The sequence below is a fragment of the Canis lupus genome, chromosome X (genome assembly GCF_011100685.1).
Source record: "Canis lupus familiaris isolate Mischka breed German Shepherd chromosome X, alternate assembly UU_Cfam_GSD_1.0, whole genome shotgun sequence".
NCBI lineage: Eukaryota > Metazoa > Chordata > Mammalia > Carnivora > Canidae > Canis > Canis lupus.
Genome location: NC_049260.1, coordinates 84,410,352 through 84,682,764, shown reverse-complemented (window position 1 = coordinate 84,682,764; position 272,413 = coordinate 84,410,352). Strand labels below are relative to the sequence as shown.

Below are 272,413 nucleotides of genomic sequence, written 5' to 3'. Positions count from 1 at the left end.
TTATATAGAGTTCTTCTTTGTCTCTTGTTACACTCTTTTTTTAAAAAAAAGATATTATTGATTTATTCATGAGACACAGAGAGAGAGAGAGAGAGAGAGAGAGAGAGAGGCAGAGACACAGGCAGAGGGAGAAGCAGGCTCCATGCAGGTAGCCTAATGTGGGACTCAATCCCGGGACCCCAGGATCACACCCTGGGCTGAAGGCAGGTGCTAAACCGCCGAGCCACTCAGGGATCACTCTTGTTACAATCTTTGTTTTAAAGTCCATTTTGTCTGATAAAAGTATTTCTACTCTGGTTTTCTTTTGACATCCATTTGCAAGATAGATATTTCTCCATCCTCTCATGTTAAATCTGCAGGCATCTTTAGGTCTAATATGAGTCTCCTGTAGGCAGTATATACAAGAGTTTTTTTTTTTTAATTCATTCTTTTATCCTACGTCTTCTTATTGGAGCATTTAGTCCATTTACATTCAAAGTAATTATTGATGGATATGTATTTATTGTCATTTTATTATTTGTTTTGTGGTTGTTTCTAAAGATTTTCTCTGATTCTTTCTTGTCTTTCATGGCTTGTTGGATTTCTTTAGTGACATATTTGGATTTATTTCTCTTTATTCTTTGCATGTTTATTAGTTGTTTTTGATTTATGGTTAACTTTAGCTTTGTACACAACTTATTCTGCATATGTCAGTCTATATTAAGTTCATAGTCATTTGGGTTTGAACCCATTCTTTTATTTTCAACTCCCTATTTTGGGTATATGTTTTCATACTTTACATCCTTTTATTTTGTGAGTTCTTTTACTGATTTTTTTAAATTTTTTTTAATTTTTAATTTTTTTTATGATAGTCACAGAGAGAGAGAGAGAGAGGCAGAGACACAGGCAGAGGGAGAAGCAGGCTCCATGCACCGGGAGCCCGATGTGGGATTTGATCCTGGGTCTCCAGGATCGCGCCCTGGGCCAAAGGCAGGCGCCAAACCGCTGCGCCATCCAGGGATCCCTCTTTTACTGATTTCTTTAGAGAGATATTAATTTTGCTTCTTTTGTGTTTCCTACTTTCATACTGTCATTTTTGGTCTCTCCATTCCACTCAGAGTCCACATTAATATTTCTTGCAGAGATGGCTTAGTGATCATGAACTCTTTTAGTTTTTGTTTGTCTGGAAAAGTCTTTATCTCTCCTTCTATTCTGAATGAGAGCCTTGCTAGATAGAGTATTCTTGGCTGCAGATTTTTCCCATTCATCATTTTGAATATATAACTCCATACCCTTCTGGCTTGAAAAGTTTCTGTTGAGAAATCTCCTGCTAGCCTTGTGGGGTTTCTCTTTGTAAGTTACTGTCTTCTTTTGTCTTGTTGCTAAAATGTTTTTCTTTATCACTATTATTTTGCCAATTTAATTACAATATGTGTTTTTGTGGATCTGCTTTTGTTGATTTTGATAGTTCTCTGTGCCTTCTGATCTGGATATCTGTTTCCTTCCCCAAATTAGGAAAGTTTCCAGCTATTATTTCTTCCAATAAATTTTCTGCTCCTTTTCCCTCTCTTCTTCTTCTGTGACTCTTATAACATGAATGTTATTATGTTTGATGGAGTCACTGAGTTCTCTAAGTCTATTCTTGTTTTGCATAATTCTTTTTTTCTTTTATTCAGCTTTATTACTTTCCATTACTGTCTTCTAGGTCACTAATTTCTTCATCTGCTTCTTAAATCCTGCTGCTCATTCCACCCAGTGCGTATGCCATTTTCTTTATTGAGCCCTTTATCTCTGCTATGTTATTCCTTATCTCTGTGATAAGGGTATTATTCATGTCTTACACTCCTTTTTCAAGTTCACTGAGTATCCTTATCATCATTACTTTAAATTCTTTATGAGGCATATTACTCAGTTTTGCTTAGTTCTCTGGCCATGGTCTTGTCCTGTTTTTTTCATTTGGGAGAAATATCTCTGTCTTCTCATTTTGTCTAAGACTCCGTGACTGTTTTTCTGTGTTAGAAAAGTCAGCTATGTCTCCCCTTCCTAAGGGTAATGGTCTTATAAAGAAGAGGTCCTGTAGTGCCCTGCTGTGTAGTATCCCCTGTTTCCCAGGGCCTGGTGCTTCAGGAAGCATCTCCAATGTGTGGTGCATGTGCTCTGCTGTTGTGTCCTGGCTGCTTTGTCGTTCAGGCCAGTTGTCTTCAGAGGTACTCTTTGCCTGTTGTGGGCCGTATTTTGTCCCTGACCTAAATGTAGCACATTTTAACTAGGTATGCTGTGATCTCCTTGTGAAATGAGATCTGTTGCCACAGCCACCTGAACCAAAGCCTCACAAAACTCCTGGGCCAGGAGATGTAAGGCAGAGCTTTGGGCCAGTCTTCTGGAGGAGGGTCCCTGCCATGCTGGGAATGAGGCAAGCAAGACTGGGAGGTGCGGTTCCACTGGATCCTTGTTGGGGGACAGGGCTTGGTTTAAGCAGGTTAGGTAGTGTGTGCCTGTGCTGTGCTGGTTGCTGTAGGTAGCCCTGTGCTTATGATGAGGGGCAGGGGAGGGAGATGGTACCTGCCAGTTACTTGTCCATAGGGGTCTCTCTGTGAATGCTGCCTCTCTAGGACATGCTCCAAGAGAACCAACTAACCTTACTGGGTGCCTAAGGTGCTCTTCAGATCACTGTTTCCATGTTGTATGTCTACAGATTGTTTGCTTGCCTTCTTTCCAAGAGCAGCCCCAATGCCTCTAGGAAGTCCCCAAGCCAAGCCCACTGACCTTTAGAACTCCAGGTTTTAAGTTTTGCTGGTTGCAAAAACTCATAAAATGTGGCCCCTCTCACTTTCCAAGCCAATTGCTATGGGGACTCATTTTCCCCATGTGCTCCTTTCTGTGCTAGTCTGTCTCTCACCCTTCTCTGAGACCATGGCTCCCTTCCCACTGCAGTGGCCATGATCTGTTTCTCTCCCAAACTGCATCTCCTCACTCCCTACCTTCTTCAGTGTGGCCTCTTCTCTACCTTTAGATATGGAGTTTGTTCTGCCAGTCTTCAGGTCATTTTCTGATGTATTTAGGATGATTTGACAGAGTTATCTAGTTGTATTCATGGGACAAGGTAAGCCTAGGGTCCTCCTACTCCATCTCCATCTTCCTGTCTCTTCCGAAACATGTATATACTCTGCATCTGTTAAGTTTTAGCATCATAATATGTTAATTTTGTCTAGAATGAAAGAGAGGGTACATTAAATAGTCTTATATACAAGTGAATTTTGATTCCTAAGTATTTAAAATAGCTTGCATAGAAGGTCCAATTCTAGGAAGGTCTCAGTGGACTGCTAAATGAAGACAATGTGCTCAAGTTGCTCAGCCTCTTGGGCATTCAGAGACTTTTACATGGTGGCATTTTGTTGCCCACCAGTAACTTTTCGCTGAGCCATAATACCTACTAAAAGAGTGAGCAAGAGATGGGTTACTATTAGCCTATGAGATTGGTTGGGCCTAATCCTTTACCATTCCTGCACCTTGCTTTGTTTTTGTTGAGTTGTGAGCAGTGGCACCTCCCTTCATGTCTGGGTAAATTTTTGAATGAAGACTTGATCCTGCTAATCACATAATCCAAGTCAATCTTGAGTTGCCATTAATATCCCTTTGCCATGGGAGCTGGTTTCTTATGAGACCTTACTATTGAATGCAGATAATTCTAATGGTAAAGAATGCTGTTATTCAAGTGCTGTATTACTTACTGCCTTTGCAATAGTACTCCAGCTGTACCAAGCCACTGCTACCAAAATTATGAAGGAAACTTTTTGTCCCCAAGGACTTGACATCCACTCGATCTCTCATTAGAAAGCCAGATTTGGATTCCTGCTTTGGAGGATGCTATTAAAAGCTCTCCATATTTGCATCTACCTGTCATCATCTGCAGATGCGTGGCCAGGTACATCCTTTACATGAGCTCTTGGAGTCATCCCTCTGTGCTACATCTCCTACACACAGCAAGTACATTTGTTTACCAACCTAGTGGGCATGAGATTCAGATAGAGAAAGCCACTGCACACCTTCCAGAGGCACATGCCTGTTTAGAGCAAGTAGTTTTCTCTATTTAGACTTCTGTAACTCCAATTGCTGGGCAGAACCTAAAGGATATACAGACCAACCAACAGAACTTCTAGACTCCCCTCTGGTGGGCCTATGATGAAAACAAGAGGGATATTGGCCAGTTTCTGAGTCCACAGGGAACTTTCCTATTGTCTGCGCCCTAAACTGAAGTATGGCTACCTGAAGCCCTTAAAAGAGGTGATCAGCTTAATAGCATTTCTACTCTGTCTGCTCCCTGCATATTTTACCATTCTCAATTTTTTCTGGGTCACTGCTCAACTGGCCCAATGACCCAAGGCAGCAAGAAGAATGTGTTGTCGAAAAGGTAATTGCCCACTCTGTTGCCATGGCCTTTAAAAGCTTCTTGCAAAAAAAAAAAAAAAAAAAAAAAAAAAAAAAAAAAAAAAAAAGCTTCTTGCATGCCCATACTGCTGCAGTTTCCTGTCTTAGGGCTTGGGAATAGGTCTAGGCTTTACTGCCAGCTCCTGGTCTCTCTTCTCCTTGGCTGTTTCCAGACTCCATTATTATTGAGTGGAGCCAGTTACTCTTGGATCTTGAGAGCTAAGACTGCATATATCTCTCCAATTCTGCATTTAGTGACGTAACATTGGTGCCTTTAAATTATCCATAACAGGAGTATTTTTACCATAAAAATTGACAAACACTACAAATCACAGCCCCACCTCCCCCAGCCAGCTACACATTGACCAGCAAACCACTGCTTGTACCTTACTTCTCCATCTTAGACAAATCTTATTGGGTCTTATGGCCTGGGAAAGATACTTCTCTTTTCTGAACCAACAATATTTGAGGTATTTTCTTCAAGGAACTTCTTTTTGATTTGAAATGATCATATCAAGGGACAAAAGGCATCCCATCTTTGACCTGTCTAGGTATAAGGAACATCCATCCCTCTGATCAGAACTACAATAATCCCTCTGGCTCAACTTGTTGGAAGCAGTGTATCAGACAAACCTTAGAGTCCATCAGGCTTCTTGGGGTTTCTACTTGCATTTGCCAGAGGAGGACTGTGGCAGTGGTGTTATATAGACACCCTGCCAAGTGACACCCAGCATCAGAACTATGGAGTTTCAGCATCCAATCCTGAGTCTTTGCTGCCAAAACTCCCACTCCTGTACAAAACTACTGGTGATTGCTAGTGGTAGTCCTGTGTTGCATGGAAGACATTCTGTTCTAGGTTTGCAGGGAATGTGGGACATATTACATAACTGGCCTCTTGACTAGCAGATAACAAAAATGATAACACATGCTCACATAGTACTTAATATGTACTAATCACTATTCTAAGTGTTTAACATACATTAACTAATTTAATTCTCACATCATCCCTAAAATGGGTACTACTATATCATCACTTTATAGATGAAGAAGACACTAAGACATACAAAGGTTAAATAATTTGCCTAAGGTCATATAGCCACCAATTAGTAGAATCAAGATGTAGGCCCGGACTGTCAATTTCTAGATCTTATGCTCTTAAGTACTACATTAAGCACTATGTAACAACTACATTGTTGCCTACTAACACAATAATGTTAGCAAGTCTCCTGCTATAGCACAACAGTTGACCCCTCAACAGAGCCAACATGTGCTTGGCTCCAATCAGGAGGATCTTTTCTGAGCAATGGTTTTGGTTCTGGTAGTGAATTTCAGTTCCTGGCTTGGGGTTGGAATGAAATGATTTTTCCTCACGAGCTTAGTTCTGAGATGATCTTAAGGTTACACATCTCAAGCCTCACCCCCTGAATTTCAAAGCTGGCATATCCAAGGATAGAACCCTTCAAGAGTTGACCTGCATTTTCCAATACAGCTGTCAACATTCCCCATCCAACACACACTGAAATCAGCTGCTCGCATATATCACTCATTGGCAACTGTGAAGAGTATGTGTCCAAGGGCTGGGAAAGCAGGTGTGCCTATTTTCCAGAGGGCCTGGTCCAGTCGTGTACTAGACCTGGCTTGTACTTGCTTATGCGAGCCACTGTTGGATTTTTAGGAATGTTGCAATTGTGAACATAGCATTACAAATTAAATCATACAAACTTTCAACTAAAATATATAAAAACAAAGGTAATAAGTACTCAAAACTTACCACTCCCTAATTATTTCATTACATTTTCACCATCTATGCTCCGAAGTTTATTATGGCTATTATATCCATACAGTGGAAATAGTATATAATACTGTGCTATAGCATACCTCTTCCCAACTCCACATGCAGTGATGTCATGTTGGTAGCTTGAAGCATGATGGCTCAAGATTGGCAATAGTGGGAATATTTATAAAAATCAACAAATACAATAAATTGGGGCTCTTCCTTATGGAGAGCTAGTAATTTTTTAAAAAATATTTTATTTATTTATTCATGAGAGACACACAGAGAGAGAAAGGCAGAGACATAGGCCAAGGGAGAAGCAGGCTCCCCACGAGGATGCTGATGTGTGATTCAATCCCAGGATACCAGGATCCCAGGATCATGACCTGAGCCTGAAGGCAGATGCTCACCCACTCAGCCACTCAGGCATCCCCTGGAGAGCTAATTATTAAATATTTACTAGGACACCACTAGTCCCTGTTTTCTGATCCGCAGTGGAATTGCCCCCTCCCACCAGAGACATGTTCACTTGAACAGTATAAAGCTTATAAGGCCCATGTGTTATGAAATATGAACTCAAAGTAACATGTGGGCTCAAACCTCCAGATCAAGACCTTGAGGCCCCAACCTCCCCAACACGAAGCTTCACTGATCTGAGATGACATCACAATGTCAGTTCACGAATATCTACCTGCTTTCTCCCATATGTCAGCCTCTGTTTTCAGGGCTAGTGATATAACTGAACAAAAAAGACTAAATTCTTCACCTTATTAGGGTTTCATTCTGGGCTGTGATGGAAAAAGATAGAAAATAAGCAAGTAAGAAAATAAATAAAATAATTTCATAGTCATGTGATGGACATAGGTTTGAAGGGTTGTGAGGCAGTTACTTTAGAGAGGGTGGTCAAGAAAGTCCTCTCTAAGGTAGTGACATTTAAGCTGAAATCTGAATGATAAGAAGGAGGCATCCATATAAAATTCCAGGGGAAAGTGTTTCAAGCAGAATAAACAGCAAGTGCAAAGGCCCTGAGACAGGAAAAAGCTATGTTTCCTTCCATCCTAGTGCTTAAGAGTACAAGTTCTGGACTCAGTCTGCTTGGGATTGTTACTGCCCCAGCCATCTGCTCTGTGACCCTTGGCAAATCATTTAATTTCTCTGTACTTAAGTTTTCTTATCTTTAAAATAGGTATAATAATAGAACAGGCATCATAAATAGCTGTGAGGCTTAAATGAAATACTGCATATAAACTGTTTAGTATACTCCCTGCCATATAGTAAGTAGTCAATAAATGCCACCTATGATTACTATTTTTTCAAACTTTTAATATTTATTAATAATTTGATTTTTTGAGCCACTCTATTGAGGTATGATCAACATAAAAAAGCAGTGCATATTAATGTATATAATTTGATGAGTTTGGAAATATGTATACTCTGTGAAACCATCATAACAAGGCCATAACCTTATTCATCACCTTCAAAAGTTTTCTTATGCCCTTTTTATTTTTTTATATATTTTAAAAATTGTTGGGGGCACTTGAGTGGCTCAATCTACTAAGCGACTGCCTTCAGCTCAGGTGATGATCTTGGGGTCCTGAGAATGAGCCCCACATCGGGCACTTTGTTCAGCAAGGAACCTGCTTCTCCCTCTCCCTCTGCTTGCCGTTCTGCCTGCTTGTGTTCTCTTTCTCTCCCTCTCTTTCTCTCTCTCTCTCTCTCATTCTCTGTCAAATAAATAAATAAAATCTTTTAAAAAATTAAATATTGTTTCTTTTGTGACAAGGGCACTTAACATATAACTTACACTCTCAGCAAATTTTTAAGTATACAATAGTGTTCTTAACTCTAGGTCTTATGGTATACAGTAGATCTCCAGAACTTATTCACCTTGCATTATTGAAACAGTGGACCTTTGACCTATACCTTTCCATTTCTCCTTCCCCCAGCCTCTGGTACAACTATTCTACTCTCTGGTTCTTTAAATTTCACTATATTAGATTCCTCATAAAAGTGGCATCATGCAGTATTTGTCTTTCTCTGTCTGATTTATTTAACTTCATTCACATCATGTCCTACAGGTCCATCCATGCTGTCACAAATGGCAGGATGTCCTTTTTCAAGTTAAATACTATTCCACTGTATGTATGTACTCCATTTTCTTTATCCATTCATTTGTTGACATTTAAGTTGTTTCCGTATCTTGGCTGTTGTGAATAATGCTACAATGAACACAGGAGTGTGGGTATCTCTTCAAGATCCTAACTTCAATTCCTTTGGATGTATATCCAAAAGTGGAATTGCTGGATCATATAGTTCTTCTATTTTTAATATTTTGATCAACTTCCATACTGTTTTTCATAGCAGCTGCACCAATTTACATTCCTACCTAATTACTCTTATCATTAACACTACTGGTGGGCACTGCCTGTGGTGGGGATCAATAACTCTGGAGACATTCCATGAAACAGTGAATGGGAGAAAGTTCCCAGAGTTTGGTGCAATCTATTACACAGTGTCCACCCTTCCCCTGGGCCCTCAGCTTTTATTGGCTACAAGTCCTCAAAGTACTATCTGCTTCAAAACTCAGGCTTTCCAATTTATAATGGAACGACACAGTTACCCAGTGCTTCATGTGTCCTTGCAACCCTGCACCACACAGAACACTGTCCACCCCTGGGGTTTCGGGGCAGCAGTTAGAGAAACTGCCTTCATACTAACTGTATAGGAACATGGCTGTTCCTTTCAGCCTGGACTTCAGGACTCAGGTTACTGCTCCGCTCATATATCTTGCCTTAGAGTCCAGGGATAAGACACCAACTTGCTGTAGGGATTCATTTGCTTCCCTTAACAAGACCCTATGTTTCTTTCTAATTTTGAAAAATGGAGAGTTCTACCCCTACTTGAATGGCAATGATTACCACATACACATGCTGACTTCCAGTCTCTGGGACCAGTTCTGTGAGGCATCACTATGAAATTGGGGGCCTGTAATTGTGTTCATTTCCTGGAAGGTGACAAGTAGAAGTTGCAACTCAGCCAAGACAAATTTATTGTAATATGATTTGGCCTAAGCAATGTCTTAAATATCTTTAGCACCTAGAATTATAGAAGAAAGCATAGCATTTGAAAGTGGTTTAACACAGATGCTCAGAGTGTGGGCTCTATGGTCAGGCTACCTTGATTCAAATTCCAGCTCTTCCAATTACTATATGACCTTTGGATAAGTTACCTAAGTTTTCTGTGTTTTAGTTTTATAATCTCTAAAATAAGGATAAGAACAGGACCAGGGACATAATAAGTGCTCAGTAAATGTTGGCCATTATTTTAATGATCAATGTCTTATATGACCTCTTACACAGTCTGTTCTCTATCTGGATGGCATTCTATTTTATTTTCTGATTGGCTTTCAAAAACAGAGCAAAACAAAACAAAGAGAAAACAGTCTGGCCAGTCCAGAACAGCAGTGGCATCACCCTTGAACCCGCACTGCAAAGTGCAGATTTCAAAGGCCAGAGGTGGAATTCTTTTCCCCCCAGCTTTTTAAGATATAATTCACAAATTAAAACTGCATATATTTAGGATGTACAATGTGATGGATATATATATATATATACACACATATATTATGAAATGATTACCATAACCAAGTAAAATTCACACATCCATTACCTCACGTAATTATCTTTTTATTTATTTTTTGGTGTAGTGAGAACACTTAAGATCTACTCTCTTAGTAAGTTTCAAGTGTGCAGTACAGAATTATTAACTATAGTCACCATGTAGTACATCACATTCCCAGAACTTATTCATCTTGTAATTGGAGGTTTGAATCCTTTGACTAACAACTCCTATTTTCCCCACCCCCAGCCCCCATTAACCACCATTCCATCCTCTGCTTCTATAAGTTCTACTTTTTTAAAACCCAGAGGTGAGGGGATCCCTGGGTGGCTCAGTGGTTTAGCGCCTGCCTTCGGCCCAGGACGCGATCATGGAGTCCCGGGATTGAGTCCCACATCGGGCTCCCTGCATGGAGCCTGCTTCTCCCTCTGCCTGTGTCTCTGCCTCTCTCTCTCTCTGTACTCTCATGAATAAATAAATAAAATCTTAAAAAAAACCCAGAGGTGAATTTCTTGAATAAGCCCCTGACTGGCCTAGATGCCAACCATCCAGGTATAACATCCCCTTAGGTCAGTCAAGGATGTTTATAAATGCCTGAAGTTTACCAGATTCTTCTGAGCATTTATGTACCATTTCTCCACCCTAACACCACAATTGTGGACCTTTATCAAGGGGAGTGAGTTCCTCTAATCTTCAATCATAGCCATAGCCATGAGCATGGTTCACCTCTGTTCAGGTTCTGGCCTATCCAACTAGACTATACCCTAGTGAAGCTGATTCCTCCAGTCCCAATAGGGGACCATTCTGTCACAGAAATATCCCAGTGCCAGTGCCCATTGTCCCTGTCTGATTCTCCAGGAAGCTCATTGTGGACATCATCAATGTCTTTGCAAAAGAAAGCTACTAACCATCAAAACTCTTTAAGAAGTATGTTGTCACTTCCTCAAGAGTCCCAATGTTTGGTGACAGAATTCTCAGACTGTGGAAGTCTAGAACAGCTTACACACAGTGGCTGCTTGCTGCTGGTTTACCCTCTGGACACATGAGGTATAATCTTAGGATACCAGCAAAGCAGAGGTTCCAATAAACTAAGGAATATATTTCAAAAATTTTTGATATTTTTTAAAAAAGCACCAAAATAACATCTGAAGAAAAATAGCTTTGCATTTCTCTAACGCCTATTTGCAGTTTAGTATTGTTTGTATTTTCAAGTATGGATGCAAAATATATACATTTCTGTGCTCAGGGCTTCTAAAAGTTTACAATCTAGCCGCCATGTGTCACATTACTCAAGTGGTTAGCACCTGGCATCTGCTATATCCTAAGCAGCCAGAATTTCTAAAGGGATCTTAGAATCTGGAGTATTATGAGATGGAAAAGCAATTTCACCCAAGGAAATTTAGGTAATAAGGAATTTTGTTGTTATCAAGATCTGGCCACAATGAGCAGAAGTGGTTCAGCACAGGTCACAAAATTTGACTATGTAGAGTGGTACCTCACTGAGTTTCAGGGTCACACATATTTGGTCTTTGGTGGTGCCCACTTCCTGACACTATTCCAGCTGTCCAGCTGTTTGTGGCTCAACTTAATCCTTACATATAGGGCTTATGGGAATCCTGGCAACTAATATGACCCTCTCCAGAACACTGTGAACTCTGACACCTGTATCCGGGTCAAAGATAAGTCCAGGCAACTTTTGGACCAGTTTCTTTCACTCCTGACACCAAAATGCTCCTGGGACACCATCACATTCAAATTCATTCCCATTCTGGTCCTTTCCCATAGCTACAAAGCCATCCTTGTGATGGCAGTGGGTGTCCTAACAAAAAATTTCATGTTTGTGTCCTGACTCCATCCATAGCATCCATTAATTTATTTGTTCAATAAATACCTATTAACTGCCTAGCATTCTGAGTATTGTGGAAACAGTACTGAAAAGGAGCAACAAGGTCCTTGACCACATAGATGTAATACTTTGGGAAAGAGGAGACAATAAACAAGTAAACAGATAGCTAAGTCAATCAATCCATTCTGCAGATGTTGATAAATTCTACCACGAAAATTTATGGAATAATGTGAAAAAAGTCATTGGTAATGTGAAAAAAGTCTAGATAGTCTTATCTAGAGTCAACTTTAGATAATGTGATTAGCAAAGGCTTCTTTGAGGAGGTAAAACTAACTGGAAGGACGAAAAGGATCAAGCCATTCAAGAAACATGAAGATAGAAGGAAGAGCAAATGCAAAGACCCAATGGTAAGAAAGGTCCTCAGTTTCAGGAACAGGAAGAAAAACCTGAAGCAATGGTGAGTTAGTGGGAGATTGGTTTGAAATGAAGATGTAGGCAGAGTCCACCACCACCTTATTTATCTTACAAGATCCCCTGCCTCTGTGGACTTCCCAACCATCTGGCCCAGCTTCATCCATCTGTGTACTATCCACCTACAGACTGAGTCAAAGAGTTTAATCAGTCCAATGCTAGAAGAAGTTCCCTGCTGCTATACCGCCTACCAGCCACATGACTGATCCACCTACTCCACCATAGCAGAAATTGCCTGCAACATCTCACTGTACTCTTGCTTTGCAAACACCTCCTTCCATAGCAACTGTAGTCTTTGCTTCACTATTTTTTTTCTCTTCTAGTATCAAGGACGTCCTTGTTGCCAGTTTGTACCCTGGGGGAGCTACAGGATGTCCAGAAAAACAGCCAGGGCACCTTTTGGTGAGCTGAAGTCTAATACAAAAGATAAACTCACTGGTACTGGGCACAGGGTGGAGGAAGATTAATGGGAAACTTGATATGAAAGACAATGTCTGGGTTGCTGCTCAGCACATATGCATCACAGAACTTCAGAGATCACTGCCTGGCAACTTTTAAGGTCTCTTCAACCCTGGAACTCTCTGACACCAGCATCTCTCTGACTCCATGCCCTTTGGTGAGCATCAACCCTCATGTCCGCTGCTACACCTGACCCACTAAGATCTCTTCTTCCATTCACCACTTCACTGGCCCTCTCAGATGACCTAGGCTGAAAAATAATATGTCATGGAAAAGGTATAAGGCTCATGTTGACAGTAAAGCTAGATCTATACCTGCCCTGATGGAAGGGTAACAGCCAAAGGACCGGTCTTGAGAATTTACCTTTCACCTTTGATCAGCAACAGGTCAGAATCCATAAGGCAAGTGTAGGAAAATCCCAGAATACACCACTTGTCACAAGGAGTTTGGAATAGAATAGTGTCTGCTCTGTTGTCATCTGTTTTAATGCTTCCAGAAGAACCATTACAGTGGTCATGGGACCTTAATCCATTAAAGTTACCTGCGTTCTGACACAGTCATTACTCCAGGCCTCTCCTTCCTCTCCACACACTACCCTCTCCCCTGAGCTGTACAACATCTCTTGATAATTTCCTTCCATTTCAAACTCCCTTAAATTCATACCTTGACTCCTTGGCTTGGTTTAGACCCATGTCAATTAGAAACTTGATTTTGGACTGTATTCATAGCTCTAACCTGGAATTTCCTTAGGACACTGTTTCAGGTAACTTCCCCTGTACTCCATTCAACGCAATAATCCCAATGGGGAAAAATAAAAGTTGAAGGAGAGGAAGAGCTAATATTTAATTGGGTTATTACTAAGTATCAGGCATTGTGCTAAACATATGTTCATTATCTCACTTAATGCTTGAAAAACTCTATGAAATACTATCATTATCCTCATTTTATAGACAAGTAATGTAAGGCTTGCTAAAGTTAAGTGTCTTGTCAATATCATACTGATGGAGACACACAGAGCTAGGATTCCAACCCAAATGCGTTTGACTCCAGAAGCCCTGCTCTTAGCTCTTCTGTCCCTGCCACATGCCAAGTGAGGTTTGCAGCAGAGGAGATGAGTCAGACATACCCAGCCACCCTTTATACTGCTTCTCCTCTAATTGTGGCCAGCATGATTATACCAAGGTCATAGGTGCTGCATATATGGCTGCTACTGAGTAAGTGAAAGAAAATTCTTCCAGGCTTGCCTTCTGAAAACTTATCTCTGCCCCTCTTCTGGCTACCTATGTGTCTTGGGTTCCAGTTTTCATCCAGACCAATTTCTGTTTAGTTACCTTGTAGCACTAGATATTACCACTTCCAGTTACTGGTTGTAGACCAAACCTCTTAAAAATAGGGGACAAGCATTATTGCCCCAGCATCTAGCCTAGGCATAGAAGATGACTCTCACCCACATGCTCAGGGGTACCATAATTTGCACTGCAAAATCCATTGGAACCAAGGAACTCATGTGCCTTCTGCCGACACTCACTGAGGCTGAGAGTCTGTGCTTGTGGTGCAGTTTGTTTGTCCATGTCTTCTGAATGTATCTAGAGCATGGCTGCTATTTCTACTATCTATAAATTAATGACCTATTCCTCCAGCTGCCTTATAAGGTAATAGCAGTGACAATTAATACCTGATGGCCATATCAAGACGAATCCAGAGGAGCACATCAAAAACATTTTTCATGTCTAATTTTTATCAAATATGGGTAAACTTTTGATGAAACATACACAAATTGGGAGAAACTGCCGGGGGGAGGAGCAAGATGGCGGAAGAGTAGGGTCCCCAAATCACCTGTCTCCACCAAATTACCTAGAAAACCTTCAAATTATCCTGAAAATCTATCAATTCGGCCTGAGATTTAAAGAGAGACCAGCTGGAATGCTACAGTGAGAAGAGTTCACGCATCTATCAAGGTAGGAAGATGGGGAAAAAGAAATAAAGAAACAAAGGCCTCCAAGGGGGAGGGGCCCCGCGAGGAGCCGGGCTGAGGCCGGGGCGAGTGTCCCCAGGACAGGAGAGCCCCGTCCCGGAGGAGCAGGAGCTGCACCGACCTTCCCGGGCGGAAAGGGGCTCGCAGGGAGTTGGAGCAGGACCCAGAAGGGCGAGGATGCCCTCGGGCTCCCCGGGACAGTAACAGACACCTGCGCCCCGGGAGAGTGCGCCGAGCTCCCTAAGGGCTGCAGCGAGCACGGCGGACCCGGAGCAGCTCAGAGGGGCTCGGGCGGCGGCTCCGCGGAGGGGGCTGCGGGGCGGGAGCAGCTCAGGGGGCTCGGGCAGAGGAAGAGACTCCGTGCAGAGGGGGCTGCGCGGTTCCAGGAGGAGCTCGGAGGGGCTCGGGCGGTGGCTCGGCGGAGGGGGCTGCGCGGCCCCGGGAGCAGCTCGGAGGGGCTCGGGCAGAGGAAGAGGCTCCGTGCGGAGGGGGCTGCGCGGTTCCAGGAGCAGCTCGGAGGGGCTCGGGCGGCAGCTCCGCGGAGGGGGCTGCGCGGCCCGGGAGCGCGAATCCACCAGCGCAGGCTCCGGAGCACAGGGCGCCGGGACACAGCCCTGGATCCGGCCTCCCCCGGGACAGGCAGAGGCCGGAGGGCCCAGGACAGCAACGACGCTCCTGCCCCGAGCTGAGCAGATCAGCGGCCCTGCCCCGGAGCCTCCAGGCCCTGCAGACGGAGTTCCTGCCGGAGCTGAATCCAGGTTTCCAGAGCTGGCCCCGTCACTGGGGCTGTTCCTCCTGCGGCCTCACTGGGTAAACAACCCCCACTGAGCCCTGCACCAGGCAGGGGCACAGCAGCTCCCCCAACTGCTAACACCTGAAAATCAGCACAACAGGCCCCTCCCCCAGAACACCAGCTAGACTGACAATCTCCAGGAGAAGCCAAGGGACTTAAAGTATACAGAATCAGAAGATACTCCCCCGTGGTTCTTTTTTTTTTTTTTTTTTTTTTTTTGCTTTGCTTTTTGATTTGTTTCTTCCCCCACCCCCTTTTCTCTCCTTTCTTTTTCTTTCTCTTTTTCTTTTTTTTTCTTTTTTTTCTTCCCTTTTTTTTCCCTTTCTCTTTTCTTTCCTTCTTTCTCTCCTCTCTTTTTCTCCTTTTCCCAATACAACTTGCTTTTGGCCACTCTGCACTGAGCAAAATGACTAGAAGGAAAACCTCACCTCAAAAGAAAGAATCAGAAACAGTCCTCTCTCCCACAGAGTTACAAAATCTGGATTAAAATTCAATGTCAGAAAGCCAATTCAGAAGCACTATTATACAGCTACTGGTGTCTCTAGAAAAAAGTATAAAGGACTCAAGAGACTTCATGACTGCAGAATTTAGAGCTAATCAGGCAGAAATTAAAAATCAATTGAATGAGATGCAATCCAAACTAGAAGTCCTAACGACGAGGGTTAACGAGGTGGAAGAACTAGTGAGTGACATAGAAGACAAGTTGATAGCAAAGAGGGAAACTGAGGAAAAAAGAGACAAACAATTAAAAGACCATGAAGATAGATTAAGGGAAATAAACGACAGCCTGAGAAAGAAAAACCTACGTTTAATTGGGGTTCCCGAGGGCGCCGAAAGGGCCAGAGGGCCAGAATATGTATTTGAACAAATTCTAGCTGAAAACTTTCCTAATCTGGGAAGGGAAACAGGCATTCAGATCCAGGAAATAGAGAGATCCCCCCCTAAAATCAATAAAAACCGTTCAACACCTCGAAATTTAATAGTGAAGCTTGCAAATTCCAAAGATAAAGAGAAGATCCTTAAAGCAGCAAGAGACAAGAAATCCCTGACTTTTATGGGGAGGAGTATTAGGGTAACAGCAGACCTCTCCACAGAGACCTGGCAGGCCAGAAAGGGCTGGCAGGATATATTCAGGGTCCTAAATGAGAAGAACATGCAACCAAGAATACTTTATCCAGCAAGGCTCTCATTCAAAATGGAAGGAGAGATAAAGAGCTTCCAAGACAGGCAGCAACTAAAAGAATATGTGACCTCCAAACCAGCTCTGCAAGAAATTTTAAGGGGGACTCTTAAAATTCCCCTTTAAGAAGAAGTTCAGTGGAACATTCCACAAAAACAAGGACTGAATAGGTATCATGATGACACTAAACTCATATCTCTCAATAGTAACTCTGAATGTGAACGGGCTTAATGACCCCATCAAAAGGCGCAGGGTTTCAGACTGGATAAAAAAGCAGGACCCATCTATTTGCTGTCTACAAGAGATTCATTTTAGACAGAAGGACACCTACAGCCTGAAAATAAAAGGTTGGAGAACCATTTACCATTCGAATGGTCCTCAAAAGAAAGCAGGGGTAGCCATCCTTATATCAGATAAACTAAAATTTACCCCAAAGACTGTAGTGAGAGATGAAGAGGGACACTATATCATACTTAAAGGATCTATCCAACAAGAGGACTTAACAATCCTCAATATATATGCCCCGAATGTGGGAGCTGCCAAATATATCAATCAATTATTAACCAAAGTGAAGAAATACTTAGATAATAATACACTTATACTTGGTGACTTCAATCTAGCTCTTTCTATACTCGATAGGTCTTCTAAGCACAACATCTCCAAAGAAACGAGAGCTTTAAATGATACACTGGACCAGATGGATTTCACAGATATCTACAGAACTTTACATCCAAACTCAACTGAATACACATTCTTCTCAAGCGCACATGGAACTTTCTCCAGAATAGACCACATATTGGGTCACAAATCGGGTCTGAACCGATACCAAAAGATTGGGATCGTCCCCTGCATATTCTCAGACCATAATGCCTTGAAATTAGAACTAAATCACAACAAGAAGTTTGGAAGGACCTCAAACACATGGAGGTTAAGGACCATCCTGCTAAAAGATAAAAGGGTCAACCAGGAAATTAAGGAAGAATTAAAAAGATTCATGGAAACTAATGAGAATAAAGATACAACCGTTCAAAATCTTTGGGATGCAGCAAAAGCAGTCCTAAGGGGGAAATACATCGCAATACAAGCATCCATTCAAAAACTGGAAAGAACTCAAATACAGAAGCTAACCTTACACATAAAGGAGCTAGAGAAAAAACAGCAAATAGATCCTACACCCAAGAGAAGAAAGGAGTTAATAAAGATTCGAGCAGAACTCAACGAAATCGAGACCAGAAGAACTGTGGAACGGATCAACAGAACCAGGAGTTGGTTCTTTGAAAGAATTAATGAGATAGATAAACCATTAGCCAGCCTTATAAAAAAAAGAGAAGGAAGACTCAAATTAATAAAATCATGAATGAGAAAGGAGAGATCACTACCAACACCAAGGAAATACAAACGATTTTAAAAACATATTATGAACAGCTGTACGCCAATAAATTAGGCAATCTAGAAGAAATGGACGCATTCCTAGAAAGCCACGAACTACCAAAACTGGAACAGGAAGAAATAGAAAACCTGAACAGGCCAATAACCAGGGAGGAAATTGAAGCAGTCATCAAAAACCTCCCAAGACACAAGAGTCCAGGGCCAGATGGCTTCCCAGGGGAATTTTATCAAACGTTTAAAGAAGAAACCATACCTATTCTCCTAAAGCTGTTTGGAAAGATAGAAAGAGATGGAGTACTTCCAAATTCGTTCTATGAGGCCAGCATCACCTTAATTCCAAAACCAGACAAAGACCCCACCAAAAAGGAGAATTACAGACCAATATCCCTGATGAACATGGATGCAAAAATTCTCAATAAGATACTGGCCAATAGGATCCAACAGTACATTAAGAAAATTATTCACCATGACCAAGTAGGATTTATCCCTGGGACACCAGGCTGGTTCAACACCCGTAAAACAATCAATGTGATTCATCATATCAGCAAGAGAAAAACCAAGAACCATATGATCCTCTCATTGGATGCAGAGAAAGCATTTGACAAAATACAGCATCCATTCCTGATCAAAACTCTTCAGAGTGTAGGGATAGAGGGAACATTCCTCGACATCTTAAAAGCCATCTATGAAAAGCCCACAGCAAATATCATTCTCAATGGGGAAGCACTGGGAGCCTTTCCCCTAAGATCAGGAACAAGACAGGGATGTCCACTCTCACCACTGCTGTTCAACATAGTACTGGAAGTCCTAGCCTCAGCAATCAGACAACAAAAAGACATTAAAGGCCTTCAAATTGGCAAAGAAGAAGTCAAACTCTCCCTCTTCGCTGATGACATGATACTCTACATAGAAAACCCAAAAGTCTCCACCCCAAGATTGCTAGAACTCATACAGCAATTCGGTAGCGTGGCAGGATACAAAATCAATGCCCAGAAGTCAGTGGCATTTCTATACACTAACAATGAGACTGAAGAAAGAGAAATTAAGGAGTCAATCCCATTTACAATTGCACCCAAAAGCATAAGATACCTAGGAATAAACCTAACCAAAGATGTAAAGGATCTATACCCTGAAAACTATAGAACACTTCTGAAAGAAATTGAGGAAGACACAAAGAGATGGAAAAATATTCCATGCTCATGGATTGGCAGAATTAATATTGTGAAAATGTCAATGTTACCCAGGGCAATATACACGTTTAATGCAATCCCTATCAAAATACCATGGACTTTCTTCAGAGAGTTAGAACACATTATTTTAAGATTTGTGTGGAATCAGAAAAGACCCCGAATAGCCAGGGGAATTTTAAAAAAGAAAACCATATCTGGGGGCATCACAATGCCAGTTTTCAGGTTGTACTACAAAGCTGTGGTCATCAAGACAGTGTGGTACTGGCACAAAAACAGACACATAGATCAGTGGAACAGAATAGAGAATCCAGAAGTGGACCCTGAACTTTATGGGCAACTAATATTCGATAAAGGAGGAAAGACTATCCATTGGAAGAAAGACAGTCTCTTCAATAAATGGTGCCGGGAAAATTGGACATCCACATGCAGAAGAATGAAACTAGACCACTCTCTTGCACCAGACACAAAGATAAACTCAAAATGGATGAAAGATCTAAATGTGAGACAAGATTCCATCAAAATCCTAGAGGAGAACACAGGCAACACCCTTTTTGAACTCGGCCACAGTAACTTCTTGCAAGATACATCCACGAAGGCAAAAGAAACAAAAGCAAAAATGAACTATTGGGACTTCATCAAGATAAGAAGCTTTTGCACAGCAAAGGATACAGTCAACAAAACTAAAAGACAGCCTACAGAATGGGAGAAGATATTTGCAAATGACATATCAGATAAAGGGCTAGTTTCCAAGATCTATAAAGAACTTATTAAACTCAACACCAAAGAAACAAACAATCCAATCATGAAATGGGCAAAAGACATGAACAGAAATCTCACGGAGGAAGACATAGACATGGCCAACATGCATATGAGAAAATGCTCTGCATCACTTGCCATCAGGGAAATACAAATCAAAACTACAATGAGATACCACCTCACACCGGTGAGAATGGGGCAAATTAACAAGGCAGGAAACAACAAATGTTGGAGAGGATGCGGAGAAAAGGGAACCCTCATACACTGTTGGTGGGAATGTGAACTGGTGCAGCCACTCTGGAAAACTGTGTGGAGGTTCCTCAAAGAGTTAAAAATATACCTGCCCTATGACCCAGCAATTGCACTGTTGGGGATTTACCCCAATGATACAAATGCAATGAAACGCCGGGACACCTGCACCCCGATGTTTATAGCAGCAATGGCCACGATAGCCCAACTGTGGAAGGAGCCTCGGTGTCCAACGAAAGATGAATGGATAAAGAAGATGTGGTTTATGTATACAATGGAATATTACTCAGCTATTAGAAATGACAAATACCCACCATTTGCTTCAACGTGGATGGAACTGGAGGGTATTATGCTGAGTGAAGTAAGTCAATCGGAGAAGGACAAACATTATATGTTCTCATTCATTTGGGGAATATAAATAATAGTGAAAGGGAATATAAGGGAAGGGAGAAGAAATGTGTGGGAAATATCAGAAAGGGAGACAGAACGTAAAGACTGCTAACTCTGGGAAACGAACTAGGGGTGGTAGAAGGGGAGGAGGGCGGGGGGTGGGAGTGAATGGGTGACGGGCACTGGGGGTTATTCTGTATGTTAGTAAATTGAACACCAATAAAAAATAAATTAAAAAAAAACATACACAAATTGGATTACCCACCACTCTACTTAAATCTTTTAGTAGTAGCTCACCCTTGCTTATGAAATGTGAAAATAAGTTAATACATCTTCCAAGGCCTTTGATGATAGTAACTTTCAAATGTTTTTCAGAATCAACAGTGAAAGCTATATTTTATCCAGTGTCTACTTTTCCCCTTGGTCCTTCAGGTTTTTAATGCTGGAAGCCTACAACTTTTAGCCACCTCATGGAAACATGTTCTTCACTTTATATTGTTTACCTTTCTCCTAGGCTCTATCCCATCTCTCTATCTAGGTGCAGAACCCAGGAAGCATTTTTACAAAGAAAGCTGACCTGTCTCTGGAGCCCAGGTGCATATCAAGTACCCACATCCCTCTCTAAGCCAAAGACCTAGGCCTTCTGCAAATATGTGGGCAGTGGGTACTATATAGCTTGATGGTTAAGCACAGAAGTTTGGAGGTCAATTAGACCAGAGTTTGAATCTTGACTCTGCTTCTCATTAGCTATATGACACAATCTGCCTCGATTTCCTTCTGTAAAATGGGGGTGATAATAATTAAGCATGCTCTCATAGTTTTGATACAAGAATTATATAAACTAATTCATATATATCACTCAGGGTCCTACCAGTCATTTGGCTTGATTCCCTGCTATTTATAAGTGAGAGTGAAGGCTCTGCAATCAGACAGAGCTGGATTCAGATTTGAAGTCTTCCACTTGTTACCTGTGCGAGTTTCTGCAAACTACTTAACCTCAGACCCCTTTTCTTTACCTGTGAAATGAATGTAGTAACAGAGTTGGCAGGAGGATTAAATCATTGGCAGGAAAGTGCTTAGCATAGTTTCTGGCACATAATAAACCCTCAATAAGCACTAGCTATTAGTCTAATAGCAACAAAAGCAGTATTATTACTACCATTATTATTGCTGTTGTTGGTAGTAGTATGGTGATGTACTGCGAGAGTCATAAAGTACTCTACCTCCACAAATGAGGGCTCAGTGCTCTCTCTTTTATATTTTTATTTTTATTATAGTAATATATGCATAAAACTTACCACACAGACTGTTTGAAAATGGTATTAAATATACTCATAATGTTGTGCAACTCTCATCACTACCTAATTTCAAAACATTTTCATCACTCCAAACAGAACCTCCATAACCATGAAGCAATTGCTTCCATTCCCTCATCCCTCAACTCCTAGCTAATACTAAAGCTGTTTTCTGTTTATATGAATTTCCCTATTCTACATATTTCATTGAAGTGGAATCACACAATATGTGGCCATTTGTAACTCACTTCTTTTACTTATAATGTTTTAAAAGTTCAGCATGTAGCATGGATCAGTACTTCATTCCTTTTTAAAGCTGAATAATATTGCATTGTGTGGAAATACCACAATTTGTTTGTCTATTCATGCGTTGATGGTCATTTGGGCTGTTTCCATCTTTTGCTCATTTTGAGTAGTATTGCTAGGACCATTTGTGGACAAGTATTTGTGGAGTACCTGTTTTTCTTTGGGAGTGGAATTACTGGGTTATATGATCATTTCACATTTAATTTATTGAGGAGCCATCCAACTGTTTCCCACGGCAGTTGCACCATTTACATTCCCACCAGCAATGAATGAGGGTTCCAATTTTTCAACATCCTCACCAATGCTTCTTGTTTTCTGTTCTTTTTTTTTTTTTAATTATAGCCACTTAGTGGGTGTGAAGTAGTATCTTATGGTTGTGATTTGTGTTTCTCTGATAACTAATGCTGTTGAATATCTTTTCATGTGTTTGTTGGCCATTTGCTTAGCATCTTTGGAGAAATGTCAATCCACATCCTTTGCCCATCTTCTATTTTATTTTGTTTTCTAGTTGTAAGAATTTCATTTTTTTAGATTAACATATAATGTGTTATTAGTTTCTGAGGTAGAATTTAGTGATTCATCAGTTGCATACAACACCCAGTGCTCATTCCTTCATGTGCCCTCCTTAATGCCCATCACTCAATTACCCCATCCCCCGGCCACCTCCCCTGCAACAACCTTCATTTTGTTCTCTATAGTTAAGAATCTCTTCATTTAAAAAAAAACTTTTAATTAAATTCCATTTGATTAACATACAGTGTAATATGAGTTTCAGGTGCACAAAAGAGTGATTCAATTTTTCCCTGCACCACCCGGTGCTCATCACGACAAGTGCATTTCTTAATCCCCTTCATCTGAATTGGAGGATCAGCTTTTCCATTTCTAAAAAACAAAAAAAGCTATTGGGATTTTGATAAGGATAGTGTTGAATCTGTATATAACTTTTGGAGAGTATCAACATCTTAACAATATTGTCTTATAATACATGAATACATAATATCTTTCCATTTATTTAGGTCTTCTTTCATTTCTTTCAGCAGTATCTTATATTTTTCAGTGTACAAGTTTTGTTCTTACTTGGTTAAAGTAATTTCTAAGTATTTTATCTTTTCTGATGCCATTGTAAATGTAATTATTTTCTTAATTTCCTTTTCAGATTGTCCATAGCTAGTGTATAGAAATTCAATGGTCTCTTGAAGAAAAAGAGAGAGGGAAACAAACTATAAGAGATTCATAATGATAAAGAACAAATTGAGGGTTGATGGAAGGGGAGGTGGGTGGGGGATGGTCTAAATAGTGATGGGTATAATGGAGGGCACTTGTTATGATAAACACTGGGTGTTATATGTAAGTGATGAATCACTGAATTCTACTTCAGAAACCAATATTGCATTGTATGTCAACTAATTAAATTTTAAGTAAAAATTTGAAAAAAAAATGAAGAAAAACACTTCAAAACTCTGCCTCTTCCAGAACTACCTTGATTCTAATATTGTTGCCTTTAATCTCATCTGTGTTAGGAGAGATGACAATGGAAGATAGCCTATAAAAAATCTCCAAACTTGTCTGAGCACACAATCATGCCTTTTGATCTTTGTAACACCCATTATCCATCAACAAATAACCAGTATTCTTCACCTCTACCTGAGCAGAATGATATTGTCTAGTTAAAATGACATTCTCAACTCTCCCTCCTTTTGGACAAATCATGACAGGATCTCTGAAGTCTAACTCCTTAGCCAAGATTTATTCAGCCACATTGTCAAGGGTAAAGTGATATGTGTCAGCCTGGCTGGACTTCCATTCACCTAAGACAATCCACTCTTCCCATGGGATTTTTTGGGTAGTAGCAAAGGTTCAATCCTTATTTGTTCATCATGGCTGCCTAGGTAACCAGACTCATCAAACAGCAGAGGAGTGTCTCTGTATCCTGACCTTTTGTATCTACCCCCATTTTCTTGTCCACTTTTGTTATCACCTGGCCCTAAACAGATAAAATCATTTCACATTGCAGTGAAAGCCATCCTGTTTCAAAAGGACTTAGTAACCTTTACCCCTACACTTACTTCTCCGGGAAGCTTCTTCTGGAGTCAAAGCTGTTTGACCAGCAAGGCCACCGGATGTTGGTGTGTTCTTAGACAACTGCATCCTGGAGCATAAGAGATGGAATCATAACAAGAAATATATTAGTTGGGGAGGATGTGGAGAAAAGGAAACCCTTGTGCACTGTTGGTGGGAATATAAATTGGTGCAGCCACTATGGAACTACCATATGATCAGAAATACTATATGGGGCAGCCCGGGTGGCTCAGTGGTTTAGCGCTGCCTTCAGCTCAGGGTGTGATCCTGGAGACCCAGGATCGAGTCCCATGTCAGGCTCCCTGCATGGAGCCTACTTCTCCCTCTGCCTGTGTCTCTGCCCCCCCACCCCGTCTCTGATGAATAAATAAATAAAATCTGTTTTTTAAAAAAGAACTACTAAAAAAATAAATAAAAAATAAAAAAGAACTACTATATGATCCAGCAATTCCATTTCTTGGTTTTTTATCTGAGGAAAATGAAACCACTAACGTAAAAAGATACATGCACTCCTATGTTCGTTTCAGCATTCTTTACAATAGGCAAGATATGGAAGCAACATACATGTCCAGCAATGGATGAATGAATAAGAAAGTTGTAGTATGTATGTAATGGAATATTATTCATCCATAAAAAAGAATGGAATCTTACTATTTATGACAACATGGATAGACTTTGAGAGCATTGTGCTCAATAAAATAAGTCAGACAAAGAAAAATATTACATGACCTCATATACATGTGGAGTCGTAAAAAAAAACAGCATATATATATATATATATATATATATATATATATAGAAAATAAATTGGTGGTTGCCAGAAGAAGGAGGGTGGGTGTGGGTGAAATGGGTGAAGAGAGTCAAAAGATACAAATTCCCAGTTATTAAATAAATCACGGAGATGCAATGTACAGCATGGTAATTATAGTTAATAATAGTGTATTGCATATTTGAAAGTTGCTAAGAGTAGGTCTTCAAAGTTCTCATCACAAGAAAAAAATTTCTGCAACCATGTATAGTAACGAGTGTTAACTAAACTTACTATGGTGATCATTTTGCAATATAGATAAATATTGAATCATTCGGCTGTATACCCAAAACTAATATAATGTTGTATGTCAATTACACCTCAATTTAAAAAAAGATTAAGAGATGGAGTCATAAAATATCATCCTTCTGGATTTTTGTAGCCCATTCATGTAATTACCAGCTGTACTTCTGGAGGTGGTCCTGATTTAGGGGAGGTTCTCCATTTTGATACATATGGCTTAATTCCAACAGATTGACATGTGGCATATCCATGAGATTTTAGAGTAGGATTTCCCAACTAAGATACTATTGTTATTGGGGCCAGAAAAATCTTTGTTGTGGAAGGTTGTCCTTTGCATTGCAGAATGTATCCCAACATCCTTAGCCTCTACCCCCTAGATGCCAGTAGCCTTCCCCCCCGTCCCCGCACCCAATTTATGACAACCAAAAATACCTGGAGACATCTCTAAATATACCCCAGGGGGCAAGATTACCCCTAGTCAAGAAACACTGTATTAGAAAGATAGTTCTTTTGCCATGTCTCCTACCAAAACATGACTTCCCTCAGCACAACAGAGATGCACTAAAATCACTGCAGTATATCTCTCAGAACACCCTTAGCAAGCAGTTTCCACTGCTACTATTCCATACTCACTATCTCATTTGGAGCCAGATAATCCTTGTAGGAACTAGGGGCTGCTCAAAAAAACTTCCCCCTTTGAAAACATTGGTAGAAGGAGAAGGCCAACTAGTACCAAACCACAAGGAATTACATGTGAATGAATCATACTATATGGCCCTCTTCCAACCACTACTCTCTACCTGTTTTATTCTAGAATCTGGAGGGTTACTATTCAGAACTGAGGTGACAGACTTGGTCAGTCCCAAGGTCTTCCGGCTCAAGCAGATGTCCTCTATGTACATGTAACTAGTCTTATCTTGTTGGCGTGAAGATGCTAATACCCCAAACACTGCACTTCTAACTCCTATCCATCTTTAATGACTCAGTTTAAAGATGACCTCCTCAGAGCCTATCCCTGACCCCTATACCTTTTCCTGTGGCACTTACATTCATTTAGGTTTGTTTATTTGTTTATTCTTTCTTTCGCTAGATTGAGCTCCATGAAGGAGGGGATGATTTTTGTTCAACATTGTATAGTATCCTCAGTACCTAGCACAGTGCCTGACACATGATATGCTCTCCAAAATGATTTTTCCAATAAATGAATGTGTATAATTTGAAGTGTCTTCCTTATGACACATAGATTAAATTAGCTTGAGCATTTAGTTTTGAAAAGATCAGCTGCCAATCTGTATTTAATTTGGTTCCAACACCTTTTTCTATGGCTAATTTGATCTAAGATGGTTAAACCTTTGATGAAACACAAATTGGATCATGTCATTATCTTGCTTAAAATCCTTCAGCAGCTTGCCATGGCCTATAGGAAAATGTCTAAACATGTTAGCAAGGTTGACAAGCTCCACTGTGACAGTGGTTTTCCAACACTATGACAGTGGTTTTCCAACATTTTTGACTGTGACCTACAGTACAGAATAGAACTTGCATTGCAATCCAGTACCCATCTGTAAAAATATGTATATAAATAACCTAAAAATTATTCACAAAAACCTATAATCTTTACTATGGGCAATGGATTATATTTTCTACTCTTTTATAGTCCATATAATTTAGTAAAATGTTGGTCATGACTCATCAAATTGATTTCACAACATGGTAATGTAAAGAAAGTGACAAGCTGTGCTTTAAAACACTGCTGTGTGATTTGACCTCCATTTCCAGCCTCTCATATCATGCTGAGCTCTTTACAGATCCTCTCATGTACCATACCATCATACCTTTTTTCATATTGCTCCCACCACCTACAGGGCACTTAGCTTTTTTTTTTTTCTTTTTTCAAAACTTGTTCAAGACTCAATGAAGCATCTGGATATCCCCAAAGAAAAGTGATATCCCCTTCCTCTGGGTCTGCCCCACCCCACTCTTTAGCACCCTGTATCAGCAGCCTTTATCAGAATCCTTATCAAAATATGGTATATGGGATGTCTGGGTGGCTCAGCGGTTGAGTGTTTGCCTCCGGCTCAGGGCATGATCCCGGGGTCTTGGGAGCGAGTCCCGCATTGGGCTCCGTGAGAAAAGCCTGCTTCTCCTTCTGCCTGCATCTCTGCTTCTCTCTCTCATGAATAAATAAATAAAATCTTTTTTTAAAATGTGCTATATGTTTCATTCTCTGGTTCCTTTTCAGCACCAGGTTGACAAGGGTGCAGGTATAAATACCTTGAGTAATGGAAGGTTCTTCATCCTTTCCTGTGTTGCAAAGATATTCAGTGATCCTTGAGAACCACTAGGTACCCTCATTCTGAATCCCATTTTTCATTCCTTACTACCTTGTTAACGAACCACTCATGAAAGGGACAGATTTTGTTTCGGTTCAAGTGGAGGGACCTATGGCATTCCCTAGCATTACTGGAATGGAAGGTGAGTTCCTTTACTTTTTCTTCTATATTATACATTTATCATTGAGTCTGCCATTCTTCCCCAGATGGTTAGGGGCTGGAGAAAAGATGGGACAGACCCAAATAGTGGTGTCCTCGGGGTTTGGGTTGGACATTATAGTTGGCTTAAGTTTGCTAGGTCAGTACCATTTTGACTTTGGACACTATTTCTTGGTTTTGCTTTTATTCTTACCCTTTGTGATTGAAGTCTACACATGGTTTTACCTTCTGTGTTCCATAGATTTTTATTCTCTGCTTTGGCCTTTTATGTTCCTGGCTGTCTTGGGGCGAGGGGGCCAGTGCCTTCTGCTCCTCATGACTCCCTGGCACTGGTTCACTTGGCTAACACTCCCTAGGCTGGGCTCACCCCAGCACCCTGAGAGTGGAAGCTCACCGATAGGAAAATGACTAAGACTCAGTTCCTGTCCTCAAGAAGCATATGGTTTAGAGAACATGTTGAGCATCTAGAACTATCCTTAACCCAACACTCTCCTTTTGCTAATTAGCTCTTCCTCACTGGAAGGCATTGTCACTAATGGATCCTAGGCTCCTGGACCTTCAGCTTTTTGCTGTGGACTGTGCACACAAGTCATCCATGATGGTCAGAATCTATCTAGCCAGGTAGAAATGCAGTTCCCCAGAGATCTCCTTGGAACAGCAGTGGTAAGTTCCCATAGCCCTTCCCTCTGTCTGGAGATAAGATATTAAACCCCTTTCTTTCTGAGGTAGTACAGCATCAAGGCAACCACAGACCTGTGGTTTTGGAATAATTGAAGTAAACCTATGAATGAGACTCTCTACTTCCCCTTCCCAAACCCTACTACTTTTTATGAGAAAGAAGAGAATAAAACTGAGATGTGCTTGAATGCCCCAAATATCAAAGTAGTGATAACAGAATCACAACTTTTTTTGCTCAGCCTCAGAGTTTTTTTTATCAACTTAGAAGGTTGTGTATTTATCATCCTGAACCTAGTGGGGAGCTCATGATCCCATCTAAATTAGGGAGAAAATGAATGAAAGGTAGACTTTTTGGACTTTCTTAGAAGTAATTAAATTATTTAATTATTTCTTTGAAATATGCAATGCCTTGATGACATATCCACACCTTATGGCCCAAAGTCTCATCTATGAGACTGTAACCCTTTGGTTTCTTCAAGAACATAATTGACATATTCCAAAGATTGGTCTCCCATGAGATACTGGTATAGGCAGTTCTGGGGTGACTACAGAAGGCCCCCAAATACATGGGAGACAAGATGACATCATTACACTCATACCTTTGATGAGATCATTCATTATAGTAGCTTCTTTTTTAAATTTAAATTAAGTTTGCCAACATATAGCACATCACTAGTTTCAGATGTATTTTTTAATAATTCAGGGCAGCCCAGGTGGCTCAGCGGTTTAGTGCCGCCTTCAGCCCGGGTTGTGATCCTGGAGGCCCGGGATCAAGTCCCACATCTGGCTCCCTGCATGGAGCCTGCTTCTCCCTCTGCCTGTGTCTCTGCCTTTCTCTCTCTCTCATGCTGTCTCTCTCATGAATAAATAAATTTTTTTAAAAAATAATTCATGATGGGATCCCTGGGTGGCACAGCGGTTTGGCGCCTGCCTTTGGCCCAGGGCGCGATCCTGGAGACCCGGGATCGAATCCCACGTCGGGCTTCCGGTGCATGGAGCCTGCTTCTCCCTCTGCCTGTGTCTCTGCCTCTCTCTCTCTCTGTGACTATCATAAATAAATAAAAATTTAAAAAAAATAATTCATGAGTTGTGTATAACACCCAGTGTTCATCACATGTCCTCCTTTATGTCCATCACCCAGTTACCCCATCCATTCACACACCTCCCCTTCAGCAACCCTGTTTGTTTCCCAGAGTTAAGAGTCTCTCATGGTTTGTCTTCCTCTCTGATTTTCCTCATTCAGCTTTCCCTCCTTTCCTTATGATCCCTTTGCACTACTTCTTATATTCCACACATGAGTGAAACCATATAATTGTCTTCCTCTGATTGACTTATTTCACTTAGCATTATAGTAGCTTCTAATTCTGTCTCTGTACTATTGATTCTCAAATTTGATTTGCAGCCTGGACCGCTCTTGTCAACACCAGACTTATATTTCCAACTGCCTCCTTGGCTATTTACTTGGATGTCAAAATAGCATCTCAAACTTAACATGTCCAAAATAGAACTCAATCTCTCTCCTCCAAAAAATGATTCCTCCCATAGACTTCCCAATACTGATTAATGATAACTTTCAAGATGCCCAAGCAAAAAACTCCAAGGCTCACCTTGCATTCCTCTTTTTTTAACCCCACATCCAGCATGTCAGCCAACCCTACCTACTTTGCCTTCAAATTATATCCACAGTGAAATTACTTCTCACCACCTCTACTATTTTCACCGTGGTCTGAACCTCCATTATCTTTTATTTTTAAAACAGCTTTATTGAGATACAATCCATAGACTATACAATTTAACCATTGAAAGTACACAGTTGAATGGTTTTTAATGTATCCAGTGTTTTGTTAACCATAACCAACATCAATTTTAGAACATTTTCATTAACCCCAAAAGAAATCCTATACCTTTGGCTATCACTCACCTATTTGCCTATCCCCTCACCTCCCATGGCCTTAAATAACCAATCATCTACTTTTTGTGTTTATGGTTTTGCCTCTTCTGAACTCTTCAATTAGAGTCATACACTATGTGAACTTTTAAGACTGGCTTCTCTTATTTAGCAAAATATTTTCAAGATTCATCCATATATAGCATGTAGTAGTACTTAAATTCTTTTCATGCCTGAGTAATATTCCACCATATTCTAGTATGGCAAGACCACATTTTGTTCATCCATTCAACAGTCAGGGGTGCCTGGGTGGCTGAGTTAGTCCAACTCTTGATTTTGGTTCAGGTCATAATCTCAGGGTCATGAGACCAAGCTCCACATCACGTTCTGTGCTGGGCATGGAGACTGCATAAGATTCTCTCTCTCTCTCACACCCTCTGCCCTTCTGTACCCCCCTTTCCCCTCATGTGTGTTCTCTCTCCCTTTCTCTCTTAAAAAAAAAAGTTGTATCTATTCAATGGGTGGTTGATGACATTGAGTTTGTCTCCACTTTTTGACTATTGTGAATAATGCCACTATAAACATTCAGGCACAAGGTTTTGCATGAACACATGCTTTCATTTCTCTTGGGTGTATACCTAGGAGTGGAATTCCTGGGTCTTGTGGTAACTCTGAGTTTAATCTTTTGAGTAAGTGCCAGACTGCTTTCCAATTCCATCTTCTTTTGCTTGAATTATTTCAATAGCTTCCTAATGGTCCTCTCTACTTCTGCCTATACTCCCCTTCATTTTATCATTGCACAGCAGCCAGAGCAATTCTACCATAATGACATTTAGATGGCACTTCTTAGTCTCATGTAGAGTAAGAGACAAAGTCCTAGAAGCTCTATATGGTCTGAGCTCTCAATTACCTCACCTGACTTCATTGGCCAGCACTCTTCATTGCATCACTTTGCAGGACATTGGCTACGTCCTTATTTCTCCAATATGCCATCTCTTCCCATACCTCAGCATTCTTGTGCTTGCTATCTGTCCTGCCTTAAATGCTCTTCTCCCAGATAACTCCCTGGCTGCTCTACCGCTTCCTTCTGGATGTTGTTTCAATGTCATTTTCTCAATGAGACCTTTCCTGGCCACCTCATTTTTACCTCCAAACACATCATATCACCGCTGTTCTGTTTATTTTCCTTTGGCACTTAGGATTATCTCACATACTATACACTTCTTTATCTAGCTCATTGTCTGTCTCCTGTATTAGAGTGAAAATTCAGTGACAGCAGGGATTTGTATCTGTTTTGATCGTGTTCACTTCTGCCTACCCAATAACCAGACCATGTCTGTACCATAGTATGAAGGGATACAACAAATATAGCAATCAATAAAGTAACAAACGATGGAGTGAATGAATGAATAGTTAAGACCATGAGCTTTGGAGTCAGACAAGCCTAGTTTTAAATCTCAGCACTGCCACTTGTTAGTAGTATAACCTTGGGCAAGTTTCCCTGAGTCTCAATTTCTTGTATGACTCATAGAGCTGATGTAAGAATTTTAATGAGATAATCTATGTAAAGCCCTCAGTGTAGTTCTTGGCATACAGAAAGTATAAGTGACATATAAAACTAATAATTATGAAATATCTTTTAAAGTGTGGTTTGAAAACAAAGAGGATGAATTCCTAAGCCATGTCTGCTTGAGGGTGGACATGGCATCCTCAGATATAAATCGTCAAGATTCCTGAACCAGGAAAGAGATAACACACTTTGGGGGGTTATAACGTATCACTGGGGATCCTGTCCATTTCCCAGCTTAAACACCCCTCTGAATGACCTCTATAAGAAGAGATGAGTAGAATGCTCAGTCAGTTATGCATTAGACTGTTGGTTTCAGCTCAGGTCATGATTTCAGGGTGGTGAGATCAAACCCCATGTTGGGCTCTGCAGTCAGCGCAGAGTCTGCTTGAGATTCTCTCTCTCCCTCTTCCTCTGCCCCTTTCTCTCTCTCTTAAAATAAATAAATCTTAAAACAAAAAGAAGAAATGAGGCTTCCTCTGACTCCAAGTATGTTTGAAGCCTGTCCCTTCCACACAATCCTTGCACACCCTGACTTAGCTCACCCATGATTCATTCACCATAGTGACCAGCCTGCCACAAGAGATTCCCAAGAAGGAGCAGCCCAGAAAATGCTGTAAGTCTAACTTTGCTGGAATCTCATCAGGAGGCAGCAGTAACTGACTTCTATGCCCAGCTGCAACCAGTGGGAGCTCAGAATCATTATGATGTGGCAGTGGAATGAGGGGGTGGTGACTGTCAAACTTGAGCCTGCATCAGAATGACATGGAGCACTAATGATCAAGCCTGGAAAAACACAAATGATTGAGTTCCACACCCAGAGTTTCTGATTCAGTGAGCTAGGGCCCAAGGTTGTACATTTCTGACAAGTTCCCAGATGATATAATGCTGTGGGGAACATGGGATGAAGACTTTGAGAATCACTGCTCCAGTCCGACCACATAATCATCCCTAAGCCTAAGAATCTGGGGCCCAGTTCTAGGAATCTTCATTTCAAGCAAGCCCTCTGGGTAATTCTGATGCAAGTGTTCTATGGACTGACCACACTTTATGATGCATGGTATGGGTGCCCAGACCCTATCCCTGAAGATACTGGTTGAGTAAGTTCTAGGGGGAGGCCAGAGAATCCATGAGCTGAGCAAGCCCTCAGATGGTTCCAATGCACATTACAGTTTAGAGGTCATTGATTTATCCAGTTGGATGGATTGATGAAACAGCTCTCATCTGTCCTTTGTAAGTCACATCCAGGAGATGGAAAGGATGTTTGAGAGAACTGCTTTTGAGAGGAAGAGCCATTGTGTAGGTCACAGTAGTGGGGAAGAGAAGGCAGTTAAGTAGCTGCAAACCTCAACCAAGGTTTCCAGGTGGGCCAACTTTTGGTCAATTGAGCAAGAACTTCTCTGATAGCAGTAGATGCGGGCAGAATCTTACTCACCCTTCAAGACCCTCTCTGGAGGAGCAAGATGGCGGAGGAGTAGGGTCTCCAAATCACCTGTCTCCACCAAATTACCTAGAAAACCTTCCAATCATCCTGAAAATCTATGAATTCGGCCTGAGAATTAAAGAGAGAACACCTGGAATGCAACAGTGAGAAGAGTTCGCGCTTCTATCAAGGTAGGAAGACGGGGAAAAAGAAGTAAAGAAACAAAGGCCTCCAAGGGGGAGGGGCCCCGCGAGGAGCCGGGCTGAGGCCGGGGCGAGTGTCCCCAGGACAGGAGAGCCCCGTCCCGGAGAAGCAGGAGCTGCACCAACCTTCCCGGGCGGAAAGGGGCTCGCGGGGAGTTGGAGCAGGACCCAGGAGGGCGGGGATGCCCTCGGGCTCCCCGGGACAGTAACAGAGCAACTGCGCGCCCAGGAGAGTGCGCCGAGCTCCCTAAGGGCTGCAGCGCGCCCGGCGGGACCCGGTGGGACCCGGAGCAGCTCGGAGGGGCTCGGGCCGCGGCTCCGCGGAGGGGGCTGCGCGGCCCGGGAGCGCGAATCCACCAGTGCAGGCTCCGGAGCACAGGGCGCCGGGACACAGCCCAGGATCCCGCCTCCCCCGGGACAGGCAGAGGCCGGGAGGGCCCAGGACAGCAAGGACGCTCCTGCCCCAAGCTGAGCAGAGCAGCGGCCCCGCCCCGGAGCCTCCAGGCCCTGCAGACGGAGTTCCTGCCAGAGCTGAATCCAGGTTTCCAGAGCTGCCCCGCCACTGGGGCTGTTCCTCCTGCGGCCTCACGGGGTAAACAACCCCCACTGAGCCCTGCACCAGGCAGGGGCACAGCAGCTCCCCCAACTGCTAACACCTGAAAATCAGCACAGCTGGCCCCTCCCCCAGAACACCAGCTAGACTGACTGACAACTTCCAGGAGAAGCCAAGGGACTTAAAGTACACAGAATCAGAAGATACTCCCCAGTGGTTCTTTTTTTTTGTTGTTGTTGTTGTTGTTTTGTTTTGTTTTGCTTTTTGATTTGTTTCCTTCCCCCACCCCCTTTTTTTCTCCTTTCTTTTTCTTTCTCTTTTTCTTCTTTTTTTTTTCTTTCCTTTTTTTTTCTTCCCCTTTCTTTTTCTCTTTTCTTTCCTTCTTTCTCTCCTCTCTTTTTCTCCTTTTCCCAATACAACTTGCTTTTGGCCACTCTGCACTGAGCAAAATGACTAGAAGGAAAACCTCACCTCAAAAGAAAGAATCAGAAACAGTCCTCTCTCCCACAGAGTTACAAAATCTGGATTACAATTCAATGTCAGAAAGCCAATTCAGAAGCACTATTATACAGCTACTGGTGGCTCTAGAAAAAAGTATAAAGGACTCAAGAGACTTCATGACTGCAGAATTTAGAGCTAATCAGGCAGAAATTAAAAATCAATTGAATGAGATGCAATCCAAACTAGAAGTCCTAACGACGAGGGTTAACGAGGTGGAAGAACGAGTGAGTGACCTAGAAGACAAGTTGATAGCAAAGAGGGAAACTGAGGAAAAAAGAGACAAACAATTAAAAGACCATGAAGATAGATTAAGGGAAATAAACGACAGCCTGAGAAAGAAAAACCTACGTTTAATTGGGGTTCCCGAGGGGGCCGAAAGGGCCAGAGGGCCAGAATATGTATTTGAACAAATTCTAGCTGAAAACATTCCTAATCTGGGAAGGGAAACAGGCATTCAGATCCAGGAAATAGAGAGATCCCCCCCTAAAATCAATAAAAACCGTTCAACACCTCGACATTTATTTTTTCTTTTTTTTTTTGGCTGTTATTTTATCGGATCTTTTTTATTTTTTATTTTTTATTTTTTATTTTTTTATTTTTTTTATATTTTATTGGTGTTCAATTTACTAACATACAGAATAACACCCAGTGCCCGTCACCCATTCACTCCCACCCCCCGCCCTCCTCCCCTTCTACCACCCCTAGTTCGTTTCCCAGAGTTAGCAGTCTTTACGTTCTGTCTCCCTTTCTGATATTTCCCACACATTTCTTCTCCCTTCCCTTATTTTCCCTTTCACTATTATTTATATTCCCCAAATGAATGAGAACATATAATGTTTGTCCTTCTCCGACTGACTTACTTCACTCAGCATAATACCCTCCAGTTCCATCCACGTTGAAGCAAATGGTGGGTATTTGTCATTTCTAATAGCTGAGTAATATTCCATTGTATACATAAACCACATCTTCTTTATCCATTCATCTTTCGTTGGACACCGAGGCTCCTTCCACAGTTTGGCTATCGTGGCCATTGCTGCTAGAAACATCGGGGTGCAGGTGTCCCGGCGTTTCATTGCATTTGTATCTTTGGGGTAAATCCCCAACAGTGCAATTGCTGGGTCGTAGGGCAGGTATATTTTTAACTGTTTGAGGAACCTCCACACAGTTTTCCAGAGTGGCTGCACCAGTTCACATTCCCACCAACAGTGTAAGAGGGTTCCCTTTTCTCCGCATCCTCTCCAACATTTGTGGTTTCCTGCCTTGTTAATTTTCCCCATTCTCACTGGTGTGAGGTGGTATCTCATTGTAGTTTTGATTTGTATTTCCCTGATGGCAAGTGATGCAGAGCATTTTCTCATATGCATGTTGGCCATGTCTATGTCTTCCTCTGTGAGATTTCTGTTCATGTCTTTTGCCCATTTCATGATTGGATTGTTTGTTTCTTTGGTGTTGAGTTTAATAAGTTCTTTATAGATCTTGGAAACTAGCCCTTTATCTGATATGTCATTTGCAAATATCTTCTCCCATTCTGTAGGTTGTCTTTGAGTTTTGTTGACTGTATCCTTTGCTGTGCAAAAGCTTCTTTTTTTTTTTTTAAATTTTTTTATTTATTTATGATAGTTACAGAGAGAGAGAGAGAGAGGCAGAGACACAGGCAGAGGGAGAAGCAGGCTCCATGCACCGGGAGCCTGACGTGGGACTCGATCCCGGGTCTCCAGGATCGCGCCCTGGGCCAAAGGCAGGCGCCAAACCGCTGCGCCACCCAGGGATCCCTGTGCAAAAGCTTCTTATCTTGATGAAGTCCCAATAGTTCATTAACACCTCGACATTTAATAGTGAAGCTTGCAAATTCCAAAGATAAAGAGAAGATCCTTAAAGCAGCAAGAGACAAGAAATCCCTGACTTTTATGGGGAGGAGTATTAGGGTAACAGCAGACCTCTCCACAGAGACCTGGCAGGCCAGAAAGGGCTGGCAGGATATATTCAGGGTCCTAAATGAGAAGAACATGCAACCAAGAATACTTTATCCAGCAAGGCTCTCATTCAAAATGGAAGGAGAGATAAAGAGCTTCCAAGACAGGCAGCAACTAAAAGAATATGTGACCTCCAAACCAGCTCTGCTAGAAATTTTAAGGGGGGCTCTTAAAATTCCCCTTTAAGAAGAAGTTCAGTGGAACAGTCCACAAAAACAAGGACTGAATAGATATCATGATGACACTAAACTCATATCTCTCAATAGTAACTCTGAATGTGAACGGGCTTAATGACCCCATCAAAAGGCGCAGGGTTTCAGACTGGATAAAAAAGCAGGACCCATCTATTTGCTGTCTACAAGAGACTCATTTTAGACAGAAGGACACCTACAGCCTGAAAATAAAAGGTTGGAGAACCATTTACCATTCAAATGGTCCTCAAAAGAAAGCAGGGGTAGCCATCCTTATATCAGATAAACTAAAATTTACCCCAAAGACTGTAGTGAGAGATGAAGAGGGACACTATATCATACTTAAAGGATCTATTCAACAAGAGGACTTAACAATCCTCAATATATATGCCCCGAATGTGGGAGCTGCCAAATATATCAATCAATTATTAACCAAAGTGAAGAAATACTTAGATAATAATACACTTATACTTGGTGACTTCAATCTAGCTCTTTCTATACTCGATAGGTCTTCTAAGCACAACATCTCCAAAGAAACGAGAGCTTTAAATGATACACTGGACCAGATGGATTTCACAGATATCTACAGAACTTTACATCCAAACTCAACTGAATACACATTCTTCTCAAGCGCACATGGAACTTTCTCCAGAATAGACCACATATTGGGTCACAAATCGGGTCTGAACCGATACCAAAAGATTGGGATTGTCCCCTGCATATTCTCAGACCATAATGCCTTGAAATTAGAACTAAATCACAACAAGAAGTTTGGAAGGACCTCAAACACGTGGAGGTTAAGGACCATCCTGCTGAAAGATAAAAAGGTCAACCAGGAAATTAAGGAAGAATTAAAAAGATTCATGGAAACTAATGAGAATGAAGATACAACCATTCAAAATCTTTGGGATGCTGCAAAAGCAGTCCTAAGGGGGAAATACATCGCAATACAAGCATCCATTCAAAAACTGGAAAGAGGGATCCCTGGGTGGCGCAGCGGTTTGGCGCCTGCCTTTGGCCCAGGGCGCGATCCTGGAGACCCGGGATCAAATCCCACATCGGGCTCCCGGTGCATGGAGCCTGCTTCTCCCTCTGCCTGTGTCTCTGCCTCTCTCTCTCTCTCTGTGACTATCATAAATAAATAAAAATTAAAAAAAAACTGGAAAGAACTCAAATACAGAAGTTAACCTTACACATAAAGGAGCTAGAGAAAAAACAGCAAATAGATCCTACACCCAAGAGAAGAAGGGAGTTAATAAAGATTCGAGCAGAACTCAACGAAATCGAGACCAGAAGAACTGTGGAACAGATCAACAAAACCAGGAGTTGGTTCTTTGAAAGAATTAATAAGATAGATAAACCATTAGCCAGCCTTATTAAAAAGAAGAGAGAGAAGACTCAAATTAATAAAATCATGAATGAGAAAGGAGAGATCACTACCAACACCAAGGAAATACAAACGATTTTAAAAACATATTATGAACAGCTATACGCCAATAAATTAGGCAATCTAGAAGAAATGGACGCATTCCTGGAAAGCCACAAACAACCAAAACTGGAACAGGAAGAAATAGAAAACCTGAACAGGCCAATAACCAGGGAGGAAATTGAAGCAGTCGTCAAAAACCTCCCAAGACACAAGAGTCCAGGGCCAGATGGCTTCCCAGGGGAATTTTATCAAACGTTTAAAGAAGAAACCATACCTATTCTCCTAAAGCTGTTTGGAAAGATAGAAAGAGATGGAGTACTTCCAAATTCGTTCTATGAGGCCAGCATCACCTTAATTCCAAAACCAGACAAAGACCCCACCAAAAAGGAGAATTACAGACCAATATCCCTGATGAACATGGATGCAAAAATTCTCAATAAGATACTGGCCAATAGGATCCAACAGTACATTAAGAAAATTATTCACCATGACCAAGTAGGATTTATCCCTGGGACACCAGGCTGGTTCAACACCCGTAAAACAATCAATGTGATTCATCATATCAGCAAGAGAAAAACCAAGAACCATATGATCCTCTCATTGGATGCAGAGAAAGCATTTGACAAAATACAGCATCCATTCCTGATCAAAACTCTTCAGAGTGTAGGGATAGAGGGAATATTCCTCGACATCTTAAAAGCCATCTATGAAAAGCCCACAGCAAATATCATTCTCAATGGGGAAGCACTGGGAGCCTTTCCCCTAAGATCAGGAACAAGACAGGCATGTCCACTCTCACCACTGCTGTTCAACATAGTACTGGAAGTCCTAGCCTCAGCAATCAGACAACAAAAAGACATTAAAGGCATTCAAATTGGCAAAGAAGAAGTCAAACTCTCCCTCTTCGCGGATGACATGATACTCTACATAGAAAACCCAAAAGTCTCCACCCCAAGATTGCTAGAACTCATACAGCAATTCGGTAGCGTGGCAGGATACAAAATCAATGCCCGGAAGTCAGTGGCATTTCTATACACTAACAGTGAGACTGAAGAAAGAGAAATTAAGGAGTCAATCCCATTTACAATTGCACCCAAAAGCATAAGATACCTAGGAATAAACCTAACCAAAGATGTAAAGGATCTATACCCTGAAAACTATAGAACACTTCTGAAAGAAATTGAGGAAGACACAAAGAGATGGAAAAATATTCCATGCTCATGGATTGGCAGAATTAATATTGTGAAAATGTCAATGTTACCCAGGGCAATATACACGTTTAATGCAATCCCTATCAAAATACCATGGACTTTCTTCAGAGAGTTAGAACAAATTATTTTAAGATTTGTGTGGAATCAGAAAAGACCCCGAATAGCCAGGGGAATTTTAAAAAAGAAAACCATATCTGGGGGCATCACAATGCCAGATTTCAGGTTGTACTACAAAGCTGTGGTCATCAAGACAGTGTGGTACTGGCACAAAAACAGACACACAGATCAGTGGAACAGAATGAGAATCCAGAAGTGGACCCTGAACTTTATGGGCAACTAATATTCGATAAAGGAGGAAAGACTATCCATTGGAAGAAAGACAGTCTCTTCAATAAATGGTGCCGGGAAAATTGGACATCCACATGCAGAAGAATGAAACTAGACCACTCTCTTGCACCAGACACAAAGATAAACTCAAAATGGATGAAAGATCTAAATGTGAGACAAGATTCCATCAAAATCCTAGAGAAGAACACAGGCAACACCCTTTTTGAACTCGGCCATAGTAACTTCTTGCAAGATACATCCACGAAGGCAAAAGAAACAAAAGCAAAAATGAACTATTGGGACTTCATCAAGATAAGAAGCTTTTGCACAGCAAAGGATACAGTCAACAAAACTCAAAGACAACCTACAGAATGGGAGAAGATATTTGCAAATGACATATCAGATAAAGGGCTAGTTTCCAAGATCTATAAAGAACTTCTCAAACTCAACACCAAAGAAACAAACAATCCAATCATGAAATGGGCAAAAGACATGAACAGAAATCTCACAGAAGAAGACATAGACATGGCCAACATGCACATGAGAAAATGCTCTGCATCACTTGCCATCAGGGAAATACAAATCAAAACCACAATGAGATACCACCTCACACCAGTGAGAATGGGGAAAATTAACAAGGCAGGAAACAACAAATGTTGGAGAGGATGTGGAGAAAAGGGAACCCTCATACACCGTTGGTGGGAATGTGAACTAGTGCAGCCACTCTGGAAAACTGTGTGGAGGTTCCTCAAACAGTTAAAAATATACCTGCCCTATGACCCAGCAATTGCACTGTTGGGGATTTACCCCAAAGATACAAATGCAATGAAACGCCGGGACACCTGCACCCCGATGTTTCTAGCAGCAATGGCCACGATAGCCAAACTGTGGAAGGAGCCTCGGTGTCCATCGAAAGATGAATGGATAAAGAAGATGTGGTTTATGTATACAATGGAATATTACTCAGCTATTAGAAATGACAAATACCCACCATTTGCTTCAACGTGGATGGAACTGGAGGGTATTATGCTGAGTGAAGTAAGTCAGTCGGAGAAGGACAAACATTATATGTTCTCATTCATTTGGGGAATATAAATATTAGTGAAAGGGAATATAAGGGAAGGGGGAAGAAATGTGTGGGAAATATCAGAAAGGGAGACAGAACGTAAAGACTGCTAACTCTGGGAAAAAAACTAGGGGTGGTGGAAGGGGAGGAGGGCGGGGGGTGGGAGTGAATAGGTGACGGGCACTGGGGGTTATTCTGTATGTTAGTAAATTGAACACCAATAAAAAATAAATTAAAAAAAAAAAAGGAAAACTCATGGAGAATTCTAAGATGGCAGGGTTGAGAGGAATCTCAGAGATCCTGCCCCTAACTTCCCTGTCGTTTCCTCAGACAGTGGCATTAGGGTGTGGAGACAGGCCCAGAGAGAGGAAAAGGGATCCTGCACAAAATCTAGTAACAATAGCTAGGAGCAGTGCTAGACATTTTATATACATTGTCTCCTGTGATAATCACAACAATCTCATTAACTGAGCACTCTTATTATTCCCCTTTATACTATCCCCTACGCCTTGAGACCTAGAGAAACTTCTGCCCCTGGGTGTATGTGTACACTAGAGTAGAGGTTGCTACAAGGGCATGAGGTGGAGAAAGCAATAGCCAAGTAAACATTACCATCTCCCTGGTGGCAAATTGCAACCACCTAGCAACCATGCTTGGGGAGGAGGATTGGCAGCTCTTTCATGACAGGGGCCTGGGGAGGAAAGGAGGCAAAGTGGCTGCCCACCTGAAAACTGCGCATGTGCAGTAAGCAGGAAGGAGGGGGCAGATTCACATGTGGAGATGGCCTTTCTTCTGCCCAGAGTTAGGGAAAAGGCAGCTATACAACTGAGCATGTGCAGTTGGGACAAGGTCATCAAAAGGGATCCTGGGACCCAAGCAGCGAGTTGACTGTAACATGTGTGAGGGGCAAGGGCTTCTACATGGCTAGGGAGTAGCTGGACTGAGAGTTGAGCTCAGGTCTGTCTGAAATAAAAGCTTCATTTTCATAACTTTTATGTCAGTGGATCTCACAGGTTAGTGTGCCTTGGTGAGATCTGCAGAGCTAATTACAAATACAGGTCCCTGGGCCAAACCCACAGATATTCCGATGCAGAAGATTCTGAGGGGTTCAACCAGGACCTCTAGGAGGTTTTGCTGCAGCTGATCCACAGCCCATAATTTGAGATTTACTACTTTGAACATTCTAATAGACCAACACCATTTCCCGGCCACAAAAACAGTGGTCATTGTCCACGCCCACACAAAGATGACCCACATCTTCCCTTGCACTCTGTGCCCAGATGTGTTCAGGCTTGGCCACTACCACACTGTTCATCAGAAGAGTGCTGCATCCCAATCTTCAGCACCAAATGTTCTGGCCAATGGTCCCAATTCATGGCCTCCCCACCCCACCCCGTCCCTTAATCCAAAATGTATAAAGTGACCACAGGTGGTCCCTAATTACTGACTACCCTTTAGTAGTTCTTGAATTTTGTAATTCACACGGGGTAAAACAAATACAAGAAGGTCAAGAAAGCACAAAATTCATTGTAGGGACTTCTTTCTCATCTGCCGTCCTTTATCCCTAGTCATTCCCTCTAAAGGAAACCACTATCAATAATATTTTGTGTTTTCTTCCCATTTTTTAAATCAAGTACTGACTTTGAGGGCCACTCTTCAAATCTACCTGTTTGCCATCCACAGGTCAATACTTAGAGTTAATGCTGAGCGAGTTTGTGCCAGTCACTTTGCACAGGGTAGCCTACATAATCCTCGCAATGATCCTGGGAGGTTAGGTAGTATTATTCCCATTTCACAGATAAAGAAACTGAGGCTCAGAGAGAACGAGTTGTTTTCCTAAAGTCACACAGAAAATGCATGGCAGAGCACTAGGACCTAACTTTCTCCAAGCCGACATGTCCAACAGGATATTAGAATAAAAGCTGATAAGTACTGGATTCATACTGTGTGCCAGGCACTGTTCTGAGCACATCACCTGCCCTGCCTAATTTCAACTTTCACAATAACCAAATGTGTTGGGTATAATTTTCATTCCATTTTATAGATAAGGCAGGAGAAGTGCAGAGAGGTTAAATAACTTACCCAAGACCACACAGCTGGTAACAAGCAGAGCTGGGATGCAAGCTGAGCAGTGTGGCTTCAGTGTCTGCCTGTTCATACTTGAAGCTCTGTCGTTTCCTCAGATAGACGGAGCACATATATGAGTCTAAAATCCTCAGATTTCAGGATGTCTTGGTGGCTCAGCAGTTGAGCGTCTGCCTTCGGCTCAGGGCTTGATCTCAGGGTCCTGGGCTCAAGTCCCGCATCAGGCACTCTGCTTAGCAGGAAATCTGCCTTTCTCTGTGTGTCTCTCATGAATAAATAAATAAAATTTTTAAAAAATAAAATAAAAGCCTCAGATTTCATACTGCTAAATTCATACACAATTACTCCTGGTGTCCCCAAGTCAGAACACCCCCTGTAGTGGCAACTTTGATGTCCCCTTCATGCTTTCCTGCACCCCCAGGCTCCCTCATGCTAAACCTCCAAAGCCAGCAGATGTGCCTGCTGGTCTGCAGTGGCATCACCCAGATGGCATCAGGATTACCCTGCAGACTGCTCTGCTTTAGTGCTGCCAGATTGTGGCCCTCTGGCTTCTCAGATCCCTTGGTTGGGTACTTTGGGCAATCCCTGGACCTTGAATGTGGGTTTGGGACTGAGTCTTTTTAGCATCCCCCCTTTATTTTTCTCTGATGGCACCTGCCTTGGATGGCACTCCAGATTTTGTGGCCTGGCTTATCTCAGCAGGAATGGCCGCTCTTGCTCTCATCCTGCAGGACCAAACCTCAACAGCAGCTGCTTTTTCCTCCTTCTGGCTGGGCCAGCCTCCGCCTCCAGACCCCCGCTGTTTGTGGGAAGTCAAACAGGTTGCCTCCAACTCAAGATTGCTCCGCAGAGCCGCCACCTGCCGTCTGGGGACAGGAAAAGGCTGATTGCTCTTGGCAGGTGCTCATTCTGGCAGCCAAGTTAGCCACAGATTGGCCAGAGCTGCTCCTCTGTGGGTGATGATGCCTCTGGGTACAGCCGCCACAAGATCTCCAGCCCTGCCTCTACGCCACCATCTGGAGAAAAGAGGAAGCGACCTCAGGAAAAAAAAAAAAAAAAACCCTAGGAACTACAGCAATATCTGCTCCCTTCCTACCCTTCCCTGCCCCAAATCTCTCTTCCTACAGGAGTCTGAACACAGGGGAGTGGGAAGCAGAGAGGGGGCGCTGCTCTAGCAGCCAATCAGCTCCCTCGCTGGGTCTTCTAGGGATTTCCTGACCACTGTCCTCTGGAACTTGTCTGAGAGGGGTGAGCCAAGGCTGCCATCTGCAGCCCCCTGGCCTGGAGATGCTCTAACGGCTCACCCACAGAGAGGATGTGGGAACTCAGATACCGAAAAACACATCCTTGTCTTAAGTTCTAACTTCAGTTTCCTTCAATTCAGCGTAGCATTTCCTTCAGTTAGAAGTATAAGCAACAGCCTGAAGTGGTCCTAACAGTACCTGTGACTTTGTCATCAAGTGGAAGTCACAGATGGTTGCATATCACATTGAAACAGCTGCACCCATCTCCAAGTAACGTTTCCGCTCATCGCTGCTTTGAAATGATGGCAGTAATGAGACTTGCCACTGGATCTTGTCATTTTATGTGTGATCAAGCAGCACATAAATTACACTATCACAAATTCACTTTTATTATTTTGAGAACCATGTTTCAGTATAATGCGTCCCCTTTTTTATTCCTACCAGCTTGTTTTATGCAGTTAAAAATGTGATTCTAAAAAGGGGGTGCTGTCTGTTTCAATGGCCTTCCAAAGGGCTCCATGCACCCCAAGGTCAAGCATCCTAGCTCCTAGGAATTCTGTCTAGCTCTGGCCCATAAAACTGGAGGGATTGGGTCTGCATTTTGAGCCACGCTGGGAAGTTTGGGTTTCTGGAAGGCTGAAACTGCAAGCAGAATACAACAGAAACTTAGGTAGAAGCTGTCATACCATGATGCCAGCCCTCACCTCTCACCTTTGCCCCAGGAGCCCACCCATCCCTCTCCCAGGCCAGAATAGCTCTGCTTCAGTAGAAAACACACACTGCAGGCATATACCACCAGATGGCACCATTGTATGAGCTGGTGGTCAGGAGGGGACTCTGAAAGGAGCCCAATCCTGTGACAGTCACTATTCTGAAGTTGGGGTGCCTGTCGGCAAGGCCAGGCTAGGACCCTCAGAGGCCTGAGAGCACCGAAAAGACTACAGTGTCCCCCTCATGGGAAACTAAAAATAAAAGCAAAACCGAAGTGCATATGATTTTGCTGAATTTCCAAGGATGTATTTCTAAATTTCCCAATTGCAAAATTCTGGATAAGGTCCTTTAAGTTGAATGTTTCCTGTGCCCCTGATGTGCATTTTGTCTGCCTATCCATCAGGAAGCCCAACACTGCCTGTTGGTGAAAGGGTAACCACATAAAATCCTGCTCTGGACCCTAACTGAGCCTTGATCTCCCCCACCCTGCCCCCAGTCAGTGTATTGGACCCTGACAAAAACCCAGGATGCCTGGTAACAACCTCAAGATTCTTGGTGGGCTAAGGGACTTTGGAGAACTCTGGGGACCCTGCCCCAGCCAATTCACATGGTTCAAGCCAGCCCCAACATGGGTGGGCCCCAAAACGTGATTTGGAAAATGAATAACCCCTAAGTACACATAAGAGTCCACCATGTGAATGTTCTGGCCAGATATAATGTCGCCTACAAATCTTACCTGTCAGTGTCACCCTGCCCTTTGCAACCTAGGCATCTCAGGATTTTGCTAGCAGTTGCTTCTACAATCACTCCTGCATGAAGTTCTACCAAGCCTCATCAAACAGGCTACCTGCCCTCCCTCCCCCATCCACCACCAAGGGACCCAGTACTCTGTAAAAAGCAAAATTGAGAACTTCAGGTATGGCAGGACTCTGCAGTGCATTTCTGTGACCATATGGAACCCTTCACAATTCCAGTAATTCCCAATCTCTTGGATGAACTCCTGGGGAACTCAGGCCAGTTCAAAGTTGGAATTCCAAATCATGTACATCCCCAATCAAATTCAGGAGCGTGACCAAAAACAACCCCACCATTTTACACCTGTTCCAGGTTCCTGCATTTGATGGTGGCCTGCAGCTTGCAAATAATCTCAGCTTTTCTAAACAGCGGCTGCACCAGATCCCACAGGACCCTCTGTCTCTGGACTTCATTGTGATCACGCCTGTACTCCCATTAAGTTCAGCCAGTCCCGAACCTGCTGTAGCGGTACTTATACCACTAAAATGAACATTTTAGAAGTGGAGGGGTCCTTGGCCTCTCTCTACCTGTCTGAGTCAGCTTCATGGAGTCAGGCAAGAAAGAAATCCACTGATCAGGAGAAGGATCCTTCTGGACCCTTTGGGATAAACAGCAATTCCTGCTTTCCCCTGGGCACTGTTTTAGTTTTCTGCACTTGCTGTCCTACTGCTGCTAAGTGCCAGAGAACAAACAATTGGGTAGAAATAAAGGTCCACTGCCGACGGTTGTAGCTTTATGTCACATAAACCTGAAAAAGGCTGCCCTTAGGAGGGCTGGGGCTGGTGGGGGTGGGGGGAATGGCAAGAGCGAGATCTAGCCCATTCCTGCCTGGTGCCTGCAAGCCAGCTGGCTGCTGCTGTTCCCTGTGGGCCACCGTCAACCATCAGAAAGGCCAGCCCAGGCCTACAAAGTGTTCATAGTTGAGTTCCATCTACCTCCTCACAGCTCTGAGCTTAACCCTGTCTGAAACTTTTCAAACTCCTTTAACAAATACATTTTACAATTGCTATGCACCAGGTACCATTCTAAACTATTTGCATGAAACAAATTATGTAATCTTTGCAACAACTCTCTAACATAGACACAATTTTTCTTTCCAGTTTAGAGATGAGGGAACCCAGGCACAGAGAGATAAAGTAACTTGCTCAAGGTCAAACAGCTGGCAAGCAGCAGTCAGAATTCAGACCTGAGAAGCCTGACCCCACAGTTTGTGGGCTTAATCCCTGTGCTTGAGTCCCTTATGCCATGTGATGCCTCTGACAACTCCCTTGGCTTCTCTTTTAAGTTGTAGTCTACAGTCTCTACTGTGTTTATTTTTTATTTTTATATTTTTACTTTATTTGAGAGAGAGAGAGAGAAAGCAAGTGGACGGAGGGTCACAGGAAGAGGGAGAGAATCCCAAGCAGACTCCACTCAGAGTGCAGAGCCTGATGCAGGGCTCAATCCCACAATGCCAAGTTCATGACCCCAGTGGAAACTGAGAGTCGGATGTGTAACTAATGGAGCCACCCAGGCACCCCTGTGCTGTGTTTCATTTGCTCCCCCCTATTCAGCATCAATGTCCTGCCTGTTGCCACCCATCCACCAAGACTTCACCCAAGCAGAATCCCAGGAGGATTAGTTATTCCCCCCCACCCCCTCATGGTGTAGTGAAACTCCTTGGGTGGGCTCCAAAAACAGATGGCAGTGGTGGGGGTGGTGGTGGTGGTGGTGGTGGTGGTGGCAGTAGTCAGGGGATGAACGGGAAAGCCTAGCAGTGAGGATGAAGGAGACGCCGCCAATGCCAAAGAAATTTTGAAGGCATAATCAGCGGGATTTCAATGCTTGAGAAAGAGGAGGTCGGAGCCCGTTTCCAGGCTTCTTCAATGATAATCATCTGGCTTGCGTGGCTGAGCAGGTGGATGACAATGCCACTCAGTGAGATATGGGCACAGAAGAAAAAGCAGGTTGGCAGGGAAGGTAGTAATAACAGCTGGCGTTTATGACACACACACACCACTCAAGTGAGAAAGCAGTTGCTGATCAGTATGCTCACTTTAGAGATGTGGGAATGTGAGCCTCTGAGAGTTGAAGGAATTATCTTCAAGTCACACAGTAAGTAGCAGAGCTGGGATTTGGACCCAGACCTGTCTGACTCCAAGTCTGCGCTTTTCATCAGCTGGACAGAAGACAATCTGCCTGTGTTCAGACCTTCCCTTGTTCTGCTTGTTATTTTAATCCTGGTTGTTGTCCCACCTTTGTGCTTCCTATTTTGCTGCTTTTCTAGAATCTTCATTTTGGCTTCATTCTGGGTGCCGACCTGGCAATGACTCCCAGACTTTCTACAGTCTTCAGTGTCTAAATAGATGCTCCCCCTTCACCAGTGCTGCTCCCCCCTCCAGCCCCCTCAAGCCCCACTGCTTCCTCTTCCAGGTTCATGACTACAAATCTGCAGGTTTTTAAAAATTTTTTTTAATTTTATTTATTTATGATAGGCACACAGTGAGAGAGAGAGGCAGAGACACAGGCAGAGGGAGAAGCAGGCTCCCTGCACCGGGAGCCTGACGTGGGACTCGATCCCAGGTCTCCAGGATCGCGCCCTGGGCCAAAGGCAGGCGCTAAACCGCTGCGCCACCCAGGGATCCCAAATCTGCAGGTTTTAAGCCCCTTCTCCATGTCCCACCCACAGCTGAGCTTCCATGCCTGCATTTCTCTTTTCCAGACTAACTCTGTGATGAATATCAGAGCTCTGACTCAGTGTCGCCCTTGAAACTATGTGTCTGCATCTGGGGGCTCTCCAAGCACGTGTGTTTTGGGTGCATGCCTGCGTGTATAAGGCAGGGATTGGTTCCACTTGAGGGCGCCCTACTGGTATTTATTGGGCAGAAGGCTAGACCTCACCCATACCCTGAACAGTCCCACACAGTGAAGAAAGCTCTAGATTCTGCCCAACTTTTGAATGCCCACCCTTCTCAGTTAGTCATGTAGGTAAAAAAAAATGTTTGTAATGATCTGTGCCTAGAACATCACTCTGCTTCACACATCGACACAAAGTGGGTTTATTTGCAGGGTTTTAGTATATGCTGAAATCTCTAGGAATATGACTACCGTCTAAACTGAAGGAAAACTGTACGTTGTTTTCCTCAGAACTCTCCCAAGAGTTGTTTCATATTTTTGAAGGCCACGTGGCAGACAGTAATCCTGCTTGTAGAAATTAAATCAATGCCCCGGGGTGGATGTGCATTTGTAGCATTTGCTTTCCCAGTGTTTCTACACATACTGGAAAATTCTGTCTGTTCCCTTAGATATTCTAGCGTGGTGTGGCCTGAACATCTGCAGATGGACTCATGATTAATCACAAATACTTTGATTTCTCCTTTGCATTACAGGTAGGTCTTTTTCTCTCTGTCTCCTACACACACACACACACACACACACACACACACACACACAGATGCATGAACTTACCTGTACAGTAGATACATTATATTGCCTAAAAGTTTCATTTTTCATTTCAGGATAGTAACGCTGTGGTAGTAAGTTATTCATCAAAAATGCAAGCAGTTGCGAACCATAAATCATGCAGTTTCGGGTTCACTATATGTATACATCATTTAATTCTCACAAAAACTGAATGAGCTATGGATCATTTTCACGTGTATCTTGCAGATGAAGAAACTGAGACACACAGAAGTTAAGTAATTTTCCCCAGGCCACACAGCTAGTAAGTCACTGAACAGCAATACCAAACTAAATCTGTTTGACCCCAAATGGAGGACATATTCAGCTGCTGGCATACGTGGTAGATCACCTATAATGTTTCTTACTGGTGTTAGAACAGGCTCAGGATGATTACAAGGGCCATATATTTTAAAAATGTTTGAGGGTTCATAGAAAAAGTCTACACAGCTCCAAGATGACTGCAAACTCTCGTGTACACATTTGGATATATATTTTTTAACATACATGACACCCATTCAAATGCCTTGAGTCAAATTTAATGGTATCTCATTCCTTAATTGCTTCTTGCAGCCAATCAGATTGTATAAGGCCTGAAAACAGCTCTTTGGCAATCATCCTTTCCATTTGAAAAAGTAAGGTACGTTATCTGACAGTGATTGTAGCAGTGAGACCTGAAGTTTCCATCTGGACTATCCCGGCAAACCCCTGCTTCATCAGCAACTGGCCACATTCATAGGACTTGGTGTGACTATCAAGCGAGATACTCAAATCTTTACTGTTCCCAATTAGTGAGATAGATCAGGTGAAAATGCATATCCCACACCTGCCTTTTTCCCAGAAGTTGTTCTTTTATCTTGTTTGGCTTAGCAGTGCCTCTGCTAAGAGACCACAGGTCTCTTTCTCTGAATTCCAATCACTAGGTGTCAGCCTTCTCAAGGTTTTGAGTAGCCCGAGAGGCTAGTTTGGTTTAATGCCGGTTTTTTTTCCCCGTTGTTCATGAATCATAGGTCAAGTTCACCATTGTTTCTACTGCCGGAAGAATGCCCAGATGTTTTCCACGCTGTAATTTCAGAAAAGGTAACTTGTCTTTGGCAACTTGTTGACATTTTAACAATGATCTTAAGCCTGCTCTGGTACAGCTGGATCTCCTCAGTCAGGTTCAAATACTCCTTGAGCCCCTTGTCCGTCACAAGCACTGTGCTAGATGCAGGGGAGGAGCGGTATAGCAATGAAGCCCAAAAGGCTTGGCTCTTAAGAAAGGGGAAGTCTAGTTCGGGAGACTGATGTCTAAACAAAGCAAAACAAAATCCTATATGACAATATCCTAAGCACTGTGATGGGGTGAGCACAGACTAGGACACCCACTTCAATCCAGCGTCTCAGAGGAGTCCTGGATCTGGTGACACCAAAAGCTGAATCTTGACAAATGGGCGGGTATCACCCAGGAAAGAATGGGGGAGAGGATTTCAAATAGAGGAAACTAAGCAGAAAGCTCACAACTATGTGGCATGGGCTGGGAAACCAGATGGGAGATGTTGGGCATGGTAAGAGAACAGCTGTATGAGGTGCACGGGGTAGGGAGAGGTCAAGTCAAGGGATGCAAGAATCATGTCACAACCAGAAACCACTATGTAAACCATCTATTCCTCTCAACTGCTTCCTGAGAGAAAAGCATCGTGATCTTCCCTGGAGAAGGAACCATCTTCTCTTTTTTCACAGTCCTGTGGTGGCAGGTGAAAATGACCTTTGCAAACCATTATGGAGCCTCTGCTAAGTACTGAGCACTGTGCCAAGGGCTTCTGCATGCAGCGCCTTCTCTTCTTCTGAACCACTGTATTTTACACGTGAAACTTATAGAACACTGTATATTAAGTATGCTGGAATTAAAATAGAAACTGAACCCAAAAAATATTACCTCACTTAATCCTCTTGACAGGGGACTGTTATTATCCCCATTTCACTGATGAGGACACTGAGGCACAGAGAAGCTAAACAGCTGGCCCAAGGTCACTTGGCCAATAAGTAACAGAGCTGGGATTTGAATCCAGGTAGTGTGGCTTGGCAGCCACGAGGGAATGAGCTGGGGAGCGGTGGGGGGGGGCAGGAAACAAGCAGGGACATCTCAGGCAGGGGACACAGCCACAGGAATGATGCAGCACGGAAGGCTGGGGGAGCCGCTGAGGGATTGTTGGACTGTAACGTGGGGGAGCTGAGAGGTCGGAACTCTAAGACTAGAGAGGCCTGCAGGGGCCCCTGGGTGTAAAAGGCCTCTGGTGCCCTGGAGGCAGCGGGCACATGGCAGGCAGACACTGCGAAGTTGCGAGCAGGGGGCAGATCTAATGCTAGTGGTACCACAATCGGCTCCCTTTTGAGATCTCCATCAGGTAACAAATTCCCCCTGCAACACAGGCATCACCCCCAAAGCTTGTACACTGCAGTTCCAGATGTGTTCGAAGCCAGAGTCTCACCATGAGGTTCCTGGTGGGCAGTAGCTACAGCACCTGGATGGCAAACTTGTTAGAAAGGCCTTTTCTCCAGCTCCATCCTGGACCCACTTGAACTGGAAATTCTAGAGGAAGGGCCTGGTGATCCGTGTTTTGACAAACGTCCAGGTGAATCTGAGGCCTGCTGATGCTTGAAAACCACTGTCTGAAGCTGTCGCTTCGATATTGTGTGTGTGTGTGTGTGTGTGTGTGTGTGTGTGTGTGTGTGATTTCTTTCTTTTCCTTGCTCCCTGAGGGCAAGAAGAAAACTTTCTCTTTCAGCACCGTGCCTGCCACCTCTCCCTCCTGCCCTTGGCACAGAGCACCATGCAGATCCCCGCTCTGGCACTGGATACCTGCGCAGAAGTCCATCATTCTTTCTAGGCCTCAGTTTGGTCATCTGTAAAATGGGAAGAATAGTAATAACACCTACTTCGTTCCTTATTGTACCAAGAATTAATACAAGGGGCACCTGGCTGGTGTTGTTGGCTAAGCAATGACTGGTGATTTTGGCTCAGGTTATGATCTGGGGGTGGTGACATTGAGCCCCAAGTCAGGCTCCAAGCTCAGTGTGGAGTCTGAGATTTTCTCCCTCTGCCCCTCTCTCCATTCATACTCTCTCTCTCTAAAATAAATAAATAAATAAATAAATAAATAAATAAATAAATAAATAAAATAGTTAATGCAAATTAAAACTATGAGCACAGCTGTTCTTTTTTCTTTTAGCACAGCTCTTCTTGAGGCATATTATTTCATATATTATTTCATGTATTTTTATATTATTTTATAAATTGTATAACATCTGATGCTCTACTTTTACATACATTATATTTTAAATGATTATATAATATATAATATACATATAATTGCATAATAGTTATACCAATATTATACAATAATTAAATAATAATCATATAATTACAGTGATCCTACAGGTCTGTCCTAGCACTCCAGGAGCCTGACTTTGCAGGGAGTCAGAGAGGAAGAAGGGGGAAAAGGATAAGAGGCAAAATAGGCCTGGTCTCATTATATGAATTGTCCAGAAGAGGCAAATCTATAGAAACAGAAAGTAGATTAGTGGTTACCAGGGGGTGAGGTGGGTGGGAATGGAATGCGGGTATGAGGATTTCTTTTGGGGGTGATGAAATTGTTCTGGAATTAAAGAAGGGTGATGGTTTCACAGCTCTGTGAATATACTTAAAACCACTGAAATGGGTACACTTTACAACATGTGAATTATATCTCAAATTTCCAAGGCTTAAAAAGAAAAACCCAACCTGAGTCAATCAGATTGGTCAATCTGAGAAAAGAAGTCGGGACCTTTGCCTTTTTTTCTCCCACTAAGCCTCAGGAAGCTAGGCACAGAGCAGGTGCAGGAAAAGAAAGTCTTTGGCTGGATTTTATTCTAATTTATTTGCTTACCACATAGGGGCACCTAACTCATTTCCTGTGTCATTATTTCAAAAGATATTTTTTAAAAGTCTGACGTTTTCATTAAGATCCACCTTATCAATGGCATAAAATTAAATTGCAAGAGACAGCACAACCCAGACTGGCACATAATGGGGTATCTTGCAAACATGTGTCATACGCATGAGTTCAACTTGGGTGAAAACAACAACCTTTTTTTTTTAATCTCTGAGGCCTCAGGCAACATAACCTATTCAAATAGTCCTGGAAGATCTAATTATATCCCCAAATGACCCAAACCACTTAATTTTCCCTTTCTGCTTTTAGAGTTTCCAAGAAAATTGTTCAATGATTATTTTACGGAGTGATAAAAGCAGCCTTGTACCTTTGTAATACAGAATGGATGAATCAGGGCTTGAGGAATTGTAGAGTTTAAGTAGACGCTCAACATTGTTAATTGTGGGGGGAGGCCACTTTATTTTATTAAAGATAGTCTAAACATGTCTGCCTTAGAGAGTCTCCCTGTAAGACTGCTTGCTTGCTGCCAAGAGAGTTCTACCAGGAAAAAAAATTTAAGACCAAAAAAAAAAAAAAAAAAAAAAACCCAGCTAAATATGCATGAAACAATGAATGCTGGCAAAAGTAATTGAAATTAAGGCAAAAGGGAGCGGGTACCACTATCTAGTGGTTAGAGGCAAGGATGCTACACGCCACAGACTTAACTTTATTAGGTCTCAAAGAATAAGCCAATCTAAAGAATGTGACTGTGTATAGTACAAGGGTTGAGCATGCAAGTTCTAGAATTAAGCTTCTTGGGTTCGAATTATTGACTCTGTTCTTGGTTGTCCCAGCTTCCCTAAGACATTATTCTATTTCTTTCCTTCATAGTACTTTTCACAATCTTTATTGTTATGCCCTGACTCCCACTAGATTATAAGTTTTATAAATAAGGCAAGGAGCCATATCTGGCTTGGCATACAGGAGGTTCTCAATAAATACTTGTAGAAATGACTAGAACCCTTAGCTTTGTGTTCTTGGGCAACTTGCCTCTCTAAGCCTCAGGCTTTTTTACCCCTTATTTGTTAATTGAGGATAGTTATAATATCCACTTAAAAGGGTTGTTGAGAGGAATCTACGTAAAAGTACAGTGCCTGGTACCTAGTAAAAGCTCAAAAAATAATACATATCATTATCCTCCTCCTCCTTTTTCTCCTCCCCCCTCCTCCATCTTCTTCTCCTTCTCCTCCCCCTCCTTCTCCTTCGGGAGAATTTCTGGATAAGCAGCATGCAGATACTGAAATCAGCAACTCAATAGATTCTCCTTTTTTAAAAGTGACATTTTGTTGGTTTAAAAAAATCATCTGAAATAAACCTAGCAAGAATATTAATGCATACATCTGATTCATGAATAATTGGGTGGTACTTTTTATTATTCCTAAATTTTTATATCTGTGACGGTTTTAAAATATGGCCCCACAATCTTTGATACTTTCCTATACATAGGTGGGTCTCTCCCCAGTTGTTGAATTTTCTGTTGTTGGTATTTGGTTTTCCCCCAGCTTCATTGAGGTATAATTGACTAGTAACATATACATTTCAAACAAAGTTGGTGATGATTTGATATATGTATACATGGTGACATGATGACCACAGTCAATCTAATTAATACATCCATTACCTCACATAGTTGCCATTTGTGTGTGTGTTGTGAGAACACTTAAGATCGACTCTCTCAACAAATCTATTTGTCTCTGTTTATTTTCCTTAGCATAATGTCCTCCAATTGCATCCATGTTATCATGGATGTCAGGATTTCCCTTTTTATGGTTAAATAATATTTCATTGAGAGAGAGAGAGAGATGTTTTCTTTATGCATTCATTTATCAACAGACACTTAGGCTGTTTCCATTCCTTGGCTATTGTGAATAACTCTGCAATAAACATGAGTGTACAGATACCTCTTTGAGAAACTGATTTTGCTTCCTGTGGATATAAACTCAGAAGTGAGACTGCTGTCTCACAGGTTAGGTCTATTTTTAAGTCTCTGAGGAAGCCCCGTACTGTTTTCTTTAGGAGCTGCACCAGTTGTTGTTCCCACCAACCGTGCATGAGGGTTCCCTTTTGTCCGCATTCTTACCAACTCTTCTTATTTCTTGTCTTTTTGCTGATAGCCATTCTGGCAGGTTTGAGATGATATCTCATTGTCATTTTGATTTGCATTTCCCTGATGAGTGACATTGAGCATCTTTTCATGTACCTGTTGGCTATTTGCGTGTCTTCTCGGAAAAATAATTATTCACGTCCATCCCCCACTTTTAATCAGATTAATTTTGGCTATTGAGTTGCATGAGTTCCTTATGTATTTTGGATACTTCTCTCTTATTGGATATAGGGTTTGCAAATATTTTCTCTTATTCCATATGTTGCCTCTTTGCTCTCTAGATTCTTTCCTTTGCCTCACAGAGCTTTTTAGTTTGTTGTAGTCCCATTTGTCTATTTTGCCTTGTGGATTGCATTTTTGTTGTCATATCCAAGAAATCATTGCTAAGACCAATGTCAAAGAGCTTTCCTCCACGTTTTCTTCTGGGAGTTTTGTGGTTTCAGTCTTCCATGGAAGCCTTTAACTAATTTTGAGTTGATTTTTTGTGAGCAGTATAAGGGTCTCATTTCATTCTTTTGCATGTGGCTGTCCAGCTTCCCTGATACAATTTAGTGAAGAGACTGTCCTTTTTCTATTGTCCATTCTTGCAGTCAAAGATTAGTTAACCATATATGTATAGGTTTATTTCTGGAGTCTCTATTCTGTGCTATTGGTCTGTGTGTCTATTTAGTGCCAATACAATACTGTTTTGATTATCATAGCTTTGTAATATGCTTTCAAGTCAGGGCATGTGATGCCTCCAACTCTATCTTTTCTTCAGATAGCTTTGGCTGTTTGAGGTCTCTTTGCACTTCCATAGGAGTTTTAGGATTTTTGTTGGATCTTGCAAGCTCACTTGTATCCCATAAGGTGTTGTAGAAGTAACACTGTGAATTCTGAGGCCAGATGAAGAAAGTGATTTCCATTTTCACTGTGCTTGCTCAGGCATTCACTCTTGGAGCCCTGAGCCCCCATGTAAGAGTTTTGAAAACCTTGAAGCCACTGGACACAGTGAAAAACAGTCATGTGGACAGGCCAAAAGTAGGATTTCTAGTCTTTGAGTCCATCCAGGCACCAGGGAGGTGGGTGAACAAGACTTCGATGAGTCCAGCCCCAGGCTATCAAGTCAAGCCCATCCTTCAAGTTTTCCCAGCAAAGCGACCAAACACTGTGGAGCAGAGAGAGCTCTCCCCATTGTGTCTTTCCAAAATTCCTGACCCAGTGATTCCATGAGCATCAGGGCTATTTTAAGCTGCTAGATTGGGCAGTCATTTGCAATAGTGTGTTTGAAATATTTCATCTTTTTTTCAGTTTATATTTATTTTTTTAATTGAGACATAATTGACATGTAGCATTATATTAGTTTCAGGTATACAGCATAATGATTCAATACTTGTATATATTGCAAAATGATAACCACAATGAGTCTAGTTAACGTCCATCAGCATATATACTTAGAAAAGTTTTTTCTTATAATGACACCTTTTAAGATCTACTCTTGAGAGCATGCAACCCAGCAAATATGCAATACAGCACTTTAATTATAGTCACCATGTTGTACTTTATATTCCCATGAATGACGTATTTTACGACTGGAAATTTGTACCTTTTGACCCCCTTCAGGCACTTTACCCATCCCCCACTCCCCGCCCCTCACAACAACTCATTTGTTCTCTGTATCTATAAGCTCAATTTTTCTATCATGTCATAATTTTATTTAATTTTTTAAAGATGTTATTTATTTATTCATGAGAGACGCAGAGAGAAAGGCAGAGACACAGGCAGAGGGAGAAGTAGGCTCCACACGGTCTGATACCGGGAAAGGGGTGCATGCCTGCCTGTGGCCCATTCATTCCCCGCAACTCTAACCCGGCGTCCCCAACTCCCTAAGCTACTAGGCAGGGCCGGCCAGCAGAGGGCGCTACACCACCCCCTGTAGGGCCTGCAGACTGCCCTGAGGGGCTTCACTCAGTTGCTGCTGCCACCTTGTACCCTGGGAGGAAGAACAATTTTTTCTTGAGAGAGTAGCTCCCCCTTTCAGTGAGAGAAACCTCTCCCAATAAACAGAGTGGCTGGCTTGACTGTCTCCCACCGCCCCACCTCTACCTAGCCACCAACTGGCCCAGGGGCCCCCAAGATTGCTAGGTAGGGGCTAACCTCTTCTACGTATCCTTCTCTTCTGTGGGCTTGCTTTCACTTCTCTCCTGTCTTCCCTGCCTCTTTTTTCTCTCCTCCCACGTTTCTCCTGATCCTTTTTCTTATCTTTTCCCTGCCCACTTTCTGCTTCCCCTTTACTTCTTGGGCTTCCCATAACGCCCTTTTTTATTGCCCTTCATTTGATCACTCTTTAGTTTCTTTTTTTCTAAGATGTATTTATTTATTTATTTATTTATTTATTTATTTATTTATTGGAGGAAGAGAAGGAAGAAGAAGAAGAAGAAGAAGAAGAAGAAGAAGAAGAAGAAGAAGAAGAAGAAGAAAAAGAGAGAGAGAGAGAGAGAGAGAGAGAGAGAGAGAAACTCAAACAGACTGCACCACCCTCTGATCATGACCTGAGCAGAAACCAAGAAGTCTGGGGCTTAACTGACTGAGCCACGCAGGTACCCCTAGTTGCTTCTGTTTTTTTTTTCTTGAAATCTCTCTCCTTTTCTCCTGTTTTCTCTTTTCCTCTTTTTCTTGTTCTCTGATTCTTTCTTTCTCTCTTCTTCCTTTTTGGTCTGTAAACTAGGCTCTATCTGCCATTTATATCCAGAGGTTGCAAAACTAATGGCTGATGAGCCTGATTCAGCCCATAATTGGGTTTTGTTTAGCCTACAGGGTACTTTTTCCCCTAATATATATATATATATATATATATATATATATATATATATATATATATATATATCTTTTGCTAACATTGAACAATAATGAGATTTCCTTTAAAAAAAATCTGAATCTCAAGCTTTACTTGAAAAACATTATCTGGTAAACCTAATCCACATTTCTACCAGAAGATAATCAGTGGGAACAGAGTTGGCATTGCCTTTGACCAAGCTCAGAAGCCTCCTTCCAGCACATACACTACCCGGTTGGACCTTGCAGGTATGAGGATTTCAGCTCCCTCCCTGCATCTCTTCTTTTTTCTTTCCATGGCTTTTCATGGGAGGCGGCGATCCCACTGGTTAAGCTCCCAACCTTTGGGGTCGTTCAGATCTGTGGTCAAATTTCAGTGTGTCAAGCTGTGTGACCTCAGGTAAGTCTCTCAAGTTCTCTGAAGCTCATTTTTCTCATCTGTAGAATATGGGCCTGTCAATGCCGATCTTGTTTTTGGGTTTATTGAGGATTATTGACCGGGGGGGGGGGGAGGGCGGGGTGGGGATCAAATTAAATAATGCTTATAAAGTACATAGAACAGTGTCCTGCACAGGGTAGGCCCTCAAATAATGATATTAATTTTCTTTCTATTCTTATTTACATATTTTTCATTGCTTTTCAGCCTCCTTTCTTTGTCCTTATGTCATTCCTTCTTTTTCTCTCTCTTGCTTCTACATCCATTAGTGTATGTATGTGTATAGACTCTATTATTCTCCTTATTTTTGCTCTCATTTCCTCTTATTTCTCTCTCTTCTCCTTCTCTTGATCTTTGGGCTTATTTAAGTATTGACTCTCTCTCCAGGCTTGCTTTCTTTCTTACCCTCCCCCTGGTTCCCCACCTTGCTCCCTCCATATATATATGCCCCAATTCCTCATAGATTTAAAAATATGAAGTTCCAAGGGCACCTGGGTGGCTCAGTCGGTTAAGTGTCAGCCTTTGGCTCAGGTCGTGATCTCAGGGTCCTAGGATCGAGCCCGGAGTCGGGCTCCCTACTCAGTGAGGAGCCTGCCTGCTTCTCTCTCCCTCTCCCTCTACCCCTTACCCACCTCCTGCTCATGCTCACTCTCTCTCTCTCCCTCTCAAATAAGTAAACAAAAATCTTTAGAAAAAAAGGAATATGAAGTTCCAGGGTTATGGAATATGTGTGCAGTTAACCCTTTGGCAATGCAAGGGTTCAGGGCACCCACCCCTATGCACTTAAAAAAATCTGTGTATGGCTTTTGATTCCCTCAAAATTTCACTACAAGTGACCTGCTGTTGACCAGAAGCCTTACCAATAACATAAACAGTCCATTAACACGTAATTGGTATGTTTTATGTATTACATACTATATTCTTACAAGAAAGTAAGCTAGAGAAAAGAAAAGTGTTACTAAGAAAATCAAAGAAGAGAAAATATATCTCCAGTACTCTAGTGTATTTATTGAAAAAAATCCATGCAGAAGTAGACCTCACAGTTCAAACTCACTTCAAGGGTCAACTGCATACATAATATTAAATTGTTTCTCATGGCCCAACCTTGAAAGGATTTAGGATGGGTTAAAGGAAGTAAAAGCTACAAATCCAAAGATCCTTCCTTGTGAGGCAAAAGTAAGAATGATGCATCCCCACTTCTAGATTCTTTAGGCCCTAGTACACCACGTTCAACACCGTAGATTAAGCTCTTCCCTCTGTACAAGACAGTGCAGTTTCTAGGAGCCTTTAAAAAGAATCTTATTGTGGGGCACCTGGATGGCTCAGTCAGTTAAGCATCTGCCTTTGACTCAGGTCATGATCCTGGGGTCCTGCCTAGCATGGAGTCTGATGTGGAACTTGATCTCATGACCCTGAAACCATGACCTGAGCCAAAATCAAGAGTTTATGCCCAATCAACTGAGCCACCCAGGTGCCCCTAAATACAAGCTTTCAATTAGTTATAGTGAAGGGCAATTGTTAGGTAATGAAGGTGGAAGCCTTCTAACTTAGGCTTCAACCAAGAGAGGCCTCAACTAGATACTGAGTAGTTGCTGAAACTCCAAATGGGAGGAGGCATTTCATGGGTCTGGGTGAAATTGACCTAAAGTAGGAGTAGTTTGGGGCCTTCCTTATTCCAATTGGTGCCTTATAAACATATTTATTCTTGCAAAGTAATTTCTGCAGAATCCTCTGAATTTACTTCTAAGGGTACCTTTCTGATAAGAGCTTGGGGATTTTGCTATAAAAAGATGATACTGGGGATGCCTGGGTGGCTCAACAGTTGAGTGTCTGCCTTTGGCTCAGGGTGTGATCCTGGGATCCGGGATCAAGTTCCACATCGGGCTCTTTGCATGGAGCCTGCTTCTCTCTCTGCCTGTGTCTCTGCCTCTTTCTCTCTGTGTCTCTCATAAATAAATAAATAAATAAATAAATAAATAAATAAATAAAATCTTTAAAAAAAGATGCTGTGATAATGTCTATGCAATGATAACAAAGCAATTTTAACCCATCCCTCTTTCCCTCCCTTGGAAAAAAAAGATCAAGGGGCCCTGGTTAAGTGTCTGATTTTGGCTCAGGTCATGATCTCGGGGCCCTGAGATAGAATCCTGTGTTGGGCTCCCTGTGCATTGGGGAGTCTGCTTGTCCCTCTACCCCTCTCTCCACTTGTGTGCTCTCTTTCTCAAATAAATGAATAAAATCTTTTAAAAAGAATTTTAAAAATTAAAAAATATATCATCTACAAAGAACAACAAAAATAGAAACAAACCATGGATTTGTCCTAATTTAATGCTGTAGACTTCTAGGTCTGATTCTGGGAGCCTGGGAGTATGGTGGTGCCCCTGATGTTCACAGAAACATTGAATCAAGGAAGCAATTGAGAGACAAAAAGTAGGAAGGCAGTTGCCCATTCATTAGTTGATGAAATAAAGGTTCAAGTAAAGGAAGCTGTTTGCTCAAAATAAAGAGCAGCAGTTATTGGACTTTAGGCTGCATCACTTGGCCTTACTAGGGTTCAGAAATCCCATCTTAAATAGTCTTGTAAGTGGCTCTCTTACAGGAGGTCTTTGTACAGAGCACACTTTCGAAATTTCCATACATGCTGCGATGGAGGGAGTTCATCATGTGTTAGGAAGAGGTGATAGTCCCAAAATAATGCAAAGACAAAGTCAAAGACCAATCTGGGCAGCTCCACACAAGTGTTTGCTCAGGAGCAGCCCAACCCAACCAGGCCTTTGGTTGGTAAGTGGGTCAAGATCCTTCCTTCCATTCCAGTTCAGTGTTCCCTGCTCTGACTGGGTAATAGATCATGTATTTCCTTGCACTGTTATATTAGGGTCTTGGCTTTGGTTGTTGGTATCTGGCTTCGGGGATATGGGGATATGGAGACTAATCAGTAGTGGGGTACAGGGGAGTGTTCGGTGCTTTGGGATAGGGCAACTGAGATGCACACAGAGATGAAGGCTCTGGGTTTTGCACTGAGATTTCACAGTTCAACATGAGTTGAGCTTGCCACTTTGAAAGACATTGACCCAGGACATAGGGCAAAAGATCTGTACTATAAAGGTACATTTCAGAGTTACGAGTATAGATAAAGCATACCTCCACTATGCAGAATGAAATGATTTGGTAAGTATGCTGTTTATTTGTCAGTATAGACAAGTGATCCGGACAATTCAGGCCATCCGCAATGACTACATGAACTACACAATTGCCAACTCACCCTCTCATTTTGGATTATTGTAAACATGGTTCCAGTTACCACTTGGGAAACTTGCCTTGAGAAAGATCAAGTGAAAAGTGAAAAGATCCAGATAAAGAGAGCTGTGCTTGAAGAGCCATAGAGCTGAGGATTCCTTTGAGATTGTAAAAACCAAAGGAATACTTGGCCAAAAGAGACATAGACTGGGGGAGGACAGCTTGAAGCTGTTTCAATTTCTGGAGAGACCAATAAAACTAACTGACTCCTTTCTTCCCTCTAATCCACAAACAAAGGTTACTCAATGAAGCCAATGGCAAATAAACACAGGAGAAGTAAAGTGGATAATGTCCTCCTGCAGTGTGTCACCCGTTTGTGGAAGTCACTGCTGCAAGGAGCTGGAAATGCTAAGGCCATCCTTTCAAAGTGGATGGGCTAATTCCATAATTGGCTCTAGTAACATTTGCATCTTTGGCCTCAGTTAGGGAGAATTCATCTTTATGCCTCACGTTCTAAGCCCGTAACTTAGTGGGGTCGGGGTATAGCTTCAGATTCATATTTCCTAAGAGAAGCAATATACAATTAGCACACACCAGGAATTTTCTTTGGCTGGTTTGGATCAGTGGTACAGGAAGCTGGATCCTGGATCCATTTGGCTCTCTCTTCTCTTGGAGCCTTTTTGTTTTTGTTTTTGTTTTTATTTTGAGTATAGCTGAATTCATGATTCACAGAATCACAGTATCACACAATTTAGAGTGGGAAGCATAATTTAAAAGGACTTAATTCAGCTGTGTCATTTTTTAGATGGGATTTGGAGCCGGGAAATGACTGGCTTAAGGTCACAAATCTAGTTCTATGCAGAGAAAGGGAGAATTGTAGTCAAACCAGTTATTTGGTGTGGTACAGATGAAATACTCGGATGCTTGTCTGAATTGACTAGATCAGTGGTTTTCAACTCTGGCTGCAGAAGTGGTATTCAAAATATTTAATAATGGGTACAGTGCTTGGCGCTGACTAATTACAGTGGAATCTGGCTATCTGCTCAAGCAGGGTTCTGGAGGACTCCTGCTAGGCCAGTCATTAACCCTTTAGTTACTGATTGTAGGGAAGTCTGGGGGTTCTGGGTAGGAAAAGAGGAAGTGTCCAGGACGCTTGGGTCTCAGAGGATTTACCAACTTCATTGAAAGCATCCTTGTTATCTTCCCAACTGGTATGGCTATACCGGTGAATACTGACTTATTTATTCACCTTGCTGGGCCTGCACATTAGAATCATTTAGGAATCCTTTAAAAATATCAGTGCCCGGGAAATTTTCATGTGCAGTGAAGGGTGAGAACCATTGGAATAGATGTTCTGGCATCTAGTTCTGGAGGTTTGGGAGACCTATTTCCTTTTAAGCTTAGCTCACAACCATTATTCAGAAAGATAACTAGAATGAGAACCAGTGATCAAGGTTGTTGGACTTCTTCTAAGACCTCTGTACTTAATCTTGTTTTCCAAACAAAAGTATCATGTGAGGGAAGGCCTTGATGACACTGCCTGGGCTCCACTTTCTGGACAAACTGTTTTTGCAATAAACTGAAGTCATCATATTTGTCCCTTATTAGAGGACAGTCTGAAGTGGCATTGTAGTGGAGTTAGAGGATCCAGGGTGTGGAAGTGGATAAGAAGTGTGAGGAGACAAACGATAGCCTGGAGAACAAAATTTGAGAAGGCGAGTCAAATGCTAAATATGGGTGAGCATGGGGAAGTCAGACACAGGAAGAGATGCGGGGAGAAAAGGGATGCTTTTAGATGATCATAACTACCATTGCTTTTGTTCTCCAACATTTTATTATCAGTATTTTAAAACATGCAGAAAAGGTGAAAGAATTTCAACTTCATCTCCTCATCCTTCTACCCACGTTCATCATCTTATTATTTTGATACATGGTGAAGTAAACTGCAGACAACAAACTTCTTCCCAAATACTTCAGCATACCTAATCATGAACCAGAGTTCAGAATTTGTTTATGGCACATTTTTCTTTTGAGATAGAAGTTACATAAAATGAGATGCACAAACCTGCACTGAAACACCAGTGAGTTATGCAAAATTAATACATATGTGTAACCCAAACCCTTTTCCAGATACACACCACCACCATCACCTCAGAAAGTTCCTCATGTCCCTTTCCAGTCAATCTCTACTCTTAGCCCTGCCTCGAGCAACCACTGTTTTTTTTCCTTACCATAGATTAATTTTGCCTGTTTTAGAACTTTCTATAAATGGAACCACACAGTTCATATTTGTGTAAAGATTCATTCAGCATAATATTTAAGATTCATTCATGTCATTGTATTAGTAATTCATTCCTTTCTATTGCCAATTAGATACATTCCATTGTATGACTATACCACAGGGTTGTTGTTGTTGTTGTTGTTGTTTTTAAACCATTCACCTATCAATGAACACATGAGTTATTTTCAATCTGGAGGTATTATAAATAAAGTGTTATAAACATTCATATACAAGTTTTCATGTGAACAAATGATTTCATTTCTCTTGAGGAATACTGAGGAATAGAATTTTTAGGCATTAGGGTTGCTGTAAATTTCGTTTTAAAATAGCTACAAGATATTTTTCCAAAGTGGTTATACCATTTTACACTCTCAGCAAAAATCTATGCAAGTTCCAGTTGTTCCAAATGCTTGCTAACATTTGGTGTTGTCATTCTATTTAATCTTATTCATTCTTTCTAATGTGTGATGGTATCTCATTATGAGTTAAATTTGCAATTCCCTAATGACTAATGATGTTGAATACATATTCATATGTTTATTAGCCATTCATATATCTTACTTTGTGAAAATTCTGCTAAAATATTTTGTCCATTTTAATTAGATTATTTGTCTTTATATATCCTGGATACCAGTCCTTTATTAGATCCAAGCTTTGTGAATATTTTCTCCTATTATGTGGCTTATTTACTCATTTTCTTAATGGTGTCTTTTGATAAAGAGATTTTTTTAATTTTGGTAGTCTCATTTATCAATTTTTTTATTATATGGCTATTATATGTGTCCTAAGAAACTTTCATCTACTCCCCAACATAGAAATATGCTCTTGTGTTTTCTTCTTAAAGATTTGCCACTTAAGCTTTTATATTAGGTATGTGATCCTGCTCAAAAAAAATCAAATTAATTTTATATGATTTGATATAGGGATGAAGGTCATTTTTTTTTCCAATTTAGATATCCAGTTTTACATCACCGTTTATTTAAAAAACTACTTTCCCAGTGGATCATGTTGGTTCTTTTGTCAAAAATTAAGTATGGGTCGGTTTCTTGGCTTTATATTTTTCTTCCATTGCTCTGTGTGTCAATCCTTATGTTGATACCATACGGTATAGATTATGATAGTTTTGCTATAAGCACTGAAGTCACATAAAGTCAGTTTTCTGATTTTGTTTTTTTGAAGTTTGCTTTAGATATCTATGTCCTTTGCATTTTGAAATAAATGTTGGAATTAGCTTGTGCATTTCTACAAAATGCCAGATGTGGGACTGAATATTTTTTAGAATTCCATTCTAAATTAAAATATGTTTATTGGCATTTTGGTTGTTATAGTTTCCTTGTGTTATACTTTTAGTGGTTGCTCTAGGGATTATAATATACATTCCCCACTTTTCTTTATCTACTTAATCTCTTACCTTTTCACATATAATATAGAACTCTCTCAGTTGTTTAAGTCAATTTACCTCCCTATCTATATGCTGTTGCTATCAGAGGCAATATATCTATGTACATATTGTTTTTTGAATATTTATTTATTTATTTATTTATTTATTTAATTCTTTTAGAGAGAGAGGAGGGTGAGTGTGTGTTTGGGGGGTGGTGCGGGCAGAGGGACAGGGAGACAGAAAATCCTAAGCAAGCTCCACACCAAGCTTGGAGCTCTACATGGGGCCTGATCTCATGACCCTGAGATCATAACCTGAGCCAAAATCAAGAGTCAGATTCTTAGACAAGTGAGCTACCCAGGCACCTCATATCTACTTTTTAGCATTTTAAAGATATTACTCCACTGTTTCTACACTCCATGTTTTTCTACTAGTTCCAACATTTGGATCATTTCTAGATTGTTTGAATCATTGTTCACCTGGATAATGTCTCATTTTCTCTTTTCTTGTTTTCTCTGGCTTTAGACTTGAGAACTTGAGACTTGAGACTTTAGACTTGTTTGACTGTGATTTGCCTAAGTGTGGCATTCTTTGTATTTATCCTATTTGGGATTCATGGAGATTCCTGAACCCATAAATGTGTATCTTCCACCAAATTTGGGATATTTTCAGCCATTATTTCTTCAGAAAGCTTTTTGACTTCAGTGTCTCTCTTTCTTCTTCCCTTCTGGAACTTCATTTGCACATAAGCTAGGACTTTTGATATTGCCCCAGTGTTCTCTGAGGCTATGTATTAGTCTTAGGGGTTTTCCCCCACTTTTTTTCTTTTTTCTTCATATAGTATCCTATGGATCTATCTTTAAGTTCACTGATTCCTTTTGTCATCAACATTTGGCTGTTAAGCCCATTGGGTATATATATTTTTAATTTCAGATATTGTACTTTTCAGTTTTAAATTTTTCATCTGTTTTTCTTTTCTTTCTTTTTTTGAGAGAGAGAGAGCTCTTTTGAGTGGCAATAGAGGGGGAGTAGAGGGAAAAGGATAGAGAGAATCCCAAGTACCCTCCATACCCAGTGTGTAACGTGACATGAGGCTTGAGTTCACAACCCTGAGATCATGACCTGAGCTGAAATCGAGTCAGATGCTGAACCAACTGAGCCACCTGGGTGCCCATCATCTATTTCATTTTTATAGTTTCTATTGCTCTTCAGAGGTGCCCAATATTTATGTTCATTTTAGGCCTATTTTCTCTCATTGAGCACATTTACTTATAACATTAGTAAGCAATATAGTTACAATCGCAGCTTAAAAGCCTTTGCCTGATGATTCCAACATGAATCATTTCAGATTTGCTCTTCATTGGATGTTTGATCTCTACAGAATAGGACATAGTTTCCTGATACTTCATTTATCACATAAGTTTTGGATTGTCACCTGGACATCATGAAAATTACATTGTGGGAACTCTGGGTAATGTGATATTTCCTTGGGGATTGTTGATATTTTTGTTTTAGGAAATTAAATTGGTTGGACCCAAACTGCCATCTCTGATTCCTGGGTGGCAACTTGATCTCAGATCAATTGTTTTATACTTAGCTGAAATTCTTGGAGTCCATTCTGTACCTCTAAAGTTCAGAGGTCAATAAAAGTTGGGGAAGAATTTGTAGGCAGAATTCATACCTTCTCCTCTTTGCTGCTTTCCTTTCTGAGAGTCTTTCTTCACTTCCTAGCAGTTGTGGTTGCCTCAAATCCTAACTTGTGGTTACTCGATCCAGAAAAATTGTCAGTTTTCTGTCAGAGCATTAGCTTCCTCCACGTGGCAAGGACAAGAGTCTGCCTTCTGCCAAAATACTGTGAAAAAATAAACGTACCCTTTGCCATTCTCTTTTACCAAGTGTTGACTCCCCTCCAGAATCAGCCTGCTATCTGTTGCTTTCCAGTCTCTTGAAGGAGTTGCTTTTCAAATTTTGTCCAGAGTTTCTATTTTTTACCTTCAGGAGGATTGGTCCAATAGATGCTATGTTGGCCATTATCAGAAGTAGAACTCAGTAGCTTATTTTGAAAATATTTTAAGTTACAGAAATAATTCATGGCTATAGTCTTTATTCTATGTATTAAAATTTCAAATTGTATAAATGAGTAAAGTGTCTCTTGGCTGACATCATCTCACTTTTCTGCCCGAAGATAAGTATATGACGTATAACTTACTGTATAAATCACCATTATCAGTTCGAAACACATCCTTCCAGATCATTGTTTACAAAATAAAATACATATACATGTATACTAATACAAAATCCAGGGGGGTGCTTTACTAATGTAATGAGATAGGTGGTATAATATGGAGGTTAAAATGATAGGTTCTAGAGTAAAACTGCCTAAATTCAAACATCCATTTTAAAATTTACCATCTATATGTCCTTAGAGAATTTTCTCAAACATTCTTTACCTCAGTTTTATCACCTGTAAATAAGGATAATGGTATTACCTACCTCCTAGGTTGGGTTAAAATGATGGTAATAATCAATTAATATATGTAAAAGACTTGGAACAATGTTTAGCCCATATGAAGCCCTCAATAAATGCTAGCCATCATTGTTATGCTATAAATCACTTCCGCCTTTATTAATGTCTGAACATATCTATATAATTTTTATCCTGCTGCATAATATTATATATTACAGCTGCATCCAGATGTTTTTTGCCCATTACCCTACTTATGGATATTTTTCCACTCTTCTCTGTCTTTCATGAAGTACACCACAATGAATATCCTGTTATGTGCCCCTTTATGCACACAGAGGAGCATTCTTCTAGGGATAAATACCTAGAAGTGAAATTGCTGGGCCAAAATATATGTACAGTTCAATTTTGAACATAATGTGGAATAAAGCAGATGGGTAATTGAGAAATACTCTTAATTCTCTCAACACTACCATACTTGCAAACAAGTATTTCCAGTGTGGGAAAAGAGGGAAATAGATGTAGTGTAAAAAGAGATTTAAAAAAAAATCTCATGTCATCCTGAGTATGAATTGGGATGGCTAGCATAAACAAATCAATAGGGTATTTTACTTAAATAAAAAACAATGCTCAGAGATTGGTCTTAAAATAACATTTTTCTGTGAAAACTGGACTTCTGGGAGAAACAGCTATCAACATCCTTCCAGTGGCCTGCAAGACCCAGCATGATCTGGCCCCAACATAGTCCTGAACTCCCATAATACTTCCCCCCTCCCTCACTCTGCTTTTGCCACACTGATCATTCCATTTCGTATGGGAAGTCACTCCTGGAGACATTGGCACTCCTGATCTCCCTTACACTTTTACTGTATTTTTTCCATGTATATAGTTTTTTACATATATATGTATATATAGTGTGTGTATGTGCATACTGATACAATATATAACTTACTGCATAAATCAAGTACTGAAAAAATAATTCTGCATTAACAAACTATCCCAAACCTCAGTGGCTTAAAAAGATTGTTTATTCTCAATCACGTATCTCTGGGTTGACTGTGGGTTGGCTCTAAGTGGCAATTTGGGTCTGGTTCTCCTCCACCTGCCTCTTGTCTTCTTTGCGTCAGTGGGTTCCCAGGGACACATCCTTCTCAAGCCTGTGGCAGAAGCACAAGAAAGCTAGCCCCACTGTAGAGGCACATTTCAAGCCTTTGCTCGTACCACCTCCACCAACATTCCATTGACCAAGGCAAGTCTCATGCTCAAAATCAATATTAATGGGCTAACACAAACTAATAATATACTCTGTCTCTTGTAGGAGAAGTTATAAAGTCACTTGGCAAAGAGGACAGGTAGAGAGATGGTACAAGTTGGAAGACAATACTTAGCTAACACATGAATTGTGTTTATTTTTTATCTTCTGTCTTCCTTGACTGGACTAAGATCCACAAAGGCACGTTTTTATTCATTGATATATTCCAAGTACCTAGCACAGTACCTGACACCTAATAAGTGTTTAGTTAAACACTTCTTGAGTTAATAGACAAATGAAGTATTCCAGTTGGAACGAATGTCTCCTCCCTCCTTGCTTCCCCAGCACCTGCTTTAGACCTTCCAGGTGATACTCAGTGCATCTGCCTTAAATGTGGCTTCTTCAGGGGATATGATGGGACTTTGTATCTACTAGTACATCCACCCTCCCAGTAGCAAGGGAAGAGGGCAGAGACCTCAAGCCTTAGCCTCCTACTCTGAGCTGTGAGAAGACACTCTAGCTTGGCGGGGGAAGAGGGGGCGGGGAGGGCGGGGGCTGGGGAGCATGGCCTGCTGCTCTATCCCACATGCTATGTCCTTACAATGACAAGTGAAAAGCCAAGGTCGCTTATGACTCAAAAAGAACAACTATGATCATGATGTAGAATCAAAGGAATGAGACATGAGACTTTTTATCCCCAAGCAAAAATTATTTGTGCTTTCTCATCTCTTCCAGGTCCTGTATGACACTAGTAACATTCTGAAAATTTTCCTTTAAGATGTTATTGAATCAGGCATAATATTTTACCTTCTTGGGGGATCCCTGGGTGGCTCAGCGGTTTGGTGCCTGCCTTCAGCCCAGGGTGTGGTCCTGGGGACCAGGGATCGGGTCCCACATCGGGATCCCTGTGTGGAGCCTACTTCTCCCTCTGCCTGTGTCTCTGCCTCTCTCTCTCTCTCTCTCTCCTTCTCTGTGTGTGTGTGTCTCATGAATAAATAAATAAATTCTTAAAAAATATATTTTACCTTCTTTGCAAATGAACAGGACAGAACTTTAACCCTAAGGATCTAGAAGGTGGGAAAGAAGCTAGGTGGGGACAAATGACTTCTTTTTTTGTTTGTTTGTTTTAAAGGTTTTATTTATTTATTCATGAGACACTCACACAGAGAGAGGCAGACACACAGGCAGAGGGAAAAGCAGGTTCCATGCAAGGAGCCTGATGTGGGACTTGAACCCGGGAATCTGGGATCATGCCCTGAGCCAAAGGCAGATGCTCAACTGTTGAGCCACCCAGGCAACAAATGACTTCTCTAGTGCTCATTGAGTCATCTAGCAGCAGGCCTGGCCGACAATAATAATTTTGCACACACATACACACACACACACAAATCTCTGAGCCCCAACTACAGAGATTCTGATTTAATTGATCTGGGCGTTGAGATTTTAAAAAGTAAAGCTCCCGCAGGTAATTGTAACATGTCACAAAGCTTGAGAGCCACTGCCCGTGGCTTGATACAATTGTCACAAACTAGTGAACACCTGATGGATGGGGATGCTAAGAAATTTCTCTTCACTGGATCTTTCCTAATGGCATTAAAACATGTCATTAGTCCATCTTTAAACTGAAAGCCTCTTCTCGACTCCACTTCCCCCCTCTAGCTATGTCTCTGTCTTTTCCTTTTCCCCTTATAAGAAAACTCCTGGAAAGGCTTCTCTGTACTCTAAGTTGCCCACTTTCTTCTTCCTATTCCCTCTCGAACCCACTCTAAGCAAGTGTTGGCTTTCCACCACTTCTCCAAAATTGCTTTTATCAAGGTCACCAGTGACATCCACATGAGTAATCCAAGGATCAATTCTAAGTCCTCAACCCACCTGACCCAGCAGCGTACATTTTCACGGCTGATCACTCATTTCCCCTTGAAATAGTGTCTTCACTTGGCTTCTAGGATGCTACACTCACTTCTTCAGCCTCTTACCTCTAAGGCCACTTGTTCTCGGTCTCCTTTGCTGATTTATACTTGTCTGCCTATCTTCTAAATGTTGGAGTGTCCGGGGCTCAGTCCTAGTACCTCTTCTATCCACACTCAGTCCTTAAAAGATCTCATTCAGTCTTAATACTAATGATATTATATTTAAGGAGGCATTTGAGGGTTCGTGTGTGTGTGTGTGTGTGTGTGTGTGTGTGTGTGTTTGAGAGGGAGAGAGCCTGCATACATGCAAGCAGGGTGCGGGAGGGGCAGAGAGAGAGAGAGAGAGAGAATTTTAAACTGGCTTCATGCCCACCACAAAGCCCAACATGGGGCTCCATCCAGAAATCGTGACCTGAGCTGAAGTCAAGAGTCAGACACTTAGCCGACTGAGCCACCCAGGCACCCCTAGATGTCTGTTAGGTATTTTAAACATTGACACGTCCAAAACTCAGCTCCTGATCTTCCTGCCCCAAACCTGCTTCTACTGCCATCTTTCCCATTTCAGTAAATGGCAACCCTTTACTCTTATGCTAAGACCCGAAACCTTGGATCTTTACCTTACATCTGATCTATCAGAAAATTATGTCGACTCTACCTTCAAAGTTTACCGACAATCTGGCCACTTCTCAGCACTCTGCCACCGTGGCCAAAGTCACCAGCGTTATCTTTCATGGATGATTGCAGTAGGGCTTCTAGCTGATATTCTTGCTTCTGCCCTGGCCACCTTAAGTCTACTCTCAAGGTAGCAACTAGAGTGATCCTATTAAAATGCAAATTAGATGACACTCCTCTGATCAAAATCCCTTAACAGTTCACCATCTCACTCAGGTGTTAAAACCAACAACTCAACTGTGACCTTCAAAGTCCTATATGACCTTGCCCTGTTCCCTCTCTGACCCCATCTCTTTATTACTCCCCTCCTCAGCCCATCCCCTCCAGCCACATGGGTCTCTGCCATTTGGTGACCACACCAGGCACAGTCCCCACCTTATGGCCTTTGAACTTGCTGTTCCTTCTGCTTGGAACACTTCTCTTCCAGACGTCCACATTACTCACTTCCTTGGTCCCTTCAAATGTCACCTTCTCAGTGAGGTCATCCTATTCCAGAATTGCAAAGTCCACCCCCACCTTCATCATATACACTCCCTACTTCCCTCTACTTGATCTAACATAATATATATTACAAGTTAACATATTAGATATTTTGCTTATTTGTCTTGTTTATTGTCTTTCTTCCCAGTCCCCACTAAAATGTATACTTTGTAAGAGTGATTTTTGTCCTTTCTTTTCTAGTTAACTGATGTTCCCCAGAGCCTGCAACAGTGTTTGGCACATAGTTGGGGCCCAATAAATACTTGTGGAAAGGATGAATGAATGAGAGTAGAAGCTAAGTTCTTTATTAATAGCATGTATCATTCCTGGATGAACTATCAAGGCAGTTATCAAAGTGGTTAAAGGCATAGGTGCTGGAGTGTGATAGTCTGCATTTACAAGCTGTATGACTTTGAGCAAGTACTTAACTTGCCTGAGCTTTAGCTTCCTAGAGAGACACAAGCCCCTCAAGTGAGACACATCATTGAAGTGATCAGCTTATCTGCAAAATGGGCCAAAACAGGCTCTGCCTGATTCCATGTATATGAAGTATCTAAGATAGTCAAACTCACAGAAGCAGAGAGTAAAATGGTTGACAAGGGCAGAGGAGGAGGAATCAATGGGGGTAATGTTTCAGTAGTGCAAGATGACTAAGTTCTAGAAATCTGCTGTACAGCATCGTGCCTATAGTTAATAGTATTGCTACTATACACTTAAAAAAATCTGTTAATGGGAATTGAATGGGGAAAAACGAGAGAGGAAGACAAACCATGAGAGACTCTTAACTCTGGGAAATAAACTGAGGGTTGACAAAGGAGAGATGGGTAGGGGGATGGGGTAACTGGGTGACGGGCACTAAGGAGGGCACATAATGTGATGAGACTGGGTGTTATACACAACTGATGAATTATTGAAAACTACATCTGAAACAATTGATGTACTATATGTTGGAAAATTGAATTTAAATAAAAAAATAAAAATAAAAAGAAGATAGATCTCATGTTAAGGGTTCTTGCCCAATGAAGAAAATTTAAATTAAAAAACAAAGACAAAACTAAAAAAAAATTGAAGAGCCCCGTAACTGTGAAATAAATTGATTTCTTAATTAAAACTCCCATTATCACACACAAAACACAGGTTTTGCATGCATGAAGAAACTAAATCCTCAAGGAGGTTCAAAACCATTAGGACCATGGGCCTTAACTTCGATGCCAAGTTGAATGAACATCTGTCCTAACTCGAAGTAGATATGCTGACAGAAGCCAATATGTGAAATAGTGAATAATGCAGGAAGTTTACCCATGATCTGGATTCAAATCTTAGCTTCATCATTATATGACCTTGACTTAATGATAACTTAGCTCCTTTAAGACTTAATTCCCTCCTCCATCAGATGGAGATAAACACAGCACTGGCTCATGAGGTTGTGAGGAGTACATGAGATAAAGCATACTTAGCTCAGCATGTGGCACATATTACTATTATAATTATCATTATTTCAAACACCATCATTCATTGATTTGGGCTTTCTAAATTATTTATTATTATTTTTATTTGTTTGTTAAGATTTTATTTACTTATTCATGAGACACACACAGAGGCAGAGACACAGGCAGAGGGAGAAGCAGGCTCCATGCAGGGAGCCCCATGTGAGACTCGAACACGGGACTCCAAGATCACACCCTGGGCCAAAGGCAGGCACTGAACCGCAGAGCCACTCAGGGAACCCCTTTATTTGGGGTTTTAAGAAACTTTGAAGCCTAATAAATATTAGATGCTGCATAAATGTTTATTTAACATATGAATGAATTAGAATCTGAACCAGGTTCATCTGCTTAGTAACCCATACCTATCGCTCAGCCCATCAGCGGATTGTTTTCTTTTATAATTACGGACTGCAATGAAGACCCCAAATGCACCTTTCAGGAGCATCAGGCAAGCGGTGATGATCATTTAATTAACATTGTTAACATTTATACTTATGCTTCTGAAGCAGCTGGAAAATCAATGAAATCTTTAACATTTCAGGAAAAAAGATAAGACTGAGAAAGTGCAAAAGAGGATCAAATGGGTATTTTGGGGTAATTAGAATATTTTTAATTAAAATGAAATCTATGTGACATCAAATATATGTTGAGAATGGAAGAGGGGTCGCTGGAGTCCATTTTCAGCTGGAATTCCTAGTGTCTCCTCGATGTGTTAATATCCAACTGTACACAAATGCAAAAATTGATGTAAAATTGCTTCTGAGGCTGCCCTCATAATTGTCAAACAACTAATGAAAATGTCACTTTGAAGTCTGCTTGGTTACGCAGTTGAAACATGTGGTTGGTTTAATTTTTCACTTCTCACCAGGTTCTTTGGGGGGCAAGCAGACAAAGCCCAAATTTACGGGCTTTTTTTTTTTCATTTTTTGTCTGATACCATGAGTTTAAAAATGGAAATATCTGAGCCCTAATAGGTCACAATCAATTTGTCATTGAAGCACAAAAAACAGAAAGCGAGAGACATTTTGCAAGAAACCAAGAATGCCAAGCAAGCTTCAGCTTTGAGAATGGTTATTTTTTTAAAAAATTATTTATTTATTCATGAGAAACACAGAGACAGAGAGAGAGGCAGAGACACAGGCAGAGACGGAAGCAGGCTCCATGCAAGGAGCCCGATGCGGGACTCCATCCTGGGCCTCCAGGACCATGCCCTGGGCGGAAGGCAAGCGCCAAACCTCTGAGCCACCCAGGGATTCCCTGAGAATGGTTCTTGATGGAAAATCAGTTGACTCTGGTTTTCACACAATCACATTCTTATTTTTATTAATAAGGGTACCTTGTATCTGAGTCACTTTTTGTCCACTTTTCCTCAAAGGACATTATCTCATTTGCTCCTCCAAATAACTCCTCAAGATGAATGGAGTAAGTAAAACTCCGTATTCATTTTAGAGATAAGAAAACAGAGGGAGAGAATTGGTTGGTGAATTCCAGGTCACATAGATGTTGAATGATCGTATATAGACTGGAACCCAAATTTCTCCCTGAGGGTCAAAAACTTTCATTATACCACAGCACTTCCTTCTGCCCTCACTGCTTTACACATTTTCCTGAACTCATGAGGTGAGCATCATGGAAAGAAAAAGTTCTGAAAAAACTGTCCAAAATTATTTGAATCTTTTAAAAGCCTCCTAAGGGGTTTCTGGGTAGCTCCATAGGTCAACCTTTAGCTCAGGTCATGATCTTGGGTTCCTGGGATGGAGCCCCACATCAGGCTCCCCGCTCAGCGGGGAGTCTGCTTCTCCCTCTTTGTCTGCTCTCCATTCATGCTCTCTCTCTCTCTCCCTCTCAAATAAATAAATAAAATCTTTTTTAAAAAACCTCATTAAATTAAAATGTATTCTTCCCAGCCTTGCATCACCTTCTTTTCCATATTGTCATTTCCTCCAAAACTCATGATGCAACTGCAAAATCTAATAAGGAACTTGCTTTAGGCATTACGGGCCTTTTCTCAAATGTCTCTAATTTCATTGGTTCTTCTCATTTAAAGGATAATTCCCTAAATAAAATGTTATTTTCTGGATGGAAGCCTAGGACAGAATAAGGATGTGAGAAAAACGCGAAATCTGAATAAAGTGCATAATTTAGTTAATAGTAATGTACTAGGTGTTAATCTCTTCACTTTGAAAAGTGTGCTAAAGTTATGTGAGATGGTAACATTAGAGGTAACTGGGTGAAGGGTATACGGAAACTCTCTGTATTATTTTTGCAACCTTTCTGTAAATATGAAATTTTCCTAAATGAAAACTATGTTAAAATATAATTGCAAGGTACAGTAAATTTGAAATTCACCTTTAGTATATCTCACTTGGAAAGATATATATGTATATATATATATATATAATCAGTATATATTTTATATATATATATATAATTATCAGTACCATATTTTTACTTTCCCCTTTACTCTATTTAACTTCCATGTTGGTGGGCAGTGGAGGAGGTGAATCAAGAAAAATATAGTCTCCAGAAATAATTTTCAACCTTGATTTCTCCTTTGAAACATCTACCCAGGGATCCCTGGGTGGCGCAGCGGTTTGGCGCCTGCCTTTGGCCCAGGGCGCGATCCTGGAGACCCGGGATCGAATCCCACATCGGGCATCCCGGTGCATGGAGCCTGCTTATCCCTCTGCCTGTGTCTCTGCCTCTCTCTCTCTCTCTCTCTCTCTATCATAAATAAATGAAAATTGAAAAAAAAAAAAAAAAAAAAGAAACATCTACCCAGCTTCCAGCAAATGCTTCTTGGAGTTGTAAGCACATGGCATCCGTCTGAAGAATAAGCTTTGTATTGACATTGGAAGTTAAAGGAGTAGAAAGCTGCCCACTGACTCATGAAGATAAACAGTGAGTATCACATACCCTCCCACCTGCCAACAAACTGCGTGATCTTTTTCCTAAATCAAAGTTCATAAGCCATACACCGATGGATTGAAAGGGGAGACGATTCTCAAAGCAAACCCCATCTTTAAATAATGTTGTAAACCATATAAACCACCTTCCTTCTTCTTCCAAACACACTTCACACCCAGAATCTCCAGTAAAATTCTCTATTTCCAGCATGTTGCCTCTAAGTGGCACTTGTCAGTATCATAAAGTACTGAGTTGTGACAAAGAAAGGGAAATATGTTAAGAAATCTAGATTGGAATTGCATTGGCACTAATGGTGCTGTAACTTTAGCAGAGTCCATGTTCTTTAGTAAATGGTGAGATAATCTAAAACATGAGTAGAGGAATACCAATGGTAATGTTGAGCCAGGAACCACATTCTTTCTTAAATTTTCCCCACCCCACCTATCCTGTCTTTCAAGCAAAACTATCAGGAGAAAGAAGAAGAGAAAAGAGGCTAAGTGCTATACCATGTTTTTACCATACAGACAATGCCCCTACAAAACAAGTCCTTTGAGATTCTCTTTTTTTAAAAGATTTATTTATTAGATAGAGAGAGAGAGCATGCGAGCAGGAGAGAGGGGCAGAAGGACGAGAGAAAGAATCCTCAAGCAGACTCCCCACTGAGCTCGAAGCCAAAACCGGGGCTCTATCCCAGGACCCTGAGATTGTCACCTGAGCCCAAATCAAGAGTTGGCCACTTAACTGACTGAGCCACCCAGGTACCCTACTGTCTCTCTTTTTTTTAAGTGAAATTATAGGCATATATGTTTATTGTGATTACAGATATACTTAGATTTATTTCTATCACCCTTTTGGGGGACATTTTTTCTTTTCTTTTTTTAAAGTTTTTATTTAAATCCCAGTTAGTTAACATACAATGTAATATTAGTTTCAGGTGTATGATTTAGTGATTCAACACCTGCATACAACATGTGGTGTTCATCGCACCAAGTGCCCTCCTTCATCCCCATCACCTATGTAACCCATCCTCCCACCCCTCTAGTGACTATCAGTTCATTCTTTAGAGTTAAGAATCTGTTTCTTGGTTTCTCTCTCTCTCTCTCTCTCTCTCTCTTTCTCTCTCTCTCTTTCCCCCCTTTGCTCATATGTTTTGTTTCCTAAATGCCACATAGGAGTGAAATCATATGGTATTTGTCTTTCTCTGAAAAACTTATTTCACTTAGCATTATATAGTCTCTAACTCCATCCATGTCTTTGCAAATGGCAAGATTTCATTCTTTTTATGGCTGAGTAATATTCATTGTATAGATATACCACATCTTTTTGCTTTCATCAGTCAATGGGCAGTTGGCCTGTCTCCATAATTTGGCTATTGTAAATAGTGCTGTTATAAATATTGGGGTGTGTATATCCCTTTTAATTAGTATTTTTGCAGTCTTTGGGTAAAAAGTAGTGCATTTACTAGATCATAGGATAGTTTTCTATTTTTAACTTTTGGAGGAAACTCCATACTGTTTTCCACAGTGTGTGCCTGGGCTCAGCTGCAGGGAGCCATCCCCATCCTCCCATCTCCCTTAGACTTCTTTTGATCTTTGAGCGACATGCTTAGGATCTGATTATTTAAAAGTCTTTGAGTTTATATCTGTGTAATTCTTTTCTAGAGAGAGAGAGACAGACAGACAGAGAGTTTAAGCAGAGGGAGGGAAGGAAGGAGAGAGAGACTCCCAAGTAGGCTCCTTACCAGCACAGAGCCAAAGTGAGCTCAATCTCACAACCCTGAGATCACAACCTGAGCTGAAATCAAGAGTCAGACACTTAACCAATTGAGACACCCAGGTGCCCCTTTGAAGTTCTTGATATATTAACCAGTGTATGTTGTCCTTCTAAGCATTTCCTTTTATTCCTTTACCTTTCCCCCATTTAAGCTGATTCATTCAGAATCAGCATCCATTGCCTCAGAGTAGGGACATCAAGTATAAGTAATAGGAGAAAGAAAGAAAAGAGTTAGTTGTTGGCTTTTAGAGTTCAAATACCTATCAGCGTGAGCCTGGATGAACAAGCTGTGATATCTTCACAGGGTAGAATATTGTACAGCCATCAAAATGAATGATCTAGAATTATACACAACAATGTTGATAAGGTCAGCAATATGATCCTTGGGGAAAAAATGAAGTCCTGACTTTCATAAGACATGATACCCCTTTAATAAAATTAAAAACAATCATGATTTTAACAATTAATTTTGTAGGATATACTGATTCAATAAAGCAGTATAAAAAGAAAACAAGGGGATCCCTGGGTGGCGCAGCGGTTTGGCGCCTGCCTTTGGCCCAGGGCGCAATCCTGGAGACCCGGGATCGAATCCCACATCGGGCTCCCGGCATGGAGCCTGCTTCTCCCTCTGCCTGTGTCTCTGCCTCTCTCTCTCTCTCTCTCTCTCTCTCTCTCTCTCTCTCTGTGACTATCATAAATAAATAAAAATTTAAAAAAAAAATAAATAAAAAGAAAACAAGAGAATGATAACATGGGACTCAGGATAACAGTTACATCAGGTAGGGAGGCAGGGGGAGGGAGGGGTATGATGGGGTGGAACACATGATTAGAGGTAGGTTACTGTAAAACTTCTAACTTTCTAGCTTGTGCTTTGGGTTGTTTTGAGTGTCTATCACAATTATTGGGGATAATAACTAGTTAAATCAAAGGGGGTCACATGTGGACCAATGATGAGGGTGTATCTCAAAACAAGGATTTTAATGAATCCATTTCTTCCAAGTGGGGGAATCAGCAAGGAAACTGGTAGTGAGTCAGCAAAAGGAGCCTTGAGTGGAGGTTCTGTGTCTGAAACTTCACTTAAGAGGAGTCCTGAGAGCAGGAGGAACCATTGCCTTCCCAACTAGTTTAGGGAACCCAAGAGAAGACTGATCTTGTGGGTTCAGGAAGGACACAGAAATAAGTACCCACAACCCAGAGGTATGTGAGATCAGAAGGAATGTCTACAGATGGGCCTGAGGCAGCCCCATTGAATTTCCTGCAGCTTCAAAGGGACAGACATAGAGGAAAATGCTGTGACCCATGAGCAGAAGGATCCTGGATCTCAAAAGAGAGCTGTACATGGAGTACCCTCATGGCAGAGAAGGGACAATGCAACAGGGATATGCTTGAATCCACTGCCAAGGACCAGGCAGAAGGTATCACATGCAAGCAGACTCTGGTATCTCCCCCTACTAGACCCCCACTCACATCTCCCCAACTCCATTTGGAGCAAACTCTGGAAGTGTCTTAGAACTTAGATACAACTAGAACAAATTATTTTAAGATTTGTGTGGAATCAGAAAAGACCCCGAATAGCCAGGGGAATTTTAAAAAAGAAAACCATATCTGGGGGCATCACAATGCCAGATTTCAGGTTGTACTACAAAGCTGTGGTCATCAAGACAGTGTGGTACTGGCACAAAAACAGACACATAGATCAGTGGAACAGAATAGAGAATCCAGAAGTGGACCCTGAACTTTATGGTCAACTAATATTCGATAAAGGAGGAAAGACTATCCATTGGAAGAAAGACAGTCTCTTCAATAAATGGTGCTGGGAAAATTGGACATCCACATGCAGAAGAATGAAACTAGACCACTCTCTTTCACCATACACAAAGATAAACTCAAAATGGATGAAAGATCTAAATGTGAGACAAGATTCCATCAAAATCCTAGAGAAGAACACAGGCAACACCCTTTTTGAACTCGGCCATAGTAACTTCTTGCAAGATACATCCACGAAGGCAAAAGAAACAAAAGCAAAAATGAACTATTGGGACTTCATCAAGATAAGAAGCTTTTGCACAGCAAAGGATACAGTCAACAAAACTCAAAGACAACCTACAGAATGGGAGAAGATATTTGCAAATGACATATCAGATAAAGGGCTAGTTTCCAAGATCTATAAAGAACTTCTTAAACTCAACACCAAAGAAACAAACAATCCAATCATGAAATGGGCAAAAGACATGAACAGAAATCTCACAGAGGAAGACATAGACATGGCCAACATGCATATGAGAAAATGCTCTGCATCACTTGCCATCAGGGAAATACAAATCAAAACTACAATGAGATACCACCTCACACCAGTGAGAATGGGGAAAATTAACAAGGCAGGAAACAACAAATGTTGGAGAGGATGCGGAGAAAAGGGAACCCTCTTACACTGTTGGTGGGAATGTGAACTGGTGCAGCCACTCTGGAAAACTGTGTGGAGGTTCCTCAAACAGTTAAAAATATACCTGCCCTACGACCCAGCAATTGCACTGTTGGGGATTCACCCCAAAGATACAAATGCAATGAAACGCCGGGACACCTGCACCCCGATGTTTCTAGCAGCAATGGCCACGATAGCCAAACTGTGGAAGGAGCCTCGGTGTCCAACGAAAGATGAGTGGATAAAGAAGATGTGGTTTATGTATACAATGGAATATTACTCAGCTATTAGAAATGACAAATACCCACCATTTGCTTCAACGTGGATGGAACTGGAGGGTATTATGCTGAGTGAAGTAAGTCAGTCGGAGAAGGACAAACATTATATGTTCTCATTCATTTGGGGAATATAAATAATAGTGAAAGGGAAAATAAGGGAAGGGAGAAGAAATGTGTGGGAAATATCAGAAAGGGAGACAGAACGTAAAGTCTGCTAACTCTGGGAAACGAACTAGGGGTGGTAGAAGGGGAGGAGGGCGGGGGGTGGGAGTGAATGGGTGACGGGCACTGGGTGTTATTCTGTATGTTAGAAAATTGAACACCAATAAAAAAAAATAAATAAATAAAAAATAAATAAATAAATAAAAAATAAAAAAAATAAAAAGAACTTAGATACAACTCAGGAGAAAGGGGAGGTACCCAAAATGGAGGACCAGAAGTGGTGAGGATTGAAAGTTTACCAAGAGCTTGAAGGAAGACTTGATATAGAAATTAAGTTTTGTTGTGGAAGATTTAAGAAAATTTCTTACACAACTGAGCCAGTAGCCTCACATACGCAACCCCTGCATGTATATACATTGTCTAGTCAATCCCAATGGCTAACTGGGAATATGAGATATGGCGGCAAAGCATACAGATTTCCCTGACCTTTGTGCCATAACGGACTGTGCAAACTTTGGCAAATCTCTGAGTTCCCACTTCATTTATATAAAATAAGGGTGGTGGGTAGAACCTAGGTCAAGCTCTGACCTTGCCAGTAACTCACTGTGTGACCTTGGTCATGTCTTTTCCCTTCTCTGGATCTCTGGTTCCTCATTCATAATACAAGGGAAATAGATGAAGTCTACACCTTCCTTTTTAGCTCCAACCATCTATAACTGAACTTTCATGTGGTATTCTTTGGACTTTGAATATACTAGATGCAACTAATATTCTCTGCTTTCACAAACTATTAATGTGAAGGTAATTCTTACTTTCTTCTAAAAAGTTTAGAGCCAAATTGGGTTTATAGAGGGTCATTTATCCAGATCTATAGCCTGCCACTCAGGTGGCCAGAAACAGTTGGGATGTTAATATTAGACCATGAATAACCGGCAGGATTCCTCTACAGAGCTAAATATAGTCCATTATTTTAATTTTTCTATATTATTGGCTTGGCTGTCTCTGCTTGAGAACTGTTTCTAGGGTCATGAATACAATCAGATAGCCTTCTTCTCCTAAAGCAACCTCTAAAAAGGGAAGGTGGGTCTACTTATTTTTTAGGAGTCTGTGTATTATTTTGGCCCCCTGCCTATTTTATTTATTTGCCTGTGAAACACCACGAAGATGGGGAGGTGGATAGAATGAGACATGGTATGCACAGATCTGATGAGCTAGGTATCTGGAGATGGGGAGCCAGGGGATTCACTGTTAGGTGGATGGGGAAAAGGAAGAGAGACAGTGGTACATACCAAGCCATGTGTAGACACATGACCTACCATCTTGAATGCATGGATACACAGATGAGTGGGATAGTGAGGGGTTAAGAGCACAGGCCTTCAATTCAGCTAGACATGAACTTGAGTCTTGACTTACTAGCTGTGCAAGCTTCCTGACTCCTAAAAGATAGGATGATAGTAATAGTGCCTGCCTCAGACGGTAGTTCTGAGGCCAACATAAAAGAATGCATGTAATGAGTACCTAATAAATAATAGTGGCTTGATTATTTTTAAAAAGAATTTATTTACTTACTTATTTGAGAGAGAGAGAGAATTAGAGAGTGAGAGAACATGAATGCGGGTGGGGGAGCAGCAGGCAGAGGGAGAAGCCAACTCACAGCTGAGCAAGGACCCAATGCAGGGCTCCATCCCAGGGTTCCAGGTTCACGACCTGAGCCATACGCAAATGCTTAGCCACTAAGCCACCCAGGTGCCCCTGGTGGCCTGATTATTAGGAACAAACAGCAAGTCCACAGAATTACAAAATGAGAAGGGATCCTCAAGACCACTTACCTCAGCCCTTCGATTGTATAGATGAAGAAGCCAAGACCCAGAGAGGTTAAGGAACCTGTCTGAGGGCACACAGCTGCCTAATGATAGTGACAGCACCCGGGACCATGGCCTGGCCTCCTAAAGTCTCTTTCTGAGATCTTTCAAATCACAGCACGGACTGATATAACTTGCCAGGATTGCGATGAGGCTCACTTCGCTCTTCTGGTCCAAAGACAAAGGCCTGGGTAGATTCTAGTCCATGGGAACCAGCTGGTCCCCAGGGAATCTTGAGGCCAAAAAATGGGTCAAGAGCAGCTCCCTCAGCAGCCATGAGCAGCTGCTTCTGTGCCCCCTGATGCTCGACCCCCGTGGGTCGGCTCTAGTACTAGACGCCTCACTCTCTCCCCAGAGGGTACTGCAGCAATGGAGCCACTTGTGGCTTCAGCAATACCTGGAGGAGTGAAAACAACCTGTGGTTTTTCTCCTGAGAAGTACGTGGTGCTTTGCCCCACCAATAAGTTCCTTCTCACCACCACCAGAAGAAGCAAGAGAGATACCATTTCATGATGTACACAGGGTGATATCCAAAATAGTTAGTTTCTGGCCCAGCGTGGGCAGCTTGCCACGTGGAGAAGACGCCAGAAGGCCCACAGGTGCTGGGCACCGAAAGCTTTTTGCTGTCCCAGCCATTAACCCTCTAGCCGTGGATTGTGTGGAGAGCCCCAGGGTCCCAGAGGAGGGGCAGGAGGTCTAGAGGTTGCAGTCGACCCTTGAGGGATCCATGATCTAATGGTGGTACAACTGTACTGGAGCCAACTGCTAACTGTTAGCCTGAGTGTACTCAGGGAGGGCTTTTAGGCCTGTGGCTGACAGAGGGTACCAGCCAGAGCTGGGCCCAGCCCTCTAGAAGCTCATGTGTTAGAAAGTTGTGCCCATGCCAGGGTTCTAAGACAGCTGGGCAGAAGCATGAAACCCCAATCTGGGATCAAGTGAGCAGTTGACAGCAATGCATTCATTGTTCCCAAGTCTGAGAAGGCTCCTTGCGGCCACTACCTTGGCCTTCAAAGGCTTAAACTGGGGACACCTGGGTGGCTCAATGTTGAGCGTCCGCCTTTGGCTCAGGTTGCGATCCTGGGGTCCTGGGTTAGAGTCCCACATCAGGCTCCCTGCAGGGCACCTGCTTCTCCCTCTGCGTATCTCTGCCTCTCTCTCTGTTTCTTTCATAAATAAAAAAAATAAAGTCTTAAACCAAAAACAAAACAAAGGCTTCAACTGACGAAAGAGTCAGGAGCCTTTAGACACTGTGCTCTAATTTTGAGATGACCTATCTGCAAGGGATTGATCTAGTATTGTTCTGAAGAGGAGCTAAAGGAAAAGATGCTTGCTCTGTAGACACCTATATATATATATATATATACAACATATATATATGATATATATGATATATATGTTATGATATATATGTTATATATACTCCGATGAATTTGCCAGGTAGTCACTTTCCTTATCTCCTGTGGTGAGGTGTTCCAGGAAGCTGCAGGAGCACTGGATCTCAAAGTGACTCTGCAAAGGCATATTGAGCCCATGTATTTTGGAAAAAGTCGAACTTGTCAAATGGGCTGCCTGGAGATGATAATTAAATTAAATTAAATTAATCCCAAGAACTACTATTATAGGATTGGCTGATTACATAGGTAGCTAAGACCCACTAACTACCATTTTCCCTGCTGGACAAAAAAAAACAAAACAAAAAAAAAAACAAAAAAAAAACACGGCATTTTTGTTATGTACGAAGAAGTAGTGAGAGCGGCACAACCCTGTCCACAGAAGGAGCTCCTCTTTTCATGTAGTGTAAATTGAGGGCTAGGACAGAGGCCCCAAGTGTGCTCTGGCCTGATGGCCTCCCCGCTGAAAGCACCTTGCTGTGCTGTGCCACAATTAATCAAGCTTTCTAGGTTTTAGTTAATTTCAGGACCCCAATAAATTGGTTTGTACTGGCATTAGTCCAGCCCTGCTAATTTCACAGCCGTATGCTTGGAAACGTGTTGCAAGTTTGCACAGGACTTAGCAAGCAGGAAGCCGGAGCAAAAAGCATAAAAGAAACTCTTGTTTGGCTTAAGTTCCATTAATATTGGGGAAAGCTGCACTCTAAGTGACAGAAAACATGGTTGAACACATGGACTTTGTAGCTGGGAGTGGGTTTCTCTGTGTTCTTTATATCCTCCCCAACCCGTGGTGGATTTGAAAACATTAAAATTAAGTAAACCCAAACCTTCGCTTGACATTTCTCTTTTTCTGATTGTTCTCAAGTTTTTGTCTCTGATTTCACAAGAGTCCCTTGAGGAATAAGCACTGGAGCCCATAATCTAGCAAAAGGTTCATTTGGGTTTAGGCTTTTTATTTTTAAAGATATGATTCTTGGAGATTTTTTTCTGATTACAGGCGGCTTTTATGACTGAGAAGTTACCAGAGAAATTCAAAAGCAGCGAGAGCAGGGGTCCCTAAAGGAGAACAGACATTTGGGGCCCCATGTGTGAATTAGCTGCTATGGAGCATAACCCCAACTACCAAGTCTTTCAGGCTTTCAAGAGGCTCAACGATATCTCTGGCATTGCTGGCATTGGGTTCTAGAATGTCCTGCTGCCAGAGAAAAAAACACAGGTTGGAAGGGGCCAATAGGCTGAGTGGATAGGCACCTGGAATATGATTTGACCGGGACTACTTGAACTTGAAGGAATCCGAGATCAGTTCTACTCTTCCATTTTACAGATGGGAAGACTGAGGCCCACAGGAGGCTTGGATACCACCCATCCAAGGCAGAGACAGGACTAGAACCAAGAGTCCTAGTTCTCAGTTCAAGGATCAGTCCAGGTTCTGCTGCTGCTTCTCTTGTGTCAAGAACATTGTATTTTCTCCCCTATGAAAAGGGGGGAAAAGACATGGACACTTGGTTATTAAGCCAACATGAGAGTGGCTGTTTAGATTTTCAGATTGTCTTGGCAAAGCTCTCTGGACGTGCCTATTCCTTGCTAGGTTTTAAAATCATCTAAACACAGAGAACACTGGAGATGAGTGTTCGACATTGTCTACATGATGCCTAAACAGACAGTTGATTCAGTTAAAAAATATTATTCAAGTTACTGGTTTGGCGAATACAATCAGTCGGTGGACTGAATCTTTTACTTTTTAACTCCTTGAAAGGCAATATGGGGTAGCAGAAAAAGCCCTTGACTGGCTGTCAGAAAACCTGGCTTCCAGACCCAAGAGAGCCACTTACTCGCCTACCCGCCCGCCCCCCACCCCAGTCCCGGGCCTCAGTTTCTCCCTTTGTAAATTAATTGGATTTGGACTAAGTTCTCTCTAAGATGCCTTAGAATTTTTGTCTTCGAGGGGCCTTTATCTTTTAAAAAATATTTTGTTTATTTATTCATGAGAGATGCAGAGAGGGAGGCAGAGACATAGGCAGAGAGAGAAGCAGGTTCCCGGCAGGGAGCCTGATGCAGGACTCGATCCCGGCACCCCAGGATCACGACTTGAGCCAAAGGCAAATGCTGAACCACTGAGCCACCCAGTCATCCCTCAAGGGTCCCATCGTATACAGACTTGGTTATTTTCCAGTATGGTATGGGAGAGGATGATGTCCCTGCCTGTGGTCTTTGCCATCTGTGTGAGGTCAGCAACCCTGTTTCCAGCATGAGCAGAGTTTTCTGGATGTAATTCACAGCCTATTTCCATTTCACTCCCAATATGGTTTCTAAATAAGCAGCTCACTGCTATCCCTGGTCCTCTCCCTTAGTGTCCTTCTGAAGAGAAAGGGGTCCAGTATTCGGTTGACAGGAAGGAGTCAGCAGTACTGTCAAGAGGGTGTGTACTTTGTCATCTGAACTCATCAGACTAGAGCCAGCCCTTTGTCAGCCCACACTTCCTTCTCAGGTCACCCAGGACCAAATGCCTGTGGAATTTTTAAAAAGAGATGGGGAACAACGAAGTAATGTTGACTTAATGATGGGTTCCATGTCAGGTGCTGAAGCCGACTCTTTCTGGTTGATTTCTGATGCTCAGCCTATGAACAAGATCTCCTGGCTTATGCCCCTGACCCTCCCCATTTACTTGCTGAAGGTTTTCTGAGTGGATTCAAGCCCATGGTGTTCTGGTGCCAGCTCCCACCAACTTGTGAGAGGCAATTTTGCACATCTCTTACTGATTCCACATTAAGTGACAACCATCAGGAGGTTGAAATTAGCCATGTTGGGAATATTTACATAACAGAAATTGGAAATTGCTACAAATCTGGATTCCCCCCACAAGGAGTCAATTGTTAGACAGTTATCACTATATGGCATGGTTCAAACTCAAATGCTTCCAGGAACCAGAAAGGTCACTTGAATGACTACAGCAGGCCTTCTGGTAATGAGGGGAACACAGTCAGGAGTGATGGGGACTATGACAATTGGTGACCACTCATGCTGTGTAAAAGCAGCAGCCAACTTCTGGCCTATGTTACTGGGCAGAGATGTCAGCCCCACCTTGTCAGCAATTCCAATTTTTATAAGAGGAACCAGAAATCAAGGGTTTTTTTTTGTGTGACATCTCTAAATGACAAAAATTAAAGATAGTTTGGAACCAATTCAAATTTCGAAGAAAAAAAAAAAATCCCTGTTTGATCCAGGCAAAACCTGCGGGCTGGCTCTCCTCGACCTTTGGGTTAACAGCTTGCCATTTTGGCTTTTGGGACCCTCTGTTTCTTGCTCTTATTCCCTGGGTAACAGCTCTGATGCTGAGTGGTTGGTGTCACAGCGTAATAGAAAACAAACTTTCTTCCGCTCTTCGTGAACTGAAAGAATAAGAGAATTTTGGAGCCAAGAATATCCAGGTGGTTTCTTATGATTCTACTCAGGCTCATGTCCTGTTTTCTAGTTTATGTGCCATGAAGCTGGAGAAAAGGATGTGAGGCCCAAATCTGCACCTAACATTTTGATATTTTCCCGGCACCAGGAAAATACCTGGTGCTTGTGTGCGAGGAGAGCATGACTTCCATCTTGGCATCAGCTTCTCTACTGTTGCACTCGAAGGCACGTTGGCGTTCTACTCTCCAACTCACTCCCTGCCTAGAATAGGGTGGGAAATTGGGCTAATTATTGGTTTTCTCTTCCTGTTTTTTTATCCCTACTCTCTTCTAAAGACAGGCAAACTGAAGCTTGAGTAGCTAATAAAGGACGTTCCTGAATGTGGAGTAACTCTCACATTTGGACTAAGTAGATGGGAGTAGGGAGGGAAAAGTAAGGATGGAAACAACTAATGAGCACCTACTGTATGTCAGGCATCATGCCAGGCACTCCACATGCATCAGGATACTGAATCTCCACAGAAACATTGTTGTCCTCCCCTTTACATATAAGGAAACAGACTCAGAAAAGGTATATGGCTTGGTGGGATTCACATTCAGGTATGCTTGATTCTAAAGCTTTAGTTCTTTTGAGGATATCATGCCACCTCTCTGAGGAGAGCTAGATGCTGTGCTCAAGACAATGAGATAGTTACTTCTGTTAGTTCCCCTGAAAAATACTAGTGGATAGCTCTGCTACTTTGCTTGAGTAAAGACAGATACCCTGGGATGCACCCTGGTGGTTCTAGGAAATTGTGGGAACCTGGGGGGTCCTATAATAAGCTATATCTCAACCAAGGCGATCTAAAGCAATTAAATGCTCTATAGCGATAGAGCTTCTAGAAAGGCAGTTTCTATTCCACCATATGGCATCTTTCTATGTACAGTATAATGCTTGGACACATTATATCTTGTTTGTTTTAATGCCATCCCTGGTTAACAAGTTTTACACACCTTTGTAAAACTACTCAGAAATGCAGTTAAACTATGCGAAACCAATCTCTGATCAGAAGTGGGTGTATGTTATGCTCTGTCCATTTGACTCATTCATGGTAATTGTGAGCACCCTACAATTTTGGATGAAGGGATGCACCTCCTTTCAGTTTTTGGATATTTACTACAATCCTGCACACTATGATGAACTTAACCTTGAGTTTTAAAATAAATATATTCCATGAAATTTTCAATAAGCCAAATCTTGCCTTTTTGATGGCCTTTATGATTAAACCTGGAAGTGTGCGCGATCCTGGAGTCCCGGGATCGAGTCCCACATCGGGCTCCCTGCGTGGAGCCTGCTTCTCCCTCCTCCTGTGTCTCTGCCTCTCTCTCTCTCTCTCTCTCTCTCTCTCTATCATAAATAAATAAAAATCTTTAAAATAAAAAAAAACCTGGAAGTGTGCTCCTTGAGAGTGTTTCACTTCAAATTCTTCCACAAAAATCTTTAAATCACTTAAAATGAAAATAATTTCTATAAAAACTCCTTCAGACATAGTACAAAGCACAAAAAAAAAATACCTTGGGTTCTTTTTGTTGGATACAAGCACAAGTGGAAAATGACAGCTTGACTAAAAAGAATGTACCAAACCAAAAAAACATAACTGCTTCTATTAACTCAGTTTCTGAGATTCTATAAGCTACTCTGTTTGCTTCCGTAGTTTTCATAGAGTTCGAGGAAACAGAATTGTTTTTACTGGTGCTATCAGTCAGGATTGGCCAAGTTATGCTGCAAAAATAAGCAACCTCCAAATCCCAGAAGCTTAATTCATAAAGTTCCATTTATTACTCACTTCAGATAGCTAAAATGAGTCTGCTGCAGGCTGTATTCATCTTTGTCACTCAGAAACCCAGGCTTTAAACACATGTATTCAGGATTCCTATGGTGGTGGGAAGGGAATGGGGCAAATCATGCAGTGGTTCTTAAAGCTGCCACCCAGAAGTGACACATCACTTTTGTTAAGATTTCAACAGCCAGGGACGCCGGGTGGCTCAGCAGTTGAGCACCTGCCTCTGGCCCAGGGCGTGATCCTGGGGTTCTGGGACAGAGTCCCACATCGGGCTCCCTGCAGGGAGTCTGCTTCGCCCTTTGCCTGTGTCTCTGCCTCTCTCTCTGTGTCTCTCATGAATAAATAAATAAAATATTAAAAAAAAGATTTCAATGGCCAACGCAAATCAGATGGCCATTCTAAACCCCAAATAGGGAAGGGGGGGGTAAATTTCGACCACGAACCTGAAAGGAGAAAAGCTGGAACTCTCAGAAGAACCACACCAATGATCATGAATTCTGTATTCTATCACTTTTTAGGAATGACATGCAGGAAGAAAATATAATAAAGAGACAAAAATTTGGTAACAAACAAGAATACATGCAAGTAATAAAGAGGCTCATATTAAAATATAACTGAAAGGCCCTAAAAAGGCTTGTAGAGTGAATTGTCAACTTTTAAATATTGAATCGAGGATCCGATTAATACATACTCAAAGTCAGTCTGTTTTCCTGTATAAAGAAGCAAACCTATACCATAGTACACTCCTCATCAGTCTTTATGGGTCCTGCCATTTTTTGGAAAAGTAATCAAATAACCCGAGTTTTCCAAGTTCAGATAAGACCAGAAGCAATTGAAAGGCTGAAATTTATATTATCAGAACATTGTTCAGTAGGCATCATTCTGAATACCTCTACTTTCACATTCATTTCTGCCATTTGTTACAACACAGAAAGACCTTGAGTGTACTAAGATAAGTGAAATAAGTCAGATAGAGAAAGACAAATACTCTATGATCTTACTTCTATGTGGAATCTTAAAAAAAAAAAATCCAAACTCAGAAACAGGGAGTAGAATGGTGGTTGACAGGGATGGAGGGGTGGGAGAAACGGGGAGATGTTGGCTAAAGGGTACAAACTTCCAGTTATAAGATGAACAAGTTATGGGCGTGTATTGTACAGCATGGTGACTAGTTAACAAAATTGTACGGTATACTTGAAAATTGCTACAAGAGCAGCTCTTAAATGTTCTTACCACATACCCAAATTGTAATTACATGAGGGGATGGATGTGTCAACTAACCTTATTATGATAATCATTTCAAAATATATAAGTATAGCAAATTATCATGTTGCCTGCCTTAAACTTATATGGTGTTATATGTCAATTATATCTCAATAAAGCTGGAAAAAAATAAGATGAGTATGAGTTCTGCAATACACAGTATTGTGACACATGACAGTCAATTGGATCAATATATACTAGCAGCAAATACTGGAAACCAAAATCCAAAACACTATAATATTATGTTGTACAACTGAAAATAACGTGACATTGTGTGCCCCCTATACATCAATCAATGAATTTTTTAAAAACCACAATAACATTTGCAATTGCTCCAAAGAAAATAAAGTATGTAGGTGGGAACCTAACAAAACATGAACAGGATCTATATGCTGGAAACTGCAAGCACTGATGAATGAAATAAAGGAAGACCTAAGAAATGGAGAGACATACTGTGTTCAGGAACTGGAAAGATCGAACACATGAAAAGTTGTCAATTCTCCCCAAGTTCATTTATAAGTATAATGCAATTTTGATCCAAATACAGTCATGTTTTTTATAGACATAGATAAGCTTATTTTAAAATTTATACAGCAAGGTATGGGACCCAGAATAGCTAAAACAATCTTCACAAAAAATAAAATGGGACAAATCACTCTACCTGATATTAAAGCCTCTATGTGACTACGATAATTAAGACCATGTGTTGTTCGTGGAGCTCAGACACATAGATCAATGGAACAGAGTAGAGAAAGTAGAAATAGAGCTGCACAAATATGCCAAACTGATATTTGACTAAGGTGTGAAAGCAATTCAATGGCAGGAAGATATTTTCCAACAAATTATGCTGGCGCAATTAGATATCCATAGGCAAAAAAGCGAACCTTGATCTAAATCTCAAACCTTGTGTAAAAATTAACACAAAATGGATCATAGATTTAAATGTAAAACTTAAAGAGTGGCTGGCTGGCTCAGTCAGAAAAGTATGTGACTCTTGATCTTGTGGTTGTGAGTTCCAGCCCGTTGAGTGTAGAGATTAAATGAATAAACTAAGTTATATTTTTTAAATGTAAAACTTAAAGCCAAAACACTTTTAGAAGAAAAATATAGGAGAAGATGTTTGAGATCTAGGGCTGGGCAAAGAGTTCTTAACATCAAAGCACGATTAACAAAAAGAAAAATTAAAAAACAAAACAAAATAAAAAGAAAAATTAATAAATTGACCCTCATCAAAATTAAAACCTTCTGTTCTATGAAAGCCCATGGGAAGAGGATGAGAAGAGAAACTACAGACAGGGAGAAAATATTTGCAAATCACCTATGTGACAAAGGACTAATATCTAGAATATATAAAAACTCTCAAAATTCAATTGTGAGAAAACATTCCAATGAAAAAAATGTGCAAAATACAATGAGGAAACAGTTCACTGAAGAGGATACACAGATGTCAAATAAATACATGAAAAGATGGGAGATATCATTAGATATTAGGGCAATGTAAAATATAACCACAATGAGCTATCCCTATACACCTATCTGAATGGATAAAATTAAAAATAATGGCAACCATTGGGCCTTTATCCCTGGGAAATGAAAAGTTATGTTCACTCAAAATCTGTAGACATATGTTTGTAGCAGCTTGATTTGTAACTGCCAAAATCTGGAATCAACCCAGTGTCTCGCAATTGATGAATGGTTGAACAAACTGTGATACATCCATACCACAGAATATTAATCAGCCATAAAAAGGGAATGAATTATTAATATATGCAACCACTTGGATGGGTCGCCAGAGGATTTTGATGAGTTAAAAAAAAAAGCCAGTCTCAAAAGGTTACGTAGTGCATGATTCCATGTAAAACTCCTAAATGACAAGATTACAGAGTTGGAGAACAGTTTAGTGGTTGGCAGGGAGTTGGATGACAGGGAGAGAAGCTAGGTGGGACTGTGAAAGAGTAACACTGGGAATCTTTGTGGTGCTGGCATTGTTCAGTATTCTGACTGTGGTGGTGGCCACATGAAGCAATACATGTGATAAAATTTCATATAACTATATACACAGGCAAATGGATGCATGCAAAACTGGTAAAGTTGGAAGAAGGTGGATGAATTGTACCGATATTGTACTACAGCTAAGCATGATGTTACCATTGGGGATGAAGGGTATTCGGGATCCCTTTGAATTATTTCTTACAATTGTAAATCTACAATTATCTCCAAATAAAAAGTTTTAAGGAGTAAGTCATGATCCGTGCTCATTTGATAGGAAAAAATTAGGTATGGAGAAAATCCTCAGTTTAGTTTAAATAAGACCTGGTAGGAAGTATAGGTTTGGACTCACCCAAATTGGAGTTCCCAATTCAGAAATCCAGACAAACTAATACAAGGACCACCAGCATTTCCAATAATCAAGAACCTTTCAGAAAATTCTGGCAGCTGCCTTATATAGTTTTCAAGTATGTAAGAGATGATAAGCAAAAACTGCCCAGTTGGTAAGAACCATTTGATCACTCTATATTGTTTTAAGCTTTTTAAAAAAATTTTTAAGCTTTTAAGCCACTAGGTTTTGGGGATGTTTTATTATGTATTAATCAGAATATTACATCAAGCAACGGGGAGTGAGTGAGTGGTTGTAGCCAGATAGATGAGTTCTATTTTATTTTATTAAAGATTTTATTTATTTGACAGAGAGAGAGAACATGAGAGAGCACAAGCAGGGGGAGAGGCAGAGGTAGAGGGAGAAGCACGCTCCCCACTGAGCAGGCAGCCCAAGTGGAGCTCCATCTCAGGACCCTGGGATCATAACCTGAGTCAAAGGCAGACACTTAACCAACTGAGCCACCCAGGTGCCCTCAAATAGATGTTTTAAATTTCAGTAAGTCTGCCGATTTTCAATGCTGGGATTATGTTTGTCTCAGGCTGTTTTTCCTGAGACCCATTTTCCTGAATACACAGTCTCTCATCAGGTTGGCAGTGATGATGGGTGTTGGGGAACGTAGATACAAAGGAAATCGAACAACCAGTCCTTGACTTGAAGAACTCACAGTCTTGTGAGACAAAACATCAGCACATTAAATGGCATGAGAAGTTATAAGGCAACAAATCAGCAAGTTCAAACTAATATACTACAGCCCAAAATTGAATGCATGTGGCAATGTATGGCTACTCAAACAGGGGGATGGAGCTAGACATTTTCAACCCTGAAGGCAACACTTTAGAAAGGGCCCCTTTTTCTTTGTTAACAGTGAAATAAACATCTCCAGCAATGCAGGGGCTAGCTGAATGATATTAACACTTCCAAAGAAAGAAAAAGGAGGTAATTTCCAGAGACAGTTATTCTTGTTTTAATTTTCCTTTGTTCTGTGTCCCTGATATGTGATTTGGGGGCAAGTTACAATTTCCCTGAGCATCCATTTCCTCATCTCCAGGCTGGAGTAACAATCAGAGGGTGTGGGATGAAAGTCAGGAAACCTGACTTGGAATCTCAAATATGTCATTTACCAGCTGCATGACCTTGGATACATCATCTCCCTCCAGCCGGCTAATTTCCTCATCTATGACATGGAGATATTAAGCTTCATGGTTCAGAAGATCCCCACACGGATTCTGACACCGGAGGCCACAGACAGTTCACAGTTGGTCGTGAGGGGTTAAAAAGGAATGATGATGTATATGAGAGTACTCTGTAAGCTGTAAAAATACATAGATGTTAGAAATATCAGTATGATCCAGTTCTATGAATAATAATAATAATAATAATAATAATAATAATAATAATAAAAAGCCCCGTAGTTCTCTTCCAAATTTAGGAGCTTAAAATATAAATGGTACTGTCAATGCAGCGCTTTGGGGGCCCTTAGAGGATTCTGAGAATTCTTTGTAACTGCCACTCATCAAATAAACACAACTTTGCAGTAGTCTGTCTCAGGCTCACCAAGGCATCTGCAGTGCTATTGTGATTTCAAGGCTGGGTCCTTGGCTCAACCGGAATCCTAGGGACTGCTACAACAGTGGTGGCTGTGGTGGGCTATTCCGAGAGTTTTCTTCAAAACCTTTGACAGTAAAGGCCCTTTTCAGGGAGCACGGGGACCCTCTTTGTGGGAGAAAGCAGATTTCTAAATCGTCCCCTCTCCCTCCACACACACACACACACACACACACACCCATCTCCACTCTGCTTTTAAGGACACCAACACTTTGCCACTTTTCTAGCCCGTAGTGTGGATTCGGGAAACTCCCCAAAATGATAAGCAGTTTGCTGGGGCATAATCTGCGAGGCCAGCTCATCCTTCGTCCCGCGCACCGGCTCAGGACCGGACCACGTGCACCAGAGGGGCCCTGTGCGGGAGGAGAGGGGTTGCGGGCTTCCAGACACGGAGGTCGGAGGGTGGCCGGGGTCTCCAGGGCCCGCGCGAGTGGTGGGGAGCTCCTGGGTGCATTCCAGCGCAGAGGGGGAGGAGGGGCCGGAGGAGAGGTGCGGTCCCTTTAAGACCCCAACGCTGGCTTAGCCAGAGGAGGGGGGTGCAGTGGGGGCGTTGCGTGATGGGAAAGTCGCCGGCTGAGCCTCACACTTTCTCCTGACTTCTTAACTTTTGGGCCTGGGGAGCAGGAATAAAGCGGCCGTGCCGGGGTGGGGACGCGGTGCGGGCTGGCGGCGGCTGCGTGCCCGCGGACTTCCCGCCTGCGCCAGGGCGGCCGGCCTTTCCGGCCAAGTGGGGAGCGAGCGGCGGGCGGCGGGCGGGCAGGTGGCCCCGGGCCGCCGCCGCGCCCGCGCCTTGGCTCTGCCTCCAGGAGCCGAGCGAGCCGCTGCTCCCTCGTGGTGTGAGGGCGGTGATGTTTTTCCTCCCACCCACTTCTGAGTCCCCCCTCCCCCCCTCGTGCGCACTCTAGCTCTCGCCACAACCTGCAAGCCCCAGACTTCGGAGGAGCGCCCCGGGGAGTTCGGAGCGTGTGCACGCGTGGAAGACGGAGCAGGCCAGTGGCCAGGTCAGTGAGCAGTGCCTGATGCCCGCTCCCCCTGCCTTCCTTTCCATGCTTTTCACAGGTGGGGTGACTTCTGTTGGCCCAAGCCGCCCCTGGACGGTCCTCCCGGGGTGCCCCAACTCGCTCTGGGGTCCAGTTGCTGGCGCTGGGCTGGAGGTGGGCTCGCCGGCTACGGACCCGCGCAGATTAGGGACCCCGGATTCGAACTCATCACTTGCCGCTCCTCGCTGGGCTTACTTATCTTCATGCTCTGGCGCCCAGGGGAGGCCATTTGGGTAGCCACCCATTGGGTTCCGCAGTCCTCTTAGTTACTGCCCGTGTCCGGAGCCTTTTTTTCTGGCTTGCTGAAGTGTCCTGGACCAGCGGGTGATTAATATGTGCTAAAGTTAATGAAACAGGGCAGTCGGGCGAGAGGCTTCTCTGTCCTCTGGGTATGTCTCATTTTCCGGCCCAGACCTCTGGGGTCAGAGCTTGAGACGCTAGGCTCAGGAAGCAAGGGAGTACTGCCAGAGATTAGGGCCTGGAAAGCCTGCCTTCCAGACCCTCCCTGCTGGCCCTGCCACTAACTCTGTGAGAGTGGGCAGTTGAGTTCTCCGAGCTCCAGGGTGCCCATTTTGAAGGTGGAGTTGTTGTGGGGCATAAAATGAAATGATGGATATAGCAAGGTGTTTTGCAAGTCAAATGCAAGGCATTGTTTGTCAATCATAAACAGCAGTGAAGGCATGGACTCTGAGACACAAACACCCTGGGCTAGATAGGGTTGCATTTTTTGGTGGAAACCCACCACCACCAGTGAGCTGAGCTTTTCTTGTTGGGTGGTGGAGTGGGGAGAGGATTTCAGCAGATGGACGGGGGCCCGAGACCCCAGGGTCTTCTTGTTTGTCCCAGAGAGAATGCTCTGTACCAGGGGGCTGTACCACAGGAGACAGTGAATGTGAATTTACAAGGTCAGTCAGGCCTCTCAGGAGGATTAAAGAGACACTGTGGACCAAGAAGAACTGGCTGATGTGCCCATCCCTTAGCCTTCCTTTGGGAATGCCTCTTTGGTTCTCTTCTATCCAGGAGACCTCTTCTAAGAAGGTCTGGACTTCTGACAACTTGATGGCCCTGATGGCCTAGCAGTCCCAGCCCCGCAAGGAGCCTTTGGTCCCTTTGCTTGATGCAAATGAATTATGTGAATGCTTGTTTCATGGAGGTACCTTAATGGATTACACTTCTTTAGGTTCTGACATGTTTCTTGTTCTCTTGCAAAGCCTCTGCCTTCCCACACTCCTCCCCAGTGTTAGTTGCAGGATTTTGTTTTCTTACTTGCTTTCTTCTGGGGGAGGGGGCCTGGATCCCCCAAAACATGTAGGTGGCTATGTTTCTAAGTAAACTGTAGAAGAGTCAGTGCAAGTTCAATGGCACAACAGCCTGTGTGAAGCAGAGAGTTAATGCAGAAATAACTCCAGTTAACTGGGTCAAAGTATAATTTGAAAAATTAAGGACACTTTGGCTCTTTGCAAGTATAAGAGTCGGCATGTTTGCTGAGCAATGCTTGCTTAGGTTTATTGCTTTCTGCCCAACAAATGTCTGAAGAACCTCCCTCCCCCAAAAGAAAAAGTTAAAGGGATCAAGAGAAATTGAATGGGGCGGGGCGGGGGGGAGTCCTAGGGAGAGAATTCTCCTCAGTTTATATTTCTGCACGGAATACAAAGACAGGACTTCAGATCTTGTAAATCAAAAGTGAATATTTATAAAGCGATTCATTTTCTGATGTTCTCCGTCACAGCCTGGGAGGCCACATAGATGACAGGAACGCCAAAAGAGATTAATTGCTCTCTCGTCACCAACTTTTCTATTTGCTCATTACATTAGTTGGGACCCAAGAAAAGCAAAAAAATTCTGAGAGCCGTTTTCTTGCCAGCTTGAGTTATGAAGCAATGCTACTGTTCGCCAAATTGCCCAGCCATTGTACAAGAAAAACAACCCTGTTGGTTCTTGCTTGGGGAGACCCGCAAATTGCAGTTTGAGAACTACTCCCTGAGATCCATATGTGATTGTGATAAATTGGATTTCAGCAGTTAGAAAAATCTTTCTGGTTCGAAGGCTTGGGAGATAAGCTTATTAAATGAGGCTCAGAAAGAGCCTCACTGGGGTGGGCAGCTGTGTTAAACTGTTCATGGAAATTATTTGCTTCAAGGGAACCTGGTCACCCTCAGAGGACAGAGACATTCTGAGTGATTGAAGCTGGATCACAATCTTGGGAAGGAGGTAGAGAAGACAGGCGGGTTCCACAAATCAATCGTGGCACGTGATTCTGTATGATCAGTTTTTCTTTGGCTGCGTAGCCATAGTTTCAAACAATGGCTTTCCAGTTATCCAGACAAGTTAGTAACGTTCGAAGTAGGAGCTATGGCATCCACATCACGGCCCAAAGACAGTTCAGTTTTCCAGAATGATCATCTTGCATTTCTGTCGGATCTTTATTCTTAAGATTTAGGTTGGCTCCTCAGAAGATATCAATGCGAGGCACCTGGGTGGCTCAATCGATTGAGCGATTGAGTGTCTGCCTTCAGCTTAGGTTAGGGATCCTGGGATGCAGCTGTGAGTTGGGCTCCCTGCTCAGCGGGGAGCCTGCTTCTTCTTCTCCCCCTGCTTTTGCTCTCAAATAAATAAATAAAATCATAAAAAGGGCAATCAGTGTGTTCTCTTCCCATCTGGGGTTAACCCCGAATTAAAAGGTGGTGTTTCTTGAACGTTTAAATATTTTCAGATCATCTGTTGGAAGGGTGTTGCAGACTCTGAAGTCTATGGAAATGACCTGTGGCGGGACCTGAGCTAGCAATCTTTCTATGTTCTAAGGCTCAAAAGGTTGAAGATTTCCACCCCTTCAACTAGAAATGCAAATATCAAACTTTTAAGAGTGGTCGCTGTTTTTGATGGTCTTTGGCATGGTGGTGGAGTGTGAACACATTGTCTATTTAAATTTGCCTAATGTCTTTTAAAAATGGCCCACTGGAAATTTCCATTTCTCAGTAGATTTCATGTGAGAGCGGTATGTCTGAACCATCAAAGTGTTTAATTGTATCCATTTGCTAATAACATCCATCTTTTCCATCAAAAGTAACCAAACTGCGGATCTTTAAAGATCTCATAGAAGACACAGGAGAAACATTGACCGATTTATGCCTCACCCCTGAAGGATTAATCATAGCAGTAGTCTTGAAGCTGAGATGAGTTAACTTTTCATTTCAGGAAGTATTTGGGTCCCATGCCTATTATTTTTGTCTTAGTTACCAAAGGAGCCATTTTGCAAACCCATTTTCCTTTTCTCCCAAAGAAAATCTCTTGAGAAATCAACTCTAATTCTGTTAGAAAGGATGATTTCAATATTCATTTTTATTTTCCTACGACTTGCTTGTAAGGATTTTAGCCTTAGCAGTGGATAAGAATGCATGCTCATCTGCTTGAATTTCCCCCCAAACTTTGCAAGACAGGAGAGGCAAGTTCTCTTTCTTACACAGGAAAACAGTGCTTACACGTGCATAAATTCTCCAGCATATTTTTCCCCCTGACAAGTTAAAAGCATAAGCATTGGTGATCTTCAATCAGTTTCAGAAGACCTAAGTCTCTTTTTTCTGCTTTTTTCCCAGCAGCTTGAATACACCGGGCCCTGAAAGTTTTAAGTGGCCTTTTACAGTGGACAGGATGAGAAAAAAGTGGAAAATGGAAGGCATGAAATACATCTTCTCCTTGTTGCTGTTCTTTCTTTTCCTAGAAGGAAGCAAAACAGAGCAAGTGAAACGTAAGTATCTTGAGTTTGAAAAACAGGATACTTTCTTGTAATTTCTATGAAAATGTGGTTATAATCTGTAGGGATGGTGATTTAGCTCAAATGTGGCCATACCATTATTCTAGGAGGAGAAAGTCAATGTTACTGGTTTATGCACGAGTTGATAAAAGAATAAGAGCTTTGAATCGGGCCAACTCAATTTGGGGCTGTTTTTCTGATTATCATATAGTTTTCATCTCCTAGAACACATGACACATTAGCCTATTTTCCTTTTCCTGTTCTAAACTGTACAAATATCATTCCATTTTACGTAACTCTAGAAATATCTGACAGATGAGCTGGATTTTTTCCCAAATTTCAGACTCTTCAGCAAAGGTTTTTAGTTTATGAAAAAAAAAAAAAAGACTCAGAAAAGAAAAAAAAAGAAAAAGAAAAAGTCAAGCAGGCTCTGCCTATTCCCTTATGCCACAAAATAAAGAAGGAAAAAAATCTTCACATGAACTGGATTCAGATGAGAAATCCTTTGAGGAAATTGAGATTCCAGGGACCGTGAACAAATTGGATGCCGTTTATTGAAAGAACGTCCCCGCAAAGCCAGGGAATATTTCTAGAAAGTCAGCGATCCGTGTGATGGGCTAACACATTGGAGAAAGCTGAGTGGCAGCAAGGCCAGGGGGGTGGGGGGATAATTAAGCCTCCTGGCCGCCACATTTGGGAGATTTATGCGTAATCGTTGACATTGCTGCTCTGGTTAGGAGCTTTCTGCTTAAAGGACGAGCCTCACCTTCTTGGGGCCACTTGCAGCCCTCTCTGGGGGTGGACACTTGCTCTAAACTGGAAGGAAAAGCGACAGCTCCAGTTCCTGTCTTTGGCTGCATCAAAAGAAGCTCAAAATGGAGCTGGTCCAAGAGGGGCATTCATTCTCTGCTCCACTGAACTTATTCATGAGGAGGAACTGGGAAAATCTTCTTGGTCGGAGCTAAAGCAGCATCTGAAGCCCATCACTTAAACATTTCTCTCCATTATCAGCAGAAGTTGAATGTTGCAGGCATGAGGCTTGGCGGCAGGAAAATTGGTGCCGGATTCATACCACCATTAGGTGTCTTTCTGACCCGCAGTGCTTTTCATAGTAATCTCTGTCTTCTGCCTGGGAGAAGGGGTGCTCTTGATGGGGTTCCTATGAATGAATGACCTATGGTGGTATCTAGAGCAATGGGAAGGAAATTTGGCAGGGTACAATTATTGGCAAGGAAACCTGCATCAGTCTCCCTTCCTCTTTCTCTCTCCTCTCTTCCTCAAATTGACCTCCTTCTATCAGGAAGCTCTTCTTTGAGAGGCTGTGATAGAAACATTGTCCATCCATTCTCAGCTCTGCTTACAAGCCATCTGGGCCAAAGATCCTTGCTTTCTTCTGAAGAAACTTCCCTTATGACCTATTTCTGATGGCATCACGGGGAAGCTTGCAACTCTTACAAGCCATCTCTTCTGGGAAGTCTTCCATATGTATGAAGAACTGAGGAATGCAGTCCATGCAACTTTGAGCTTAACCGACAAACCGAAGAAAAATAGGACTTCAAAAGCATTTACAGGCCCCAAGCTATCACTTTCTAAAGTGTCCTGCTACCTATGAATTTGTCCCAAGCCCTTTTGTTACTCAGTTGGTGTCAAAATAATTATATAGAAGGTGGCCTAGGGCCCCAGTTCTGTTCTAGTGGCTCAAGTTCACAGTCAGATGATGAGGCTAAGGGCATAATTATTCCCTGAATGAACAGCTCATTCAGGGCCACAAAGTGCCATTCTGTGTGGCCATGCCCAAGCTGTCTCGAGGACATGTGCTAAGTTATCTCCACTAAAAGGGAAATCTCAAAGCATATGATGTCTGTATGTTGCCTTGATACACACACATACACACACACACAATCATACACACACACAATGCATGCACGGAGATTGTACTGCAGCTCTAACAATGAGACATTAGAAGCAATGGAAATGTCAGTCTAGTGGGGAATGGTTACATAAAAGATCCATGTAATGTACTACCATGCTACCATTAAAAACATCACATATTACAAATTTGAGAGCCCTGCTAAATGCCAAATTAATTCCTTTTTAAATTTCTTGAATTTTATTTTTTAAAAGATTTTATTTATTTATTCATGAGAGACACAGAGAGAGAGAGAGGCAGAGACACAGGCAGAGAGAGGGAAAAGCAGGTTCCATACAGGGAGCCCAATGCGGGACTCGATCCCCGGACTCCAGGATCACGCCCTGAGCCGAAGGCAGACACCCAACCTTTGAGCCACCTAGGCATCTTGTATTTCTTAAATTTTAAAATTAATAATACTTATGCAAAATGATCTGAGAGTATCTGGGCTTTATGAAGAATGCGTGTCCCTCAGCTATCAACACACTTCCCAAGGGTAGCCATGACTAATAATTTGCTATGTATTCTTCCAAACTCTTCTTTCTCTCTGTGTCATAAAAATACACATACATGTTTGTAGGGTTTTTCCTTTTCCAAAGATGGGGTATGATATGTAGTGTTCTGTAACCTTTTCTTCAGGTACGGTCTACGACATCCTTCCGTGTCAGAACCTTGCCACATAATGGTGCCATATTCTTTCTCATGCATACTTGCTATCTGGTTGTATAAGCATGCCACGGTTTAATTAACCAGTCGCTAGTTGTATATATTGAGGTTGTTTCCAGGCTTTGCTCTCACAACTAAGGCATTGATGAACACCTTAGGGCACTTAGGCCAGTATTTGCGAGGAATTGTTTTGTCAGAGTGGCTGTTTGGTTTTCACCTTGGTAAAGTGCCATCAAATTGTCCTTCAAAAAAAGTTGACGTCAGGTCACACTTCCACTGTCTGTGTATGAGTGTCCTTTTTTAATTCCTTCACCAAAAATTACAATTAATCTTTGTATCTTGGGGCCCATTTAATAGGGGGAATTAGATTTCAGTTTTGCTGTGATACTTTTCCTATTACTAGAGTATCTTTGCATTTAGTTTTCCATCCAATCATATTTCTTCAGTGAGCAACCTATTTTGCAGTTAGGTTGCTTGACTTTAGTGGTTGGGAAAAACTTATTTATTAACATGTTGTTATTTCGAACCTTGTTAGTGACTTTTGGTATTTACTTTTTTTTAAAAAAAAGATTTTTTATTTATCCATTAATGAGAGATATGGAGAGAGGCAGAGGCCTAGGCCCAGTGAGAAGCCCAATGTGGGACTTGATCCCAGGACTCCAGGATCATGCCCTGAGCTAAAGGCAGGCATTCAACCACCGAGCCACCCAGGCATCCCAACCTTTGGTATTTAAAATACTATTTTTCCCCTCTGCCGTTTGCTTTAAACTTTAATTTGGATTTTCCCAAATGGAGGTTTTAAGTTTTTGTGTAGTCAGGACGGTTATGTATTTCCATTATGGCTTCTGAATCTCTTCTTATTCCCAGGGAGGTCTTTACCACTTACTCTATTATATTTTTTTACTACTGCTTCCATAATGTGGGGTTTTACCCATAGTTCTCCATTCCACCTGAAATGTATAGTCATCTATGGTGTGCTATGGGGAGCTGACTTTTTTTAAATCTGTGGGTGGAAGGTTCATGACTTCTTTTTGCTCATCCTTGTGCTTCTGTTCATTCTGGAATTTCCACAGTTGGCAAGCATGACTTTTAAAACATGGATAAAAATCTGCAATAATTCCAGGAAACATAAAGTGTAAGGGCTGTAAACCCTCACATCTCTCCTTGCTGCCTGATGCCATTGTACACAAGGAAGCCAAGGCTTTTGACTCTTCATGGGTTGGTTTCAGTATAAGCTTCTGTATCAATTCAGATGCTCTGCAGCCTGCTTGCGCCCTCCTGTCTAGGGCATCAGGGTGGAAGGAGGAGTCGTGCCTTTGGTTAAAGATGCTCACTCAAAAAAAAAAAAAAAAAAGATGCTCACTCCATTGGTATAGAGGAGTCTAAAGAGGTCTGGAGAAAAGGCCATATTTGCAGAAAGCTGTTTCACCAGGAAAGGGAGGGCTGGATGCTGCCACTTGCTAGTGGCTAATTAGCTGTAGTTATGTTGCTCTCTCAGGAGACAAGATGGGTTCAGGAACCCAGAGAATCCTGATGGTTTATTGCAATGGATGACGGAGCCGTGTGTGGTTTATCGAAAAGTCTGTGTCCAGAATCAGCAAGGTTTGAGGTCTGCAGCCAGGGGGAAAAAGTCTTTCTGTAACTGCATTATGCTCTGTTGTTAAAGTTGCAGTCAAAGAGGCCAGGAAGCTCTTTTGAAGTTCAAAGGAGCGGAACATTCAGCGCATAATAACTCATGCAAATATGGGACAAACGAGCTGAAGAGTTTGCCTCTTTTGGCAGTTCTAACGTGGGTAATGAGCGATCAATCAAAGTGAGGTGGAAGAAGTGAGTTGTTGGGAATGTTCAGTGATGTATTTCCAAAGGACCAGCCTGTGCCAGGACTGGCAAAGGTTCTGGGGAGAGGGATTGTCCGTGTTATTTCATGGAGTCTGTTCCTGCTGTATAAGGTGACTTAGCTGGATCTTCCAAGGGACTAGAATCTCACTCATTTTTTCTCTTCAGGAAAAAAGCATCCAACATTCACATTTGGCCGAAAATGGGCCTTTTATGTGAACCTACCCAGAGCTTCTCTGTTGTGAAAACCAACCAGAGAGGCTTGAGTTTTCCTCTTCCAGATTCTCACTTGGAGATTTGAGGTGATTTTCGGACAGTAGAAAGAAGCAAGCAAAAGAGTTAGATATCTTTGCCTCTTGGAGGCTTTTGTAGGTGGGAGCAGATGAAAGGGAAAGCACCTTAACTTTGGATACCTTAACGCTTTGCAAAGTACATTCTTAATTATTCTTTATGTTGGGAGTGCCACCGGGGTGGGGTGTAGAGGCTCTGGAGTCAGCTTAGATCCCAACCCCCAGCTCCATGGCTGGCTGGCTGGCTTGCTTTCTTTCTTTCTTTCTTTCTTTCTTTCTTTCTTTCTTTCTTTCTTTTTCTTTTCTTTCTTTCTTTTCTTTCTCTTTTCTTTTCTTTTCTTTTCTTTTCTTTTCTTTTCTTTTCTTTTCTTTTCTTTTCTTTTCTTTCTTTTCCTTTTTTCTCCATGGCTTTCTTATGGGCTTTGAGATTGTTACCTAAGTTCTCCAGCTTTAGTTTCCTTATCAGCACAAGTAGGGGAAATTATAGCTTGACAACCATGAACATGGTCACTAGCAAAATCATTGGTATTGTGTGTGCCAAGTGCCTTGCCACAGGGGCTGGCATGTAGTTAGTCTTGAATGAGCAGTAACCAGTAGTGGAACTCTCTTGCAAGCCAAATGATATTATGCTCTTAATTTTTCAGTAAGAGATTTGAAACCCAGTGAGGTCAAGTGCCTTGACAAAGACAGACAACAAGTCCGAGCCAGGACTAGAACTAAAACCCAGGTCTTCAAAATCAGTGTTGGGTTCACAACCCCACTTTGGTTCTACCAGGTCTCTGGGGGCAGCCAGTTCATTCTCTTGAATAGAAGCCCATTCCTTTGCTTATGGCAGCCCCTTAACACATAATGGATGATTCAAGTGTATGAAGAGAGAACTTCGTGACCAGAATTCTTGAGAGGCAGTATACTGTGGGAATTATTATTATTATTATTATTATTATTATTATTATTTTATTTTATTTATTTTACTATGTGGGAATTAAAAGGGACTCACACAAACGTTATTCAGGAAACTAAATAAGCTAAGCCAAAGCAAATTTGTGAGGAAGGGTAAAAATATGTGCCTTTATGTCCGTGCTTCTTAGATTTCCCTGACTTCTCAGTAGGATTGGAATGTCCTCATAGTCCGATGGGAAGAAGGCTGTCCTGACTTTAAAGTCAGGAGACCTGGTCATTTCTGTTGCTTGCTATGTGGTATTGGTTGAGTCATTCAGGCTCTCTGAGCTAAGAATTTTCTACTTATAAGTGAGGGTTCTTGCTTTCTGGACAGCAGAGTAAAAGACACCAGAGTAGGCACTGAGGAAGTGGGGTAAGGGAAGTTGAAGCCCTGCCTTTAGGTCCTTGGAGCACACCTGGACTTTTATCATTGTCACGAGGTTATTGCAAAGGGTATTATTCCCGTAAGCTTTATAGGCTGCCTGCTTCTAAAAAAGATTTAGATACAGGTTGTATGTGAAAGAATAGCTGCAAGCTAACAGTTTTAAAGATGAAATAAAATAGAGCACATCTGAAGAAAGTAGAAAGTGTAGATGTTTTTAGCACCTGGTTTGGTGCACTATGGTATTCACACTCTAAATTTGGCTTGTGCTTCTGAAAAGATAAAAAGAGGCAGTTTGGGTTGGTGGGCAAGAGGAAATGACAGTTTCATCTACAGGGACTGGTCCCTACCTCCCACCCACTCAGGCAATATCAATCATGGGATGTTTGCATAAGGCACGTTTGAATAGTACAAGGATACCATCAGTAACCTTGGTTTCAGAGAAGAAAGAATGGCCTTTCTTTATTGACTCTGTAAAGGAAGAGGGCAAGTAGTAAATCATAACTCAATAAAAGTCCTTCTGTAAGTGCTAAGGCAGTGAGGTCCAGATCCTTTTAACTTCAGAGGATCTCGACGTAGGCTAGGTTGTCAATTATCAGACACCCTAAGCAAGCTTTATATCAAAATTATTTTTTAATGATTTTAAAACATGCCCAGAAAGAAAGCTAAGTTGCCTCCAAAAGATAATAAAAAAAATGAAATAGATGCTCGCTGTTAAACAATCAAAAGACAAAAATATAAGAAAACAAAAATCACTGGTAATCTCAGTGTGTAAGGAAGACCATAGCTAATTAGTATATATGCTTCTAGTCTTTTTTCTTCATGCTCATTTATACATATTATCATACATATACATCATTTTACAGAAATGAAGCCCTGCTTCAGAATCAGCTTGGTTTATTAAGTCAATTCACAATCTATTCTCTGAAATGCACTTGCAATGGTGATAGATCCTATGTGGTTTGAAGTGAAAGCTGGATTTTCTCGATTATCTGTTGCAGGGCAGGCAAAGTTGATCCCGTTGTGAAAAAAGGTCGAGAGCGCATCTTGAATTCTTGACCATAATGGATAGAAGGCAAGCCTCCTTTAGCAGAGACTTGCGCTGCCACCAAGGTGCTGATAGGAAGGACAACTTGTTTGTCCAAACAAAAGCTTTGATTTTTACCCAAAGTTCTGTGCCAGATGACATGTAAGAGATGATTTTTAGCCAGAAAAATAATCAGGTCACATTTTACCAGTCTAACAGCCTTTCTGTAAAAGATCTCCACATGGCCTCATCATGAGGCCTGATGAGAATACCACCAACTCCCAGTTATCCATGCTAATGGCAGGGAAGGTCCTAGAAGAGCCCAGTAAGTTGAGATTTCATGGAAAATCTCAAATTCTCATCTGAGCCAGTGGTGTGGCCTTGCTCACTGTCAGACCTCTTCGAAATATGGACTCTCCTCTTCTCATTGAGTTTGCCCACCTGCTAGTAGAAAATTGAACTAGCCACAAGGCAGATAGTGGAAGGGCCATGATGGGTTTAGGCTGCTCAATATATATTAATTTGAATTAATTGGGGCCAAATGATCTAATAAGTAGGAGTAAGGTAAATAAGACCAATACAGAGGAATAAGCTGCACGTACAGGATGGAGATTTTGGCTTTTTCCTGGCTTTTCTTTTTCACTAGCTTCCATAAACCTGGAAATGAAGTCTTAAAGCCATGAGGAAACCTGATAGAGATTTCAATCCCAAAAACCCAGTTGCCAGGGAAATAGGAGACTTTTACATCTTTAACGATGCTATGGTGTCTTGCCCTTCCTCTACTCTGCTTCAAGTTTGATGAATAACAGAAGTAGTTATGCTTTTATTTTTTTCTGCCTTATTATAGTCTATAGTAGTCTTTTAAAAAATAATTAAAAAGGAATTGGGTTACTTGATTTGTCCACTTGTGTAAGGAACAGCAAAGATTCATCGCTCATTTCACTGGCTGTATGTGTCATAATAAAATAAATATTATTGCAATACTTGCATGATGATGTGTCTACAGTAATAGCTCTTATCAAAAACAGTTCCTAAGAATGTTTTCTTGCTTTTAGCCTGGCGATGAAGTTATCAACCTTACAACCTAGCTCTGGGTGCTAGACAGTAACAATTGGGCAAAATATTGATGGCATAGTGGCACATCTCTGTTGTTCACTTTTAATCATCATTATATCTGTTAACCGGGGCCCCTAAAGTAGCAGGGATTGCCACTGCTGATTAGGGCCAGCCACACCATTTGAAAATTAGCTCTGATGATGCAGGTTGAAGGTCCATCTCAAATGTTAGTTGCAGTTCCTTTGGGACCAAGTTCTACTCACAGATATCATTAATTAGTGGTAAGTCATGCATTCTCCAGCTGGTATCTGTCAGCTACTGGCAAGTGATAAGCTTACTTTTTCTTGCCTGTGTCGTGTAGAAGTTGGCGAGTCATTGTTGTTTTAATAAAATCAGCTCACATGTGCTTCTTGTCCAAAATGATACACTGGGATTTTAGGCGTGGTCGATTATGTGTGCAAGTCATTAAATTCTCCCATGGGCTAACGCCAAAATTTTGTAAAAGTTCAGACTTAGAAGCATGTGTTGAAATGGACTTGACCATAGTTTCTTAAAATTGATAATGGTTCAGTGCACTCATCGAGCAGTCGGCTGGGATTGTGCCAACTGCTCAATCCTAGACACCCATGGTAAAACATGTCTTAAAGATTATAATGTTTACTCTCATTATGTGCTTTTAAAAAATCAGTGTTGGTAATTGTAGAAACTTTGTTTAGTAACTCCAGTGGCATTACTGTTCCACTTCCTGTCTGCCTCCAATTCCTGAATTTGCTCCTTCCAATAGTTTGTGGGTTTCTATCTGGGGCATAACTGGACAAATTGCTGAGATAATAGGACCAATGAAAATGATAGCGCTAATTCAAAAAGATATACCTACCCCTATGTTTATCACAGCATTATTTACAATAGCCAAGATATGGAAGCAACCCAAGTGTAGATGAATGGATAAAGAAATGTGGGACACACACAGACACACACAGTGGAATATTACTCATCCATAAAAAAAAAGAATGAAATCTTGCCAATTGCAACAACATAGTTGGACCTAGAGGGCATTATGCTAAGTGAAATAAATCAGACAGAGAAAGATAAATACCATGTGGTTTTACTCATATGTGGACTGTAAAGAACAAAACAAGCTTGGGTACTATTTTATAGTTTGTGCCTTTATCCCAGTGCTAGATACAAAAAATGCATAATAAAGCCTGCCAGCTGTACTGTTTTATACAGTCTGATTATGACTTGACTTTACTGTGGCCAACACCTGATTCTTTAAAAGGTGATCAGAGCTTTTTCAAAGGTCTGGTGGAAGGTTAATTTGAAAAAACATCAGGCAAGAATGTGTAGAAGCCTTTTCCAATTTCTCAAAGTGGGTGACCTGTACCTGACAAGTATGTCGCTGGAAAGGCAGAATCTTCTAGTGGTTGCAGCCCTTGGGTCTGAAGCCATACTACTTAGGTTTGAATCCCAGCCCCATACCCTGACCAGTCACATTAACTTGGGTACATTACCAAATCTCTCTCTTCCTCAGATTCCTTGTCTGTAAAATGAGACTAATAATGGAACCTACCTTATGGAATTGTGGGAATTTAGTGAATTTGTCAATGTGAAACCCTTAGAACTGAGCCTGGCTTATAGGCAGGTGTTCAGCAAATACTAGTTGCTGTTTTTGCTCTTGCTGTTATGACCCTTCTCATCTGATTCTGTTGTTTAGGGCTGGGTTCCCTGGCTGCTTTTATATTTACCAGCTACCTCTTAGACTTTGAGCCACATTTAGAGCAGGAAAATTCAGATTGATTAGTTTTCACATGTTGTCCAACAACGCTATTCATTTTATTTAATTTCTTAAAGATTTTATTTATTTATTTGCGAGAGAAACAGAGAGAGAGGCAGAGACATAGGCAGAAGAAGCAAGCTCCCTGCAGGGATCCTGATGTGGGACTCAATCCCAGGACTCCAGGATCATGACCTGAGCCAAAGGCAGACACTTAACCGCTGAGCCACCCAGGTGCCTCCCAGCAACACTCTTTAGCGACTGACTTTGGGGAAAGTGGAATCTGTTGACTGAAATAAGTTATTTTTGATAGATCTATGGATTTCATGAATATACGAGCTCTGGTATATTGAAAGGATCCATTTTAATAATAGTGCCTGTGAAATAACCCACCTTAAAGATATTTTGGAAATGAGATGGCAACTTGCTTATTATATAAAGGATACCCTCCTGTAGCACAAGTGAATACTGTTCCTTTGGAAACAGACTTTCCTGCAAGCTAAAACTTTTCAATAATTTGGATGTGAGTTTTAAAAATATGTAAATACACTTGAAACCCACACTCTGATGGCTTGTCTTATTTTAGTGTTTCCTGAGTCTGTCATAGGCCTTGATCTTTTATTTATCCCTTTTTTTTCTTTCATCTATTAAGGGGTAAATCACCCAACCATACAGACACATAGCAGATAGTGAAAGCTCATCCCCTTTCATATTTTAAATAGGTAGATTTAACATCAACCTCTGAGGGAGCTAATTCAAGCAAGTACAATAATCTGGAATTAAATGCATAATGCACAAGGTTTCATCTTACTTTGCAATATGGATTTTTTTTTTCCGGACATCTGTGTCTCTGTGCCTTCCATCTCTACTTCTGTCTCTTGGCTGCAATATGGATTTAAATCAACAAACTAACTTGTAGCTTAGCTCCATTTATGTCTTAGTGGCTGCAGGCCCATACGAGTAGAACTATTTATGCTAAAGTACTAATGTCCCTTGAATAACCCCCTTCATGGATTTGCTTCTAAGTGTATACCCATATTCTTTCTGAAGTGTCTAGATAAATTGTATATGTGAAATGCAAATCACCTAGGTGTTTGAGAGTGAGATTATAAATTTACTGTAGACAAAGTCACTCGCCTCTCACCCACATGTGGGAGGTAGCAAAAGATGCCTCATTTAGATATTGTTTTGGAAAACTCATGATCACTTCTCATCAATTGAAGATGCTGGAATTGTTAACATATTTAAAATACTTCTACTCCATTCTAGAATATTGTGGACCAAGAGTCTTAATTTGTGTCTATACCAAGAAAATTGTATTTCTAAGACTTGGCTAAAAAGCATGCAAGTTCTGCCTAAAAAGTAATTTTGATTTTCTGAGTTCTTCCAGTTAATAAATGGTTTTGAGCAGGACACCTGGGTGGCTCAGTGGTTGAGTGTCTGCCTTTGGCTCAGGGTATCCAGGATAGAGTCCCACATTGGGCTTCCTGCGAGGAACCTGCTTCTCCATCTGGCTATGTCTCTGCCTTCTCTCTGTGTCTCTCATGAATAAATAAATGAAATCTTTAAAAAATTCTCAAAATATAAATGGTTTTGAACACCTACCCTTAGCTCAGAAATGTAGATTAATATAACAATAATAATAGTAATATTACAAAAGGGGAAATAAAATACTTATTAAAAATGAATATATATTCAACTTCCTGATAAAGGAAAATACTGGTTCTGTTTTCCAGTACCAAATTGGCAGTTTCACTTTAATTTTGATTAAATTTTTAATGATGATTCTAGTATAGTTAACATATACAATATTATATTAGTTTCAGGTGTGTAATATAGTGATTCAACAATTCTGTACATTACTCAGTGCTCATCATGATAAGTATACTCTTTAATCCCCTTCATCCATTTCACCCATCCCCAAACACACCTCCCCTCTGGCAACCATCAGTTTGTTCTGTATAGTAAGGGTCTGTTTTTTTGTTTGACTCTCTCTTTTTTCCCCTTTGTTCATTTGTTTTGTTTCTTAAATTTCGCATACCAGTGAAATCACATGGTCTTTGTCTTTCTCTTACTTTGCTTAGCATTATACTCTCTAGCTCCATCCATGTTGTTACACATGGCAAAATTTCATTCTTTGTTCCTTCTGAATAATATTTCATTGTATATGTATACCACAAACTATTGGAACTAAACCAAGTAAGAATTGTCTACACAGTGAAGGAAACAATCAACAAAACTAAAAGGCAGCCTACTGAATAGGGGAAGACATTGGCAAATGACATATCTGATAAAGGGTTAGTATTCAAAATATATAAAGAACTGATACAACTCAACAGCCAAAAAACAAATAATCTAATTAAAAGTGGGCAGAAGACATGAACAGAAATTTCTCCAGAGAAGACATCCAGATGGCCAGCAAATACATGAAATGATGCTCAACGTCATTTGTCAACAGGGAAATGCAAACCAAAACTACGATAGTACCTCATACCTGTGAGAAAGACATAAATCAAGAACACAAGGAACAAGTATTGGCAAGAGTGTTAAGAAAAAGGAACCCTCACGTGTTGTTAGTGGAAATGCAAACTGGTGCAGCCACTTGTAGAAAACAATATGGAGGTTCCTCAAAAAAGTTATAAATAGAACTACCCTATGATCCAGTAATCACACTGAGTATTTACCAAAAAAATATGAAAACACTAATTCAAAGGGATACATGCACTGCATGTTATTTCAGAATTATTTACAATAGCCAAATTATTGAGGCATCCCAAGTACCCAAATTGGCAGAGTTTTATTCAATTAAACCATCCAGTATTGGGCATTCTCATGTACTGCAAGTGGGAAGGTAAATTAGTATAGCTTTTCTGGAAGGCAGTTTGACAGTACAGGTCAAGAACTTGAATACACTCAAAACCTTTGACTAATCTACTTCTAAGAATTTATATTAAGAAAATAACCAGTGTTGCATATAGAACTTTATATTCTAAGATATTTATCATGGAGTTTGTTTTTTAAAAAGAGAATGAGACAACCTAATATCCCCAAATAGGGGATTCGTTAATAAATAAATCATGGTTCAATTATGTTGGTGTAGAGTCATGACACTAAGCAGGAAGTATAAGGGAATATTTAATGGCACAAAAATACTCATGTTAATTTTAGAATATGGCTCACAAAAATGCATTACTATATGCTGTTAATTTTGCGATAAAACCTTTTTACACGAAATGCACAGAAAATGAGCTTGTGGTTACTGGTCTGAAATGTAAAGGGCTTAGAAGTCATCATTCCCATTGCCACACAAAAAAAGCAGAAGGAACAACTTTTCATAAATCAATTACAACATTGACATCATAGGGCAAACTGCCCTGTTTTTTACTCTAAAATCTGAAAAGCCTGGTGAATGCAATCACCACTGTTGGATCCTAGTAGGAGGAAGGTGAAGGCTGATGTACTCCCTTGAGAGAAAAACTTTTTTGTGAGTTTCATCCAGGTTCTCAAGATGAAGACTGGAGAAGAATTCAGTGCTGCTCCAGACGCAGGAGAGAAAAAGTAACCATTCTGAAATAAGCCCAAAGCTCTGAGTTCTCCTTAATTGACGCCTGCCCTCAAGGGAAATGATTTTACTAGAGTTTAACTGATTTGCATTTTGTTGCAGTCTAACCAGCTGGGGAGAAAGGAAATACCCAAGTCTACTAGCCTTCCTGTCTTATCTACACTAGTGGAGGAGAGCAGACCTAATCAGCACTTTGGAGGTCACATCTCAGAAGCACAGACCCAGTAAAAGACTGAGAACTGATCATATTATTGTAGAATGTTTCTCCCTCCAACCCCTGCCACAATTTGCCACCACATCAATAGGGCCCTTGTATAGTAACAGGAGATTATAGCTTAAAGAACTGCACACCTCAGACAATATTTAAGAAAGAGTATCTAGGGAAGCCAAAACAACAAGAGGGAAACAAACAAGGACATTAGAGCAAGTTTTAGCTCTGATATCACATCTATGACAAAGAGTAAAAGTACCCTAATTCCTAGCTAGGTTAACATAAAACCTCATGCCAAAGGCTTATTTAACTTAGTTTCTTTTATTCGGTACATCATGTCTGACTTTCAACAAAAAGGCAAAGGCAGGTTAGAAGGCAAAAGACACAGTGTGAAGATAGAAGTCAAGCATCAGAATCAGCCTCAATTATAGAATTTACTTTGGAACGATCAGACTGGGAATTTGTAATAACTGAGTAATATGCTTAGGACTCTGATAGTGAAAATGGATAATATGCAAAAATATATGGGGAATGGAAACAGGGAGATGGAAACACTTAAAAATGAATTAAAAGGAAATGTGAGAAATCCGAAAAGCTGTAGCAGGGGGTGCCTGGGTGGCTCAGTTAATCAACTGAGTGTCCAACTCTTGTTCAGCTCAAGTCATGATCTCAAAGTTGTTAGGTCAAGCCTTGTGTCGGGCTCCATACTCAGTGGGGAGTCTGCTTGAGATTCTCTCTCTCCCTCTGCCTCAGCCTCTCCCCTCCTCAGGTAAATACATCTTTAAAAGAAATGTGGGGGTGCCTGGGTGGCTCAGTCAGTTGGGCAGCTGCCTTTAGATCATATCATGGTCTTAGGGTCCTGAGATGGAACCCCATATTGGGCTCCCTTCTCAGTGAGGAATCTGCTTCTCCCTCTCCCTCTGCCCCTCCCCCTGCTTATGCTCTTTCTCTCAAATAAATCAATAAAAATTTAAAAAAATAAAAAAATATGAATGGTCTATACATATCAATTAAAAGAGACTAATGTAGTTGGTAAAAAAAATAAATCAAGACTCAACTAAATGTTGTCTATAAGAAACCCACCTTAAATATAAAGGTCTGTGTAGATTAAAAGTAGAAAGATGGAGAAAGATATAGCATGCTGACACTAATCAAAAGTAAGTAGGAGTAGCTATATTAATTACAGATAAAGTAGACTTTCAGAGCAAGGAAAATTACATGTATGCACTTAACAGGGCATCAAAGTATGTGTGGCAAAAAACAGAGCTTCAAGGAGAAACACAAATCCACTATTATAGTTGGAGATTTTTACATCTCTTTATTAATAATTAACAGATCCAGAAGACAGAAAATCAGTAAGGATATAATTAAACTGAACAGCACCATCAATCAACCAGATATCATTGACCTCTATAGAATATTTCATCCAACAATAGTAGAATACACATTATCCTTAAGCTTATGTGAATCATCCATCAAGATAGACCACATTCATGGGTCATAAAACACACCTTACTACATTAGATATAATAGACATTATTATACAAAGTATCCTCTCAGACCACACTGGAACTAAACTAGAACTCAGTAACAGAAAGATAGCTATAAAATCCCCAAATATTTAGAGATTAAATAATACAATTTAAAAGAGCACATGGGTTGGGGTGCCTGGGTGGCTCAGTCAGTTGAGTTTCCAACTCTTGCATTCTGCTCAGGCCATGATTTCCTGGTTATGAAATTAAGCCCCAAGTCAGGCTCTGTGCTTATCAAAATTTACAGGATGCAGCAAAAGCAGTGCTTAGGGGAAATTTGTAGCATAAAATTAATATATTAGAAAAAGAAAGATATAATGTAAACAATTTGAGTTTCACCTACCTAGAAAAATAGGAGCAAATCAAATCCAAAGTAAGCAGAGAAAAATAAGTCAAAAAAATTAAAGCAGAAATCAGTGAAAATGAAATGAGGAAACAATAGAGAAAAATCAATGAAACCAAAACTGGTTTTTGAAGAGATCCATATAATAAATCTCTAAGCAGGTTAATTAAGAAAAAAGGGAGAAGACAGAAATTACTAATATCAGAAATGAAAGAAAGGCCATCATCACTGTTGACCCATTGACATCAAAAGGATAATCAAGGAATATAATGAACAACTCTGTGTCCACAAATTTGATGACTTAGGAACTACGAACCAATACTTTGGAAGATACAATTCAACAAAACTCACACAAGAAGAAATACTCTGAATAGCTTATATCTATTAAATAAATTGAATCAACAATTTGTAACCTTCCAAAACAAAGTACCAGGCCCAGATGGTGAGCTGATGAAATTGACCAAATATCTAAGGAAGAAATAATACTGACACTCTTCAGTCTGGTTTAAAAGATAGAAGCAGGAAGAATACCACTTAACACATTCTATGAGGCCAACATTAACCTAATACTCAAATCAAGAAGAGATGTCACAAGAAAGGAAAACTACAGGTCAATATCTCTTATGCAAAAATCCTCAGCAAAATATTAGCAAATTGAATCCAACAATGTTTGAAAAATCCACAAGTTATGGAGTTTTTTTTAAGCATACTAGGCTGTTTCAGCATTCAAAACTCAATTAATGTAACCTATCACATTAACAGGCTAAAGAAGAAAAATCACATGATTATATCAATAGATGAATAAAAGGCATTTGATGAAATCCAGCACTATCCAGCAAACCAGGAATACAGGGAAATTTCTTCAACTTCATAAAGCACATCTATGAAAATAATCTATGACTAACACCACACTCAATGGAGAAAAATTAGGTGCTTTCCTCTTAAGATCAGGAACAAGGCAATGATGTCTCCTTTGACCACTCCAATTCAACATTGTACTTGAAATCCTAGCTAATGCAATAAGATGGGAAATGGAAACAAAGGGTGTAAAGGTTTAGAAGGAAGAAATAAATCTACCTTTGTTTATAGATGAAATGATCATCTATGTAAAAAGTCCTAAGGAATCAATAAAAAACCCTCCTTAGGGATCCCTGGGTGGCGCAGCAGTTTGGCGCCTGCCTTTGGCCCAGGGCGTGATCCTGGAGACCCGGGATCAAATCCCACATCAGCCTCCCGGTGCATGGAGCCTGCCTCTCCCTCTGCCTATGTCTCTGCCTCTCTCCCTTTCTCTCTCTGTGACTATCATAAATAAATAAATAAATAAACAAAAAAACCCCTCCTTAAATTAATAAGCAATCATAGTAAAGTTGAAGGATACAAGGTTAATAAGGAAAAGTCAATTGCTTTCCTATATATCAGCAATGAACTATTGGAATTTGTAATTAAAAACACAATGCCATTTACATTAGCACCAAAAAAATACTTAGGTAAAATCTAGTAAAATGTTTACAAGATCTCTAAGGAAAACTATAAAATTATCAGGAAAAAAAATCAAATAAATGGAAAGATATGCCATATTCATGGATAGGAAGACCCAATATGGTCAAGATGCCAGTTCTTCCCAAGTTGATATGTAGATTCTATATAATACCAATCACAATCCCAGCAATTTACTTTGTGGAAATAAATGAAGTGATTGTAAAGTTTCAGTGAGAAGGCAAAAGACCCAGAGTTTCCTACACAATATTGAAAAACAATGAGTTTGAGGACTGACACTACCCAACTTGTATGTAATAGCCAGAAATAGACCCACACAAATATAGTCAACTGATTTCTGACAAAAGGAGCAGTGACATTTCATTGGAAAAAGGGTAATCTTTTCAACAAATGGTACCAGAAGAACTAGATACCCACATGCAAAAAAATGAATGTAGACACCAACCTTAAACCTTTCCCCAAAATAACTTGAAATAGATCAAATGTCTAAATATAAAATACATAAATATAAAACTTCTAAAAGATAACATGTGAGAAAATCCAGGTGACCTTGGGTTTGGTAGTGAGCTTTTAAATGCAACACCGGAAGCACACTCCATGACAGAAAAAAATTGATAAATCAGACTTCATTAAAAGTAATAAGTTCTGCTCTGCAAAAGACACTGTTGAGCAAATGGAAATACAAGCCACAGACAGAGGGAAAATACTAGCAACACACGTATCTGGTAGAGGACTTGTGTCTAAAATATGCAAAGAACTCTTAAATCTCACACAAAAAAGAAAAGGAAATGACCAAGCCAATTAATAAATAAACGAAGAGCTAAACAGACACCTCACCAAAGAAGATATACAGGTGGTAAATAAGTATATGGAAAGATGCTCCCCATCATATGTCATTAGGAAATTACAAATTAAGTCAGCACACCCATCAGAATGGCTGATACCAGAAATACAGAGAACACCAAAAATACTTGTAAGGATATGGAGCAGCAGGACCTGTCATTCATTGCTGGTGGGAATGTAAAATGGTATAATCACCTTGGAAGACAGTTTCAAAGTTTCCTACAAAGCAAAGCATTGCTTCACTATGTGATCTAGCAGCCATACTCCTAGGCATTATCCAAATGAGTTGGAACCATGTCCACATGAAACGTGTACACATATGTTTATAGCAGCTTTATTCATAGTTTCCAATAATTGGAAGCAACCAGGATGCCCTTCAGTAGGTGAATTGGTAAATAAGCTGTACGCCCATACAACAGTATGAGCTGTTAAGTAATGCAAAGACAAGGAGGAACTGTAAATGCATATTTCTAAGTGCAAGAAGCAAGGTTAAAAAGACTTCACATCCATATGTCATATGGTGATTCCAACCATATGACATCTTGAAAAGATGAGACTATAAAGACAGTAGAAAAAAATCACTGACTTTCAGGAGTTGGGGGGATGGGGGAGATGAACAGACAGAATACAGGGGATATTTAGGGCACTGAAGCTATTCTGTATGATACCATAAAGGTCGCTATATATCATCATGCATCTGTCATAACACATACAACTACGCAAAACAAAGTGCATGCTCACATAAACCACGTGCTTTAGTTAATATATCACTAGCATCACTAGCGGTTCATTAATTGTAACAAAGGTACCACTGTCAATGTAAGATGTTAATAACAAGGGAGTTGGGGGTGGGGTCAAGAGAGGCCATATGGGAACCCTCTGTACTTTCTGCTCAATTTTTTTTGTAGACTTCAAACTGGTATAAGAAATAAAGTCTATTAACTAAAAAAAAGAAAAAAGAGTAGGAGTGATCTTCTGAAAATGTTAAAAGTGGTGATCTTCTGGTAGTGGAATTAATATGTGATTTCTCATTCCTCTCTATATTTCTTTTGTTTTATTAAGGTATGACTTACATGCAACAAAATTCACCCTTTTTGTAGGGTGAAGTTTTCTGACTTTTGACAGAGGCATTCTGCCAGGTAGGCACCACCATAATCAAGATACAAAAATGGCTCCATCATCCACATTTCCTCTGCGCCCCTTTGTAGTTAAGATTCTTCCCCCCTCCCTGGGCCTAGATAACTATGGATCTGTTTTCTCTCTCTGCAGTTTTGCCTTTTCCAGAATCAAAAGAAGTGGAATCATACCACATGTGGACTTTCAATCGGACTTTTATTCATTTAGCATAATGCCTTTGAGATTCATCTATGTTTGTGTGCTTCCGACTTTCATTTCTTTTTATTGCTAATATTCCATTGTGTGGATGTTTATAAATTCATGAGTTGAAGGACATTCTAGTTGCTTTAGGTTTTGTGGATAATGAAAAGAGCCATTCTAAACACATAGGTATACGTTTTTGTGTTAATATATGGGTTTTTTGGGGGGAAATTTGCATACAGCTTAGTGACACTGTGTCAACAATATTTCACTAACCAGTTTTTAAAACCTTCATTAGCTGACTAAAGTGCCAGGGTTTTCATGAACTGCATATATGTTTTTATTTACCTAGGAGTGACATTGTTGAGTTGTGTAATAAGTAAGTGTTATGTTTAATTTCATAAGAAACTGCCAGCTTGTTTCCATGTGGCTTTACAGTTTTGCATTTCCACCAGCAAATATGAGGAGAGTCCCAGTTGTTTCACATCCTCACCAGTACTTAGCATGGTTTAGGTTTTTTGAGTTTAGCCATTCTGATAGGTGGGTGATGATATCACATCGTGGCTTCAAGTTGCATTTCTCTGCTGATTAACTATATGTTTGATATCTGTATATCCTCCATGGTAAAATGCCTTCAAATTGTATTCTCATTTTAAAAACTGGATTGTTTCCTTATCCTTAAGTTTTGAGATTTCTTTACATATTCTAGATAAAAGCCTTTAATTAGAAATATGATTTGCAAATAATTTCTCTCAACCATGGATTTACTTTTTATTCTCTATGCTTGTTTTCTAAAAAGAAGATTTTATTTATTTGAGAGAGAGAGTGTGTGTGCGCACAAACAGGGGTAGGGGCAGAGGGAGAGAGAGAGAAGCAGATTCCCTGCTGAGCGGGGAGCCACTCAGGGCCCCATCCCAGGACCCTAAGATCATGACCTGAGTGGAAGGCAGAGGCTTAACCAGCTGAGCCACCCCGGTGCCTCTCAACACTCTTTCAAAAACAGAAGTTCTTAATTTTAACAAGGTCCTATTTTCTATTTCTTTTATGTACTGTGGTTTTGGTGTCATATCTCAGAAATCTTTGCCTAATCCAATATCACAAAGATAGCCTTCAATAATTTCTTCTAGAAATTTTATTTTTTATTTCTTTAAAGATTTTATTTATTCATGAGAGATACATATAGAGAGAGGCCGAGACACAGGCAGAAGGAGAAGCAGGGTCCCCGAAAGGAGCCCAATGTGGGACTCGATCCCGGACCTTGGGATAGCACCCTGAGCCGAAGACAGACACTCAACCAGTGAGCCACCCAGGCATCCCTCTTCTAAAAGTTTTGAAATATGAAAGTTTACATGAAAGTCTATCTATGATCCATCTTGAATTAATTTTTGTATATGGTTTGAGTTACAGATTCATTTTAGTTCATGTTTTGTACATGACTGTCCAAATGTTCCAGCAGCATTTGTTCAAGAAGACTGTTTCTCCATTGAATGGTCTTTGCACGCTGGTTGAAAATCAATTGAATACATAAGTGTGGGTCTATATTTTGACTTATCATTCTGTTCTGTTGGTATATTTGTCTAACCTTTTGCCTTGAAAACTATGATTTTACATTAAGTCTTGAAATCACATCATATATGTCCTCCCAAATCTTTCTTGGTCAGAATTGTTTTGGCTATTCTAATTCTTTGCCTTTCGACATGAACTTTTGAATTAGTGTACCAATTTTTACAAAATATCCTGCTAATATTTGGTCTTAGGTTTCCTTGAATCTATAAATCACTGTGGGGGGAATTGACATCTTCACAATATTGTGACTCTTGATTCACAAACAAGACATACCTATCCATTTTTAAGCCTTCTTTGATTTCTTTTATCATCATCTTGTAGATTTCTGAGTACAGATCTGGGACACATTTTGTTGGATTAATAAATACCTCAGTGTTTCCATGTTTAGAGGGAGCTATTTCAAGTGGTAATTTTTAAAATTTCTATTTGTTTGTTCTTTATAGAATATATAAATGTGATCGGATTTTTTTCTATTGGCCTTGTGTTCTGTAATCTTGCTAAATTCTCTTATGATTTATAGCAACTTTTTAATTTATTATTTATTGAAGTTTGATTTGCCAACATACAATATGACACCCAGTGCTCATCCCATCAAGTGCCCTCCTCAGTGCCCATCACCCAGTTACCCCATTGCCCTGCCCGCCTCCCCTTCCAACTTTTCCCACTTATTTTCCCTCCTTGCCCTTATAATCCATTTTAATATTTCTTATATTCCCCGTATGAGTGAAACCATATGACGATCGTCCTTCTCCAATTGACTTACTTCACTCAGCATAATACCCTCCAGTTCCATCCATGTTGAAACAAATGATGGCTTTTTGTCCTTTCTAATGGTTGAGTAATATTCCATTGTATATATAGACCACATCTTTATCCATTCATCTGTCGAAGGACACCCAGGCTCCTTCCACAGTTTGGCTATTGTGGACATTGCTGCTATAAACATTGGGGTGCAGGTGTCTCGGTTTTTCACTGTATCTGTATCCTTGGGGTAAATCCCCAGCAGGGTAATTGCTGAGTCGTAGGATAGTTCTATTTTTAACTCCTTGACAAACCTCCACATAGTTTTCCAGAGTGGCTGTACCACTTCACATTCCGACCAACAGTGCAAGAGGGTTCCCCTTTCTCCACATCCTCTCCAACATTTCTTGTTTCCTGTCTTGTTAATTTTCCCCATTCTCACTGGTGTGAGGTGGTATCTCATTGTGGTTTTGATTTGTATTTCCCTGATGGCCAGTGATGTGAAGCACTTTCTCATGTACTTATTGGCCATGTGTAGATCTTCTTTGGTGAAATTTCTGTTCATGTCTTTTGCCCGTTTCATGATTGGATTGTTTGTTTCTTGGGTATTGAATTTAATAAGTTCTTTATAGATCTTGGATACTAGCCCTTTATCTGATATGTCGATTTGCAAATATGCTTTCCCATTCTGTAGGTTGTCTTTTAGTTTTGTTGACTGTTTCTTTTGCTGTGCAGAAGCTTTTTATCTTGATTAAGTCCCAGTAGTTCATTTTTCCTTTTGTTTCCCTTGCCTTCATAGATGTATCTTGTAAGAAGTTACTGTGGCCAAGTTCAAAAGAGGTGTTGCCTGTGTTCTCCTCTGGGATTTTGATGTAATCTTGTCTCACATTTAGATCTTTCATCCATTTTGAATTTATCTTTGTGTATGGTGAAAGAGAGTGGTCCAGTTTCATTCTTCTGCACGTAGCTGTCCAATATTCCCAGCACCACTTATTGAATATTCCCCTGGCTATTCGGGGCCTTTTATGATTCCACACAAATCTTTTTTTGTATATTTTTTATTGGAGTTTTATTTGCCAACATATAGCATAACACTCAGTTCTCATCCCATCAAGTGCCTCCCTCAGTGCCCGTCACCTAGTCACCCCCACCCCCCGCCCACCTCCCTTTCCACCACCCCTTGTTCGTTTCCCAGAGTTAGATGTCTCTCATGTTCTGCCACCCTCACTGATATTTCCCACTCATTTTCTCTCCTTTCCCCTTTATTCCCTTTCACTATTAGATTCCACACAAATCTTAAGATTATTTGTTCCAACTCTCTGAAGAAAGTCCATGGTATTTTGATAGGGATTGCATTGAATGTGTAAATTGCCCTAGGTAGTATAGACATGTTCATGATATGTATTCTTCCAATCCATGGGCATGGAATATTTTTCCATCTCTTTGTGTCTTCCTTAATTTCTTTCAGAAGTGTTCTGTAGTTTGTAGGGTATGGATCCTTTACCTCTTTGGTTAGGTTTATTACTAGGTGCTGTATGGCTTGGGATGCAATTTTTAAAAAAAATTTATCTATTTATTCATGAGACAGAGAGACAGAGACACAAGCAGACTCCACGCAGGGAGCCCGACATGGGACTCGATCCCGGGTCTCCAGGATCAGGTCCTGGGCTGAAGGTGGTGCTAAACCGCTAAGCCACCAGGGCTGCCTTGGGGTGCAATTATAAATGGGAATGATTCCTTAATTTCTCTTTCTTCAGTCAAATTGTTGGTGTATAGACATGCCACTGATTTCTGTGCATTGATTTTTTATCCTGCCACACTGCCGAATTGCTGTGGGAGTTCTAGCAATCTTGGAGTGGAGTCTTTCAGTTCTCTATGGACAGTATCATGTCATCTGCAAAGAGGGAGAATTTGACTTCTTCTTTGCCAATTTGAATGCCTTTTCTTTCTTTTTGTTGCCTGTTTGCTGAGGCTAGGACTTCTAGTACTATGTTGAATACCAGTGGTGAGAGTGGACGTCCCTGTCGTGTTCCTGACCTTAGGGGAAAGGCTCTCAGTGTTTCCCCATTGAGAATGATATTTGTTGTGGGCTTTTCATAAATAGCTTTTAGGATGCTGAGGAATGTTCCCTCTATCCCTACACTCTGAAGAGTTTTGATCAGGATTGGATGCTGTATTTTGTCAAATGCTTTCTCTGCATCTATTGAGATGATCATATGGTTCTTGTTTTTCTCTTGTTGATGTGATCTATCACATTGATTGTTTTACGAGTGTTGAACTAACCTTGCATCCCAGGGATAAATCCCACTTGGTCATGGTGAATAGTCTTCTTAATGTACTGTCAGATCCTATTGGCTAGTATCTTGTTAACAATTTTTGCATCCATGTTCATCAAGGATATTGGTCTATCATTCTCCTTTTTGGTGGGGTCTTTGTCTGGTTTTGGAGTTAAGGTGATGCTGGACTCATAGAACGAATTTGGAAGTATTCCATCTCTTTCTATCTTTCCAAACAGCTTTAGTAGAATAGGTATGGTTTCTTCTTTAAACGTTTGATAGAATTCTCCTGAAAAGCCATCTGGCCCTGGACTTTTGTGTCTCGGGAAGTTTTTGATGACTGCTTCAATTTCCTCCCTGGTCATTGGCCTATTCAGGTTTTCTATTTCTTCCTGTTCCGGTTTTGGTAATTTGTGGTTTTCAGAAATGCATCCATTTCTTCTAGATTGCTTAATTTGTTGGCAAATAGCTGCTTATAATACATTTTTTCAAATTGTATTTCCTTGGTATTGGTTGTGATCTCTTTCATTTATGATTCTATTAATTTGAGTCTTTTCTCTTTCTTTTTAGTAACGCTGCTAGTGGTTTATTATATCTTATTAATCCTTTCAAAGAACCAACTCCTGGTTTTGTCAATCTGTTCTACAGTTCTTCTGGTCTCTATTTCATTGAGTTCTGCTCGAATCTTTATTATCTCCCTTATTCTGCCTGGTGTAGGTTTTACTTGCTGTTCTTTCTCCAATTCCTTTAGGTGCAAGGTTAGCTTGTGTATTTTTTTCCAGTTTTTTGAGGAAGGCTTGTATTGTGATGTATTTCCCTCTTAGGATTGCTTTGCTGAATCCCAAAGGTTTTGAACGGTTGTATCTTCATTTTAATTAGTTTCCATGAATCTTTTTAATTCTCTGATTTCCTGGTTGGATCTGTTAGTAGGATCGTCTTGAACCTTCATGTGTTTGAGTTCCAAATTTCTTCTTGTGATTGAGTTCTAGTTTGAAAGCCTTGTGAAAAAAAAATGAAAAAAAAAAAAAGAAAGCCTTGTGGTCTGAAAATATTCAGGGGACAATCCCAATCTTTTGGTATCAGTTGAGACCTGATTTGTGACCCAGTATGTGGTCTGTTCTGGAGAAAGTTCCATGTGCACTAGAGAGGAATGTATAGCAACTCTAAATCTTACTATTTATAGTAACTCTAAATCGATTATTTTGGGATTTTTCTTTGTAGATAGCCATACCATCTAATATTAGATCAGTTTTGTGTTTTATTCTCTAATATGTATGCCTTTTCCTTCTTTTTCTTATCTGATTTCACTGGCTATGCTCTCCAAAGTGGTAGAGCAGGCATCCTTGCATAACTCTCAATCTTAGGGAAAAAGCATTGTCTTTTTCCATTAAATATGTTATTAGCTGCAGGTTTTTTGGAAGATGCTCTTATTAGGTTGACGAAGGTCCTTTTCTACTTCGCTGAGAGTTTCTGTCACAGGTTGATGTAGAATTTTGTTAAATGCTTTTTCAGCATCTATTGTGTTGATCACATGATTTTTCTTCTCCAGATTGGTGATGAATTATGGATGAATTATGTTGCCTGACTTGTGAATGTTGAATTATCCTTTAATTTTCAGGATAAAAACCACTTGCTCAAAAATATTATCCTTTTTATATATTGTTAGGTTTAAATTACTGAAGTTTTATTGAAAATGTTTGTATCTATGTTCAGGAGGGATATTGGTCTCTATTTTCCTTCTTTTTTTAAAAAAAAATTTTATTTATTTATTCGTGAGAGACACAGAGAGAGAGAGGCAGAGACACAGGCAGAGGCAGAAGCAGGCAGCCTTCAGGGAGCCTGATGTGAGACTTGATCCCAGGGCCCCAGGATCATGACCTGAGTCGAAAGTAGATACTCAACCACTGAGCCACCCAGGTGCCCCTCTATTTTCATTCTTGTAATACCTTTAATCTTGTTTTTCATGTCAGTGTCATGCTTACATCAGTGATTTAGTTAGGAAGCAATCTCTCCTCTTCATTTTTTCTGAAATATTTGATATAATGATAGAATTCACCACTGAAGCTATCTGGCCTTGAAGTTTTCTTTGTGACAGAGTTTTTTTTTCTTTTTTTTTACACTACTAACTCATGTTCTTTTTTTTTTTTTTTTTTTTTTTTTTTTTTAACTCATGTTCTTTAAAAGATATAAGAGGCACTCCTGGGTGGCTTAGTCAGTTAAGCCTCTAACTCTTTTTTTTTAATTTATTTTTTATTGGTGTTCAATTTACTAACATACAGAATAACCCCCAGTGCCCGTCACCCATTCACTCCCACCCCCCGCCCTTCTCCCCTTCCACCACCCCTAGTTCGTTTCCCAGAGTTAGCAGTCTTTACGTTCTGTCTCCCTTTCTGATATTTCCCACACATTTCTTCTCCCTTCCCTTATATTCCCTTTCACTATTATTTATATTCCCCAAATGAATGAGAACATATAATGTTTGTCCTTCACCGACTGACTTACTTCACTCAGCATAATACCCTCCAGTTCCATCCACGTTGAAGCAAATGGTGGGTATTTGTCATTTCTAATAGCTGAGTAATATTCCATTGTATACATAAACCACATCTTCTTTATCCATTCATCTTTCGTTGGACACCGAGGCTCCTTCCACAGTTTGGCTATCGTGGCCATTGCTGCTATAAACATCGGGGTGCAGGGGTCCCGGCGTTTCATTGCATTTGTATCTTTGGGGTAAATCCCCAACAGTGCAATTGCTGAGTCGTAGGGCAGGTCTATTTTTAACTCTTTGAGGAACCTCCACACAGTTTTCCAGAGTGGCTGCACCAGTTCACATTCCCACCAACAGTGTAAGAGGGTTCCCTTTTCTCCGCATCCTCTCCAACATTTGTTGTTTCCTGCCTTGTTAATTTTCCCCATTCTCACTGGTGTGAGGTGGTATCTCATTGTGGTTTTGATTTGTATTTCCCTGATGGCAAGTGATGCAGAGCATTTTATCATATGCATGTTGGCCATGTCTATGTCTTCCTCTGTGAGATTTCTCTTCATATCTTTTGCCCATTTCATGATTGGATTGTTTGTTTCTTTGGTGTTGAGTTTAATAAGTTCTTTATAGATCTTGGAAACTAGCCCTTTATCTGTTATGTCATTTGTAAATATCTTCTCCCATTCTGTAGGTTGTCTTTGAGTTTTGTTGACTGTATCCTTTGCTGTGCAAAAGCTTCTTATCTTGATGAAGTCCCAATAGTTCATTTTTGCTTTTGTTTCTTTTGCTTCGTGGATGTATCTTGCAAGAAGTTACTATGGCCGAGTTCAAAAAGGGTGTTGCCTGTGTTCTTCTCTAGGATTTTGATGGAATCTTGTCTCACATTTAGATCTTTCATCCATTTTGAGTTTATCTTTGTGTATGGTGAAAGAGAGTGGTCTAGTTTCATTCTTCTGCATGTGGATGTCCAATTTCCCAGCACCATTTATTGAAGAGACTGTCTTTCTTCCAATGGATAGTCTTTCCTCCTTTATCGAATATTAGTTGACCATAAAGTTCAGGGTCCACTTCTGGATTCTCTATTCTGTTCCACTGATCTATGCGTCTGTTTTTGTGCCAGTACCACACTGTCTTGATGACCACAGCTTTGTAGTACAACCTGAAATCTGGCATTGTGATGCCCCCAGATATGGTTTTCTTTTTTAAAATTCCCCTGGCTATTCGGGGTCTTTTCTGATTCCACACAAATCTTAAAATAATTTGTTCTAACTCTCTGAAGAAAGTCCATGGTATTTTGATAGGGATTGCATTAAACGTGTATATTGCCCTGGGTAACATTGACATTTTCACAATATTAATTCTGCCAATCCATGAGCATGGAATATTTTTCCATCTCTTTGTGTCTTCCTCAATTTCTTTCAGAAGTGTTCTATAGTTTTGAGGGTATAGATCCTTTACATCTTTGGTTAGGTTTATTCCTAGGTATCTTATGCTTTTGGGTGCGATTGTAAATGGGATTGACTCCTTAATTTCTCTTTCTTCAGTCTCCTTGTTAGTGTATAGAAATGCCACTGATTTCTGGGCATTGATTTTGTATCCTGCCACGCTACCAAATTGCTGTATGAGTTCTAGCAATCTTGGGGTGGAGACTTTTGGGTTTTCTATGTAGAGTATCATGTCATCGGCGAAGAGGGAGAGTTTGACTTCTTCTTTGCCAATTTGAATGCCTTTAATGTCTTTTTGTTGTCTGATTGCTGAGGCTAGGACTTCCAGTACTATGTTGAACAGCAGTAAGCCTCTAACTCTTGATTTCAGCTCAGATCGTGATCTCAGGGTCTGAGATCCACCCCGTGTTTCAGGCTCTACACTCAGCGGGTCTGAGATTCTTTCCCTCCTTCTCCCTCTGCCCCTGCCCCTGCTCATGTGCTGGCTCTCTCTTAGAAATAAATAAATAAATAAATAAATAAATAAATAAATAAATAAATGGAACATTCCTGTTATATAGTTTTTCTAGATTTAGCTTTGGTAATTTGTGTCATTCAATGAATTCATCCGTTTCATCTAAGTTGCTAAACTAAGTAACATAAAGTTATTTGTAATACTCCTTTTTTATGCTTTTTAAAAAATGCCCTCTGTTGTCCCTAATATTGAGAATTTGCATCTTCTATCTTTTTTCTTTGCTTGTTTTGTAAGAAGCTTATCCATTTTATTAATTTTATTATAAAACAGGTTTGGTCTCACAGCTTTCTTTTTCTGTTGATTTTCTGTCTTCAATTTCACTGGATTATTTTGCTCTAGTTTTTCTAGTTTCTTAAGGTGTTGGTTTGAGACTTTTCTCCTTTTCTAATATAGGTATTTTAGTGATATAAATTTCCCTTCAAGTACTTCTTTAGCTGAACCCCACTGATTTTGATATCCTGTGTTTTTATTTTCACTTAGTACAAACAGTTTTCTAATTTCCCTTTTGATTTTTTCTTCGACCCACAGGCTGTAAGATACCGGTATATTACAAGTGGTTGTCTCCTGCAGGAATTGGTGTCATGTTTTTCATATATATACATTGACGTTATTATTTTATTCTTTTTGGAACTTTGTGAATGTATTCCAGTTTTCTACATTAAGTACGCATCACTTTTCTAAAAATAAAATAATCAGTTAACATAAAATAATGCTCTGCATTTTGTAGTACTTTATAATCTACAGAGAGTTTCATTTAATCCTGCAATCTCTGCTTGAGAAACAGATAATCTATATTCCACAGATGTTGAAAACTGAGATTGACAGTTTATTTTTTTATTTTATATTTTTAAATTTTATTGTTTCTGAGAAGGGAGAGGAGAGGAGAGGGGGGAGTGGCAGAGGAAGAAAGAGAGAGAATATCAAGCAGACTCTGCACTGAGTGCAGACCCTGGCACGTGGCTCAATCTCATGACCCTGAGATAATGACCTGAGCCAAAATCAGGAGTAGGATGCTTAACTGACCAAGACACCCATGCACCCCTATTTTTAACTTTTTTTTGTGATTGACAGTTTCAATGATTTGCTCAATGACACACAGCTAGAGCTAGCTAAAATGCAAACCCAGATTTTCTAACAGCTCATCATTCTGAAGAAGTTGAAAATCAAGATTTGAAAAGTAAATTGGAATTTATCTTGTGAGTAGCTGGAAAAAAAAAAAAAAACATTGAGCGTCTTTGAAGCAGTGATTGACCTGAGACAAGGATCTCAGTGTTGTTTGCATCTCTCCTTACTAGTGAGGTTGAACATCTTTTATGTTTATTGCCTATTTTCCTTTTTTCTTACCCCAAATTTTTACTCATGTCCTGGATAAATAGATCATCTTTTTACTGGATTGGTTGGTCTTTAACTTATTAATTTAAATGATCAGAAAATGTTCCCGATACTAACATTTTATTTGTTGGAAATATCTTCTCCCAGTTTCTTGCTTATCTGCCTTTCCTTTATTTTAAGATTTGGATCATCAGAGAAATGGTGTACTGGAGAATGGGGGAAACTAATGTGTTTGTTACAAGAACAGTCTTGGTTTGCTTTGACCTTGTATGATGGGATGCAGGAGGTAGATGAGGATGGGATGCAAAGGTGAATCATGTGGTTTGGAAATTCATTTACCAGTCATTTGCTAATTGATTACATTTATCAGCCACAGTATGCTAGGCCTGCTAGCAGAGAGTGAAGAATAAATGCTGCCTGCTTTTAAGGAACTTTTACTTTAATGGAGAAATAAGACATGAAAAGTAATGCAAGTAACATAGTATGTGCTCAAGTAACTGTAGCACAAGATAAGCTGTGGCTATGAAAATCTCTGTTCATCAAAGAAGAAGGAGGCATTGCTTTTGAGTAAATTGGGAGTTGCTTATATAAGAAAAAGTCTGTAAGTTGGAGGAAAGCAAGGACTATGGGTATATTTGCTCACCATTTTATCCTCAGCAGTCAGCAGAGTGCCAGATAATCAGTAAGTGTCCAAATATTGTTTAATGATTTAATGATATTAGCATGCATGGGCAAAGCCATTTACAGGAACTTAACATATTGTGTTTAGTTCATTACTCCTACACACCTCTGGGCAACTCTGAGAAGGATTGATCAGCATTTCGGATGTTCGCTTGCATTTCAAAAGCAAAGGAGTACAACTTCTTTCAGGAAGGACACATGACAGGCTCCCTTATCCTACTGTTGTAACAGAGCAGTAACCAAGATCTGTGCTTCACTCGGGCAAAGCTGGGTCTGAATCTCCTGTCAGTTACTTACTGGTTATATGACTCTTGATTTCCCTCATCTATGAAATGATTCTAACAGTGCTTCCAACCTTACTGGATCATGGTAGGATCAAATAAGCACAGCACTTAAAAGCCTGAGCCCATAGGAGAGCTTCTGTCAACATTCCCTATGCCTCTGCTCCTGATATACACTAAACCAGGTAGAATGTGTGATTGCCTTTGGGTTTAACGACTTTGTCCATGGTGTCTAACAGTCATATTTTCCATCTCCTTCCTTGCAGATTCAGAGACATATTGTGTGTTTCAAGACAAGAAGTACAGAGTGGGTGAGAGATGGCATCCTTACCTGGAACCTTATGGGTTGGTTTACTGTGTGAACTGCATCTGCTCAGAGGTACAGTGCCATACCCAATTTTGCTCCTCATCATGCATTGGGTACTTCCAATGCCCAGGTTGGCTGGGAAGCAGGCATGGTTAAAGCCTAAGAGGAGTTAGGAAGCAGTTTATAAGGAGAAATATACGTCTCCTGACTAATTTTCCCCTTGGTGCCTTTTGGTTGGATTTGTGTGTGTGTGTGTGTGGGGGGGATCTCTGAGTATTTTCTAGGGACATATATTTATGGTCTCTTAGGCAGATGATGTGGCACGTGGTGGGAGAATGTAGAATAGTTTGATAGTGGGAATGGGGAAACAAAGACAGACCATTGTAGTGCCTGGATCATAAGACAAAATCGTTTTGAGGATCATTTTCAAGGCTGGCCTTTGGAGAAGAGATTAAGACAGATCATACACTGGTTCATTGGGAGAGAGTGTATTCTATGTTGTCTCAGCCAGTAGGGGTAATTAAGATCGAGGCTGTGAAACCTTGGCCTGTACCTGCTGATGACTAGAGTTCTCTTGGCTTGGCCTTGGCCCCTGGCCAGTCATTCAGAGGGGCGTTTGGACACCTTAAATGCCATCTTTGCAATAGGCAATGCAGGAAGTCTCGTCTTCTTTCCATGGCCTTGACTCAGGACCATAGCTACGGTCCATCTTTCTCAAGAAGCCCCCTACCATCTTACCCTAGGCCAGGGTTTCTCAACCTCTGGACTAGTGACATTCAGGGACAGATCATTCCTTTTTGGTAGTGGGGATGGGAGGTTGTCCTGTACATTGTAGGAAGTTTAGCAGCACACTTGGCCTCTACCCACTAGATGCCAATAGCACTGATCCTGGTTGTGACAACCTAGAATGTTCTGAGACAGGGCCAAAGTGGCTTGGGGATCAAAATGACCCCTGGGGGAAACCAAGTAGGTAAGGCCTTGAGAATGGAGAACTCTGAGCATATGGAAAGAGTTTTTAGTACTGGCCTCTCACTTGAGACCTTTTGGAATTCCAAACTATAACTCCTCCTTAGTGCCCAGGTAGAACAGAAGCAGTCACTTGCAAGCCAGATTTCTTTTGCCATTTACACAGAAAATTGGGCTCTGGAGTAAAGACAGACCATGTTTCCAACCCTGGCTCTGCCACCTGTGAGCCCTGTTACCTCGGACAAGTTACCTAAACTCTCTAAGCTCCCTTCAGCTTCTTTTTCTTCAAAACGGGATAATGATACTGTGTATTTCATATGACTGTGGGAAGGATTAAATTCACTAATACAATTCAGCTACTTGAAAATGGGCTTGGTCAGAGTCAACATTTAAAAGATGTTAACTGCTGTCAGTGTCATCATCCTCACTATCATTATGGCTATTATTTTTATTAATCTGTTAACTCTAGAGCAGAATTCAGTTTAAAGCCTTAAGGAGGCATTGGAGTAGGCCCCAGCCAGGAGTGGTTTCTGATGTGCTTTGTTGATTTCACTTGAAGATGATACTACTTGGCTCTGATGAGAGTGGCACATAAGGAGGCTCTGTGGTGTTTCCAAATGCAACAATCCAAAAAACGTGTTCTAGGAAGTCCATGAGAAAAGAAGGAGGTTTAGGGTATGGGAATTCAGATTTGTATAAAAGAAGCCTGCCTCTTTAAATGGCTAGGGTAGGTAGTAAATAGAGCATCTGGAGACTGATTAGCTGCCTGGTATGACATGATTGTGTCAGATTCTTGACCCAACATGTTGGAAATGGACAGCTAACCCTTGGGGGCTGAGCTTTGCTGTCTGCAGGGCTGTGAAAATGTTAATATGATCCCAGGGCCGACAGCTCAAGTGCTAGGCATCTTCTCTTTCCCTATCCTCTTTGTCACCCTCTTCCCCCACAAGCACATGATAGATGCAAGTCACCCTTGTTTGGAATGAATTATGGATGGAAATGCTAATTATAAATTTATTTCCAAAGGCTTCCTTTGATCTAGCAATAGTTGAGAGCTGTCAGAGCTGGGGATCTTGTAATTGTAAATCAGGCAGGGACCCAGTCAGTCACCCCGCCCAGGCATACTAGGTAATCAACCCAATTCCAAACCCTAACCTGTTCTCAGAAAGCTTATGACTGAAATGGAAAATGAGGAGAGAAGGCAACCCAGCCTGCTGGACCAAGGCAGAGTTATATGGAATCCAGGACTCATGTGCCAGTGATGTCTCCTTGCCCAGGGTTGGCTAGCAGCTCAGAGGACCCACCACTCATTGTCCCTTCCTTCCCATGGCATCAGGCAGGTGATTGTGTAATTAGACTAGGCTCCTGTCAATGTGCAGCTGGACGAGGAAATGGTGAAAACACTACATAAGCAGGCCAGGAGGTGCCTGCCACAATTGGTGAGAGGCTTTGATAACTGGAGCAAGAGTGACCCCAGCTTTAGAAAAATATGCCAGTAAACTATCAACCAACCCAGCAGAGGGACTAGTGATGCGAAAAGGGAAGAAAATGCTGATTTCATTCAGCTTCTTGGGAGTGCATCATTCATTGTCTGGGTGAGTCCCTGCATGACTATTTCCCAAACGGGCATGAGCACAGGTGACCTGTGAAAGACCTTAACGTTTTTTTCATGGTTTGCCCCTTCTCTTCCAGAATGGGAATGTACTCTGTAGCCGAGTCAGATGTCCAAGCCTTCATTGCCTGTCCCCCGTGCATATTCCTCATCTGTGCTGCCCACGCTGCCCAGGTAAACTGGATTTCCTCTTTCTTTCCCAGCTGTGGTTCTCCTTCCTCCCACTTCCACCCAACCCACTCCATCTGCCTAATTCCCCAGAAGGGAAACTTCCAGACAGAAATTACAATAGGACACTTTTAGGCAGCCTGCGCTGGCCCCTAAATACTGTTTATAGCCCAAGTGGGGCATATTTTAGGCTCTAATAAGTTATTGGTCACCCAGTAACAGATTTTCATTGGGCTTTTAATCATTTGAAGGTGGATGTCAGTTGGGGGAAGGGAATTGTGGCCCAGAAAGTCTGTGCCATAAACAGCCTCTTCCTGCCGTAGGCAGCGGGCACCAGGGGAGTTGTAGCATGGCGGCACGTGTCTTAAGCAATTAGTACTGGGATTGCATAAATCAAAGGAGCTGAACCAGTAAGGTTTATGACAGTATAAAGCTGCTTGCCCGCTGAATAGTCACCTCCTCCAGACTTCGCAGTTATTATGTACACATTGTTAAGAGCAAATCCCAGGGGAAGGTGGGCAGAGACTTTCTCACAAGGCTGTTAGGACATCTACTTTGATGGTTTGCGGCTAGGGTGTGTGTCTGAGGCAGGGGCTCCCTCAATGACACTTTGTTCACGTCTGACTGGGGCCTGGCTCCCACACCAGAGGCATGCAAGCGTGGAATGATTAAGATGATGTCTGAGGGCTGGACTGTGGTCCTAGGAAAAGCTAAGTGACAGCCTCAGGATCTGGGTAGTAGAAGCCTTATACTCCTATAAGTTGATCTTGTTTCCCTCTAGGATGAAGATTCTTCAGCTGAAGTCTGTGGGTGGGTTTTATGGGGTCAGTGAACCCTTTAAAATGGTTTTGTTTTTGGTGTAACTATGTATACATGTAAATTCCTTTAGAGAAATTCCATAGCTTTATCGGTATTTGTTAAGGGGGTGTACATGACCCTAAAAACATGAAGAACCACTAGTCTGGGGCATTGGTGGTGCTTTTTTAAGTAGTAAGGAACCTCCAAAACTTAGAGAAACGGAAAGTGTCCAGGTAGCAATGATAGGAATGGGGCCAGGAATAAAATTCAGTGAAAATTTGGCTAACATTTCAGTTACAGAAATGGAGGTGTTTATTTTTTTATTTTTTAGGTATTTTATTTATTCATGAGAGACACACAGAGAGAGGCAGAGATATAGGCAGAAGGAGAAGCAGGCTTCCTGTGGGGAGCCGGATGCAGGACTTGATCCCAGGACCCCAGAATCATGAGCTGAGCCAAAGGCAGATGCTCAACCACTTGAGCCACCCTGGCATCCCAGGGAATGGAGGTGTTTAATGGAGAAGAAGCCCCCAAACCATTTTGGTCACTACCTTTGTGAACTATACTTTTCTGCATCAATAAATACACTCTGCTGAACACAGGGGGTTCTTTTTCCCAGCTGGCAAAAGATCATGCCATGTCACATTTATCATTCTGAATATTGGTGATGATAGTATATGCTTTAAGATGTAAGAGACTGATTTGGCATAAGATCTACCTGAAAGTTGGCTTTTGGAATAAATCCCCAAATAAGGCTTACTATTTTTATATGTGTTTCTTTGTTTCTTCTAATTAAACTGGATTATGGGGATGCCCGGGTGGCTCAGCGGTTGAGCATCTGCCTTTGGCTCAGGGCATGATCCCAGGCTGGGGATTGAGTCCCACATTGGGCCTCCTGTGAGGAGCCTGCTTCTCCCTCTGCCTTTGTCTCTGCCTCTTTCATGAATAAATAAATAAAATCTTAAAAAAAAATAAACGGGATTATGAAGGAAGGATTTGGTAGATGGGAGCGAAATTTCTGATTAAAAAGGCCAATCTGGAGATTTTTTTCTACCTTTTTACCCCAGAAGTCGCCAAAAGTGCTCTAATGCCATAGAAATTTATCTAAACTATGAAGATATTGTTATTTCCTGGGAAGGAAGTGACCCAGATGCGAATCACAGGGTAGAAGAGCGTACAGTGCATTATGGCTATCACCTACCCAAGCTACAGAATAGGAAGCAAATTTTAAGAAAAAGGAAAAGTATAAGCCAGCAGGTTTTCTGAGTGAAGAAGAAAGCGTTAAAGGAATTGAGGTCATAAATAGCAGAAAAAAGAGAGTTGCCTTTAAGACTTAAATAAAGCCAATTTTGTGAACTATAGAAAGGAGGTGTTCATTTTCTTTTCCTTCTTGTCCTTGCAGGTCATGTCCTTGTGAATTCACTTTCCTTCTTGTTAACTCTATAACCTTTACCAGTTCTTTCTTTGAGCAGTGGTACCAAGGTTCCTTAATCCTTAATATGCAAAAATGTCTTTATTTTGCCCTCATCCTTGAGTGATAATTTGGCTGGGTATAAAATTATAGGTGCATGCTTGTTTTCCCTTAGCATTTTGAAGATACTAACAAATGGTCTGTTGACTTCCTCCATTTGTGGATAAGAAGTCTGCTGTTTGATTGTAGTTCTTTTGTAGGTAACTCATTTTCTCCTTCTTCTAGCTTTTACGTTTTCCTCTTTTTCTTTGGTGTACACGATGAGGTGTACAGACATGTCATTTATTTTTATGCCTGTTAAGTACATAATTTTTTCAGCTAAAGGACACAAATTTCTTTTCAATTTTTACTCACTGGTTTTCTGAAAATTACATCTTACCTTTTTTTTTTCTCATTTTCAAAGTTGCCTTTGGCATATATTTTTGCAGCTCATTTAACTTATACTCTGTGTGTCTCTCTCTCTTTTTAAAAAATGTATTTATTTTAGAAAGAGAGAGACCATTGCAGGGAGGGGCAGAGGAAGAGGGAAACTTAAGCAGACTCTGAGCTGAGCATGGGGCTCAATCTTATGACCCTGAGATCATGACCTGAGCTGAAACCAAGCATTGGAAACCTAACTATACCACCAAGATGTCCCTATCCTCTGTGTCTCTTAATGTGTCCTTTATTTTTTTTTTCATCCTGGTACACTCCCCATAATGAAATAATTCTTCAGTTCTGTCCTCCAATTCATGAATTCTTTCTCAAGCCTTTTCATGCCTACTTTTTAGGCAGTCTGGTTCTGTTTGTTCTTTTATTTTCAATAACTGTATTCCCCCCCCCACGTTTTTGGATTACATTTTAAAATATCTACATATTGCTATCTAATAGACCCATGTTAGTATTTCTTGGGATCTTATTTTCTTTATTTCTTAAAGGTATTTAACTATCTAATTAGAGTCCATTTTAGATTGTTTCAATGTGTTTTTTCAGGTGTAAATTCTCACTCTAACTGGGTTTCTTGACTTTCCTGGGTTTCTTTTCTTAGTTCTGAGTTTCTCCTTGCTTTCTAAAATCTTTGTTCAAAAGCTCATTGTCTGTGTGTAGAGGGATGGTTTCTCTTGCATATGTCCTTCCTTTCTTTTGGGAAGGTTATTCTAGGCCATGTAGTTCACTTAGCTCTGAATCAGGTCATATATTAGTGTCTTAGCTTGGGCTCCTTCATACCTGGATGGTCTATTTCTACCTCTATTTTCTTTTCTTTTCTTTTTTTTAATATTTTATTTATTTATTAATGAGAGACACGGTGAGGCAGAGACATAGTCAGAGGGAGAAGCAGGCTCCCTTTGGGGAGCCCGATCAGGACTCGATCCCAGGACCCCAGGATCATGACCTGAGCTGAAGGCAGACGCTCAACCACTGAGCCACCCAGGTGCCCCTCTATCTCTATTTTCTTATACAGTGCTAGTCCCTGATGATGATCTTAGACTGGGACCTCAGTTGCAGCTGCGTACCTTGGGCAAGTAGTCCATTTGAAGGAGCTACTCAGGTGGGAAGAGCTATGTCAGCCCCTGGTTACATGTGAGGAGTGTGTCCTTCATCCCCATCTTTACATGAGAAGCCACTTGGAGGCCATAGTTCTTGCCTGGCCTTCTGGCCCAACTGTCTGTATCCAGTCCCAGGCGCCAGTGGACCATATGATTTTGGCCCTCCATTCTTTGCTCTGCTTTTCCTTCTGTGTTTTATTCCACAAGGAATCTTCTTTTGTTTCTGAGCATGATTTTGCAGTTTTATTCATTCATTTTTTTAATTTACTCACCCTTTTAATTACTTATTTTTTTATATAACTGTAAGTTTTACATTTTATCCCTCACTCTTTGGTGAGAAAAGAGCAGGGCATTCTCTCCTGTGTTCAGCCTGCCATATTGACCTGGAATGCAAACTGGCTATTCTTTCTGTTGAAGATCAAACAAGAGTAAACAGGTTTAAACCTTAAACCATAGCAGAGAAGAGTGGAGTTTGGTAAGAGGATGAACTGTGGGACACAGTAGCTGTTAAATCCTAGTATAAATGTCTAAAGAGAATTTTAGTCTCTGTACAGGCATATTTCTGTAAGGAAAAAGATGCCCACCCATCTGAGATAGAGTTGTCACAATTCTGCTTTGAGACAGGGCAATGGCTGTGATGACTCCTCTGTACTCCTTCCACCCCAGTGGTTATTAGGCATGAGGAAACTCATGCCTTCAGGGCCACAGGAATGTTTGGTCAAAGGAAGGGGCTCCAATTTTCTGTCTTAACCCAAAGGGGAAGGCACCGTGATGAAAATGTCCTCATTTAACAATAGGAGCTTTATAGCCAGAATGAGTCCTGTATTAAAAAGAGAAGACAAGCAAGGAAGCCATATACCCAAGGTTTGGGCTCTACACACTGTCCGATAGCAGCGTGGACTTCAGGGAGCATTTATATGGACAGAGATGGATTCTGTAGGAGGATCCTGCTGGTCATGTCTAGAGCTCATCTTCCACTGAAGGAGACAGAGGAACCAGCACCCCCCATTTGTTTCTATGTTTCTCCTGGTTCTTGCTCTCTAAACTCTGTACCCTAGACATTTCCAAGGTTCCCACTTGCATTCGAGGTTGTCTCCTGCAGCTCCTGCTGAACCGTGGGAATCAAAGTTTGCAGACTGCTTTTCCAGAATTCCCAGAGAGAAATCCACACTGATCCCCATTAAGAGAAAATGAAAATTTTTTCATCAGTACTTCCTCAAGTGTCCATGGCAGAGGTCATGTCTTGGTTACATACAACAGGGTGCTCTACTGAGCCCAAGGAGGCTGATACTGCATGGAGGTTGGAACATTCTTAATGGAAAAGTCAAGACTGCACAGAAGTCAGAAGGGTCACTAAATCTATCCCAGTCTATAAGCAGGACTCTCTATAGACCCTGATAATGGGAGATTTATAGGAATGAAATTCTATATCTTCTCTTTTGGAGAAGTGGAGTGGTAAAGGGGGAAGGAGAAGAGAAAGATTATGACTTCTTTCCTTTTGTTCTTTATATACAATTTTATGAAAAGACTCATAGTGACCGGGAGCCTAAGTCCTGATATTACATAAGATTTTTTTTAAGTAGGCTCCACTCCCAGCATGGACCCCAATGTGGGGTTCAAACTCACAACCCGGAGATCTAGACCTGAGCTGAAATCAAGAGTAAGAATCTCAGCTGACAGAGCCACCCAGAAACCCCTACCTAAGGTTTTTTTAAAAATGGCCATTCTTAATGAATTTGCCACTCAGAATTCATAAATTTGGGTTCCTTTGGGGGTATTCGGACATTCTTGGCTCATTAAAGAGCTGTTTTAAAATTGCCAAAATATCTCATTTTGATCTCTTACCAGCAACCTAATCCACAGCATTCCCTTTTTGCTGGGTGTGAAAAATGTAGTTCTGTGAAATGGTTTTAAGGACAGTGATGGTGTGGTTTTGCCAAGAGAGGCAACCCTCACCACAGACTTTTAAATTCAAGGGAGATTAAAGAAATGACCTCTCCAGTGATGCTTTCTAGTCTGTGTGTTTGTGTAAGGAGAAGCTGGAATCCCCATGTCACTTGTCTCCTGACAGTAGTTGGATTGTGAGCTAGCTGGCAAATACAGGCATTTCTGCTATAATATGATCCATTCATTTCTTAATTTTTAAAAAAGATTTTATTTATTTATTCACGAGAGACACAGAAAGAGAGAGAGAGAGAGAGGCAGAGACACAGGCAGAGGGAGAAGCAGGCACAGGCTCCATGCAGGGAGCCTGACACGGGACTCGATCTTGCGTCTCCAGTATCACGCCTTGGGCTGAAGGCAGGCACTAAACCACTGAGCCACCCAGGCTGCCTGCATTTCTTGATTTTAAAGAAGTTTTTTAGAAGTTTTAAATTCCAGTTAGTTAACACGGAGTGTAATATTAGTTTCAGGTGTACAATTTAGTGATTTAACACTTATGTGCAACATCCCATGCTTGTCACAAGCCATCCTTAATCCCCATCACCCATTTAACCAGTCTTCCCACCCACCTCTCCTCTGGTGACCATCAGTTTGTTCTCTATAGTTAAGAGTCTATTTTCTAGTTTGCCTCTCTTCCCTCCTCCCATGTTTGTTTGTTTTGTTTCTTAAATTCCACACGAGTGAAATCATATGATATTTGTCTTTCTCTGACTTACTTTGCTTAGCATAATACTCTCTAGCTCTATCCACATTGTTGCAATGTACAATATTGCTCTGTGCAACATATAATATAATATATTACATATATATACATATATGTGTGTGTGTGTATCCCCCAAATCTTCTTTATTCATCCATAAGTCAGTGGCCATTTAGGCTCTTTCCATAATTTGGCTATTGTTGATGAGGCTGCTATGAACATCAGGGTGCATGTATCTCCTTGAATTGCATTTTATAGTATCCTTTTGGGTAAATACCTAGTAGTACAATTGTTGGATGGTAAGGTAGTTCTATTTTTAACCTTTTTTTTATTTTTAACCTTTTAAAAAATATTGTATTTATGTATTTGGGAGGGAGAGAAAGAGAGTGAGTGAGAACACAAGAGCAGGGGGAGGGAGAAGCAGACTCCCTGCTGTGCAGGCAATCCGATGTGGGACTCGATCCCAGGATGCTGTGATCATGACCTGAGCTGAAAAGCAGATGCTTCACCGACTGAACTACCCAGGCACCCCTATTTTTAATTTTTTGAGGAACCTCCATACTGTTTTCCAGAGTGCCTGCAATATATGCATTTCTGAAAATCCTCACATTCTGCAAAATCACACACTGAAAAGTAACAAGGCTTAAAGAACAAACAATATTGGAGAAATAACTGGAAAGTTATACAACTTTGTAAAGAAGTGGGGAGCCTACTTCTCACTCTCCCTCTGCCTCTCTCCCCATTTGTGCTCTTTCTCACTCATTCACTCACTCTACTCTCTCTCTCTCAAATAAATAATAAAATCTTTAAAAAATGAACTATACTAATAAAAAGCTAGCATGATTTAAGAATGTATCTTAGATATCTAGTAAATAAAAGAAAATTACAGTAAGTGCAGACTTCACCTTTTCAAATGGTGATACACCTCATCTTCTTTTTTAGGGGCACCTGGGTGTCAGTGGTTGAGCATCTGCCTTTGGCTCAGGTCATGATCCCGGGATCCTGGGATCAAGTCCCGCATCAGGCTCCCTGCAGGGAGCCTGCTTCTCCTTCTGCCTATGTTTCTGCCTCTCTCTGTGTGTCTCTCATGAGTAAATCAATAAAATCTTTTAAAAAAAATAAAATAAGATAGCAACACTAGCTTGAGGGAAGAGGGAATCAGGAAGGGTTGAAGCTGCTGAGTTGTAAAGATAGGAGAGAAATGCCCAGAGATCAGAAAGAATCATGTTATCAGCACTTATAGAACAGAGCGTATGGCCAAACTCAGCCAAGACAAAGAATGGGGGGTCGGGTGTGAATGGGAATTGGAGATAGTACTGTATCTTTTCATGGTTTGCCAGTTTCAGTTGAGTTCATGTACGTGGCCTTCAGCTGCTATCCTCAATAGAGTAATGTACTGGGATAAATAATAATGTGCTGGGAAAAATCATGTATGAACCAATGCAGTTTCTACTTTATACCAATAGCGTTCTCTTATTTACCACTTGAGTTTGGACAATTTAGGATGACACAAATCTATACCATAGGGGAAATCGCCTCCATAAGATGAGGTAGATATACATCATTTAGCCTTCGACAATTTCCAGTGAGGCTTGCTGGTCACTCGACCACTCTGATTCTGGTTTTTGGCCTTTAATCACTGACCTAACTACACAGTATGTTCCCCTTCTTGTTCTATGACTGTGTCCATGTCTGTGACTTTTACTGTTACAACAATTAAGTAAACAGGCCTGTTTTGCTCTCTCCAGTGGTTAAAAAAAAAAAACAAGGGGGGATTTCTTTAATTTCTGTTGTGGTAAGGTAGTAAGGTACGCATGACCTAACATGATTTCAGAGTATATGACTCAGTGGCCTTAAGAACAATCAAAATGTTGTGCAACTATCACCAGTGATGTAGTTCCTGAAAATTTTCACCACCCCAAAGGGAAACCCCGTGCCAATTAAACAGTATATTCCCTTCCTCCACCAGCCCTGAGTAACCACTAATCTGCTTTCTGTTTCTATGGATTTGTCCTTTTCTGGACATTTTATGTGAATCAAATCATGGAGTATGTATGTAGCCTTTTGCCTTTGGCTTCTTTCACTCAGCATAATATTTTCAAGATTTATTCGTGTTGTCACATGTATCTGCATTTCATTCTTTTTTAGGGCTACATAATATTCCACTGTATGGACATGCCACATTAATTCAGTAGCTCATGGACATTTGGGTTGTTTCCACTTTTTGGCTATTGTGACTAGCGCTGCTTCTGTTAACATTTATGTGCAGGTTTTTCTGTGGCATGTTTTAAATTATTTGGGGTATCTCCCTAGGAGTCGGATTTCTGTGTCATATGGTAATTATCTTTGTACCTTACCGAGGAATCTTGTCTGATTTTCAGCCACCTCATCTTCTTTTGGTTCATCTCTTTGAGTATCTGTTGATGGCCATCTTCATGGCTGCTAAGTGCTGCTGTTGTCATCCTCTGTGTCTGATCTCCATTGCTCTCTCCTGTCTTCTTTTGTTCTTTTCTGAATTCTCTATTCACCTCCCCCTTGGATTTTATTGAAAAGAGTCAATTCCTTTTAAACAGTAAAATAACAGCCAACTATCATACTCTTCTTCCTTTAAGGCAACTACAATAATTATAGTATGCAAGATGATCGTTGGGGGCCATTTCCTTACTTGCAAAAGTATTTTCAAAAAACCCTTTTCTGACTCCAGAGCTATCCAAAATCCTCAGGATTTTAAAATATTAGTCTTCAGATAGCAAGAGTTTTACTTTATTATTATTACTGTTGTTGTTGTTAGTTTTCTTATACCAATTGTTGAGAGGTATCCACAGAGATATGCACTGCTAATCACTAGCCCCTCCATGTCTATGCTGTCTGCTCTCTTACATCTTAGACCCTTTCACTGTCTTCCATGCTTTATTTCTATTATCTTTCTCATGCACTCAGTCCTTGAACACTGTGCAGAGTACAAAGTATTACAGCCTTCTTCAGAAAAGTGGCACCCAGCTTGCCTCCTGCCAAGTGAGGTTATCATTGTCTCTGGTAAACCCTGGGGATTTAGTGGTTTTTGAAAAAGAATGTGGGGATGCCTGGGTGGCTCAGTCAGTTAAGCACTCGGCTCTTGATTTTGGCTTAGGTCATGATCTCAAGGTCGTGAGCTCGAGTCCCATGTCAGGCTCTGTGCTCGTTTCAGTCTGCTTCTCTTTCTCCTGCTGCTCCTCCCTGTTCTCTCTCTCTCTCTCTCTCTCTCTCTCCTTCTCTAAGAAGTAAATAACTAGAAAAAGGATTTGATTTCCTGCTAGCATGTTAGAAGCCCCTATGTCATATGAGAACAAGACTTTTAGGATAACTATGCCTTTGCTTCATGGTAGAGTAGAACCCCTCTATTTCAGTGGACATTAAGCAAAGCTTGCCCCAGAGAAAGGTAAAGAAGGTGACACTTCATTGAGGGATACTGAGAAGCTCCATTTGTCCCAAAGAAATCTTTCATTTGTTTTCTGTATTTAGGAAACCTCCACCATTACAGTCACTCTTCTGGGTTAAAGTTTGTCTCCAGGAGCACAGTTTTATGAGATGATAATAGAATCTACTAAGGAAGCATTTATATAGGCAGGTAAACTTGAAAGTTTCTGGGCAAATAAACTTTCTGGATAAGACAAAGTTAAATAGGTAGCTTTTAATGCAGGACTTCTCAGAGCCTTTAATATATTAATATACATTATGAATCTATGAGACAGGTGTATGGGATGCAATCTTTTTCAAACTTATTCAGCTGAGGTTTTTTGTAAGGCACTTTGAAAAATTAGTGTGCTTTAGTATGTGTTTTAAGAACTCTTGGATTAAAAAAAAAAAAGAACTCTTGGATTATGCCATTCAGTTTCCAGAAGTTATTTATATAATAGCAATAAGTTATTAGTATATAGAGTATCTTAGTTTGGAGAAGTTCATTAGGGTGTCAGGCCCTTTTATTTTTTTTTAATTTTTTATTTATTTATGATAGTCACAGAGAGAGAGAGAGGCAGAGACACAGGCAGAGGGAGAAGCAGGCTCCATGCACCGGAAGCCCGACGTGGGATTCGATCCCGGGTCTCCAGGATCGCGCCCTGGGCCAAAGGCAGGCGCCAAACCGCTGCGCCACCCAGGGATCCCTGTCAGGCCCTTTTAAAACAAGTCCCCAGACTAATGTGGCTCAAACTTTTGTGTGTTTAAGGACTACCTTGGGAGATTTGATAAAATGCAGACTCTCAGGCCTTACACTAAACATTCTGATTCAGTTGAGCTGCAGTGGGCATTCTGCACTTGAAATAAGCACCTCAGTTCATTCTGATGCAGTTGGACTGGGATGGCACTTCGGTCTCAGGGAAGATCTTGGTAAAGGAGATCAAGAGCGCTGCCTACAGAGAGCAGTGCTGGGCAGGGTCTTGGAGGAGAGGACCCTGTGCACACGCCAAGGGCAACAAAACAGCATTGTTTCTCTGATAATGGGGAGCATAGATACAGCATGACTACATGACACTTTCCCAGGACCAGCCCTAAAGTGACATGTGCATAGTGTTGCGTCTGGCCAGGCAACCTGCTTTCCCAGAGTTCCCACCTAAAGCCTTCCTCTTCTGCTACTTTCCACATTCAGAGCCTCTGGCTGTCATGGTCAGAAAGAAGGACCCTCCGTGGGGGAGCTCCCCGCTTCTCCCCGCCCATTGTCCGTGACTTGTTGTTGGCAAGAAATGAATGGCATTTCTCGGAATTTGCCCAGGAATTTCTGCTGATAAACAAATGAAACTCTCAAAGGGAAAAGCAATCAACATAGTTTGAAATAAAATCAGTGTTTTCAGCTTAGTCTGTTTTCAACTGCCTCTGAATTAAGAGTCACATCTAGGGTGTTTTAAGGAAAGGCTTAGTAAAATGCCCTTTAGTGAGCGTTCTTCCTGGTTGCGGGGCTGCCTCTGACCTCTTAAAGCAGGACCTGCTTTTAGAGGAAGCAGAGCAGGTGATTATCGCCTCAATTTCCCATCACCTGTGCCTGTCCGGCCAGCAGGGCGACAGCCTCCATTCTCTTCCCCTGTGTCCCTGCCAAGCTGCCTGACCCCTAAAATGCTATCATTATTACAGCTTCATTGTCTTTATTTTTTAAATATTTTTAAAAAGATACATGTATTTATTTGGGAGAGAGAGAGAAAGAGAAGGGGGAGAGGCAGAGGGAGAGGTAGAGAAAGAATCTTAAGCAGACTGCACACCCCATTGCGGGGCTCGATCCGTGACTCTGAGATCATGACCTGCACCAAAACCAAGACGCTTAATGGACAGAGCCACCCAGTTTTATCTTCTTAATTCAGGCATTGGTCTATCTTTGAAAGTGGTGACTTAACTCATATTAACCTTCTCAGTTTCCTCTGCTCAGAGGATCTAGAGAGCAGGAGTTGATGGTAGAACATCATGGATGGGGGGGTAGGCCACTAGCCTGGGTACCCAGAGGAGTTTTGGGGGATGGGGGCTTAAGGGGGAGGCTGGAGAGTCAGGCTCTATGTTTTCCATGCTCTTGTGGGGCACCAAACCTCTCTGTAATATCAAGGATAAATTCTTTATTTGTGGCAGAGGACACAATAGTTTCTAGGATGAGTTGCCAACTCTCAAGTTTTTTACTTTGGGATTGTTAATTTAAAACCAATATGTTCTAGAAGGAACCAAATATCCTTGCTATCTGTTGCCTAGAGCCAAAAGGTTTCACTCCAGGTTTTGGATGCAAAATCACTATGACCCAAAGGTTTACCAGATTATTTGCAGCCACTAAGATAAATAACAGTCTTTATTAGAATGATTTTCATCTGATTTTTGCGTTTGGAGTTTTACACTGTCAGCTATTCCCTAAAAGTGATTTTAGAAACTGGCAGACATAGGGTGTCAGTTGTTGCAATCTGTTCCAAAATCTACCTCCTCACAGGACTCTTTTTTTGGCCATCAAAATAGGCTATTGTATAAATGTCTTGATGTGTTGTCGCTTATCTTTGCCACATACATGCTAAGACCCAGAGAGTGGGAGGTGGTTCAGCAGTGCGTGTGTGGCTCCTGAAATAGTTTTTTTTCCTAGGGCTATACTCCCTGAATAGGAGAGAAGCTATGAAGGATATGTACTGTATCTTTAAAGAAAGGAATAAATCAAAGTTGTGGGCAGGACGGGGAAGAAGAAGGTTGGTTGGATTTTTTTTTTTAATAATTGGAGAGAATGGGTAAGACCTCAAACTTGGGAGTAGAGGTTACTTTTAAAACATCAAGATAAGGTACGTGTCCTTGCAAGCTCAATTTTTCTTTCTTTTAGCAAATTCCTACAGCTTTGATTTGTTTTTTCCCACATTTGCAAAATCATGCCCTCAAAGAATCTAGGGCCAAATCAGAGTCCACAGTCACCATCATATCCTCTGTATGGTGTATTCTATTATGACTGATCGGACAGAAATGGGGGTTGAGAAGGAGGGGCAAGGAAATTTGGCTTGCTTTTTTCCTTGCTTTTTCTTTGTTTCCCTTTTTATCTCTTCCCTGCCTCTCTCCCTCCCTTCTTTCCATTCTTCTTTTTAAATGTCTTTTAGTTTTTTATTTTTATTTTTCTTAAAGATTTTATTTATTTATTCATGAGATACACACACACAGAGAGAGAGAGAGAGACAGAGACACAGGCAGAGGGAGAAGCAGGTCCATGCAGGGAGCCTGACATGGGACTTGATCCCAGTTCTCCAGGATCAGGCCCTGGGCTGAAGAAGGCGCTAAACCGCTGAGCCACCCGGGCTGTCCTAAATGTCTTTTTATTTAAATTTTTTTTTTCTGTAGCCTGGGTGGCTCAGTCAGCTAAGCGACCGACTCCTGATTTCCACTCAGGTCATGATCTCAGGGTCCTGAGATCAAGCCCCATGTCGGGCTCTACGCTTGGATCAGAGTCCTCTTGGGATTCTCTCTCTCCCTCTCCCTCAGATCCTGAGATCATGACCTGAGCTGAAATCCAGAGTTGGATGCTTAACTGAATGAGCCACCCAGGTGTCCCTATCATTTTAACCACTTTTAAGTATACAGTTTTGTAGCATAATGTACATTTGTATTGTTATGCAACCATCACCACTATCGATCTCAGGGATGTTTTTCGTCTTCCCGGACTGAAACCCTGTTCCCATGAAACAAACCTGCATTTTCCCCTCCCTCAGCCCCTGGCGACCATCTCTTTCCTTTATGTCTCTATGAAATGGACTGCTGTAGGTACCTCCTGTAAGTGGAATCAAACAGTATATTTCCTCCTGGGACTGCCACCTTTCACTTAGGGCAATATCATCAAGATGCAGCCTAATTGTGGTGTGTCTGTTTCTTTCCCATTGGGGAAGTGAGCAGAGGAGAAATTTCAGAAGGGGATGGTGGTACAGAGGAACAGCTGAAGTTGGAGACAACCAAGGGTTCCTAGAAGAATCTAGCAAATGTCAATTTTCAGAGCACACTTTTCATAGGCTGAGGAAGACTCCAAAAACCACTCTGTCTTGAGCAGTGACAGCCATGACTGGTGGTAACTGGTGCTAATGACTGTGTGAAGTCCTGGCTTTTGAAAGACATTTTCATTATTAACGTTTCCTGGGGAACTTCAGACCGTGTCATCTATTAGCAGCTGATGACCAGCAGGTCTTGTCATTTTTTGGAGAAATACATAGAGATAGAATGGTGTCCTTGTTTCTCTTTATCTGGAGAAGTTATATTTCCAAAAGGGCCTCCTCTGAGATTTCTTTCTGAGGGGAAGAACATCTGGGCCATTCAGTATGGTTCGAGGAGAAAGATTATTAAAGGATCAGAGTAGCAAACCTAAGAGGCAATGTTGGAAGAAAAAGATAATTAATGAGCCCCGTGAAAGAAAGATTGAAGAGATTTCAACAATTTTCTGAAAAATAAATGGACCCTCGAGGATGCTGATCAGCTTTCTCCTTCCACCACCAAAGATGGGGAATGGGAAGAAATGGACTTTAGCACAGTTGACATGGAACAATGGACTTGGGCAGGGCTTAAGGATGCTGATGCCCCACAGTTTAAAATCTGTGTATAACTTTTCGACTCCCCCAAAAACTTAATGACAAATACCCTACTGTCGACTAGAAGCCTTACTGATAACATGAATAGTCAATGGATACATATTTGTGTGTTACATGTATTATATACTGGATTCTTGCAATAAAGGAAACTAGAGAAAAAATGTTATTATGAAAATCCTTATAAGAGGGACTCCTGGTAGGCTCAGTCAGTTAAGCATCCAACTCTTGGTCTCAGCTCAGGCCTTGATCTCAGGGTCATGAGTTCAAACCCCATGTTGTATTCCATTCTGGGTGTAGAGCCTACTTAAAATCATAAGGAAGAGAAAATACATGTATGGTACTGCACCGTATTTATTGGAAAAATAATCAGCCTATAAGTGGACCTCACAGTTCAAAGCCGGGGTTGTTCAAAGGTCAGCTCTACTTCTAGGCATGGATAAGGGGAGCAGGAGTCTTTTAAAAGTCAGCATATAACAACTCAAACTTAATGCTGAGTAAAACCCAGACACATGTATATGCACAAGTGCATACAATGCATTTCGAGTAATATGAAGTTCAAAACAGGCAAAATTAAACTATATTGTTTACAGAGGTACATAAATGTGATAAAACTATAATAAACAACAAGGCAGTGGTTATCCCAAAAGGCAAGATTGTGGCTCCTTCCAAGGGGAGAGAACAGGCCCCCTAGGGTGTCGGCAATACTGACACATTTTCATTTGTTTTTGGATGGTAATGATTGGAGGCAAATGTTGACCTGAAAACCTTTAAATGTTAGAGTTAAGCATAGGATTGTGTTTACACATATGGCTGTTTAGGACATGTTATTTTTGTGTAATTGTTTACGTTATTTTGATCTTTTTGGTGTTTGGTTTGGTTTCCTTTGGTCTGGTCTGGTCTTCCTGCACCCCCCACCCCGCTCCCCACTCCCACATGCGCTGATCAGTACCAAAGCCTGGACAAAGGCTGTGCCCTCCGTCCTCCGGGTATGCCTTTGGAATTAATAAGAAGGCATCTGGGGGCATTTGGCCTTTGTCCTCTGAACCGCAGAGCCCAGCAGTATATGGGCTTTTTAGATGAAGCCATCTGGCTCAGGTCTGTATCACTGACCAGAGGGCTTTCAGAATCTAGGCAAAATTTGGGAAGAAGAGAAAGCTTTGGTTCTATGGGTTCCACATTCCCTCCCCACATCCCTTGAGGCTGTATTGTGCTATCATATGTTGGGGGGAGGCACAGGGCCAGAAAAGATATGGGGTCTTACCTTGCTTCTTCCCCCCAATTCACTGTGGAACGTGAATAGAGCTGGCTGACCTCTTTGCGCCTGTTTTCTCAACTTGTAAAATGAGAGTGATAATTCCTCCCTTCCACTAAGGTTCGCATTGGCAGGGAAAACAAAGTTGATGTGGGAAATTGCTTTGAAAAGTATAAAGAGGTGTGTATATAAGCAAGGCAGTATCTGGCAAGGGAAAGAAGGAATTTGAACCCCAAGTCCCCGGATTACATCATTAGTAGGGAATGTGGGCAAAGCCTGAAACTCAGGCATTTTCGTATATGTTCTCATAGATCCCAGTGACAGCAGGCCCATAAACAGGCACTGGCCATATGTCTCCAGCCTTAGGGAAAAGTTGTGGGAGGCTTAAAGGTGACAGGTTTAATGAGTGTCAGGCGGAAGGCATAAAATAAATGGCATCATCTCTGCCTTTTTACAAAAGATTTATTTATTTATTTATTTATTTATTTATTTGAGAGCGAGAGTGGGCATGCATTAGCAGGGGGAAAGGCAGAGGGAGAAGGAGAGAGTCCTCAAGCCCCAACATGGGGCTCCATCCTAGGACTCTAGGACCATGACCTGAGGCAAAATCCAAAATCAGTCAACTGACTGAGCCACCCACATGCTGCTCTGCCCTTCCTTTCTTTTTCATTCTGAGTAGATATTTAGAAGTGCCCCAAGTGAGCGCGCTGCTCAGTAATGCTCATGTTCCCAAGGCCGAGTGAGCACTTAGCAGAGACATAGGGTAATGCCCAGAATTGCATTGGGAGATAAGGTAGCAATCTTTGGGGTTGCCTTGAAAGCTTGACTAATTTTTTTTGTTTTTTGTTTTTTGTTTTCCTTTTGGCTAGGCCTGCTCCTGCCCCTTGCCTCCAGTCATAAAGAACGTCGAGCAGGATTCTTCGCTCTGCACTGTCAAGTGCTGATTAGGCTGCCATAATTCCTGTTAACAGGCCAGGAGTGCTCCAGTCCCTAATGTCTTACAAATTCATGTTCTGGCTGGCGCCTGTCATCCTGCACCTTGTCTAGCCACACAGCATGACCCTGTTGCAGGAGGCCTATCAGACCACCAGGATCAGGCAAAAGAGCTATTGCCATAGTGCTGCCTCCAAACCTGGGCAGATCAGGGCCTCCCTACCTTTCTCCCAGGGCTTTGGAAATGTTGGGGGAACTCTTTTGGTCATCACAGTGATTGGGGAATGTCCTTGACCTTTACTGGGCAGGAACCAGGGATGCTAAATGTTCCACAGGGGGCAGGAACACAGTGCTGTGAAGAAGTGTCCCATCTGAATTCTGGCAGTGACCCTATCGAGAAACACTGGACAGCAGCCTTATTCAGAGAAGCCTAGGGAAGGGAGTCTCCTCCCAACCAGAAGTTGGTGGTTCGTGTCCATTCACTCACTCACTCGCTCACTTGTTCGTTCTTCTCACAAATGTTTACTGAGTACAGGCTTTGGGCCAGGTCCCATAAATAGTGCTGAGGGCTCAGTCCGTGCCTCAGAGAGCCCACAGGCTAGTTGGGGAGACAGGCTTAATGAGATGACTAGACATAATGTGATGAGTTCTTCAGTAGAGGTGTGGACAGGGATAAGCAGAGAAGGGAGGAAGGGAAACACTCTCCAAGAACCAGGAGCCAGGCTCTTCAAGAAATCAATACTCAAGCTGAGTTCTAACAGACTTTATGTTTATGGAGCTTTTCCAGGTGGAGGAGGAGGGAGGCGGAGGGCACGTGCAAAAGCAGGATGGGGCCTGGAGTGGGTGTGGGCCATGAAGGAGGCAGTTTGGAAGGTTCGTTGGTGGGCACCCAGTCTCAAAGGGCCTCGTGTGTCCTACAGTCAGACTTTATTTTGTAGAGCCAGCCTGCTGCAGACATCGGAAATAGATGAAGTTTGTCTGTCATGCCCCCAGACATCTTTTTGCACCCCCTTTCCTGTGTCTCGGTTCCCCCACAGCCTCACACCCATCCCCGCCCCTCAGCTGTCATGCAATCACTTAGCATCTGAGGAAAGGGAGGCTGGGTGACCCCTTCCAGGGGCGTTCAGCCTGCAGCAGCACAAAGGCCCACCCTTCCCCAAAAGAACCCACCACAGATAGAATTCTAGACACCAGGGGGAGCGACTTCTGGGAAGACTTGGAAGCTGAGCCCTGAGGAGATAGTGCAGAGGGGGCTTCCCTTTAGTGGACACACACTCCATGAGAGCGTGAGCGTACTTAAGGTGTGTGTGAGAGCTGGTGAGCTCCTGTGCATGGGAGCAGCTGCGAAGGGGAGGGGCGGGCAGTGATGGTTCCCCACTCAAAGGACCAGTGTGAGGATTCACTGAATTAATACACTGAACGGGCTTAGCCCCAAGCCAGACCGCAGCCCACCCTCAAACAAATGCAAAAGCTCCTTTTATTATTTTCTTTTTTAAAAAAATATTTTATTTATTTATTCATGATAAACACACAGAGAGAGAGGCAGAGACATAGGCAGAGGGAAAAGCAGGCTCCTCATGGGGAGCCCAATGCGGGACTTGATCCCAGGACCCCGGGATCACGCCTTGAGCCAAAGGCAGATGCTCCACCACTGAGCCACCCGGGCGTCCCTCCTTTTATTATTTTCGAGGGTGGGGCCTCACAGTTGGGTCTGAGAGAAGCAAGAATGTGCCAGCCAGGAGGGAGATGAGGACTTGATGCAGAGACCTCATGGCAATCTCTGGCTGGTTCCGAGTCTGTGTGTTAGCGGGGCCACGTCATTGCCTCCCCACCAAACAATATGGTGCTTTAGGACACGGCTTATCAGAATGGAAATCTCCAGTGGAGTCAGAGCATTATTCAGTGTATGTTGGGGTTTGCCTTCTTACTCCCCACCCCGCCCCCTTGCAGAGCACATGCAGGTGGGAAGCTGCAGTTTCCCAAACAGTGCAGACTTGCCTCTGCCATCTGCCCCACCACCATGGGAACACCAAGATGGGAGAACCACAGCACCTAAGGCCAGAGCCTGGGAGAGACGCATTAAAAGATATTAACGTGAGAGGGGCTGGATGAAGGAATGAAAGTGTTAGCTAGAGAAGGGAAGCAGCAAAAGGGGGAAGAAAAAAAAACTGGGACAGGATACATAAAGATCATCCAGCTGCCCCCCAACTGAACTTATAATGTTTTCTGTGTTCTCTTTGGAAGGCAGCTTGGCTTGTCCAGCATCAGTGAAAACTTGTTGATTGACACTGCGTTGGGCACAGGTTCAATAGGAGTGTGCCTTCAGCTATTTATTTGATTTTCGTACAATTGCACCCTTTGCAGTAAGACCATTCTGATTCTCCTGGCACTCTGGGGGCAGCAAATTTGATTGTGCAAATAGGTCCGTGTAATGACACTGTCCTCCCTGCCCCCCTTCGGAAGAATGGGGCGCATGAGGTTGCATGACAAAAATTAAACTCTCCTCTCCCCACCAAGGGAAGCAGAGACTCCTCCTCTGAGTCAGAGGTTTGCCAGAGCGCCCTTGCTCTGCAAGCCTCCCAAGTCAGCCCACACCCGGCCCCCACCATCCCCGCTCACATGCATGTGACCCTCACAAACAGTCTCACCACCCTTGCACTCACACCCACACCCATCCCATGAGCTAGAGGAACCCTGGGGAGCCCTTGTGCCTGTCTTGCTCTTCTTTTGTTTTGCTTTCCTTCATTTGCTTTGTTTTGATTTGAAATCAGTCTTTGGGATTACATTGGATGATCTTTTTTTTCATGTTATTAGTAGTGCTGTGAAGGGAGCATGTAAGGACTTTATCCTCAGTCCTGGCCATGCCTGCTTCTCCCAAATAATAAATACGGCGCTGACTGATCAAACTGGTCCTCTTCAGACTTTGCCCACCATACCTCTTGGAAAAATCACCCGAGGGAGCTCTGAAAGATGCATGTGTTGTTGGATTATCTAGATTATTCACAGTTCTATTTAAAAGGGAATTTTTCATGAGATGACTTCTATTGGCTTTTCTGAAGGCCGTGGGAAAAGATCAAAGGAGAAGAGTCAGTGGAAGAAGTGTGGAGTGGCTGAACTCTCTGAGCAAGGCGGTAATGGGGACCAGAGCACAGCCCCGCCATCTGGGAACATCAGCATTGGTCACAGCTGGACAGCCATGATGAGCCCAGGCCTAGAGGGCATGGAGGGGGAAAGTTGTGTGTTCTCTGGTTAGCTTTGGTGCAGGTTGTCTCAACAGATGCTGCCCAATGGAACTTTTTGCAACAATGGAACTCTTCTATATTCACACTGTCCAATATGGCAAGCCACTAGCTCATATAGCTCTTGGGCTTTTGAAATGTGACTACTGTGATTAAGGAACTGCATTTAAAATTTATTTAATGTCAGTTATTTTGAACATACACAGATACACGTAATTAGCACCTACCATTGTGGATAGCATGGCTCGGTATCATTCGTTGGATACTTTCCTGTTGCATTGAATTTAATTTTGTCTCTTCCAACCCGTCTCCTTAGTGTCTTACAATTAGATTGTAAACTTCTTGAGGACAGGAATGATATATCCTACAACCACAGAAAATCCTGTCTTGAAGGGATTTTTTTTTTTTGTCCATTTCTCTCCCTCACATTTTTGTGAACTGGGGGGATGGAGGAAGACTCTACAATTAGCCTGAAACCACAGTGCGCATTACAAGTAGCTAAGCCTGGAGCCCAGGTCTCCCAGCCACTTAGACTGTGCTTCTGCCACATCTCTCTCGCGGATGAGTTTCAAAAATAGTAAATACCCTCTTCCTTCTCTTCACGGTTTATGACTGGGATTAATGTCCTGATATTTGGAAATAATTTGGATCCCAAGTCTGTCTTTATCTCCTCATGAGCCAAGGCACAATGTAGGCTCTGGACAAATCGAATGTTCGTGGAACGGATTAATTCGCTAAGTCCTTTCTGGTGTCTCTTCTTTTTTAGGCTATATTTTCCAAGAAAATGAGGAGCCCAATGTGGGACTTGATCCCAGGACCCCGGGATCACGCCCTGAGCCAAAGGCAGATGCTCCACCACTGAGCCACCCAGGCATCCCTCCTTTTATTATTTTCGAGTGTGGGGCCTCACAGTTGGGTCCGAGGGAGGCAAGAATGTGCCAGCCAGGAGGGAGATGGGGACTTGATACAGAGACCTCATGGCAATCTCTGGCTGGTTCCGAGTCTGCGTTAACACAGACTGTCTCATTCAGGGTGTTTGAGTCGGCTGGCACTCATGCTGTCTTAGCCCGGGGAGGCAGGGGCTCTGCTCTGTGGACGTGGCTGTGGCCCGGGCAGGTACTCACGTATAAACTAGAGAACCTCTGGAAGCTGCCTGGCAGGCTGATGAAAATGTTGTAGCGCTTTGTGCCCTAAGGACCTATCTGCATTTCGAATTCTCTAGAATTGATGGTAACCAGGAACAGCAAGCATAACTCTCTCCCTTCTCCACTTTTCTCTGGCAAAACATAATCACCTAGAACAAAGGTACCACAGGCAGGGCATAGGAGCCAGAGCTTACTAGTCACCTTGGAAATTGAGAGGAAACACCTGATCCACAGTGCTCACTTGAAAACCAACTGCTACAAGAGCCAAATCAACTCATAGGTCCAAGTAAAGTATGCATTTTCATCTTTCTTTTCCTCTCTCCATTTCCTACCCCAGGCCTTTGTCCCCACCCCAGAGCCAAGCAACAGTAACTCACAAATAGCTGAATTGAAGCAAAACCTGTTAACAGCCACTGAAGCCTGAGTTTTAGCCAAGCAGCTGGCTCCTCCAGGCGGCCCTGCCAAAAGCCAGGCTGAAGCAAGGAAGCAAATGGCCTGCATCCCATCTGAAGTGGAATGGCCAGCTCGTTTGTTGGTACCACCTAATGAAGGAGCGATCTGGTTCTGAGATAGAAGGCTTCCAGGGACCCGCCCAGTCCTAAAAATCTTAAGCCCAAGTATAGTCATTGGATGCCAAGGACACTGGAGAAAATCTTTGGAACATGTAGTACACCAAGCCAATTGGAGTGCCTGCTAAGCCAGTCCAGGATTCCTAGCATTCCAGCCACGCCATATACACCCCCACCCCCAGAGGGCAGCCAGTGGCCACAGTGGAGGTTAAGGTCCATCCAGCAGGCTGAGACCCTCATGGGACCCTCCGAGAGTCTGCTCCCTTGCTTAGGGTCTGCCTGCTTGCTTTATGCTGAGTTCGGGGAGGTGGACAAACTGTACCACCCAGTTTAGCCTAAGAATCTCATTTGCCATGGAATCTCTAGGCAGTGAATCATTTCGAGCAAGCACTTAAGCAACTTTCCACTGAGTCATCCTGAGAACTGTCAGGTTCACTAATCCTGACATATACTGTGTATATCCTTTGTTCAGATCCTGTCCCCATCCTGATAATGGGAGAGAGGGGTTGGTAAACAACAGAGCTTTAAAGATGTACTTTATTGGAACTCACTTGTAGCAGAGCTCCCTTTGCCTATCTCTGAAAAGGCCTGAAGCACTAATTAAAATCCTGCTGGTGCCGACTCTTGATTGGTGTGTGCCCTTTCTTGGCTACATGGCTACCAAGAGTGTGTACTCTTTACTCTGGTGGAAGCATGTGTTGGATTTCTTTTCCAGACACTCCATGGACCTCTTTTCACTTGGCTTCTTCTAGACCAGGAGTCAGTACTTTTCTTTTTGCTGTAAAGGTCAGAAAGTAAATATTCTAGGTGTTGCAGGCCATACAGTCTCTGTTGCAAAGACTCTTCCACTGTAGTGTTGAAGCAGCCATAGACAAGATGTAAACAAACGATCATGTCTGTGTCCCAGTAAAACTTTATTTACAAAAACAAACTGCAGGTCAAATTTGGCCCATGACTGCTCTTCTAGACATAATGTGCTGATTCAAATTAGTTGGCAGGACCTGTTTTCGGCTGCTACTGTGTTTAGGAGTATCTCTTTGGGGAAGAGATGTAAAAATTGTGGGAGTATTTTTCATCTTTCCCATTTTGAATGTGAAAGCCCATTCTTCATTAAATGTTGGATACCCTATAATAATCCGAATAGGCTAAATTATGATTCAGTCACTACTTAAAAATCTCAGTGGCTTCAAACAAAGATTTATTCCTTACTCATGCTGCCTGTACTCCTCAGACTGGCACATGTCTTTCTCACGCAGGGACCCTGGCTGACTGATCATTGCCATCTGGAATTTAGTTCCAGGGGCATGGGAAGGGAACCTAGCACATTTGGCCATGGCTCTCAAAGACTTCTGCCCATAAGTGACACAGATTACTTTTGCTCATGTGTCGTTGGCCACTGCAGGTCACATGGCCATGTTTTGACTTTGAAGGGACAGGGAATCGCAATGCTATCATTGGGTCTGTCTGAAAGGAGAACAAGAACATTGATGAATAGCCCTGATGACTATCACACATTCCAAAAACCTTTTTTTTTTCCAGGTTTCTTCTTCATATCCTTTCTTGCCCAGCTGATAGATTATCTGTTTATCTCTTGCCCAACTCTGCCTGGCTTTCTTAGTCCTGCTAGTCTTTGATATTGACACATGAGAGAATAGCTTAGGAACTAAAAGGCATTGGGACAGTACTTATTCCTTAAAATGCTATATTGACCAGCCATGAAAATAAAGTCAGGCCTTCGAGCTGGGTCCTCCATGCCATTGGATCCAAGGATTGATTATTGCTGGGCAGCAAGCCTGAGAACAGTTGGACATCTCATGCCTCTGGGTTTGATTTCACTTTGGTTTGCTTTTAATGGGAATTTGAATCATAGGGGAAGTTCTAAGCATATTGACTCTAGGCAGTTCCTGCCCTTAGAGCTATGGAGGGCAGTTGTCCAAATGGAAGCAAGAGGTCAAAATGAATGGTGGAAAGTGATGTTAATGCAATGTTATAGGCTACAGAGAAATTTAGGGCCCATGATTTTGGAGGAGGGAACATATTTGTAGGGACAAAGGAATAAGCTAATTGCTCCAAATCCTAATATCTCGGTGACTCAACACCATGGATGGGGGGCTCTGCTCCTTGTAGTCACTCAGGGATCCAGGCCCTGTCCAGGGTGGTGGCTTCACCATCCTCTGGGGCCTTGGCGTCCTCCATGCACATGGCCCTCAGTCTAGGGAAAAGAAAGGAGGGTTGTGAATTAGGTTTTGCCAGTCAGGCTTCTGATACATGTATATCACTTCTCACCACACTCCATTGACCTGATTGCATTCCTATAGCCCCATCCAATTGCACGCAAGACTGTGAAATGCAGTGTAGCTGGGTGTTGGGGTGGGGGTGAGGTAGAGAGGAAGAAAGTGGGTTTAAGGACCACACACCATTGTGTATATTACTGAATAGCTGCCTTTAGCAAGTGTGACTTTTCCTAGTAAGAGCTCCAGCTTCTGAGTGTCCAACTGAAGTTTTTACTCACATCCTTTCAATATTGAAATGTTTGCCACTCACAGAGCATTGTAGGCTTTGGTGAAGTAAGAGTCTAGTCTTGCCTTCAGAGAATTTGCATTATAAATAAATATAAAGGCAATCCCCACCCCCGCACCCACCCCCGCCAAATCTCACATTTTGCATTGTACTTCACATGGCCTCAACTCGTAGGTAAAAGCAGTTATATTCTTGCTGGTACAGAGGCTTGGAATGTGTGTCCTAGGGGCAGAAAAGTAAAAAAAGATGACATTCAGTGAAATGATGATCAGTGACCATGGGCAACTCCTTCTGAATCCTAGACTGTTCACAAATCATTCTAAGAAACTAAAAGGCAGGCATTAAAAGGAGAACTTTTTTCCCTGGCTACCAGGGTACTCAGTCTTTAATGCTCACATTCAATAATTATATTAACTCTATAGGTTGGTATTTATTTTTTTTAAAAAAAGATGTTTTATATTTATTTATTTGAGAAAGAGAGTGAGCAAGAGGAAAAGCATGAACAGGGGAAGGGGCAGAGAAAGAGAGAGAAGCAGACTCCCCACTGAGCAGGGAGCCTAATGCATGACTAGATCCCAGGAGTCTGAGATCACAACCTGAGCCGAAGGCAGACACTTCACTTACTGAGCCACGCGGGTGCCCCTGGTTGGTATTTCTTACAACTACTTCTTCCTTCATGTTTTTTCAATTTACTTTGTAATTACTTCATGGTATTTGCCTTTTCTTGTAGAAATAAAGAGGAAAAAAAAGAAAGAGGTAAAAGGTCTTTTTTTCTTGTTTTATTTAATGCTGAGTTTGAAGATTAATATTTGTGAAAGAGATATTTGGTATGTATTGTGGCTTCTGTGCAGTTGATTTTACATGGTGTAGTTTTGGAGAAGAACCTCATGTTGAACAAAGGCTCAACTCTCTAAACCAAAGGGGTGTATCGCTACTCTGAGGGCAGCTAGAGCTTCTGTGACTAGCCCATAGCTGTTGGTCAGAATGTAGAAAGCCCTTTCAAGTTCCTTTTCTCTGTAGCTTTATGTTGAATATTTATGGGTCAGATCATTTGTTTTTATTATTTCCTCTACTCCAGAGTTTCTAAACCTCTTTGGGAGCCAGGGAATTCTTTCTGGTCAGTTGCTGTCCTGTGCACTGAAGGATGGTTAGTGGCATATCTGACCTTTACCTGCTAGATGCCAGTAGCACCGCACCCTCCTCTACTTGCGATGATAAAAAAAAATATGCCTCCGGACATTGCCAAATGTCCTCTGGGGGAAGCATTGCCCTCAGTTGAGAACCATTGCTTTAGTCTGAAAATATTTATGGTCTTGCATAGATACTCACATCCCCTCAGGATCCCAGTCTTTAATTCAATGTATTTTGCCATTTACCATACAGATGGCAGTTGGAGACAGAGGTTAGGGGTGGCAGGGAACAAAGTTCTAAGATTGCCTGCATTTCTACTCCCATGGGGCAGAGGATGAGGCAGTATGGAAGAAACATCACGTGTGTATGTCCAGAACTGGGAATTAAAAAAAAGGCCTTCTCAATACTCATGAACCTGTAAAAAGCTGACTCCATTTCTAGGATATTATCAAAAGTTTGGAAGAAGATGAGCTCTAGAATCTGAAGCCCTAAAGCAGTACCTCTCAAACTTTAATATGCCCATGAATCACTAGGACCCTTGTTGAACTCCACATGCTGAGTTGGTAGGTCTGGATGGGGGGTCCAAGATTCTGCATTTCTAACTGGCTCTCAAGTTGACACTAACACTGCTGGTCCCCCTACCACACTTTGAGTAGAGGGTATGTGGTCCCGGAGAAGTGGAGCTGGCTGATCGATTCAGTTTTTTGGCTTTGTAGAGGGAATGGTTCTGTTCCAGATTGTCATTGGCCCAGTAACTAAGAAGGTAATCTGCAATTTTTAAACATTCCTTCCTTCTTTTTTTAAAAATACTTTATTCATTTATTCATGAGAGAGACACACACACACAGAGGCAGAGAGAGAGAGAGAGAGAGGCAGAGACACAGGCAGAAGGAGAAGCAGGCTCCATGCAGGGAGCCCGATGTGGGACTCGATCTCAGGTCTCCAGGATCACGCCCTGGGCTGAAGGTGGTACTTAACCGCTGAGCCACCCAGGCTGCCCACATTCCCTCTTTCTACCCCTCTTAAAAAATCACAGACCTAGGATGCCTGGGTGGCTCAGCAGTTGAGCGTCTGCCTCTGGCTCCAGGCATGATCCCAGGGTTCTGGGATCAAGTCCTGAATGGGGTTCCCTGCAGGAAGCCTGCTTCTCCCTCTGCCTGTCTCTGCCTCTCTCTCTGTGTCGCTCATGAATAAATAAATAAAATCTTTAAAAAAAAAGAAAAGAAAGCAGAGCCCTAGGTTATAGCCTCCCCTACCCACTTTCGCACACTCACCCTAACCATTTGGGGCTCATAGGAAGTGAGGTGGTCATGTGCTTCCTTTCGATCCCTGTATCTTTTTAGACCACCTCTGTGAGAGAGAGACAGAGACAGAGACAGAGAAAGCACAAATGAGGCAGGAGGTTCTTTTCAGAGTGGGGAACTTAGGAAAAGCAGTTCAGACAGGATTTTGTGTGAGTGGCTATGTTAACCAAGCTGTGCTTTCAAATAATGCAGTGTTGATCTTGACAGCAATAGAGTGTAGCTCTACTTCCAGGACCAGACACCACCGTGGTTCTGGTTCCAGCTCACTTCCTTGCTTTAGTGTCCTCCCCTGAGGAGGGAGATAATGATGACCCCTACCTCCTGGGGTGGCTCGGGAGAACAGAGCTAAAGCCTATGACATACACATACTGTGCTGAACAGAGCCTGCTCAGCAGAAGCATGAGTCAGTAAATCCCAGTTGCTAATGATACTGATGCTGTCTTTGTAATTATCAGAACCAGGGCTGTCAGATCTCTTTCTGCCTCTGGAGTATCTGTGTAGACCATGCTCCCACAGGTGACATCTGGCATTATGTTCAGTGTTTCCCAGTTTGAACTGGGCCAGTGTGTGAACTTTGAAACCACTCCTGCCAGAGACCCCAGTCCTTTTGAGAATGAAGAGACCCCACACACACACACACACCCTGCTTTTGAGAATGACTGGCCTAGAGCAATGATCGAATCTTGTATTAGATTTCCAGTCCTGGTAAATCCAAAAATGGCAGCACACCTTATCTACCTGCTTAATCTCTGGCCCCTGCAACCACTGCTGCCCATAATCATTTCACTTGAAAGTGGGGAGAAGGGCCATCCTGTGAGCATCTGGCTGCTGAAAGAAGAGTCCCAGTTTCAGGAAATCAATATTTTTTTTGACTATTCATGCCTCCATTTCCTGAGGGATAGTCACAGTCCCATGGCAATCAGTGGTAGGATTCTTTTGAATCCACATTCCCTAACCCAACTTGCTTTTCATTCTCTGTAATGTATGCTCTTACCTGTGTTACCCTTTGCCCAGCAGGAACTTCGGCTTCCATACTTAAAGGTTCTCCTGTCATGGCAAACACGATATTTGTTGGTATCCATATTCTATGCTCACAGTATCCCTTTTGGCGGGTTAAAGGATATCCGAAGTGCATGAGAAGGCAGAGGAACTGCCTCTTTTGGTCTCCAGGAAGAGGTGGACTGACTTTTCCTAACAGCACTCGGACTGCTGCAGCAGCCTGGAACCTTTGTCTGCCATCGCCTTCCATCAGCCTCTACAAGTGGCCTCCAGGGACCACTTTCTGAAGCCTGCCACTAACACTTTTCCAAACACAACAAAACGCTGTGTTGGGGGATATGTTTTCTCAATTAATCCTTAAGTCCTGAATGCCTCTTTTCTTCCTTGAGTATGTAATGTGGTAACAATGGGTTCTTTCTCTAGCCTCCTGACAGATCCTGCCTCCTACCCCACGGCTTCTTGTCCAGTCATCTTAGACCAGCCTCTCCGAAATATTCATCTCACTAAATAACTTCATTGCTGAAATCATTTCACTGGCTTCTCCTCCTCTGCAGGAAAAATCCAAACTCCTGGGCTGGACTTCTTTCCTCCCTACAGCCTGATGTCACTGGGCCGCTGTTGTTGCGAGTGCCAAACTGTATGGTTCAAGTTAACAATGTTTTATGGGGGATGTTTTCTCTTGTTTTACAGGGCTGGCTAATGAGAAAAAGAAAAGAAGGGAAAGGAGAAAGAAAAGGTTCAGGAAATGCCCACAGCTACCTAGGGATAGAAACACGTTAGGTCTTAGCAGAAGCTTGAGTGATTGAGGGTGGAAACAGGGTCCTGAATTCAGTAGTGTCTAGTGTCCACGAGATGGCAGATGTCCAGATCCTCAAGGTATCTAGTTAGGAGTCATATTCCTAATATCCAGGGATTTTCATAGCTATCATATCAATGGGAAAAAAAGTGCAGTGGTTTAGTAAAATTAGTCAGGGGAAATGCAGGATTTTAGTTAAACAGGACTATTTACTATGGGACTTTGGATATCCGTTAACCCACCGAAAGGGATATTGTGAGCATAGAACATGGATCTTTTCCCAACTTTAGTTGAAGCACAGCATTTTGTTTGAACAAGGCATCTTGTGGACTAGGAGTGCTCTGCCTAGCAGACTTGGGAAATGCTGGTGTAGGCAATACAAAGGAATGCTTGACTACACTCCCCACTGTCTCAGCCAGATGCCTTGCATTGTTTCTGTAAATGCTGCTTGAGGGTAGTGACTAATTTGTCCATTTCAAAGGGTCGTTGACCTTCAAAAAAAAAGCCAAGTTCCCAAAGGATTAGAACTAACTGAGTAATAGAACTCATTCTTTATTTAGGGGAGAAGGGGAATGACAGTGAGTGACACCTGTTACTACAAAACCTGTCTATTAACAATCAGGTGTTATGCAGAATACTTGATTTCGCATTCCCATTTCAACTACAAATGCATTTGTTATTACACCATTGGAAAATTAGAAAATTTTAAAAACCCATTGTGTAGTAGTTTAGGAATGAGAGAATTGGTGCCACTGCAGAAGGGGATTCTTGTTGTTGGGCTGCATAATCCAAGTTCGGATGGAGACTTGGGATTCTGAACTTGGCCCATGAAAACAGAAGGATTTGTTTTATCTTTTCCCCAGCTGTTGGACTGGATTTTAGTGGGCTTCCCTAGCCCTCACGTTTTGTAGCTCCGGGTAAAATTAAGTTTGAGTCCTTGCTTTGGCACTAAATTAACAGAGCCCTCTTGGCAACTCTGGCCTCACCTGCACCTGTCAAGAGAGGGAGGCCATTTCCAGTTTCCTCTTGGAGATATACACAGGAAACTCTAGAAGGTTTATGTGACGAGAGTGGAATGGTCCATGAGCTGAATAATGGAGCTGATGATAAAGCTATTCAATAAAGTGGAAGAAGGCATTTTGACAGAACGGAACATAGAGGTTCCCTCTAAAGACTGGATTATGGGAAGTTTTCGCCAGTGCACAGAAAGCTGAAAATGAGCATGAGGGATCCTGGAACCCTAGAACATGGACTGAATTGCCAGCAAAATCCCCATGGTGCTAAGGTGAAACCCACAAGCTCTTCGCTTTATATTAAACGAGTGGAGGCACCTCTTTGGGTTCATGGAACATTTTGAGAAGCTGGACCCTCTTCTCAGAAGAATGCACCTACCCTCATGCACTCAAAATTCTGTAACTCACTTCAGAATCCCTTTCAAGAGTCATGCTTCTAGCACCCCAGCTCTCTGGAACTTCAGTGAAGAGCAACCTTGCCCCTGGTTGTGCACATAACTCTTCATGGAATTAATAATAAACTCTCAACGTTTGAGCTTGTATTACTATGTGAATGTTTCTTCCTCTGCTCCAGTGCTAGAGCCAGCAGAAGATGGAGAAGTCAAGACATAAGCCTTGCCTCCTTTACACTTATGGGTTCCTTAGAAAACAGTACACTTGTCATCAGGTGTTAGACTAAACAAACAGACTATTAGAGCTGCCACAGGAAATCAGAGCATGTGGGATGGACAGTGAGGGCTGGATAAAATATGAGTAAGCAAAGGATAGTCTGTGGGAGTGGTTGGGTCTAGCATGAGCCAAGGCAGAGTTGCCAAGGAGCACAGTGAGGCCAAGGACCCGCTGGTCTGAAGTGGAACATTCTTTAGCCAAGGGATGTCTCTTTGAGGTGTGCTTCATTACCCTGGCTGGGCCATGCCACGAAGGTGCTCCCCACCTAGAGCTTCAAGCCTTGGATGCTTGCCCACAGGCAGGTGACTGACACCACAAGGCTAGAATGGGCATCTGAAAGGCAGCGGGTCACAAACTGAGGGGACTATTTTGAGTTGGCAGAACCATCATGAGATGTAGTAAGCTCTGGATCCTGTACCACTGGAGCAGACTCAGTGATCATTCTCCTTCTACCTTCGGACGAAGTGCACTTGGTAAGCCAGAGATAATCATAATCAATGGGCTCTGTTGGGTATAGCTTCTTTGTTCCCAGAGCCTTTTCCAAAACTGGGATCTTGGGCATTCTCACCACATCCCCATGAAGTAGAATCAAATGAAATGATGGTGCCTGACCGATACTTACTACCTGCTTGCAAACGCAGAACATTCTTTAGAAACCGAAGCACAGAGATGCGGACTGACAGAGCAAATCAGTGGCACAACCCAGCCAAGAAGGCATGTGCTTCCCCCCAGCCCAATCCCCAGATCTAGTGCTGGGGCTGCCAACAGCGCTTGTCTGCAGAGAGACGTGGTCTTTTCTCTGGCTCAGACTCTCTCCTCAAGCCATCCTTCCCAGCATCTGTCTGACAAGAGGGCATATCCAGGCAGGGTCAGCTACTGACTGCCAACAGCTGAAACATTAAGGGAAGTGGGATGAAAAACAGTCCACAGATGGGTTCCGGGTGAGGAGGGAAGAAGCAGGATTATACCAGGGTGTGAGCTTTCAGCACTTTCTTGCACTCTGCACTCCAGCTGGACGGGCAGATGACTGTTTTCTTTCACTCAGCACCTTCTTGCTTTGGGACAGAGTGTTGTGTCTGTCTGTGGAACTGCAGAGTGATCTGAACCTGCTGCAGGAATTTCCTGGCCCGGGTCCCCACCAGGGAGTTAGGCTGGGGTGCGAGTTGGGAGGCCACGAGTCTTGTGGAAGGTGTGGGCCTGAACACAGTCTGGAAGATTCCGAGCAGGAAAATACTCCCTTGCCATCAGCCCCCTCTTTCAGCTCAGCTGTCTGGCAGACCTATCCCATCTCCCAAGTGGGGGTACCCCGTGGCATGGCCACGGAACACCAGATAAAACTATGACTTGGGATTGACCACCCCACCCTACCTTACTCCCACCCCTTTGTGGGTTCTCCTTTCCTTTTTCATCTACCTTTCCTTCTTTGCCTGCCTCCCTATCACTTTACACAGCACCTTCATTTTTCCCAGGCCTGCCCCACTCTGATACTCAGCCCCTGTGTCTGCATTTTAGGATGTTGAAGTGGTTTAGTTTAATTGGTAACAGTTTTATTGAGATATAATTCACATATCATTTACTCTTTTGAAGTGTGCCATTTATTTGGATTTAGTGCCATCACAAGATACTACCGCCATCACCACTGGCCACTTCCAGAATATTTTCCTCAACCTCAAAAGAAGCCTCATAGCCACTGGCAGTCACTCCAGCCCTCCTCCCCACAGGTCCTGGCATCTGGTGATCTACTGTCTGCCTCTGTGGATTTGTCGATTCTGGACATTTCATACAAATAGAATCATAACATTATGTGAACTTTTGTGTCTGGCTTTCTTCTTTAGCCTAATGTTTTCAAGGTGGATCTAGGCTAACTGAATAATATTGCTACTATGTGGATATACCACCTTTTGTTTATCCTTTAATCCATTGATGGACACTTGGGCTGTTCTCACCTTTTGGCCATTATGAATCATGCCGCTCTGAAGATGCGTGTACCACATCTGTTTGAATCCCTGCTTTGACTTCTCTGGGTACATGCCCCACAGTGGAATTACTGGTTCATGTGGTAACTCTGTATTTACCTTGGATGAACTGCCAGACTGTTTTCCAAAGCAGCTGTACCATTTTACATTTTTACACTCCCACCAGCAGTGGAGGAGGGTTCCAGTTTCTCTACATCCTCGCCAACACTTGGTGTTACTGACTTTTTTATTATAGCCATCCTAGGTGGGTACAAAGTGGTCCCACACTGTGGTTTTTTCTCCCCTACACCAATGCCCTACTCTTTATCGGGGGACTCCTTTCCAGTCTTTGGGACTCACTAGTGTGAATTTATTAAACCTCTGGGAAAGGTAAAGCCCCTAACTAATGTTGGAACCTGGGGCTATGTCAGGCACTCTGGCAGAGCAGAAGAAGAGAGTTTAGGGACAGAGTGGACTTGCCACCTTTGGAAGCTCTACTGTAGCAGGAACAGTCTGCCCTACCAGTCAGCTGAGAACAAAGGCATAAAAGGATTCTTGGTGAATGTGATGGCTCAGATGTGACTTTCTAGTCACCACTCAGAATCTGGCAATTTTTAAGTTCTACGGAGCAGTGGAATACAGTTGTTTCAGCGTGGTCTGCTAGAACAAAAATACCATAGATTGAGTGGCTTCAACAACAAATATTTATTTCTCACAGTTCTGGTGGCTGGGAAGTCCAAGATCAAAGTGCCAGCAAATACTGTGTCTGGTGAGACTCCACCTCTTGGCTTGCAGACAACCACCTTCATGTGTTTCCTCACATGCTGAGAACAGAGATCATTTTCCCCCCGTCTCTTCTGATAAGGGTACTAATCCCATTCATGAGAGCTGTGCTGTCTTCACCTAATCACCTTCCAAAGGTTCCATCTCCCTTTTTTTCTTTTTCACATTTTTATTTAAATTCGAGCTAGTTAACATACAGTGTAGTATTAGCTTCAGGTGTACCAATATAGTGATTCAACACTTCCACGTGACACCTGGTTGCTCATCACAAGGGCCCCTCTTAATCCCCATCACAAATTCCCCCCATCCCCCCACCCACCTCCCCTCTGGTGATCATCAGTGTGTTCTCTAGAGTTGAGTCTGTTTCTTGGTTTGCTTCTCTCACTCTTTTTTCCCCCTATGCTAGTTTGTTTTGTTTCTTAAATTCCACATAGGAGTGAGATCATATAGTATTGGTCTTTCTCTGACTAACTTATTTCATTTAGCATTGTATTTTCATGTTGTTGCAAATGGCAAGCTTTTGTTCATTTTTATAGCTGAGTTATATTCCGTTGTACACATGTATCATTTCTTCTTTTTTTTAAATGATTTTATTTATTTATTCATGAGAGACACAGGGAGAGAGAGACAGAGAGAGTCAGAGACACAGGCAGAGTTCGGAGAAGCAGGCTCCATGCAGGGAGCGTAACGTGGGACTCCATCCTGGGTCTTCAGGATCAGGCCCTGGGCTGAAGGCAGCGCTAAACCACTGAGCCACCTGGGCTGCCCCCACTTCTTCTTTATCCATTCATCAGTTGATGGACATTGGGGCTCTTTCCATAATTTGGCTATTGTTGATAATGCTGTTAGAAATATCAGGGTGCATGTGTCCCTTTGAATCAGTATTTTTGTAGCCTTTGGGTAAATACCTAGTAGTACAATTGGTAGGGTAGTTCTATTTTTAACTTTTTGAGGAACTTCCATACAGTTTCCCAGAGTGACTGTACCAGTTTGCATTCCCACCAACAGCACATTCCCCTCTCTCCACATCTTTGCCAACACCTGTTGTTTCCTGTGTTGTTCATTTTAACCATTCTGACAGGTGTGAGGTGATTATCTGTTCATAGTTTTGATTTGTATTTCCCTGATAAATGATGTTGAGCATCTTTTCATGCATCTGTTATCCATCTATATGTCTTCTTTTTTAAAAATTTATTTATTTATTTATTTATTTATTTATTTATTTATTTATTTATTTATTTATGAGAGAGAATGCACAAGAGCAGGGGGAGGGGAAGAGGGAGAGGGAGAAGCAGGCTCCCAGATGAGTAAGGAACCCAGTGGGGGCTTGATCCCGGGACTCTTGGATCATGACCTGAGCCGAAGGCAGACACTTAACCAACTGAGCCACCCAGGCAACTCTGTCTTCTTTTTTTAAAAAGATTTTTATTTATTTATTTATTTATTTATTTATTTATTTATTTATTTATTTATTTAGGAGAGAGATGGGGTGGGGAGAATGCAAGCAGGAAGAGGGGCAGAGGGAGAGAGAATCCCAAGCAGACTCTATGCTGAGAATGGAGCCTAATTGGGGGCTCAATCTAACAACCCTAACATCATGGTCTGAGTCGAAATCAAGAGTCACATGCTTAACTGACTGAGCCATGCAGGCACCCCAACCATCTGTAAGTCTTCTTTGGAAAAATGTCTCTTCATGTCTTCCACAAAGGCCCCACCTCCTAATAGCATCTCATTGGAGATTAGTTTTTTAATATATGAATTCGTGGGGGAGAGAGGACACAAACTCAAGTGTACTGCAGGCACTATAAAGATTAGGCAGGCCCACATCTCTTCCCTCACCAGCCTACTTTCTACCTTCCAGAAGTTCTGTCATTTATAGCTAATAGTAACACAATGTTAGTAACAGCAGTTACTAAGCATTAATATGTACCCAGTAGTATGGCAAGCACATTATTACGCATCTCAAATTGTTGGTTCCTCACAACAGCCTATGAGGTGGGTCCTGTTATCTGCTCCATTTTTTGGGTGGGGGAACTGAGGCTCAGTAGTGTAAAGTGATTTGCTCAGCTAATAATGGTAACTAATTAATAGCGAAGCTGGAATTTGGACCCGAATGGGAAACTCTTCTCTCTCTTCTCAGTTGGACAGATCTTAGAGGCTGTATTTTCAGTAATCTCCTCCACATAAGCCCTAAATTCTGGAAAGTTCCACACCCCTTGCCTCTTGCTCTACAGCTTCATTATGGTTAAAGCATCAAAGGCCCCTGTAACAATTTAATTATCTAGAAAAATAACCTGTTTGCAAACATTGTCTTCCATTGGCACCTGGGTATGAATGGAGATGAATCCCAAGCCTCCCTACCAGGATCTCAGTGTGGTGGGCCAGAGAGTTCAGCTTTTATGGAGGAGGACAGTTTGGGAAAGATCTGGAAGTCTTATGCACTGAAAGGAAGAAATCTAAATGGTAGGCATCCCTGATGTGGCTGCTGCACCCATCTGAAGCAGTACCTTTGCTCTTAGTGAGCATCCCAAAGAAAAACTCATCTGAGCCCACATGGCCTCAGAGGCTGAGCACTGTTCCTTTTTGGAAGGGGGCTATAGGCGGCCACTGTTCAGGATACATTCATTCTGCAGGATTTGTTGCATCCTTGCTTTATGCAGCACCCAGCTGTCCCACTGCAGCTGCGCTCCTTGGAGAAGCCTAAGTGGTTTCCCACGAGCACCCTCAGGCGTCTGCTTTCTTGCTGTCCGGCCAAGACCTAAAAGTGGCCGGAATTTGCATACTTTAAAACAGTTTGTTTTAGAAAGCAGAAAGCTTTAGAAAGCTCCCACTTTCCGCGGAGGTGTTGAATGGTGTCAGGAAGAAAGAACCATCTCACTGTGGTTGGGCTGGGGATACAGAGTTCTAACTAGGGTCTGTTCCATGAGTAGGAGTAGAGCTGTGACCAGCTTTGTAGGATTGATTTTCTATTGTTGGAAAGGACCTGAAATAGTCACCTAGTCTAGCCTTTGGCCTTCAAGTAGAATTTTTTTCCTCCAACAAAAACTCTTCAAACTGAATTTTGAGAATTTTTTTTCCAACCGAAACTCTTCATACAATTTTAGAATGAGAAATGCAGCCTTCTAGTGTCTAACCTAAAATTGTTCATGATGCAGGTGACATTTCTTCCCATTTGCCATAGTTCGGCAGTTTGCAGTAATCTGACCTCTCTTCCAACCTTAACCCATACGAGTTATCTAAACATGTTATTTTTTAACATCTTTTAATGCCAGCCCCTCCAACAAGAGTAGGATTTTCCTTGAAATCAGGGACATGTCTTATTTATCTCTGTAGCTCTAACCTAGCATGGTGCCAACTATTATCAAGATACAGTCAAGGACCTGTTTGCTCTAGGTATAGTCAGAGACCCCCATAAGTAGAAGTTGAATGAAGAAGGAAAAAAAAAAAGTAAAATAGTCTCTTAATAGTCTATAAATAGTCTTTATTCCCAGAGTACCAAGGTACACATAAGCACAAAGCACACATAAAATAGTCTTTATTCCCAGAGTACCAAGGTACACATAAGCACAAAGCAAACGACATTTAATTTTTAAAGATTTTTTAAAAATCTATTCATTCATGAGAAACACAGAGAGGCAGAGACAGAGGCAGAGGGAGAAGCAGGCTCCCTGCAGGGAGCCTGATGTGGACTCGATCTCAGGACCCCGGGATCACACCCCGAGCCAAAGGCAGATGCTCAACCACTGAGCCACCCAGGTGCCCCCAATGCCATTTAATTAATTGCCCAGTTATCCATGGAAACAAGGAAATCCCTCTATGTTTTTCAGGTTTAATAGCATTCCTCTGTGGGCCTTCTTTCTATACCATTTACTGTGCACTGTTGTTACATACCAGATACTTGGGGGCTTTTTCAAATAAATGATCTCTAAACCTCACAGCCATGGAAGGTAGATGATATAGTTAGTTTGAAGATGAGGAAACCAAGATGCAAAGAGATTAAGTAGCCTTCCCAAGGTCACTGCTCAAAGAAAGGCCAAAACTGGGATTTGTACCTAATGTTCACAGACCTCAGAGACCAGGCTCAATTCTGTTTGTTTGCATCGATGTGAGACAGGGCTGAAAACACTGCCTATAAGCAGCTCCCTATCTCAGGACTTCGTTCCTTGACACTTTTGCCTTTTCCTTCTCGGGTTTCTGAGGTCTAGGGTCAAACTCTTTGGACTGTACAGTTGTGTGTGTGTGTGTGTCTGTATATCTCATCATAATTAAATTACTCCAAGCCTTCTGTCTTCATCTCTAAATTCCCCTCTGCCACACCTCCAGCATGGTCTGCAGATGTGCTGGGATCACACCAATAGAATGACAGAGAACCAGACTGGAAACATTAGCACCAGGCTAAGCCATCAGAGTAAAGTAGGAACCCAAGTAACAGTAGCAATGGGCAAGAGAAGGGAGGGACTTGGAGTCCAGGAGATTGGCAACTGATCCCTGGGAGCTCTGGAGAGGTTTGCATTTCTCTCATAAACACTGGGAGTTGATTGGTCTCCTGACATGCAAGCAGCCTTTCTGACTTGTCAAGCAGTGGCCCACCAAGAAAATAGAAATTGGAGGGTAGGGGGAGCAACCCTACCCTCAAAATAGAAATCAGCAACCAGCATGAGGACGTTGGGTTCTGGAGGGTGGGAAGGAGGCCAGTGCCAGGAGGGGAGAGAATGGTGTACCAAAGGAAGTGGGATAGGACCACAGACTTCTTGGTAGGATTTGCCTGTTTCTCTGAAGAGAAAAAAAGAAAACAAACTTGTGGCAAAGTTACTCATACTGAGATGTTCTTGACAATGTATAACCTCTCACAGAAATACTAGGATTATAAAACCTGATGGCAGAAAGGCAACCTTTTACCCCAAAGGAGTAGACTTGTAGGGATGGCATTTTAGGCACCAGTGAGATCAAAGAAAGAGATATTTAGACTAGGGGAGCATTTTTCCGAGCCCCCCTCCAGAAGTCATGGTTCTGTTGCATATAAGACCATCCCTAATGTGGGGGGAGGCCTGGAAGAACAGCTTCTTTTCCAGGCACAACTATAGTCACACAGCTTCGTGCTTGTCGGCTACCCCATGATCCTCCTCAGAATAGCATTCCTCTGAGGGGCCCTGAGACCAGCTCTGCTTTGGACTATTTTTTTCTGCCAGTTTCCGGCCAGGAACACCGAATGTGTTCCCAGGACCGTTGGTTTAGAAGCCCAGTCACCTTGGAAAATCTAGGAAGGGAGAGGGCAGAGAACCAGGTGGCCTTCTAAAGATGCAAGAGGAGATTTGAATCCCATGTCCCATTTTTTTATGCTACAACTACCCATTTTCATTCGATAAAACTGCAGATTACAAGTCACTTCTCCCACTTATTTATTTCTGAGACTGTGCACCCTTTACTTCACGTTATAAATTCGGAATGTAAGGACCCTGCTGTTCCACTGTACTATGAAGCTAGCATTTGCATCCATGCCCTAAATAAACTAATTTATTATGATGATGAGTTTTGATTTTTATGGTTTTTAACCATGAAGTTTGGGGGTGGCTTTTTCCCCATATATATATTTACATATTAAGATAAATATATATATTTAAAATAAATGTATTTATAATATATAAATAAATATATATTTTAATTCTAGTATAAGTAACATACAGTGCTGTGTGAGGTTCAGATGTACAATATGGTGATTCAATACCTCCATACATCTCATTCTTAGAAAGAAAAATGGAGGCCAAGAGGGGTGAAGTGGCTTGTGCAATGTTATGGAGAGCACCCCAAGCTGGCATTTCTGACTCAGTGATCCTACCTCCCAGTTTTAAAAAAAATTATTTTCTTTAGTAGAAATTGGTGTGCAACATCCTGCTTTGATATATATATATGACTACTACAGCCACGTTAATTAGCATCATCTCTTCACATAGTAACCATTTACTCTGTGGTGAGAACACTTGACATCTGCTCTCTGAGCAAATGTCCGGTATACAACCTAGTATGATTAATTACAGTCATCATGCTCTCTATCCATTAGATCTCTAGACATAATTCATCTTACGGAACCTCAACTTTGTGCCCTTTGACCAACATCACCCCATTGCCCCCGCCCCTGAGCCCAGGTAACCACCATTCTACTCTCTGCTCCTATAGATTTGACGGGTTTTTACATTTCACAAAAAGTGAGGCCATACAAGTTTTTTTTTTCTTTCTGTATCTGGCTTATTTCACTTAGCGTGTTCATCCATGTTGTTGCAAGTTGGGGAAATGTCTTTTTTAGGGTCAAATACTATTCAATTGTATATGTACATGTACCACAGTTGCTTTATCCGTTCGTTGACTGACAGGATGTTTCCATACCTTGGCTATTGTGAATAATGCTGTAAAGAGCATGGGATGCAAGTAACATGGGAGCCCAGATCTCTTCCAGGTACAGATTTCATTTCCTTTCCACACGCCAGTATTAACACCCACTCTGTAAAAAGAGCACAAATTGTGAGATGGGAAAACTCTATTTTTGAGTCGGCTTTCCTGTTAAATAGCTAGGTGTTGTGGGCGGAATCTTTTTGGATGTCAGTAGCCTCGTTTCCGTAATTCTCCCATCACTCCATTAAGGCTATTAAAAGAATGAAATAAGAATAAGTGGAAAGATATTTAGATAAGTTTGTTGTGTAAAACTAGCAGTAAGCATGCTTATAATCGTTTTTTTTTTCTTTGATTCTCTTTTGTCTTTTTCTCTTTTGCTTCCTCCTCCATCTCCCGTTGAGCTGATTAATAGATTCAATGCTAGGCAACTCTGAAGACCGTTGCAAGAAAGACTCTCAAGGAAAAAAAAAAAAAACCTCACCCTGCAGTTGCTTCCCCATTGACCTTTTAGCAGCAGACTCAATTTGAAAGAAAATCAATCCACATTATTTTGAAGCAAAATAATTCCAACCTTCTTTTTCCTTTTTTGGCATTCCAAAGATCTGTCAACTCCTGTAAGAGTCATGGTAGATATTCTTTTGTAGGTCATCCCAGTTTTCCTTCACCACAAAACACTGAGATTTGGTATAATTAAAGCCCAGGGGAGTGAAGGGGCTGGCCTCTGTCCTTTCTCCAGTGAGTTTCACTCCTGTCTACCAGCTGCAGCTATCTGGTTGCATGTATTTGTGGGCAGGAGCAGGGGCTTAGGGTCAAGTGGTATGAGTTAAACATTCTCTAGGAGCTAAGGTTTCTTCTTTCTTTTTTCTTTTTTGAAAGATTTATTTTACAGGGAGCATGTAAGCAGGGGGAGGGGCGGGGGGAGAGAGAGAGAATCTCAGACTCCTGCTGAGTGTGGAACCTTAGTTGGGGCTCAATCCCTGGATCTTGAGATCATAACCTGAGCCAAAATGAAGAGTTGGATGCTTAAGCAACAGAGCCATCCAGGTGTCCCTAAGGCTTCTTCTTGTTAAGGAACTACTTTTGTATCCTGTACAGAGTCGTTAATAAGTAGTGAGTTACTCAGAAATTGCAGCCAGATCAATGTATAAAGCAAAGTGTAGAGTTGAGTTAGTTATGCAAATTGCTGAAGCCAAAGTAAGTGTAATAGCAGTTTTCTGGTTAATGTAGGCCAAAACATTGTAGAGAGACAACATAGCCTTCCTGTTCCATTGGTTTTGGTTTTAAAATTAAATGGTCCCTTCCTTGTTACAGGTTTGATGTGATTGACACCGCCCTTGGTGTAGTGGTAAGGTTGGAAGATTCTAAAATCAGTCCGACGTCAGTTCAGATTTTGGTGCTACCACTTGCAAATTGTGTGACCTGGAGCAAATCAGTTAATTTCTTAAGCCTTACTTTCCCCGTCAGCAAAATGGGCATAATCATGTCCATTTTAGAATATTATTGGTAAAAGCCAATGTGAGCATGTATGGAAAAGCACTCACCACTGTGCCTTGCATATTAATTAGGGCTCAGTAAATGTTAGCTATTATTTTATTATTATTATTACTATTACCATTAGCCTTTATCATTTTCACCTACATCCTAAGGAAGATTTCTTTTTTTTTAAAAGATTTTATTTATTTATTCATGAGAGACACATAGAGAGAGGCAGAGACATAGGCGAGGGAGAAGCAGGCTCCTTGCAGTGAGCCCAATATGGGATTTGATCCCCGGATCCTTGGATTACGCTGAGTCAAAGGCAGACGCTCAACCACTCAGCCACCCAGGAGTCCCTCTAAGAAGAATTTTATTCTGTTTTTTCAAAGGGTGAAAGATTTATACGATCTGAAGGGAAAACAGAGTATCATTGTTTTTTTTTAAACAGTTGTATTTATCCTGAGGTATAATTAACCCATAAGATGAACTCATTTGCATTATACTTTTGACTCATAGGAAGGAAGGGATGCTGGTCTAATGTCTAGGCCTTCCCCTAGTGAAACACACAACTCCCCTGATTTCTCTTCTTCCACTGTTCTACAGAGGGCACTTTCCAAGCCCTATTTAGATCTTTTGTTAATTTGTACATCAGTGATGAGTTTAATCTGGGGGCTTGTTCATTGTTGGGTGTGTGTATGCACGAGTGTGTGAGTATGTACACACAAGTACATACACCACGCATTTTAAGGAAGCCCTGTAAAAAGAGTTCTTGAGACCATTCACTTAGAGCCAAGTCCCCAGGTGCATTGGTACATTGACTTTTTGCTACATGGCCACCCTGCACTAGATGCCACAGAGAAAAGAGACCTGTAAGGTAGAGTCCTGGTCCTTAAAAAGCAATACATCTGCATGTATACAGAGGTTGACAGAAAAAAGATGGAGTTTAGGGTCATCACATACTACATCTGGGACTTCAGAGAAGTCAACCTCAAATGAAAAATGAAGTTAAGCCTTACTTGATTGATAGGGTTGTTATGAGGCTCCCTGGTAATAATTTATATTAAATCTCTTTGTAAATTTTTGGCTAGGTGACTATAATTCACAAATGGGAGTTATAGTAACATTCAGGTGCCGGTTTGTGCACTTTGGAAATGACGTGTCTTTCAAGGTCCAGATTATGGGCTGGAGCTATGTGGGGATGCTTCCTAGAGGAAAAGGAACTTTTCCCAAGCCTTTAAAATCAGGACTGCAATAGGTGGAAAAGAGTGGGAGGAGGGGGGTGATCTTTGTGGTGGTATTTAAAATAAGCAAAGACTCTCTGTCAACTATATATTAAAAAAAAAAAAAAAGCAAGGACTCCAGAGGCCGGAATAAGCATACAAACACATGCCAAGTGATACAAAACATGGGAGGAGGTAAGGTTACCAAGGTAGTTGTAATAGATTATTCTTCTTCTGAAAGAACTCCCTCCTTCCAGCCAAGTTAACACGTTATTCGCCTGGTCTCTTAGCTCAGTGCTGGCAGGGGTCTTGTCCTTCTCCGATTTCTCTCTAGCGCCCATCACAGAACCTGGCACATAGTAAGCATTCAATAAACGCTCAACAAATGAAAGAATAGATGGATGGTCATGTCCCTTCCCATTCTTGTCTGGTTGCTTTCATATTATCTAAAGTCATCAGCCACTGAATCGGGGGTTATCTTGAACTCCCTCTATGTGGTACAGCCCCCTCTGCTGTTGGGATTTATGAAATTCTCTGCAGTAATGCCAATACTCGGTGTGGTTTTTCTCCGCTCTGTCCCAGAAGACTCCCTACCCCCAGCGAACAATAAGGTGACCAGCAAGTCCTGTGAATACAACGGGACTACTTACCAACATGGTGAGCTGTTCGTGGCTGAAGGGCTCTTTCAGAACCGGCAACCCAATCAGTGTACGCAGTGCAGCTGTTCGGTAAGACCCAGCGTCTTCTCATTCCTGCTGGCCCCTACCCCAATACCAGAGCTTCTCCAGTGCTTATACCTTTTCTTTGAGCCTACACAGTGAGTTATTTGAAAGGAAGACAAATTGCATTTATTTTTTTAAAAGATTTATTTATTTGAGAGAGAGCGCGAGTGTGTGCACAAGTAGGGGGAGGGGCAGAGAGAATCTCAAGCGGACTCCCTGCTGAGCGTGGAGCCCCCATGGGGCTCAATCTGACAAGCCCTGAGATGACGACCTGCGCTGAAACCAAGAGCTAGACACTCAACCAACTGAGCCACCCAGGTGTCCCAAGACGAATTGCATTGAAATCCTCAGCCTCCCTGTTAATCTAGACTCCCTGAATTTCACAAACCCTGAACAACCCTGACCTCTGTTAAAGAAATCAGACCCTGTCATATCCTGGTCTTAAAGCTTTAGGACTGTTTAAATGGATAGACATGACCTGATGGTCTTGATCTGCCATCCTTTTCACAATAACCACCCCAGCAAAGCCTTCATCAGAGGGACTCAACTATTCGAAGCTTTGGGGATGCTGTGGCTAGAAAAGCCATTGGCACCATTGAAGGCCACTCAGTCCAATTCACAAGAAAATGGGGGATGTCTTGGTTCCCATCTCCGATGTCTTCTCCCAGCCAGTTTGCTCTGGATAACTTGCAGTGAGAACGCTCTCAGCAAAACATGATTGTTCCTGTGATATCACTTGTCAGAAGAAACGTATATACCTTAGGAATAAAGTGTACTGATTATATCTTCATGGAATTGTGCAGTCCAAAGAATGTAATAGGTAGGACCAGAAAATGGGATAAAATGGTTGTTTCAACTGAAGTGTGAAGCAATGAAGTTAGAATTAGGATTTTTTTTTTTTTTTCTGTAAAGGCATTAAACACTGGATTGCCAAGGGAAGTTCTAGAATCCCTTCCCTTGGGGACTTACAGTAAAAATATGGTATCTTGGTGGTTTGGGAGAATTTGGTTGTGGCCTTGCCCTACTAATGACTTTTTAGGGAGCCTTCTAGCCCCAGAATAATATGCTTATAAGAACAAGTTTTAAGGAAGGATGTTTGGAACATAGAACTTTAGGGAGTGGAAACTATGTCAAGACAGACATAATAGCAGGTAAATTTGATCCTCTCCCTTGCCTGGTGCTGAACTGGGGAATCCATTCAGATCGTCTTGTGTAGTTTTGTATTACCCCAGACAGCCAGTCTCCCTGGTTTGGAGTGTTATAAAAGATGGCTGTCATACAAATCTGCGTTCCCTGGAATCCTAATATCCATCTGGGGTGTGATGTGGACCAGGGAATACAGTGAACAGAGAAGACAGGAGCAAGACCATATTTCGGGGTTTGGCAGGCCAGTGGCAGCCCTAACACTGACTGCTTTGTACCATCTTAGACCAGGATGTCCAACAAGGATTGCCAATTCTTCGGTAACATAGTCTCTGATGTGGAGAAATAGTAAACAGAAAAAAAAAATAAAGCATCATAACATTTAGGAAGCTCTAGAACTAACTATGGGAGAGCTCTGGGAATGGGTGGCATGTTTTGGATTCCTACTCATCCCAGATCCTGAGCTAAGAAGACTTTATGCTTCTACCCAGATCCTTCTGACCTTAAATTCTGTTTCTCCTTGGCAGGAGGGAAATGTGTACTGTGGTCTCAAGACTTGTCCCAAGTTAACCTGTGCATTCCCAGTCTCTGTTCCGGATTCCTGCTGCCGGGTATGCAGAGGTATGTGTCCCATATCACAAGACATAGGGGTGCTGCCATCCTGGATAGCTGTCCAATGTTGTAAGAAAGGGATTTTTTGTGGAAACGTTAGGTTTTAGCTGGGGTGGAGAGGGGGGCAATCCATTCAAAAAAGGGAGGAAAGAAACACTGATTTTAAGGGCCACCACCTGAAAGAAACTGCCCTACATGTGGCAGAAGAATAAGAGTGAGTGTCATCTACTGAGAAAGTGAGTGCCTGTATCTTTTCTCCCTTGATCACTTTTAGCTGGGCCTCTGTGTTATTGAATTGTGAAACATAGGCCATTTCCATGAATAGCCTTAACAGGAAGAATGGGCCTTGCAGAGCCCTGATGTGACCATTTTGAAGACTCTGCAGGGAAAATCTAGGTATATTCTTTAAAGCCCCACAGTCAAATGGTGACAAACTCAGTAAAAGCAAAATGGAAGGCAGAAGGTGTCATCTTCTCAGATTATAGCCAAAATGGCATCATTGTTCTCAAGCCAGTGTTTTTTTGTTTGGTTTCCATTTCTTTGATAATGACGCCATTTCTATCCTCTCAGATCGAGCATAATCACCTTTAATTTATCCTTTATTGCCTCTTCGCAAATTATTAAATCTATCAGCTGTCTTCACTATCCCTTTCCTTTCTGGCTTTCCCTCTAGCAGCATTCTGATTTTGTCTTCTTTCCTTCCATCCAGTCGACATATTTATTGAGCATCTACTGTAAGCTCAGCCCAGTGCTAGAAGCTAGATACGTATCGGTAAGTAGAGTAACCTACAGGGCACTGCTAGACTCTAAGGCATCTTTATGCAAATTACAAAGAGAATTATTTTTTACTTAAGAGACTTTACTGCCATTTTCCAGAAAGTCCTTGTTAATGCACCCCTTCTGTGCAGCACATTTATGCAGTACATACCCTCTACAACCAGATGTGGCATACATAGTAGCAAAAACCCATTCTTCACTCTTGTGGAACTCACATTCTACCAGAGAAGACAAATGATAAACAAATAAATAAAGATTGAAACAGTGTACTTACATTTTTCTTCTCTGGACTGTAGTAATTGTAGTCCACACTGGCTGGAGATGAGGCTGAAGAAGTGAGCGGGGGTCAGACCATGCAGGACCTTCAAGGCCATGGGATGGAGTTTGCATTTCAGTTTCTAAATACCTTGGGAAGCCACTGGAAGGTTGTGAGCAGGGCATGACATGAACCAGTTGATGCCTTAAAAGATCTCATTGGCTGTTGTATCCATACTAGATTGGAGGGAGGCTGCAAAGCAAGGGGAGAGCCCAGGAAGAAGGCGAGTGTAGTAGCCTGTCTCGTGTGAAAGGGCAGGTGTCTGGTTTGGGGACACAGTACAAACTAGTGGTTCACACTGGAGCCTCTGGAACCAGCTGCCTCGGCTCTGAGCCCAGTCTTGCTACTTTCTAGCTGGATCATGAGCAGTGCATTCAGCCTTTCTAACAATCTCTAAAGGGAGGATAATGTTAGTACTTACTTCCAAATGCCTGTGAGGTTTAAATGAGATCTTGCAGGAAAAGGACCATTTAGAATATACATCAATCCCCTGCTTCAGACAGTGAAGGCCTCTCACACTGTAGCTTCAACTTACCTTTCTAGCCCATATTCTTCCATTCCCGCACCTCAGGTTCTTCTCTCAGTGTTCCTGTGCTGTCTTACCTTTGTGCTTTCACTACCCGCCCCCCTGCCAGCAAGATTTTTCCAACATTAGTGTGCTTCAGAATCACCTGGAGAACTTTCAGATCCTCAGACAACAATTGCAAGATTGTGATTCAATGGCTTTGGGGTGGGGTCCCGGCATGTACATGTGGGCAGGCCCCATTGTCCACTTGGAGGCAGATGGCCCGTAGACTCTGCTTTAAGAACCTATTCCTAAGACCATGTAGATGACTGGAGGCAGCCCTAACAATGGTTCATATTTGGGTTTAGTGCACTTAAACTGAGCACATTAAAAATCTGAAACCTGGAAGCAGTAGAAAAGTAGCAAATGTCATTCTGACTGGCCGGAGGATCTAATTCCAACTATATGGCAACTGACTTTGGGATGAATGAGTCACAGCCATTTCATGATAGGGAACTAGGAGGTCAAGGGAACAAAATGGATGCCTAGGTACAAACTGACATGGACAGCAAGATCTTGGAGGAGGGAAACTTGCCTTTTTTCTGGAAAATCCTTTTCCTTTCATCTCTGCCTATGGAAATCCTACAAGTTTCCCAAGACGTAGCTCAGGTACAACCTCCTCAGATTCTGATGCAGGCAATCCTCTGGCCACATCTCGATAAATACTAGACAGAAGGCCTTTCTCTCTCCTCTGCCTTCCCCCTGCCATCCTTAATTTCTCCATCCTGAATTCCCGCTTATCCAAAGGCCAGCCCAACTGCCACTTCCTCTATGAAGCATTTTTTTTAAATCTATAAGTGAGGAGTAAACCACCTTCCTTTCTGAGACTCCACAGCACTTCCTGGGTGCTTCTCTAGTAGCATTTATCACTTCATTACCTTTTGTTTTTTATTATGTGTGCCCATGTCCTATCCTCCCTATCAATTATGAGCTTCTTTTTAAAGATTTTATTTATTTATTTATGACAGACAGAGAAAGAGAGGCAGAGACCTAGGCAGAGAGAGAAGCAGGCACCCTGAGGGGAGCCCGACGTGGGACTTGATACCAGGACCCCGGGATCATGACCTGAGCCAAAGGCAGATGCTCAACCACTGAGCCACCCAGGTGTCCCCAATTATGAGCTTCTTAGGGCAAAAGCTATTTCTGGTTCATCTTCTTCCCCCTGCACTGCTCTAGGTACAAAGTAGGCGCTCTTTGAATGAATGCACACTAGCTTGGAAGTACTGCCAGAAAGTGATAGTTTGAGGGATCCCTAGGTGGCGCAGCGGTTTGGCGCCTGCCTTTGGCCTAGGGCGCGATCCTGGAGACCCAGGATCGAATCCCACATCGGGCTCCCGGTGCATGGAGCCTGCTTCTCCCTCTGCCTGTGTCTCTGCCTCTCTCTCTCTCTCTCTCTCTCTGTGACTATCATAAATAAATAAAATAAAATAAAAAGAAAATGATAGTTTGAATTAGATGCACCTGACATATGATATTATTGCTGTGTTTTATGCCTCTGAATTACTGACAGGCTGTGGTAGGGGTGGTGCTGGCTGTACATTGATTCATGGTAGGTAAGAAATCATTTGGTGTCATTTCTGATGACCAGGTACTTTTCCAACCCCATCACACTTCAGGAAATGACCTCGTTCTGAGTACCAGTTTATGCTCATCCCTTTTCTTATGCCCTTTCTAGTGGTCCTCACAAGTCAGCGTGGATTTCATGACAGCCTCATTTGGTTTGCCTTGTATCTTTCTATGACGCTTTCTCACAGTGAGGGTGTCCGTACATCCATACAGCTATGACATTTAAGCCAGAAAAGATGAGCATTTTGTTCCTCATCTCCCTACCTATCTTTGCCCCCACCTTAATTTGAGTCTGCTCCAAAGGGAAGAGAATCCGCACAGAGTACACGTGTTTGCTCACATCACCAGCTAGTTGCTATAATCCACTTGTCAGATTGAGATTATATTGTTTGAAGCAAGGGAAACCGTGAGAAATCTAAACTGAAGAACAATGAATAAAAGAAAAAAAAAAAAAAAGAAAGGCAGATGCCAAAAGACATACTATTGCTCCTGAGAAAAGGCGTGGTGCCACGGACATAGGCTTTGAAGCCAGAAGGACGCAGATTTGATGTAACTGAGCTTCCGCCTACTAGTGATACCTCTGGCAAGCTGCTTACCTACATGGAGCCTCATTTTTTTTTCAGCTCTGAAAATGGAGCTTATAATACCTAACATCTATGGAAAGGTAAAAATTAACCAAGGTGATGAAGAGAGCTAGGAAAGTCTTTTTCTTTTCCTTTTTAATTTAAGATTTTATTTATTCATGAGAGAGACAGAGAGAGAGAGAGGCAGAGACATGGGCAGAGGGAGAAGCAAGCTCCCTGTGGGGAGCCCGATACGGGACTCGATCCCAGGGGTCCTGGGATCATAACCTGAGCCGAAGGCAGATACTCAAACACTAAGCCACCTCAGCTTCCCTAGGAGAAATTCTGATACAGAGTTATTGCTTCATATGAAATAATTATTATATTTCACACAATATTATTATATTTATTGGCTGGAGTTAAGTATGATTGCACCCTCTCCTCTATGTCTGATAGTCTTGCCTTTTTCTTTACTTAATCTCCACACACAGAACTTAATTTCTCATCCCTCTTGTGGTAACAGATCCTGGGGTGCACCATCTTCTCAGTGATTCTCTTGTCACAATTTAAATTTCCTTTCTTAAAAAAAAATAAATAAATTTCCTTTCTTTTATCATGTCCTCAAAAGCAATGCATAAAAGCGAGCTGTGACGGATCCTGTGTTGTCCCTTCATACACTTGACAATTCCCAAAGTTCTTTCTCTACCATCTCTCCTCCAGCCTAAATAAACCCTTCTCTTTCATCTTTCCCTATGAAGACTAAATCCCACACTTTCATAAAATTGATGCTTTTCTCTCTGCCTCGAATTTCTTTCCATCTTTCAATTGCATATAATGTGATTGAATCTCCTTTGAAGTGCTAATGTTGGAAGCACCTTGTTATTTTTTTTTCCTGCTGAGATGGTGTTTTTACAAAGGTATATCTTGCATAAGCGTATTACTCATACAGCTGGGAATGCAGACACACTTCTCCCCTATGCTGACCACCCTAATTGCAGACAAAATACTGCAAGAGAAATACCCTTTTAAGTGCTGAACTCACAAACGTTAATATAAAGGGCCCTATTTGAACGGGTTCTTTCTCTGCGCTGTCACCCAACACAGGTGTGTGCTCTCTTCCTGGGTCACATGGCAGTATTAGCCACAGACTGGATCTCAACCCCAGCTCCAGGGCTTTCGACTGTCCCTGAGGCTAGGAGTCAGGAGAGCATTGGCATGTCATTGCTGGCACTTCAGCAAACCTCATCTGGACTGGAAATGGAGTGCAAACAGCCACTGGAACCTTTAGAGAAACTTGATCAGAACAAAAATCTCATACGACTACCACATTCTGGGCAGGCAGGCCTCAAACTTATACCCATTCCCAGCTTCCCTCTCCCACTTATCATTTCTGCTTCCTGTCTCCTGCGTATCTTGCCAAAGCAAAGGGGAAGGCTCTGTACTTGAACTCTAGACGAGAGAGGTTTGGTGTTGTTGACTGTATTGAGAGGCAAGCTTGCATAGACAGAGTACATATGTGGCACTTACTATGTGCCAGGCAGTGGTGTAAGCACATATGTGTGTAATACCTCATTTAATCCTCATGACAGGGATGCCTGGGTGGCTCAGTGGTTGAGCATCTGTCTTTGGCTCAGGGTGTGATCCCAGGGTCCTGGGATCGAGTCTCACATCAGGCTCCCTGCAGGGACCCTGCTTCTCTCTCTGCCTATGTCTCTGCCTCTCTCTGTGTGTCTCTCATGAATACATAAATAAAATCTTACTTTGTGTGTCTCTCATGAATAAATAAATAAAATCTTTTTTAAAAAGTTAGGGCATAGCAATGGCAGTCTTACACTCCCAGGATCTCACCAGGGAGTGGAACTGGCCACCTGATGCTGTAGGAGCGTCTATAACTGTCCTTCCTCTGTTTTACGTGTGCATAATACCCTAGTCCAGGCTTTTCTTCTTACAGAAATACTTGATCCTGTTGGTCAGTGCCTACCATATCTTACCACATTATACAGTGTCAGTTCTTCAGATGGTTTTAAAAGGTGATTTATAAAGCAATCTTCCCCTTCCTTAACCTACTACTCATCCTCATTCCTCTGACGCCAACACGCACACCTTATACTCTGGGCTGGCTGTTCCCTTTGTCCTAAAATATGCTCTGTTCCTTCCCACTTTTGTCTCCTGCTATGTGCCTCTCTTAGCTCTCACTCCCCACAAGCTTAGAATAGCTTTCCTCCTCTCTCCTACAGATTACGATCCTAATCCATCTTTCAAGAGCCCAGCTCATGTCCCACCCTTTCTAAAGAGCCCCACCTGATAACTCTAGTCCTCCTTGAGCTCCTTGGACCACACTTAGGGCTTAGTCTGGCTTGTAGAGTCCAGTATTTAAAACATTTTCTTGTATTGTTCATCATTTCATTGGTCTCAGCTCCTTACCTGGGGAAGGGCCACCCTTTTCCTCTGTTTACCCTAGCATAAAATTACGCATTTCTTGTGGTGGATATATTAAAAAGAAAGAGCTACAGCTATGAAAATCTCTTGACAGCATTCTAAGTGAGTCCTAGGTAGGGAGGCCAGAGAGATGACTGAACTTACAACTTAATCAATCCAAGCTCATTTATCCAATACATTTCCAAAGAGCCAAAGGAGAAAATTGAATCTTGCTTTATGAAATTGGAGCTATTTCTACAAACTTCCACAAGTGACTGAAAACCAGAAGCAACTGTCTAAAAGCAATTTGTCAGTATTCAAGACAGCTACCATTTTACCTAAGGCTTTTTATTTCTCTTTCAAAAACAAAAACAAAAACAAGCAGCAAAATTACACGTGAGGTGCCTTCTTGGCTGGAACCCAGAGGTCTTGAGGGAAGTGGTGAGCAAGGTAGTTCATTTTGTAATAATGTCAAAAAAATCTCCCCAAGTTTTCAAACTTCTCAAAATCAAACAGAACTGGGGAAAATAACAGCACCTCCAAATATAGATCCTCGTGTATTGGCCTAGCATTGTTTTGGGTTTTGTCCACATTTTCTGCAGAAACACCACCATCACCAGGTCATGATGAGGAAGAAGACATCGTTAATGAGACACACTGCTCAAAAAAGATAAAAATGAATTCAGTCATTTATGGTTTTTGAGTTGCTGTGCTCTAACTGAAACTTCAAAATGTGCTGAAACACTCTGACCTCTTCAGTGACAGAAGAGTCTGACAACCATTAATAAGCCCTGTTCTCAGGTGAACCATTCATGTTCATGAAGATGGGGACCATCTGACAGCCCACCCTTGGCCTTCCTCTTCTAAATCTAAATCTAAATCTCCACTGGAAGCTTCCTTTTTCCATGGAAACTTTCCAGCTTGCTTTTGTTCTCTCTCCAGCCCTTGTGCTCAGATTTCATGTTCAGGTACTTACTGACACTCCCAGGACTCTCACTCCTCTCTGGTCATCGTGTTCCTACTTGGGATATCTCTTATGTCTAGAATGTTTCTTTTTTATTTTAAAGATTTTATTTTTATTTTATTAGAATGAGAGAGAGAGAGAGAGAACTAGCAGGGGAGAGAGAGAGAAGCAGACTCCCCACCGAACAGGGAGCCCAGTGCAGGGCTCAATCCCAGGATCCCAGGATCATGGCCTGAGCCAAAGGCAGACACTTCACCGACTGAGCCACCCAGGTGCCACTTAGAATGTTTCTTCTTAGACAGAAAGCCCTTCAGACAGTGGATGAGACAGCGTTGACATTGACTTTCATTCTGAGCTTAACAAATGAATAACACCGATTCCTAATTGGCCATGTCGAATAAACACCCCCATCCTGCTCTGGGATTGAAGGGTTTCTCATATGTATAGGGATCTGGTTCTATAATAAAAATAAGGAATTTCCAGTGAAGTATTTCAGAGCAAGTACTTCTTCACAGGTTAAAGCTACTCTTCCTTCAGCCCTGTCCTTCTGACTGCTTCAAGGGATGCCATGACTGCCCAGAAACACACCACCACATATGTGCATTATTCTCATTGGAATAATCTTCGTGAGCCTAGACCCCAGTATTTCTAGAAATTGGTCTGATTTGTTGACTGACAGCATGAACAAGAAAAAGAAATGTGAGCAAGACAAGCAGTGTCAGGCAGGGGGAGTCATATTTGAATATTATCTATGTTACAACAAAGTCCAAGTCTCTTGTAGCCGAGGCAAAGTGGACAGTGAATACCACTTATTCAAGCAAATCACTAGAATGACTACATCCACTTACCCCTTGGATTTAGCCATGAAAACCAACCCCATGTCCCCTACTCCCACCAGACATCCCAGTCCTCTTTGGATAAGGCCGGGGAGCTAATGCAGTATTTGTGAATTGAAGGACTTTAAATGGACTGCTTTCCATTAATTCCCAGGTTGACCAGCAGTAAACATTGATAGATCTCTGAGCTTCCCTTCTCCATCTATCTGCTTGTTATTTTCCCTGTATGGATGTGGTATCATAGGACTCTCTTTATTTGGGTCCTTGGACTGTTATCACTCTGCTTTATGACTACAAGATTGCACTGTCTCCCAATGAAGCAGGTATCTGCCCTCTTCAGCCTCATCTTAAGTCAAGAGAGAATAAGGGATGGCATTAAAACTCAAATGCCTCTTTGACAAAGATGACAATTAGGAGAGGACTAGCATAATTATGAGAGAATCTAAGCCAGTTCAGAAGGAATGGGGCTAAAAGAATCTCTGTGGCCTTTTTTCTTTCTTTTTTTCTTTTCCTGCATCCAGGATCCTGGCTTTCAAAATGGAATGAACAAGGGGTAGTGGAAGGGGAGGTGGGCGGAGGATGGGGTGACTGGGTGACAGGCACTGAGGGGGGCACTAGGCGGGATGAGCGCTGGGTGTTATGATATGTGTTGGCAAATTGAACTCCAATAAAAAATAAAATAAAAATAAAATAAATAAAATAAAAAAGGGAAAAATATCTATACAAAAAAAATCAAAATGGAATGATTTTAAAATGAGATAATTCCATTTCTATGAGCAGGCATAAATGTTTTTCTTATTGTTGGGCTTCATTTTTTGTTTAATCCAGAGCCTTTCCTTGTTAGATACTTCAAATGCTCACGGGAGTCCTTAAGTTGGGTTTTCCCCATGGGTAAGCTACTCTTGAGGGGAATGAGGGAAGAAGAGGAGGGAAAAGATGGGAGGAATAGGAGGAATAACACTTGCTATGCCAGGCACTGCTCTGAGCTCTTTGCTCACACTAATCCATTTCATCCCCCACTACTCTCTGGGCTGGATTTGATTGTCTCCATTTTAGCCATAAGGAAGCTGAGACTCAGAGAGGTTCATCACTTGCCCAGAGTCACACGGGTGCAAAGGGGCAGAGCCAGGACTTGGACCCAGGTAGTCTGGCTGACGTGGGTGGTTCTCTTAGCTGTGACTGCTATGTTGCCTCTCAACTTGGGGATGTGGAGCAACTTTGAGGACTCTGAACTCTGAGGCTACTGGGAGGAACAGACTTTGTGACAACTCTGCTCCCCGGGGCTGGACATGGTAATTCTTCCAGCCGAGTTATTGGGATGAGACTCAAAGGCCCCATTTCTAAGTATCATCTTGGATATGCATAACCACAATGCCATTGGAAGAGCAGACTGGGTTGTGGGTACCATCTAGCTAATAACTTCTCTGTGCCCTCTCCCATAATTCCCTCTCACAAGCACATGCAACTTTCACAATGCCCTTTTTTAAAAAGTATATATTTCTGATTTTTCTGGATAAATGCTTTTGTATTCTTCTTCAGATTTGGCTTGCTCCTCTTGGCAGGATTCCCCCTTGTCTGTGCCTTTGTGTGTCTCAAGCAGATACTGTGTTTAAAATACTAAGAGCTTGTATTGACAGCCCAAACAATAAAGTGCTTTGACAGTGAAGTATTTTCTAGAAAACATGACTGTCTACAAAATACTGGAGGACTTCCTGTGGTACTGTATATCGTTGTTAGCTCCAAGGTCTAACAGTGGAGAATCCTTGTGACCCAGGTTCTTTAAAGCTTCACTTAAATTTCAGCATGCTTGCTCCCTCTCAACAGAATTTGTAGAATTAGATGTTTGGCAGAGGCCCCTGAGTCATCTGCTTCCACTCTCTCATCTCCAGCTTGGGTATTATCTGCTGGCCATCAAGTGGCTCACCCCAGAACCTGGCACGTAGTAGGTGGAGATGTCACGATCGATCACTTTCTTCCTCTCCGCCTTCTTCCGGTTTCCCCTCACAAAAGCCCTTTAATAATTTGCCCTGGTTCTGCTGATTTTGACATGTTGCTCTGAAAGTACAGAGATCCCTTTCCCTTGTCACAGAGATCACCATCCAGCCCCCACCCAGTCTCGGGGATTCATTTCATTTCCATGTGCCTTATGATTAGAGCGACTACATATCTTATCATCCAAACCAAGACACTTTTGAAAGGGAGAGGGCTCAGTAATTATGCCTGTAGAAAAAGAGGCATGAAACTGGGTTGTCTCAGATCCATCAGGACCTATAGGCACGCTCTTTATGATGTTGTGTGTGGTTCAGAAGTGGCCACATGCTGGCGTAGTTTTGCTTTCTGAGGCTTATCTTCATGGGTATCTAATAATCTCATTGTACACTTAGTCCTTTTGAGAGGACAGGGTTTACTTCTGTGACCTACTCAAGCTAACCAGAGATTAATGGAAGCCACGGGAGTTATAAACAGTCCGAATTGTAGCCCAGCTCTTGACTGTATTTCAAATGCTTGTTCTCCATTTCTCCCATTACCAGAAAGCCAAGCCATTTTAGCTCTATAGGGTACCACTCAGATTATAATTGAGGTTTGAATAAACAACACGTGGCTTTTAAGGTTAAACGAATATTGTTTGACATACAGTACACTAGAGTTGTTTTTCATTTTGGTTTTAAAAATTGGTTAAAATTACATCTTGTTGCTTCTCAGAATTAACTAGAATCCATCTGTCTCCATTAGAATCACTGGGGGGTTTTTTGTTTGTTTTGTTTTGTTTTAAGTAAGGCCTTGGCTGAAAAAAGAAGCTCCCTCTCACTCAAGATAATTTACCAGTGAATCGGATGGGGGAGGGAGGAGGGAAAGGAACAGGTTTTAGAGTATTGGTGCTTGCTTTTTTCTTTTATGCATTTTGTCTCTTAGATATATCTAAAGTGTAGTATCTAAAGTAGTAAATGGATAACTATTATCACCTCTCCAGACAGATTAGGCCCAAGTCTAAGAGAATCACTCACAGTTGAACAAAATGTGGACATCTGAGAAGATTCTTCCAATTTAACTATGGTTCAAATTATATCGAATGACTCCTTGCTTACAGAACATTCCAACTTAGAGAATGCCATTTTGATGATGTCAAAAGCTCAAAAGCAACCAAAATAGTAGTCATTCCTACTTGAGATCTATACAGAAGTAATGACTCCAGTAGTTTTTAATGAGGTGAAATGATTCCGATTGAGGCACACATGCCTGTCTGCAAATGCTTAGGTGTTGCGACACGTTGTTGTTACAAGACATCAATAGTCCACTCCCATGCTTGATCCCGACTTGCCTCCTCATTGTCTTGCTATCTTACCTATCGGCTCACTTAACAGGGACTACTTGCTTCGAGATTCTGCTTAGACGCTAAGTATTTCAAGACACTATCTAAAAGCCCTTTGAAGACTCTAGAGTCTAAATGCAATAAATTGACCTTCTCAGAAGGTCATGCTAAGTAAACATTGCATGCCAGTACCAACCGTTAAGTCTACATTTGCAAAGGGCATTTGGGGAAGAGAGCTCTTCTCTCATTTTTCTTTTTTTTTATTTTTTAAAGATTTTATTTATTCATGAGAGACAGAGAGAGAGGCAGAGACACAGGCAGAGGGAGAAGCAGGCTCCATGCAGGGAGCCCGATGTGGGACTTGATCCCGGGTCTCCAGGATCATGCCCTGGGCTGAAGGCAGGCGCTAAACCACTGAGCCACCCAGGGATCCCCTCATTTTTCTTTTAAAATTTGTTCTTTTTGGGCTACTTAGATTAGAAAACATATCCTATAGCTTTGACATTCTGTTCTGCCATTTGCTGGTGAATCTCTTCTGGTTTCCAGTCTTCTCTCCGGTCCCACATTTTCATCTGGCTCACGACAAAGCTTAGACCTGCCACTGCCAGTGAAAACAGAATGAGTACATTTAAGTTCATCCCACCTTACTGTCAAGGGCAGTGCCATTTCCCAGCTGGTCATACTTGCAACCCTTAGCATCTTTTTATGTAAAAAAAAATTTTTTTTAAGATTTAATTATTTATTTGAGAGTGAGATCATGAGAGCAGCAGGGAGGGGCTGAGGGAGAAGGAAAGGGAGAATCCTCAAGCAGACTCCCCGACGGACATGGGGCCCGATCCCAGGACCCCAAGATCACGACCTGAACTGAAATCAAGAGTGGGCTACTTAACTGATGGAGCCCCCCAGGTGCCCTCCAATCCTAACATCCTTTTGTACTGTTTTTTCCCTTACCACCATTCTCTGTTAGCAAATATCCCCAAGGGATCTTATCATTTCCTTTTTATCTGGAGTAGTCTGGTTTGTCCCTCCTTCATTGTTTCATTGTTTTAGAGATTCTCGGGACCTGTCACATGTTACTACAACAACCTCTTGGTTGGCCTCTCAAGATTCCACTTGCTCCCCAGCTAGGTGACACTCAATTGCCAGGCAAAGCTGCCACAAGTCACCTCTTTCTTTTACTGTAGGAACTCTACATAAAAATCAGTAACAGGATAAAATGTGAATTCTTTAGCCTCTTTCTGAAGTCTACACAGCAATTATTTACTACCCTTACTTAAGTCTCCCTCCCCTCTTTCTCTTATTCCCCTTTCCCTCTTCCTTCTCCATCATCTCTCCACCATCTCTCTTGTTTCACATCTGAACTTTCTACTACAGCCACAGCCACATCCTGTTGGCTGTTTCCATATGTTCCTTACTGTTTCAAAGCTCTGCTCCTTTGCAGTTACTTATGTTAAATCATATCACCGTGATGCCTACTTCTAAAAACATGACTGATTATTTTGGGAAGCTTTCCATGATTCTGTCTTACTGATCACTTACTCCTTCAATCTCTCCCAAGCACCTCTTGACGAATCCTAATTTTTTCTCCCATGAAATGATCTTTAAATCATGAAGGGCTAAAGTCATAACTTTGTTATATGTCACTGCCAGATAATATTGCTTTCAAAGGAATTTCGAGGTCTTTGGCACATCCTAAAAGCCAATGATATTATCTAATTTTCCCTCACAGGACTACCACATCCTTGAACCAGTAACATGTTACTATCTCCATGTGGGCTTTGAAAGCTCGAGGGATAAATTCAAACAGAAAATCCATAAATGCTGATACTTTTTGGTATTTCCTGTTACCCTGCCAAATACATGGTTGAATTGATACTGAGAGTAAGACCAAGCTCTTCCCAGTGACTTGGTTGGTCATAGATAACACGAGGTAAAATCCTTGGAAATTGTCCTGTGGTTGGTGATCTTTAATCAGTAGAGGAATATCACTGTCTGTAGTGTGTTGTTCTCAAGACTAAAAGTCGGATCTTCCTCCTCAAACCAGTTACTCTGGCAGTGAGGCAATGATAAGTAGTTTACTGTTCAAAGAATGGACATACAAACCAGGGGAAGTGATCTCAGGCAAAAAAAAGAGGAGTAAATCTTGGATATCTGTTATGTAAATATTCCAGCCACCACAAGTCTTACCTTAACTTTCAGACCAGGGCCTAACTTTCCAGAGACATAATGGTGATTTTAACAAATTATGACAGCCCAAATCCTCGAATCTCTTATTTTGTAAGGGTAGTTTAAACACAGGTTAAATATGACCTGCAAAATACTTAACTGTCACTGGATAAGATAAGCAAAAATGAGGCTGACAGCTCTATTACAGTGGAAAGTGATTATTTTGTCTTTTGTTTCCCAAATTTTGTGCAATGTGAATCGATCGGCTCTTTTGAAAAGTGGCAGCTTTCTTCAGAGTTGTTTTGAAAAATGAGGCAGGCCCAGAGAGGAATCTTTCAGGGTCACTTTATGAAGGAGAGCCATTTTTTTGAGAGAGAGAGAGAGAAGGGAGGGGGAGCAGAGATAATCTTAAGCAGGCTCTGCACCCATCACAGAGCCCAATACAGGGCTCGATCTCATGACCCTGAGATCATGACCTGAGCCGAAATCGAGTCCAACGCCCAACCAGCCGAGCCCCCCAGCACACAGAAGGATAGCCATCTTAACAACAGTTAAAATGTCTGGAGAAATTTGGGATCATAGAATCAAAAATGTTGCTAGGTCACAAGGGTGACGATTTTCCCTTCTATGTTTGTATGACTCTCTTTATTTTGCAATAAACAGGGGATGGAGAATTGTCGTGGGAACATTCTGATGGTGATATCTTCCGGCAACCTGCCAACAGAGAAGCAGTAAGTGTGAATAGCTCAAATAATTTAACACCCCGCAGAACCAGGCCAAACTTTTCTCCTTCCATGGCTGTTATCCTAGGAACTCCATAAAAGGGCCCATTTATAACACCATTTCTCTTTCCCTTGCCTTAGAAAACTAAACGATATTATCACCAATCTCAAAACATGTAAGTCCACTGTATATTTGGTAACTAGAGCCAGGACAGGGGCACAAAAAAAATCACAGCCCCAGCACCTAAGTATCCCTTATCTAGATTGGAAGTTGGTAGCCTTTCGGGCTAGCTTGCCAAATCTTTGCCTTCTGGATGGAAGGCAGGTCACTGCCTCTGTCCTCAATAGTCCTTAACAGAGGAGCTTCTGTGGGATTATAAGGTGGATCTGTCCATTCTTTAGGCAGAGGTACTGTGGACATGTCTCCATAAAGCCTCTCCTAAGCCTTAGGCTCTCAGTCATACAGCAGCAAGAGAAAAAAAGGTAGCAGCTACACACTCCTTCCCCACCCTGCAATATCCCATTTGTATGTTCAGTGTATAGCAACAGCATCTCTTGTTCCTGTGTATTTCAAAGTAATTGGCAAAATGCAATCCCTCTCTCCAAAACATATGTCTAAGTACAGCAATACCTTGAACTTCTTAAAATCTGAAAAGGAGATGTTCCAATTCAAAGAATCTCATCATACTGATGGATTATAAAAATATACAAAATGTATGAAGGCATTCATGGTACATAAATGGGTACTGATTGAAACCCTATACAAAAAAGTATACGGGGCATTCAGTGCAACATTATTTTTATAAGAGCAAAGCCAGTGGAAGGAACCCAAACGTAAGTAATAGGGGCTTGGTTGAACACACCCAATCTGTGGGACATGGTACTGTTGTTAAGTAGAATGCAAGACATCAAAAGTGTACTCAAGTGGAGGGATCCTCAAGATAAAGATTTTATTTATTTATTTAAAAGACAGAGAGAGGCAGAGACATAGACAGAGGGAGAAGCAGGCTCCTCAGAGGGAACCTGATGCAGGACTCGATCCCAGGACCCTGGGATCATGCCCTGAGCTGAAGGCAGATACTCAACCACTGAGCCACCCAGGTGCCCTGATCCCCAAGATATGTTATGTAAACAAACCAAGGTGCAGGGTGCAACTCATACTGTCATTTCCTGTGTGCCTGCACAAATTGAATGCATATGAAAAGATCTGGAAGGTCAGATACCAATAGGTTACGAGTGATAATCTCAGAGGGGTAGAAGCAGCAGGGGGAAAGGGAGAGCCTGATTTTTTTCCTTATCTCTTCTGTATCATTGGATGTTTTTCAATGAGCGTCAATTTGTTGTGCAGTATATAACGTTTAAATGATTGTTTAAAACCTGTGGAATTAGTTCTCAACAAGCATTGTATAGAAGGCCAGAGTCTAGGGAATTATATGGCAAGCCTGAGGATGGGGAGGGAGGCAGGTGTGAGGAAAGTGTTGATAGGAATGTAATAAAATAGCCAGTCTAAACATCCCGGCGTTGCTTAGTCCATGTGTCCTGGTTGTCTCATGTGCCACTTCTGACCTGCATATACCCGGCTCACCAGCACACCCTCAGTAGGGAGTTGAAATGATGTCTGCTTTATTCTCTGCTCCTACTATTTTCTAGACCTTGCTGTTTCTGAATGAGTGTGGAAGGATTGTGGGTTGGGGGAATGTGAAGAACAATACTCTGGATATCTCAAAAAAAAAAAAGCAGCATTCCTGCAAGAGAGAATGGGCTTCCCAGTTTCCCAGTGATTCTGGATCCCCAGGATGGGTGAAACAGGAGATGGAGATGAAGGAGGGCACTTGTGATGATCTCTGGGCATTGTAGGGAAGTGTTGAATCACTATATTGTACACCTGAAACTCATATTGGGCTGAAAGTTCACTAACTGGAACTTAAAAAAAAGTTTAAAAAACTTAAAAAGATTTTCTCCACCTAGCTCTATCTGCTAAGCGTTGAGGCCAGGTTGGTGGTCCTGCTGGTAAGGCCATTAATTCGCCTTTCTTCCTGACTTCATTTTATGCTGCCTCCAGCTGCACCCTTGTCTTGCAGTCTCGTCTGTCCTTCTTCCGAAACTGCCAGTGATGGGACTGAGCTTAATCCCATACTTCCTGTAGCAGAAAGAGGTCAGGTATAGAATGCAGGGCCTTGAAATAGTTATTGATTTTCAAAGGAGTTTGAGACCTATCTTTAGAAACAAACATTGGGGCCCGGTAGAACAAAATGTCCAGATGGTTCCACTTTATTATAAATAAATATTTTCCTTTGTTCTAAAAGTGGGTAGATACTGTGGGATATGATTTGAATAATAAAGAGCATCTGTAGTACTAGAAAAATATGTACCTGGCACACAGTAGGCCCCCAAGAAATTCATTTTGAATGAATGGGTATGGAAGGCAGGGTGAAATGTATGTGAGGGGCTTTTCATGAATGTGAATGCACAGAAATTTGTCCCAAATCAGAGAGAGATGCTTCTAACTTGTTGCTGGCTCTTGACCAGCCGAAAATTAGAAGGTAGGAGAACCCATTCTGAATATCCTTTGCAGGCCTAATGCTCTCTATGGGATCAAGAAATGCAGCACTGGGACACCTGGGTGACTCAGTGGTTGAGCAGCTGCTTTTGGCTCAGGACATGATCCCGGGGTTCTGGAAACGGGTCCTGCATTAGGCTCCCCACGGGGAGCCTGCTTCTCCCTCTGCCTATGACTCTGCCTCTCTCTGTGTCTCTCATAAATAAAATCTTAAAAATTAAAAAAATTTAATGCAGCACTAACAGCACATTGCCAATTCAGTAGACTGTCACTTTAATAGACCATTCATATTTACAGGAAACCATCAAAAACCTTAGTTTGACAGAAACACAGAGGATTGCTTTATTTTGCCAAGTGGGCTGAAAACCATCAGTTTACCAAGTTTTATGAAGTTCACAGGAAGGAGAACCCGTCACCAGTGGCTCAATTACAACTCCTTTATAAAAACCTGAAGTGGTTTCTGTTTGGTTTCCGGATCATAAGTTCATATGCACTGGTCCTAATACCATGGGTGTGTGTGTGTGCATGTGTTTCTGTGTGTGTTACAGGGAGGGAGAAGTAGACACAGGTCATAAAGCCAGAACATGAAAGCAAGCCGAATTTTGTTTTGGACAACGGCCAAACTCTGACTTTGCCCCCAATAGATTACTCAGAGATTTACCATTAGAAAAGGGAAAGATTTAGCGATAGAAACAATATGAAACAGATAGAAATCCATGTCTCACTCACATTGTCAGAACAATGGTTTGGGAAGGAAACTGGCCCAAGGGTCTCTCAGGTGGGGATGGTCCTAGAGTGCCAGTGATGAAGATATAATGTGCTCATGGCTGTGTGAATCATGACACATTCTGAAGACATTTTTAAAGAGTTACTTATTTATGACAGACAGCACAGGGTGGGGGTGGCAGGGGCAGAGGGAGAGGGAGAAGCAGACTCTCTGCTGAGCAGGAAGCCCAAAGCAGGGCTCGATCACAGGACCCTGGGATCATGACTTGAGCCTGAGATGAAGGCAGACTCATAATCTACTGAGCCACCTGGATGCCCCTGAAGACCTTTTTTTAAAATTAAACTTTTTATTTTATGGTAACTTTAGATTCATAGCCCTGAAGGCCCTTTGAAGGCTTTTCCTGAACTGTCCTATTTTCCTATCTCTGCCAATAAAACCCTCCCATCTTAGACCTAGGACAAGTAAGGAAAAAGTTCCTGGGGAACTTTCTATAATGGGATTTTCCACCACCAGAAAAGAAGTGTGTGAGAACTACTTCAAAAGCCTGAGATAGAGGTACCTGGCTGGTTGGTAGAGCTCAGTCAGTGGAGCATGTGACTCTTGATCTCTGGGTTGTGAGTTTGAGCCTCGTGTTGGGTATAGAAATTACTTCAATCAATCAATCAGTCAGTCAATCAATCTTTTAAAAAAAATGCCTGAGAGAGTTACCAGCACTGAAGTCAGGAAATCAAATAATACCAAAATATTGAACAGAATAAAACAAAGCATAGGCATATGGCCATTTCTACCTTAACCTGCTCTCTCAAAGCCAGATCTTCACAGCTGGGTTTGAAGATAAGGTCCAGTTTCACTTAGAACTCCAAGGCCTTAATGTCTTTTTTCTCCCTTGCATTAAGTTACAAGGTCAGAATGGTCCCTGGTAAGCCTCCTTCATTCCTTTGTTTAGGGGAGCAACTCTAAAAGAGCCATTACCCTTAAATCAAAAAACCCCCACCCCCAGGTTGTGAACACTGTATTTTAGCAGACTTTTTTCTTTTTAAGATTTATTGATTTATTTGGGTGGGAGAGGGCAGGGACAGCGGGAGAGAATCTCAAGCAGACTCCCCACTGAGCACAGAGACCGACATGGGGCTCAATCTCACAATCCCGAGTTCATGATCAGAGCTGAAACCAAGAGTTGGATACTTTACCCGACTACACCCCCCAGGCGCCTCTCTCTTAGCAGACTTTGATATTTTCTTTGGAGCAGCTTTTAGCCAACCATCTGCAGGCCACTGAGCTTGACCACACATTCCCTCTCTCACTTTCTCTTTCCTTTCTTCCTGTCTTCTCCCCCAATCCTCACTCTCCTGCCATCTCCAAAAACTCAATCTTCACTGTCACCCTGAATAAAAAACCCCACTCCTCTCTGGCCTCGGTTTCTCCATCTGTAAAATGAAAGACTTGAATAGGGGGATGTTCTGGAGAGCTAATCAAAATCCTTAAGGTTTTTTTGTGTTGTGTTTTTTGTGATTTTTTAAAAATTTGTTTTGTTTTGTTTTTTGGTTTTGAATCTCTCTCTTTTTTTTTTCTGCCCTTACCCAATGTCCAGGGTCTGAGTGCCTGGTACCGAAGAAGAGCTTTTCACTTTGTTTTCACCCTCATGAATCAGAGAACTTCTTGTACTTGCAGCTCATTTTGGGTCAGCGACCTTTTCTCTCTCAAGTTCTAGCCCCGGTGAACTCCCTTCCTTCGGCATCATTGGTAGGACACCCACCAGCCAAACTGTCCTCTCTGTGTTCCTTTGGCAAAACTTTGCTAAACTCCAGAAAGGACAGAACAATCTGTAACGGTCTTGGTGGAATGTGAGTGAAAAAGACACATGAGCCATTGTGGGAATGAAAAATATTTGTACTAAGAATCCCATCTGTGTACATGATAATCAATTGATGCAAATTCTTATTTGTGTGAGATTTCATAGCAATGCACCAGCATGGACTCTTCCTAGATTGACAGAATTATGTTCTCTTTCTCTTACGCCAGCTCCTGTTCTCTCCCCCCTTCTCCCACCAGTGCCTCCCTCCACAAGAGAGTAATAATAATTCCGAAAGCTACATTTGCAACATGTGTGTCTATGGGACATAACTGTAATACATGTTTTCTGGGATGGTGGGGTCAGAGGATCTTATAACTACCTTCCCAAGACCCCTTGCCATTTCTAACACTGAATATAAGCATCTTTCTAATTGCCTGTGGAAGATTTTTAGTGGGTCTCCTGTCCCACTAGTGTTACCCCTAACACTTGCCCCTAAAACAAAATGTTATATGGTTTTTCGCTTGAGGGTCCAGTCTTCATCCATTCCATCCTCCTCTGCCTTCATGCTCCCTTAGCTCCTGGGAAAGGGGTGGGTAGCAGAATAGTGGGCTCATCATGTGTTGAACCCTCACTAAGAGAGCAATGGTTGCATCATTTGGACTATAAGATTTTCAGCTTTCATTAGGGACCATGGCATTCATTCATTCATTCATTCAGCAAGTGTTTAATGAGCCCCGTCTAAATGCTGGACACTGTTTGGGGCCCTGGAGATATAGCAGTGAGCAAAACAAAGTTCTCACCTCTGGCTCACATCCTGGTACTGTCATATACTGTCAATTCTACAACATGTCTAGGGTATCTCTACTCTGCCGTGTAATCTCATGCCATTGGCTGCATTTAGTGTCAGTGCATCTAATCTGGACTATCCTAGGGTCCCATCTCTTCCTCCTGCTCAGTTTACTCTATACATGATCCGGAATCAATGCTTGGAAACACAATTCTGAGGATTTCCCTACCTTAAAAAAAATCCCATAAAGGCTCCCACACCATCACCTCTGTTGCCTACCACATAAAGTCTTCACCCCTTCGCCTGTCATGTAAAGTCCTCCCTGATCTGGCTGCAGCCCACGTTTTGGAATGTTATCCTTCATCTGTTCCCTTTTATGGACTCTATGTTCTCTGCTACACCTTCTCAACTTGGAATCACTGCCTGGAATATTCCTCACCAGCTCTGCCTGCAAAAAGTCTGTCCAGCCTCCTTGGTCCAGGTCACAAACCGTCCCCAACCAGTTCTCTTTCTCTTCCTACTTTGCACAGCAATTCCTACTTCTGTGGCCTGTGTCCCATTCTGCCCTTGTGTTGCAGGCTGCTACCTTAATTCTTACGTATGAGATTCTCAGGAGTGGGAAGGACATTTTATTGACCGTTCTTTGGCTCTTTGCTCCCTCTGAGGTTTGTCTATGAAGCTAGCCCAGTCTTCTGCAAGAAGAGAGGGAAATCTCAGTCCATTCTCAAGGCTGCTCTTATTTCACATCCCTGTGTTGCTACCAGTGTGGGTGGATGTGTAGTTCATTTAAGATCAGACCTAAGCTCATTGCTAGAAGTCATCAGATGGACTCTAGCTGTGTATAAGTCCACTCCTGCCTTCCCTCTGGCAGATTTGGGGAGCTGAATGTGCCCTGTCATTTTACAGAGACATTCTTACCACCGTTCGCACTATGACCCTCCACCAAGCCGACAGGCTGGAGGTCTGCCCCGCTTTCCTGGGGCCAGAAGTCACCGAGGAGCTCTTATGGATTCCCAGCAAGCGTCGGGCACCATTGTGCAGATTGTCATCAACAACAAACACAAGCATGGCCAAGGTAAGGAGCATGCTCCTTTTGTACCACATCCACAGCAGTTCTACCACAGCGCACCCCCTCCTCTGCCCCGTATTTGGAGGGCTGGACCTGGAAAGGGCCTTGTCTCCCATGCATATCAGAAAGTTACACAAGCATCACTTACCATCAAGCCTCAAAGCGAGTCTGTCTTTATTTAGGACAAAAGGCAAAAAAGCAGGGAACTAATGCAGTGCCCAGCGTTTTCTCAGTTGCCCTAGGGGGTCGCAGGGCACTGGGGGAAAGTGTGTTGGATTGGATTGGCTGGTTAATAGAATGAGAGGTTGGTTGTTTTTCCAGTTGGGCACTTGATATTCACAGATACTCAGTGCCAGACACTTCTGAAGCTCTTAACCCTGTGCCTTAGAAGCAGTAATTCTCATACCTCTCTGTGCCCAGGATTCTCCCCCGGCCTCTTGCTAAAGAGACATATTCTGGGCCCCAGGCTCAGAGATTCTAACTCATATGAGGAGATTGTCGTTAGAAATGAGTAATCCAGTAAGAAATCCAGAAACATCCTGGCCAAGCACCAGGAGAACTGACATTAGGTTAACAGGGACACGCAGCCCACTCAGCCAACCAGCTGGCTGCAGCAGGCACCCACACACGTCCGTGGCCCAGACCTTCCTGAGCCTAGTTCCCCAGTCCCCACTTCCACCCCAGTAGTGGGGGTAGGGGGAGGAGAAATTCAATCAAACAATTGACTGCTTCTTACTTTTTTAGGCTCTTTAGAGCAAGAGCTCAGCTGGTTCCTTTTTATGAAACCACAAACATGTTTTGTTTCCTTTAAAGGAGAAACAAATCAAAGCTGGTTCTCTGAACGGGTTAAAAGTAATAAATTATTAAACCAAATGATTGAATAACATGGGTGAAAACCAATCCGTTACAAAGAACCCCTACTATAAATCTCAACAAAGCTGGTCAAACCAAAGCTAGTTGATCACATCTGTTACGAGTTAGATGTAAATTTCAGATTACAGATAAAAAACATTGAATCGCTTTGGAAACTAACAGGCTTAAAAGAAGAGCATGCAAAATAAAACTCTTAATAAAAAATGGTGATGTATTAGAAGAATTGGAAGTATTTATTATCGATCTGGGTTTGATTTGAAGTGTATTATTTTTAAATTCTGAGGCATTCTGATACAAATTTATGAAATGCGGAGGAGTAGGAGGTAAAGATGCAGTTTGATTTTCAATCCTAAATTGCCTCCGGTAGATTCCATTTGCCCTGAAAGTATTTCAAAGCCTTAAAAAAAAAAAAAAAAAACCTGTGGGCAAATGGACTTTGAAAATCCTAAATCCCATAATTTCCAGAGGCCTCTTCATTTCAGGGCAAAGGCTCATCCCTTGATTTTCTGTGTGTCCTACAAAAGGCCCAGCTGGTTTACATTTTTTTATTGCTCCCATTGATTTGGATGCAGTGGTTCTTTCCTGACCTATTATAGGTTACTGGAGAATCACTTGCCCCCACTCCCAACCCTCAGTGCCCCAGCTGGATGATTCAAAACCATCTCGAGAGTTTGTTGGTGGGAAGAAGCCATCTTTTCCCACTAGAGCATTGACCTCCCACTCTTAAATCTCAGAGTGTAGGCTCTCACCCAGTCTAGATTGTTCCCTTAGCCCAAATGTTTAGAGGAGAGTGATCCTGGCAATATAACACTGGAGGTCCTACCTGCCCTTCTCTGTAGCTTTCGTGTTAACAGACATGCTCCACTGAGACACATCTGCTTGGTCCCTTGCTTGAGTCAAAGAGGAGTGATAGGACTCTGCCATTTTGAACTTGACCCCTGCCTAAATTTGCTTGAAGCAGACTAGGTACCCACTTGGTCACATGGTCTAGAAGGGAGTGTCACTATCTTTGGAGGAGAGAGAAGGAGTAGGGGCAGGAGAGAGAACACATCTGGCCTGTCTTGTCACGTGATTCCATCCATGGCTCTGAGCCTCAAAGTCCACGTGTCAAGTCCCTGTTCTAGCTCCCTGTATGGTTGGGAGCTTCACTGGTTTAGGTTCTTGGTTCTTGGAAATCTTTGCATGGATTGACCTGTGAGAGCACCTAGTACTCTAGCAGTACTTGCAAAGGACAGGAAAAGGCAGCCGACATCATCCATATTTCCAAAAGGGACCCAGTGGACTTGATGAGAAAGAACTAGCCCAATGATTCATCATTCTGAGGCCATTGTCTCACAGCCAGATCAGTTCCTAGAAAGGCCCCAAGTGGGGCTGTTTCTCCCACACCAGCCCTGCCTTAAGTGATACAACCCACCCTAGAGACGTTGTTGATCAGGATGCCGACAGGTATCCCTGGGTATGATGAGGTGATGGGAATAATGAGAAACACACCCAGTCCCAGCCATGGATTAAAATCTCCAGAATGTCTCAGCACTTTCAAAAAGGGAGAGAACTTATTCTCAGCCCTCCCCATTTGCAGCCCAATATAGTTCTTATCCTGGAGCCTAGCCCCATGCCTTACAGTGGGAGCTGGTTATGTTTTGGTTGGTTTGCATTGGCAGATGTTCCTATGGCCCCTTCCCTTCATAGGCCTCTTTGCCTGCAGCTTTTAGGATACTTGCTCTTGCAAGGCCCCTTAGAAAACATGGCACCAGTGACTTCACCTCCTACCCAACGAATGTGAGACCACCAAAGTCTACCTGTAGGACAGGTAGTGATTCACTGTAGTGGAATCTATAGCCACTGAGGTGGGCAACAGATATTGCCTAGAGATTAGAGGCATGAAAGGCTCCTTCATGATCCTTTCCCTCTTGATCCCATTTTAGTGCCTTCCTTCCCATGCCAGACAGAAGGCCATCGCCATTAACTCCATATCCATCTGTGTTGGTGGATCAGATTCTCATAACATTTGATATTTTGAAAGGATTTGCTTCAGGATATGCAAATACTGGCCCTTTGTGAAGAGCAATAGTTTCTGCAACTGGCCTCCCTGGCAGCCAATATCTCTGGGAAATTTTTATACCAAGAAGCATATCCACTTGGGCCATACAGATCTTTTATGAAATTGCAGGTATTTTTTTTTTTTGAAATTGCAGGTATTGACACTAAATTCTACTAGAGGTTCCTTTGCAGATAACCAGGGCAGATGGAACTCTGTTTTCATGCATTGTTTCATTCCTCCACTTTCAGAGCATTTAGTGACTGCTCACCATGTGCTGGGCTCTTGTGAGCACCCAGAGGCTGCTCCTGAAGGACCTGAATGGTTGCTAATGATAAAACAGGAACTGAGCTGGGTTTTTTTGTTTTGTGGGGAGGTTGTTTTTGTGTTTGTTTTTGGTTACAGAGGCTGCTCTGTAAACATATATCCACAGCATGAAAAGGACAAAGGATGCTTGATGTCTTGAGGGGTTCAGGGCTTACATTCTGAGCACAGGGGCCCGTTTCAGCTCCCTAGCCTTTAATTTCCAGTCCTATGTTCTCTTTCAGTGTGTGTTTCCAATGGAAAGACCTACTCCCACGGCGAGTCCTGGCACCCAAACCTCCGGGCATTTGGCATTGTGGAGTGTGTGCTGTGCACTTGTAATGTCACCAAGCAAGAGTGTAAGAAAATCCACTGCCCCAATCGATACCCCTGCAAGTATCCTCAAAAAATAGATGGAAAATGCTGCAAGGTGTGTCCAGGTAAAAAGGCAAAAGGTGCGTTGGTTGGAAGCCCTGCCTTTGGTTGACTGAGATCCCCAGAGTCCTTCTCAGTATTCATTGAGCATCAGAAACCTAATCAACCTGACACATCATCTCAATATTACTAGTTCTAACAATGAACTTAATTCCCCCCTCTTTTGAAGGGCTGATAAGATGGTTGATTAGAAGAAATTTACTACTCAGAAATAGACTGGGAGGGGTGCCTATGTCTGCTAAACTTTTGGCCCCATGTAGCCCTAAGCGCCAGACTTAAGCCTGGCTTTTCTAAATTGCAGAGAAATTGAGTTATGAGGATTATACAGAAGAGCAGTAGCACCTGTCATTGATGTCACTATCTAACTGATCAAGCACAATCACATCCATGACCCTTTTGAGACAGGATGGGAGGCAGGTGAGGTAGAGTGGAAGGAGAGTGGGTTCTGGGCCTGAGTGAAGTTGTTGTGTGACCTTGGAAATGTGACAGATCTGCTCTGGCCTCCATCAGCTTTTCCTTAAAATGGTATGCTTAGAACAATTAATCTCCAAGCACCTGTCCTAACGCTACAGTTTTATAATGATACTATTATTGCTCTATAAAATTTAAAACTGAAGCATATTGAGTGACCTGCCCTGAGTCCACAAATCGATAATAAAATCAAGGTTTGGATGTCAGGTCACCTACAGCCCATTGTCTTTTCCAGGGCAGTAGAAGATATGAACTGATAACAAAAAAAGCAAGTGGATTAAATAGTGGTTTTAACGCATACGAAATAGATAAAAACATAGTCTGTAGTGTTGGAGTTGACAGCATAGGGAATTGGTGATCCAGCATTCTAATCCTGGCTCTGCCACTGGTTTCCTGTGTGACGTAGAAAAAGTCACTGCACCTCTCTGAGCTTCAATTTCCTTATCTGCAAAATGAGAGGGTTAGAGTGGATGATTTCTTAGGGTCTTTCCAGCTCCCAGCATTCTAGGAGTGAATGAATTCCATGTACATGAATTAATCTATCATTTATTATGCCTACCTGCATTTTTGTAAACACAGGTGAAAAACCAAAAACTTTTTCAAGGTAGGCAGAGAGCTAAATCGTATATTCCTTCAACTTAGGCAATTCCTTATGATCAGCAGGCCAACATGAACTTAGTCAATGCATATTTTTTTTGAGCATCTTCATGTAGGCCAGTCATTCCCAAACTCGTATGCACATTGGAACCCCCAGGAAAGCTTCTAAAAATACCTGTGTCCCATTCCCAGAGATTATGATTTCATTGATTTCAGGTGTGGGCTGGGAGGGAGCCCTTTGAAAACATCCCCAGGTGATCCTAATGTGCAGACAGGTTTGGGAAGTTCTGACATAGGTAGTTTATGGCCTTGCTCAAGATTTGGTTTGTGGACCAGAAGAACTTGGAAGCTAGTGAGAAATGCAGACTCAGGTCCCACCCCAAACCGACTGCACCAGAAATCAACATTTTAACAAGATCCCCCAGTTGATCCCCATGCACGTTAAAGTATGAGATCTATTTGTGGCAAAAACAAAATCTTTCTTAGTGGAATGGCCCTCATCTTCCACAGTAAACAGTGGGTAAGATGTAGATAGGGAAGACAGGACCTATCTGATCTGGAGTAGAGAATTGGGGCATTAGATCTGATGAGGAACTACACTCATTAGGGGTAGGGAGAGAGTACAGTCTGAGCATGATACAGACATGAGGGCTACCAAGCCACAGTAACCTATCACAACCTCCAAGTGTGCAATCTTACTGGATCCTCAAACCTTTTAGTGCCCCTTAGGAGTAATTCCACCAACACAGTTTTCTCTTTGGTCAAGAGTGAAACATCTACAGTCATATAAGTAATACAGCATGATAATTTCAGACAAAAGCTAATCATTATCTAAACTACCACAGGGAAGGTAAATCCTTCCCACTATACAGTACTGCAATTTCAACCTCAGACCTTCAGACCAAATCCCATTTCATTGTATGCTTAGGCCTTTAGGGATGCGGGTGATTCAAACAAGAAGTGAACACATCAACTGAATATAGAAAAAGAATTGTTAAATAAATACTGTGCTGTATACTACGACCAGCAAAAATCATTGTAGGCCAAGATTTAATTGCATGGAAAGATGTTTGTGACATCTGATAAGTACAAAGAGCATGCTACAAAACAATATTATGATTCCACTTGCGTTAAAAAAGCAAGCCTGTATAATACACTTAGACAAAAAAAAAAAGTCTGGAAGGGCATATCACAGACTGTTAACAGTAGCTGTCTTTGGATGATTGAACTATAGGTAGTTCTCATTTTATTCTTTTGGTTTATCCATATTTTCCAAAATTTTCGACAATGTCTATTACCTTTGTAGGGAGAAGAATAAGTTATTATTTAAAAAACTGCCCTTCAGAATCCCAATCCACAATATGTCAAAGAGTCTGGTTGATCCAACCTTTCTCTCTAGAAGAGCTACTTTCCCACCCTGCTCAGGGGGTAGAGAAAGATACAGGACTTAGAGAGCAACATGGAAAGTGAGAATCTCTGTCCCATTCTGTGTGCCTGTCTCTCAGTGAGCCAGGCAGGAGTGTCGGCAAACTGAGTGACACCTGATAGTCACATTGCCTAATGGAGTCATTATCCACAGATGCCAGGGCACCTGCTCCAGCTACTCAGAAACCTCAGAGCATTAGGGAACGTGCACTCACTTGTGCCTTCAATCTGAAAATACATATTATGTGCCTACTATCTGCAAGTAGAGAGAGAGATGAACAAGCCAAAGGCCCTTTGCCAGCCTGATCCTTACATCCTATAGGGAAAAGAAAGACAATGAACACAAACAAGGTGATTTTACATTGTGATGGGTACTGTGAAAAAGACCAAGCAGGATCAGGTAACAGTAAATGGGGGTGGTGACAATGAATGGCACTTTCTTTTTTTTAAAAAAAAAAATTATTTATTTATTTGAGAGAGACAGTGAGCCAGCACAGGTGGGGGAGAAGCAGAGGGAGAGGGAAAAGCAGACTCCCTGCTGAACAGGGAGCCCGACATGGGGCTTGATCCCAGGACCCCGAGATCACGCCCAACCAACTGAGCCACCCAGATGTCCCTGAATGGCACTTTCAAAAGAATGGTCAGGGGAGGCTTCTCTGAAGAAGGGATACTTGACTAAAGTCCCGAGCAGTATAAGGAACGAGAAAGGGAAAGATCACAACATCACCAGCCTCTTAGAAAACAACACATGACAGAGAAAAGGGGACAAAGAGTGAAGAGGGAGGAAGATAGATGGAAAAAAAAACAGTAAAGTCAGTTATTTGTGTTGAGAAGGGAAAAGAGAGAAATAGAATTCACTGATGACCCATCCAAAAGCTTCATTATAACAAATGATCACAGGCTCCTCCAGTCACAAGCAAAGGCCAAAATAAAGGATGTGAGTTTTTTTCTCTTTTGCCCTTGCTCTGGTAGAGGCCAGCCTGGCGTTGCACAGCAGTGGTCACCTACAGTGTTGTGTAGGACTTCTACTCCTTGAAGGCTCTCCAACTTCTCTCCCGCCCTCACTACACCTCCCTGATGTCTGGAATACCCAAAATTACACACTTCTTTTGGTTTATAGCAGAAAACACCTCTTTGAGACTTAAAAGTTACCTAAGTGGGGATAATACATCGCCAGTCCTCTCCACTTCCATAAGGAAATGCTTTCTCAGTTTCTTAGTTCTGGAGTGCTCGGGATACAAGCATTCTTCAGGGAAGCGGAAATGGATGGAAATGACTTGAGACATAGCAGGCTTCCTTGGAAGGAAATGAAATGAGGTGAACATGAAGCAATTAGAAAACACATTGAAGTGAAGGGTGTGGAATGAGGAGGATGTTGCCCACTGGGTAGTTTGAAAGACACACTTGGTTTACTCAATATTTTCAAATGCCAACTGAGGTTGAGTCACTGATGGGGTTTCTTGTTTGTAGAGCCCTTCTCCTGAACAAACTAAGCTCTTGGTGGGATGTGTAAGATGACTCTTCAGGACACTGGGAGAACTTTCAGTACATTATGGGTATTTACAGTGCCATCAAGGATATCACTTAGCAGTTATAGCTGTAGCCAATATTAAGCTGGTGCAAAACTTTTTTTTAAGGTTTTATTTATTTATTTGAGAGAGAGCACATGGGCGCGGGGAAGGAGCAGAGGGAGAGGGACAAGCAGACTCCATGTTGAACGCAGAGCCTGACGCCGGGCTCTATCCCATGACCCTGAGATCAAGACCTGAGCCAAAATCAAGAGTCAGATGCTCAACCGACTGAGCCACCTAGGCACCCCGTTGGTGTAAAAAAATTGAAAACTGAACTCAGCTCTCATTCTTTTTTATGATAGTCACACAGAGAGAGAGAGAGAGAGGCAGAGACACAGGCAGAGGGAGAAGCAGGCTCCATGCACCGGGAGCCCGACGTGGGATCCGATCCCAGGTCTCCAGGATCGCGCCCTGGGCCAAAGGCAGGCGCTAAACCGCTGCGCCACCCAGGGATCCCCTCAGCTCTCATTCTAAGTGTGATACATACATAGAGGTCCCTGTATACCCAGAGACCCACTTCTCCCACGTTATGAGAAGTGCCAGCACACATCCCTTAATTACGTAACACATCAAAAAAGGCTGGCCCATTGAGCAATTAAGTAATTAAAAAGGACAAAAGGAGAAAGGAAGCTTGGCTCTAGGATGACCTGCAAATGGAGTAGTCCAACTTGGAATCATCAAGAGAAGACTGATTTTGTCCTAAACACTGCCAGAATACTGGTGAGGGTGGGAAAGCTAATCAGGTCAGTGAGAGATGCACGATAGCAATTTGATTCCAGCGTCTGGTTCAAATGCATCCAATTGGCTATTAACAAGTCTCCCTAATTGAAGTCACAGATCCAAAGCGCCCAGCTCTCAGGGGTTTCCTCAGATAATCTTACAGGTGACTTCTGTACATACTCAAAGTTTTCAGGCTGTCCATGGCTTCTCTTTGTTGTTCTGACTTGAGTATACTTTAAAGACACAGCTGAAGAGGGTGCTGACCATGAAGCCAGCAAGGAAATTGAACTCATGGATAATCCAACTAGGAGAGAAACTTTTTATTTTTGGTTGGGGGCTGAGGAAAGAGGAGGGTGGAGCAGAATGGGAAGGATGAGGGGGCTGGTATCTTTATGCCTGGAAGCTGAAATACAGCAGTTTAGTTTATAATTTAAATGATCCATAGTTGAGGGATTTGACCAGTCTTTGTGCGTGTGTGTCTGTGTGTGTGTGTGCGTGTCCCAACCATTCATTTGGCATAGCATACATATGACTAATCTGACATCTAGGTTTTGGCACTGGTGTTGATCTGGTATTATCTTTCCCCTTACAAACAAATCAAAGAGCATTCACAAATGTCAAGCCAATTTGAATAGATCCTTTGGGCAAGTATATGCACATAAATGAGTGTCATAAATGTTTTCTAAGTATACCTAAGTGATGTCAGGGAAGTTAACCAAAGCGCTCTGTCAGCCCATTCCCTGGGTCTCTGTTGGTAACACCGAGCTAAACAGACCATGACCTGGACCCAGCATGGAAAATCCTATATACCCTGAAATGCCTAAGAGATTTGTACCTGGCCACATTCTTCCTCCTCATGAAGGCCTACTCCTCTGTGGCGGGCAGGGGAGCAGCGGCAGGGGATGGATCCAGTATACTTTGTGGGTCAGTGTTCTGCAGAGCTCTGGATTCTGTCACCATATGGCCTTAAATGGAAGGTCATGTGTTCCTTTGTGATTTGGTGGCTGTTACAGGGTGGCCTAAACTGAGCCAAGGAAATATAGGTGGGATTTCTATCCCCGTGAGAATGCTCTTGTTGACTGTCCACGTTTGACAAGTGCCAGGTGTTCCGAACAACGAGATACCTGAATGCAGATGTTTGTTTCTAGTTTTGGAAAGCCATTGTGAACCTCTGCTTGCTTCCTGATTTCAGAAGAACTTCCAGGCCAAAACTTTGACAGCAAGGGCTACTTTTGTGGAGAAGAAACGATGCCTGTGTATGAGTCTGTGTTCATGGAGGATGGGGAGACCACCAGAAAAATAGCCCTGGAGACAGAGAGACCACCTCAGGTAGAGGTCCACGTTTGGACCATTCGAAAAGGTGAGCACGACAATATTAATTTCTTGTCATTTTTTGTAAGGGGTTGGAGGAACAGGAAAAGAGGGGAAGACTTACCTTGATTTTTGCTTCAAACTATTCTTCTGTTTGACTCAGTTCTCCTGATTGCTCAGAGACTAACACATGACTAACACGTTTGTGATTATGACCTTTCGTTTCAACTAGGACCTGTCCAAAAATTAAAGTATCGACCCTTGGGGTTTATTGTCTTTCTCATACCAACAAAGGCTGGAGGAGTCTTCCTCCTCTCGGAGTGCACATCAGAATCTTCTGGGAGAGGTTTTTGTAAATACCAAATGCCTGAGCCCTATCCCCAGAGATGCCAATTGATCAGCCAGGAAGGGGCCTTGGCATAAGCATTTGTTCATAAGGCTCCACAGGTGATTCTAATGTGTAGCTAAGATCACAACCTACCAGACTATAGCCTACCATTCTTTCCGACACGAAGCTCAACCAACACGAAAATTCATTCATGTGGTGCGAGGCTAATCTCTCAAAGCATGCTGTGTTCTCTGGAGTAAGACACATTGAAAACATCATCCCCACCCTCAAAAAGATTTAGAGTCTCACCAAAGGGACAATCCCAGTCTTTATGTCCCTCCAATTCCTTTTCTGCTTACTCAGCTGACTGCCATAGCAAGCTCTTCAAACCATCCCACAGATATGAGGCTAGTGTTGATCTAGTCTGGTCAAGTTTTCTAGAAATCTAAGAGGTAAGATTTCAGTTGGGAAATAAAGCACATCCTTTTTCTCCTGGCTCCTGCATAAGGCTTGAGAGAGCTCAAACTTTACTGTGCTTCGACATCATACAAGGGAGCTGGTTTACAACATGTTCACCTGGCCCCATCCAAGAGCTGTGAATTCAGTAGGCCTTGGGTAGTGCCCCAACATGTCACAAACAGCCAGTGATTCTAATTCAGGTGGCACCTGGACCATACTTTGAACAACAACTGCTCGAGTGTTAGTAGGGCTTCTTTGGCTCCCTTTCCCCAACTTTTCTTACCCAAAAGAGCGAGTTCCTCCACACCCCTTAAAAATATGCTTTAATGCACCTATGTTTCTCATCCGTGTTTATTTTTGCTCTATACCTAGGAATGTTGGTTTTCTGTCTCTGATTCCCTAGCTCCTCTGTAACTGGTCACCTAGGACTAAGCCCTCTTCTTTTGGCTTCCCTAGCAATGGACCTGGTATTTTTTGCTCCACATCGCTCACCCCCTTGAAGCATGCGGGTGTCTTTCAGCTTGCTAGCATAGCATCTATATGACCTCTTGTTCAGTGCTTGGCTAGCAGAGAAAAATCCAGGCTTCAGTTATGTTGCCCTCTCTAGACATGAGGATGAAGTAGGCTGGTAGCTTGTTGCTCCTTAACTGCAAGGCCATTTTTCCAGCTTGTGTGTTACGCCGATAAAAGCTTTTCAGGCAAAGTTGAGACCGGGTGCCCCCCCCCCTTATTTTAACTTTCCCCATTTTCTGTAAGGGAACACTGAAGGAGCTGTGAATATTTCCCAAAGGGAAATACGCTTTTCAGTGAATTTGGGAACAGGGATGGCTTCTCCATTTACACAAACAACCTGTCTGCAGTTCCACTGCTGGCTCTCACTGCTGGCCAGAAGGGCAGCCCAGTGGTTGGCAAGAACATCATCTACCTAGACTTGGGGTGAGGGCAGAATTTCCAGTCCTGCCTTTGGCTCTAGAAGCTCCCACCAGCACCCATGCTCGATTCTGTGTGGCTCTCCCCAGGAGGGGGATCCCATGGTCAGCAACACTATCTTCCATATCTCTATCCTCCGGAGAACCAGAGGGGGAGGCCAATGAGCCAAGGAAACAGATGGAGTCAATTATAACCCTGAAGTCATCCAAGTTCCTGGTTAAGCACATTACACAGCCTAGCTCGATGCTCCTAAGCCCCTGTAATGAGATGATATGCTCAACCCAAGCAGAAAAAGGGGTGGTGGTGGTTCCAGTTAGAGAGGGCCTGACCACCTGCCGCACTTTTCACTTGGCCCCAGGCATCCTCCAGCACTTCCATATTGAGAAGATCTCCAAAAGGATGTTTGAGGAACTCCATCACTTCAAGCTGGTGACCAGAACAACCCTGAGTAAGTGGTACCTGCCTTTCTTTACTCCTCCCCAGAAAACGCCTCCAGCCTTCGATGTAGCGTAGCCCTAAAGAAAGTCCCTTTGCCTTGTCCATTAATTTTCTTTCTCTTCTCTGGAGGACCCTAGCAGCAGAGGGGGTGTCTGAACGTGAACTGAAAAGCTTAGACCTGGGGAATACAAATCCAGATGCAGTCTGAGCATAAGCTACCTTGAGTCAAGGTTCCCCTGATTATCTTTAATGAAAATTGCTAACCCTAGAGTCTCAAAAAGATCAGAGAAAGTTCACAGGATTCCTGGGTTGGTAACATTTGTAGAGACTTCACATCCAGAAGGCTACATCCTTCTGTGGTGGGGATAAGAGACAGAGAGAAATTGAACGCATCCCAATTTGTCAAAGCTCTGGTCGACTCTTTGGAACTGCCTCCTGAGCGGTCATGTTTCTCTAAAAGCATCTGGCCACTCAAGCATACATGCAGGGCTCCCTCTTTCTACACAGGATGCAGCCTAAGGACTAGATACTTCTAGGCCCTGGGGGGTGGGGAGCACTTGTGAAGGAATACAAGGCCCAGAATTTCTATCCACAGGGATTGCCAGTGGGCAAGAAAGAACACGAAGATGCCTTCTCTATGAATCAATCTAGGTCTGAAGAGTTAAATACCTAAGCACTCAGAGGAAATCTGCAAGGAACAATGAGATGAGAGCCAGGTGGGCTTAGGCAAGGAAGGCTTCCTGGAGGAGGTATATTTTGAAAGACCAGGGTGTGATGGGGCAACAGGTCAGGGCATCCATTCAGGAAGAGGGAGCAACTTAACTCAGGAGCAAACAAATGTGTGAGTGGGTGGCCCTGGAAGAAACTGGAGAGACGTTCATGTAGAAGGCAGGTGGCATTGATAGTTGCTACAGACTTACAAATGGCCTCATAATACGAAAATGGTGCTTTGGAAAGATGTCTCTTGGCTATCAGATAGATTTAATACAAATTTACTTTGGTGAAGCCATATTCCAAAGAGCCCAGTATGCCATGCTGAGAAGTTCAGCTTGCTTTCCAGACCAGAGAACCCCAAGGGAGTGTTTTAAGCAAGTGCACGATGCATGCAGATCTGTTTTTTTTAGAAAGGAGTCCCGCTGTGCAGAGTGAAAAGTGAACTCCCATGGTGAGTAGCTGGTGGTACTCTGAATTAGGAAGCTCTTATACCATTAAAAAGGAAAAAAAAAAAGCTCTTAACACTGTATTAGGTCAGTGAGACAGGGAACAGAGGTCACTATGAGGGACAACTCTGGGGTTAAATCATCAGGATCATTACAAAGAGAGAAAGGAGTTTGGAATGACTCCAGGAGTAACAACTTTATAGACCTGGTGAATAGTGGTAATTAGCTAATGGGAAACTGGAGAATAAGCAGGTACTGGTGGGGGGGGGAAATGCATTTCACTCAGAACATGTTTAGATGAAGATACTTAAAGGCCATCTGAGCAGAATTTATCCTATGGGCAGCTGAAAATAGGGTTGATGAGGTCACTTGTTTATTCTGTAGGGGACAGGAGACCATAAACTGAATGGGAGGAGAATTCAAATGAGGTGGGGGTGGGGGTTGGGAGTCCTTACATGTGAGTAAGGAATAAAGGGGGCAGAATCTAGGATTTGGTACCAATGATGTGACTTTTGAAATTACCAAGTAATTTCACAGAACACGTTTTTGTTTGTCCCATGAGCAAGGCACTGTGCTGGGCACCAGGAGGGCAGGCGGCTCAAAAGATGATTGAAATAAATTCTTTGTCCATAATAGAATTTGGGGTATATAACAAATGTAGATGGCATGTACCTCCACCTGTGTGCAGCTGAAGGAAGTGGGGAATGAGATGATCCTGTGGGGTCACCTAGGGACAAAGCAAAATAAGCCTGATCCTTCCTCCCATGTAGCTATCAGATCCTGACACACAGCAGGGCTTCCGTGGAAGCCAGTGCCTTGCTCAACTCTTCTTTCCTGTTGAGTTGGAGAGAACAGAGAAAAGTGAAGGATCCCAGGAAGAAGGGAAGGAGCAGAGGAATTGAGTCTGTAAGGGAAGAGGGTCATGATCTCCTGTGGCCTGGGAAAGAAAAGAGGTTCGAAATAGGTTCTGGATTAAGAGGAGCTCGCTGACCTTGGACCAGGAGCTCCCCAGCTTGTAACACCATGAGAGCAGGAATAAAAAGACCACAGAGGATATCCAGGGTGGGCAGTTTGTTACAAAGATTATTTGCCGTGGCAAGATGACAGCAGGACAAAGGAAGACCTTGCCACCCAAGGATCAGGAAAGTCAGAAAAGGGATGGTCCAGAAGAGAGAGGATCTAGAGTAGTTTCCAATGCTCAGCACAGGGTGTGTACTCCAAAATGTTTGCTCAACTAGCATGACGGAATGGGGAAGAGGCAAGTTGGTAAGGACATGCTGGATGCATAGACATGTCCATGGAGGAAGAGGAGAAAACAGGGAATGGAAGAGAGAGCCACTGAGGGGAAGAGTGAAGTGAGAGGTGCAAAAGGGGTTGGTAAAGACAGCATCTGAGCATGGAAGAAAACAGGTGGACAGTTTTTAGCCAGGGGTGGCACAAATAGAGAAAAGAGTGGTAAATAATCAGGTCCCCTAAACTAGTATCTGGCCCCGAAAAAGTAAGCAGAGCCTCAGTAACACGCAGGTACTGCTTTATTTGACCTGAGGCCAAATCAGCCACCTAAATAGCTAATGACCTGATAGAGGAGCATTTTGCAAATGCTAAACATACTGGAAAAATTCCAAGAATACTACTTCGGTTCAACTTGTGAGGCAGTTATGTATTATTCGTGGCGTTCTTAAAAATACTGAGTGTTGAACACTCCTCGGCCCGTTGTCCGTATCTGTTCCCCAAAAAGTGTTTTGGGGGCTGTTCTGCTTGAAACCACATGGCATTTGTAAGGATGGGGTAGATTGGTTACACTCCTCATTGGCTCTGCTCTCTCCTCTTTCATCTCTGGGCTGCTTTGTGTTTGCTTTGTAGGCCAGTGGAAGATATTCACCGAAGGAGAAGCTCAGATCAGCCAGATGTGTTCAAGTCGTGTGTGCAGAACAGAGCTTGAAGATTTGGTCAAGGTTTTGTACCTGGAGAGGTCTGAAAAGGGCCACTGTTAAACGAGACAGATGGTGTTGGAGAGGGTGAAGCAAGAAAACTGAAGCTGCAGCTGGACTGCGGGCTTATTTTGCTTAAGTCACCAGTGCCCTAAAACCCCAAATTCAAATGCAGTTCATTATCCACGCCATGCACAGTATAACTTGCTCCTTTATGTGGAGTGGTGTGTCAGTCCTTAAACATCTCCTCCAAAGAGACTAGAAGAGTCTCGAATTATTTGTGGGAGGAAGCAGGATAGAACACCACAGCACTGCTCTAGTTTCTGGGAGAATCACATTTCTTTACAGGTTAAAGAGTAAACAAAACCCTAGGGTTTCTATCTAGAAAGTCACTCCAGTGAAAGAAAAAGACAAGAATTTGCTTAGCAGGATTTGTGTAGTACAGAGAAAATATGTGTATGAAATTATACTCTTCGACTTTTAGGATGTCTTGTGTTTTTAAGAAAAAATTAATTCCCCCTCCACATCCACCCAGAGACGCATGCATATGCACACACTCACGCACACATGCGTGCACACACACACACATACACCAGACACTAAACTGCAACCTTCCTTCTGAGGCAAAGCCAGCACAGGCTCTCCCCTCCTTGCCTGGCTCCCAGGTAGCTTGGAAGTTGTGGGTACCCAGGAGGAGAAAGAAGGAATTGTGAGCAAAAGGCTCTGCCCTTGGGTCAGTGGTGTGGTTGCCACCGTCACCAACTATGGTGGCAAGGTGAAGAATAAGAACACCGTCTCGTGGCCACATTCACTTTGAAGCTCTAAATAACTTTTCCCTAGTGCTACACTTCTCTTTTTTCCCTGAGCCCGTGAGGCCCCCATAAAGAAGTTAGAACTGGGATAGAATCTTCTGAAACTGAGTCCACACAAGACAAAATAAATGTTGAAGAAAATGGTGGCTCAGGGTCCACAAGGCAACATTCTGTGTTTTCAAGTCCATAGAAATCACCGACGAATAGCTCAATATTCATTCATTTTCTTGATGCCAGAATCTGTAGTCCAAAACTTTAGGTTAAACGATTACATTCTAGAAGCTCCTTAAAAGGGCAGGGTTCCTTCTTCTCCAGTTACAGGAGTTCATTTTGACTTTGCAAAAGGGCTCAGTCCCCCACAAGCTTCTGATTATTGGCTCTTCAGTTAGAAGAGTTATTGCTCATTAGGGGAGGTGGACATTCTGGTTAGGATCTTTGTTCTAAGCTTTGCTGCCATTCTCATCTCATCCACCAAGCAGGGGTTTGAATCATGAATCCTAGAGAAGGCTGCTCCAAAAATGTCAATTTGCAGCTGGATACCAGAGTGGAACTTATCCATTCTGAGGCCTGGCTTTTAGAAATCATTTTTGTGGCAAAACTCTAAATTCTCCACCTGGCTCTCAAGTGGGCCTTCTAGATTCATCCCTTCTGAGAGGCATGAATGAACTCTAATGAGTACTCAGAAGTATTAAGGAGGCAGACATCCCATATTCCCACTCCATGACTGCAGGAAAGAGGAACAGTGTTTTCCTTACAGTAGCTGACACCAAGAGGGAAAAATGCAGAGGTCTTTATGGCCACCTGGCATAAAGGAATCTGTTCTCATAAGAGACGGGGGTGCCTCATGGCCAGGCCTTCAAGAGACAAGTCTCTTACCAACCCTTCCTACATAGTCTCTGTGGGAAAGGGAGGGAGGACACCCAGGGCTGAGAGGCCACAGAGCTTTATTGCAGAGGCTGCTTAGTAGCTGCTGCCTCCCTCCCAGAGGTGGCAGTATTTCCATAGTGTGGAAACAAGTGACTGGATCCTGAAGCAAAGTGGTGATTTCCCCTTCTGGATGACTCACCCCAAAGCCTTCCCACCCAGGTGTTCTCTGAAATCTCAACCATAAGGGAACACCCAGAGAGCTTCCCTAGATAGACTTCTGCCCCCAGGGGCTGGAACACACCTTTACAAAGTACTGTGGGAAGCAGGAGCTGGGGAGCTGTGCTAGGCCAATGGAGAAACCTTTCAGCGTTTGGTGTAGGCAGTAGGACAGTAGAGAGAAGAGGCCGAGCCACCTGTAGCTAGGAAAGGAATGGATGTGGTTCTTCTTGTATTTATTTGTATCATAAACACTTGGAACAACAAAGACCATAAGCACCATTTAGCAGTCGTAGCCATTTTCTAGTTAACTCGTGTAAACCAGAGTAACGTAACAGTATTAGCCTTTCGCTCTTCTCACAGGACAGGTACCTAAATAGGGTACTTATTTATGTAGTCGCTGTATTTCTGGATTTTTAAATTAATAAAAAAGTTAATTTTGAAAAATCATCTGCAGGAATGCCATGTGAGTGATTGTCTCTCTGGCTTGGTATTGACCTTGGACTGGGTAGCGAGTGATGGGTGGGCCTGTTTTGCATGCAGCTCGACACCCTCTCTCTCCCACTGTAGCATCCTCTGGTAAGAGTGGGGACTCTGGGGTCAGCACGCCAGCAGTTTTAATCCCAGCTCTGGGGGTGCCTGGGTGGCTTAGTGGCTCAGATCCTGGGATCGAGTCCCGAATCAGGCTCCCCCCGGGGAGCCCGTTTCTCCCTGTACCTATGTCTCTGCCTTTCTCTATTTGTCTCTCATGGATAAATAAAATCTTTTTAAAAAATTAAAAATCTCAACTTTGTGCTTCCCAGCCATGTCAGTCTCCCCATCTATAAAATGGGGATAATTATGGTACTATCTTTCGCCTGCAATTGCACGGTGAGGCTTAGTTTAGCCAGTGCACATCCAGTGAGTAGCCTATGTTCATTTATGACCGTGGATGAGTTCAAGAAGGGCATGGCATTGAAAATGGCCATTGATTTCTGGCATCCCCTTTAGGCAAAGACATTTAAGGGACTGGGGACAGTAAGCCACTGACTTGGGTTTCAGGAGGGCCTCAGTTTCAGTCTGCTGCTCCGTAGCAGAATTGTATAGGGAGCAGGTTAAGAGTTTTGCCATCTATGTTGATCCAAAATAAGTTCCCTCAAACCCCTAATACCGGTTATATGTGTGCTATCACAGAAACCAAGAGCACTAAAATGTCAGATAATGGGACAGAAAAGTGTACACTGGTGTGAGCCAATACAGAAGTCACTGGTGGTGACATGTTGGGGGACTGATGGGGGCAGAAGCCAGAAGTGAGTGGGGAGATGAGGAATTGGAGACAGAAGTTAGAGCCACTCTTTGGAGAAGCTTCATTACAGAGAGTAGAGAGATTACATGGAAGAAGTAGCTGGAGGATTATGGGGTCAAAGGAAAGTTTTTGGGTTTTCTTTTTAGTTTTTATTTTATTTTAAAGATTGTATTTATTTATTCATGAGAGACAGAGACAGACAGAGAGAGAGAGAGAGAGAGAGAGAGAGAGAGAGAGGCAGAGACACAGGCAGAGGAGAAGCAGGCTCCATGCAGGTCCCCGATGTGGGACTCGATCCCAAACCCTGGGATCACTCCCTGAGTCAAAGGCAGACACTCAACCGCTGAGCCATCCAGGCCTCTCTCGTTTTTGTTTTATTTATTTTTTTTTTTTAAATTTTTTTTTTAAATTTTTATTTATTTATGATAGTCACAGAGAGAGAGAGAGAGGCAGAGACACAGGCAGAGGGAGAAGCAGGCTCCATGCACTGGGAGCCCGACATGGGATTCGATCCCGGGTCTCCAGGATCGTGCCCCGGGCCAAAGGCAGGCGCCAAACCGCTGCGCCACCCAGGGATCCCTCGTTTTTGTTTTAAAGACTTATGTATTTATTTCAGAGAAAGGGAGGGACTGTGCGTGTGTGCAAGCAGGGGGAGGGGCAGAGAAAGGGGATAAGCAGACTCGCCCCTGAGCAGGGACCCCAAGGCGGGGCTGTATCCCACAACCCTGAGATCAGGACCTGAGTGGAAACCAAGAGTCAGATGCTTAACCGACTGAGCCACCCAGGCACCCCTAGAAAGTTTTTGTTTTAAATATGGGAGATACTTGGCCATGTCTGAGCACTGAAGGGTGGGACCCTATAGAAAGAGAAAGATGAAAGGTAACAGGGAAAGGAGTATACCCTGGTGTGGGAGGTACATGAGAAGCCATTTCCCCGTGCTGAGCCTCGAAGCCCCCAATTCTTGACCTACAACCTGGACTGAATTTTGGCCGCTGGTTGCCAACCCCTTACTGTGCATTAGCTGTTATCCTTCATCTCTGTTAGCTTGTCCTGCCCCACCCTTATACCCAGCAGAGTTTCTTCTAGAATGAAAGGCTCTAGATTCCACCATTACCTGACCTCCAGTGGGATAACCACATGGAACTCAGACCAGACACTCTGGCTCCCTCTGGCACGCTGCTCTCTATCCATTATCACCCACATTCCAAATTTCACTGAGCCCTAGCAATTTGGTCTCCTAGATGTGGCCCATGTTTGCTGCTGTTTGCACATCTCTCCTTCTGTAGGATCTTTTTCTTTGTAGTCTCCACTTCCAGGTGATTCCCAGGAAGTCCCAAAGGTCATCTCATGTAGGCTCAAGGACCAGTCCTGCCTACGACCACGTGGTACCCACCCTTTCCATTCCCTTCTTCCTCTGGCCTCCCTCTGTGATGGGCACTGCTGAAGTACATGGCCACCAAATGCTTCCATCACCACCCATCTTCTGACACTCACCACCATTGCCCGCTGTGACATGGCAGGCAGGGGCTCCTTCTGCAGGCCCAGATTTGCCAGCATGGTGGTGGCGCTCTGGGATCCTCAGTCATCTTCCCTGGTGGCACCTTATCCTGTGTGCCAGTGGAGAGAATGCCTCCTTCCCTACCTGTGTTTTGTTTTGTTTTAAGATTTTATTTATTTATTCATGAAACACACACACTCACACACTCACAGAGGCAAAGACACAGGCAGAGGGAGAAGCAGTTCTATGCAGGGAACCTGATGTGAGACTCGATCCCGGGACTCCAGGATCATGCCCTGGGTCGAAGGCAGGTGCTAAACTGCTGAGCCACCCAGGGATCCCCCCTACCTGTGTTGTTAATACTTTGCCACCTTACGTGAAACCAATTTAACATATAGCTATTGGTGGTGTATTACGTGGACCAAGGCAGAGGTCTTCTTGTGTCTCAGAGTCTCCTGGACTTCTGTATGGAAACAAATCCTTCATGCTCCACTTCCAGCCCTTTTGACCAGAGTGCAGAGACTGTGCTGAGTATAAGCCTCCAAGACAGACAGACATTCCGGTCTGTCCTCCTAATCCCTCTTCCTTATGATTCACATGTTCAGCCTCTTTCCCCCACTGACTCCCTCAGGGGATCAGTCATGCAGATTGACTTTAGGAGGCCCACACCACCAGTCAGCCAAACAAGCTCAGATTCCTCTGAAATAACTATGTGGGAGACATGAGTCCCTAAATGCAGAGCTCCAGCTCCAGTACATGGTCTCCCAAATATTTCATACACATTTACAAAGTTGTGCCTTTGTATATGCTCTTCCCATGGGATAGAATGTTTCTTCCCTCTCCTTCACCCAGCAAACTCCTATTTATCCTTCAAGGCCCAGTGGAAATGTCACCTCCTCTGTGGAACCTTACCTGCTCCCTTCCTAATTGACTACCATTTATCCTTTCTCCTTATGTACTATATCCTCCCACCATGCCAACTCCATTCTCTTGGAACTTATTGTGTAGAACAAAGTCCTTAGTACTAGGAAGTACTAAGAACAACTTAATACTTAGAAGTCCTTAATACTTATGTGCCTTTGCACACAGCTCCCTTTGCCTGAAATATTCATCCCCTGGTGTCTCTACTTAACACCTACTCATCTTTTAAAACTCATGTTGCTCATCTCCGACCTTGTCCACCTCTTTCAGGCATGGTTATTAGTTCCATCCCCCGTGCTCCTAAACAACCAAAGCACTTAGCTCATGCCAGTCTCTGTAGTACAATCTAATGACATGCATGTTTTCTTGGCTAATCCTCAACCACAGCCCTGTGTGGTAGGTCCCATTACTAGCCCTATTTTAGAGATGAGGACATTGAAAGCATTCACATTATATGCCATTACAGTGGACCCTTGAATATGTTGGGGGTTACAGGTTTCAGCCCCCCACCATGGTAAAAAATTTGCATATAATTTTTGACTCCCCGCAAACTTAACTACTAACAGACTACTATTGACCAGAAGCCTTGCCGATAACATAGAGTTGATTAACTAATATTTTGTATGTTATATGTAGCAGATACTGGATTCTTACAATAAAGTTAAAGAAAAGGAAATATTATTAAGAAATGCACAAGGAAGAGAAAATACATTTACAGTACTGTACTGTGCAAAATTTTCATGTTTAAGTCGACCTGCCCAATTCAAACCTGTATTCTTTGAGGGTCAATCATGTGCATAAAAATGACATATTTGCCCAGCCCCAGTCTCCATGATTAGACTGGAGGGTTCTGATAGGGCAGAGACCTACTGGCCAGCCCTTTAGGCATTCAATAAATATTTGCCAAGTGCATGGTCAATCTAATAAGATTCTTTCTCTGCTTGAGAAAGAAAGCAGTCTAGAGATTACTATATCCAGGGGCTATGCAGCCCTTAGAACAGCTTTTCTGTCAACCTCTCTTAGGAAAAACTAATAAAATCCTGGTTAACAAATAGAAATGAAAAAGTGCTTGTTTGTCTCACAAAATGATTTACCATAAGGCGTCTTCTAAAATAACTCACAGATACCAGATTTACGTAGCGACTTTCTTTTGCAATGCTTAAAGCAAGATGTCCACATTTGTGGCATAGGCCTCACAGCTGTGAAGGATTCTTGGTAAGACTTCAATATCGTGTATGACAAGTAGTAGCTATATTTCTGTATAGACTATCTGTGTTGTAGTATTTGGAATAGCTGTAGTGCATATTACAATACTTACATCTCTATCCGTGTGCATGTGTGAGCATGTGTGTGTGTGAATAATTAGACTCTGACATGGTGTGTTGTTGTGCCCAAGATTGCGAATCCCAGAAACCACCAAGGAGCCGACACCAATGCAAGCACACGAGGATTTACTAGCAAGCTCGAGCTTGGGCTCAAGTATACTCCATACAGCGGAGCAGGGACTTGGACCCCGAAGTGGGTTACAGCTGTTTTTTTTTTTTTTTTTTTTTTTTTTTTTTTTTTTATAGGCTGGTCTAGGGGATTTTCAGAAGGGGTGGAGGAATTTCTCAAGTTCTGTTTACATTCTGATGTGGGGCTTTCAAGGGCATTGCACTCTGTTCTCATTCTAATATGGGACTTTCTACCACGGGCGTGGGCTCTGTTGTCTTTCTGATATGGGATTCTCTGCCGAGGGCAATTCTGAGTTCTGTTGTCTTTCTGATATGGGATTACCTACCGAGGACATTGAGGACATTCTGCAGTTTTTCCCATAAAGTTCAGCTCTTATTCACAGGGGCCTAAGATGGCTGTGCTTGTGCTAATGCTAAACTTGAGGTGAATGGCTTTGGTTTTTCTCGGCCTCCACAGTGTATGGAGCTTTCACAAAATGGACAAAATACAAGATACCCAAAGCCTGGTTTCAAGTTAACATAGACAGGAGTTCTGAGCTGCCTCCAAGTACAAGCAGTCTTCAATCTGGGAGTGAAGTGTTGGCCTGCAAATTAGAATCCAGCATGCATTTTCTTATAGAAACATCATTTTAGGGACACCTGGGTGGCTCAGTGGTTGAGTGTCTGCCTTTGGCTCGGGTCATGATCTCGGGGTCCTGTGATTGAGTCCTGCATCAGGCTCCCTGTGAGGAGACTGCTTCTCCCTCTGCCTATGTCTCTGCCTATGTCTCTGCCTCTCTCTCTCTGTCGCTTATGAATAAATAAAATCTTTAAAAAATATCATTTTATTTGGTGCTTGAATTCCTGGGCCAGTCCCCACAAGCCTCTTGAATCCTGAACATAACCAAGTAATAATATATATATATATATATATATATATATATATATATATATATATATATGTATATAGTCCCTGCTTAAGCTCAGTCCCAGGGGCAAGGGTGGGTGGTGAGGAGAGAAGAGTGAGCAGAAAGTTTCACCTTTCTGGGCGGGGCGGCTGAGAGGTGGGTGAAGAGCAGGCTGTAGGCAAAATGGCAAAGGCAGCGTTTGTACTTGACAGCCTCCTGTTTGATCACGCACGCTGCTGTCCACTGCTGCCACTCCACCCTTCGCACTCGGTTGTCCCAGACCTAGTCCTGCCTGGCCTGGATGACGGATGACCACAGGTGGCAGGCTCCACGGTTAGGGACCTCACGGGACACTCAGAGCCTGAGTCCCGCCCCCCCACTCAGGGCTGCTGTCTGGGCCTTAGAGAGGAAACGCATTTAGTGAAGTGAGTGAGAGATAACCCTCAGATCCTTTTTCACCTTGAAAGACTTCATTACTCTTGATTACTCTCACAATGAATTCCCCAATTACAAAATTACAGGCAGAGGGCTGGAGGGAGTGAAAACCTTCTGGGAATGGAGACAATAGGAGGGAGGTGTGTGTGTGTGTGTGTGTGTGTGTATGTTGGGGTGGGGGGCTGGGGGTAAAGTTTAATATGGGGGGGCAGGGGAAGTAGGCAGCATCAAGTAAGGAAGCCATGCTCACCTTTCCATCTGAGTCTCTGCTGATCCACCTCTACCCTTTGGAAAGATCCTTTACACTATTCCTCTTTTCCAGCCTTCTTCTTTTACTTCTTTTAGTAGTAGTAGTAGTAGCAGTAGTAGTAGTAGTTTCAGCGGTAGGATTTAGTGATTCATCAGTTGCATATAACACCCAGTGCTCATCCCATCAAATGCCCTCCTTAATGCCCATCACCCAGTTACCCAACCCCCCCTCCCCTCCAGCTACTCTCAATTTGTTTCCGAGAATTAAGAGGCTCTTATGGTTTGTCTCCCTCTCTACTTTCATCTCCCTTTATTTCTGAACCTGCTACTTCTTTAAAATGCCCAGATTTGGGTTTGTTTATGGTGGGAAATAGCAACTTGAGAGGGTGCAGTGTGTGGAGGCCTGATGAGGAGGGAGGGGCTGCTCCTCTACTAGCTTTGTTGACAACTGTCTGCGCTGTGTGGGCTGTCTAGCAGCACTCAGAAGGCTGTGGCCATGTGCTAGCCCTAGGAGGGGGCGCTTAGAAGTGAATCCTGAAATTCAGGAATGTATCCATGGAGAGAGATGGCTTCATCAGGAGGGAGTCTCAGAAAAAGAAAACACTGCACAAGGGCTCTAACCATTTTCAATCTGGTTGTCAAGATATTCACCTTTGTTCAAAGTATTACTGCAATTTATAATAAAATCACATAAGAAGTTTGGAGTCAGGGCACCTGGGTGGCTCAGTGGTTGAGCCTCTGCCTTTGGCTCAGGTCATGATCCTGGTGTCCGGGATTGAGTCCTGTATCGTGCTTCCTGCAGGGAACCTGCTTCTCCCTCTGCCTATGCCTCTGCCTCTTCTGTGTCTCTCTTGTGAATGATAAATAAAATCTTAGAAGAAGAAGAAGAAGAAGAAGAAGAAGAAGAAGAAGAAGAAGAAGAAGAAGAAGAAAAAAAAGAAGAAGAAGAAGAAGTAGTAGTAGTAGTAGTAGTAGTAGTAGTAGTAGTAGTTTGGAGCCAAACCTAGCAAGGAGTCCGGTCCTATAAGGAAACCCAGAAAAGGCAAGGAATTAACACATGCAAACAATTCACATTTCTCTCCCTTTCTCTCTATTCCCTACATATCTTTCTCTCTCTTTTTAAAAGATTTATGTTAGAGAGAGAGAGGGTGGGCAGAGGGAGAGAAGCAGACTCCTCACTAAGTGTGGAGCCCGAGACAGGGCTTGATCTGGCAACCCATTAGATCATGACCTGAGCCAAAATCAAGAGTTGGACACTTAACCACTTACCAACTGAGCCACCCAAATGCCCCCCCTCACCCCATCTCTTAATCTCTGATTCCCTGTCTGTAAAATTCTATAAAAATAGTCTCTGCTTCTGATGCCTGGGTGGCTCAGTGTTTGAGCATCTGCATTTGGCTCAGGGCATGATTCCGGGATCCTGGGATCGAGTCCCATATCAGACTCCCCCCAGGGAGCCTGCTTCTCCCTCTGCCTATGTCTCTGCCTCTCTCTGTGTGTCTCTCATAAATAAATAAATAAATAAATAAATAAATAAATAAATAAATAAAATCTTTTTTTATTTTTTTATTTATTTTTTAAATTTTTTATTTTTTATTTATGATAGTCACACAGAGAGAGAGAGAGAGAGGCAGAGACACAGGCAGAGGGAGAAGCAGGCTCCATGCACCGGGAGCCCGACGTGGGATTCGATCCCGGGTCTCCAGGATCACGCCCTGGGCCAAAGGCAGGTGCGAAACCGCTGCGCCACCCAGGGATCCCTAAAATCTTTTTTTAAAAAAAGAATAGTCCCTGCTTAAAGGGTTGATGTGGGACTTAAGTGAGATAACACTGTGTTCATGATATTGACAGGTACATTAGCAAATACACAATAAATTCCATTTTTAAAAATTTGATGAGCCATTTGTCCTCGAGCTCCCATAGTTCAAAGAAAGGGGAAAGCAGCCAAGTCTTGGCTTCTTCTAAGCAAAACAGTAGAAACTGAGCCTGGTTTTAAGGGAAGTACCAATCTGGGACAACTAAAAAGGAGAAGGCTACTGGGGCTCCTGATATAGAAAAGGAGAGGATATGTCCCCATAGAACTTCAGCCAGGCTTTTGTAAGAGCAAGAATCTGATTTCAGTGCCAAGGAGAGGAGGAATAAATCTCCCCACCAGAATCTGGGAATTGTGGCAACTGCCGTCTGTTTTGAAATGTAACCACATGACTACAAGGTAGGAAACTCTGACTGACCACTTCTCTTCTGAAAAAAAAAAAATGACCTGGAGGTGGTTGTTGACCATAATTTCAATAAAAGCCCCCTAGTGTGACATGTGACATGGCTATTTCCAATGTTCTTTTACTTACAGGCTGTAAGAATAGAAACACTTCCATTTATTCATTCACATGTGGAATGCCCAGAGAGGGCCACATACTAGACTTGGTTCTGGGGTTCCAGTGGCGGACAAGATAGAGATGGCATTTGCCTGCATGGAGGTCATTGTCTACCAGAGAATAATCCTAAGAGCGGCAGGAAAGGGCAAGATGACAAGGGGCGATGACAGTGTAGGTCAGAAGCTCTTGTCCTTAGCATTCAAGGACAAGGAAGATGTCCCTGAGGAAATGACATTGAAGGGGAGGCTTGCAGAAGGCTTAGGGGTTGGGGTTCCACACCATATTTTGCTTGCAAACAGGGTGTCCTTGTTTTGAAAGAGTTCAAACAAGCATGAGACTGAAACCCGGATTTTACGAGTGACTCCCATGACCACGCAGGTGCACCTGGGAGAGAGAGAGAGCTGGGCATCCCCTGTACGAGCTCTCCTATAAAGAAATCACACCAACGAAAGTAGACAGCAGAGTCCTAAGGGGATGGAACACAAGATGGAAATGTCAATGGAGGAAAGGGCTATGAATCTGAAGTCTTGCCTGAAAGCTCAGCCTGAAGGGTGACCCTCCCAAGGGGATGAGGGACCCACAGAGGTGCTGCTGCAGAGGCAGTGAGGCACCCAAGCGAGTAGTGTTCAACACTGCCACTGTTTAGAATTACTGGAACATGGTGATTATCCAGGTCTGACTAGTTTTTATAGTTAGTCCTACTGTGGTTTTACATTCCCTATGAACACCATACCTGCTTAACTGACCACAGCCTGTGGACCACTCTGGCCCTCCACCCCAGCCCCATCCTTCCACCCCTGCTCTTCTCACCCTCACCCCCCACATCTGCCATTAGGTGGCAGTCAGAAAGAGGTTGGAGAGTGGCAGATGGGAAATTTTCAGCCCAGTTTTCAAGAACCTTTTCCCCTGCAATTCTAAGAAAAATCACTCTAAGAAAATAAGCTGTCTCTTGGGATATGGCCTCCTCTCAAGCAACTGAAGTCATCATGCACTGGCCTTATTAGTGCCAAAGAAAGTAGTTTACTTATGGCTCTGAGGTCATGTCAGGTAGAGAGGAGGATTGAGGCAATTGGGTGGTTTTCAGGCAGCCCCGAATCCCCTTCTGTGGGGACTGGCCAATTGTTTCTTCAAATGTCTCTTTTGCTTTGGCTAGTGGAGACCCAGTCTGAGTGTGATTACTCTCCTGGATCTGAAACAAAGACACAATCACATGGGGTGGGATTGGAAAGGACCAGATATTAACCCCAAGCCACAGGCAGGGGGATGCCTGGAGCAAGACAACAGGCTTGAGAAGGCTCTGATGCAATGCAATGGGGACAGAGGAGGGTGTTTGGTTGAAATGAAAAGGTCAATGTGCATTTGAAGTCAGAACTGTGGTTGATGGGAGGCCCTAAAGTTTTGGAAACTGAGGACAAGCTCCAAGAATATTGAGACATTCTGGCAACTTTGGAGAGGGAACCCCTCCAGAAAAACACAAGACAATTCAAGCTGATTGAATGGCTTTGGATAGAAAGTGAGACTCCGGGTTGGATGGGATCGGGAGGGTTTGCAAGCAAGTATGGGGTGGGGGAGTTTCTGGGAAGAAACAACAGGAAGAGAGAAGCTCCAAAGAAAAGGAAGCCTGAAGTCATCTAACGTTTGGGGGATAGATGTTACTGTCTCTTTGCCCTCCCAACAAATGAAGAAGTGGGCAGATTTGGTCTTGATCGCAAATTTGGCAGCCCCCTCCTTCCTTTCAGACTCCATCCCTGATGCTCGGCACCCTCTTTTTCCCCCTCGAGTATCTTCCAACACTCAAGAACATTCAGGGTTTGGCTCCGTGGAGTGGTACCAGCCAAACAATAATCCATCAGACACTGACTACTGACATCAGTACAAAAACCATCGATTTCCCCAAGCCCACGTGGCACTCCAAATACTGGAGCTCCTTAGCCCACTAGACCTGCTCGGGGCCATTTCTGATCCCCACTCTGGTTTTAGGATGGAATTATTTAATGGCCTACACAGAAGCAATCCAATTAAACAAGACCATTGTGTTAATGACTGCTGATAAGTTGACACCCTCCCAAGTGAAAATTTTATACCCTGTGATGAAGTCTTGTACTTAACTCAGTGGTCGCTCCACTTTTTTGAGTCCACATGACCTCTTTTGTCAATCAAAATGTTCTCTGATTATCCCATAATAGTAGTTGGATTTTTTGTATCTGCTGATTGAGAAAATATAAGAGAAAAAGTTACTAGGAATTCAGCCACATTTAGAAGGCATTGTGCTTTTAATCACATCAGCCATGTGTGTTTTAGAAGTAGTAATGAATATATGTGTAAGACAAAATGCCTCATTCATAATAAGTAACTGGTTAACCTGGTTGTGACCTCAGATTAAGAACCACTCTTTTAACCAGAAGAAATGATTGAAACAGAAAGTTTAATCTCTTTGAAAGGTTCATAATGAAGATACTTTTGTGCCTGCAGGGTAGGGTGGAGCCTCTCCCATGTACCTCCCAGAGGTATTTTCTGTAGGAAATCTGGGCAGGGTTAATTAATAGCTGACAAAAGAAAAATGAAAAAATGCTCATGTTTCAGGGAGCCACCCTAACTGCTCCTTTGAATGATTTCCACAAAGACCAATGCTGGAGGAAGCTGGTGGAACACTCAGGGTTTGACTTGTTGGAGCGGAGATAGCCAACAATAGGCTATTAATCAAAATTTGACCAATGTCACAAATACAAAAGAATCAATTTCCCCAACCAGGGCTAACAGAGAAGCGTTGCACAACTCTGAATATACTAAAAACCACCTAATTGTACATTTAAAGGATTGAGTTTTATGGTATGCAAATTATATCTCAATAAAGGGGTTATGACAAAAAAACCTCAACCACAGGTGGTGTCAGGAATATTGAGGTCAACATAGTTACCATATTAAGCTCTCCATAACTGAGCCCCCTGGTATCCCTACTATCCAGGGACTGTAAATTTAGCCTGTCCTCAGCTCTGCAGAAGGTTGATTCCTATTGATATTATCTATCTGACTTTGTATATTCCAAGGAGATTATTAAAAACTTCAGGCAGTGGGGGGCACCTGGGTGGCTCAATTGGTTGAACATTCAACTCTTGGTTTCAGCTCAGATCATGACCTCAGGGTCGGGAGATTTAGCCCCACTTTGGGCTCCATGCTCAGCACAGCCTCTGCTTGTCTCCCTCTCATTCTGCCCCTCCCTCTGCTCTCTCTCTCAAATAAATAAATAAAATCTTTAAAAAAAAACCCAGCAGGTAGTGGAATGGAGTGGAGTGGTTAAAACACCAGCACGGAAACCAGGCAGTCCTGGTAACTTGACCTTGCTGTGTAACTCTGGATAAGTAATTTCATCTCTCTGAGCCCCACCTTACTCACCTTATTGTTTTATCATATGACTTTGTTTCTGTCCCCTAATACTGCTTTGAAAAATAAATGAGTTAATGAACACAAAATTCTTAGCATAATACCTAGCTAATGCAAACTGACCTAAGTCACTTGATCATGTACAATTATGATTTGATACATAGTGATAGCGGGCAAAGAAGTTTGAGGTGGTGAGAGATCTAACTACACCTCTGTGTTCTCCCTACGAGGTTACAATAAAAACAAGGGGTTCTATAAAATTCTGCCTCATACAGACATTATTCATTAGCAAAGTAAGTACAGCTCATCATAAAACCTCTTCTATATGCTTGTTGAAGTTCTAGATCTCTATCCTTTTAAGTGCTCTGAGCACATGCCTCCATGCAAGATACAGTACATAGTTTTCTCGTTAGCTTCATAGCATCAGAAATCCTCCAAAACTAATGGCAGAACACAGGAACAGTTGGGGATCAAATCACTAGTGTTATTCTATAGAGTAAAATGTTGGGGTATTCTTACACCCTGTTCATGTGAAGCTATTCAGTGTCTTATATTTAACTAATATACATATATTGAATACTTTTTTTTTTCAGAGAGAGCATGCAAGCAGTGGTGGTGGGGAGGAGCAGAGGGAGAGGGAGAGAAAGAATCCTAAGCAGGCTTCACACCCAGCACAGAGCCCAACATGGGTCTCAATCTCATGAGATCACAACCTGAACCGAGATCAAGAGTCTGATAATTAACTACTGAGCCATCCAGGTGCCCTTATATTGAATACTTTTAATTTTACAAATAAGATCCCATTTCTAGTATTCATAACAACAGTATGGCATTAGTTTCACCAATAAAAAAGGTTTGATGTACAACCTGCCAGTTAGCAAAATATCAGTTCTTGAAAGGGATGGCAAAAGGACTTGCAGTAGCCATTTCTGTAGTATAATCCTTTCTTTTTTTTTTTTGTATAATCCTTTTTAATAAATTCTCTCTGACCACCCTGGATTATGCACTAATTGTATGCTCAATTCTTTAATGAATATAGGACTATTTGAGATCCATTTTATCTAAATTGCAGAATTAAAGGCATAGAGTCCTTTATAGTTTTCTTTTATTTTCTTTTTCACGCTTATAGGTCCTGTGGTAAGAGTCCATTGTTCATGACTGATATTGATAATTTGTGTCTTTCCTCTTTCTGTGTTGGTCAATCTGGCCAGAGATTTGTTAATTTTATTGATCTTGTCAATAAACTACTTTGGTTTAATTGATTTTCTCATGCTTTTCTGTTAATTTAATTGATTTCAGGTCTTATCTTTTCAATAATTTATTATGCTTCCTTTGGGTTTAATTTTGATCTTCCTAGTTTCATGAATTAGAAGTTGAGATTACTGATTTTAGACCATCCCTAATTCTAGTATAGGCATTAACTGCTATGAATTTCCCACTGAGGGATGCTTCAAATGCATCATACAGCTATGACATGTTGTATTTTTATTTTCATTCATTCAGTTCAGAATATTTTTTAAAATTTACCTTAAGAGTTCCTTTTTCACTCCTCAATGATTAAGAAGTATTTTCTGTCATTTCTGAGTATTTGGAGGTTTTCTAGGTATCTTTGTTATTGAATTTTAGTTTGATTCTGTTGGGATTGTTGTATTATTTCTATTCTGTTAAATTTCTTAAGGTTTGTTTTGTGCTACATAATATGCTTTCTCTTGGCATTGTTCCATATGCACTTGAAAAGGATGTATTCCCCTGTTGTTGGATGAAGTATTCTATAAATGGAAATTAGATAAAATTGTTGAAAGTGTATTCTGGTCTTCTCTGTCCTTACTGATTCTCTGTATAATTGCTCTATCGATTGCTGAGAGAGGAGTGTTGAAGTGTTCAACAGTAATTGTGGATTTGTCTATTTCTTCTAATTTTTATCAATTTTTGCTCAAATATTTGAAGCTCTTTGCTAGATAAATTACACATTTTAAAATATCATATCTTCAGGGAGAATTGTTGCCTGCATAATTATGGAATGTCTTTTAGTACCTGATAATATACTTTATCTGATATTAATATCACTATTCCAGCTTTCTTTTTAGTGTTTTCATGGTATATCATATTCCATGGTTTTCCTTTTAACATATGTGTCTCTTTATACTTAAAGTGGTTTCATATAGATAGTATAGAGTTGATGTATAAGTCAGGCTTCTCCAGAGAAACAAATCCGATAGGATATAGAGATATGTCTCTCTGTGTGTGCTATACACACAATAATTTATAGTATATAATAAATATATATTTATTATGAGGAATTGGCTTATGTAATTATAGAGATTGAAAAGTCCCACAATCTGTCATTTGCAAGCTGGACACCTATTAAAGCTAAAGGTGTAATTCAGTCTGAGTCCAAAGTCCTGAGCACCAAAGCAGCCAATGGTATAAAACCTGGTTTTAGGATCAGACAGAGGAGATGAGATAAAACGTCCCAGCTCAGGAACAAGACAAGGATGTCCACTCTCACCACTTTTATTCAACATGGTATTGGATGGCCTAGCCATAGCAATCCAACAATAAAAAGAAATAGGCATCCAAATTGGCCAGGAAGAAGTTGACACAGAAGCTGATGCAGATAACATGATACTATATGTAGAAAATCATAAAGGCTACACACACACACACATAAATATATATATATATATATATATATATATATGTAATAATTAAAGAAGTGATAAAGTTGCAGGGCAGAAAATTAATACTTAGAAATCAGTTGCATTTCTATACACTAATACTGAAGTAGGAGAAAGAGAAATTAAGGAAACAATTTCATTTATAATTGCACCAAGATGAATAAAATATGCAGGAATTAATTTAACCAAGCAGGCAAAAGACCTATGTTCTTAAAACTATAAAACACTGAAGAAAGAAACTGAAGACAACACAAACAAATGGAAAGACATTCCATGCTCATGGATTGGAAGAATTAATATTGCTAAAATGTTCATACTACCCAAGTCAACCTACAGATTCAGTGCAATCCCTATCAAACTACCAATAGAACTTTTCACAGAACTAGAACAAATCATCATAAAATTTGTCTAGAAACACAAAAGACCCGTAGTAGCCAAAGTAATCTTGAGACAGAAGACCGATGCCGGAGGTATCACAATCACAGATTACAACATATCTATAAATCTGTAGTAATTCAAGTAGTGTGGTACTGGCACAAAAATAGACACAAACATCAATGAAACAGAATAGAGAGCCCAGAAATAAGCCTACACTTATTTGGTCAATTAATCTGCAACAAAGGAGGCAAGAATATAAAAAAGAAAAAGATAATCTCTTCAATAAATGATTCTGGGAAAATGGACAGCTACATGTAAAAAAATTAATTGGATCACTTTCTTACATCATACACAAAAATAAACTCAAACTGGATTAATGACCCAAATGTGAGATCTGAAACCTTAAAACTCCTAGAAGAAAATATAGGCAATAATTTATTTGACATCAGCCATAGAAACATTTTTTCTAGATATGTCTCCTGAGGCAAGGGAAACAAAAGCAAAAATAAACTATTGGGACTACATCAAAATAAAAAGCTTTTGCACAGTGAGGGAAAATATCAGCAAAACAAAAAGGTAATCTGCTGAATGGGAGAAGATATTTGGAATGATAAGGGGTTAATATCCAAAATAAAGAACTTATATAATTCAACACCAAGAAAACAAAAAAAAAATCCAATTAAAAAACATGCAGAGGACCTGAATAGATATTTTTTCAAAATAGACATACAGATGGCCAACAGACACATGAAAATATGCCTAACATCACTAATCATCAGGGAAATGCAAATGAAAACCACAATGAGATATCATCTTACACCTGTCAGAATGGCTAAAATCAGAGACAAGAGATAACAGGTGTTGGAAAGGATGTGGAGAAAAAGGAACCCTTATGCAATATCAGTGGGAATGTAAATTTGGTGCAGTCACTGTTTAAAACTGTATAGAGGTTCCTCAAAAAATTGAAAATAGAAACACCATATGATCCAGTAATTCCACTATTAAGGATTTACCAAAAGAAAACAAATACACTAATTCCAAAAGATATATGCACTTGTATTTATTGCAGCTATTTACAATAGCCAAGATATGGCAGCAACCCAAGTGTACATCAATAGATGAATGGATAAAGAAGTTGTGCTACACACACACACACACACACACACACACACACTGGGATATGACTCAGCCATTTAAAGGGATGAGATCTTGTCATTTACAACAACATGGATGGACCTAGAGGGCATTACACTAAGTGAAATAAGTCAGAGAAAGACAAATACCATATGATTTCACTTATATGTGGAATCTAAACAAAACAAATGAATAAATAAACAAAAAGCAGAAACATACCCAAAAATACAGAGAACAAACTGATGACTGCCAAAGGGGAGGGAAGTGGGAGACAGATAAAATGAGTGAAGGGAAATGGGAGATGCAGGCTTCCAGTTATGGAATGGATAAGTCACAGGGATAAAAGATACAGCATAATGAATATAGTCAATGGTATCGTAATAGTGTTTTATGGTGAAAGAGTTTATCTACACTTGTGGTGAGCATAATATAATATACAGAGTTGTTGAGTCACCTTGTTGTATACCAGAAATTAACGTATCCTTGTGTGTCAACTGTACTTCAGTAGAAAAATAAATAAGTAAAATAAAATGTCCCAGCTCAAGCAGTAAAGCAAGAAAAAAGAAAGAAAAAAAGAAAACTACTCCTTCCTCTACGTTTTGTTCTATTCAGGTCCTTAGATTGAATGATGCCTACCCACGTTGGGGAGGGCAATTTACCTTACTGAGTCCACGGATTGAAACACTAATCTCAAGTGGAAACACTCTCACAGACATATCCAGAACGAATGTTTAATCTGGGCACCCTAAGGTTAATAAGATTAATCATCACGGTTGAGTTTTGTGTTTCTATGTAATCTGTTAATCTCTGTCTTTTGGACCATTTGAATTTAATTTAATTATTGGTATGCATGGATTTAAGTCTGCAATCTTATTTTTATGTTTGTTTCCCTTTTTAAATCCTGTCCTGCTTTCTTTTGTGTCATTTGAGTATTTTTAGTGTTACATTTTAACTTACCTATTGAATTTTAAGTAGATCTCTAAATAATTTTAGTGGATGCTCTAGGGATTAAAATATACACCCTTGATTTTCAACAGCTCTAGGGTTATAATTAATCTTTTATCACTTTTACTAGAATGTAGAAACCTTACAGCCAAGTGAATTGAGTCCCTATGCACTCTCTGCTATTATGTTGTAGTCATTATTATATATATTACATTTACATATAGTGGAGTCTCCATCAAATAATGTTATAGTTTTTACTTTCATTCATCATAACAGATTTTTTTTACTTTAAAAGGGAATAGTCCATTATATTTACATATAGATATTTATCATTTCTCTTGATCTTCTTTCATTCTTGAAGATCCCAGTTTCCATCTGGTATCATTTCCTATTTGCCTCAAGATTTTACACTTGGTTTTTAGAAATATTACTATGATGTGCCTGTGCACGGTTTTATTCGTATTTATCCTAGTTAAAGTTCACTAAACTGCTCAAAATTTTCAACAAATTTCGGACATGTTTAGCCATTATATTAATTTTTTCAGATTTTATTTATTTATTTATTTATTTATTTATTTATTTATTTAGGCCATATATCTTTTAATCCAAAGTGTCTCTCTTTTTTTTTATGGTTTTTCTTTTATTGGTGTTCAATTTACTAACATACAGAATAACACCCAGTGCCCGTCACCCATTCACTCCCACCCCCCGCCCTCCTCCCCTTCTACCACCCCTAGTTCGTTTCCCAGAGTTAGCAGTCTTTACGTTCTGTCTCCCTTTCTGATATTTCCCACACATTTCTTCTCCCTTCCCTTATTTTCCCTTTCACTATTATTTATATTCCCCAAATGAATGAGAACATATAATGTTTGTCAAAAACCTCCCAAGACACAAGAGTCCAGGGCCAGATGGCTTCCCAGGAGAATTTTATCAAACGTTTAAAGAAGAAATCATACCTATTCTCCTAAAGCTGTTTGGAAAGATAGAAAGAGATGGAGTACTTCCAAATTCGTTCTATGAAGCCAACATCACCTTAATTCCAAAGCCAGACAAAGACCCCGCCAAAAAGGAGAATTACAGACCAATATCCCTGATGAACATGGATGCAAAAATTCTCAACAAGATACTGGCCAATAGGATCCAACAGTACATTAAGAAAATTATTCACCATGACCAAGTAGGATTTATCCCTGGGACACAAGGCTGGTTCAACACCCGTAAAACAATCAATGTGATTCATCATATCAGCAAGAGAAAAACCAAGAACCATATGATCCTCTCATTGGATGCAGAGAAAGCATTTGACAAAATACAGCATCCATTCCTGATCAAAACTCTTCAGAGTGTAGGGATAGAGGGAACATTCCTCGACATCTTAAAAGTCATCTATGAAAAGCCCACAGCAAATATAATTCTCAATGGGGAAGCACTGGGAGCCTTTCCCCTAAGATCAGGAACAAGACAGGGATGTCCACTCTCACCACTGCTATTCAACATAGTACTGGAAGTCCTAGCCTCAGCAATCAGACAACAAAAAAACATTAAAGGCATTCAAATTGGCAAAGAAGAAGTCAAACTCTCCCTCTTCGCCGATGACATGATACTCTACATAGAAAACCCAAAAGTCTCCACCCCAAGATTGCTAGAACTCATACAGCAATTCGGTAGCGTGGCAGGATACAAAATCAATGCCCAGAAGTCAGTGGCATTTCTATACACTAACAATGAGACTGAAGAAAGAGAAATTAAGGAGTCAATCCCATTTACAATTGCACCCAAAAGCATAAGATACCTAGGAATAAACCTAACCAAAGATGTAAAGGATCAATACCCTCAAAACTATAGAACACTTCTGAAAGAAATTGAGGAAGACACAAAGAGATGGAAAAATATTCCATGCTCATGGATTGGCAGAATTAATATTGTGAAAATGTCAATGTTACCCAGGGCAATATACACGTTTAATGCAATCCCTATCAAAATACCATGGACTTTCTTCAGAGAGTTAGAACAAATTATTTTAAGATATGTGTGGAATCAGAAAAGACCCCGAATAGCCAGGGGAATTTTAAAAAAGAAAACCATATCTGGGGGCATCACAATGCCAGATTTCAGGTTGTACTACAAAGCTGTGGTCATCAAGACAGTGTGGTACTGGCACAAAAACAGACACATAGATCAGTGGAACAGAATAGAGAATCCAGAAGTGGACCCTGAACTTTATGGGCAACTAATATTCGATAAAGGAGGAAAGACTATCCATTGGAAGAAAGACAGTCTCTTCAATAAATGGTGCTGGGAAAATTGGACATCCACATGCAGAAGAATGAAACTAGACCACTCTCTTTCACCATACACAAAGATAAACTCAAAATGGATGAAAGATCTAAATGTGAGACAAGATTCCATCAAAATCCTAGAGAAGAACACAGGCAACACCCTTTTTGAACTCGGCCATAGTAACTTCTTGCAAGATACATCCACGAAGGCAAAAGAAACAAAAGCAAAAATGAACTATTGGGACTTCATCAAGATAAGAAGCTTTTGCACAGCAAAGGATACAGTCAACAAAACTCAAAGACAACCTACAGAATGGGAGAAGATATTTGCAAATGACATATCAGATAAAGGGCTAGTTTCCAAGATCTATAAAGAACTTATTAAACTCAACACCAAAGAAACAAACAATCCAATCATGAAATGGGCAAAAGACATGAAGAGAAATCTCACAGAGGAAGACATAGACATGGCCAACATGCATATGAGAAAATGCTCTGCATCACTTGCCATCAGGGAAATACAAATCAAAACTACAATGAGATACCACCTCACACCAGTGAGAATGGGGAAAATTAACAAGGCAGGAAACAACAAATGTTGGAGAGGATGCGGAGAAAAGGGAACCCTCTTACACTGTTGGTGGGAATGTGAACTGGTGCAGCCACTCTGGAAAACTGTTTGGAGGTTCCTCAAACAGTTAAAAATATACCTGCCCTACGACCCAGCAATTGCACTGCTGGGGATTTACCCCAAAGATACAAATGCAATGAAACGCCGGGACACCTGCACCCCGATGTTTCTAGCAGCAATGGCCACGATAGCCAAACTGTGGAAGGAGCCTCGGTGTCCAACGAAAGATGAATGGATAAAGAAGATGTGGTTTATGTATACAATGGAATATTACTCAGCTATTAGAAATGACAAATACCCACCATTTGCTTCAACGTGGATGGAACTGGAGGGTATTATGCTGAGTGATTTTATTTATTTATTTGAGAGAAAGAGAGAAAGTAGGAGAGGACAAGCATTGGAGAGGGAGAAGCAGGCTGCCCATCCAGCAGGGAGCCTGATGTAGGACTCGATTCCAGGACCCTGGGATCATGACCTGAGCCAACGGCAGCTGCTTAACCAACTGAGCCACCCAGGTGCCCCTATCTTTAATTTTTTTGCCCCTCTCTTCTCTCTTTCTAGGATTCCAATGACATTTAAGCTAGAACTTTAGGTGTCATTCTATAAGTGTCTAAAACTTTACAGTTTTTTCCCAATATTATTTCTCTCTTTGTTTCAGATTAGATAGATATAATTATTTTATCTTCAAGTTTACAGATTCTTTCTCCTCTCATTTCCATTCTGCTATTAAGCCTATTCAGTGAATTTTTATTTCATATGTTGTATTTTTTTATTCTGGTATTTCCATTATGTTTTTTTAAAAGATAACAATGTATTTTTTCTACTCACATTTTCCATCATATCATTGATCACAAGCATAGTTTTCTTCGTTTCATTAAACATAGCTATAATAGCTGTTTTATAATCCTTGTCTACTCTTTCTGACATTATGGTAATCTCTTGGCCATTTTTCTATGTCTTTTTTTCTTGTAATTAGGTGATACTTTCTTGTTTCTTCATGTGTTAAGCAGTTTTGTATTATCACCTGGATATTCAGAATGCTTGGTTGTGTAGGTTCTAAGATTCTGATAAGATTCTGAATACCCTGAAGAGTATTGATATTTTTGCATTGGTACCAAATAAACTTAAACTGCCAACTCTTATTATTTAGCTGTGCTGGTTTGCATCTGTCTCATATATGCATGGTTTAGCAGTAAGTTAGAAACTTAGGCAAAATTTAATGCTCTTCTTCTCCAGCTCTATACTTTCTGGAATTTCTCCCTCAATTCCCAGTGGCTGTGGTTGCCAAAAACTGTCCTCCAATTCTTCAGGCCAGAAGGACTGCTAACTTTCTATCAGAATATTAACTACTTCACATTCTTGGGGAAGATAGTGAAGTAGGAAAATCATAATCTTACCTCTTCCCATAAATATAGATAGATAACACTCACATCAGTGTAAATAACCCAGAAAAGGAACCAAGATTGTCAGAACAGACTCTCCACAGCTAAATATAGAGAATAATCCACATCAAAGAGGGTAGGAAAGGCAGAGAGACACACTTGGAGTTAAGCAGACCAGTGAGACTATCCTCAGGAGGAAGAGACCCCATGAACACGGAGAGAGGCGAGAAACAGCCAGGTACCCAAGGCACAGAGAACTCACATGGGGAAGACAAATCCTTATAACATTTGACTTTGAAAACCAGGGCCTAATTTCACAAGTTCTTACAATGAGCATGGCTTAACACCTGGAACTTTAAAAATCATCAGCCTTGGCCCTGCGAGAGCCATGAGGACTGTGAGAAACTGAACCCTACCTTTAAAAAGACATCACAACAAACAGCCCCATGGAGATAGAGCATAGAAACAGCAGTTTGAAAAACACTCGGGGTATACGGGAGACAGATTTGTTTACTAGTCTCAGAGCATGTATTGGAGGGGCAGGGATCTTTGGGAGACTTCTCCATGAACAAAAGAACTGAAAGGTGCCATTTTCTTCCCCCACCATCCAGTCTAGATACATGGACACCTGTGGGGACAAGCACAGTGCCAACACTCTCCACCTAACTTGCCAAAAACAGTCCTCCCCCACGTTCTTGTATGGAAGTGTTGAATTACTATATAGTACACCTAAAATTAATATCACATTGTATGTTAACTAACTAGAATTTAAATAAAAACTTGAAAAATTACTTTGAATATAAATGGATTAAATGCTCAAATCAAAAGACATAGGATGATGAAATGGATTAAAAAGGGGCAAGATCCATCTATATTCTGTCTATAAGAGACTCATTTCAGACCTAAAAGCACACGCATGTTGAAAGCGAAGTGATGGAAAAGCATTTATCATGCAAATGGAAGGAAAAAGAAAATCAGGGTAGCAATTCTTATATTATATAAAATAGACTTTAAAACAAAGACTGTAGCAACAGATATAGAAAGACACCATATTATCATAAAGGGAACAAAGAATAAGATATAACAATTATAAATATTTATGCACCCAACATGGAAGCATCCATATACACAAAGCAGCTAATAATAAACATAAAGAAGTAATAGATGGTAATACAATAATAGTAGGACTTTAGCACCCCATTTACATCAGTGAACAGATCATTCAAACGGAAAATCAACAAGAAAACGAAGGTTCTGAATGACACACTGGACCAAATGGACTTAGCAGATATATTCAGAATATTCTATCCTAAAACAGCAGAATACACATTCTTTTCAAGTGCACATGGACTATTCTCCAGAATAGATCACAGATTAGCCCATAAAACAAGTCTCAACAAACTCAAAAAGACTGAAGTGATACCTTGCATCTTTTCTGATCACAATGCTATGAAACTAGAAACTAGCCACAAGAAGAAATCTGGAAAAAACACAAAAACATTGAGGTAAAATAACATGCTAATAAACAATAAATTGGTCAACCAAGAAATCAAAGAAGAAATTTAAAAAATGCTTGGAGACAAAGGAATATGAAAACAAAATTCTCCAAAATCTTTGGGATATAGCAAAAGCTGTTCTAAGAGGGAGGTTTATAGTAATACAGGCCTACTTCAAGAAACAACAAAAAACTCAAATAAACAACCTAATCTTATACCTAAAGCAGCTATAAAAGGAACAACAAACACAAAAAACCAGTAGGAGGAAGGATATAATAAAGATTAGAGCAGAAGTAAACAAAAAAGAATCTTAAAAAAAACAATAGAACAGATCAATGAAACCAGGAGCTGGTTCATTGAAGAGATCAACAAAATTGATAGAAATCTAGCCAGACACATTAAGAAAAAGAGAGAGAGGACCCAAATAAATGAAATCAAGTCAATGAAAAGAGATAACAACCAACATCACAGAAATACAAAGGATTAAAAGAGACTATTATGAAAAATTGTATGTGAACAAATTGGACAAACTAGAAGAAATGAGTAAATTCCTAGAAACATATAACCATCTAAAACTCAATCAGAGAGAAATAGAAAATTTGAATAGACCAAGTACCACCAATGAAATTGAATCCATAATCAAAAAACTCACAACAAACAAAAGTCCGGGACCAGACAGTTTCACAGTTGAATTCTACCAAAGTTTTAAAGAAGAATAAATATCTGTTCTTCTCAAATTATTACAAAAAATAGAAAAGGAAGTAAAATTTCAAAATTCATTCTATGAGTCCAACATTACCTTTATACCAAAACCAGATAAAGACACTACAAAAAGAGAACTATAGGACAATCTATCTGATGAACATAGATGCAAAAATACTCAGCAAAACATTTGCAAACTGAATCCAACATTACATTTTAAAAAATCATTAACCATGATCAAGTGGGAATTACTCCTGGTTTGCAAAGGTGGTTTAATAGTCACAAAGCAATCAGTGTGATACATAACATCAATAAAAGAAAGGATAAGAAACATATGATCCTTTTAATAGATGCAGAAAAAGACCTTGACAAAGTATAACATCTGTTCATGATAAAAACCCTCAGCAAAATAGGTTTAGACAGAACATACCTCAACATTACAAAGGCCATCTATGAAAATTCCACAGCTAACATCATATTCAATGGTGACAAACGGAGAGCTTTTTCTCTAAGATCAGCAACAAGACAGGGATATCCACTCTCATCACTTTTATTCAACATAGTACTAAAAGCCCTAGCCACAGCAATCAGACAACAAAAAGGAATAGAAAGCATTCAATTGGTAAGGAAAAGTAAAACTTTCACTATTTGCAGGTGACACAACACTACATATAGAAAACCTGAAAGACTCCACCAAAAAAAAAAAAAAAAACAAACAAAAAAAAACTACTAGAACTGATAAATGAATTCAGTAAGGTTGCAGAATACAAAATCAATATGCAGAAATCCGTTGCATTTCTATACATCAATAATGAAGCAGTAAAGAGAAAACAATCCTCCCTACAATTGCACCCAAAATAATAAAATACCTAGGAATAAATTTAACCAAGAAGGTGGAAGAACTATACTCTTAAAAGTATAAAACACTGATGAAAGATATTGAAGACAACAATAACATATGGAAATATATTCCATGCTCCTGGATTGGAGGAACAAATATAGTTAAAATATTCATACTACCCAAAGCACTCCACAGATTTAATGCAAGCTCTATCAAAATACAAATAGTACTTTTCACAGAATTAGAACGAATAATCCTAAAATTTGTACAGAACCAAAAAAGACCCTGAAGATCCAAAACAATCTTGAAAAAGAAGAACAAAACTGGAGGTATCACAATTCCAGATTTCAAGATATACTACAGAGCTGTAGTAATCAAACCAATATGGTACTGGCACAAAAATAGACACAGAGATCAATAGAACAGAATGGAGAACTCAGAAATAAACCCATGATTATAGGGTCAATTATTCTTCCACAAAGGATGCAAGAATATGCAATGGGAAAAAGTCACTTCAACAAATGGCGTTGGGAAAACTGAACAGCAACATGCAAAAGAATGAAAGTGAACCACTTTCTGACACCATATTTATTTTTAAAAATTTTTTATTGGAGTTCAATTTGCCAACATATAGCATAACACCCAGTGCTCATCCCGCCAAGTGCCCCCCTCGGTGCCCATCACCCAGTCACCCCAACCCCCACCCACCTCTCCTTCCACTACCCCTTGTTCATTTCCCAGAGTTAGATGTCTCTCATGTTTTGTCACCCTCACTGACATTTTCACTCATTTTCTCTCCTTTCCCTTTATTCCCTTTCACTAATATTTATATTCCCCAAATGAATGAGACCATATGTTTGTCCTTCTCTGAATGACTTATTTCACTGAGCATAATACCCTCCAGGTCCATCCACGTCGAAGCAAATGGTGGGTATTTTTGTTTCTAATAGCTGAGTAATATTCCATGGTATACATAAACCACATCTTCTTTATCCATTCATCTTTCGATGGACACCGAAGCTCCTTCCACAGTTTAGCTATTGTAGACATTGCTGCTAGAAACATCGGGTGCAGGTGTCCCCGCATTTCACTGCATCTGTATCTTTGGGGTAAATCCCCAGCAGTGCAATTGCTGGCTCATAGGGCAGATCTATTTTTAACTCTTTGAGGAACCTCCACACAGTTTTCCAGAGTGGTTGCACCAGTTCACATTCCCACCAACAGTGCAAGAGGGTCCCCCTTTCTCCACATCCTCTCCAACATTTGTTGTTTTCTCTCTTGTTAATTTTCACCATTCTCACTGGTGTGAGGTGGTATCTCATTGAGGTTTTGATTTGTATTTCCCTGAAGGCAAGTGATGCGGAGCATTTTCTCATGTGCGTGTTGGCCATGTGTATGTCTTCCTCTGTGAAATGCCTGTTCATGTCTTTGGCCCATTTCATGATTGGATTTTTTGTTTCTTTGCTGTTGAGTTTAATAAGTTCTTTATAAATCTTGGAAACTAGCCCTTTATCTGATATGTCATTTGCAAATATCTTCTCCCATTCTGTAGGTTGTCTTTTAGTTTTGTGACTGTATCCTTTGCTGTGCAAAAGCTTCTTATCTTGATGAAGTCCCAATAGTTCATTTTTGCTTTTGTTTCTTTTGCCTTCGTGGATGTATCTTGCAAGAAGTTACTGTGGCTGAGTTCAAAAAGAGTGTTGCCTATGTTCTCCTCTAGTATTTTGATGGAATCTTGTCTCACATTTATATCTTTCCTCCATTTTGAGTTTATCTTTGTGTATGGTGTAAGGAAATGGTCTAGTTTCATTCTTCTGCATGTGGATGTCCAATTTTCCCAGCACCATTTATTGAAGAGACTGTCTTTTTTTGCAGTGGATAGTCTTTCCTGCTTTGTAAAATATTAGTTGACCATAAAGTTGAGGGTCCACTTCTGGATTCTCTATTCTGTTCCATTGATCTATGATTGACACCATATTTAAAAATAAATCCCAGATGGGTTAAGGACTTAAATGTGAAATACGAAACCATAAAAAGCTTAGAAGAAAGTACAGACAGTCATTTCTCTGACATCAGCCATAGAAACCTTTTTTTTCTGTGTCTCCTGAGGGAAGGGAACAAAAGCAAAAATAAACTATTGGGACTACATCAAAATAAAAGCTTCTCTACAACAAAGGAGATACTCAATGAAACTAAAAGATAACCTATTGAATGGGAGAAGATATTTGCAAATGACATATCCGATAAAGGGTTAGTATCCAAAATATAGAAAGACTTATGTTGTGTGCCTGGGTGGCTCAGTCCGTTAAATGTATGACTTTTGATTTCAGCTTGGGTCACGATCTCAGGGTTGAGAGATCAAGTCCTGCATCAAGCTCCATGAGCCTGTTTAAGATTCTCTCTCTCCATCAGTAAAAGAAAAAAAGAAAACACTTATGCAGCTCAACACACACAAAAAACACCCAAATAATCCAATCAAAATATGGGCTGAAGACATGAACAGACATTTCTCCAAGGAAGACAACCAGATGGCCAATATACATATGAAAAATCCTCAACATCACTTATCATCAGGGAGATGCAGATCAAACCACAATAAAATATCAACTTACACCTGTCAGAATGGCTAAAATCAACAACACAAGAAACAATAGGTGTTGGCGAGAATGTGGAGAAAAAGGAACACTTGTGCACTGTTGGTGGGAATGTAAACTGGGACAGCCACTGTGGAAAACAGTATGGAGGCTCCTCAAAACATTAAAAATAGAATTACCATATGATCCAATAATTCTACTGCTGGGTATTTACCCCAAAAAATACAAACACACACACACACAAATACAAAAACACTAATTCAAAGGGATACATGCACCCCTATGTTTATTGCAGCATTATTTACAATAGCCAAATTATGGAAGCAGCCCCAATCTCCTTCAACAGGTGAATGCACAAAGAAGATGATATAAATATAATGGAATATATATTATATTATATATATAATATTATATATATATATAAATGTTACATTTGTAATGGAATATTACTCAGCCATAAAGAGAGTGAACTCTTGCCATTTGCAGCAACATGGGTAGATCTGGAGGGTAAGGGAAATAAGTCAGAGAAAGAGAAATAGCATATAATTTCACTCATATGTGGAATTCAAGAAACAAAACAAATGAACAAAGGAAAAAAGAGACAAAGCAAGAAACAGCCTCTTAACTATAGACAACAAACTGATGGTACCAGAGGGGATAGGGATGGGTGATGGGTGAAGTAGATTATATGAATTAAAAGAACACTTATCATTATTAGCACTGAGTAATGTATATAATAGTTGAGTCACTATATTGTACACCTGAAACTAACTTAACACTGTATGCTAACTGTGTTGGAATTAAAATTTTTCTAAATAAAATAAAAATTAGAAAAAAAACATTAACTGCCTCACATAATCCCATCTTTCATCTACCCTCAAGTTAAAAGGAATAAAAAATAGGAAATATATTCTTTACTTTCCTTTTGTTCATGTGTCAACATCCTTTGTTCACTCATCAATGCCTTCGTGTCATCATTTGTTCTGTTTTGCCTAGAGCAGATGATGGCAAGCTTTTTCTATAAAGGGCCAAATAATAACTATGTTAAGCTTTGTGGGTCATATAGTGTGACACAAGTAACCAATTCTGCCATTATAGCATGAAAACAGCAATAGAAACTATATAAACCAATTGCTGTGGCTGTGCTCCAATAAAACTTTATCTACAAAGACAGGTGGCTGGCTAGATTTGACCTATGGCCCATAGTTTGCCAAACCCTAGGCTCCAATTTACAAGAGGGTCAAATCTAATAGGAACTTACTTGACTACAGCAGTAGCTGAAACTTATCTATATAATATTTTCTGTTTTAGCTAATTCACTTTAGGATACTTCCATGTTAATTGACTAAATAGAAGGAAATTCAAATTAATAAAATTTAAAGTGGGGGGTGAGTGTGAGTGACATGGTTCAAATAGTCAAAAGGTATAAACATCCAGCTATAAAATAAATAAGTCATGAGGAAGGAATATACAGATAATAACTATTAACCACAGTTAATAATATCGTATCATATATCTGAAAGTTGCTAAAATAGTAGATGTTAAAACTTTTTGTTACAGAGAAAAAATTGTAAATAGTTTTGGTGATGGACATTAACTAAACTTACTGTAGTGAATATTCTGCAATATATATAGATATAGATACATTGATATATATATATATCAAATCATTTTGTTGTACACCTGAAACGAATATAATGTTATAAGTCAATTACATCTCAGTTTAAACAGTTAAAATAGAAGAATATGAAAAAATACAAAAATGTCAAAAAATTACAAGAAGGATTATAACAATCTTACTATAAATGATCTGTAAATTTAATGAATTGGATTTACAAGTCAATGCTAATTAAATTTTTTGGTTGTCTGACTTAGCATTAGAAAGGACAAGATCCATTGATTCATCCAAAAAACTTTACTGAGCATAAATTTATTATGTGTCAGGCATTGTGGTAGGTACTGGGGATGCAATGGTGAGCAAAACATCATGGAATAATATTTGAGAGCATGGACAGGAACAAGCTTCCATGGGTTTGAATCCTGGCTAAGTAATTTATTTAGTTTTCTGAACTTCAGCAAGCTATTCTGCCTCTTTGGGTCTCACTTTCCTCTATGTGGATGATAATGATAATGCCTCATGGAGTAGCTATGAGAATTAGGTGAATTAATATTTATAAACTACTAAGAAAATTGCCTAACACATAGTGAGTGTTTGTTAAATGACAAAGACTTTGATGATCTCTGCTCCTAAAGAACCTGGAGTCTAGTGGGAGAACTGACTTGAATTTAAAAACCACACCAGTAAATGTTAAATTCGAGTGTGGTCAGTGCTACATAGAAGACTTACACTTGCTTTATGGCGATTTGACCAGAGAAGGCATTTCTGAGGAAGTGGTATTTGAACTGAGGATAAGTAGGAGTAAATTAGGCAAAAACCATATTTTTGGACAAGCAAGATGAGTGATTCTGTTTCCTGTCTTACTAAGTACTCTGTTAGATGAAAGCACAACCCGAGTCTCAAACCTCTGTAGACTCCATCATGCCCGGTAAGCATGATTGGCATCCCAGACAAGTCTGATGATGTTTATGACAAGTAAGAACCACAATTCTGGAGGCTGATTCTTCCCTTTTACCTGGCAGCCCTCAATCTGGAAAAATCTTCACAAACCAACTGTGCAAAGAATGTTTGGGAGTGTTAAAGCATTCTTTCTAGAAAAAGTCAAGGCCGGTGAGGGGAAGGAGCAGTTTGGATGCTGAATGTTAACTCCCTTAGTATTTTGGCTGCTGTATTATTATGGAGCATTTGCTCCATAGACTCAGCCCTGGGAATCTAAGAAGTGCTAATCAAAGGACACTGTAGGCTGAGTTTCCTCTTGCCTCCCTATGGCATTCACTTCTGAACCCATGATCCTCTGGGGGGGGGGGCATTCTTTACAAGCTAAAGTCTCCATTCTATCACATGTGGCCAAAGAATCAGAATCATCAGGCACCTGCAACAATTTTATTTCCAGGATTCTTTCTCTTGTCAACTATAGACCAGGAAACAAATGTATGAAAGCAGATATCTTTTTTCCTCATCCAAAATTGGAGCAGATGACATAATTTGCAGTCTGGAACTGCTGAAAACCTTGAACAATCCATTTCAGGGCACTTTGAGGAGAATATTTCCATCCAGTGTAAAGATTGTACCAATTTAACTTCAGGATCCACCCATTTTGCTTACAGCTTTGCAGTATTTTAAGAGGTTTTGTGTCTACTTGTAAAAATAAAAAACAGATAACAATAAACAACAACAATACATCAGTTAGGATTGGACTCTGTTTGCAAGCCACTGAAGACCCAATCTGAATGGTCTTAATCACCCCAAAAGGGAAATTATTGGCCAATGTCACTGTATAGTTCATGGATAAATTCAGTTTTAGGTGAGTTTTTATTCTGCTCAGTTGCTTTCTCTCTCTCCATCTCTTAGCTCCACTTCCTTGGTTAGATCTCTATTCTCAGGTAGACTCTCCCTTCGTGGTCTGAAGATGGACTTAGCTGCTATTTACAGGGCTGCATACTACTTACCCCATTTATGTCAAACAAGGAAGGAGCTTACTTTCCTCAGTATTCCCAGCCAAAGTCTTAAGATTAGGTCTCATCTGAATAGCTTGGATGATATGCCCATCCCAAAACAATCACTATTGAGACTGGGGATCAAATGAATGGCTTATCCTAGGTCATGTGTTCCACCTGGGATAGAGTTGGCTGCCTCAAAATTGCCTGTATCCCTAAATGGGAATCAGAATTGGTGGGAATGGACAAAATGGAAATGCGTGGTGGGAAGGCAAACGAGAAACTGCCACTCTGTGCAACAATAATTGTTGCTTATATTAGATAAGTGTTTTCACTTTAAACTTCTGGAAGTCCTTTTCTGTTCATTAGCATACGGGAGCCTTACAACAATCCTTGAAGGGAGCTAACGCTGGATATAGTAGGAAACTGATATGTCAGATATGTCAAGTGAATTGGATAAGTCTGCACAATTGCAGAGTGTTAGAGACACTTGACTCTCAGCCTGTAGAAATCTGGATTTTAGGAACATCAAATCCATATGTTGGGTTGTTTGTATTTCATCTTATTTTTTAACTCCATAACCCATTCTTATGCCCCTCTTACTCCACATCCCCAGTGCCATTTTAGTATGTTTGACATGTAGGGTTTTTTTTTTTTAGACTATGTTTTCAAACTCTGTATGGTTGTTTTGTGTGCATGTATCCTTGATCTATATAAGTAGTTCCATGCTACCTATTTCAATGTTTCTTATTTTTTTCATGCCACACTGTTCTTAGATCATTCTATGTTGCCATGTGTATTTTTAATCTGTTACTTCCAGTAGTTGTGTAATACTTTATGGCACACATCTACGTTTTATCTATCCACTCTCTCAAGTCAAGAATTCCCACTGGAATTCCGCTAAACTGCCACCAGCACAAGTAACAGCTCCATGAACATCTTTATACATGTCTCCTTATGAGCTTATTTTGGGAATATTCTCAAATATTCAGTAGCAGAATTGTTAGGTGAGAGGACATGTATATATTTAATGTGACTACATTAACTATGTAACCCTCAGGCCAGTGGGGCTTTCCTTGGCCACTCTTTCTTCAATTTCAACCTGTCAGTTTCATAGTTCCCTTTCCTGCTTTAGTTTCTCTGCTTGCACTTACCATTATTGAATAAATGAAATATTTGTATGTTATCTTTATTATCTTATAACAATTATCATAATAAGATTCCAACAGATTTGTGTCTGTTTCATTCACTGCTTATATCCCAAGCACTTAGAAAAGTTCTTGACACATGAATGGTGCTTTATAAACATTCATTGAGTGAATGGAGTAGTGCCAAATTGTTCTCCAGAATAGCTGATCCAGTCTACATCACGCAGAATGTAAGACTTCTTATATCCCCATGTCCTTATCAACACATTATCCACTTTTTAAATTTTTGCCAGCCTGAGAGCTGCTTAGTTAAACTTGTGTTTCTGTAATTACTAATGAGCTTTAGCACTTTCTCATGGATGTCATTCTATCTAAGTGCTGCCTTTGGTAGTAAGCTCTTTGTTACCAAAATGGCAAATCAAGTACTAGTAGATTCCCAGAGAAATGCCATGGGCTATACATCCACATCCCTAGCTAAAAACAAGCGTAGTCAGAATGTCTAACATCCAATTTACAAAAAGCACTCTAAAACCCAAAACAAGTATTCAGAACATCAATTTCAACTCTACCTCCTAAATCATGAATCTTTTGGCTGCTACAAGCACATCAATAGAACCTGTGGAAGAAGTAGAATTCCATGGCATGCTTCACTTAATGGACATAAAATTATTGGAATAGCCATTTTTTTTCCTTCATTAAGGGAAATGCCACTCACCCCCCACTTATAGACATTTTCTAGATTGTCTCAATCCACAGGAGAGAGCAGGTTTTAGCTTCATCTTCTGCTCTGATCTAAGCAGCTTGGTGTGCCAAATGGGCAAAGACTTAGGGTCAAGGAGACAAAGTTCTAAGCATTCACTCATTCCATCTTTATTAAGACTCTATGATGTGCCAGAAAGCATTCTAGGCCCTGGGGATACAGTCCCTGACCTCAGGCAATTGCAATCTTGTGGGCAAAGAGTCACACTGTATAAGCAATTATATTCAGGGACTATGATAAGGTTTATGCTGGAAGGAAGAGCAGAATGTTGGTGTGCACAACAGAAGGTCATTTGACCTGGCCAGGGAAAGGAGAAACAAAGGGATGAAACAGAAGGAAGGTTCCTCAGAGGCATATTGCTTGAACTGAAACTAGAAGATCAAGTAGAAGCTTACCAGAAGGATTAGAGCAGGGGGCAAAAAGAAAAGCATGTGCACATTCCAAAAATCTACAGACAGCTCACTGTGGCTTAAAATGAGGGGAGAAAAGTGTGGTAGATGTTACCAATTTTTGTCAAATATTCCAGTTCTCTGCCACCCCATCTTTCTGAGTATATTATAGATAGCAATTCCTGCCCCCTCCTTGTGCCCAGGGAAGGTCGATGAATTAGAACAGAAGTGATGACTGTCATTTCTAGGTTGATCATTTCACTACCAGAGTGAGAGCCACCAGGTTATCTTTCTTTTGCCTCGGCGATAGGCAATGGGCCAGGTGCTGGAAACTCCATGAGCCTTTGTCCCAGAATGGAGAGGAGGTGGCCCAGAGTCCCTGTTGACTTGCAATTGGCAAGTAGCTGAGAAATAAATGACTGTCACTTTCTTTCACTAAGATTTGGTGTTTGGTTGTTATTGCAACGTAACCTAGCCTATCCTGATTAATATGGAAGGCAAGGGAAGCAGGAGTGAGGAACGGAGCCACAGAGGTAAACACAGACCTCATCATGATTTCACTTCTTAAGCCATGTTAAGAAGCTTTACCTAGGGATGCCTGGGTGGCTCAGTGGTTGAGCGGCTGCCTTCAGCTCAGGGCATGATCTCCAGGTCTTAGGATCAAGTACCTCATCAGGCTTCCCACAGGAGGCCTGCTTCTCCCTCTGCCTGTGTCTTTGCCTCTCTCTCTGTTCCTCTCATGAATAAATAACATCTTTAATAAAGAAGCTTTACCTTGTGGGATTAGTGGTTGCTATTTCCTGGTCTGCAGAACCCTTAGTGCCTCAGGGAGTATTCAGTGATCTAGGCCTCTGACCCTCACTTCCATAAGACACTTCTGCTTTTATCCATTATCTATTAGGACTTATTTAAAATTCCATTTTTAAAACAAGGTTTCACTAACAACAACAAAAAAATGAGCTAAAAGCCCAAATGAATCATGATCAGACTAGATTTTAGAAAGATTGTTGTAGATCTGGAGATAGGATTGCTAATAGGCAAGACTGGAGGGAAAGAGATCACTTTGGAGGTTGCTACAAGAATCCAGATAAGAGATGATGGCCAACTGAACTACGGAGGTGGCAGTGGGGGTGGAAAGAAGTGAATATATTTAAGAAAATATTTAGGAAATAGAATCTATAGACTTGGTGGCAGATGGACTCTGAGGGTGAGTGAGAGAGAGAAAGAAAGGCGTCAAGGATGACTCTAGGATTTCTGCCATGGACTGAATGTCAGTGCCATTCCCTGAGACGGGAATCACAGGAGGAGAAGCAGGTTAGGGGAGAAGCTGATGAGCCCGCTCCTGAATATGTTGATGGCTACATGCCTCGAAAACAGTCAGGTTGGGAGTACTCTCAGGAGAGAGGTCTTCGTTCAAAAAGTTCCAGTTCTACAGTCAACAGAAAAAAAAAAAAAAAAGAAATCTGGGACGCCTGAGTGGCTCAGTGGTTGAACGTCTGCTTTCTGATTATCGTGATCTTGGAGTCCTGGGATAGAGTCCGCATTGCACTCTCCTGCTTCTCCCTCTGCTTACATCTCTGCTGCTCTCTGTGTCTCTAGGAATGAATAAATAAATAAATCTTTTAAAAAAGGAAAGAAAGAAATGAAATCTGACCATCTGCAAAGACCTGGATGGAACTAGAGGGTTTTATGCTAAGCAAAGTAAGTCAGAGAAAGACAAATATGATTTCACTCACGTGTGTAATTTAAGAAACCAAACAGATGAACATAGGTCAAGGGAGGGAAAACTGAAATAAGATAAAATCAGAGAGAGAGGCAAACCATAAGAGACTCTGAACTCTAGGGAACAAACTGAGGGTTGCTGGAGGGGAGGTAGGGTGGGAGGATGGGTAACTGGGTGATGGGCATTAAGGAGGACACTTGATGTAATGAGCACTGGGTGTTCTATGCAACTGATGAATCACTAAACTCTGTCTCTGAAACTAATAATACACTATAAGTTAATTATTTTATTTAAAAAAAAAGAAGTCTGGGACGTCTGGGTGGCTCAGTGGTTAAGCATCTGTCTTCGGCTCAAGGTGTGATCCTGGAGTCCCAGGATCGAGTCCCACATCGGGCTCCATGCATGGAACCTGCTTCTCCCTCTGCCTATGTCTCTGCCTCTCACTTTCTGTGTCTCTCATGAATAAAGAAATAAAATCTTAAAAATTAATTAATTAATTAATTAATTAATTTAAAAAAGAAGTTCCAGTTCCACTACTTAGTAGCTATAAGAACTTGGGCAGTTCCAACCCTCTGAGCCTGTTTTCTCATCTGTAAAATGTGCTGAAAATATCCAGCTTCATCATGTTGTTAGTTTTATTAAATGTAAGAGTTTGTGCAAGAAGGCACTATGGAAATTCTAAAATGCAGGTAGATGGTAATAAGTGGTGCTTGGCCATATCCATGCCTCCAGTGTGGTGTGCCTTCTTTCTGGCAAAGGTGTGAGCTCTGGCTCTGACATTGGCTGCACTCCCTTAGGGGTGGTGAGATCACCTAATTGCAGATATGACTGAGCCTGAAGTAAACCCAAGGATCTACCCCCTCACAAATGCCCTCCTCACCAAGAAACTACTGGCCCTTGTTCAGCAGTCATGAAACTATAAGCAGCTTCGGCAAGGGGTCAATGAGGCACCAAAACCCCCAACAGGGCATCTCTGAGTTCAGGAAAATGGCTGCAGACCCTGAGCCCCTAGAGATCACTCTGCACCTCCCACTGCTGTGTGAAGAGAAGAATGTGTCCTACATGTTTGTGAGCTCCAAGCAGGCCCTGGGGTGGGCCTGTGGGGTTGCCGGGCCTGTCATCTCCTGTTCTGTCACCACCAAAGAAGGCTCCCAGCTGCAACAGCAGACGTAGGTCAGTTCAGCCATCCATTGAGAGGCTCTCAGGCTAACCCAGTGGCCTCTGGCCCACTTGGCACAGAGTTCTCCCCCTGGGGTTGTGTACCATATTGTTCACATGTAGGGTCTCCAGCTACCTTCTCGACGTATGTTCTAGTACTAGATCTGGTTTCTGCATTTTTGTACTGTTTTCATTTGGTTTTACAGGTTGTTATCCATACATGACTCCTGCATCTCACCCCAGTCTCCTATTCTACTCTCCCTGGGGCATCTTGTCCTCTCTTTTGAAAATAAACTAATGCCAAAACAGATGGAAGCCGAGTGGGGACACCATTCAAAGGAAGGGGAGAGCTAGGATAGAGATCTGCTTCTGGCTTTCAGTTGCTAACTTCCTGTTTGTGTGAAGGACATGATGGAAGTAAACAGCATTCTTTGTCACCCTTGTGCCTGGCAGACATAATCGCTCTGTGCTTGTTTTCTCTCTAAGGGATTATGTATCATTTGGGGAGAAAGCACATATTCTGTGAGGTCGTCGGGTATATGTCCAAGTGTCATTTGCTAATATACCCTTGCTACTTGCTTTGATAATGTGATCTTATTCCCTCTGTTCCCTAACTCCCAGTCATGCCCCTGAGGGTGGCAGGGCAGCAGCATTCCAGAGATGTGCTGCAGAATTCTAGAGGCTGCCTGGGTGAGTTAGACATGGGGTAGCTGATCTAGGTTATGAAGGAGTCCAGAGTGGCAAGAAAGGGTGCCAGCTGATGCTGGAATGAAGAAGTCTGGGCAAGTCATGGAGACCTGACTGGAAGCTACATTTTAGAGATGTTGGAATCTAGGAAACATCCTCCCTGGTGAATGGAGATGTCTTCAGTGGACACTTGGTACCAGCTCTGAGAGCCCTTACCCCTGTTTCCTGCCACGATGTGGGTATATATTTTTATAACATCATAAGGACAGTGTTAGCATGTTATTCTTGTGAGCATCCTAATAAATAAATATATTCATATCCCTCCCAAATGGTAATAAGTATTTTCATGGGGAACAAAATAAATGTAAAGAGGAGGGGAGAGTTTTCAGGGGACATTCAGGAATTCTTTGGCCTGAAGAGAAACTACAGAGTTTTGTCTGATTCATGGTGGCATCACCAGGGACTTTCCAATTTCTGGGAAGCTTATCCCTACAAAGAAATTATTTCCAGTGGCTTGGTGTTGTGGCGATTTAGCTGACTTGAGCCAGAAGTAGGGGATTTGGAGGAAGTCTGCCTAATCGCGGGCAGTGGGAAACTGGGATGGAGCCAATGCAAATGTGGCAGGCTGGGAAACATTTTTGCAGACAGAAAGCATTTAAACAACTTTTTATTGTGGTGAAATATACATAACATAAAATTTACCATTTTAACCATTTTTAAGTATACATTTCAGTGGCATTAAGTACAGTCACATTACTGCACAACCATCACCAATATCCATCTCCAGAACTTTTTCATTATCCTAAACTGAAACTCTGCATTCATTAAGCAATTAACTCTTCATTGCCTCCTCTCCCCCACCCCTGGAAACCACTATCCTACTTTCTGTCTCTGAATTTCATGATTCCAGGAACCTCATATAAGTGGAATCAAATAACGTTTGTCCTTCTGTATCTTGTTTATTTCACTCAGTATAATGTCTTCAAGGTTCATCAATTTCATAGCATGTGTCCAACTCTTATTCCCTTTTAAGGCTGAAAAATATCCCATTGTATGTATCTACCACATTTTGTTTATCCATTCATCCATTGATGGACACTTGAGCAGTTTCCATCTTTTGGCTGTTGTGAATAATGCTGCTATGAACACTGACATACAAATATCTGTTCAGGTTCTTGCTTTCAATTCTTTTGGGTATATACTTAGAAGTGGAATTGCTGGATCATATGATAATTCTATTTTTTTGAGGAACCACTATACTATTTTCCACGATGGCTGCCATTTTATATTTTCACCAGCAATACACAATGGTTCCACTCTCACCACATCCTTGCTGACACTTGTCATTTTCTGTTTATTTTCTTTTTAAAATCATCATTCTAATGAATGCGAAGTGGCATCTCATTATGATTTGGTTCATAATTCCCTAATGATTGATGATGTTGAGAATCTTTTTATGTGCTTATTGGGCATCTGTATAACTTCTTTAGAGAAATGCCCATTGAAGTCTTTTGTCTATCTTTTATTTATTTTTTTTAAATATTTATTTATTTATTTATGATAGTCACAGAGAGAGAGAGAGAGAGAGGCAGAGACACAGGCAGAGGGAGAAGCAGGCTCCATGCACCGGGAGCCCGATGTAGGATTCGATCCTCGGTCTCCAGGATCGCGCCCCGGGCCAAAGGCAGGCGCCAAACCGCTGCGCCACCCAGGGATCCCTCTTTTGTCTATCTTTTAAAGACTTATTTTATTTATTTGACAGACAGACACAGAGAGAGCGCAAATGGGAGGTGCAGACGGAGAGGGAGGGAGAATCTCAAGTAGATTCCTCACTGAGTGTGGAGCCTGACAGAGGTACATTCACAATCCTGAGATCATGACCTGAGTTGAAACCAAGAGTCAGATGCTTAACCCACTGCACCACCCAGGTGCTCCCCACACCCTGCCTATTTTTTAATTGGGTTGTTTATTTTTTATTGTTGAGTTGGAGGACTTCTTTATATATTCTGGATAATAATCCATTTTCAGAAAAAAATAATCCATTTTCAGATATAGAATTCTCAAATATTTTCTCTCTATTCATAGATTGTTTTCTTACTCATTAGTATCCTCTGTAGCACAAATTTTTTAATTTTGGTGAAGTCCATTTTTTTCTTTTGTTGCCTATGCTTTTGGTGTTATATACAAGAAATCATTGCCATATCCAGTGTCATTAAGCTTTTTCCCTATGTATTCTTCTAAGAGTTTTATAGTTTTAGCTCATATGTTTAGGTCTTTTGATACATTTCATTTTTATGTATGGTATAAGATAAAACTCCATCTTCATTTTGTTTTGCATGCAGATGTCCAGTTTTCCCAGCACCATTAGTTGAAGAGACTGTCCTTTCCCCATTAAATGGTCTTGGTATGTTTGTCAAAAATCATTTGATCACATATATTAGAGTTTATTTCTGGGCTCTCTGTTATATGCCATTGGTCTATATGCCTGCCCTTGTGCTAGTACCACAGTTTAATTACCATCACTTTGTAATAAGTTCTGAAATCAAATATGAGACATCCAGCTTTGTCTTTTTCAAAATTATTTTGTCTGTTTGGGATCTCTTGAGATTCTATATGAATTTTAGGATGAAATTTCCTATTTATACACACACACACACACACACAACATAATTGGGATTGTATTGAATCTGTAGATTGCTTTGGAAGAAAGTATTTTTTAAACTTATTTTCACAGGGCACTGGGTGGCTCATCGGTTAAGTGTATGCTTTTGGCTCAGGTCATGATCCCAGGGACCTGGGATCAAGTCTCACATTGGGCTCTTTGTTCAGCAGGGAGCCTGTTTCTCTCTCCCTCTGCCTGCCGCTCCCCCTGCTTGTGTTCTCTCTCTCTCTCTCTGTGTCAAATAAGATAAATAAGATCTTTAAAAAAAGATTTTCACAGTGATTTTGTATTGTTAAACCAAATTTGTGTTTTATTTGCTGCTTATTTAAAGCACATTTTAATTTTTTTCATTTATTTTAATTGAAATATAGCTGACATACAATATTATATTAGTTTCAGATGTACAACGTAGTGATTTGACATTTACATACATTATGTAGTGCTTGCAATGAATGTAGTTACCATCTGTCACCATACAAAATTATTATAATTATTGAATATATTCCTATGCTGTACTTGCCATCACTGTGACTTATTTTATAACTGGAAGTTTGTATCTCTTAATCCACTTTACCTATTCCACCCATCCCTCCAACACCCTACTTTCTGGCAACCACCAGTTTGTTCCTTGTATTTATGAGTCTTTTCTTTTTTGTTTGCTTATTGTTTTATTTTTTAGATTTCACATATAAATGAAATCATATGGTATTTGTCTTTTTCTATCTGGCTTATTTCACTTAGCATAATACCCTCCCAGTCTATCCATGTTGTCACAAATGGCAAGGTTTCCTTTTTTTATGGCCGAGTAATATATATAGTATATATAATATATATTTATAAATATATATTTATAAAATAATATATAGTACATACTTATCATTTTCTTTATCCGTTCATTTATTAATAGACACTGAGGTTGCTTCCATATCTTGGATATTGTAGATAATGCTGCAATAAACATAGGGATGCACATATCTTTTTGAATTAGTGTTTTTGTTTTCTTTGGGTAAATACTCAAAAGTGGAACTACTAGATCATATGGTATTTCTTTTTTTAATTTTTTAAGGAACTTCCATATTGTTTCCCAGAGTGGCTGCAACAATTTACATTCCTACCAGTGGTACACAAGGATTCTCTTTTCTCCACATCCTCACCAACACTTGTAGTTTCCTGTATTTTTGATACTAGCCATTCTGACAGGTGTGAGGTGACACCTCATTGTGGTTTTTATCTTGATTTCCCTGACGATGAGTGATGTTGAGCATCTTTTCATGTCTGTTGGCCATCTACGTGTCTTAAAGTATACTCTTCAGTAAAGAATTTCGAAGAAGCAAATAAAATAATAATGATAAAAATATGAAGAACGGAGTTCAGGGAAGAGAGAGCATTTCAGTTCTGCAATATGGTGTGGATGCAGCCTGTGTCCTTTTGCAAGCCATTTGCGTTCTGTGCCTTGGTTTCCATCTGATCTAAGACCCAAAGGACATTAAAATTATCTCCAAATCGCCTAAATCAAGAATCTTGATATCAGATGTACAGCTATAGGGTATACACAGATTTCATAGAAAAGCTTTACTAATGATATAGTTATTGTTAAATTAATTACTCTAGTTGAAATCAAAGGAAATCAAGTAATCATATGTTTATTGAAATTATATATCTGTCTTGGATGATGAAGGTATCTACAAGACCTTCAGGATTATCCAGAAGGAATAGCTTAAAAGGCTGAGAAGAAGTTTGGAACAAATATGCTGCCCCCCCAAACCTAACTCACCTATTCCAAGCTTCCTGTGCCTAGACAAGCTATTTCCTCTTGACCATATTACTTGCTATTGACACTACAAACATTTATAACACCAATCTAAAGTCAAGTGGAGCCAGAAGGCAGACGATACCTCCACCTTACTACCACTCAAATATGGACATTCCCTACTTATGGGCAGAGGAAAGGCCAAAACCCTTATCTGTAGATAACTTCTTATTATTAGCTATATGAGTCCTTGCCTGTCCAATTCCTGTATTAGTTATCTATTGCTATGTAACAAGTTATTACAAAACTTTGTGGCTACAAACAAACATTTATTACATTACAGTTTCTCAAGGCCAGGAATCTAGGAGAAGCTTATCTGGGTGATTCTGGTTCAGGATCCTTTATGAGGCGACAATCAGAATGGGAGAAAATATTTGCAAGTCATATATCTGACAAGGGATTTATAGCCAAAATATATAAGGAAGTCATACAACTCAGAAGTGAAAAACAAATAATCCAATTTTAAAATGGGCAAATGATCTGAATAGACATTTTTCCAAAGACAATATCCAGATGGCCAACAGGCACATGAAAATGTGCTTCACATCACTCGTCATCAGGAAAATGCACCTCAAAACAATGAGGTATCACCTCACCCCTGTTTGAATGGTTGTCATCAAAAGATAAGAGGTAAGTGTTGGAAAGGATGTGGAGAAAAGGGAACCCTTATACAGTATTGATGGGAATGTAAATAAGTGCAGCCTTTCTGGACAACAGTATAGAGGATCCTCAAAAAATATTAAAAAGAGAACTACCGTGTGATCTGGCAATTCCATTTCTGGGTATACATCCAAAGGAAACTAAATCACTGCCTTAAAGATATCTGCACCTTTGTGTTCATAGAGGCATTATGTATGATAGCCAAGACATGGAAACAACCTAAATGTCCATCAACAGATGAATGGATAAACAAAATGGGATGTATACATTATATAAATATGAATATTATTCAGTCATAAAAAGAAAGGAATCTTGCCATTTGTAATAACATGAATGAACTCTAAGAGCATCGTGCTAAATAAAACAAGTCAGAAAAAGACAGTGTATTATATCACTTACATGTAGAATCTTAAAAAACAGACTCATAGAAACAGAGAAGAGATTAGTGGTTGGCAGAGGTGGCAGAAGGAGGATGGGGAAAATAGGCGAAGTTGGTCAAAGGGTAAAAACTTCCAGTTAGAAGATAAATAAGTTCTTGGGATATAATGTGCAACATGGTGATTATGGTAAACAAATACTGTAAAGTTGCTGAGAGAGTAGATCTTTAAAAGTTTTCATCACAGGAAAAAAGTGTATAGCCGTGTGAGGTGATGGATATTAAATAAACTTATGGTGGTGATCATTTTGTAATATATATGTATATCAAATAATTATGGTGTATACCTTCAATTTGTACAATGTTACATGTCAATTCTATGTCAATTAAACTGGGGAGAAATAAAGAAATAATTATATTTGAAAAAATATGTTCTCATGCTCGAAAAGTGACCTCACATCTGACTCTGTTTGTGAAGCATGGACAGTGGAATTGGCAACCTTATGGAATGAACTTGAAATTCTTGTTCTTGGAGAGAAATGTCACTCTGATGCTGAACACAGGTGTAGGTTGTACAATCACTACTGTCAAACCATTTTCTCTTTAATGATACTAAATAGCAGACATTCTAACCCCTCTGGCTTGCCTAGGCTAGAGTGAGAGAATGGTCAGCATGGCATCTTGGTGTCTCTTCTGGTTCCCAGGTTTCTAAAATATCAGTCTTCCTAACCTATCTCTAGGGCAAGTAGCAGCAATGAAGTTGGGGTGAGAAGAGCTCAGTGGACAGAAACCAGTTCCTCTGGAGCATCTCCTCAGCAGAGCCTCTAAATGTTGAAATCGATCATTCCCAAAGGGCAAGGCCAGCTCTGAGGTGGAAAAAGTCAAGTGCACCCTTTGTGTCCATATGGCCTACTCATTCTCTGAGGAGCCTTGTAAAGGGAGGAAATGGTGAAAGGGCCCACTCGCCACAGCATAATTATCCAGGCTGATAAGGAACAAAGAGACTACTGTCAGTGGGGTTGGCAACCATCAAGCAGGGACTTGGAGTTGGATTTCCTCCAGCGTCCCAGGGCTGCTGAGAGATGGGATCATTAAGAGTTTATGGCTTCATGGAGCTATTTTAAGCCTGTTCCATTGCTTGATGCTGGCCTCGAATTCAAGCTGCTACAGACTCTTTTATCCCCCAGGAACTGTGGCTGGGGCTAAACAAAAGAGAGGCTGCTCCTTTGGAGGGAGGAGGGCATGGGGCCAAGAGATGGGCTTGTTGGGCCTAATGAGCTGCCTGTGGTGCTGCTGTCCCTGCTGCGGCTACCACAGCTGCTCCTATGCTGTTCCCGTTCTCAAGCAGCTGACTGGATAGGGCGTGCTCACATAGAATCAAAGACAACAAGAGCCCTCACTACTCTGAGGAAGGCAAAATAAAAAATCTATGTCCTAACCTCCTTGTTTGGAGGGAAGATGAGTGGAGAATGAGAAAGATAAGGCCTCTCCAGGGGCTAATTGGTCATTCCAGAAGCAAAGTGTCACATTTGACCTGAGGTATCTAATAGGAGACCATTGTGCCTTATGCTCAGAGACCTCAAGTTCTAGGCTTTTTTGTTTGGATGCTCCCTTTTCAAGGTGTGTAGAACAAGTAGCTATCTTGGGGGAAAAAAACCATGGTAATTACGTTAGTGAGATTTCCCAGAGATTTTCAAGATCCGTGAATCCCCACTAAAACCTAGCTTCCAATAAGTCACTCAACACAAAAATTTTTAAATTCATACTATATGCCAGGAACTGTCCTAGATCAATTGAATATAATGGTGAACAAAGCAGACAAACATCTTTACTCTCACAGAGCTTATCTCCTAATAGAGGGTGACAGGCCATAAGCAAGATAATTAAATAAATGTGGTGTCAAATGATGATGAATGTTATGAAGAAAAGAAAACCAGAGTTGGAAAGGATGGGAAGTACAGGCTGGCAGTGAGGGTTCACAACTTTAGATAGGTCAGGGATGATCTCATAGAGATGGGGATATTTGAACAGAGATTTAATGGAAACGAAGGATCAGGATAAAAAGCTTCTGCATGGCAAAGGAAACAATGAACAAAACTAAAAGGGAACCTATGGGATAGGAGAAGATATTCACAAATGACATTTCAGATAAAGGGCTAATATCCAAAATCTATAAGGGACTTATAAAACTCAACACCCAAAAAACAAAAAATCCAGTCAAGAAGAGGGCAGAAGACATGAACAGACATTTCTCCAAAGAAGACATACAAATGGCCAACAGACACATGAAAAAATGCTCATCACTCAGCATCAGGGAAATACAAATCAAAACCACAATGAGATACTACTTCACACCAGCCAGATGGTTAAAAATTAACAACTTGGGAAACAACAGATGTTGGTGAGATTGCAGAGAAAGGAAGATGCGGAGAAAAGGGAACCCTCTTACACTGTTGGTGGGAATGTGAACTGGTGCAGCCACTCTGGAAAACTGTGTGGAGGTTCCTCAAAGAGTTAGAAATAGACCTGCCCTACGACCCAGCAATTGCACTGTTGGGGATTTACCCCAAAGATACAGATGCAGTGAAACGCCGGGACACCTGCACCCCGATGTTTATAGCAGCAATGTCCACAATAGCCAAACTGTGGAAGGAGCCTCGGTGTCCATCAAAAGATGAATGGATAAAGAAGATGTCGTCTATGTATACAATGGAATATTACTCAGCCATTAGAAATGACAAATACCCACCATTTGCTTCAACGTGGATGGAACTGGAGGGTATTACGCTGAGTGAAATAAGTCAATCGGAGAAGGACAAACTTTATATGTCCTCATTCATTTGGGGAATATAAATAATAGCGAAAGGGAATAGAAGGGAAGGGAGAAGAAATGGGTAGGAAATATCAGAAAGGGAGACAGAACGTAAAGACTCCTAACTCTGGGAAACGAACTAAGGGTGGTGGAAGGGGAGGAGGGCGGGGGTGGGGGTGAATGGGTGACAGGCACTGAGGGGGGCACTTGATGGGATGAGCACTGGGTGTTATTCTGTATGTTGGCAAATTGAACACCAATAAAAAATAAATTTATTATTAAAAAAAAAGAAACGGAATCCTCTTACACTGTTTGCAAACTGATTCACCTGCTCTAGAAAACAATATGGAGGTTCCTCAAAAAGTTAAAAATAGAGCTACCCTACAACCCCGCAATTGCACTACTAGGTATTTATGCAAAGGATACAAACACAGTAATTTGAAGAGGCACATGTACCCCAATGTTTATAGCAGCAATGTCCACAATAGCCAAACTATGGAAAGAACTCAGATGTCCATCAACAGATGAATGGATAAAGAAGAAGTGGTTATATGTATGTACAATAGAATATTACTCAGCCATTAAAAAATGGAATCTTGTCAATAGTAACGACATGGATAGAACTAGAGGGTATTATGCTAAGCAAAAATAAATCAGTCAGAGAAAGACAAATATATGTCTTTAAATGTCTCAAATATGACTTTAAGGAACAAAACAAATGAACATAGGGAAAGGGAAGGAAAAATAGAATAAGATAAAAACAGAGAGAGAGGCAAACCATAACAGACTCTTAACTCTAGGAAACAAACAGGGTTGCTGGAGGGGAGGTGTGGGGGATGGTGAAACTGGGTGATGGACATTAAGGAGGGACCTTGATGTAATGAGCACTGAGTCTTATATGTAACTGATGAATCACTAAATTCAAAGGCTAAAACTAATACACTAAATGTTCAATTTAGTTAATTGAATTTAAATAAAAAATTTTTTTAAAAAAAGGAAGTGAAGAAGACAGTCATGTGAATATCTGTGGGAAGATTGTCCCAGGCAGAGGGAAGATCATGGGCTAAGGGGTCTGGCATATTGAAGAGAACAAGGAAGCTAGTGTGGCTGAACTGATAGAAGAGTGGTGTGAAATGATAAGAGCTGAGGTTGAAGAGATAACAAAGCCAAATAGTGGAGTGCCTTATATATTATGGATTTTAATTTTATTATAAAATGGGAGGCCTCTGGCAGGTTTTCAGGAAAGGAGGAGTAACATAATCTTATTTATGGTTAAAAATCATTTTGGCTGCTGTTTGGAGGATAGACTATAAGGAAGAATGGGTGGAAGTGGGAAGACCTTTAGGAAGGAGCTGTAGTAATCTGGGCAAAAGAGTATTTGGGCCAGTGAGGCAGTTATAGAAAGATAAGAAGTGGTTAAGCTCTGGTATACTTGAAAAGTAGAACTGATTGAATTTGCTGATGGATTGGATATGGGTGATGTAAAGACAGAAAGATGAGGTCAAGAATGACTGCAAGGCTTTGGCCTCAGCAATTGGAAGGATCAGATTGCCGGCAGCAAGTTGGGAAGGACAAGTAGAGGAATAGCTGTGAGAGGTGAAAGAGCATCAGAGTTTGATAATTAATGGACTTGGGTTTGCCCAAATCTGGAGGCACTAGAAAAAAAGATAGTAGCTGGTGGCCACACTGGATGGGTCATGATGGAAAATGGATTGAAACAAACCTCGGTATAACTGCAGATGAAGCTAGTTGGTGGTGGTTTGGGGAACTGGACCCAGTTGGACACGAGCTGCTCTTCCTCTGCCTCTCCTTTCTCCTGCCTGGAATCCAGTGCCTCTGCAGCCTTGCTGAACTCCATCCTGCTTGGTCAATCCCTCATGTCCTGTTTTGGGGATGATAAGTTTTCTAAAGATCCAAATTAAAGCTTAAAGATTTTAGATCCAAAGCTTAAAGATTTTAAGATCCAAAGCTTAAAGATTTTAAGCTTTGTGGGCCAGTTGGGCACTGTTGTAGTTACTCAACTCTGCCATGTAGTGCAAAAGCAGTCATTGACAATAGGTAAAATGAGTATGGCTGTGGTCCAATAAAAATCCTATTTTTAAAAGCAGACCATGACCTGATTTGGCCCGTGCATGGGTTGTAGTTTGTCATTCCCTGCTCTAGATGTGTGAAGAGCTATCCACAGAAAGGCAAGTCTCACATGGCCAATGGACCTTGTAACACACTTATAATCAAACTCCAATATGAAATGTTAGAGAGGTATCTCTGGGTAGCTATCTCTCAAATACAGCTATATATTAATATTTTAGTGGCTGAACAAGTGGTCTCATTGGCATTCTTTTTTTAAAAGAATTTATTCTTTATTCTTTTAAAAGAATAAAATTTATTTTAAATTTTATTTATTTATTCATGAGAGACACACAGAGAAAGGCAGAGACACAGGCAGAGGGAGAAGCAGGCTTCCTGAAGGGAGCCCAATGTGGGACTCAATCCCAGGACCCCAGAATCACAACCTGAGCCAAAGGCAGATGCTCAACCACTGAGCCACCCAGGTGCCCCTCACTGACATTCTTTTACTCTATAAAGTGACTAATCCAAGTTGGAACTCAAAACTCCCTTCATTTGGAATAAGGAGAAACAAAGGTGGCTGGTAAGCATTTTAATTTTTCCTGAATTTACCCTTATTACATTTAAAAAGCAAAGTTGCTGGCCACTGCTCTAAAACTGTCTCTGTTCTCCCCAAGCCAGCCAACATATCCCAGGCCCTATCCTTCTCAGGGTCTTGCCGGGTGACAATCTAATCCAGTTATAAATTATTAATGGCTTCCACCTCCCAGACAATTTAATCCAAAGCTTACTTTTGAGGATGGGGCACCAAATGGCCTGCTTTTTCTGAGGTCTGTACAAGGGTCCTGGTACAATTTTCAGTCTATAGAACAGTTCAGCTCACATATGCATGATCTTTGGAATTTAGTGGACCTCTGTCAGATGGGCTATAGCAATGAGCATATTTGGAAGAAGCTTTTTATTTATGAAAAAATTTTGGATATATTTAAAAGAAGTAAAGAAAAAATGTAATGAATACATGTATATACTCAACACCCAGCTTAATAAATAAAATATTATAGATCTAGTCAAAACCCTTTGTATACACCTCCTTGGTGTCATTTTCTTCCCTTTTTTTCCCAAAGTAACCTCTATCTTGAAGACGGTTGTGTCCTTTCTTTGTACTTTTACTACATATGAAGGGATACATGTGAAAACATCCCTAAACAATATATAGTATTGCTTTGAATGCTAGTAACCTTTGTATTAGTGATATAATACCATAAAGGTGTTTTCAAGTTGGATCCATAATTGATAATACACTTCTAGTTCATTCATTTGCACTACTTCTATTGTAAGAATATACCATTCACCAATCAATGATTTCTTTTTTTAAAAGATTTTATTTATTTATTCATGAGAGACACAGAGAGGCAGAGGGAGAAACAGACTCCCTGCGGGGAACCCGTGTGGGACCCGATTCCAGGACCCCAGGTTCACACCCTGAGTCAAAGGCAGATGCTCAACCACTGAGCCACCCAGGCATCCCCCATCAATGATTTCTTAGGCTGATTACAATTTTATACTATTTCAAAAAATGCCGCAGTAAACATTTTGGTTTAATCTCCTGGTACCATATTTGAGGAATGAAGTGCTGCTATTTTTCTGAGCTCTCCTCCCAATGTCCTTGGAGACTTACTCTATATAACAGCAGCCTATGTAGAAAGATAAAGTCCCCTCTTGGACCAAAACACTAAAAGGCCTTCAGAACCTCTTAACTCACTGTAGTTGGGTAAAGAGTTTCAATCTAAACCAAAATGACCAAGCCAGGAGAAGCTAAAGTGACAAGGTCACGGTCACCTTCTCCCCTGATTCTCAATTCGGTATCTTGGTTCCTGAGAATCAAAGCAAAATATTTTTGTTTGGCCAAAGACTCTTCTGGCCTGGATTCACATGTATCCATGATGGAGGGAAATTTTTTTTAAGATTTTATTTATTTATTCATGAGAGACACACAGAGAGAGGCAGAGACACCGGCAGAGGGAGAAGCAGGCTCTCCATGGGGAGCCCAGTGCAAGACTTGATCCAGGATCACACCCTGAGATGAAAGCAGACATTCAACCACTGAGCCACCCAGGTGCCCCATGGAGGGAGATTTTAGTGGTCAGTAAGAATCAGGTTGCAATGTCATTCTGTCAAGTATCACATGTAGTGGAAGGCTTCCAGATTGTGGAGTCAAACCCAGAATGTCTTATGGCACAAAGGCAAAAGGTAACCAAATAGCCAGCCACCCCCAGAATTTCCAAATTGTTCTCCAGGTGTTTCCTGCTATTGCTCTGTAGAGCTGGACAAAAGAGTATCTGAAGTTTATGGATTTCTACCAAGAAGACTCACATTATAAGTCAGTGAGAGACTCAACAGTTTGGACATTAATGTGAACTGTTGTTGGTTTTTTTTTTTCCATAGAAGAGTTCCTGAAGATTTTTTGTTCCTCACTGTGTTCACATTTACCCCCTTTATAGAGCTGCCCGTAGAGATTGTCAATTGTCAGGATCTGACAGAAACAGGAAAAAAAATTTTGAAGCATCAATGAAGATATCATTTGACATCATTTAGCATATCACTTAGAATCAACGGATATTATCATTATATTATCAGGTTATAATAGAAATACTTTCTACCTTTTTGTCTCTGTTCATTACATCCATTATTTTATAAGTATCTGATGCCACTGTCCTTAAAGACCCAAAGAATCACCGCAATTCTTTTATCTACATTGCATCCCTGCATTGAGGTTGGTCTGGAAAAACTAGTTTTAAAAAAAGATTTTATTTATTTATTCATGAGAGACACACAGAAAGAGGCAGAGACATAGGCAGAGGAAGAAGCAGGCTCCCCACAGGGAGCCCAACGGGGAACTCGAACCCAGGACCCCAGGATCACGACCTGAGCCAAAGGCAAATGCTCAGCCACTGAGCCACCCAGATGTTCCTGGGAAAAGTAGTTTAAACACTTACAGACATGTTTACTTTCTTAGATTAAGTCTTTCACTGCTACCACCTACTTTCTCTGTGAATTCTTTCTAGCTACGTAGCCTGAAGTCAAGTCGGCAACTTCAGTGATCCTAAGGACTTATGTGCCCCATTCCACATGCAAAATCTTTTTCCCACTCTACATTCCAATTCTTTCTCCAAAAAAGTTAAGATGTTTCTACGTGATACAAAATCAAGATGTAAATCAGAGTAGCTCAGTATTGCTTGTAAAAACTGTCATGTAATCATACAAAACCAAACCAAAACAAAAGAAAACTCATGGTTCAAAGGATTTCTTTGGATTGTGGTCAACAATTTTGGTAAGTGTGATATTTATTACCAATAGCAAATGCAAAATGAAAGCCGGTAAACAGACTCACTTTGGGTTTTTTATTTTAAAAATGTATTTATTTTAACACATGTTAGAAAAACATAACTATTACATCAGATTCATGATTTCAGAAATATTATTGCTTAGGATGAGGACACTTTTTTTTAAGTGAGTCAATTTGATGAAAAATATTAAGTGAAAAACACGAAGTGAATAGGGCAGGTAGTGTGTAGCTACAGCAAAAATAGTGAAAGTCATATGTAAATGAGCACTACTTGAACAATACTGATGCAAGCAGATGTTTTTGTTTCCTTCCAAGGTCATTTCTTGATAAATGACCCAGGAGTTCTAAAGCTAATTAGAGTATTATTTAAAGATATTTGGAAATAGCTCAAAGTTTATAACTAGAAAAAGTAACTAAAAGCAGTGCATACACTAAAGAATGTTATATATGCCAAATTTTTACATATTGAAGGCAAACAATGCATTAAGCTTAAGCTGCTCTGTAGATTCATTTATCATGCAGAAGTCAAGATAAACTTCATTTGCCATTCAGTTTAATCGAAGAATATAATGTAACTCAACAACATGCAGTTGGTTAAGAGAATAAAAGCAATTACCATTTGTGGGCACCCGGCTGGCTCAATCCATGGAGTATCAAACTCTTGATCTCTGGGTCGTTGAGTTTGAGCCTCACGTTAGGTGTAGAGATTACCTAAAAATAAAATCTTTAAAAAATACTATCACTTTTTGCAAATACTTATCTTTGTGGGTCAGAATATTCTTACTACTGTGCAACCAAAATCAATTACAGATATGGATTGATACCACTGCATTATAACTCCCAATTTCAAGTGTTTGTGTTTATCAGAACAGTTTTAGTTTGATTAGTTGTTCCTTTTAATAAGTAATTATGTGTTCGGGTTATCAAATACCTTTATATGAATAAAATACTGCTTTTAGCTGTTTTAATGTATTATAGACTGTATAGAACTTTATTTGTAAAGGCTGCTTTATTTTTTAAAAATTTGTTATTTAAATTAATTTAATTAACATATATTGTATTATTAGTTTCAGAAGGGCAGCTTCATTAATAAACAGGCTTGAAAACTATTGAAGATGAAGCAGTCAGTTGAATTACTAAATTTGTCAATATCACAATGTACTAAGATTTTATATAAAATGAGAGAGAGGAAAAAAATAAAAACAATAAAATAAAATAAAAATAAAATAAAATGAGAGAGAGGAAGATTCTGCTTAATAATGAGTTAATATTTATTTAGCACCTTTTATATCATCCAGAATAGAGGAGATTTGCTACAGTAACAAATAATTCCAAAATCTTAGTTGTGAACCACAAAGGGTTATTTCTCATTCATACTATGTGTCCATCATGGCTTGGTTGAGCCTCTGTTCCATATTATTTTCACTCTGGGACCCAGTCAAATAGATTAGCCTCTACCTGGAGCATTGCAGTTAACATAGCATAGGGGAAAGGAAATATGATAAAGCATACCCTGGCTCTTAAAACCTCTGCCTGTATGTTACTCATGCCATTTTTGCTCATATTTTATTGACCAAAGCAAATAATTAATTCAAGCGAAGCCTGAATTCAACAGGACAGAGATATACATATAAATCATTCAACAAAGAGAGGCCCTTCAAAAAGGATTAAGAAATATAGACAAACAGTACTATAATCTACCATTCGTATTATACACAAGGCTCTCTTCATCTATATTTACAACAATCTTATAGGACAGGTGCTATAATTACCCCATTTTAGAGATGAAGAAATGGAGACTCAGAGATTCATGACTTTCTTGAAAGTCACAGTTGAAAAGTAGCCAAGCTGCGATTTAGAACCCAACCAGTGTGACTCCAGAGCTTGTGCTCTTAAACACCATACTATTGCCATTTACATTGGGCTTCTCATCAAACCCTAGGTACTACACTTTAACCCTAGCCCCAAATGGGTATTTTAAATAGGTCATGAAAAAATTGGTTATGCCAAATGCTATGACTCCAGAGGAGACTTCAGTATAATTCCAATGTATTGGGACACCTGGGTGGCTCAGTGGTTGAGCATCTGCCTTCAGCTCATGTCATGATCCTGGGGTCCTGGGATTGTGTCCCACATCACGCTCCCTGCAAGGAGCCTGCTTCTCCCTCTGCCTATGTCTCTGCCTGTCTCTGTGTGTCTCTCATGAATAAATAAATAAAATCTTAAAAAAAAAACCAATTCCAATGCACTAATGTATGAATTCCACAAAAACAACAGTTCCAGTCATATTTCAACATAAAAGTCAAACACATTCAAAATAATGATAGTTCATTGCCACTCAGGTTTTGTAACCAAATATATATATATACATACATATACATACCTCTGTGTATTTATAAAGATCACTGCCAGTCTTGGAATTAAGCATGTGCTTAATCTACTTTTCCCCTTTCCTAGGATAGAAATGAGCCACCAATTACCTGGGGTCACCTAAGCCTGCCTTCAGGGTGTGTTCTATTTAAACTCAAAAGAAAGGGGACCCCAAAATCAAGGATGCTCACCAGGAAGACCCTAGAACTAAACTCTAATGAAAGAAGGCTCCATGGGTCTTAGGATCAAAAGATCCATACTTTTTGGAACAATACCACTAATATTGCAGCTTCTGGAGAGGGCCAGGACCTGAGTTTTTATTAGATAGGATGCCCCCAAAGACCCTAGTCGATCAGGAAACAAACAACTAAGAGGGAAAAGGTAGCTGGAGTTGTGAAACTGTGAAATTCCCTAACCAACCAGGGCAATAAATTACTGGTCACAGTCTCACCAAATTCACAGGTAAATTCCTATGGATGGATTCCATATTCATGTGTTTTCCTAGAACATTTATAAACTTTTAAGCAGGTAAGCGAACAGAGAAATATCTGGTCTTAATTTAAATCTGCAAAGTATTTCAGTGGAGCATGTCTGAGCTTTAATTCATTTTGTCCTTGTAACATCCCCATGAGGCAGCTACTCCAATGAACTGGACTTTATAAATGAGTGAACCAATACTTGCTAAGCTATGGTAACTTGTTCGTGCTCCAATAAGGCAGAATTTGTCTGTGTCTCTGCATTTCCAGCACCTTACACAGTACCTGATGTGCAGTGGGTGCTGAGAAAGTAGTTGAATGAATGAAAAACGGAGCGAGCAATAGCCTCTTTGTACATGTAAGCCATTGTGATTCACCCCGGTTGCATAGTCACCTTTCTCATCCTTCACCACTTAGATGGGGCCACCATCACTGTCTGACCTTTTCCAAGGCTAGAGGTGGGATGGCAGTGGAAGGAAGAGGTTGCTTAGCCAATCACATTCAAATTCTTTGTTCCCACATTTGCCTTGAAGAGCAAACAAGCTAATGCAATCCTGAAGGAGGTAGCTCTTGGGAAAGTGTTTTGCCTCAAATATTTCCAAACACAGTCTCCACAGGCCCCATACATTTTTTCTAATGCAATTTGCACTTCCCATCCAAACAAGGCAGTCTATAAAGGGCACCATTATGTATTAAAATTTTTGGTCTTGATTTTCAGCCATCAATGGAATGAACCACATTTTGAACTTGAAAAAGTTTCATTTCTGATACTCTCTGCCATCTCACTTATAAAGGCAGAGAAGGGAAGTGGGGTGCCAGGCAGAAGGCATCAGCCTGGTGTCTGTGGCATGAACACTCCAGAAATTCCATTCTCTGCAAAATCCACATCTCCTTCCTGTTCATCTTGTGGCTAGGGCCCACAACTTGGGACAGAGGCCACACAGCTGCTCTACTTTTATCCCCTTTCCCTACCCTTATCAAAGGCAGAAAGGTGCCGAGGCCCAGATAGTCAAGGGGACAGAGATCTAGAATCTCCTTTCCTGAAGACTTTAAGGGTGAGAGGCATTTCGATTGACTGGGGCAGTGGTTTTCAAATATTTCTTGGCTATGAAATGGCTTCTAAAAGTGAACCTCAATGTATGAAATAGACCCAAAGTGTAGTTACTCTGGACAACATAGGGAAGGGGCCTTAGACCTCTGACAGCTTTGTCTCCCCCTGCATCAGGCTCTGAGGACTACCCATGAAACCAAGAGGGTGTAGAACACAATTCAAAGGTTACTGCCCTTAACTGTAAGCTCCATGGCAGAGGAGTGTGGACCGCATCTGGCTTACTAGCCTCTCTATCCCCAGCTATGTGATCCATACCTGGAGCATAGTAATAGCATCATAATCAGATATGGAATATGAACAGGAGGTACTTGTGTCTTGTGGGGATCGTTGTCAGTTAGCAAGTGACTCCGCCTCCTATGATGTGTGTGTGTGCCTGTGCCTGTACAATGAAGGGAAGACAGAAGAGCTGAGTGTTGGAATGCACTGGAATTGAAATGAATGACCAAGTCTTTGATGATGAGCTTGCAACAGTTGCAGTGTGAAGAGGAGCTGCATAGTGAGTGATGAATGGCTAAGCAGGCTACTATGTCCTGCATATTTGCCAGCAATGCTTGTCGGTTTGCTCCTTCATGTGTTAGTGATCTCCTGCCATGTGTTGGGTTAGTTCCTCAGAGACAACACTGACTAAAACACAGTCCCTCCCCTCCCAGGGCTTACAGTCCTGGTGAAGGATATATGGAAACAAATCAGTGCTGACGAAATAGTGTAATGACTATAGCCATTTGAAAAGTGTTACACTGATATATCTTTCATTCTCTGCAAATCTTGATGCCCCAAGAGTCACCAAATCTGTGAGTGAGAGTGGATTTCAGCTAGAACAAGAAGTCATTACTTAGCTCTGACTTAGGCTTTGGGTTTTTAGCCTGTAGCCACATTGTTTTTATTTTTATTATTTTTATTTTTTGTACTTTTATGGTTTATTAACGCAAATATGACATGCACATAAGCTGTCTATTCATTTTCTTCGGCACACAGCCTGGCATTGGGATTGGTGACTCTGATGGCCAGCTGGGCCGCTCTTTCCACAGCGGTTCTTGAAGGGTACATTGTGAGCAATCTCTGCACAATAAGATTTGTTGCACATCAGCAGCACTTCAAGCTCCTTGACATTGTGGACTAGGAACTTCCAGAAGCCACTGGGCAGCATGTGCTTTGTTTTCTTGTTGCTCCTGTAACCAATGTTGGGCATCAAGATCTGGCCCTTGAATCTTCTGAGTATCCTATTGTCAATGCCTCTGGGTTTCCGCCAGTTGCGCTTAATTTTGACATATCGGTCTGACTGGTGCCGGATGAACTTCTTGGTCCTCTTTTTAACGATCTTGGGCTTCACCAGAGGTCTGAGGGCAGCCATGATGCCCAGCAATCAATGGCTGCCACCTCCGCAGGCAGCGCCAAGGAAGAGAACCACATTGTTTTTAAACTTGAGATCCCCAGCTAAATAAAGTAGACAAAGGACAAAGTTCATCTTAATGTTTATTAATCTCTTGCCAAAAATTAGCTTTGACTTTCATTATAGATGTAGGCAACAGACCACAGTTATATTAGCCATAACTGTGACTTGGCCATCAGTAGCTATCACAGACACTTTCCTGTCATATTAATAATGTAATAGTTCTTTCAAAATATTAATGACCCTCATTATTAGTTTGAAATTGTGGTGGTTACTCGATCTGACACTAGATCTTATCATTTAAGCCATTCACAAAGAGGCACAGGTGCTATTCTATCACGATTTTTAAAAATATATTTTGATAATTGTGTTTTAGTATCATTGGCTTTCTTTGTAATCCTATGCACTTTATTTTACCTATTTAAGCATATTATTGAGAGAAAGGACCCATAAGGGGTCATCAGAGTGATGAAGGAGGTCACTGTGTTCTGGCAAAGAACCTCAGTTGGATAATAATTTTAGGAGTGAGGTTTCATCAGGGAAAAAAAGAATTTGCAAACACCAACAGCTCCCTTTACATATTCAAAGCAAAGCATGGGGTTTTACTATATATAAGATGTGATTATGTAAGACGTGATTAACTCAGTCTGTGATGCAAAGGAAGGTTCCGCCTGCTTAGGAAGTGAAGAGATGTGGAGCTGTAAAAGACAGTAGAGAAGGAGAGTAGCAAGTGGACAGATGCCAGAGGGACCGGGTAGAAACCCCCAAAGCAGTGAGGGGAGTTCCTCAGCCAGAACAAACTGGGAAGATGTGAATCCCCCTTGGAGACAACCTGCATTTACCTTGGTGCTGGAGCAATCTGGCATCCAGATGGTAGGACAGCAACAGGTGTGGCAAGTCTCT

General features: G+C 41.6%; 2 protein-coding genes, 1 long non-coding RNA gene and 1 pseudogene across 8 annotated transcripts; 2 read left to right on the top strand and 2 right to left on the bottom strand.

Moving 5' to 3' along the window:
* Window positions 1-95,504: 95,504 nt before the first annotated feature.
* On the top strand, window positions 95,505-215,918 carry CHRDL1 (chordin like 1). 6 transcript variants are annotated; one of them, XM_038588078.1, is made up of 12 exons: window positions 95,505-95,742; window positions 99,378-99,526; window positions 130,304-130,416; window positions 133,003-133,096; window positions 175,548-175,693; window positions 177,358-177,451; window positions 191,587-191,654; window positions 198,421-198,589; window positions 202,043-202,252; window positions 208,209-208,376; window positions 210,403-210,492; window positions 211,607-211,653. In XM_038588078.1, exons 2-12 carry the CDS (start codon window positions 99,430-99,432, stop codon window positions 211,636-211,638), a joined length of 1,281 nt encoding a protein of 426 aa, XP_038444006.1. In that variant the 5' UTR covers window positions 95,505-95,742; window positions 99,378-99,429; the 3' UTR covers window positions 211,639-211,653. The 6 variants fall into 6 exon arrangements, with proteins under 6 accessions (XP_038444006.1, XP_038444004.1, XP_038444005.1 ...); XM_038588076.1 differs by lacking the exon at window positions 211,607-211,653 and adding an exon at window positions 213,506-215,918 and having other exon boundaries at window positions 95,507-95,742; window positions 202,043-202,237; XM_038588077.1 differs by lacking the exon at window positions 211,607-211,653 and adding an exon at window positions 213,506-215,918 and having other exon boundaries at window positions 95,508-95,742; window positions 175,551-175,693; window positions 202,043-202,237.
* LOC119868498 lies at window positions 155,652-161,270 on the bottom strand. The gene is made up of 3 exons (XR_005386402.1): window positions 160,662-161,270; window positions 157,371-157,454; window positions 155,652-156,924 (listed from the first exon to the last, which is right to left on the bottom strand). It is a non-coding gene; the product is annotated as an uncharacterized LOC119868498 (long non-coding RNA).
* A 35,491-nt stretch (window positions 215,919-251,409) lies between the features above and the next one.
* LOC100685198 lies at window positions 251,410-251,795 on the top strand (annotated as a pseudogene).
* Window positions 251,796-271,075: 19,280 nt separating this feature from the next.
* LOC492065 (60S ribosomal protein L32-like) lies at window positions 271,076-271,541 on the bottom strand. The gene has a single exon (XM_038586585.1). It carries the CDS (start codon window positions 271,469-271,471, stop codon window positions 271,076-271,078), a length of 396 nt encoding a protein of 131 aa, XP_038442513.1. The 5' UTR covers window positions 271,472-271,541.
* Between the last annotated feature and the right edge of the window lie 872 nt (window positions 271,542-272,413).

What these genes read in the sequence shown, in the direction of transcription:
- CHRDL1 (XM_038588074.1), top strand. Translation starts at nt 99,430, where the DNA reads ATGAGAAAAAAGTGGAAAATGGAAGGCATGAAATACATCTTCTCCTTG. An exon ending in CAAAACAGAGCAAGTGAAAC is followed by an intron (nt 99,527 to 130,303) that starts GTAAGTATCTTG and finishes CCTTCCTTGCAG; the next exon opens with ATTCAGAGACATATTGTGTG. An exon ending in CGTTTGGACCATTCGAAAAG is followed by an intron (nt 208,377 to 210,402) that starts GTGAGCACGACA and finishes ACTTGGCCCCAG; the next exon opens with GCATCCTCCAGCACTTCCAT.
- LOC492065 (XM_038586585.1), bottom strand. Translation starts at nt 271,471, where the DNA reads ATGGCTGCCCTCAGACCTCTGGTGAAGCCCAAGATCGTTAAAAAGAGG.